Source organism: Hippocampus guttulatus, chromosome 13 (assembly GCF_054856545.1).
Source record: "Hippocampus guttulatus isolate MCC_2025c chromosome 13, RoL_Hgut_1.0, whole genome shotgun sequence".
Lineage (NCBI taxonomy): Eukaryota > Metazoa > Chordata > Actinopteri > Syngnathiformes > Syngnathidae > Hippocampus > Hippocampus guttulatus.
The window spans coordinates 5907-277452 of record NC_141273.1 but is presented as its reverse complement, the minus strand read 5'-3'; the positions used below and the strand labels follow the sequence as shown (position 1 = coordinate 277452).

General features: G+C 57.3%; 17 protein-coding genes and 1 long non-coding RNA gene across 48 annotated transcripts; 12 read left to right on the top strand and 6 right to left on the bottom strand.

The window, feature by feature from the left end:
- Positions 1 to 17763: 17763 nt before the first annotated feature.
- Positions 17764 to 31218, bottom strand: prkd1 (protein kinase D1). Its single transcript, XM_086127642.1, has 21 exons — positions 30797 to 31218; positions 28279 to 28417; positions 26892 to 27023; positions 26622 to 26797; positions 26515 to 26538; positions 25912 to 26125; positions 25748 to 25825; positions 25464 to 25683; positions 24773 to 24896; positions 23889 to 23966; positions 23656 to 23805; positions 23132 to 23243; positions 22341 to 22393; positions 21697 to 21769; positions 21446 to 21552; positions 21203 to 21364; positions 20661 to 20759; positions 20429 to 20589; positions 20121 to 20227; positions 18300 to 18385; positions 17764 to 18085 (listed from the first exon to the last, which is right to left on the bottom strand). Exons 1-21 carry the CDS (start codon positions 31007 to 31009, stop codon positions 17900 to 17902), a joined length of 2694 nt encoding a protein of 897 aa, XP_085983768.1. The 5' UTR covers positions 31010 to 31218; the 3' UTR covers positions 17764 to 17899.
- Positions 31219 to 47320: 16102 nt separating this feature from the next.
- On the top strand, positions 47321 to 50027 carry eapp (e2f-associated phosphoprotein). Its single transcript, XM_086128108.1, has 6 exons — positions 47321 to 47487; positions 47751 to 47932; positions 48250 to 48351; positions 48501 to 48600; positions 48678 to 48803; positions 49229 to 50027. Exons 1-6 carry the CDS (start codon positions 47417 to 47419, stop codon positions 49491 to 49493), a joined length of 846 nt encoding a protein of 281 aa, XP_085984234.1. The 5' UTR covers positions 47321 to 47416; the 3' UTR covers positions 49494 to 50027.
- A 180-nt stretch (positions 50028 to 50207) lies between these two features.
- On the top strand, positions 50208 to 58463 carry sptssa (serine palmitoyltransferase, small subunit A). The gene is made up of 4 exons (XM_086128109.1): positions 50208 to 50395; positions 50991 to 53117; positions 54237 to 56014; positions 57179 to 58463. The coding sequence occupies exons 1-2, from the start codon at positions 50293 to 50295 to the stop codon at positions 51092 to 51094; spliced, it is 207 nt and encodes a 68-aa protein (XP_085984235.1). The 5' UTR covers positions 50208 to 50292; the 3' UTR covers positions 51095 to 53117; positions 54237 to 56014; positions 57179 to 58463.
- Positions 51529 to 100854, bottom strand: npas3 (neuronal PAS domain protein 3). Its single transcript, XM_086128107.1, has 12 exons — positions 100629 to 100854; positions 89238 to 89339; positions 86925 to 87169; positions 79850 to 79932; positions 73816 to 73905; positions 69825 to 70011; positions 67848 to 67957; positions 67542 to 67735; positions 66127 to 66233; positions 58488 to 58635; positions 57868 to 57983; positions 51529 to 57762 (listed from the first exon to the last, which is right to left on the bottom strand). The coding sequence occupies exons 1-12, from the start codon at positions 100676 to 100678 to the stop codon at positions 56351 to 56353; spliced, it is 2844 nt and encodes a 947-aa protein (XP_085984233.1). The 5' UTR covers positions 100679 to 100854; the 3' UTR covers positions 51529 to 56350.
- A 7070-nt stretch (positions 100855 to 107924) lies between these two features.
- akap6 (A kinase (PRKA) anchor protein 6) lies at positions 107925 to 136238 on the bottom strand. Its single transcript, XM_086126959.1, has 22 exons — positions 136202 to 136238; positions 135868 to 136087; positions 135300 to 135477; positions 132584 to 132693; positions 132342 to 132501; positions 131502 to 132041; positions 131212 to 131415; positions 131027 to 131140; positions 130836 to 130955; positions 130122 to 130367; positions 128824 to 128946; positions 127320 to 127422; positions 127048 to 127220; positions 120187 to 120284; positions 119770 to 119860; positions 116713 to 116868; positions 115235 to 115318; positions 115033 to 115167; positions 112190 to 114289; positions 110700 to 111677; positions 109372 to 109440; positions 107925 to 108420 (listed from the first exon to the last, which is right to left on the bottom strand). Exons 2-22 carry the CDS (start codon positions 136020 to 136022, stop codon positions 108379 to 108381), a joined length of 5979 nt encoding a protein of 1992 aa, XP_085983085.1. The 5' UTR covers positions 136023 to 136087; positions 136202 to 136238; the 3' UTR covers positions 107925 to 108378.
- Positions 136039 to 155793, top strand: arhgap5 (Rho GTPase activating protein 5). Of its 5 annotated transcripts, XM_086126961.1 has the most exons (11): positions 136039 to 136168; positions 136275 to 137129; positions 137373 to 137484; positions 138176 to 139790; positions 139870 to 140075; positions 145620 to 149509; positions 150920 to 151073; positions 151693 to 151770; positions 152298 to 152429; positions 152701 to 152806; positions 152885 to 155793. In XM_086126961.1, the coding sequence occupies exons 6-11, from the start codon at positions 145784 to 145786 to the stop codon at positions 153207 to 153209; spliced, it is 4521 nt and encodes a 1506-aa protein (XP_085983087.1). In that variant the 5' UTR covers positions 136039 to 136168; positions 136275 to 137129; positions 137373 to 137484; positions 138176 to 139790; positions 139870 to 140075; positions 145620 to 145783; the 3' UTR covers positions 153210 to 155793. The 5 variants fall into 5 exon arrangements, with proteins under 5 accessions (XP_085983087.1, XP_085983089.1, XP_085983086.1 ...); XM_086126963.1 differs by lacking the exon at positions 138176 to 139790; XM_086126960.1 differs by having other exon boundaries at positions 136275 to 139790.
- A 689-nt stretch (positions 155794 to 156482) lies between these two features.
- Positions 156483 to 160258, top strand: snapc1b (small nuclear RNA activating complex, polypeptide 1b). Of its 2 annotated transcripts, XM_086126971.1 has the most exons (10): positions 156483 to 156775; positions 157203 to 157359; positions 157787 to 157927; positions 158422 to 158526; positions 158607 to 158768; positions 158855 to 158908; positions 159190 to 159252; positions 159498 to 159633; positions 159858 to 159932; positions 159998 to 160258. In XM_086126971.1, exons 1-10 carry the CDS (start codon positions 156636 to 156638, stop codon positions 160024 to 160026), a joined length of 1062 nt encoding a protein of 353 aa, XP_085983097.1. In that variant the 5' UTR covers positions 156483 to 156635; the 3' UTR covers positions 160027 to 160258. The 2 variants fall into 2 exon arrangements, 1 of the variants encoding a protein (XP_085983097.1); XR_015102648.1 differs by lacking the exon at positions 159998 to 160258 and having other exon boundaries at positions 158859 to 158908.
- A 143-nt stretch (positions 160259 to 160401) lies between these two features.
- Positions 160402 to 167066, top strand: syt16 (synaptotagmin XVI). Of its 5 annotated transcripts, none has more exons than XM_086126968.1 (7): positions 160402 to 160915; positions 163234 to 163410; positions 164031 to 164213; positions 164741 to 164949; positions 165271 to 165768; positions 165851 to 166028; positions 166197 to 167066. In XM_086126968.1, the coding sequence occupies exons 1-7, from the start codon at positions 160903 to 160905 to the stop codon at positions 166508 to 166510; spliced, it is 1572 nt and encodes a 523-aa protein (XP_085983094.1). In that variant the 5' UTR covers positions 160402 to 160902; the 3' UTR covers positions 166511 to 167066. The 5 variants fall into 5 exon arrangements, with proteins under 5 accessions (XP_085983094.1, XP_085983092.1, XP_085983093.1 ...); XM_086126966.1 differs by having other exon boundaries at positions 163171 to 163410; XM_086126967.1 differs by lacking the exon at positions 160402 to 160915 and adding an exon at positions 160925 to 162584.
- A 910-nt stretch (positions 167067 to 167976) lies between these two features.
- yipf6 (Yip1 domain family, member 6) lies at positions 167977 to 169110 on the top strand. The gene is made up of 2 exons (XM_086126649.1): positions 167977 to 168519; positions 168616 to 169110. The coding sequence occupies exons 1-2, from the start codon at positions 168184 to 168186 to the stop codon at positions 168961 to 168963; spliced, it is 684 nt and encodes a 227-aa protein (XP_085982775.1). The 5' UTR covers positions 167977 to 168183; the 3' UTR covers positions 168964 to 169110.
- Positions 169111 to 169984: 874 nt separating this feature from the next.
- Positions 169985 to 173239, top strand: LOC147195576 (uncharacterized). Its single transcript, XM_086126647.1, has 4 exons — positions 169985 to 170958; positions 171245 to 171445; positions 171943 to 172153; positions 172480 to 173239. Exons 1-4 carry the CDS (start codon positions 170253 to 170255, stop codon positions 172730 to 172732), a joined length of 1371 nt encoding a protein of 456 aa, XP_085982773.1. The 5' UTR covers positions 169985 to 170252; the 3' UTR covers positions 172733 to 173239.
- A 242-nt stretch (positions 173240 to 173481) lies between these two features.
- On the bottom strand, positions 173482 to 174921 carry dtd2 (D-aminoacyl-tRNA deacylase 2). The gene is made up of 3 exons (XM_086126650.1): positions 174778 to 174921; positions 174471 to 174540; positions 173482 to 173858 (listed from the first exon to the last, which is right to left on the bottom strand). The coding sequence occupies exons 1-3, from the start codon at positions 174892 to 174894 to the stop codon at positions 173551 to 173553; spliced, it is 495 nt and encodes a 164-aa protein (XP_085982776.1). The 5' UTR covers positions 174895 to 174921; the 3' UTR covers positions 173482 to 173550.
- Positions 174787 to 179696, top strand: nubpl (nucleotide binding protein-like). Of its 6 annotated transcripts, XM_086126642.1 has the most exons (11): positions 175080 to 175328; positions 176341 to 176485; positions 176563 to 176597; positions 177256 to 177346; positions 177679 to 177718; positions 178027 to 178117; positions 178418 to 178511; positions 178628 to 178713; positions 178820 to 178940; positions 179051 to 179133; positions 179224 to 179432. In XM_086126642.1, exons 1-11 carry the CDS (start codon positions 175080 to 175082, stop codon positions 179284 to 179286), a joined length of 1098 nt encoding a protein of 365 aa, XP_085982768.1. In that variant the 3' UTR covers positions 179287 to 179432. The 6 variants fall into 6 exon arrangements, with proteins under 6 accessions (XP_085982770.1, XP_085982768.1, XP_085982767.1 ...); XM_086126644.1 differs by lacking the exon at positions 175080 to 175328 and adding an exon at positions 174787 to 174929 and having other exon boundaries at positions 178628 to 178940; positions 179224 to 179696; XM_086126641.1 differs by having other exon boundaries at positions 178628 to 178940; positions 179224 to 179696.
- Positions 179697 to 179846: 150 nt separating this feature from the next.
- Positions 179847 to 183322, top strand: LOC147195573 (sphingosine-1-phosphate phosphatase 1-like). The gene is made up of 3 exons (XM_086126648.1): positions 179847 to 181207; positions 181882 to 181971; positions 182168 to 183322. Exons 1-3 carry the CDS (start codon positions 180710 to 180712, stop codon positions 182723 to 182725), a joined length of 1146 nt encoding a protein of 381 aa, XP_085982774.1. The 5' UTR covers positions 179847 to 180709; the 3' UTR covers positions 182726 to 183322.
- Positions 183323 to 185752: 2430 nt separating this feature from the next.
- Positions 185753 to 188833, bottom strand: LOC147195571 (uncharacterized). Its single transcript, XR_015102611.1, has 2 exons — positions 188103 to 188833; positions 185753 to 187091 (listed from the first exon to the last, which is right to left on the bottom strand). It is a non-coding gene; the product is annotated as an uncharacterized LOC147195571 (long non-coding RNA).
- wdr89 (WD repeat domain 89) lies at positions 185967 to 187805 on the top strand. Its single transcript, XM_086126619.1, has 2 exons — positions 185967 to 186344; positions 186474 to 187805. The coding sequence occupies exons 1-2, from the start codon at positions 185967 to 185969 to the stop codon at positions 187182 to 187184; spliced, it is 1089 nt and encodes a 362-aa protein (XP_085982745.1). The 3' UTR covers positions 187185 to 187805.
- A 90-nt stretch (positions 188834 to 188923) lies between the features above and the next one.
- Positions 188924 to 201597, top strand: LOC147195570 (serine/threonine-protein phosphatase 2A 56 kDa regulatory subunit epsilon isoform). 12 transcript variants are annotated; one of them, XM_086126611.1, is made up of 14 exons: positions 188924 to 189201; positions 189360 to 189524; positions 195590 to 195753; positions 197804 to 198000; positions 198069 to 198170; positions 198242 to 198334; positions 198583 to 198713; positions 198811 to 198870; positions 199122 to 199230; positions 199310 to 199363; positions 199753 to 199803; positions 199883 to 200220; positions 200691 to 200792; positions 201161 to 201597. In XM_086126611.1, the coding sequence occupies exons 2-14, from the start codon at positions 189496 to 189498 to the stop codon at positions 201258 to 201260; spliced, it is 1530 nt and encodes a 509-aa protein (XP_085982737.1). In that variant the 5' UTR covers positions 188924 to 189201; positions 189360 to 189495; the 3' UTR covers positions 201261 to 201597. The 12 variants fall into 12 exon arrangements, with proteins under 12 accessions (XP_085982737.1, XP_085982739.1, XP_085982736.1 ...); XM_086126618.1 differs by lacking the exons at positions 188924 to 189201; positions 189360 to 189524 and adding an exon at positions 192621 to 193380 and having other exon boundaries at positions 195593 to 195753; positions 199883 to 200002; positions 200093 to 200220; XM_086126617.1 differs by lacking the exons at positions 188924 to 189201; positions 189360 to 189524 and adding an exon at positions 192621 to 193380 and having other exon boundaries at positions 199883 to 200002; positions 200093 to 200220.
- A 6795-nt stretch (positions 201598 to 208392) lies between these two features.
- Positions 208393 to 257250, top strand: syne2b (spectrin repeat containing, nuclear envelope 2b). 5 transcript variants are annotated; one of them, XM_086126897.1, is made up of 82 exons: positions 208393 to 208521; positions 210519 to 210580; positions 212597 to 212692; positions 212763 to 212840; positions 212905 to 212997; positions 213871 to 214073; positions 214383 to 214582; positions 215794 to 215897; positions 216549 to 216638; positions 216937 to 217050; positions 217621 to 217758; positions 217913 to 218077; positions 218252 to 218364; positions 218466 to 218634; positions 218816 to 218912; positions 218990 to 219189; positions 219699 to 219863; positions 220045 to 220185; positions 220653 to 220754; positions 220875 to 221051; positions 221145 to 221303; positions 221498 to 223789; positions 223962 to 224093; positions 224207 to 224400; positions 225126 to 225204; positions 225292 to 225389; positions 225463 to 225583; positions 225669 to 225959; positions 226038 to 226633; positions 226710 to 226865; positions 226938 to 227088; positions 227185 to 227343; positions 227438 to 227605; positions 227674 to 227775; positions 227860 to 228060; positions 228585 to 228792; positions 228935 to 229047; positions 229132 to 229334; positions 229422 to 229529; positions 229661 to 229982; positions 230114 to 230413; positions 231540 to 231845; positions 231958 to 232257; positions 232393 to 232620; positions 232741 to 232857; positions 233339 to 233665; positions 233778 to 234122; positions 234211 to 234389; positions 234547 to 234763; positions 234876 to 234974; positions 235061 to 235225; positions 235297 to 235644; positions 235732 to 235859; positions 236715 to 236847; positions 236924 to 237106; positions 237202 to 240210; positions 240284 to 240439; positions 240515 to 240756; positions 241068 to 243108; positions 243400 to 243731; positions 243816 to 243960; positions 244038 to 244238; positions 244364 to 244623; positions 244766 to 244925; positions 245009 to 245161; positions 245514 to 245654; positions 245735 to 245914; positions 246019 to 246156; positions 246261 to 246446; positions 246529 to 246633; positions 246713 to 246865; positions 246938 to 247156; positions 250294 to 250407; positions 252885 to 253152; positions 253479 to 253585; positions 253661 to 253793; positions 254220 to 254413; positions 254617 to 254808; positions 254894 to 255022; positions 255097 to 255309; positions 255381 to 255430; positions 255896 to 257250. In XM_086126897.1, exons 1-82 carry the CDS (start codon positions 208518 to 208520, stop codon positions 256104 to 256106), a joined length of 21171 nt encoding a protein of 7056 aa, XP_085983023.1. In that variant the 5' UTR covers positions 208393 to 208517; the 3' UTR covers positions 256107 to 257250. The 5 variants fall into 5 exon arrangements, with proteins under 5 accessions (XP_085983023.1, XP_085983024.1, XP_085983025.1 ...); XM_086126898.1 differs by lacking the exon at positions 216549 to 216638; XM_086126899.1 differs by lacking the exons at positions 250294 to 250407; positions 252885 to 253152; positions 253479 to 253585; ... (5 more) ...; positions 255381 to 255430; positions 255896 to 257250 and adding exons at positions 247727 to 247834; positions 248119 to 249206.
- On the bottom strand, positions 257181 to 268363 carry LOC147195568 (estrogen receptor beta-like). Of its 2 annotated transcripts, XM_086126902.1 has the most exons (10): positions 268195 to 268363; positions 263164 to 263555; positions 262663 to 262796; positions 262410 to 262526; positions 261694 to 261966; positions 261475 to 261613; positions 260489 to 260622; positions 260216 to 260399; positions 259346 to 259501; positions 257181 to 257683 (listed from the first exon to the last, which is right to left on the bottom strand). In XM_086126902.1, the coding sequence occupies exons 1-10, from the start codon at positions 268357 to 268359 to the stop codon at positions 257542 to 257544; spliced, it is 1836 nt and encodes a 611-aa protein (XP_085983028.1). In that variant the 5' UTR covers positions 268360 to 268363; the 3' UTR covers positions 257181 to 257541. The 2 variants fall into 2 exon arrangements, with proteins under 2 accessions (XP_085983028.1, XP_085983030.1); XM_086126904.1 differs by lacking the exon at positions 259346 to 259501.
- Positions 268364 to 271546: the final 3183 nt, after the last annotated feature.

Genomic DNA, 271546 nt, shown 5'->3' with positions numbered 1-271546 from the left:
GCAGGGTGAACTAGACAAACGGTATGAACAAAATGCTGAGAAAACGAAATCCAGAACTAACAAAGTCATGAAAACAAAAAGAATCCAAAGTAACAAACCAAAACCACGGACGGCTCAAGCAAAACGACTCTCCATAACAGAAACTGAGCGGGCGTGCCGGGAGTCCTTTTATACTCCTAACGACGTAACGACCAACGGGTATGCAGCTGCAGGCGGGGCCCTACAGTGCCACCTGTTGGCCGCAAACAGAATCATGACACAATATTCATATTCCAATAAAAACAACCCCCGAAATATAAAAAATATATATATATATATCGGTAGAAGAAAAACTGAAAGAAAAATCTGCGCACATTGAATGCTGAGGCACATGTACGCAATTGTTTACTGTACTGCAAATTAATTTCTGCTCCAAATATTGCTTATCGGCCCCATTGACTCCCAATTATTTGGCAACGGCCCTGAAACACCATTATTATCGGTTCATCACTAAAATACAGACAGACAGCACAAATCCTGTTTAATCATTCACATTTGTAATTAATCTAATGGTAATTACACGGGGTGGGGGGGGGGTCTATAAATGTATGGGATAACAGTTTCTCTTTAAATGTTTTCTTTTTTCTTTTTTGTGAAAATGCTATGTTGGGGCATGTGTTCCGTTCCTCCCCGAGCCCGAACACAAACGACGTCATCTTGTGACTTTTGCGCACTTGCGGGATGAAATGACGCGATGCCAACGTCGAGCGGACCGGGAGAATTCTTCGTGCGGGAGCGTCCGTGAAGACGTGTCAACTTTCAGTCATGTCTTTCAAGTCTGAAAATACGCTAACAGGCTAGCAGACCGGCTTGTGACGGCGGTGCGTCACCAAAGTGCGTTTTGCTACTTTTGTGCGCTTTAAGACACACAAACGCACCAGCCGATGTGACAGCACATCTTTCGTGCGTACACGAAAACGCATGAACATACGAGAGGAACGCGCGCGCGCGCCCGCGGGTGAAATGAACTTGTTGTGCCAGTCACTTTGCACACTTTGGATCCAATTTTCCAACAATTGCAATCGTCCGAAACCCGACGCCAAATTTACTCCTCCTCCCCGCTTCCTTCCAGAAGCTCTAATGCGTCCGGGCGCGCGCCGACCCCGATGAGATTTGCATCGAGCGCAGAAACACTCAAAGCATCAAAGAACAACATCAAACTCGCGGCTATTGGCTGACAGCGTGGCGAGATGATGAGCGAGGCCGGCAGGATGTAACCCTAACCTGGAAGCAAACGCGCACGCACATGTGCGCACGCGCCAACTGAAAAGAAGAGGAGGTCAGTTGATGCGGAGATGGAAACGGGTCCCTTTTGTTGACCTTTAGTCAAGTGCCATTGGAGTGTTGATTGAATTCATTTGATGGTCAGCAAATGATCCAAAAACAAAAAACACGATTGACAATGGAAACGGACCAAAAAGCAAAAGTACAACAGCAAAAGTCATCGACAACTAACATTTGCCCCCCCCCCCAAAAAAAAAGCAAAACCGAGACAATGATCAACAAAGTAGGAGAAGAGAGATCAAAAAAACCAACAACCCCCCCCCCCCCGCAAAATAAAATAAATATGAGAATGACAGAAATAAGCTCAGAGCACCCCCTCAAAAAAAAAGAAAAAAACGGAAAATGAAGAAAGAACAAAGAAAATGAGATCGATCATTATATTATAAAAAAAAACATATCAGACGAGAAATGAAAAGGAGCACTAAAAAATAAAAGCCCGAAAGAAAAAAAGAAAAACAACCAAAATCAGCAGAACATCAACATCGCAATCTTCAAATACCGAAAGAGGAAAAACAGAACCATCAGATCAACAAAGAACAAAAAGAACCGCAAAGAGAAAAAGCCCCCAAAATGTCAACCCTCGACGGAAGGGAGGGGTCAGCGAGAACAAAACCAAAAGACAAAGTGGAAGTCGTCTTTTTTCTCTCCACTTTTCCTCGGTTGCGCCGCTTGTTTTCTGTCTTGTTGGCCCGCCGGCGGCCATGTTGTTGTTGTTGTCGTGGGCGGCCAATCAATACGCAGGAATAAAAACGTAACCAAGCCAATCAATTAGGCTCACTTCATTTTCATAACTGCACTCAACGTTCTTGTCGCCGCGACAACTGCTCCCCCCCCCCCAAACCCCTGGGATATCACCCCCCCCCCCCCCCACTGCTCGCCCCGCGCCCCCGCCTGGATGTTCCGGCGGTGTCGCGTTCGTGCTGATGGATGTTTGGAAGCCGCCGAGATCCTCTTACGTCTAAGAACTTTGGATCAATAACAATATTTGCCCCCTCGGCCATCCACTCGAAAAGGCCCGCATTCATTTTTAATGGCGGCCGGCTAATACGCGGACAGATGCGGGCGAGGGCGGCCGGCGCCGGGTCCTTCTCGCCGGCTGATTGGCTCCTTGGCGCTGACACTCGATCCGCGCCATCCAATCGGACGGCGGCGTTGCGACGCGGCGAAAGGCGACACCGGGGAAGCGGACGCCGGCCACGTCGTCGCCGGGAAACGACAACGGCGACCGACAACAAACACCGGCGGCGGCCGACGGACGTCGAGCCGCGCGGCGGACAAAGACCGACCGCGGGGAAATGAACGGGCGGCCGAGGAAAAGAAAAGAGCGAGCGGAAACGCGCAGAGAGCAAACGACGACGACGAAGCGACCCGCGGCTGGGAAAGCCTAAATAAGCATCCAAAAAAGGGGTGGGGGGGCGCGACCGGTCAGCTGACTCGCCGTCCGACTTCGCCTCCCCCCCTCCAGACCGACGTTAACGAGCGGTCACTCGCCGAGCGGCCCGCGACGTTCCTTTGAGGAGGTTCGATCTCGGACCACGGCGGAGAGAAGAAAGCCATCGACCTGTGACCCCTGACCCCGGGTGACCCTTGCAGGAAGTCAACTTAGTTTGTTGTCGCTGAGTCGTCAGGCTAATTAGCGCCGGAGAGATTAGTCGGAGCTCCGCTTTTGTTCGGTCTCTCGTTGTGCCGCCGCAGGCGGGCCGAACGACGAATGCTCTGCTAACGCGCTATTGCCCGCTAATGCTCCAACGCAGCGAGCACACAAACGCCGTTCGCGGAGAAACAAAGACTGAGCTTACTTGCTTGCAAACTTTGCCGACATGTTAATAATAGCGAATGCTAAATCACACACACGCACTCAGTCTTGCTGCCAGCCTCATTTCCGGTTTGGCTACTAGCCTCGCCGCTAGCCTCGTCGCTAGCCCGGAGGCTTGGCATCCAACCCGTCGCCTCTCGCCTCGCTGCTGGTATCGCCGCTAACTGGTCCGCTCGCCGCGCCGTCGCTCCCCTCCGTGGAACCGTCAGAATCTGCTCGGGTCGCTCGACGAGTTACGCGGACGACTCGCTCGCGTTTTAGCGTGTTAGCAGATGCTTGCGTTGAACTTGTCCACTCGCCGCGAGCGGAGAGCGTCGAAGAGGCCGGCGCGACTCCTAATCCTCTTAAGTCCTAACGTGTGTTTCTTAACGCGTCTTTTCTCCTGCGACATTTTAATCTGCGGCCAGCTCACCGATCGCACGGCCCCGGGGACTCGGTGGGCGGAGCCAAATACAGGCAGGGGGAGCTGAGGATAAGCGAGTTCCCAACCCCCCCACCAAAAAAAAGCAAAACAAAGGCGTGTGAAGTCAAGGAATGAAAGAATGTCCTCCAGCGTTTAGTCAGAGCCGACGACATCAACGCGCTCGGCAGGTACACTTGAAGGATGGATGGTGACCTTTGAACCCGGGCCCCGCGATCCAGTGTCGGCCCGCCTGAAAGTGAACACTCTCGTCTTTCAACGCACTGCAATTACACACACGCACGCGCTCACACACACACACACAAGGCTGTGTGTGTGACCAATCGGCGAAAAAAAAGTTGCTAATTCCCGGTCGCTGGCGAGCATGCGCGCGCGCGCGCGGGCCGACGGATTACGGGAAACGTGCGCGTGTTGTCACAGCAGAGCCTCAACGGCTCAAAGCCGGACGAGCTCGACACGTCGGCGCGGGCGACTTCTTAAGTGGCGCTTGTTTGACGTCGGCACCGAGGCGCGGCCGCGCCCATCGGCTTCGCGGCCGCGCCCATCGGCGCAAAGTCACCGCAAGGACGAGCCGTCACCTGACAAAGTCACTCTGCGACACCGCAGAGCTTGGACGACGCGTCCGAAAGTCAAAGTGCGCGCCTGCTCGAGTACATCTGGCGCCGTCGTTGGAGTGCGTCGTCGAACACCCGCCGGCAAAACACAGAAAGAGAGAAGCGCGGGTGCGAAAGCATGTAGGCTCATAAAATGGCCCTCATCAATATTGATGCTGATCTGCTCATCAGACTTTGCATGGCGCACGCACGCACGCACGCACGCACGCGCGCGACGAGGGCGCCGAGACTGGATCCCGGCCACTGTGTATGTGTGTCGTTTGTGCGCGCCGAGGGCGCTGCGATCGGGCGGCCGCTGCGTTGCGTGTATTTGCGTGTGCGTGTGCGGGCGCGCGCGCGACCAGTGTTGAATGAATGCTTGCAGGTCCATCTGTTTGGCAGGAGACATGATTGTGAGGCCATCTGGGCTTTTCTTCTTTGCGCGTACGTACGTGTGTGTCTGCGTGTGTGCGTGAGAGAGAGAGAGAGAGAGAGATCGCCTTGAGGTGTGTTTGATGCAAAGGTGATAAGAGCACACACACACATTTGAGAAGTTGTGTTGTGGCATCCTGTGGCATGCACTTCATGAATGAGTGTGTCGTTTGTTTATGCGTGTCAGGTCAGTCACAAGGCATGAACACATTCTTCATGGATAGACACACACACACACATCTTAACACACTCAACACTCTTGTCATGCCTGATGTTAGCAATTAGCCATAAGAGCTAGCAGCATGCTAATGGTAAAATCCAGTGAGGAGCCAATGCGGACGTGCTTGTCTGATGCCTTCACGTGTTTTCGGGAGCAATCGGTCGAAGGTTTGCCTTTCGCCTGGCTTTGTGCCGTTCGCGCGCCGACATAGCGGCGCGCTCATGCGCCATGTCAGTTCAATGCCGTTCAAAACATACATTCGATTCCGAGCTTAGCATTTTTATGAGCGCGGTAGCATGAGCAGGACTTGTCGGGAGATACAGTGTTAGCTTCGCATTTTTGACTCGGATCCCTCGGTACCGGGAATCGAGGACCGGTTCATCGATCGCGGCTAATGTTAGCGTTGGCGGTTAGCATGAGCGCAATGCATAACGCGGCGCCGCCGGTGACATTTTCAATTTCATTCGCGATTCGCCCCGAAGACTTGTTGGAGCTTCAGCGTGAGCGTAGCATGCATTTGTGGCCGTTAGCATTAGCATTAGCATTAGGCCCGACCAGAAGAGAGCGCGACCCTCTTCTATTTCAAGGAATTTGGTGGCCCCTGCAGCAGATGTTCTCCGAGCTGTCGTCACTCTGCAAAATGTGTGCGCGTTTCCAGCTGTTTCTGCGTACGCGTGTTTATTTTACACACACACACACACACACACAGACGAACATTTGGGGTCATGTGGTTGTTGATCCAAATGCTTCGTCAATTGAATCTTTGCTGAGAAAATAAACTCTGGGAGTGATGATTATTCCTCACTTGACAGCCGCGTGTGTGCGTGCGTGTGTGCGCGTGTGTTGAACTCGTCTGATAATGCGTATCGCTCTTCTTTTACGTCCCGGCCGTCATCGGAACACATCAAGCTAGCCGAAGTCAGCTTAGCAAGCAGTGAACAATGCGAAATGGGGAAAAAAAATAAATCATCATTCGCTGCTGCTCGAGTTGCGCGCACGCACGCACGCGCACGCGCACGCACACGCACACACACACGCACATTCAACTCAACTCAAGTGTATTTGTCGGGCACTTGAAAAGCGCCGTCGACAAAATGCTCCACATGCGTCCAAAAGAATTCACGTAACAACAAACAAGAAAACAAGAAATGGATGGCGAAGACGGAGCGAAGCGGCAAAACGGTCGGAGTCAAGGTCAAGTCTCACGCCGAGTCAAAAGTCAAAGAATTCAAATGAGATCGGGCAACTTTCCGAACGTTCGGCGGAAGGTCATCAACCCCGAGTGGCGTCTGAGGAGGCGGACGAGGCCTCCGAGCCGACCGTGAGACAAAGACTCGTTCAAACGGGGGAAGAGGCAAACGCGCGGCGCGCCGTCTCCATGGCGACGTGACCCGGGCGCGCTCTCCATCTGCAGGCCGCCTCCGAATAGACTCGACGCGCGCGGGCCGGCGTATTTATAGGCGGAGCGAAACGGCCCGGCGGCGGCGTCTCCCTCACCTTCCATCTGTCGTCCGTCGCCTCGGCGGCCGATCGACGGCCGCGCTCGGGTCGGGGCCGAGAGGGAGGAGGGGGCGGAGCCGGCGAAAGGACGCGATCCCGCCGGGCGCGTCGCTCGCGTTGACGAGCGCCAGACGTGACGGAGAATCGAGAAATGACGTGACCAAACGCAACGTGACGACCGAGACCCAGAAAATCCATTTTCCCATCCGGGGCTCAATGGGGGGGGAGCGAGCGCGGGCGGAGCTCAAAGGCAAGGAAAGGCCGCACGTCGCCGTCACTTGCCGTCAGCGCCGTCGTTTCCTTCGCCCCTCCGCCGCGCCGCTCACCCGCCGCGTCCCGAGCAGGCGGTGTCAAAGTAGGCCGTCAGCGGCCCCCCCTTTTGTTGGCGCCGAAGTCTCATTACGCTCGTGCTCAAACATGTCAGCGGCCGCGCACGCAAAAATCCGCGGCGCGGCTGAAGCATTAGCATAAAAGTGGTGTAAAAGAGCGCTGACAGCTTAAAGCAGCCGACATTCCGTTCCCGGAGAAGTAACGCTTCCGTGGCACGCTTGCCTCAAAATAGGCCGACGATCGCCAGTCGACGCGAGGCCTTTCTTGCCACGGCTCCTTTTCGAGGGCGGCTCTGCCGATCGCCCGCCCGGCTTTGGTTAGCTTGACGATCGCCGGCGCGGTCTTGAGACGTGACGGCCGATGAGAGCCAACGGAAATGACGACGCCGACGACGAGGCCGCATGACGGGGGACCCCCCCCCCCCGACCCCCGCGACGACATCAGGAAGTCGTCAAGCGGACAACGTGACAAAAAGTGAGACGGGGCCCACGATCGCCACTCCCGAAACGATCCCAATGGGCGCCGACGCCGCAGCTCTGCTTACCGCTCGACTTTGACATCGCGCTCGGAATTTTTTTCTCTCTCTGGAATGCCAACGGGCCAAGTGGCCAAGTCATTGGCTGGGAAGCTCGGTGTGGGGGCGGGACTATGTAAATTAGCCACACGGCGATATCACCGCGGAGGCAAAGTGCATTTTCAGAAGTAACGAATTTACGATTTCCAAAAAATAAAAATAAAACTTCCCTTTGGCGTCACGCGTGCATTTCAGACGGCGCGTCTCCTTTTCGTCCCGCTCGCCGATCGCCCGACGCGCCGCACCCGAGAGGTGCTCGGAAAGCAGGGGGCGCTATCGGACGCGCGAAGACGCGAGCCACGACAAAAAAGGCGAGAAGACGCGAGACGCCCGCCGAATGCAAACCGATGACAAACGGGAGCCAACGCGTGACGAAACCGCGTCGCACGTGACGTCGCCATCAAGCCTGACATCTTCATCCCGATCTCCGAGGCGGAACCCAGGCCCCTGCCGGTCGGGGGTCCGCTTGCTGCCCCCCCCCCCCCCCCTCGGTGGGAACAGCTCCTTGTTTGTGGGCCAATAGCTTGGATTCAAGCGAGGCCTTTGTGACAGAGTTCAGCCACAAAGCCTAATGGGAAACCGGTAGCCCCGCCCCCCCGCCACCCCCTGCCCTCCCGCTGCCCGTCGGCGTTTGTCTGACCCCCCCCCCCCCCCCCCCCCCGGGATAGCTCGGGCCCTCCAAGTTTGTTTAAAACATTGAGGGGCCGAAGAAAGAGAGCCAAAGAGAGAAAGAGTCCGCCCATTAAGGTAATTATATAGAGCCAACGCTCCCGCGAGGACCCTTAATCGACCTTAATGTTTGTCTAATTGGGGTGGGGGAGGGGGGCGCCGGGGGGCTCTTTGAGGGCCTGAATGTCCTCTTCCTCTCAGGACAAGAACAACTTTCAGCGCTCTTGTCTCCACTGTTCACACCTTCGCACAAAGCCCGTCACCCCCAGCGTTCTCACATTTCCTCCTCTCCCACCCCCCCCCCCCCCCCCCAAAAAAAACCCCACTCGCCCGTTTTCCTGCGCTTGTGTCGCCAACACGGCGGCCGTCACGGCTCCGTTTGACAGGTGGATGGACATTGGGCCCGGGCGCGATCGCAACGCTAGCGTGTCGGGGGGGGGGGGGGGGGGGGGTTCGGACTCGGTTGCCCTCCCTTTTGAAATCAGGAGCTTCCGACTTCCTGTTTGAGGTGCTTGCGTTTGCTGTCGGAGGAACCTCGCTTTCCCCCTTTTATTGTGCCGTTTTTCTGATTTCCTCTCCTTCGAGCTTTCCACTTCCTGTTTGGAGAGATTTTTGTTTTTGTTTTTGTTTTGTTGGCAGGTGAAGGTTGGAGCTCCCATCTGTGCTAACATTAGCGCGCTTGCATACGCTAACTAGCGACGCGGGGAGGTGGCAAAACAAATCTTTTGGGGTTTTTTTTCCTTTTGGTGTTTAGCAGCGACGCGACCCGATGCAAAGACGCGTCATGATTTCATTCCCCGCGAATGCAGAGGAAGACGAGCGGCATGACAGCGTGACAAATCACCTTTTCCTCACTTTTCCTCCCCGGCTGCCCGCAAACGGGATTGCAAAAAAGCTGCCAAAGTGTCCTGCGGCCAAAGCAGACAAAATGAGACACCTGTCCAAACCTCCAAAGACCTTTTGTGGCTTTCACAGATTCTAATTGGGCCGCGCCGTTCCTCCGTGTCGTCGTTTTAGCGTGCTGGTGCGCTTGAAGCGGGCTGGGGGGGGGGGGGGGCTGAATGGGAATGCGATTGTGTTGCTGTCAAGCACTCCCACATGAACTCGCCTTTTCTTCCTGAGCCCGGACGGCCAAGAAGTGTGAAGAAGAAGGGGGTGAGGGGCGGGTTGGGGGGGTGGGGGGCATTGGGAAAGGGGGGCGGGGGTTGAGAGAGACACACTTCATTTGTCATCCAGCGGCCTGATTGGAGTGGCCGAGCCAATTCACATCTCGAGTGGCGTTCCCATCACACACACACACCGCCTGCCCGCAACCTCAGCCCCCCCCCCTCCACTTGCCCCCCACCCCACCCTGCCCCCTGGCTGCTGCCAATCAAGCGCGGCGGCGACAAGCGCCCGTGTTTGGAGCTGAGAGGCTCACAGTGGCGGTAATGACTCGCTACGCCGGCAAGGCTGCCACTAATGGGATGGGGAGGGGGGGCTGGGGGGGGGGCGTTGTGTCACAGGGTCGGTCGAGGGGACAGAAGCGGCCACGGCCAACTTTCTCGAGTGACTTTTTCGCATTTGAATTGAGCGCTCCGATGTCACTCAGTAGACGAGGACTTCCTGTCTTGGTGGGACCTTTGACCCGGCCGGGCAACTTCAGTGCTCACCTTTGACCCCGCGAAGGAGCGCACTCGCGTCTCTTCAAACGCTTTCCGTCGGACGAGATTGCTCCTTGGCTTTCGGAGACCGTCTTTCATTCTGTCCGTCCTCCCTTCCTTCTTTCACTTCTTCACTCGCCACGGCCTTCCTTCCTTTTCTTCCTTCCTGGGTCGTTGAAGGTGCGATTTGCGGCGAGTCCGCGAGCGCCGGCGGCGGCGTCGTGAAAACAGATGGCGAGACGCCGTCAACAAAAGTGACTCGTGATGCGACGGCCATTGCAGGTCGCGCCGCCGCAATGGCGAGCGTTCCGAGGGCCCCCCCTCGAACGGACGGGCCCCCGAGCGAGCCTTCGTCCTCCCGACCGTCATCCGGGATTTCGGCTCGGTGAAGCGGCACGTGGCTCGCGATGGCGCCAGACCACTGCGCGCTCGTCGGCCTGCTTTGGAGCGCTTCTCTTCCCTTCGAGGACCGGCAAGTCCACACGATCCCGCGATGGTGTTGCACCTGAGGGGGACCGAGTGAGGTGGGATGTGGGGGTTGGGGGGGGGGGCTCCTAAGAGGGGTCAAGAGTCGCAGTTGTGGAGGGTCAGAGGTCAAGAGGAAGCTTTTTCCTCCAATGGAGAGCCACTTATCACTCCCATCTCATGGAGGGGCCATCTGTCAATCAGGAAGAAGGGGGAGGAGCCAGCAGGTGTCCCCCGCGCCGAAGGGTCGTGGGATCGTTTACGTCTCGCCCGCCCGCGCTCCCCGCCGCCGATTGATGGGCGAGCGGCCGCCCGCGCGTCCTCCGACTTCCGGGAGCCGACAAGCGTTCGGCCGCGCAAAATGTTTTCGTTTGGATTCGCGGCAGAAGTGACGAAGGTTGAAAAACAAAATGGCGTCCCGGCTCTCACGACGGGGAAGCGCTTCCAAACGTGGCGTTTTTTGCGTTTGCGGTCTCCGATGTCACGAATCCTCACCCGACATTTAATCAGCGTCTCGTTAGACAAAGAAATCAAGTGCGATTCCTGCTGCTTACGATGAATTATTGATATTGTTCAGCGGCGAATGTTGAAGCAATATGGTGAAGATGTTGAGTGCCAAAAAGCTGACAACACACACGCACACGTGAAAGCCGATGATAAACACGATTAGGAGATAATTGATGGCTTGCATTTTTTCTGATTGACTTAAGAGGAGCTTTTTGCTTCCTTCTTGGATGCGTTTGCCGGCAGCTTGTTGGCCCGCCGGCGCGAATGGCCATGCGCAATCGAAACGAGAGAGCTGAGCTTTTCCTTCCATTTTGGGGTGCAAAAGTGCGCGTGAAACCGTTTTTGAGGGGGGGGGGGGGGGTGAGGTCGAACGGAAAATGGGGCCATTTGTCAAGCGCCTCATTCGTTTCGGCGGGATCGGCAATTTGGCGCACCAATCGCCGACGCGGAGCGCTTCGCAAAAGTGACCGTTGCCGCTCGCGTGTTGACCCGGTGCCATTTTTGGGGGAGTCGGCGTCCCCTTTTTCCGCTCCTTGCGTCCCGCGTCGCCCCGCCGGATGGACTTCCTTGGCGCCTTACCCGCGGGCCGCTAACGAGCCGCCGCCGCGCCTGGGAAAATCCTGCCGGCTCTTTCCCAGACTTGCGAGGGGCTGAGCCGCCGCGGCGCGGCCCCAAACCGCAGCCCGTCCCCGAGGGGGACGAGGAGGCGGCGACGCCGGCGGGAGCAGGTGCAGCGTGGGAAAAGATGCAAAAACATCACGGCGGGACCTTTTCCGACCAACGGCGGCGCGAATCGTCTGAGGTGCGCAAACACGGCGCGGCGACACCGGCGGCGAGAGAAGACTCGTCGGGAATCAACGCAGCACAAAATTGGAAGAGGACAAGACGCATCCAGGTCACGCCGCCGTTGCTAACGACCCGCTTCTGCTTCTTCTTCTTCTTCTGTGTCGGCTTTCTGCTCTTCTCTGCGCTCTGGTTGCTCTCGACCGCCCCCTTGTGGCGACAAATCCACAGCAGCAACAACGTGTCCTGTGTGAACCCTTGTACACGGTGACGTGACATGAAATGAAACGGGGGGGGGGGGGATAAAAAGGCGGTTCCTCAAGCCCCAACCAAAAGATATCGTCCAACTCAACGCCGCGCTTGGCCCGACGAGCTGCCCCCCCCCCCCCCCCCCCGGGCGCTCTCGTAAGAAGGAAACGAGCGCCTCCGACGGCTCTCGAGGCGCAACGGCGGCCAAGCGCGCGCCTCGCCGGCTGTCACTCAACAGACCATCGGCTGGCAAAAGAAGCTCCGGGAAGGGAGCCGCCGCCGCCGCCATCGTGGCTGATTACGGCGCGGTCGCCCCCTCGCCATTCGCCGGATGAATGGCGACAATCATTTGGCTGATTTGATGCCAGCCGCCGTCTTGATTAATCCTGATTTGGATGGATGATGACCCCCCCTGACACCACCCCCCCTCCGTGCCTGTCATCACCAGGATCACCGGTGACACCATCCGCACGCACATGCGCGCGCACGTACATGTTCCGTCTCACACGCATCCGCCCGATTCTGCCAAACACGCTCACACGCTCCGGCTTGCGACGAGCTCAGCGCGCGATTCGAAAACGACCGACGGGTGTGCAGCTGCAGGGAGAGCCCGACAGCGCCGCCCGTTGGTCACAAACGGAATCACGATCCGGAAGCGCGGCAGATGAGCCGCGTTTCCGCCGCGGCGGAGAAAGAGTCGAGCCGGCCGTCGCGCTCATCGTTCCCGCTTTTGTTTCGGCTGTCTCGGCCGTCTCGCGCGCGTCCGTTACCGAGGCCATCGACGGCCGAGCGAGACCCGCCCGACGTCGCCTCGCCTCGCCTCGCTTCCGTTTCTTCAACGCGCCGACGCGTTTTTTTTGTCATCCCGGGCGACGTTACCGTGGCAACCGCCAACCCCGCGCATCGCGGCGGCCGCTTTCCGCGGGAAGCGTGAGCGCGGGTGTGTCAGCGGGTGAGAGACAAAGCGGAAGAGAGAGAGAGACGGGGCCCCGAGAGTGTGTCGACGTGCGTACGTGTGAGAGAGGGATTTTCGGAGTTGTGAGGGAATTGAGGAAGGTGAATGTGCGGGTGTGCGAGTGAGTGCATTGACGCGGCCAGCCATGTTTTTTCAAGGGGTTTGCTGCAGGTAGAGAGAAAGAGACGGCTGCGGGTGTGAGAGCGCCCCTGAAAATTTGCGCATGATCGATTGCCGTGTCACCGCGAGAGTGCGTTCGGGTGCCGGAGAGCACTTCAACGCGCGCGCGCAGGACTTGGTTGGCGTGCGTTTCTTTGACGGCGCGAGTGTGTGTGAGATCGAGAGAATGAACGCGCCTGTGCGTTTTGTGAACGACAGCGCGCGCGCGCTTGTGCTTGAGAGAGCGTCTGAGTGCGAGTTTACCCGCGAGAGCGTTTTTGTGCACGCGCGTGAGAGGGAAAGAGCGCGGCTGCGCGCGTGCGCGTCGCCCGACAGTCAGTGGCCGTATGTCCAAAGGCGCGCGCGTCAAGCGGAGGCTTCTTTTTTGCCTTCCTCCCCTTCGCGCGTGACTCAACCAGCAAGAATTTCCAGGTGCCGAGGATCAGCGCCGCTCGTCCCGGCCGAGCTATTTTGGGAAGGGGTCCCAACGTCGGCGACTCCTGACCCCTGACCAGGTGGGGGGGGGGGGTAACCCGGGATGAATATCGCGGCTCCCCCGGATCAAAGCGACTCAAACGCAGTGCGAGTCGCGCGGATTTGCGCACGCTTGCAGCCGAGCAAAACAAACAAGCGCGCGGGTTCTCCCTCTTCCCCGCGCAGTCTTTGTGCCCAAAGCCCAAGGGCGAGTGCTTCGGACTCGCTTGCAACTTGAAAACGACGACGTGCGCCGAGAGAAGAAGAACTGCGGACGAAAAATAGGCCAGAACGGAAAAAGATAGGCGCAATTGGAAGCCGCCCATCCCGTTTGCAAATATTTCACCAGTTACTTTGTGTGGAGAACGCTCACTATTTCCACAGCACCCTTGGAAACCTTTTGACGCGGACGAGATTTGACCAGGTGATTTCAAGTCAGACGTCGGGATGAGAAATGAGCGCAAAGGGCCGCCTTTTGCGATGTTGCGATTACTGTCCGGCGGTCTTGGTGTTGCTGCCGGCAGCTGTTCGGTGAAAGCCAAAGTTAAGTAAAAAAACACACACACACACGCACACACACACACACACACACACACACACACTCCAAAAAAAAAGGAGCGTCAAAAGAGGCCTCAGCGGGACTTTGGCTAACGAGCGAGAAAAAGAACACAAAGCAAGAAGAAAAATGGGCCGCGGCGCGGCTAACCCGCAGGAAGGCGACCAGCTCAAGCGCGAGCGAAAGCAGCTCCGGCTTCTCAGGTAAAACAAACGCCAACGCTCCTTGCTTTTTTTCCCCCTCTCTCTCTCTCCATTGATCATAATCTTCTTAACGTACATCCCAAAAGTCGGTGTGTGTGTGTGTGTGAGGGGAAAATGGCTGTCATCAGTCAAATGACTTGGCGTCTTGTAATGGTTGGAAAAAAAAAGGTGTGCGCGCACGCGAGGAAGCGCCTGAAAAGACAAAAAAAAAAAGAAAGAAAGGACGCAATGGTTTCGCCGAGAGCGTCCTCGATCATCAGGAGGCGTTCGGCGTCTTTGAAAATGTTTTGATAGCGTCGATGTTAAAAACAAGAAGGACGGCGTCAATCAAGCCGGACGATTTATTTTCTGATGAGACGCGCGCGCGGCTCGTGCAAGGCCCGCAGCCCAAAACATCACGTCGGGCCACAAACCGGTTGCCTGACAAGGCTTGACAGAAACGAAGCGCCCTCGGGGAAAAAAAAACAAACAAAGCAAGAAGAAGAAAACAACAACAACAACAACACATCAAGCAACGTCAGTGCAGGAGTCCTCATTTGCACGCTGACGTTTTGAAGCCGAATCAACCTAAAACCCAACAATGCTCCGATTTGGGATTGATTGCAGAAATGTCACGTTTGGTGGAGGGGGGGGGGGCGGGGGGGTTGACAGATTTTGTGAAAGGGACAGAAAAAAAAAAGAATGAAAAAAATTATTTTCAGGCCTACGTGACCACACGGAGTCATATTAGACCACCGTTGCAAAAGGGACATTTGGGGGGATGCAACCAATCAGGAATTTTGCAATCCATTTTCACCCCCCCCCCTCCACACACACACACACCAAAACCAGCATTCACTTCAGCTGCCTAAAGATAAGCGAAGTAGTGTAGAAAAATGAGCGTGACTTTCGTCATGATCATTTCAATGCGAGCCACGTTCGAGGATGCGACCGCGTTTCGCCCCAAATATGAAAATAATGGCACCGAAAAAGAATTTGAAGGGCCTCAGCACGGACGTGCGTGCACCAGACATGTGTCTGCTTATATATATATTTTTCTGGTTTATTATTGATATACAGTATCTATCTATATCCAATTATTTGGTGGACGGGGTCATTTCCTTTTGGTCTCACTTTCTTGAAAGATGAAATCATTTTCGTTGAAACGTGCTTGATTTCGTTCACCTTGGAATGATCTTTATTCACCTTCTTCCTTTTGAACCCGCTTGAACGCGTCCGGTCACGCGAAGGTGTTTGTTGTTGTCCGCGTGCGCGTTTGCGTGCGGCCTCCCGCTGCCAACGAAGCAGCCGGTAGGTGTCACACAAGCACGCGCGCGTGGCCTCTCTCGGGACGCCATCTAGCGGCAGTAGACGCGATAACCTCTGGTCCGTAACGTTGGAATACGCGCGCGCATACACGGCGGCGGGGGGCCGTGCGTTTCGACCGTAGGCCTTCAGTGACGTCACATACATGAACACGATACAGTAGAGGCTCGTCGAGCGGCGCTTCATTAAAGTATGCATTCACAATTAAGAGCAGGATATTGCCAAAAATAAAAAGAGGATTTCAAAATACTCAATAAAATGCCGCTGCGTGATCTGAAACGAGTCTGTCCAATAAATTGCGCAATGTCGCAGTTTCGTAGAAGACACCAACCAAACAATAGCAAAACAAAGTATTCTTTGAAAATAAAGTCAAGGGATCATTTGCATTTTGAGAATCGGCTACACAACAGCAACTAACTGACGATGTTGAGCAGCTGAGATTGTGCACGAAGGTGACGACAATGCGCCATTCTAAATTGCAGGTGAGCAGATTTGTTTGATACATTTTTGTAGCTTTGTCATTTTATTTCGTTACCATTCATTTAATACCAACGAAATAAAATGACAAGAAGAAATGTCAAATAAAATTCATTGACTCACCAATGTAGTGCCTGTTCACTGAGCTGCAGATCGACGCGAGTGTCCCCAAACGCACCGTAGTTTGGAAGTGGCCGGCCGTGCTCCGATGTTTCCTTGCTGCCTTGGTAAAACAATCCAGTGTGGCTCCAAACACCGAATCGGTCCGTTGCAAGCAATCGGCATTCCCAGCAGCGTTTGTCAGAGGCTGTGAGCCACGGCTACCGTTCATAATTGCTCGTCTGAAAATGACGGACGAAGCCTTTTCCTCGGTGGGACAGACTCGCTAGCGCGGGAGTTGGGCGACCTCTTGGCACAATATCCAGCTTTTCGTGGGAGGGCCGTCTGGAAAATTGTGTGGAAAGTAGTTCCGCAACCAGATCAACGTCGTCTCCTTCGGCCGTTTTGGGTCAAAGTGCAGCAACAGCTCCCTCTTGCAGGCGCTCATCCAATCACCGAACGCGCACGTCCAGTGTCGACGTCAACCCTTCCGGCTGGCCCCGGTACGCAGACTCGTGATCTGATTGGCTATTGCAAGCTGACTGTGCAGGTTCATTTGCAGCGCGCAGGGGCCTGCTCTGTTTCATCTGAAGGCCCCGAGCAAGTTTAATTGACCTGGCAACACAAGCTAGCTGAAATATGATTGGTTAAAAACTCTACCATAATAAATAAGTTATTTAGCGGGTGGCTTTCAATGTTATTTTAAATAACACTGAAAGCCACTCGACTAAGTGGAAATAATAGGACGTAAAGAATACAGAGAATCGGTTTGTTGACATATTTATGAAAATAAAATAACATGAATTAAATTTATGTTATTGTGTGAATGTTTAGGCCAGCAGAGAAGGCCTTGCTGGCCCCGAGGGTCCGCCACTGACGAGCGCGCGCGCACACACACACACACACACGCTCACTACCTTGGATTGATATTTGTGAAACTTGATAATCAATAAATCAACAAAGTGAAATCAATGATGACAAAGTGTGAGAACCCCGAAGCGTCACGTTTGGCTTACATTGAGTTATTTCCACTCTTATTTTTTTGAACTCTCTCATAAATTGCGGTGGATCCTGAACACAGGTTCACTCCCTGTGTTTAAATCAGCTCCTTTTTTATATTTTATTTGACTTTTATGGCAAAGGGGGTAAAACTCTGGGTGGTATGGCAAAGCATTCCATCTTCAACAGGCGCTCGGGGACGCTCCAACGTTCCAAGCGAGGAACGACTGCTCATTGGTTGACCTGCGCGCCACTGGCGAATGACGTCTCTTCTGCTGCCACGCCGTCGTCATTTTACGAGTGGACGTCAACGTCTTGCAGAAATGGGAGAGAAGAGCGCCGCGCAAAATAAATTTTAAAAAGACGACACGGCGGTTGTACTCGCGCACTCGACCTCAACGTCTCATTCGAGGGGACCAAAAATGTGCGAGTACGCGGACGACAAAGAGCGCGAAAGGAGGAAAAACAGCGGCAAGCAAATCCCCCGAGTTGGGCACTTGTCGACAAAAGAACGGAGAGGTCGTCAACCGCCCGAAACCGACGACGGCAGAAAGAAGTCAAGATTCGACCACGCGTACTCGCAGATTGTTTCGTTCCTTTATTATTCCTTTTCTCATCCGCGGGACGTCTCGGCACAGGCCGAGCGCAACTGTTAGCGCCTTGCTAATCTGTTACTTTGTCCTCTCTCTGACAAACGAGTTGAAGAAAATGTGAGCGGTCGAGCACCAATCCAACCTTTCGTCCCCCGTCCCACAAAATGTTTGTCATCCGCGCGCGTGGGCTTTCTCGGCGTTTCGGCCGTCGCTCGTCGTCTGAGCGCTAAGGCGCCGTCGCGTAGCGCGTGACTTGCGCTTTTCCGGGAACGACGCGGAAACGCTCGCGTTTGCGCCGGCGCCAACAAAAGACGAAGCGGCGTTCGCGTCGCAGGCGGACGGTGCGAGCGCACGGCCGTCAGATAAGAGAGAGAGGGTGCGTGTCGACGTTAGCATCGCCGACACGGACGACCGAGCCGCGAACGGCTTCTGTCGAAATAAAGGCACGCGAAGAAAGCAAAACGAGGAAAGTATCGGGGCTCGGCCCGACTCTCGCCGCCGGTTTGCAGCCGCTCGACGCGTTTTGGGCGGGGGCTCGCTCGGGCCCGCCGCTCTCACAGTTCGCTGACGCGCTCGCTCAGAGTCTCCAGCTCGTCCTCGCGGGGCGGGTAGAGCGGCGCCGGCCGCTGGCCGCCCGCGTGGGCGTGGCGATGCCAGCGCAGGTCGTCGCTCTCGTGCGTCACGTAGCGCCGGTCCACGCGGCTCTCCAGGCTGCGCAGGTCCAGCCACATCTGGTAGTCCTGCACACGGACACAAGTGCCGACCGCCTTCAGTCGCACTCGCTCGGATTTTTCTTTTCACGCATTCATGAATTGATTTCGCCACACCGCATTCATTCATTCGTGTTTTCCCTCACTCAGAGTTTGCCAGGCATTCGCTGAGCTACTGGCTGGCGACTGTACAGGATTGCTATTTTGTCATGCATTCACCCCCCCCCCCCCTCGGTGGTCTGACCTGCAGCCAAGCGTGACTGAGTGTTTTGTCAACACTGTAGCGTTTCCTCATTTTCACCTGCAGAAGATTGTTGATCAGGTCGATGGCTGAAGGAGAAAAGGAAAGGGGGGGGGCATTCAGATTGGGGTTACAGCGGAGTGCGGGGGGGGAGGGGGCGGCCCCCAGTGAAGCCCCTCCAGCACTTTATTTCATCTTCTAAAACATATTTCTCAATGATTTTCTCAGCCACCCAATGTATCAGTCAAGCCCCCGCGTAGCCTCAGTAGAGGGAAAAAAAAAATCCACAGAGAATGTGGAGGCCCGCCCCCCTCCACTGCCCCCATTCTCTCCACCCCCCCCCCCCCCCCCCACCTGAGTGAGGGTCAGCAGAGGCTAATGAGCTAAGCTAACATGATGTTAACATTTCTTCAGGGGTCAGCGGTCTGAGCGGCTCCGGCAGCGCAGGGCCCCGAGTTGGTGTGGGCGGGAGGTGGGGGCGCCATCGCTTGGCATTATGCACATGAATGCACCCCTTGCTTTAATGAAGTGCCCCCAAAAGCTCCGCCCCCTGTGACCGCTCACATTTTTTCTGTCCGAATTTAAGCACGACTTATTTTTGTACTCAGCATCGCGTCACAGGTTGACGTGGTAACCGAGTCGTATTTTCGCTTCGGAACTTTTTGCAAGCTAACGTACTGACAAAACGCGCGCACACGCGCGCGCACATTAACTCACTTTCTTGCTAACTCCCCACCCATTTGCTTCCCCTCAAGAGGGTGGCGGGCGCACCGGAGCCCTTTTCGGGCAGACCCTCAACCGGTCGCCAGCCAATCGCAGGGCAAAGACAAACAAGCAGCATTCACGCGCTCATGACAAAAGTCAAGCTCGGGAACCGCATCGCGATCGATTCAAACCAGCAAGAGCAGCCAGCTCACGCTTGCACAAAACATGTTCCTGTTTTATTTTTTGTTGTGCCAGGTGACCTTGTTGACGCGGCGACGTCGTCAGTCAGAAACGTTCAACGCAAGGGACGCAGCGCCGCGGTCGTATCAATTTGCCTTTGTCTATTTCGGTCTTTTGGCGTGAGTCACGTTTGTTGACGCGGCCTTGCTCACTGAACAAGCGGTTCCGACTTGAAGTGCTCGCACCAAAAATAACACACGGACGAACGGACGCGTTCACGACGGAAGACGTAACTCGCCGACTGACTGACTTAGCAAGTCGTCGAGTGACTCGGTACGTAACCGGGGACCGGTGGACAAAAGCTGAACCCGAGCGGAGGTCGCCACGGCTGCCCAAACAAAACCAAAGCGAATCATCTCAGCGGGGAGGAGGCGGCCGTCGAGATGGAGGCATGATCTTAATGGCCGTCGACAGGCGGCGCGAAATGGGCTAGCGCGCTAACGCCAGCGCCGGCGGATGTGAAAGTTGCTCATTAAAGCCAGCGGGAAGGAGGGCTCACGTGAACGCAAAATCTCACGGCTGACGCTTCCCTTCGCGTTTTCTTCCTTTTACGCTCCGCCGAGTCAAACGTTCAGTCAGCTCCGTGTGATTAGCTTAGCATCTCGGCAACAAACAAAACCACCCCGGCCAGTCGCGATGTCAAAAGCTGCATTCCGTCACAGGCTGTCAAATTAGCCCGTTCAACATCTGGGGAAATACACTCAACATGTCGCGGTCCCATCCGGTGTGCCCCAGGGGTCCGCGCTTTGCCCACACTTCTTTTTGTCCATTGCAATTTGAAACGTCTCAGCCCGTGTTTTTGCTTGCACGTATTTCTTTGAATCGATTGTATTGACAGTTAAAAAAAAGCACATGACAAAGGAACGATCGTTTGCATACCTTCGGGAGAGACTTTTTTCCAGGGCTGCGGCGGGTACATGAAGGCGGCGTTCTGGATCTGATCGTTGATGTCTTCGTCTTCGTTAAACGGGAACGTTCCGCTCAGGCTGCGGAGGGGGAAAGGCAACGCGGCGGCAAGGTTAGCCCGGGTGGGTTTTTTTCCGGGTACTCCACCTTCCAAAAACACGCGACACTCGAAATCGCCCCGAGGCGCGCGCGTGAGTGCGAATGCTCGTTTGGCGATCGGCTGCCGACTGAAAAAAAAAAATCCGGCCAAAGCGAGCCGTCGGCATCCGGCGCCCACGTACCTGACGTAAACGATGACTCCGACCGACCACATGTCCAGCGAGCGGTTGTATCCTTTGTTTCGCAGCACCTCCGGCGCCAGGTACGCCGGCGTGCCCACCACCGAGCGGCGGAACGATTTCTCGCCGATGATGCGGGCGAAGCCAAAGTCGCACAGCTTCACCTGCGACAAACAAAAGAAAAGGCCATCGAGTCGCCGGCGTCTTCTCCCGATCGGCCGAGCGGCTTTATCACCTGCGGGAGAGGGTCGGCCGACGCCAGCAGGACGTTTTCGGGTTTCAGGTCACAGTGGACGATGTTCTTAAAGTGGAGATGACGCAGGGCCACCAGGATCTGAACGCCGGCAGCCAAAGCGTCAAAGAAACGAGGCAAAACAAAAGAAAAATAGCAAAGGAGCAAATTGCCTTTGAGGCAAAACATCGTTTTTCGCATGTTTTTCCAATCACGTTAAGCCCGAACAAACCAAGCGAAATGCCAACTCGCCCACTCGTTCAAAACAAACTGACCCGAGACGGACAAACAAACGACGACTGACTGGCGAAACACCCGAGAAACAAATTGAGTGAGCGATTGACCGACGAATTAACCGAGCGACCCCACAGCCGAACGAACGAGAGAACCCATCGACCGACTTAGCGAGCAAGTCGGCGACGCTGAAGGCAAGCGTCAGACAAAGCCAGCCGACGAAGCTAGCGAGCGACCGGCCGAGCCGCCGGGTGGCGCCCCGCCCGGTCCGCAAAGGAAAAAGCAAGACGAGGCGGAGGGAGCGCGGCAACCTGCGTGACGAGGAACTTGGTGATGCGTTCGGGCAGGCGTCCTTTCTCGCTGGACAGGATCATCTCCAGCATGTCTCCGTGAAGCTTCTCCATCACCACAAAAACGCGCTCGGGAGTCTCAAACATGCAGTCCAGGTTGACCACGCCGGGGTGACGCAGGTTCTGCCACCAGAGGGAGAACGCAGGTCGCCAAAAAGTCTCTTCAATCTGTCATCATTGAAGCACATGTGTGCGCGTGCGTACTTGCAAGATGGCCACCTCGTTTCTGAGCTGGCTCTCTTGTTTGGTGGGGAAGCGAAGCTTGTCGATGATCTTGATGGCCACGTCGCGGCTCGACTTCCTGTGCTTCCCTGGCAAACGCGCGCACACAAACAAGACACACGCGTGGGGAAGAAGAGTGCTTGAAAAAATCTAATAAAATCTGCTTCGACCATCGGAAAATCGCCTTGTCCGAGAACGCCCTTTCCATCCCAAAACGATCAATGGCCTTTCACCTCCGTAGACGATTCCAAACTGTCCCGAGCCGAGAACTTCATCTGGAAAAATCTGATAAATCGAGTTGATGTCCTGAAACACACGGAGAGGCGGCGATGGATGGATTCTGTTTTCACCCTCGAAACTCAGTGCCAAAGGGAGGAGATACGATGAAAATGGCAGAGGCCCCAGAATTGAACCCTGTGGAACACCAAATCAAATCATCTGGATCCAGATTCGTTTAAGAAGCCTCGACTTAAAAAAAAAAAAAAAAAGCATCTGCATCCACATTTGATTTGGTGCACCTGCTCGATGACAAAAACTTTCAGCGTACGTCGTACGGATGCGTTCTTGGATGTGGTGCTGCTTTATGCCGTGCGCATGAAATACTTTCAGATGTGCCGTCGCATCAGTTGGCGCGCGTGTCTGCTGACAGGCTAATATCACACCTCGCTCAGGAGCATACAAAGAAGACAATATTACCGTCTCCCGGCTGTCTAATTGCCACGCGTCACCATGGCGACGCTCGCTCAGCCTCACTGAGTAATCACAATCATCTGCAGCGGCGCCATGTGGACCGAGTGACCGCTCACCTTGGGCCGTGTGTGAGCATCGTCATATCCCCCGCGCGCGGGTGTGCGTGCGTGCGTGCGTGCGTTCTCACCACATTCTCCTGGATGTGACGGTTGGAGACGGAAATACTGATGGAGATTTCCTCTGTGATCACAAAAAGAAAAATGTCTTCAGAAAATCCACCAGGCCCCCCCCCCCCCCCCCCCCCCCCCCATTCATCACATTTGGGCTCGGTGCTACAACCACAAACAACAACAAGTTGAACATGTGTGTCTGGTTCTTGTCCGCCTGTCCCCCTTTGTGGAGAGAAGGTTTGAAAAATCTTCAGGGTCCCTGGAAATGACCACATTGACCCTAAAATGGCGACTTTGGAGCAAAGTGACTTTTCAGCCTGGGCTTCTTCATAGTTTTTGGTTGATCTTCTAGTCGTGCCCAACTTCAAAGAACGGCTCAAATTCCCCCCCCCCCACGGAAAATATGAGATCGACTCGGGAGTAACCGGTTCATTATTTTGTCATCGCTTGTCGGTCAAACTAGGACGTGACATGTCGACCAAATTTCGTGTGGCAAAGTCAAACAGACTGTGCTGAATTTGGTCAAATTTCGAGCTGCTTCTGTTGGCCGCGTGAGCCGTGGAATGACATCATAAAAAACAAGAAGAAGCAAATCAGGTGGATCGAGTTGTTGAACAAAAAAAAAAAAAAAAAAAAGCTTTCCGTCCTATCAGCTGAGGACGCTCCATCAGACGTGAGTCACCGCCACATTGACGTCAATACAAGTGGAAAATATCCGCCGGGGTTTCGCGTGGGAGTCGGCGTCCGCGCGCGGCCAATCGGCGCCGAGAATTCTATTCGAAGCGATGAGCGTGCGCCGTGTACTCACGGTGCCCGTCGCCACGGCAACCGTGGGAGACGCCCGTGGAGACGGCGGGCATGAGGGCGTGCCGGATGGCCATCTCCCACGTGCGGGCCGCGTCCTGACCCGCGCCGCTCACCTGGGAGGAAGTGACATCATCAACGTCAGTCCCAGACGCTCTGACGGAGACGCACTCGCTGGACACGTCATTCGGGACACCGAGGACACCGAGTCGTCCGGTCGTCGAGATTCTGAACGTTCGGATTCTTCAAAAAAAATGTTCCCAACATTTGGCACCAAAGCCACTTTGAGCAAGTAACATGAAATTTGGGAGACTTGTCCGTCATGAGTGGACCCACCAAAAAGTCTCCAAGAGCATAGTTTGAAAGGGCTGAAGCTGGCCGTTTTTACGAGACGACTTGATCGCCCCAAAAAGTGGCCCGGCAGCGACGCCTTGGCCAAAAGCCCTTTTTCGTCACGCGCGTGTCCCCGATGTTGTGACCAGCCAATGCGCAGTGAGCACTTTGCTTGTTCTTGTTTTGTTGCGTCACCGGCACGTCGCCGCCGTGCGGGTCCTCGCCCACAAAGTAAACCAAGGCGGCCGCGGTGGCGATCTCGAAACAGTGGGCGTCGGCGCCGTCCGGGAGAAGCGAGAAAGTCCGAGCGGCCTCCAGCGACAAGATCTCCGACAGCGGAATCTCCTGCGTCACATTCAAATCAAGTCCATTCATTTTGGGGTTACCAATACTCATGATGTCATTGCAACATTTTTTTTTTTTTTTACCTTGTAATATTTACTTCCCGTTTCGTTTTGGTACAGCGTGATGCATTTACTGTCCAGGCGCCAGTAATGTCTCTTCCTCTGAAACGCAAGATGATGCGATGATGTCACTCCATTGCTATTTGCTCGGGACAAATAATGTACAGGTAACAAGTCCGAGATGACAATACGCCTTCACGGCGAGGAACTATGACGGCGTGAGTTGAGGTGCTTCGTTTCAACAACAACAAAAAAAAAAAATGGCGCTTCGGCTCCATCTGGTGGCACCTTGGTGCCAAGCAACCACAAGGAAGGGAGTTAAGAAGGATTTTTTTGGGGGGGGAAGTAGTGCTTTGGCACCAATTGGGAAATCTTCCAAATCGCTACAGTTTTGAACGACGTCATCCATACGCCCCAAAACTATGTTGAAGTCATTCGGGTGCTTCGTTTCGAATAAATTAGCGTTTCGGGGCCATCTTCGTGCCAAGGAACTATTTTGAGAGCTTTGTTCCGACAAGAGTCGTACTTTGGTTCGATCTCGAGCCACGTTCATGCCAAGGAGATGCGTCGAGGAGCTGGCTTTTGACCCAAATAGCGCTTTGGCGCCAGCACGCGGCATCCTTCCGCCAAGGAAGCGCGTCGAGGAGCTTCGTTACGATGAAAGCGCCCCTTTGGCGCCATCTCCGGGGCGAGGGAACGTCGCTCACGCGTGGCGGAGGCTCTCCGTTGAAGGCAAAGTAGCGCTTTGGCGCCCTCGGCCGCCATCTTTCCAATTGGTCAATTAAGCCCCGCGAGCGACACAGCGGGCAGGAATGCCGGGCGAGCTCCTAACAGCTGGGCGACATGCAACGCTACACGCTTGTTGGACGCGACGCTACATGCGCGGCGAGACGAGGTGACGGGATTACCAGAGTGTCCTTGCTGGTGTAGTGGACCATCCAGCCTTCCTTCATCACGTTGCTGTTCTTCCTCTTGGTGTGTTTGACCGACTGAACGACTCTCATGAGGGGGATGTTGTTACTGGTTGACGGGCTGCGGGGGGGGGGGAGGGACAAACATTTGATTGACGGACCTCGGGGCTCTGTAGCGAACGCTCTGACTTTGATGGAGCCCGGCTCACGTGGCTTCTTTGAGAGGCACGTTTTTCCATCCGAAATCGACGCCCTCGTCATTGGCGAAAAGATCACTTTCAAAGCGCCGCCCTCGCCTCGCACCGAAAACCCCGCCCCTTTTTTGGGGGGGTGAAAGCTCATTTGAAACGCCCACTTTGAAACCCTCAAAGTGTAAAACCACAAACGGGATTTGAAACCCAAATTGGAAAGCATCACCGCGTCCCCAAACTCCAACTTGAAGACGGAACCCTCATCAAGTTTCGATACCCGAACGCCATCGCCCGAACTCGGGACGCGAATGGAGAAGAGTTCAACTCCATTGATTTCTTGATTGTCTTATCGCAACTTTTTTTTTTTGGGGGGGGGGGGGGGGGCTGTCCATTTTGTTCCGCGTCTCGATTGCACCTGTAAAACTCCGTTTCGAAAAATTCGCCTTTGAACATCCGAGAAGGGGCCGACCTCGAAAACTCGGGTCGCGGTTGCGCACCTGATGGCTCTGCCGGACTCGTCCCCGTCCGGGTCTTGCGAGTCTCCCGGGTCTGCGGGGCCCGCCTCTGTCGTCACGGCGATGGTCACGTCATCCGCGGCCACGGCCGCGTCGTCGACATCTTCCGTCGGGCCGCCGCCGCCGTCGCCGCCCCTCTCCTGATCGTCAAGGCAACCGTCCGCCGTGCCGCCATCCGACTCCGCCCCGGGACTGAGCAGCTCTGCGGGATCGAGTGTCCGAGTGCGAGTTTGTTTGCGCGTGTGTGCGCGCGCGCGTGCGTTCACCTCCGTTTCTGGAAACTTCCCCCAAGCAGTCGTTTGGAACTTTTGTAGCGCAACGCTTGTGACAGTTGAATCGACAGTCTGAACGAGAAGAATCACAGCGAGAGGGGGGCCGGTGAGCGAGTGACCCCCCCCCCCCCCCCGACGATGCCCTGCGCGTGCGTTACCTTTGCACTGCAGGCCTTGCCTGAAGAGTCCCTTGAGGAGTTTCTTGCAGTGGTGGCAGACGGTGGGCCGCGTGTACGAGTGGATGAGGAAGCTGTGAGGAACTTTCACCTTGGACAGCAGCAGCTTGTCCAACCGGATGGGCCGCCCCACGTACGACTGGCAGCTGGCGCGCCGCTCGCGACCCCAGCGCGCCTCCGACGGCGGCGACCACTTCTGCCAAAAGCCAAGGCCAGCTTCCGAGCCGTCGCCTCCCTCGTTCTCGTTTGGAAAACCCCGAGGCGGGCTTCGAAGCTCATCCCCCAAATTGAAAACCCCGATTTGAGAGCCCAGCGCCGGGTGTCAACCGGGGGGCGGGCTAATTGCGGCGCCGTAGGGAAGCGCCTTCCTTCCGTCCCTCGGCGTGAATTTCAAAGCCCGCCTTCAAAGCCTCATCTGAAGGCCCGAGCCAGCTTAAGGCCCCGACTCGCAAGCCCGACGTTGCTTTGAAGCCCTCGTTCGCCAATCCAAACCAGATGCGCAAGGTTCATTTCCAGCCCAAAAAGCCAAAACAACGCCATTCGAAGCGGCGAGCCTCGTTCGAAGCCCGACTCGGTGGGCCTTACCTCCGTGCCGGGACTGACGGGGGACTGCAAGACAAGAGCGGAAACGGCAAGTGAAGCGGCGCGGGCCGGCGAGCGCGACCGGATCGCGGGCGTGCGTGCGTGCCGACCAGCAGGGCCTCGTCGGCGTAATGCGGCGGCGGCGAGGGCTCGGCGGACAAGGGGCGGCCCCCCGGGTTGAGCGGCCACCCCGTCAGGGACGCGCTGGACGGACGGCGTTTCCTCACGCCGCTGCAATTGTTGGGGATCTTGAAGGCGCAGCGCTTGTGGTAGTTTAGACCGCAGCCTAAACAAAAAAAAAAAAGGGGGGAGAGCACTTGAAAGAAGTCTTTCATGTTCAGATGATTTGACGAATGTTGAATAATGCTGCTTTTGGTTACCTTCACACTTGAGGCCCTGGCGCACCAAGCCCCACAGCATCTCGCCGCAGTGGTCGCAGAAGGCGGGCGCTCGATACGAGTGCACGAACAAGCAATGTGGCCGAATCTGGAAGTCTTCCGCCGTGGCCGAAGCTGAACGCACGCACGCACGCACGCACACACACACGCGCGCACAAAAAAAGCAAGCAAGGGTGGCCAACCTTTTCTGACCCAAGATCTACTTTTCAAGCCCCCCCCCCACCGTTCCCACACGCGCCCGCCCACGCACGCGCACCCGAGCCATGATGGGCAACTGCCATCATGGCCCCTAACATGAATGACACGGACCAATCAAAACGACGCCATCGTTTGCGACGCGGCGAAATGGAAATCGCCGCCCACCTTCGTCAAGACCTGACAGGGAGGCACGGGGGGGGGGGCAATCGCAGACCGCTGACCGCTAACAACTTCCGATGATGCGGTGTATGCACGATGACGACATTGGGAAGCAGGAAACATTCTGCAGTCATTCAAAATAAATGACTGTTTACATCTTTGGTTTGGCAAAGTGGCGCACGCCGGCGTCATTTTCAAGTGTTTGACGCGGCCTTCCTTTCAAGCGCTCGGAAAGTGACGCGCACCGAACAAACTCGGGAGGGGTGCCTTGCCGCCGTCGACGAAGATGGCGAGGAAGTAACGCGCCCAGCGACGCAAAAAGGAGGTGATTGTTTCTGTGAAATGATCAACGTCCCCACAAATCGGCCGTTTTCTCCATTTCCTGTCGGCCGCCCGCGCTGACCATAGTTAGCGACGCGGACGCATTTATCATCGCGGCGGTGACGGCTCGACGGCAGCCGTCCGGGTGTTAGCGCAGCTGCTCGCTAGCACCATGCACCATTCCGCTTGCACTCGCCATGCCTCTGGCATATTTGGGGGATGGAGGGGTGGGGGCCGGGGGGGGGGGGGGGGGTCGTATGTCCTGATTATTGCATGCTTTAAAAAAAAATCCCAAGCGAAATCTTCGCCTCCGAGCCTCGCGGCCGACACCCACGTCACTTACCTGGCCAAGCTCCGCCTCTTAATTCGGCGCCCACCCAGAGTCACAGATAGCGAGGCGCGTGCACGCAGCAACGTAAACGCGCACGCGCGCAAATGCACGCCCACGCGCTCGGACGCGGAGGCGCAATCACACGTCACGGACAACCCCTTCGCATGCGGCGCGAGAGATCATCGATCGTACAATCGGTCTCGTTAAAATGTCCTTTTGTGGCATCTGTCGGCCGTTGCAAATCTTTTGGATGCGATTTTCACCGTTTGTGGCAGGAATGATCAGAATTGCAAAGTCAGAACATCACGAAGTGTTTCCGAAGAAGAAGAAGAAGAAGAAGAAGAGGAAAGGTCACCCTACCCGAGAGCACGGCTTCCACCAGATCCCCGTCTTGAATCTGCGAGGCCGAGCGCAGCCGCTGCAGAACGTTGTCCGACGCCGAGTCGTGGCGGAAGAGCAGGATCTTGTCGTACATGCCGTAAAAGCCGCACTCGGGGATCTGAAGGCGGACGGACACGGAAGCCGCCGTTGGCTTAGCGTCGGCCGGCGACCGATCGCTTTCGCTCTGGGTCGGAGGCCCGACGGTAAAAAGGTCACCGCGCAACTACGCCAAAGCACGTTGGGCGGGCGTTGAGTTTTCCAAACGGACATCTCCATCATTTGCGGCGTGGGCAAAACGATGATGTTTTTCTCGTTCGAGGTCAAAGTGAACAGTTGTTGATGTGCTGCACTCTGTCAAATCCAACTTCAAGGCCTTTCGTGTCACCTGAGCGCCCAAGCAACCGAAATCATTTGGGCAACGCGACGGGGCGGCGAAGAGAGGAGCGGTCGCCGGGCGACGACGCCATTCACGAGGAAGCGGGAGGAAGAGGAGGCCGCGCCGCCCTTCATCAGACCTTCACCCCTTCGCTTCCTTTATCTCCGCTCCTCTCGTCCTCCTGATGCCGGTCGCCACGGTAACGCCACTCGGTTGGCATGGCAGCGGCAGCCGCCGGCGCCGCCGCTCGAGGCCGCTTCCCCTTCGCCCCTCTTTTGCCGCACGCACGCACGCACAAACGCAGGCCAAAGGACGCACGCGCGCGCGCGCACACGCAAGTGTCCTCCTGCCATGTTAGCTTTTAGACGCGCGCCAGGCGCGACGGGTCGCGGCCCTAAAAGTCGTCATCCCGTGCGAAGCGCGTACGGACGGCGCAAAAAGTTGCCGCCTCAAAATCAAGCGCGGAGGAGACGGACGCTTTGTACGCCCGCGCGCGCGTCTAAAAGCTAACATGGCAGGAGGACACTCGACAGGCGCAATCATCACCATCATCATCTTCGGTTGCTGGGCAACAGGAGGAAAAAAAGCTCAAGTGACACAAACGACTTTCCGATGGCCGCTGTGGCGTTTGAGAGGAGCGGACGCGCATTTCCGCTCCACTTGGACCTTCCTTTCCCTGCCGGGGTGCGCGTCCCCCCCCGAGCGTTTTCGAAGTTGGAGGAAGGGTTCCGCAGACGGCTCTGTTGAAGACAAAACTCAACCCGCGAGCACAAAAGGCGTGAGCGCCACCGCCAAATAAGTCCCCCTCGCGCCAAAGAAACTTTTCTTCGACTTGCAGATTTTTCCATTGAAGGCCCCGATTTTTGGCGGGATGCTGCGTCTTTGGATTTTGTTCGACGTTGTTTTTTTTTTTTGTGTTGTTTTTTTGTCTGACTTTCCGGAGCAGAAAATGAGGCTTGAAAAACGGAAGTTGAATTCGAAATAAATCAATCAATGAGTAACGTCTCGATTTTTTTTTTCCAAAGTCACGCTAATGTCGATAGCATATCTGTTAGCATTATCGATCGAGAGGCTATGACTCCGATGCGCTCCTTTTGTCCTCGCTGGCTTTTTTCTCACGCAGTCGGGAGGCGTGTTCATTTTGATCAAACTTCCTTCAGGAGCAGTCACACAAACGCCCGCGCGCATTAATCACTTCATTTGTGTGAATGTGTTAAGTGTGGCATGCTGTCATGCAGGTGTTGAGGTCACCTGCTGCTTTTGCAAGCAGCATCGCGCACGTGCGCCGAGCACTGTTAGCATCGTCGCTATCAGTTCAGGTGCCAAAATGTCGCCTAAAGTGTGACAATTAGAGCAACTTAAAGGACACATCAATTTGTACGCGTCTGTGTGTCTGTTTCATACCCGTACGTGCACTCACACACAGCAAAGTCTATGTGACCCCGCGGAGACTTCTTGCGTGGGGAGGAAGTGACCTGACGCCAGTCAGGTGACAACCAAGATGGCCGCCGACACGTTGCAATCCAGAAAATCGCAACCATTTCAATGAGAGCGCTTCCTGCGGTGCGAAGTTAGCGCCGTCCCGTGAGCCCGACTGATGTCGCGTGACCAAGCGGCGGCGGGGTTCGAACGTTATTCGGGGTTGGTGTGGTTAGCCCGCAGCATTCCGCGTGATCTCCGCCTGAGCTGCGTTGAATTTCCCCCTGCGCCACTCACGCGGTGGCAAAACCTCTTGGCTTTGTACTTTGTTGACATGTGACGGCGAAAGAATCCGTTTGCTGACGCCGATTGCCGCGACGATGACAACACTCGGCGTTTATTAGCGTGCCTATTGGTGAACCTTTGTTCAGCGGCATGCGGGGTATTGGAGGTTTATTTGCGAGCGTGCTCGCTGACCCGAAGGGCTTCTTTGTTGATTAGCACCTTGGCTAATGTTTGTTCGCTCGGCATCCCCGCCGCCCTGCTTTGAATCTCTAATCGCATCTGTTGTGCGATTGGTGGAAAAGTTGCTCCCCGCCAATGTGGCGATCCCGCGAAGCCTAAATTAGCGCGCGGCTTTGTGCAACATGCCCGCGACGACGAGGATGATGTTGATGATTGCCGTGACGCTCGCCGTCCTACCTTCTGGTCCACGATGGAGCAGGCCGCCTCGCGCACCTGAGCCAGACTCGCATCCGCCAAGTCCAGCTGGACCGGCTCTCGACTCAGACCGATCTGGATGTGGAAGGACACCGCGCCGCCGCCGCCGCCCGCCGCTCCTCTTTCTCCTCCCCCGGCTTGCCCCCCGGGGAAGGAGAGCGGGCTAGGAGCGCGAATGAGCGGAGGCGCACTCATGCCGGCAAAGGAGAGGAAAGATCCGGACCCGGACGGCCGAGAAGGAGGAAGAGCAAGAGCGGGAGGAGGAGCGGAGGACCGCGCGTCAGAAGTTCCGAAAAGGAGCAAAAAAGAGCGGGAAGAGGGATTGGAGCGAGACGCACTCCACCGGACTCTCTGCTGCTACTGTGGAGGGAAAAGAGGAGGAGGAGGAGGAGGTGGGGGGGGGGGGGGGAGGGCAGGGGATGAAGAGGGAGGAGGAGGAAGAGGGAGAGTCATCCTCCTTGTCTTCATCGCCATCACGTGACACGCTCGCACAAGTCGGCTGGAAACAACGCCGCAAAGTTCTCAAGGTTGTCGTGGCGACGCGGCGGCAGCCCGCGCGCGCCGGCTCGCGTTGGAGCGGGGTGGTCATGTGACGGAGAGGAGCGGCCGATCGCAAGAGGGAGCGCGCGGGCTTAGCAACAGAGGCTAACGCCAGCCGGGCGATGGTTTCATCGGGAATGAAACGATGGCGTCAGCGGGAGAACGTCCTTTTCTCATTTGAATCGATGAAGGTGGCCGGACCAAGCGAGGAACCAAGTTGGGCCCGTACAGGAATACAGACCTGGAACGGGTGTCCAACTCGAGGCCCGCGGGCCAGATCTGGCCTGCCGCCTGTTTTTTTTTTTTTTTTTGTGGCCTCCAAAAGCAAATCAAACATGATGATTGTGCTCAGATCTGGACCGGAATTTGAATTTCTCATTTGTAGTCCCTAAGAGAGAGCCCGTAAGCGTGTTTCTTGTTCTCCAAGCCCTCGTTACGGTCCTGGAAGAACTTCTTCGTACGTTTTCAGTCAGAGCGGCCCTCCGAGGGAAACGCTCGGCGCCATGCGGCCCGCGACGACGATGCCTCGGACCGGCCCAAATATTTTCTGGACAATCCTCCTGCTGTATTTTGAGCAAAATACAAGACGCGTGGAAAAGGATCTTTTGAGCTTTGGCGAAGGAACTTAGCGACCGATCAACCGGCCTCACCAAACGACCGGCGACTAACTTACTGCGCTCGGGACTAAAGTAAAAATGGAACACATTGACACGCAGAGTAGCTTCCGAAATAACGAGCTTAGCGTCCGACTCTGACGAGGCTAAAGAAGCGAGCGAAGCGAGCGGCTCGCAAACACTAAAAGTAAAACATTGACGAAATAACTCGCTTTGTAACTTAGGAGGTCAACGAAGAAACGAACAAGCTCATAAATGAACTGACTCGTGACAAGAAAAGATAAACAATTGCTAACTCAGGAACTGAGACACTTTGGAACTACCAAGTCAGGAACCTATTGACAAAAACTAAAAGAAGCAGCTCTACCAGCTCTTTGGCTATCTCACCAACAACGTACCAAACGATGACAAAGAAATGTGCCCGACGTCACCTGAAATCGCTCTCCTAGCGCAATACAGCAAATAAGATTCTATCATATACGTGGGGGGGGGGGGGGGGGGGTTCAAAAACATTTGGGACTTCCTGTCGCTCCCGTGCGTCAACTTGTGAGCAGCGTTGGCAAACTTTGCCTACCAACATTTGCACAACAAGTTTAGTTAGTGCGTCGCCTTTTTAGCACTTTTGCACACACACACACACACACACTCGCACAGCAGTGATGGGAATAGCACCCGCGGAGAAGGGAGGGGTGAAGGGTGTCAAATCTGTCACTCTGTGCGCGCGCCTTGCAGTAAGTCCGACCCCGGCGAGGCGCGCAGACGGCATCGCAGAGGAGAGGGAGGGAGGCGTTACTCGGATGTGAAAATCCAGACCCAACAAAGTCCTCATGTTTGGAAGTTTGGTGTCGTTGTTGTGCTTGTGAGTTTCAGACTCGCGCGACCTCGCGAGAGCGAGTGAAGAGGCCGCGCAAGTTGACAGACGCACCAAAACAACAAAAGCAATGCCGCTAAGCGTGTCCGTGTGCGTCGTCGTCGTTGATAAGGTGCAGAGGTGGCGTGCGTGATCCCGAGATGCCGAGCAAATGGCACGTGGACAAAACAATTGTTGCTATCGTTTGACCGGTCAACTAAATTGCGAGCCACGTTAGCATGTAGCATGGCGGTACACGGGCAACCGTGCGGGGAAGGGACGCGGCAGACGATTTCAATTTGCCACGCGAAGCGTTAGCGGCGAGCGCCGTGCTAATGGAGCGTCTCCGCTATGTTGTCTCTCGCGCTCAAACGCCATCTTGTCTCCTTGAGTGCGTGTGGGATGATCGAACACCCCCGCGTCTCTCGGCGAGAAGGTACAGCTGCCGCCATGCGCGTGCGCGCGCACGAGTCGAGAGGTCCATTAGCAAAGCTTTTGATTGACAGACTCGTGACAGATGATGTGCTGCAACTTCATTAGCGCAGGTGCTGCAGTGCTTGTGTGCGTTGGGTTTCAATGTGCACGTTGTTTGTGCGTACGCGTATTTGCAGGGGATTCGATTTCTGTGTACACATTTGTTGCGCATGTTTGTTGTGCATGTGCAACGGTTTTTTTTTGCACGTACCCTGATTTAACAGCATGTGTGTGAAGTGATTGTGCGAGCATTTATTCTTCATGCTTGTCAGAGCTGGATTTAAACAAAAGAAAGGAAAAAAATGGAAAAATGATAACCTCATGGACATTCTCCCAAGTAAAGATGTTTTATGAACATCACATCAATGAGTAATGCCCACAGGTTGCCATGGTAACCAGCAGTGCAAAAAAGTATACGAGCACACGCGCGCACACAAAATCATACACAGGTCCCATGGACTTACACGTTCAGAGCGCACACACTCCAAGCGGTCCAGATAGCGACGTCTCCGCCGCGCGCGTGCAGCCGCGGGGCTGTAATTGTTTCCCGGTCCTGTGAGGGGCAAACTCCCAGGGGCTAGCAAGGCATGAAGCCTCGTTAGACTTAATAATCGAGCGTAAACGTGTTCACCTGTGTCGAACGTGCCCGTGTGTCAGTGTGTCACCTGCGTGCGCGCGCGCGCACACTCTCTCTCTCTCAGGGGCAAATGTTGCCATATTGCCAGTGTGCGTGCATGCTAATGAAGCTAACACACAGCGAGAGCAATTAAGGCGCGGGCGCCTAAGTGGATTTATTTTTGGAGACGTTCGCGTTGTGTTGCATTCTTATAACGTTCGAAGAACCTTTCGGCCCCAAAAAAAAAAAAATGAGTGCGTTGGATGGAGGTGTGCCGTGTCGCCGTGGTAACGGCCCGCGCCGCCGTACGTTCGATTCCATCCGGATCGACCGCGGTCAAGAACAACGCCTCTCGTACCGAGGTCCGCGATGCTTTTACTTCCCTTCCGTGACGGAATACCAAAAAGACACGCCCAACATGAACCATCAACATTTACGATCATCCCTTTGACACCAACATGAAATGAGTGAACAAAGACGACGCACCGTGCGGGTGGACAGGAGCTAAATTGTCAATTCAAGTCGAGCAGACCTTATATGGAAACAAATACCCATTTCTAAAATAATAAACCAAAACAAATATTCCGGGGTTTTAGTTGTCATGGCAACCAAGTGAAAACAATCCCGGTGTTCCGTTGCGTGACGTCGGCTCATACGTACGACATGTACAATTTGTCATGGATGTACATCCAATGTAAAAAAAAAAAAGCTAATTGGATGTTGGATTGTACGTATTTCGCCCCCCCCCCCCCCCTCCAAAAGAACAATGACGCCCATCCGGGAAATGACATTGACTGTCGCGTACATGCTGAGGACCTTCTGAATGACATTTTGACATACTTTGCATCCCGTCACACACGACGCGTGACATACGGTACATGGCTTAACATGGGGGGCCGTCCGCACGACGGAAAAATGCAAAGTTGAATGGGACACTTTTCAATCGGTCAACTTTTTGAAACGCCCATCGATTGTTTGTATGGTCCGGTTCATTCCATCGGCTTCGTGTTCAAGACAAAAGCTGTACTGTTCAGTCTCTCGCCAAACGTACGAGTAGTAACGGCCCCCCCTTTTTTTTTTTTCTGACGAGCGCCTTTCTCGCCGGCCACTTTTGACAAAATTTTCAACGGTGAGTGGAAGGGATCTTTCTTAAGCTTTATTGCCCCCTCGAGCGCTAAGCGGTCGACCGCCGGCTGCCGTCGCCGCCCCAGAGAGAGAGTTACATCCAAAAATGTATCGAAAGTCGACGCAGATGTTCGATACATTACATCAATTAGCTTAGCCGAGAACTTTTGTGAGGAAAACAACAAGTCCCTCGGCGGAACTGCCGATTTGTCCTTCTGGAATCGTCTTTCGCCTCGCTGCGGGAAACATGTGGCGACTTGTTAATACGGTCGACACAAACGCACAACAGGTGCATCCAGATGGGCTGCGAGCCACCTGAGGAAAACTACCCGGAGACTCAAATGATTATTCTCGTTTGTTAGATGAGATTCAACTAACGCGTAAAATTCCACAGTTGCTCCACTGATACAAATTGGATTTTGTCATCATTTGGCGACAACTTTAATGAGTCCCAAAGGAAGAAGACGTCACTCTCCGCGCATGTAATAGTTATCGTCGAGCGCCATCAAAGTCCACGCACGTAATGGTGTAGGAAATAATTGGTCGTGTAGGTGCGCGTGTGTTTGCATGCGCACGCGCACGCGAAATAATTGGTCGGGCGAGCGAGCTGAAATGCAGCATCGGCGGGAACAAAAGAAGGCGGCCATGTTTTGCGGGGTGGAGCGTAAAACGCACCAGTTGAAGACAACACGTCACAACAAGCGAGTGACAACACGGCAGCAGGAACAACAACAACGGCAACGGCAACGAGGCATTGTTTGCCACGCAACTCAAAAACGCAAACGACAAAGGCGACATGGCGTCTTTTGCCTCCCGATTCAAATGAGAAATCTTTTTCAAGAGCCCCGAAGCACAACTGGCTGTTTTCACGCCTGCTTTGACCCGAGACAAAGTTTGGGGAAAAAAAAAAAGTTTGAAAAAGCAAGCTCACCCGCCGCCGGCAGCCTCTCTGGGGGGGGGGGGGCAATCTTTGCCCCTGCGTCATCTGCTCCTCTGTGGAGGCAGACTGGGCCTGTTTTGACCCCACATCAAAAGAAGACTTTGGAAAACATCGGTGTTATGCGGCGAAACGGCAGGCCAGGTGAAGAAAGAATAAAAAGGCAATTGGGACAGGATTCAGGAAGGAGATTTTCCAGTTTCCTTTACTTTCGGGAGTTGACCAGTTTTGAGCAGCCCACGTGTAGCACCGCTCTCCAAGTTGTCCCGCGCAGCGACTTCCTCATTCCTCTTCTAAAGGGCGTTCACTTCAGCTTCAGGCCAATCGGGTCCGAGCAACGATTGGCCATTCTCAGGTGCTTGCAATGACCTGGCGGTAGTGTTCCGCAAGCTGCATTAAGTACAACACTTTGGGATGGAAAGAAACGTGCACCTTTCTTCCATCCAAAATCCACAAAGAAACGGAATTTTTCATAGATGTCTTTCGCCGTCATGACGATCTGCTTTGGCTTTGCCGATGGAGATTTTCATTTTGTTGGTCGGCAAAGCGGCGAAAGGAATCGGCGTCGATGAACGCGTCATCGTCATGAACATTGTCAGCGTTGTCAATTTGGAAAAGTGTCCCGCTTGGCATTGCGAGGAATCATCGGACGCAGGCCCGGCCAACGTGCCCTTTGAGCTATGGAGGCCATTCAAACTAACTAACAAAAAAAAAAAAAAAACCCTGATATTTGTCCGTTCAAAAATGCAAAACTATGTTTGAACGTATAAAGAAAGGAAGGAAAAAACGCCTCATTTTCTTCACCATTTTTGTATTAGAAAAAAAAAATGCTGTCCATCCAAGCCGGTGATTGTTTACAATTTACAAATCTGAGTACAAGAAATTCAAACTCTGTAGTGAATATTTTGTCGGAAATATCCCACGACGGAGCCAAAGAATATTTCGTGCTGCGGAAAACCGTCGGTGCGCTTTGGACAAGTGGCCCTGGTTGCTGTTCGCTGATCTCTGCTGCCGCCTGCGGGCCGCTCGACGCGCCTTCAACTCTGGCCGCAAGCGATTGGAAAACGCCGGCAAAATATTTCGACCCCGTAGCGACGCCGGCCACAGTCATCGTGCGAAAATTTCGCACTATCAATTGATTAGAAAGAAAGAAACGGGGGGGGGGGGGGCAATGACACAACATGAATCATTATTTGGGACCTTTTCTGTCTTCACAAGGCCGCGGGTGGCGCTGTTGCATCACTTCCCGACAAGCCCCAGCATGCGACCACGTGTTGATGGCGTCATGGCAGTTCAGGCAAACCCAGTGGCGCGGTCAGTCCAAACTGGCAATATCATGAGCTTGAAAAGCATTCATTCATTCGTTTTCCGAACCGCTTGATCCTGACTAGGGTGGCGGGGGGGGGGGGGGGGGGCTGTCTTCAGGCAGTAGGCGGGGGACACCCTGAACCAGTTGTCAGCCAATCGCAGGGCACACACAGACGACCCACAAACATCCACACTCACAGTCAGGGACAATTTAGAGCAGCGGTGTCAAACAGACGGCCCGCGGGCCGGAACCGCCCCCCGAGGAGGTTCCGAGGGATCATTTAAAAGTGAAGAAAAAATGCATAAAAGGCACGGAATGAATATTTTGAATAAGGTGCGATTCGTGGAGTGTCCGCTAGGGGGACAAACTGTTTTGACCAGAGAAGTCAAAAGCAGCCTCGGTCTGTCACTGAGACAGACTCGGCACAGTAGACGCCATCGAGGACATGTGAATACACATTTAACAGCACTCTCCTTAGTTTGCGAGCTGCAGGCAGGCCTTCAATTTAGATTTTTAGATTTAAATGGTTGAAAAATCCCTTTCTTTCTAAATCTCGTTGAATCTGAAAACGCAGGACTACATTTTTCAAGTCAAAAATGTGTGCCTTTGTACAATCGGCGGGATCCGTCGCAATGCACAGATGTGAATGTTCCAAGCCCATCGCACGGTGAGAACATGCAAACTCCAAGCAGGAATGCCGCAGCCGGAATCGAACCCGGTACCTCTGCGCTGCGAGGTCGACGCACTAACCGGGCGACCGCCGGGCCGCCCGCAAAAACACACTCGATGGTTAGCGTCGGCTTAGCGTTGGAGTCTGACCATTTTGTGTCGCGCGATACGAGATAAGCTCCGATCAACATTGTCAAGCGGTTATGGTGTGGGCGTGGCCTACGCCGCAGATGCAGCCAAGCCCTTTGTGCGCTTTTGAAAGAAGGCCGAACAAAAGTGCAAAGTGGAAGCAAGCGGTGGCTGAATAGACGACGGTGCCGCCGCCGCCGCCGCCGCTGTGCCAGCGTTTTTCAAAAGGCGAAAAACGCGCCGTGCGCCAGTGCCGTCTTCCCCCTCGCGTTTTAATTCCCCCCAGCGCCGGTGCTTGAGGCCAAATCTAATTTGAGTGAAAAATGGCAATCCAGCTGTTCAGTTGACAGAACGCAAAGCAAAACACGCGCAGCGCAGGGCGCACACGCGCACGCACAACACGCAAAAAAAACCCCCCACACCAAACACACGCCCGCTTTCACGGCGCCATCTTCATCTGCACATCAATGGCGGCTGAGCGGAGGCCTCGTAATTACACCCTCCACGCATGTGCGCTTTTCTGCGCCCCCCCCCGCGTGCGTTTGAATGGCGGACCCAGGATGACGCCATTGATTGGTGCCATCTATTTTTTTCTTGCTCGTTTGCTGCTGTCGGGCAGGATGGGAGCAACGTGCTATTAAATAGACACGCTCACACGTGCAAACACGAAACAACGCGCACACAAGCAGGAAGGTGTACGCACATTAATTCACTTGCAAACACTCACAAAGACGCCGCGCGCTCGCAAGCACACGTGTACATGTCCAGACGCAGACGTTCCAAAATCCGCACGGATGCACACAAAGGCGCATTCTCTCACGCGTACGCGCATTTACACAAAAGGACTCACACATGCACACGCACACGCACACAAATGTAATGTACGCATCCGCATTGTCGCCGTCTCTCTCAGCACGTTGACGGTGACTATTTCCATGCAGCGGGTGAGTGACAAGAGCCCGGTCGCCAGGCAACAAGAAAGCCAATGCGAATGAGCCCGTCTGATTGGAGGAAGCCTGACGACGTCATCAAAGTGTGACTGGAGCGCAACGCCAGCATTTGTCTTTTTTTCTGGTTCGCGTTCTGTGAAAGTAGCGCGGCGCGACGTTTGGCCTGCTTTGTCTCCCTCTAGTGGCAGCGCGATGCCGAGCCGGAACGGTGCGGCTTCGGAGAGTCGAGCGGCGGCGGCGGCGGCGTGGGGGTTTTCGTCGGGCTGACACTTTGAACGTTCATCTCACCGCGGGTCTTCGTCGCTTATGAGCCTCATCATCGCTAATTTCATCGGGCTCCTCCCGCCTTAATGGGCTCAGCGGCCCAATTAGCTCTGGCTGTTAGCACCTGCAGCATACGTGCGCGCGCGCGCGCGACGCTGTCACACGCACACCTTTGAGCGGCGCAGTGGCGAGAAAGTGACTCGGAAGCGCCGCGCCGAAAAGCGGGAGGTGTAAACGTTTGTCTTTTGTCTCCGCTGAGCGGCCGCCGCTCATCGGCGGCGCGCGGGCTCGTTGCCGCAGCGACGCCGCCCGCGTCTGCGCCGTGGCCCTCGGTTCACGTGGCGTGGCGCGTTTCGGAAACTTGCCTTCGGGTGGATTTTTTTTCTTTTTCGGAGCCCGCGCTTGTACCTCAAAACGCTCGTATCTCAGGTCATCTTTGCCCTTGACATGAATGACGTTACGGGCTGCCCGAACCGTTTATGTTCAATTATAAATGAACCATTTACGTCGAATCGATGGCTCGGAGGGTTCAGCGCCGCACTGCGCCATCGCAGGCACTCATTAGCGGTTTGCGTCAAGACGGGAGGCGCCTTTCTTTAGGAAACGCACAAGGCCTCATTCTCTCTTTGCTATGGCGAATTTGACCTTTGCTTTTTCTCAAATGACTTTTCAAGAGAAGCTCGTAATGACAAAACATTACCGGTTTCAAACACGGATCCCAGTGGGACGCCAAGGCTGATCGCCAAACACTGACCGTTAGACGCGAGCCGACAAACAGGATTTGACGTGGGATGAAGGCAGTTCCTTTAATCCCAAAGACATTCTAATCTCCCTATTAGGGCGTCGCGGTCAACGGGGTCAAAGCCGCACTCGGATCGCTGCAGGTCGGGAAATAGGAAGCCTGGCTGTGGTCGTTGAATACGTTTACTTGTGGCGTTCCCGTGCTGCCATATGTTCGAGAGTCGCGCCTCCGAAGGAAGGGAAGGCGCACTCGCCCGTGAGCGCCATCGTGCGTGGGGCGTGTTAAGGAAAGACATTCGACAGCCAACTTTGGCGTATTAACCTTCTTGTGCGGCATGTTAAGGACATTTGTGTGGCACGTGAGGGCACGCTCTCTCTCACGCGTACTCTCGCACGTTCGGGTAGGAGTGACCTCGCGTGGCATATTCAGGAAACACACGTTCACGTCACGTGCGGCACCTGAAAGCGCACGTTCAAATCGGGCCTAGCGTGGCGCGGTCAGGAAAATTCGGGCGGCGTGTTAGGACGGGCACCGACCAACAATCTGGAGGAAACGTGTCGGCGGCTAAAACCTTGCGCGCTCGGCTCTTCACCGCGCGAGCGCGTGTGGCACTTTGTAGCCACGGACGCTCGCGCAGTTTACAGACCGCATGAAAGCCTGAGGGATTGTTTGTTTGTTCGTTTGTTTGACAACACGCGCACACACACGCACACACACACACGCACGCACACGCACGCACACACACACACACTTTAAACTCCTCCCCCGTTTTGCTTTCGTCCAATAGCAGGGTTCTCTCTCTCTCTCTCTCTCTCTCTCTCTGGCCCTCTCGCCCCGCCCCCTCCCTCCCACGGTGCTTGCGTGCTAGCGGCGGTGCCGTGCGTGCGGCTGAGTGCGTTGACGTTAACACACTGTGACATGTTACACTCAAACTACTTTAACGATCAATATTCAGTTCACAGCCCAAACACACGCGCGCGCGCACACACACACACACACGGGGCGCATTTGCGTGAGTGACGTGCGTCTACGCGGGAGAGATGAAACGTCCGTCTGAGTGCATCGAGAGAAAACCGATGCGGGGTTCGCCGCGCGCGTGCGCGCGTGCGATGAAATGTGCATTTTGCGTCAAGCTCGCGCAAGTTTGCGCGTCTGTCTTGGTGCTGAACAACAATTCAAGTTCCAATGCGTGCGAGCGTGTGAGATAGATGAAATCTACGCCTCCCTCTCTCTGTCAGTGTGTTTGTGTGTATTTGAGCGCGCGCGCGTGTGAATTGGAGCGGAGGCAGTGTTGTTTGCTAGCAAGGTCTCGACAGCGATGAAAACACAACGAAAAAGTCACGCAAACTACCAGAGGGGGAGGCGGGGGTGGCTTCGGGGAGGAAGAGGCGAAAGGAAGGGAAGGAGGAGAAGAAGGACGAAGGCGAGCGGCGGGAAGAAGAAGACCGGAAGGCAAAGGGCAGCCGAACAAGGAGCGTCCTCGATCGAGGAGGAAAAGAAGCTCTAGAAATGGAGACGAAGACGAGCAAGGGGGCCGGGGGGGGGGGGGGGGGGGCTGGGGGGCTGAAAAGGACGAACAAGCAAGACGAGGAAGCGGAGGAGGAGCGGGAGAAAGGAATGTCTCCGTTTTTTTATTGTGAAATCGTCAACTTCCTGTTTGCTCTTTGCTTTTATTTCCGCCTCACTCCTGGCGGGGTTTTTTTCTGACCGCGCTAACATGCTAACACGCAAAAGGCGCTCGGTACTGTCTGGGGGACTTGCGCTCGTCTTGTTTTGAGGACACAAGATGCGTATTTTCGTTCGACTGAAACGCTACGTCGACTCTGTCGCGTGGAGCCGCATCCGGCTTGACGTCATTTCGCCCTTGTCCTCCTCGACCTGTTGGACCCAAACGACGTCAGGCCGACGCGAAAGATCACGTCATGTTTGCAATTCCCACTTCACGTGACCTGGTGGCATCACACCTGTCTCTTCTTTTTTTTTTTTTTTTGCATGTTTGCGTCATGACGTGACGCGACGCCGTGATGACGCCGCTGGACGGCGGCGGCGCTTTTGCGTTTCGGCGTCCTCGCCGTTGCTGCGTGCGGACGTTGTGAAACGCGTCACTTGACGTCGATGTGGCTCGAGCTGCGCCATATTTGACGTCGCTTTATTGCACGATGACAACGTTTTAAGCAATTGCTCCGGCCCCCCCCCCCCCCCCATGGCATCATTTCTTTCTTCCACCCCTTGACGCAGCATTGTCAAATTAGGAGAGGAATGCGTTGTGACTTGATTCCATTGTTGCGTGAGTTGACATTTTGGAAACACACTGGCGTGAATACTCCCGACGTGAACAAGAATCATTGTGCTTTTTGTGCTTTTTTACATTTCCTGAACTGACGTGACGCTGGCGTGATTTTACATTTGGACGTGATTTCACCTGCATACATTTTACAGGCTAGGATTTTAGCTCTCTCTCCCTCATACATACATACATACATATCTATCTGTCTAGATATCCTTTATTTGTCCCACACTGAGGAAATTTACAAGTTACAAATTTATTATATATATATATATATATATATATATGCAGTATATAATAGATATAGATAGCCAGATAGATCTGCTTTTTTTTTTTCCATGACGTGGCACGCACGCACGCCCGCACGCCCGCACGCACATGCACACTTCAGATTTGGAGACAGCCACCATTGAAATCTTGACATTGTGGCGCCAAAAGAGACTCAATGTTTTTTCTGGCCTGCTGAGAGATTATTACATTTATACCCGTGTCACGCGCGCGCGCACACGCACAGGCCGCGTAGTTAATGACACAGAGGTCTGCCTTGAGAGCAGCAGAGTGACAGGCCGCTCGTTAACGTGCTCGTATTGGACACACGCGCGCGCGCACACTGTCACCCGCTGGCAGCAGCAACGGCTTTGTTGAGTCGCCCCGACACGGGGAAAATAATAAAATACTCTTCAAATATGAATAATAATAATAAAAGAACCGTTTGACTTTTTTTTTTTCACATTTCCCTTAATGAATGTATTTTGGCCCGTGCCGACGAATGCTTGCAGATAAATTTGAACAGATCATTCTTATATGCAGGTAATGTTATGATCTACGTTTGCTTTATTTGACACATCAACAAAAATAGGTATAATTTCTGCAGGCTCATTTTTTTTTTCGGTTTTGCAAAAAGACAAGAATTGTAAAGATGCCCCATACAAAAACAGACTCGGCATGACCGAATGTGACGCGCTTAAAATATCAATTGGTATTTTTTTTTAAACTCTGGAGAACACATTTGTATTTGTGACGCTTCGTGATTTCGATCGTTTTTTTTTAAACTTATTCCTACATATACTAACGCAGATTTAGATTTACATTTATAGGATGATACTACTATTTGGAGATAAAAATCAACATTTGTAAATTGTGCTATTGAATAAAGCACAATTTCCCCCAATGTGATTGGATTATATATATATATATATATATATATATATTTTTTTTTAATATATATATATATATATATTTTTTAAATAGATACACACACACACGTCATTTTTTTTCAAATGTGTATTGTCATAATTAATTTGCGCTCTTGGGTGTTGATGGTAAAGTATTTGTTGTGAAAGACCAATTTGAAAATGATAAATAACAAGCTAAGAATTCGAAATATAAAAAAAAACAGTTTGGTGGATTTTCGGAATGCTCATCCTTAAAAGCATTTCATGAAGCGTTCGAGCGTCTCTCCGTTGTTGTATTGCGACTTGACTCTTACGATTTATTTCCCCCCCCCCCCCGATGTCACAATTGACGACAACCTGTAAAATTCTGCAATTCTGCGACAGAATCCACGTTTGTTTTGTTTGCGGGATGTTTAAATCAAGCTGTGAGGTGTCGCAACACAAAAACGTCCCGACACCGAAACTGTAAACACGGTAAACCGCCTTCGTCCCTTTATCATCGTCGTCGTCGTTGTCGCCATCTTTTCTTTTTTTTTTTTGCATTGACAAGCAGAAGCAATTTAATCAGCTAATTAATCGACCATTTTAAGTGCCCGAGTGTGTGAGCAAGACACACAATTGGCATATTATAATTATTCATTCATTCCTGCAGCTCACTGCGACACACACACACACACACACACCTGCGCGCGCACACGCACACTCGGCGACTGGTGTACACTAACAAAGGAGCTCTCTAATTGGACCGAGACATCAGGAGGTGTCAATCAAATGTCTTTACAAAGCGACAGTCTCTTCCAAAAGCCATTATACACCAGCACACACTGGGGAGCTGTTCGCACCGCGCGCGCGCGCATACACACGCGCACGCACACACACACATACACTCCCCGTGCAGTGGGAAGGGTCGTAATGAGATGTCGGTGGTTTGATCGCACACCTTGAGGCCAAAAGAAAATGTTCTCACAGCTTTCAACCTGCGCGCGTGTGTGCGCGCGTGTTGAGGAGAAACAACACGCACGCGTGTACACACACACACGCGCGCGCGCGGGCACACACACGACAAAAGAGACGGAGTTGTCCTTAGGAAGAGGAAGAAGAAGACGGGGCGAGGACATCGACACGATGTTGTGTTGGGGGACACGTTTCCCGCCGAGGACATGAAAATGGTCCTGTTGGAGCTTGTTGGCGAGCGCAAAAGACCACCGAAAAATGCCACGCGTACGTTCACAAATGAGCCGCGGAGTTGGAGGGCGACCAGTCCCCGCTTCCTTCCAACATTCTTGCGACCGGGGCCGTTTTATGGCGCGTACGTGCACTGGCGCTGACCAGCGTCCAATCCGTTGGTTGAAATTCCCTCCCTCCTAAACAGACAACAGACAAGAAGAGGAGCCGCTGCGGGTGCCCGCGCCGCCATCAAAAGAGCACTTAACATAAAATGACAAAATAATACAATGTCTGAGACCAATCTTTTTTTTTTTTTTGTCCATATATGTAAGTGTGCTGACATTGACGAGCGACCGGTCCGTTGTCAGTCCATACATACACTGACGTTGTCTTGTGACCGGTCTGTGTTTTGCCCCGACCTCAACTGGTGACCAGTCCATTGTTTGACTATGCATATGTGCCTTTACATTTACTGGTGACCAATGCGTTGCTTTTCTCCACATGCGCTGCCACTGTCTGGTGACCTTTCAGATGCTCGCCTATATAAAGGCAACCCCCCCCCCCACACACTCCCAACCCCATCCCCCCCAAAATCACCAGGAGCCACAAAAGCCTTTTGATATCCATAATGACGACAAAGGCCACAAGGGTTAAATTAAGCTAACGGCTTGCCATATTCTTCAATTGGGTATGAGTTTAGTGCCGTGTTAAAAAAAGAAAACAACATATCTTGAAAAAGGTGAGTTACTGTCTTGGCATGATTAATATGGCCTGTGACCATGGTGAACACGTTTGAATGAAGAACACGCGCACGCGCGCACACACACACACACACGCACACGCACACGTGTGTGATCGAGCGCAGTCCGCTGCCGACCGATCCGATAATAAAGGAGGAGATGGCGCCCATGCATGCGTGTTTGTGTGCTGACATGTGACGTGTGAGGTGGCAGAAGATAATGAAAGTGCACGTCTCTCAGCCGGCCAACAGGTGGAGGGGGGGGGGGGGGGGCGTGGGGGGTGCCGTCCTCCTACTCCCTCACCTAGCTGAGAACATGTTACATGTCACACATGTTCTCCGACACGCACGTCTTCACGGAACAAGCCGACTGCCATACTTGCGCAGATGAAAAAAAAAGCATGCAAACGTTGTGGAAGGACAGAACTTATTCCGCCGCACTTTGTGGGACATGTTAGGGGATTTCTCCCCAAAATATTTTTCGTCCACTAGCTTAATGCTAACATATAATGCAAAGCGACATACGCGAGCGAGCAAAATTAGCATTGATCTTCGGGTAATTCTAAACACTGAAACAATTTCTTGTTCATCCACGAGCATCATGCCAACACAGCAGCGCCAGAGAGACCAACATACGGTCGAAACTAGGATTGCGTTGATGAATGTATGTTCCCATCCATGATCTGAAGCGCTTCTCCTTCTGAGCGTTGCATGCTGCGGCCAAGCGCAGCCTCAACTGGTTGCCAGCCAATCGCGGTCTATGTTTACAGTCACGTGATGTTCAAGTATTGAAACAAGTCTCACTGCGACTTCCTCAAATAGGCCTACTCTGTGGCCAAAACGTTACTGCTTTACAGTCCTCGACTGTGGCATAGAGGAAGTGTGTGTGCGTGCGTGCGTGTGTATGCTCATGTGTGCGAGTGTCAACAAACAAATGAGGGAATTAGGACTCACGCTGAATGTGTTTTTCTTCCAGATTTAAACAAGTCAGAGGAAGGAGAGCACGGTGTCTCTCTCTCTCTCAGTGCGTCGGTGTGTCGGTGTGTCACCCGGTGTGAGAGACAGGCAGGCCGGCTGCGCCTGTCCAGATGTGCGGGATTCTGATGTTTTTCCCTCCTCCGCACACCGCCTGGCTAATTAACATCACACCTGCGCCTAATTGGCTGAATGAGTTTGTCGCAACGCCGCAGAGGTGGACGTGGACGTGGAGGCTGCGATGGACGTGGGCGGTCTGCACCGCTTGTACGGCGACGAGAGCCAATCCGCACCTGCCGAGACGTGTTCGAGGACACAAAGAAGACGTGCAAACAAAACACACATCAAGACCAAACACCCCCCCCCCCCCCCCACAAACACAGCTATTTTGACTGTAATGATGGCATTTTAATTCTTATGAAATATTGTAACTTATACATCCTTATTATGATCAAAATGACTAAAACAATTTTACATCATTATAATTATTAAAATGTAAGGTGAACACGACAAACGGTCTTCGCGTAGTAATGACCTCTGCTTGACCCCTGCAGCAAGACTTAAGTTCAAATCTTGTATTTTAGCGCTATCTAGTGGCCATCTGCAAGAACTGCAGGAAAGTCATTATTCATTCATCTACTGTTTTTTTGTATGTTTTGTTCATGACTTCTGCTTTTCATTTTTCAATAATGGTTTTTGCATCCATGAATTACATGATGTAATGATCTGGTAAAAAGTGTGTGCTGTATTACACGCCTAAATTGAAACTGTCATTTGAATTCATGCCAATTTCATGCAAATGAAATTTCGATCACTTTTTAAACTATAAATTGTTTTATAAAGAAGGAGGAGAAGAAGAAGTCGTAGTAGTAGTAGTCGTCGTCGTAGTAGGTAGTACTGTAGTGGGAGTAGTACCGTAGTTGGGGTCGCCGCGGCCGCCGCATTTCGTAGTAGAAGAAGAAAAAAGCGGAAGTGGTCGTCGTTCGTTTGCGGCTTAACGCGAATGCGTCTCTCGACATCTCGTTGTAACGAGTAGCAACATGAACAACTGCAGCGATGTCGACTCGTATGAAATCGAGGAGCCGAGCGACGAGGAGAGAGCGGCAAGCAGGTTATTCGCCAACGCGTCTCGCCTTTTTGTTAGTTGTCGCTTAGCCGAGCGCTAAACTAGCCGCCGGCTAACATGTAAACAAGCAACACGCTTTCGGGATTTCGACTTTGTGCCGCCGTTGGCTCCAAGTTGTCGAAATCCGGTGCGTACGCGTGCGAATGTCACCTCGCCTTTTCAAGCAGCGAAACGTCTGGCGGTTTCGTGGATCTCTTTCGATGAAGAACGAGGTTGCACCGATGAAGCACTTGTGTTTGTTGCGGTAGTTCGGAGGACGAGCTGGACGTGCTGCTGAACGGCACCCCGGAGCAGAAGAAGAAGCTGATCCGAGAGTACCTGACGGGCGAGAGCGAGTCGTCCAGCGACGATGACTTTGAGAAGGAGATGGAGGCCGAGCTCAGCTCCACCCTCAGGACCATGGAGAACACCTGGGCGCCCGCTCGCACAGGTCCGCGTCGTAATATCGACTCTTGAAGGCGCATGCCAACGTTTGGCCATAAGAACAAAACAAAACCGAACCCTCAGTGACATGGAATGAATGAAAGAACGCCCCTTTTTGCTCCCGTAATGCGAGCCAACCGTAACGTACGTTTTGAAACTCGAGACGCTTATTTGATTGAATGCAGCAAACGAGGGGTGCCTTGAGGCCACTGCGTCATTGTGTCGGGCTACCCAACGTTCACTGATGCCAGGACAGAATTTGAATCCATGAATGTTCTCTCGTTTGCTTCTATTTCTTACACCACCGATCTACGTTAAATCCAGCGGAAGGTTCCGGAAGCGCGGTTGACGGCTCAACGCGTGCCGAGCCTCAGACGTACGACGAGATCTACTTTGACTCCGACGAAGACGACGACGACAAGCCCGGTGAGCGCAGCGAGCCATAAATATCAGCCTTGTTTTGGCCACTTTCTCCAACAAATCTAGATACTCTGCGTATATTTTTAAAAATACTTTGGGAGCATCATTTTGCCCGGCAGCCAAAATGGGCCTTTAAAACACAGGATTGTGCGCAGGCGGTTCCGCCGGGCGGCGCATGCTGACCAACGACGAGCTGCTGTACGACCCCGACGCCGACGAGCGGGATCAGGCCTGGGTCGACGCCAGGCGGCGCGGGTAAGAGCGTCTGGCCCCCCGTCGCCTTGGCTTTGAACACGTTTGTGGTCACGCCGGCTGTCCCCGCCCACCCGCAGGTACCGCAGGAAGCGCCCGACGACGCTCGCTCACTCGCGGAACTCGCAACCCAAGAGTCTTCCCACCAGCGACGCTGTCCTCAACTGTCCCGCGTGCATGACCACGCTTTGTCTTGACTGTCAGCGGTGAGAGCGCACGCACACATGTATGTACGGTACATCGTACGCAGACACGCGGGTATCTGTACTCATTTAAAGAAACCCACGTAGATATATCCACCCAGGCACAAACTTGTGTGTACACGCACAGACGTACAGATTCACACGCAAACAGACACGCGGCCTTGTACTGTACACGCACACGCACAGATGTGCAAACGTACCCGCCTCCGTGGATGCGCACGTGCTCAAGAGACGCGCATAGACAAAGGCTAACACACTTTGTGCAGTCGCACAGCCATGTATACATGCGAGCGGAACACGCGGTCACACGGGCGCATGTGCAGACACACGCCAGTGTATGTCTACCAACGCACTCGCACACGCGTACATTTAGCACACCCGTATGAACGTGCACACGGGCGGATTTTGATGCACGGGTCTCCACGCAGACACGAGAAGTACCGCACGCAGTACCGCGCAATGTTCGTCATGAACTGCAGCGTGAACAAGGAGCAAGTTCTGCGCTACAAGAAGCGAGCGGACAGGACGTCGCGCAACAGGAAACGCGGGAAAGATGAGGCGGCGGCGCCCGTCGGGATGGATGCGGACGAGGTTTACTATCCGGTGCGGTGCTCCGAGTGCTCCACAGAGGTGGCCGTGCTGGACAAGGACGACGTCTACCACTTCTTCAACATTCTGTCCAGCCACTGTTGAGTTGGAGAGCATCTCGGGAGGACTGTTGCTTTCGGACTGTTCCGCAGCAGCTTGAAAGCTTCTGCTATCCACACCACCCCCACATCTTTGTGCGCATGGTTTCTTCAGAATCCGTCATCATTGTGTGCATCAAAACTTGTGGGGTGAGGTGACACTTTTCCTTGTTGTTGGGGTTTTTTTTTTTTTTGTACTTAAAAGAAACGGCGCACTTTCTGCTCACGTGATTTTAGTCAAGAATTTGTATCTTCTTTTTACTTTCTACATATTTAATGGAAAGGTTTGAAGTCCATTGAGTCACAGATCAGTGCAACATTCTCACAATATGAAAAGTCCAAACGTATTTGCTGCTTACTGCTAATACAAAAAACAAAACAAAAACTGTCGCCCAGATATCATATAAAATTGTTGGGGTCATTTATTAGTCGCCAACAAAAACATGTACTTTTCTCATGTTTTGCAGCCGAGTATGCATAGGAATCACTGACGCCGTTAATGTTGAAATATATCTTTTGTCGCTCTTTCTAACAAGAAAAAGTGTTTGCGTCCTTTTACTTCCGTTTGTCAGCCGGTAAGATCCGCCACATCCAAAATGGCGGGGCAGGCTTACGTATCGCCGCATCGGGCAAGCCTGTTCATGAAGGTAGATCACGGCAGCGTCAAGGACTGCGTGTTTTGATTGGTTGACGCGCGAAAGCGTGTTGACGTCACCCAGCAATCCGGAACAACACACAGCCGCCCGGAGCGAGGAAGGGAAGCTAGCAAGCGCCAGCTCGGCTCGCCACTCGCACAAGTTCGTAACATGGCTCTCGGCGACTGCTGGAAGAACCTGTCGTGGTTCTACCGCCAGTACCTTCTGGTGACGGCTCTCTACATGCTGGAGCCGTGGGAGAGGACCGTCTTCAGTATCCTTTTCGGGGTCCCGGCCGGGCCCCGCGCGAGCTCTTCCGCGTTGCCCCGGAAAGGCTGCGTTTCCGGAACAACGTGTGCGACGAATTCGACCTCGGGTCGGCGTTAAGTCCGCGCGTCCGCCGAGTGTTCGGAACTGGACGCGTCGCGTCGTTGGCGAGTTGACACACGAGGCGTCGCCCTCCCGATTTGGAGCCGAGTTTCAGGTGAGGCGCAATGTGACGTTTGAAGTCGGGAGTCGCCAACTTTTTGGAAAGTGACGGCTCCTTCTTGGCTACCGAGTCATGCGATTGGACACGCGATTCCGAAACAACGACGTTGCTCAGATCAGCTCGAGGGGTTGTTGTTATTCATAACAAACGGTCTTTACGGATATGAAGACGCGGATCATCTTCACGAGTTCTCGATACCGTAGAAAACGGATAGATACCGTCATGCAGCCCAATATTATTTTCAAGAATCGAAATTCCGGGTAAATCATCTCCCGTCTCTGGTGAGCTCATTTTGGACCCGGTCCGTCGGCTTTTTGAAATGTGCCGTTGTCCTTGCCGACTTGCTGTGCGTTGTTGTCGTTAACCGCGGGCGCGTCAGACTCGCTGCTGGTCAGCGTGGCGGGCATGGCGGTGTACACGGGCTACGTCTTCATGCCGCAGCACATCATGGCCATCCTACGCTACTTCCAGATGGTCCAGTGACGGCGAGGACGATGCGGTTCCGCGCGTGGACCGCCTCTGCCCGGCGAGATTTCGGCTGCCATTCTGCGCGTGTTCCCGCACGCTTGCCGCCTTCTTAAAATGGACCAGATCGATCGATCATTCCTTTCAAAGAATGTACTTTACATTTGTCTGGGGGGTTTTTCTCCGTCTGAAGTCAACACTGTTTGCGGCTGTCATGTGACATCCACCTTTTTTTTGGGGGGGGGGGGGTTGTATCACAAATAAGTGTCACGTCATCTCCTTTTGGGAGGGACGATATTAATTAAAAATGTCAAGTGTTTTATCAAAGTAGCGGGGGCCAAGCTCCTTTGTCTCCCTCCGGTGGTAATTGGCAAGATGACATTTTCATTTTTGACAGTCGCTCGTTTCATTTGTGTTGGGGTTGCTTTCAGTCCTTCCGCAGGTGGCACAAGCACTCAAGTGCACAGACTCGAGTAAAAAAAACAAAAAACGTCCTGATTGGTTGATTTACTTGAGGAATAAAAGTACTCGCTCTGTGTAGCGACAAGATAAATGGGACAATTGGAGAAGTTCTGCTTTTGATCGGAAAGAAAATGATGTCTGTCCCCAAAATGACATCGCGCGTCCGCGGGGAAACCGCGCCTCCTCGTTGTCGTTTGGCCCCGGGAGCACGCGAGCGCAAAATTTGCGGAGTCCGCCAACATCTCGACTCGTTCCGGCGCACGCGGCGGCGGCTGCGGCGCCCGGAGGACGAGGCCGGACGGAGGTCGAGGTTGGCTCCCATCTATCATTCATGACGGCTCATTTTGCAGGCGTTGAAATATTTAAAGTGCTCGCAGACGCCCGCCGACCTCGGCGCCTTATTATTATTATGATGAATATTATTTCATGGCCGCGAGACGGGGAACGAACCCCCCCCCCCCCCCCAAAAAAGATGAGCGAGATGATAAAAAGAGAGAGAGAGGCTGCTCGGAGGGCGTAAAGATGAGAAATGCGGTGCGCTCGGCGGCGGGCGAGTTGAAGACAAAAGGTTTTTTATTGTGAAAATGTCTCCTTGCCAGATGTCGTCGTGACGCCAACTTAGTAAACGTAGAAAAGAAGAACCGTTATAAAAATGAGGTTTGCACACGCTCGGTTTGCAGCATTTTCCATGGTCAAACGACGACAACAACAACAAAAAAAGAAAAGAAAAGAAAAGCACGACACCGAGAAGCCACAGAAAAAAGGAAAACAAAGGCAGGCACTCAAAGTTAGCATCCGTTAGCATCGCGTTCATGTTTCTCCTCTTCTGCGAGGCAAAAAAATAGAAATGTACCGGAGCTGATTTCCTTTTTTTTTTTTTTTTTTTTTTACTCTTCATCATCATTTTTTTTTAAACTCTTGAAGAACACCGTTAACATTGATAGTAAGAGAAGAGCCCGTCGTCGTCTTCTCGTGGTCTAGAAAAAAAGAATTTGCAGAAGAAGAAGAAGAAGAATTTCCAAAACACAGACAACAGTTTTTGTTCACATTGAAATGATGGGGACAGCAGCCGCCGTTTTCAAGTCTCCACACACAAACACGGAACCGAGAAGAAGAAAGAGCGGCGACAAAGGAGACGCTTTGCTGTTTTCTGGCCACGAGTGCGCGCGTGCGTTGCGCGCATTGCTCGGCTGCCCACAAACAAAGGCGGCGAGAGTGAAGAGCGAGCGTGCGACCATTCGCCAAAGCGCGAGGCGCTTTCCGCCCATAGTTGGCCGAGTCGGATGGGCTAGCGCTGGCGGGACTCGTCCAAAAGTGCTAGAAAAATAGATTGGAAAGGAACCGCCAAAACGTACAATTTTGCAATTTCAAAAAGCAAAAAAGCAAACCAAAGAATTCAAATGTCTCTTTTTTTGTTTGTTTTTCTTCCCAACCAAGGAAATGCACGCAACGCACGCGGCGAGCCGCCGAGCATTCTGGGAAAGGAGACCCACGGACAGGTCGCACGTGATGTCGGGGCAACTTTGATGGCGAACCTCAACTCGTCATCAGAAGAAAGCAGCCGGCGTTCCCGAGCACGGCAAGTTTTGTCGGCTTTTCCCGAAGGTCGAGCATTTCCCCCCGGCCGTCGTCGTGGAGATTGAGCGGGGCTCACGTCCGCTCTTCACGCGTCGGCCTCTTTCGACTTTCTCAAACGCGCTTCGACTTCCCCTTGCGGTTCGGACGTCCGAGGGACTCGCGAGTCTCGACGTTCTCGAGACGCGCGAGGACGCCCCGAACCCCCCCAACCGCGCCTGTTTTGCCACGCCTCCCGGCGGAAGCGTTGGAACTTCCTGTCGGTATCCCAGACCGAACGCTTTGATTTAGTTTTTGCTCACGTTGTCCTCGATCGGACCCAAAAGTGTCGGCCCGGTTCCGCGCGTCGCCCTTTTTGGATCTTTAACGGCGAACGGTGGAAACGGGCTCATGAGAAGCCACCGCAGCGAGAACTTGAACGAGCAAGAGCCGCCGGCCACGCCCCTTTGTGTCAAAAGCAAAGCGAAGGCGCGTGTGAAAGGCACAGGCCGATGAATGCCGGTTGAGGCGTCGACCCGTCGTCCGCCTCGCCGATTAAGACCGGCGGGCGGCGTGAAAGGGGCTCGCGGCTCATTTGGCGCGTCTGTTCCAAAACGCCGCTTTTCAGCCCCTTTCACGCCGCCCGGCACGGACACAGAACGCGGGCGTCGCGAGTCCACCCGTGAGATTCGGGGCTCCGGAGGTAGTACGAGAGGGGTGCCCCGGGGAAAAGCCTTTGTGGCCAAAGCCGTTGTCGCCGCCGTCACCCGTTTTCCCAACACCGGCTCGACGTTGGCGTCTGACGTTCATTTTCCAGGAGGCCGATTTGACTCTTCAAAACGTTCCGCACCGGCGGTCGAACGCAGCCCTCTGCCAAGATGACGACCGACATTCATCTCCAGTCGACGTCGCGGTCGGCGCCCTTTATTTATTTCTTTCTTTTTCATGAGTTAGCATCCGCGGATTTGAATATTTGGGGATTTTTTTTTCTTCTGGCAGCAAAGGACCCCGTTATTGACCCCCCTGCCTCCCCTACGGGCTTTTGGAAAGAACGGGAAAAGCTCGAAACAGACCTATGATTGTTTTTTTGTTTTTTTTTCCCCCTTCCCGGTGAAATAAGAGAGTCTACTTGTTCTTTGGGCAGGTTCGGCGCTCAAAGCGGATTTGAAAACGGCCGGCTGTCATCTGAATATCCGAATGCGAGAAGCCGCAAAGGCTCCGTCAAAACGACGGGATGAAAGGAGCTGCGGAGTCCCAGAATGCTGTGCGTCGCTCACACCAAGCGTCCGGGCGGTTTTATCAACAAGACGACGGCACAAAAAGCAAAGCGGAGAAGAAGAAAGGATGACAAAAAATGAAGAAGAAGAAGAAGAAGAAAGTACAAATATTTTCTCTTTTTTTTTGTCATTTCCTGCAGCACAGCAACCTCCAAAACCTCCCTGGGTTGTTTTGGGGCTCACACGAGAGCACAGAGAAGACACGACAACGACGACGACGACGACAGCGGCGGCGGCCACAGCGCACACACGGCACAGAGCAACACGCACAGCAACAGGAAGTGGCCGTGAGCCACACCAAAAAACACGGTGGGGAAGGGCACAATAAAACACCACTTTTACGCGCCGGGAACACTTTTGCGGGATCATTTTTTTTCCTTCTTCTTAGCAAAAAATACAAATGAGGTCGATTCACAGTGCACACCTTTGTTTGTTTTTTTTTTTTGTTTGAGTTTGTCCCCCCCCCGCCCGCCTCAAATTTGGGGGACAACGAGGCGTCCGGCGTATGTGCGGTCGGTTTTCCAGAGTCCTGCGATGCGACGGAAGTCGGCGGATTGTCTCCCCCGCAGTTGGCGGAGGGGATTCCGGAAGAAGAAGAACTGCGGAAAACAAACGCGTCAAATCATACAGCAACCGGTCAGGGTCCAAGACATTCATTTTTCATGTTGGCCATAAATGCAAGCTGATTAGTTTTCATTGCTGACCAACTACCACCAATGCTACCTGATTAAAATCTAGACTCGCTGCCTAGCATCCGTTTCGGACGCTGATTCGCTTCAATGCTAGCCAGTTGGCGTTGACGTGACCCAATGACAGAAGCATTGCTAGCTTAGTTGCATCAACTCTAACCGATTAACATCGAGGCCACCTGATGAGCAGCAATTGTAGCAGCGGTGCTAAACAAGGAGCATATATGCTAACTGGTTAACATCAAGGTCCACTGATAAGCATCAAAGCTAGTCAGTAAGCCTCAATGTAGCTAATTAACCTCAGCGCTAATCACTTAAGAAAAGTTAACCGATGATAGCGGGGATGCTAAATGACAAGCGGCTTCGCTAACCAATTCATACCAATGCTGGCTGATTGGCATTAAGTGATGAACATGAAGGTGCACTGACGCGCATCGAGTTTGTTCCAAGATGAGCATCAAAACCTGTCAATTGGCCTCAATGCTCTTCGATTAGCAAACGTTAGCTCTTGGGAGCACCGGTGCTAACCTATTAGCCTCAATGTTAACCTGTAAACAACAATGCTAGCTGATAACCTTCGTGCTAGGTCATCAGAAGGAATGCCATCTGATTAGCATCAAGTTTCAATTCAATGCTAGCTGCTTAGCCTCAGTACGACCGAGATGATGGCGGCCATCTCGTCATAGCACCACGGGTGTGTCGTCCTCGAAACTCCCAAGATGGACGCAACAGGAAGTAGTTCCACATTCTCAAGTCGCTTTTGTGTGTGTGTGTGTGAGTTTTGAGTTGTTTTGATCCTCGCCAGCGACAACAGGAAGCGATGACAAACGAGAAGCGGTGATGTCAACATTCTTCGGATCGATTGGCGGCGGAGCAAAATGGCAGCAAGAAGGCGTGAGGAGTGAAAAAAAAAAAGTGCTCCGCAGGGCGTGGCGCTCCCGCCTTAATTCCTTCAGGTCATCCTTCAATCTTGACTTCCCTCCATCCTTTGTTGAAGCCTTCCTCCTTCATTCCTTCCTCCTTCCCTTCCGATCCACCCGTTCTCTTGTTCCTTGCCACCCTTCTGTGTGTCTTTCCTTCCTTCTCTCCTTCCCTTGCATCTTGCCCTCCTCCCTTCCTTCCTTCCATCCTGCATGCTTCCTTTTTTCCCTCCCTCGCCCTTCTTTTCATGCTTCCTTCGGTCCCTCCCTCCTTCCTTCCCCAATCCCTCGCTCGTCACCCCTGGCGACACAGTAGAGTCGGAAAGCACAGTAAGCCGGTCTGCGGTCGGGGCCGGTCCGGGCCGGCCCCCGCTACTCGTCCTTCTTCTCGGCCTGGATGCCGTTTGTGTAGACGGGAAACGGCAGCGCGGAGAAGATCCCGTCGGCCGTCGTAAACACGTTGCCGCCGGCGGCGGCGGCGGGCATCTGCGCCGCCAGGGCGCCCGTCCCCGCGGCGGCCCCCGGAGAGCCCGCGAAGGGCCCCGTGGCGGCGGCGGCCGACATGTTGAGGCGATGCACGTGGTGGTACAGCATCTCCATGGGGGTCTTGGGGTCCAGAGCGAAACCCGGGGCGTTGGGCAGCAGGCCCCCCGGGGCCACGGCCAGCGTGAGGTCGGCCGGCGCGTAGCGGATGGTCCCGGTGGTGTACACGCGGGGCGGCGTGCTCCCGCCCGGCGCCGGGGTGCTCGCGACGCGGCGGACCAGCGGCAGCGCCGCGTTGCCCGACTGCGAGCGCCTCAGCGCCTCCAGGTCGCCCGAGCACAGCAGCGAAGACGACGAGGACGAGGCGGCGGTGGGCGTGCCCTGCCGCCCGTCGCGCGGTGACGCCGAAAGGGGCGGCGACAGGGGGTCCGCCGAGGAGCCGCCGGAGGGCGGCGCCGAAGCGGACGGGGCGGAGCTTCCGTTGTAAGGGGGCTTCCTGGCCGCGGCCCCGCCCTCGGTGGCGGGCGGCGTGAGGACGGCGTCGGGGATGGAGACGTGGAGGCAGCCGCCCCGCTTGAGGGGCCCCGGGGGGGCCGGCTTGGCCGTCATGCTGTACGGCGACTCGTTGCGGGAAATCTCCCGGTTGGGCGGAAAGTTCCAGATGCTGCTGTCGTTGTCAAAGTTGACGGGCTCCGACATTTCTGTCTTGATCTTCAGGACCGCCGCCAGCGAGCCCTCACCCGGCGGGCCGGCGGCGAGAAGGTGCGAGGCGTCGGGGGCCGCGTCCAGCAGCGGGACCGGACTGGTCGCCGTCGAGGACGGACGCAACTTCCTGCTCCGCGTCCGGTCCCACTTCTGCACTTTCCGCCTCTTGCGGCGCAGGAGCTCCTCCGCGCCTCCGCTCGCCGCGCCGGCGTGCACCGCGGCGCCGTCTTCTTCTTCCTCCTCCTCCTCCTCGTCGTCTTCCCCCTCGTCCTCCTCCGACGAGGACGACCGCGAGGGCCGCAGACGCTCGTCCGCCTCGCCGTAATGCTCCACTTTGATCCGAAGGCCGCCCGGGACGCCGTCCATCCCGGCCGCCGCCCCGCCGTCATCAAGCTCGCCGTCAGATGCGTCCGGGCTGTCGACGCCGTCCGGACTGTCGGCGTTGCCGGACGTTTCGGGCTCCTCTCGCCGCTTCGCTTCTCGCTCGGACGAGCGCTGCGAACGGCCGCAGCGGAGCTGCGGCAGCCGCCGGGACTCCGCCTCCGCGTCCTCGCCGCGTTCCAATCGGCCGGGCTTTCGCGCCGCCTTCTCGTTTTCTGGTGAGGCAAACGAAAACATTTGAAATGGAATGCCGCTGGTGACGGCACCCCCCGCCGTTTCCTCCAAATGTGCACTTGCCATTTGGGATGAGTCCAACTTACCGGAGTTTTCTTTGGACTCGCAGTCCGAGTCAGACGATTCGGAGGAATCGGAATTCTTTTGCGGAAGGCTCGGCATCTGGCCAAAGTCGATGGGCGTGTCCTTGTATTCGTGATTACTGCGGACGCACGCGTGCAAAGGTGATGCCGAGAAACAGAAAAGACACCTTGTGAGAAACGCAACCGATGCTCAAAGTAGGAAAAGAAGCGTCCGGACCGTTCTGCACGCAAACTTCAGAAGCCGGCACCTGAGACGGCACGGGGCTGCCGCCGCTGTCAAACTACCGCGATATGGCGCCACCTACTGCCGAGGAGGACTCACTCCTTTTTTTTTCCGTCATTGGTAGACGATACAGTATTGAATCATACTGATCCCTGGGATCGGTACTGGCCCAGAATTCTGTCCTCCATATATCTCACGCATGATTTCGAGAATGAATCTTTCAAGGTAGCATGGCGGTCGACCGGTTAGCACGACCCTTGCGAGGAGAAGGCGGCTCGGATAATGGATGGATGGATGCACGCTTGTGTTATTTCAAATACGAAGACACATCAAATATGAATGAAACACAAACACCGAATAAAAATGGGAAAAAGTTGCTCATATTGTGATGAGATCAAACCTGAGCACGTAGTTGATCCAGATGATGTTCTTGTCGCTGGCGTTCTTGGCGTTGACGGCGATGGTGGCGCTGGACTGGATCCAGATGTAGCCGGCACTCCTCTGGATCCAGCGGTAGTACTTGGTCACGCACTGGCCTTTGTTCATCACTGCGCTCGCATGCACACACACACACAAACACACGCACACCCCAGTCAGCAAAGGCATCTGGCCCGGATTCGGCATGAAGCTGGCACAGCTGGCCTTGAGTCGGCACTGGCATAATGCATGTGGGCCGGACACGGCCCAGGAGTGGCAAAGGAGGCACTGGCAAACCAGATGAGGGCCAGTTGTGGAGTGAAGTATTTGGGCCAGAAATCAATTTACAACTCCGGCCCGTATATGGCAGTTTCAGATTTATTTTTTCAACACACAGCCTTGTTTTACAATTGCACACCGATGCGGGATTCCATTCATTACACACACACACACACACGCGCGCGCGCGCGAGGTTCAGTCAGGCCCGCAGGATAATTTAAAAATGCATAAAAGACAGAGAATTAATATTCTTAATAAGGTGCAATTCATTGAGTATCCGCTAGGGGACACTGTTTTGACCAGAGAAGAAGACAACAGCAGCCTCAGTCCGTCACTGAGACAGACCCATGACAGCAGACGCTATCAATAGCACTCTCACATTTACACATTTAACAGCACTCTCCTTAGTTTGTAAGGTGTAGGCAGGGATTACATTTAGATTTTATATGCACGTGTAAATGGTTTAAAACTTCCTTTCTTTATAAATCTTGTTTAATCACAAAGTGCATTACGATATTTTTCAATACCAATTACTTGTTAAAGTTTGTACAATCAATGGGATCAGTTGCAATGCATAGATGTGAATGATAAAAGTAAATGGCACATTTGTTGAAGGAAATGTAAGGTGCTTCATGAAATATTTTGTAAAAGATACGTTAATTAAATTTCAACATTTTCCAAATGTTCTTGTGCTTCTTTATACCAAAATGAAGGAAAGACATATTGTTTTGGTTGTTTATAGCAAAGTATGGAATCATTTTAATGGTCCGGCCCACTTGACATCTACCGAGGCCGTATGTGGCCCACCATGTGAAATGAGTTTGACACCAGTGATGTATAGTAAGGCGTTTTTAGCCGAAAAAAACCAACCATGTAGTAAGGCGTTTTCAGCCGAACCCCCCCCCCCCCCCCCCAACTTGGTATAGTAAGGCGTTTTTAGCCCAAAAAAACAACCATGTATAGTAAGGCGTTTTGAGACGAAAAAAACGACATAGTATAGTAAGGCGTTTTTGGAACGAAAAAACGACAGTATAGTAAGGCGTTTTTGGGCCGAAAAAAACGACATAGTATATATAGTAAGGCGTTTTTAGCCGAAAAGAAAACGACCATGTCAGTCATTCGCCGAAAGAAACGACCATGATTAATAAAAAAACACAACTCCACTGCTCTATGTGGTCCTTTGGCTCAGTGGTAGAGTGATGGAGTGCCACACCAGAGGTTGAGTGTCCGATCCCTGGTTGTTGCACCAATGTCTACTCTTTAACCGCCAAATACAACTTATTTGAGGAAAACCCCAAAACAACTCAAAGGTTTATTGCGGTGGGATAGCTCAGTGGTAGAAAGCTGAAGTCCCAAATCCAGTGGTTGGGTGTTCGATTCCCAGTGTTTGCAACAAGGTCACATTTTTCTTTAACCACTATTTGTAGCTTTATTGAAGACAACACAAAACAAACAAGAAGTTATGTGGTGGTGTGGCTCAGGGGTAGAGAAACCATGTCCCAAACTGGCGGTTCGGTGTTCAATCCCCAGAGGTAGCAACCATATCCCTTCTTTCTTTGACCAACATGATATGTAAGGCTTATTGAAGTCGTTTTTTGTATAGTACGGCGTTTTTGGCCCGAAAAAACGACATAGTATAGTAAGGCGTTTTTGGCCCAAAAAAAACGACATAGTATAGTAAGGCGTTTTTGGCCCGAAAAAAAACGACATAGTATAGTAAGGCGTTTTTGAGCCGAAAAAAACGACATAGTATAGTAAGGCGTTTTTGGCCCGAAAAAAACGACATAGTATAGTAAGGCGTTTTTGGCCCGAAAAAAACGACATAGTATAGTAAGGCGTTTTTGGCCCGAAAAAAACGACATAGTATAGTAAGGCGTTTTTGGCCCGAAAAAAACGACATAGTATAGTAAGGCATTTTTGGGCCGAAAAAAACGACATAGTATAGTAAGGCGTTTTTGGCCCGAAAAAAACGACATAGTATAGTAAGGCGTTTTTGGCCCGAAAAAAACGACATAGTATAGTAAGGCATTTTTGGGCCGAAAAAAAAGGCATAGTATAGTAAAGCGTTTTTGAGCCGAAAAAAACGACAGTATATATATAGTAAGGCGTTTTTGAGCCGAAAAAAACGACAGTATATATAGTAAGGCGTTTTTGGCCCGAAAAAAACGACATAGTATAGTAAGGCGTTTTTGAGCCGAAAAAAACGACATAGTATAGTTAGGCGTTTTTGGCCCGAAAAAAAACGACATAGTAGTAAGGCGTTTTTGGGCCGAAAAAAAAGGCATAGTATAGTAAAGCGTTTTTGAGCCGAAAAAAACGACATAGTATAGTAAGGTGTTTTTGAGCCGAAAAAAACGACAGTATAGTAAGGCGTTTTTGGCCCGAAAAAAACGACATAGTATAGTAAGGCGTTTTTGGCCCGAAAAAAACGACATAGTATAGTAAGGCGTTTTTGGCCCGAAAAAACGACATAGTATAGTAAGGCGTTTTTGAGCCGAAAAAAACGACATAGTATAGTAAGGCGTTTTTAGGCCGAAAAAACGACATAGTATAGTAAGGCGTTTTTGAGCCGAAAAAAACGACATAGAATAGTAAGGCGTTTTTGGCCCGAAAAAACGACATTGTAGTAATGCGTTTTTGGCCCGAAAAAAACGACATAGTATAGTAAGGCGTTTTTGGCCCGAAAAAAACGACATAGTATAGTAAGGCGTTTTTGGCCCGAAAAAAACGACATAGTATAGTAAGGCGTTTTTGAGCCGAAAAAAACGACATAGTATAAAAGGCGTTTTTGGCCCGAAAAAAACGACATAGTATAGTAAGGCGTTTTTGGCCCGAAAAAAACGACATAGTATAGTAAGGTGTTTTTGGCCCGAAAAAAACCACATAGTATATATAGTAAGGCATTTTTGGCCCGAAAAAACGACATAGTAGTAAGGCGTTTTTGGCCCGAAAAAAACGACATAGTATATATAGTAAGGCGTTTTTGGCCCGAAAAAAACGACATAGTATAGTAAGGCGTTTTTGACCCGAAAAAACGACATAGTATAGTAAGGCGTTTTTGAGCCGAAAAAAACGACATAGAATAGTAAGGCGTTTTTGGCCCGAAAAAACGACATAGGAGTAAGGCGTTTTTGGCCCGAAAAAAACGACATAGTATAGTAAGGCGTTTTTGAGCCGAAAAAAACGACATAGTATAAAAGGCGTTTTTGGCCCGAAAAAAACGACGTAGTATAGTAAGGCGTTTTTGGCCCGAAAAAAACGACATTGTATAGTAAGGCGTTTTTGGCCCGAAAAAACGACAGTATAGTAAGGCGTTTTGAGCCGAAAAAAAACGACATAGTATAAAAGGCGTTTTTGGCCCGAAAAAAACGACATAGTATAGTAAGGTGTTTTTGGCCCGAAAAAAAAACACATAGTATATATAGTAAGGCATTTTTGGCCCGAAAAAACGACATAGTAGTAAGGCGTTTTTGGCCCGAAAAAAAAGACATAGTATATATAGTAAGGCGTTTTTGGCCCGAAAAAAACGACATAGTATAGTAAGGCATTTTTTGACCCGAAAAAACGACAGTATAGTAAGGCGTTTTTGAGCCGAAAAAAACGACACATTATAGTAAGGCGTTTTTGGCCCGAAAAAAAAGACATAGTATAGTAAGGCGTTTTTGGCCCGAAAAAAACGACATAGTATATATAGTAAGGCGTTTTTGAGCCGAAAAAAACGACATAGTATAGTAAGGTGTTTTTGGCCCGAAAAAAAACACATAGTATATATAGTAAGGCATTTTTGGCCCGAAAAAACGACATAGTAGTAAGGCGTTTTTGGCCCGAAAAAAACGACATAGTATATATAGTAAGGCGTTTTTGAGCCGAAAAAAACGACATAGTATAGTAAGGCGTTTTTAGGCCGAAAAAACGACATAGTATAGTAAGGCGTTTATGAGCCGAAAAAAACGACATAGAATAGTAAGGCGTTTTTGGCCCGAAAAAACGACATAGTAGTAAGGCGTTTTTGTCCCGAAAAAAACGACATAGTATAGTAAGGCATTTTTGGGCCGAAAAAAAAGGCATAGTATAGTAAAGCGTTTTTGAGCCGAAAAAAACGACAGTATATATATAGTAAGGCGTTTTTGAGCCGAAAAAAACGACAGTATATATAGTAAGGCGTTTTTGGCCCGAAAAAAAAGACATAGTATAGTAAGGCGTTTTTGGCCCGAAAAAAAAACGACATAGTAGTAAGGCGTTTTTGGGCCGAAAAAAAAGGCATAGTATAGTAAAGCGTTTTTGAGTGACCATGAATACACGGTCGTTTTTTTCAGCTCACAACGCCTTACTATACTATGTCGTCTTTTTCGGGCTAAAAATGCCTTACTATACTATGTCGTCTTTTTCGGGCTAAAAACGCCTTACTATACTATGTCGTTTTTTTCGGCTGAAAAACGCCTTACTATATATACTATGTCGTTTTTTCATCGTTCACTTCAAAGATCGTCGTTCAAAGTCGTTTGTGACCGACACATCACTTGTGAAAAAGTAGGTGATTGCACAGTCAGAGGTGCTGCCAAAAAGAACCCTTTCTGCACTGAAATACAATAAAATTTATTTTGATTCCGTTTGCTGCAATACAAACCGGATACTTCATACTTGACCATAAAGTTAATTTAAAACTTAGTACCTCAATTCAAAAACAAAATCCGACGTTGAAAAAAACGTTTTTTTTTGTATTTGTAAGACTGAATATGAAAATAAACAGAATTTAAATTTCAGTGAGGATCAAATACTGTTTCAAAGAAAAACAAGTCTATCGTTTCAAATTCAGATTGTACAATTCAGATTCAGTTCGTCAATATGATTCAGAGTAAAATATACAAATCCATCCATTATCCGAGCCACTGACCTTCAATTCACGTAATTCAAATTCAGTATAAACTATTTAACAGTTATTCACGTTTAGTTTTTGGTGGCAAATATTCCGCCCCACAGCGTCACACCTCGTTTAGTTTTGGTTGTAAAGTGTCCTAGAGTGTCTTGAAAGACGCTTATAAATGAAATGTATTATTATTATTAAAAGAAATTTCAGGGGTTATTTTTACTGACCATTCATTGTTCATGATATGTACAAATGTTTGTTTTCCTAACGCACTGTCCATTCTTGTTTTCTTCCAGTTCTTACAGCCGCCGTGAGACCGAACAGCCTAACATCTTGGGCCTCAGACCAGGAAATTGATGTCACAATCAAAAGATGGCTACATCTGGCTCCCGATCGGGATGGTGACAGGAAGGAGAGCGTGAGAAGACAAGAGGGCATGGAGAGCGCAACAATTTGATGGACAGAAAAATACCGTTCAAGAGTAAGCTGCATCCCAATTTGGACTTTGCGTTCACTGTTAAATAAAGAAAAGTGCATTTTTTCCAGTGTATGTGGAGTTATATGTGAGGTTCACAAATTATGACAATAAAGATGTTTTTATAACAGTCGTTTTTGAGACTTTTTTTTTTTTTAATGTGGGTCAAATATGGCTCATGAAAGATGTGGCTTAGTTGAGCTTGAATTCAGGCTGATATCAGGAACCTGTTCTGGCCCAGCGTCGGGCCGGAGTAGGGCCAGATATGGTTTTACAATGCGGCTCAGATCCGGGCCGAATGCGGCCCGCATCGTGGATGCCAGACGTGGGCCACTGCGGGACCGTCATTCATCGAGGCACGTGGGCCGAGTGTACGTGCCGTGTCTGCCCCGGAGCTGGGCCGGACCAATTTTGCTGACTGGGACGCACGCGCGTTCCAATCCTCCTTCACAAAAACAACGGCATTCTGTCTACGAAGGCTTTGGGTGAGCTGGCGGTGAGTGTCTTTGTCCACTAGATGGCGCCGTGAGTCTTTTTCCCTGCAAAAGCAGGCGGCCCTCCGGGACCGGACTTTGACACCTCAGGCGCTCATGCTAAGAGAGCGCACTGTGATTGTCGCATTGAAAAGCAAAGTCTCGAGGCGGGCGGGGCAGTTACCACGGTGACACGTTTGGATGAACCACAAACCACGAAACTCGTTGGTGTGCACGCGCGCACGCACATGCTCACGGGTCAGCGGCGGCGGGTAATGAAGGCGACAAGAGAGAGAAAGGAAGAAACGGCCTCAGGCGACAACGCACACGTAAGCGAGGGAGTTCCTTTTCTTCCCGTCCCACCTTGGAGCGCGCCAACACCAGGAAGTCCAAATTGTCCGTCATCCGGGCGACGGGAAGCCGCAGAGAAAATCGCAAGGATTCCTTTTCTTTTCGGAGATGCCGTCCAACGTCATTCAAAGAATCGGAAAATGGATTCCTCGGCGGCGCGGGTCCGACTGCTCCCGGTCTCAAGCTGAGTCAATCTTTGCGGGGAGCAGTCGGAGCCTCGGGGTTCGCACTCCGTGCGGCGTGCGGCGCGGAGGTCCGGAGAGCCGGGCGACTTCCTCCGCCTCTCTGATGGCTCGACCGGGGAGCTGCGCTTGAGTGTGTCTTCGTGACAAGAATACGGTGGGTGCCAATGGTGACATCGAATCGGGCCATCGGAGCCCGGCACCACCGGGAAGTAAAAGACAAAGTCACTTGGATGCCTTTGACATTGAAGTGACTTTGTGTGGTGTTTTACCTGCGTGCACAAAGTGTGTGTGCGCGCGCGCACAAGTGGATGACAGGCCTTTGATATGTGTGTGTGTGTGTGTGTTGATTAAAGGTGGTGGGGGTCCGCAGAGAGCTAAAGCGCCTGCAGGCTTCAACGCTGAGCTCGGTGTCAAACGCTGGCTCTCTCTCTCTCTCTCTCTCGCTCTCTCTCTCCCTTCTGTCCGTCTGGCTCGCCCACCGCCTCCGTTTTTGGCCAATCGTCCTCTTTGACGCTCCGACCGTCTTTTGGAGCGGCGTCCCCGGCCGTCTTTGAAAAAGCGCACCTCGTCAGCTACGTGGCCGTCAAACATGAATTATACATCTGATTGAGATCATCGCTGAGGAGGAGCAAGATGAGGATGATGAAGGTGCTGATGAGGAGGAGGAGGCTCAAGAGGAAGATTTGCATCTTTTCGGGAGGCAATCCCAAAATACAAAAAGCTGAAGACCAACGGTGAACTTTTTCCTTTTCAAGTCTTGCTGACCCACGTCACCAAGGTCATCTTTATCCCCCCCCCCCCCCCGTCCTCCCTTGTTGAATGCCACGTGTTTGTCCCGTATGAGCTCACGCGTGTCGCATCGGCACATCATCGGGAGGCGGGACGACGACGGCCAATGTCGGTTTCAGCTCACTCATTTTTTTTGGGGGGGGGGGGGGGTTCCTTTTGAGGAATTTCCCCAGCAAGTCTGACTTTGGCGTGGAGATACTCACAGTCGACGTGACTTTGCCTGATGGCGTCCACGTCCTCGGCGTGGATCAGCTGGTAGCAGCGTTTGCCCACGATGTCGGCGGCGGACACGTCCATGTAGTCGCTGATCCTGCCGGCGTAACAAAAGCGCCGGCGCGGCTCATTCAACAATCCGGTCCCAAAACTGGCCGTCACTTTTAAGCCAAAGTGTCAAAAGTACAGCACGGGCCGGTGCGGGCGGCGCCTCGTCACGCGACACGCGACCGAGTCGGAGGCGCTTCCTTTTGGACGTCGCCGATGCGACGCCATCACGGCGGATAGGAAAAAAATGTGCCTGAATGACCACTTCGTGAATCACCTCGGCAACACGGTTCCCACATGACGAAAAAAAAAAAAAACACGAAACATCACAACGTCCCCAACAAAATTCCGCATTGTTGTCATCCAACGACTCGATCAATTCATTTGTCACTTGGCGTCATCTCTTCCGCTATAGAAAGCGCACATTGCTACGTCCGCCTCGATTTGATGAATTTGATGTTTGGAGGTGGGGAGGCGGGTGTCAAATTGGGCGGGGGCGGTCGAACATCTGGCAGAAAGATAAGAGCGCGCCTCGTTCCTCCTAAAACACATTTCCTCTTCCCGTAATGGAGGCGACCGGCGCTCGTCATTGCGTCGCTCGCAGCCTCCGCAGAAAGAATCCATACGAGCCTTGACTTTTTTCCTTTTCCCGCAATAAAACACGCCGCTTTCTCCTCACTTTGTGCGCCGTCGAGCCTGATAGAATCTCGACGGTCAGCCGGTTAAGTCGCGAGCGAGATGCTATCGCTTTTATCTGGACGGCGGCGAGCAAGATAGATCCGTCGGAGACTCGCCCGCGGCTTACGCCGCGCGATTGGCTCATGAATAAAAATGTGCCGGTCGCGACACCGGACGGACGGACGCGGCGTCACGTCGGGAATCTTAAAAGACGCCGCGGTGAAATCTGCTCACGCACGCGAGCGGAAGAAAGAAATGTGGGAAAAACATTTCCATCGCTTTGTCACGCGAGCAAGGCTGCTAACCTGTTAGCATTAGCACGCCAGCAGGTGGCTATCTGATACACCCAATAAATCTAGCGGGTAGCATTAGCGAGCTAAGAGGTGCGGTTAAGCTCGTTCACGTCGACGCGGGAAGAATCAAGAACGCCGATGAAAGCGACGATACGCCTTTCGTCGCGAATAGATTTGAGCGTTTCTCATCAGTGTGGGTTACGAGCGCCTTCGTGTGGACAGGACTATGCGATTAGCCTTTGCACGCTAACGGGCAGAGTGAGAATCACAACAATTCCTGAAAACGTCTAGAAGAGTTCCACGCCAAAGGGGTTTTTTTTCCTCATCATTTGCAACATTCAACATGCTAGCTTTTTTTTTTTTGTGCGTGTCTGTTTTAGGCTCACCTGTTCTCGCAGTAGACGATCTTGAGGTCCATGTTGACGCGCGTGACAAACATTTGACAGTCGATGCGCACCTCGTTGATGGTGGGCGGCGGCAGGGCGTGCGCCACCACCACCATGCCCATGATCTGGTCGGGCACCGAGCGGCTGTGCGTCAGGGCCATGCGGATGCGCAGGCGGCCGGTCACGTGGATCACCTGAGGGACAAACGCACGGCGGTCAAATTTCAGGTCCTGACGACAAACGGCCCAGGCCCCGAGCGCCGATCCGGAAGCCGGCGGGAAACGCCGAGCGGTGACGCCGCGTCACCTTGTATCCCGACGACTTGATGTGGACGCCTCTCTTGGTGAGCGTGGACTTCATTCGGATGAAGAAGGAACGCTCCAGGCAGTAGTCGGGCGACGGGCCGCCGGATTCCCCTGAAAACGCAACAGGAACTCTTTGCCGTCAGAAAGGTGAAGAAATGGGCCGGTTGCGTGAGCCCCGCCGCCGCCCCCGGGTGGAAAAAAACGTGCGCGTGCTCGCTCAACGCTCGGGCGAAACGTCATCCGCGAAGTCGATGCGAAAGAGCCCTCGCTGCCCCCTGGAGGCCAACGCGGAAGATGCCGGGTGGCAAAAATGACGAGGACAGCGACTGTGAAATATCGCTTGAAGACCGTTTGCAAATCGCTGAATCCTTCTGTTTTTCTTCGCGTTTAACACAACGTCCACACTTCAACGCGCTAACTTCAATAGCGCCGCCCGACTCGAGAGCTCACGATTAGCAAACGTAGATTCATACGACGATCATCCACGCCGTCAAAGTTTTGGCGGCCTTCGAAGGACGAAAAGCAGCCACCGCCGCGGACAAAACGCGGGCCGCCGTCGCCTTTGCGAAGCCAAAACACGGCCGCTCGCAAGCGAGGCCTCGTTGTGGCGCGCCGATAACGGGCCCACGTGACCGAGCGTCGAGGTTGACGCCACCTCTGTCACAATAAATTCCGAGTCCCTCAAAGACAAACTCCATTTTTCTCAAAGACAAGAACTCGCACCCCATTCGCGTGCTAATGGCGCCGCGCGCGATTTCGGGAGCCGTGTAGCATCGGCAGGCTAAGGCGGGGCAGCCGACAGGGGAAACATTTTCTAACGCCATTGCGCTCAAGGGCAAACGGAAGCCCCGGTGACTCTCAAGGTGGTTGAGGAGGGCGGCGGCGGCGCAAGCGTTTGGCCCCAACCGCCTGGTGGATTTTTAAGAGTCCAGTTGCATCACGCGCCTTTCAAGATGATTTCCTTGAGCGCAAGGCCGACGGCCAACGACGTCAGCAAAGTGGTGCCGCTTTTCATCATCGCACTTTTGCCTTTTGCGCCGACGCCTCAAAAGTGCGCCTTTCCGGCTGAGTCGCGCTAATGTGAAATTTGCACTTGGGATGAGCGGCGGACAATCCGGAAAAGGCAGAGCAAGTCTCCCGTTTGGCTGGAGCTGGCCGTTTTTGAGCCCTTTTGCCCATTTCCGGGGGGGCTGCCATTTGGGGCGGAAAAACGCGCCTCCAAGGCCACTTTGGATCTGCAAGGTGACATTTTGGATGGTGCGCAGGGGCGGGGGGGAAGCGCATCGTATCGTGGCTGGAGCCATCACGGGAAGACCCCCCCCCAGAAAAAAAAAGTCGTTGAAGCCAAGCCCGCAAAGGTTTGGGGTTGGTGTCAAACTTGTCCAAAAGACTTTTGCGCTGAGATTTGAGTCCCCTGGAAAATGGGAAGTTGTCGTGAACGTCGCTTAGACGTTTTGGCTCAGTCGCGCCTCGTTTGCGAAAGATCGGAAGAAAAAGACGCGCGACACCTTTCCGTCCCAGATTAGCATCGACGGTTTTGTTTTTCTCGCCTTTGCGGTGACAAGCGTCGGCCATCTTGAGCCGCTTGCCCAAAGTCAAAGAGAAAAAAAAGTGTGTGTGTGGGGGCTGGGGGGGGGGGGGGGGGGGGGCTGCGTCTCCCCGGCCGTCAAGCGGCGGCGGCAAAGAGCGGCAGATGTAATTAGCGCGGCGTCTCGGCGGAGCGCCGCCGCCAGCCAGGCAATCTGCGGCGTGTTTGAACGTCCTGATGAAGTGACGTCCTGCGCCCAGATCAAGTCGCTTTGTTTAATTTACAAATGGATTTCGCTCTAATTCTCAAATTATCGTCGGCGGCGCGAGAAGCTCCGCCGGGTGAAAAGTCTCGCGGCCGCCGCGCGCCGCCAGGAATGCTAATGGGCGACGGAAGGGGCCGCTCGGGGGATTGCGTTTCGGGCGACGCTCGGGAGGCGACGGCGGTTACCTGGCTCGGGCGTCTCGGGGCGCGGCGACGGCGAGGACGCCGACGAGGCGGCGTCCTCGTTGGGGGCGGCCCGGCGCGGCGACGACGCCCCCCGTCCCGGCGGGACCTTCGTGCCCAGCTGCTCCGCCATCTCCGCGTGGTCGCCCGGGTGCACGTAGTCGAACACGCTGCTGCCCGTCAGCTCCACCTGCGGGAAGCCGCCGCTCGTTACGCCCCCCCTTTCATTTCCCCGACGCGCGCTCAAATAAAAGCGGCCGGTCAAAAGTCGCGAGTTCCTCCGCCGACGTCCGACGGATCTTTCGCGTCGAGACTCGCGAGCTCCTGTTGGAAAAGCAAAACAAACAAAGGCAAATGCAAGCTTCCCGTCGGAAGCGTTTCCGGTTCGGATGCCCGAATCATCTTGACGAATAATCCGAGGACGGCGGGGAAAACAACGTTCCGGAGCGCGAACAAACGCCGGCCGAGGGCTTATACCGCCCCCCCGGTGGCCCGGCCCGGCCGAGTCCGGCGCCAATCTTCATCTCCTTCGGAGACATTTTTCAAGTCGTCGTCGTTTCATTTTGTTTTTCCCCAAAATGCCAAGGTACAACCCCAGCCAGGGCCTTGCTTTCTGTTGTCGTCGTTTCATCGGGCATCTCGAGGAGGAGGAATTTCTTTTGACGCGCGCGAGCTCAATAGACGCTCTGCTTGTCGGCCGCTCAAAAGATGACAAACGGACGCCCCCGCATCGAGCCTTTCTTACGCGCGTGTGAGCGAGTGAGAGAATTCAAGCAAACCAAACGCAGGAAGTTCAAAACAACTCCATCGCGTTTTCAACACCAAAAAGTGGAGGGGGGGTCCCGCGGCGAAGGGCGTGTTGCGCGCTCGACGACTTCATCCAGCTCTTTCTTTTTTTTTCTTTTCATCCCGACGATCGGACGACAGAAGCGCAAACGGACACGGAACGCGTGGGAAAGGTTTGCGCGTTGGATTTTTCTCTCCCTTCACGCTTCGCTTCAGGAGGAAGGGCGGAGGTCACGACGGCCGCGCTCAAGTCGCCATCTAAGTGCAAATGCTTTGAGTCGTCGCCCGCCGGCGCCAACGTCCGAGCGCGCTCGGTCGGGGTCGCGATCCTTTGGCAGTTTCCGAAGGCGCCGCCGCCGTTCATCGAAAACTCACCGACCGTCAATGACTAAGTTGCGATGATCGATGAGTTTCTTTTTTGCTTTTTTTCTTCAACGCTGCGATTTCCAGCTTGGCGATTCTAAATTGCCGTCGTCCTCCACGATCCCAATCGCCTCGATCGAATTTGCCAAAGAAAAAGGAAAGGGGCCATCGCTTCAGCACCGACGAGAACCGCCAACGGCTCGATTCCTTCCCGCTCACGGCGCTGACGTCAAAGCGCATCTTGGACCGCTTCAGCTTTGCCAGAAGTCGCTCGTGGTCGTTGCTCGACTTCCACCCGCGGCAAAATGCAAAACGCGCAGGCAGAGGCACGCAGAGGCCCGGCGCATTGTGAAGGACGCGCGTGACCTCCTCCGGGCTTTTGATTGAAAGCGGGCGCGCGTGTCTCCGGGGGGCGCCGTTGACCTTCTGCCGCTCATCGATCCGGCGCGTCAATAAAAATGATCGCCTTCATTCGCATCCGATGCGCTTCATTAGCATTCGCCGTCCGCTCTTCATTTTTGACGAGGGCTCGGCTCCGTCGCCGGAGCGCGCGCGCGCGATCCCGACGGCGACCGGAAAAACGCGGCGCGCCGTTTGACTTTGAGCGGGTCGAAGCGCGAGCGGCTCCGAGTTTGGAGAGGGAGAATTTGAAAAGCCCGATTGAAATGCACGCGACGTCGTCAAGGTCAGGCGGCGGCTTCACCCCGCCCGCGTGGAATGGAAGGCGGCGGCGGGCGGGTCAGAAGCGGCGCGACCCGCCGCCGGCCGCATCTCTCTCTCCCCTCGCCAAGATTGCCGAGGCGCCAGCGAAGCCGCGCGGGCGAGCGATTCCCCCCCGCCCCCCCCCTGGCCTCCGCGGGCCGGCGTGTCATGCGCGTGAAACGCGACCCCCTCCTCCATTTCAACGAAGGCATGCACTCCGGCTCAGGAAAAACAGACTCGAGAAGTGGAAAAGGAAGACGTGCGCACGGCGCGGCCGAGAGGAAAATGGCGGCCGTCTTGGCCGCCACGACCGCGTGGGCTCAAAAAACAACCCGAGGCGAGCGCGCGTGCGTGTGAAAATCAGGGAGCGGACCGCACGCGCGCACGCGGAGTCGCTCCTCAAGATGGAATTTGATTGGAGCGACACGCCCACTCGGGAGTCATCAAATATGAATGCAGCGAGCGAGACGGTTCGCCTGCGGGGGGGGGGGGGGGGGCTCAATTAAGCCTGACCTTCCTCGTCATCGTCGGCCACCTCATGTAAATGGCGACCTCCCGACACGAGCCCAAACGAGGACCAGAAAGGAATGAAAAAGAAGACGACTTCAAAGTTTGAAGAGCGAATCGACACTTTGCAAAACATTTTCAGTCGGCGTGCGGGTGGGCGACGTGCCCGCTGCTGTTTTTCACTGCCTCGTCCTGGGGGGGGGGGTGAACGGCGCCTCAAAAAAGAAAGCCATTTTTCTTCGCAAACAAGTGACGTCGCTCGGCTTGCCGTCGGAAAGCCACTTCCAGCGGTCACGTGCCGGCGCCGACCCCGGCGACCAATCCCGCGAGTCCATTCGAGAGCGAAGGCTGGCGCTTTCTCCCTCCCCGGATTAATTCCGCCTCCGGCATTGATTGATGATGTCTATCAAATAATTGATGAATTGTCAGGCGGGTCCCCCACGCGCGCCCGCCTTATCTTGTTCTTTGGTTTTTATCACGCGCGCGCCGGCCGCCGCTGTGGCGCTTAGCGCGCCTTTGCTGTTTTCACGCGTGGTCTTGAATCGCTCACGCGCACCCTTCCTCACCCGCCATCTTGTTCATCGCCAATTTGCGCGCGACTTCATGACGGCGGCATTAACTCGAGGGATTTCGGAAGGGGGCCGCGTGAAAACAAATTGCTCAAGCGGCCACGCGGCGGAGTTCCAGTCCCGTGTCCGAAATGACGCGGCGATATGAAGTTGGGGGGCAAATGATTTTGGGCAGCCCGATTAGCCCCCCCCGTCATTATTTTCTGCCCAACGCCTCACGGTGACGTCGTCCCCGGAGCGTGACGCCAATTGCGATGTCGCCGCCCGCCCAAGCGGCACCGTGCCCTGGAATTTCGCCGCCCGCCACTCGGACGGACGGTCGGGCCGGGCGAAGATCCCGAGCCGTTCGACGCGAAGAAGTACATTCTTTGTTTTGCCGCTTCACCTGGAGTGACGGACGTGTCAATCCCGACGCGGAATATGGAGATGAAAGGCGCACTCTGAGCGTGCGGCGGTTGGCTCGTCACGAAAGACTCGATGGCTTGGCCAAGGTCAAAGCGCTGACCTTGGGGCTTCCATTAAAGCCAGTCAGCGGAGAGCGAAGCGACGGGGACGCACGGCTCGTTAGCGAGCTGAGAATGCAGATGAAGCTCATTTGGTGACATTGTAACCCTAACCCCCCCCCCCCCCCCGAAAAGTAAGCAAGCGCGGATGGAGCTAACTTGGCCACCGGGGGGCAGTACAATACTCCCATGGTACAGAGCGGACGCCCGGGCCGAGTCAAGCCGGGGCCCCCCCTTATTGACCATCTTTTTTCGATATGCTTTGCCCGCACGTCTCTTCACCGCTCGACTTCAAACGGAAGTTGCTCGGCCGTTGAGGAGCTTCGCCGCGAGTCGATGCTCCTTTTGCTCGCCCGCCTGCGCCCGCTCCTTTTGCGCGTTAGCGAGAAGCTGGCGGAATCTCAAAAGACCACGGTTCAACGCCCGTATCGTGTCGGGCGTTTGAGCGCCGAGCTGCGACCGAGCCTTGGCTTGGGAACGACGGGGGAAAATGTCCCCCGGCGGAGCAAAAACGGCACAAAGACAAAAGTGCGCTTCTTTTGCCGGCGGGCGGCGTCGACTGACCTGCGAGAGTCCCAGGTAGATGGAGACGGTCTCCGAGATGTACAGGAAGCGGCCTTCCTTGTTGAGTGCAAAGACGAAACCATCCAGAGACTGAGAAACAAAAACAAACACAAAGATCACTCACTCCATCGGCATCGGCGGCCAATCCGATCAATACGTGCCAGGGGGACATTGACGCTCCTCCATCGCTCTCACGCGCACGCCTCAACGTTGTCACAGGCGCTAAGAAAGGGCTCTCACACACACACACAGTCCCGAAGCGCTCTTATGATTGCGTCGTGAGCGGATCCCGTCCGCGAGGCGTCGGGACACGCGGAGCCCTTTTTGAACACCCTTTTTTCTGAAACAAGAAACAAAAAGTTGGGGTTGTCCGCGCGGCAGCCGACGGCTCCGATGAATATTCACCGGCCGGGCGGCAGCATCGGCTCGGCGGACCGATCGGATGCGAGCGAATCCGCTGACCTCGACTGTCAGACGGGATATTGTTTCCAAGGCCCGCCGCTTGTTCCCCGCCACCCTCCCCCCCCCAACCACCTCCACTCTATTTGCATATTAATAACATGCACACACGCGCACACACGCACACTGGGCCTCGAGGCGTGTGTGTGTGTGTGTGTGTGTAAAAGCAACGGACCAGAGGAGATGGCCACTAACACACACACGCACGCACACACAAGTTAAAAAGAAAACAACAACAAAGAGCGGCGCCGCACACATTGGATTGTCTGGCGCCACCCGCCCGCCCCTGGGCGTCGTGCACGCGCGCGAGAGAGAAATCACAGAGGCTCTGACCGCCTACGAGTAATTATGCTAATTGCCCGGATGCCCTTGCCTTTATTTATGCGCGGCCGCTAAGATAAATAAAAGGAAATTGCTTTGGATCTAACTGTATTCATTTCAGCATGCTAACTAGAAGGCTACGGCCGCGCGCCGGCGAGGGTGGGCGGCGCCCATTTGTTTACCCTTCGCAAATTGCGCAGGTAATTGCAATTTGGATTGTGCATTTATTTCTTTTATTTGTGTGTGCGCGTGCGCTCGTGTTGCGTTAATGGCGCGTCTGCGCGCGCACGCGCGCGCTCGCCTGCGCCGGTGCGTCACAATAAATTGCTTTGTCCTATTAGGCAGAATGAAAATGTTGAAAAAGCTTCCGTCACCTCTGCAGACACAAAAGCCTCGTCGCCGAGGCAGGCGGCCTACACCCATCGCGATCGGCGATGGCGTGACTATTATTACGAAGACCATCGACGAACGGCGATCACAGCGGCGTCACCCCGCACGTTCGGACATCGGGAAGGTAAAAGAAAGAAACGCGATCCATCGGCGAGCGCGGCCGAACGCTTGCCGCCTGCCCGCGTCCGTCGAGCGCACGCAACCGTCACGTTCCGCGTGACGCTAGTTGTCGGGCCCCAAAAAGCAGGGGGGGGGGCGGGGCGGATTGACCAAAATGTATTGAACAAAAAATACACGCGGCAGTACAATGGGAGTCAAAGTACTCCCAAAAAAACGGCTGGAAATCACAAGTATCAAAGCAAAGTACAACAGGAAACAAAACATGACGGGAGCGCACGTATGCTCACGGCTCACGATGACCCCACAAGAAAGCAGAAACTCAGGGGAGGAAATACGAGCTAAGCGACGAGACGACGAGAAACACCCGGACAACACGCAAAGGCTCGAGGGGGCTAATTGCTCACACGCGAGGAACACCGATCGCGACAACGGGTGGCCAAAAAAGGCCACACGAGGAAGCAAAAGCAAACGTAACCGGATCCAAACATAACTGCGGCGAAGATGAGGCCGTCGTTTAAGCATTCGGAAGAGCCGCTCTCCAAATGTTCCCGTCGAGACGCCTCGCGGCGACAAACGGAGAACGCGCGTTGCGGAGCAAGGGACGACCGGTCAAGGCAAAGGCGGCGTTCCGTTTTTCTTGAGGTGGCGTTCGCTTTTGCGTCCCCGTCAAGCGCGCCCGTTCCGCCGTTCTCGGCGTCCGCGTCCCTCGCGTCGAAGCGGTGGCCTCCCTCGGGCCTTTGCGTCTCTGCCTCGCCGCTCGTCTCGAGAGGGTCGCGTCCGCGGGAGGGACTTCCCGTTCGGTGGAGATCCGGCCCATGTACTTGCCGTCCGTCCGCCGCGCCGACGGCCCGGCGGACGTTCGGGCCGCAAAGGTCGACTCTCGCCAAGTCCGAAAGGGCAACTCGCCGCTGATCGGCGATGGGGCGATCGGGATGAAGTCATCGATCGGCGGGTGGGGGCGACCGGGGAGGGAGCGGGTGAGGTGAGGGCACGGGGGAGTCGGAAAAGGTCAACGCGTCGATCGTGCCGAGATGCTTGAGGGAGGGGGCGGGCGGGGCGGACGCCGCGCACGTTGACGCGGCGAGCGAGGGAACGAGACATTCGTCAATAATCCTCCTCCTCATCGGCAGGATGAAGACTCCGCCATCAATCGCAAAGACGGGAAATGACGTCATCAATGAGGGAAAAGAGGCAAGGCCGTCAACGACGAGCCGACGGAGGCGCCGTCGTTCGGGAGCCGACGACGGCGTCGTCAAAGAAGAAAGACCCCGGCCGGCGACCGGTCCCTTTCCCGTCCGGGTGATTCCTGACATTGAGTTTTTCGGTCTCCGCGCCTCGACGTTGATCCTCGGCCGGGGCCGTTCTCATTTTATCGACCTCGTTCGGTTCCTCCTTTGTCCGTGACAATCGGCAAAGGAGAAGAGGAGGCTGCGTTTTGCCGTGCCGACGGGTCACGTGACGCCCGGTGGCTTGTCAAAGGCGTTGCCGTGGCGACCAGACGGCGCGGCAGCCGCCCCGAGGCGCAAACTCAAGGACGGACCCGTTTAACGCTCTCCAGATGGATGACGCTTAACCTCGCCGTACGCTTCCAAACGCGCGCGCAATCGTGAGTCTCGTTGTCGACAAGGACATCCGACGAGCCTCGGGACGTTAGCGTAGCATGTAGCGACTGTCCCGGTGCGATGAGCACGTTGCCGGTCAAGTGGTGTGTCGGGGCCCCGCTCTAATTGTTAGTGACCTGATGATGATGATGATGATGATGATTAGCGAGCGAGTCAAAGGCTTTGACACGACGTCAGCCTAGCCTAGCAGATGACGACTGGCCAGTCACGCCAGGCACGCGAGCCGCCATTATTGCTAATGAACGCTGCGTCGGAATCTGGAAACAACAACTCATAAATGTCCTCGAGGGGCGATTCTCCCGCCGCCGGTGGCCACGGGTGGAACCGCGCGTTTGCTTCCGCTTACTCATCATGCGGCGAGTTCGGCGGTCTCGGCGTCAGTCGGGGCTCGGCGGCGGCGAGGCGCCGTCGAGTCGGCGTCCGGATTGAGTCGTCGCGGGAAGGCGGAGAGCGGGTGTGCCGAGGCGAAGGCGGGGGAGGAGGAGGCGCGGGGGCGTCGCCGGACGGCTAATGACTCCAAAGCGGCGCCGTCCTCCATTTGTCTTCATTCGGCCCGATGGCCTTCGCGCCTTTTGACGAGCCGACGGACGCCGCGCCTCGGGAGGGAAGAGCAAAGAAAGGAGCGAGCCGGTCCGCCGTACGGAGGAGAAATGTGACACGGCGGCAGGAGGCGCGACGGGAAGCCATGACGTCCAAATATGGAATGACATTCCGTCACGCGAGGGGACCGGCGCGGGAGACAAGCGATCCGCGTCGGGGACGCGCCGAGCCGGAGAAGTTCGGAGGCGATGACGGCGTTGAACGCTCCGCCGTCAAGTCCGCAAACGGGATCCTCGCGTACGTCTCTGTGCTCCGGGACGTCCGCCGCGGACCCGACGGGCAGAGCTGCGGACGCTCCGGCCGGGGTCCGGTGATGCTCTTGAAGCGACCTCGTGACGTCAGAGCGACAGTCGTCCGGTTGCGCTTTTGCCGCTTTCTCGGGAACTGGGAAGAGGGTGGAGCGTTTGAAGCAGAAGATCCTTTGAGGCGGGATTTCTTGATCTTCTGCCCCCGCCGGCTCCGCCCTCTTCCGGCGGCGTTTCCGTGCTCCGTACGGTGCGGCCGCCCCGTCGGCGCTTAGCTCCCAAAAACCCCCGGCTTCCCATTTGAAAACCTGAACGTCGGCTTCAACGACGCAGCGCCGGTGGATTTGAAAGGCCGATTCCAAACGCCGACCTCTGCCGGAACTCGCGGAGGCGGTGTCCCGCGCTCATCGGGTCGCAACGGATTTGCCTCGCTTCCGAAGATGACGCTTTTGTTCCAAAAGTGGCATTTTGCGAGCCTTTTCTCGCGGCGGCATCGGCGCGTTTCCGAGGTGCCCTCCGGCGAGCGCAAAAGGTCGCCCCGAAAGCGCCCGGGCGTCGACGGCGCCCATCCGGCGGCCCGCCGAGGGAAGCCCCGCCCGCCCGGGCTGCCGGCCGAGGACGAAACAAACGGCGCGGGAATGTCAAGGAGGAGCCGGACGGCCGGCGTGACGCGCGCCGCGACAAATAGGATTGACGCGGGCAACAGATTGCCGATGGGACCGGAGCCATAACCTTCCCGCCCCTACCCGCAATGCCTCTGGGGAGCGCCCTTGCCAGCTGCTGCGCCATCCGTCACCCCCCCCCCCCCCTCCCCTCACGAAGAACGGTGGCGGGGGACAACGCGACACGATGAGAGGAAGCCGCCGCCGCTCGGGAGGAATCAAGGCCGGCGCACATTAGCGGAACTACACAAAGCGGGAGAGAGACAGACAGAGAGCCAAGCAGCGGGAAACACAACGGAGGTGGCTTTTCTTCAAAGGGGGGGGGGGGGGTACACACACATGCGCGCGCGCACACACACACAAATTCCCCCGTCGTCTTCCGCGTGACAGTTGAAGCTCTCATCCACTAAGCGACTTTCTCTGGCACGTGTGCGTATCAGCAAGATTTAAAAAAAAAAAACACAAATGAGTCGTCGATCCGAAGGAAATGAGCGCAAAGAGTGAAATTCTAGTCAATGAATATCATCGTCATGAGGAAAAAGGAATTAAAAAATGCGATTCTGGAAAGAAAAAAAAACTAGCACGAGATTGGGGAAAAAAACAAACAAACAAACAAAAAGTAAATTGGGGAAATCCTTGAATATGTGAATCAGGAAAAAATAATATTAGCCATAGAAGGAGAATTGCCTGAGTGAGAACAAAAAAGAATCCGCCAACAATTGATGCTCACTCTAATTGGCATCGGGTTAAAAAAGCAAACGGAAATGCCGCAAATAGCGAGACGACGACGACAGACAAAAAAAAAAAACATTCTTCCCCCGGGCAAAAAGCCAAAGTCGGCGCGACATGAGAATGGTCTCGGGTCGGCGCTCACGAGCCCGTCACGCCATTGGCCCGACGCGCGGACAAGCGGGCGGAGCGCCGCGCGTGGCCCCGCCCCCGCCGCGGAAACGCAACCGTCCATAGATTAACCTTTCGGCGGGCGGGGCGGCGGCGGCCGCGTCTGCAAATTGGCCTCATTAATCGTCGGCCTAATTGATTGCGAGAAGTACGCGGATGACATTTGAAGAAGGCGAGCGAGGGAGGCGGCGTGATTGATCGCGCCCGAGCGGCGCGCTAATGAATGCCAGCCGGTCACTTAGCGACGCGCCCGCGCGGCGCCGAGCGAGGGGGAGATTAAGCCCGCGGGCCGCGACGCCTTTGCGGCGGCAAAGGCGGCGGATGCTAACGCGACGCTCAACCGGCGTTTCTTGCGGCGAGAGGACCCGGACTCAAGTGCCACCCGTGAAATCCAAGATGAAACTTCTACGAATAAATGGAAACGCTCCCGCAATCGTTGAAAGTCATCAAAACAAACTGGAATGATTTTGAAAAACGGACGCGAATCAGGGGTCAAAAATGCGGGAAGAAGAAGCGCCGAGCGCAAGATGTGCCGGGAAAAAAAAAAAAGAAATGTTCACGGCACCCCGCCAAAATAAAAGGAGTTGTTCACCTTCCGGGAACAAACGCTTCCAATATCGGGCCTGGAAAATCAACGGGCGGGCGAGACGTCGGAGCGCGCCGGACGCGGAGCGCGAAGGCGTCGGGCGGGCCGGCCCTCTTCAATGGAGCGTACCTGCAGGATGTGGCTGCCCAGGTGCGGGTCAAAGACGTCCGAGGCCAACGCGCCGGGGCTCCTCCTCCTCTGGCCGCCGATAGCTGCATGTGCGCACGCGCACGCCCACACGACCGCACGCACGTACACACGAGGAGAGAGAAAGCACAGGACAGGACAGAAGGAGACTGGTGAGACTCGGACACATTGAAACGAGCAAAGCCGTGGACGCCAAAAGACACACGCACACGCACACGCACGCACGTTGAGCCAGCCCGCCGTGACAAACACACATTGCACGGGACAAGAGGAAGCGCCGAGGTCGGCCGGGCGCCGTTTCGTTTCCCGCTTAGCCGCACGCTCGGGGGGGGGCTACGCTAACGCGACGCTGTGCTGACGGGAGCTCCTCCTCCTCCTCCTCATCATCAACTCGTGTTCGTCTCGGGTGGAAAAGTGACAAGAGAGGAAGATTGGCCGCGCAACTTGATTTGGCACGCTGCGTTTCAACCGCGCACGTTCTCAGCATCGGTGGAAACAACTCATGATGTCGTCCGCCGATGGCGACGCGCCTGCAGGAAATGCACCTCGGAAGGGAGGAAAAAAAGAAGCCGACAGTCAGGCGAGGCACGCCCACGCCCGCGCCCGCGGCCGAGGCCTCCGCCTCCCGCTTCCCGTATGACCTCGGAGTTGCTCCGGAACGCTGCGGCCGGCCCGCTGACCGGAGCTGCTAAGACTCTGGCATCCCTTCGGGCATTTCTTGTCAAGATCTTCTGATTTGTTTTCCGATTCCTGAAACGGCCCGCCCTCACTTGATCTCTCTCGCCTTGGAGTTGGACTGTTGGAATTGAATGTAAATGAGCGCAACTTTGTCTTTGCCCGCGTATCAATACTTTTTGCTCCGCGCGTCCGGCGGCGGTTGTTTCAAAACGCTCCGGACATGCGGCCGAGTTGGGTTGAAAATCGAGCCGACGGGAAGTGGCGGCGGAAGCCCGCGGCCCATTCCGATCATTTGCGCGGGGGGGGGGGGGACGGCCTGGCGGCAAGGCGGGGTCATGGGTGCGCGCGCGTTCATGGCGCCGTGTACTCGGGAGCTCCCTCCAGAGCTCATTAGGGCAAATTGAAGCCCCCAGCTGCACCCCCCCCCCCTCGCCTCTTTCTTCATTCGAACACTGCGCGGTTAGCCGCCATCGATGTTGTCATCGGGCGGCTCGCGTCGGACGATTCCGCGCACGCTTCGTCTTCATCATCATCACCTTCATCCGAAAGAAAAAGGTGTGCTAAGAGGACCGCAGAGACTTCAAAACAACAGAATAAAAGAAGAAAAAGTCGGAAAATGATAAAAGCCCCGCGGCCACGCTCTCAGCGCTTCGCTGCAAGTGCGCGCCTGTGTGCATTGGGGCAGAGCTCTCTCTGCGCGTGCGTGCATGAATGTGTGTGTGTGTGTGTGTGTGTGCGCGCGCATGCGTGTGTTTGCCTGCACGCGTGCCAGGTGCTAAACAAACAAACAAAACTGTTAGCATGTAAAAGGAATCGTGTGTGTGTGTGTGTGTGTGTGCATGTGTGTGCATGCGTCACCAGGCCAACCGAAAGTTGCATTTCAAAGTAAAACATGGTGCCGGCATCTCTCGGCTAAATGGCTGCGAGCATTAGCGTAGCATCATTTACAATATGAGCGTGCGCACACGCACGCACACGCGCACACCAGGCACGGGCCGGAAGTGATGGGCAGAGGATGTTTGCGGTGCCAACTAACGCACACGTGAGCGCATGCGCAGGCGCAGGTGCAGGCGCGCTCCCCGAGCTGCTTAAAAAGTGATTAGCGGCGCCGCAGGCGTTTGAATTGATTTCATTTTAATTAGCCGACTTTTAAAAGCACGTTTCAAATTTGACGAGCGTTCACGTTAATAATCCACGCGCGCCGGTTACCGGGCTCCGGCTGACCGACCATGCGCCCCGCCCACCGCCATCAAAAACACGAAATGAGATGAGCCCCCTCGATCGTGTTCGCTTTGTGAAGAAACGCCACCCGAAGGCGGTCGTCGACGAGCCGCTTCGGCGAGCAAAGCTTTTATTGGACGCGTAAAATCTCCCAAGCGGCACCGCCACCGAAGGCGCGCTCGGGCCAAGCACGTGGACTTAGCTATAGAGCCGCTCGGTCCGGGCGGGGCCGCTCCCCATCGCCCCCCTCCCCTGCCCCCACCCCGAAAAGTATCCCAAAAGTTTCTGTTCTTCAATGAAGCTAACATGCTAATGCGCTAACACGTTCGCGGGAAGAGACCGCAGGACACTCAGAAAAGCCGCAAGCCTCGGCCGCCCTTTGTTTTTTGGGGGTGGAGGATTGACAGAAATATCAGACCCCCCCCCCCCCCCCCAAAAAAATACCCAAGAACACTTTTGTTCCACCTGTGCAACATGCCAATGATGCAGCAATGTGACCTTTGACATCCAAAATGTCTCCTCACACTGAAAATAATGGCGATGGTTGATGGACAAGCACACGGTGAGGGTTCAGTGAGGCAGGAAGCTCTTGCAGGAGGTGGGGGGGGGGGGGGGGGGCCGGAGGGCGCAGACAAGTCATTAGGAATCAGCCTACCGAACCACACACACACACATGAATAATGAGGTGGGGGCCAATACGCCCCAGTGGTGAAGTGAACACGTCTCGGCGACCCACACGGGGATCGGAGCCGCACGGGAACATCGGAATACGCCGACGCGGCGCGTGAGAGGCGAGTGAGCGCGCAACGTCTGTGGCTGTCCCTGTCGCAACACAGCTGATTCAAATGATCAGCGAGCTCTGCGCAAGCCTGACATTCGGCCCGTTCATTTGCATCAGGTGCGTTGCAACAGGGGGGCCGGCGCAAGGACGACCGGGCGACGCGGCGATGCGTCGCCACGGAAACAAGGATCCAAGCGCCGCCGTCGCTGTCCCGTCGGCGGCTCGGGCCCCACCTCCATCTTTCGCTCACCGTGGCAGCGAGCGACGTTGACTAATGCGCCGCTGCCGCTGCTCCGCACGCGTTGCCGTCAATCGATTAGCGCGCCGGCTCGACAACGCTGTCGAGAAATGAAGACAATGCCGAGACATTTTGCTTCCAGACAAAAGCAAACACACGTCGAAAAGCCCAAAACACGCAAACAGGAAAGGCGGCTCACCGATGGAATCTTTTTTTGTTGCCTTTTCGATGCCTTTTTTGGGAAATGCAACTTAAAAAAGACAAAGAAAAATCTTCCGTGTCGGACACTCAAAAAAAACAAAACTCATTCAAAAAGCATACAAAACTTTTTGTTTTCTCGAGAATATCTGGAACGCTGTGATCGTTTTTTCAAAAAACGATTTCTTTTCAAGAATTTGTTTTTTCCTCGATATCTGACTTTTTCAATGATATTCAACGCTTTGAAAATGATCCGATTTTTTAAAAAGATTTATTTTCGTGAGAGAAAATCTCAAAAACTCCCCCCCCCCCCAGGCCCCCAGAGGACGATGGAGGAATTTCGATCCGGTGTTTGCATGCTTATTCACAAACGAATGAGTTTAGAAAAATTTCTCTGTCGCTCTTTCTCAGCATCTCTGAAGAAAGCGAGATATTTCTTGAAATTGAGCCGACGTGCACACGTGCGTGCTTGTTAACGTGTGAGATGATAAACTAACAGGACGCTTCCTGGCAAGCTGCTGGGTCGTCCCACCCAATCCTTTTTTTTTTTTTTAATCTCACAGTGCCAAATGGAAAAAAAAACAGCAACAATAATAACTCCCAGTGTGCGTGTGTGTGCGATAAGTTATCTGGTACAGTAGAACGATGATGTATGATGCTCATCCCCGGGCTTAGGCACAGCTCATATGGGAAACACACACACACACACACACACACGCGCACAAGTGATGCGGAGTTGATAAGAGCGCAATCAAAGGCAAAACACAACCCAATTCAGCGTGCGCGCGGGCAAAGGCTTAAAACGGCCAGAGAGAGAACACGGAGGGAAGTTGCAGGCGCAGGCGCAGGCGCAGGCGCAGGCGCAGGCTTCGGAGCACCTCCTCACCAGCGCCTGCAATGCGCGCGTGCGACCCGAAGTGACGCAAGGCGGCGACGAGAGCCGGAAACCGCTCGGCGTTCATTCGGCGCCAAGTGCGTCGTCCGTCCTCCATCGCGCGGGCGAACCGCTTTGTCGTCTTTTCAAGAACATCAAAGTCATCTCTCGGGGGCGGGGGGGGCTCGTTTGATCCGGAAAGATCCAACGAGAGATGATGTGGCGGCGGCGGGCGGACGGGGAGGAGGAGCCTTCCGAGCGTTATTAGCGAACGGGATGGCCGCTAAGCGAGTCTTCAAATGGCGGCGGAACTTCACAGTTCAGTCAACATGCCCCCCCGCCCCCATCTCTCTTCCTCCGCCTCCAGTTGATCTGGTCTGATTCATTCATCTTTGTGTCCTCCAACTCTCCTGCTGGCTTTTTACAAAGACATGAAAAGAATTCCTTCTTCTTTTGGGGGGGGGGCGTGCGCGAGCAGGTGAGAAGCGTTTCAAGCCGGCACGGTCGGCGAAGGTCGTCGTGAAGGTCATCCGAGTGCAGCCACGGAGTGATGTTCACTCGGCCTCAAATGTGATGACATCATCGGCATGACGGAGGGGGGCAGAAATGAGGTGGGTGGATGGGGGGGGGGGGGCCGTCGTGTCTCCGTGAACCTCGTGTCTGAAGGTGACCTTGAAGCGCGGCCACTAGGGGGAAAGGAGACGCTCCCGGGTCAGAGAAGCCCACCCGCGCAACGCCGACATCGGCCACGCACTTCACGCGACCAGTTTGAGGATTTGGGTTTGTTTTTTGGTTTTTTCTTCCAAATTTCTATTCCTTGACCTCATCAGATCATCGATGAGCTCATCTGAGTGAAGATCGTTTCTCGAGTGCGGCGATGGCTCGGCGGAGCGATTTCAGAGTGCCGACGGCGACGGAGCGACGGCCTGTCGCAGACGTCCGGTCGGGACGCAAAAGCGTTCGGCGTCTGAAAGCCTCGAGACGGCGGCGAGCCGCGACGCCGCGGCCGCCGCCCTCATCGAGTGTGCGCCCTCTTTTCTCTCCCTTTGTCCTCTCGCTCTGGCATGGTTACGTTTGGATGAAACGCAGCTCGATTTGGCGGAAAGCCGCTCTCTCGGCACGCACGCACGCTAATCCAGAGGCACCGTCAAGCACGCTTGTTCAGAATATGAGCGCAAAGGAAAAACGAGGATACTCTGGCAACGCACGTACGCGACACGTATGCGACACATGGCATCGCAACATATCTCGGGGAAAAAAAAAAGGCGATGACATCCGCAGACGCGCACGAGTGTGCGTGGCATCAATAAATAGGAGACAAGCCCCGAGGAAAAGAACACAAAGAAACAATCGGCGCACACGCGCGCGCCGTACCCGACTCGCCGACGCCTTATAAGAAAATGACTTCCATGGCCAAAATATGCAAGTCAACAATGATCCCAATGAAACGCTGTGCGTGCGTGCGTGCGTGTGCGTGTTGATTTTCTGGTGTGTGGCAAAGTGTCACATTTTGGTGTCTGCTGCACTCCGCATGCATAATGAATTAGCAGGTGTCACACCCGCGCACACACGCAAACGCAACAGATAAGCCCAAACACACACACACACACACGCACGCACGCGTCCGTTTTGCTAAGGTTGCTCTCGATGGAAAGCCGAAGCAGCCCCCCCCCGCCCCCCCCATCTGGCACGCGCGCGCACGGGTCGGCGTGCTGCAAAAGGTCAGCCTTGTTTGTGTGGCGCAGCAGATGTGGAGAGCGGGTGACAGCAAGTCAAAAGCTGCAACACTAAACTGCAGAAGAGCAACTGATGGGTCAATTAACGCAAAGGGCAAGCGGGGGTGGGGGCCAAAATATGGACTTTGCGCTCATATCGCTCACGAGCCCGCGAGTCCGCTTGTTGCGTCGCAGAAAGTTTGGAAACGCCGCGGTCGTCGCGGGAGCACGGCGACCAGGCCCCGGACGGGACATTTGGGCCGGTGGGGTGGGGGGGGGACTTTGTGCTGGTTAGAAGTGGCGCCGATCCCTTCTTGGACAAGAGGGGAAGCAAATGGCGGCACCTTCTCGCTGACCTCACGTTTTTCTTTCAGACCAACGGCAAGTTTTCATTTTGGTGGCCAGGTTGGCCAACAATAAAATGGTTCTCTCGGCCTGGCGAGCGCCAGCTTGTCCGATTCATCCCCAGCCTCCAATCAAAGTGGAGCGCACTGTGTTTGACTTTTCAAACGAGGCGCGTTTGATTTTGTCATCCGAGTGACGCTCAAGGAGCGACCGGGTGCCCTTCGCTCGCACAATTTTGCGCGCGCGATGTGAAAAGCCGTCGTCGGTGTGCACAAAGCGCTTCCCCGCGTGAGCGCAAGATGCGGAACATCGCCATAAGTTTGCGCAACTTTTGGACGCGGACGGGGGGGGAAAAACGCTCAAAGTGTCTCCTTATCCGACACCTGGAAAAACGAGTTGTCGGCGACGGCGGGTTCGTTTCATTAAAATGCATGCGGCTCTTCAAAGCGCCGACAACAATGAGGCCATCTGCCGCGGCGGGGCGACCGTATGCGCCGTCTTCCTTCGGAGATGGCGGCGCGCGCGCAGGAACCAACACGCGCGGGTTGCTGCGGATGTCGATTTCAAAGGTAACGTCCGCTCAGCTCGTCGGCTTCTTCGGCGCACGTTCATCAAAGCCTCGTTAGCGCAGCGGCTAACGAGCCGTCCGTCCCCGCCTTGGGCCGCCGCGCGCAAGAACTCGGACCGGACTTTGACTTCCTCCGCGGCTCGACAAGTCCGGCCCGTATTTATTATTCGAGACGCGGCGCCAGCCCGTCTTCCGACTTCAAATCCAAAGACGGAGCGCGCGCATCCGATCAACCGCGCGACGGAAATCCATTTCAATTGAATCTGTTACAGCCCCCCCCCCCAAAAAAAAAACCCGAACGCATGTTTGACTCCGGGTCGAGCTCGCGTCAATGCTACTGCGGCGCTTCCTTGAACTCGGACAGGAAATGCATGAACCCCCCCCCCCCCCCCCCTCCGCAGCGGCCCCTTCATTTGAACGCGCGAGCCGGCGCTCGTACCTTTGACGGAGGTGTTGGGGGGCGGCGCGTCCGCGCGCAGGTTCCACGGGGGGTCCCCCTGGTTGGCAAAGTCCCTCATCTTCAGGTAGCTGATGGTGAGGCGGATGACGGAGGCTTTGTCCAGCTGGCTGGTGATGGCGCCGGGCAGCGGCAGCATCTTGGCCAGCTCGTAGAACTCAAAGTTCTCCTTCCCGCGCCGCGACCTGGCCGCGTCCCGGGACTTCTCCTTGCGCAGAGCCTGCAGCCTGCCGGGCGACAACGCGCGTGAGAGGAGGCGCCGCTCCAAAGACGATCGCGCGGCGTACCTTCTTTATCCTCGAACGGCAACGTCGTTAGCGAGCCGTCGTACGGTGCCATACGCCTTCCGCTCTTTGATTTTCACCGCGCGTACGTGCGCGCGTGAGGAGGCGTGTTTGACTTTGACTCGATCGGACAGATTTACGGCGGCGCGTCGGAGGAGCTAACGCAACGCCGGTCCCCATCATCGCCGATGCGTCGGTGCGTTTATCTGGCCACGGCGCGTGTCTCCGTGCGGCGGATGTCAACCGCTTCGTGTGCGCATGTGCGCATTAAAAACGCCAACTGAAAGTACGTCGTAAAGTCCGGCCCGGTGACTTGATGGTGTTTTAAAGAGCTCGACACAGACCGCGCGCGCGCGCGCGCGTGTGTGTGTGCGGGTACGCGCGCCTGCGCCTGCGCGCGCTGATCGTAAAGTGCAGCGAGCTGCGTCGCACTTGTCAGCCGGGAAGTAAGATGTGCGCTTTGTGGCAGCGAGCATGCTGGGAAGGTCGGCGGGCGGGTCGCAGCTTCGACTTCCGGATGTCGAGCGGAGGTCAAGCGGCTCAGGTGACGGCGGCGCCCAAAAATGAGGAAGTAAAAAAAAAAAAAAAAACGGTCGGCGCCGACGAGGCTCCGAGTCAAAATGGGCCCCAAAGTGGGCCAAAATCAAAGCAAAGCTGAAAATGAGCAGAAACGCCTCCACAAATGTTTGGGAAAATAAAGCTGGATTCCAAAAAAAGAGATACTTTGGCAGAAGAGTGACCGTTGGTTGCAAAGTTCCAAAAACACAAAGAAAAAGAGAGAAAAAGAGAGCTCGCGGCCAGTTAGGAAAATCCTGCAGCCTTTTCGCCTGGAGAGGAAAGTTCGGAATTGGGACACGTGTGTGTGAAATCATAATTCACATGTAGCAAGATCATTTATTTAGTGGAGGGGGGGGGGCAATTAGCCATCAGCGCGCTAATACGACCATCCGTCAACATTAGCACACGCGTGTCGATCTGGAGGACGTTTGCGAGTGCCATACGCAGACGCGCGTGTCGGCGCGCGTCTCGATCGCTCCGTCTCGACCCGCAACGGGTTGGCGGTGATGAAGAACTTTTTGGGAGCGGCTGCCGGAGGCGCGTCTTCCTCCTGACCGCGAACGCCGGCAGGGGCTCCCGCAAGCGTACGACGCACCGGAGGAACTTTTTCCTCCGGCCGCGCGACTCGCCCAAAGCGTTCGCCGTGCGCGCCGACGCCTGGCGGCCACCACGGGGCGCCGTGGATTTCTTCCTTCCTTCTCCCCGACCGTCCCGGCAACCTTGTTTTCTTCCCTCCCTCCTCCGTGCCGCCACGCTCGCCTTCCTTCTTTCATTCTCGCGGGGCTTCCGCCGACCGGCTCCCGGCCCGCCCCCTCCGCCGTCAGACAAACTGGCTCTCCGACGGACGGCCGCGCGGACCAACGCCGACGCGGCGACGCTTCAAACGCCGTCCGGTTTTTGAGGGGTGCTCTTCTTGACATTGGCGCGCTCACGCCTTCCATCCGTTATGCTCGCCGGCACGCGACGACGGCCGAAGGCAAGAAAAAATGCAAAGACGGAGACCATGTTGAATCAGCGACAAGCAAAACAACAGCGAGCCCCACAAAAAGAAGAAGGGAAACTTGCTTTCGGAAGGCGGGAAACTGTCAGCGGGAAGTGGCGTTGGCGCGCCGCCGTCGAAGGCGAGAAGTCGGGCCGAACGGCGGCCCCGGGTGTCGCGCCACGCAAAAACACCAGCGTGTGCGCGTGTGCGCGCGCGCTAAGCCGGTCCCGTAATGAGCTAATAACCGTCGTCGTCTTCTTTGAGCTGCGCCTGACTCGACACAAATCCTCCTTTCATTTCATTTGGTCTCACGTGGCGCTCATCCACGCGGGCGCTATGATACTCCAAATCCCTTTTCTCTGCGACAAAGACCTCAGCGGGCCGCAAGACAAGAGAAGGCGGCAGACAATCGAGGGAGCGCCGACGCTAAACACGCACGCGCGCGCGTCGGGGGGGGGGGGGGTCGGTTACCATGGCGACGAGGTATGCTGCTGTCCTCCGGCCAGGTGAAGGGTCTTGGGCCGGGCGGCGGAGCAGCCCCCCGCGTTGGCCGGACGCTCCCAGTAGGGGTCGCTGCAAAACACACACACACCAAAAGTCACGATTCAGAATCAGCCGTCCATCTTCCGATCGTTTTTGGAACGTACCCGGAGAAAAGCCGACGTGCAAACTCCACACAATCCGCACCGCGAGGGCAACGCGCCGGCTGTCACGGTTTGCGCGGCGGTCGTCGGAGGCGGGGAGGAGCGGGGCGCGGTGACCGAGATCAAAGTCGACAACATTGCAAACAGAAGTACGCGGGAGAAACCGCCTCCAAAAACGCACTCAAAGAAAGTCCGGAAAAGCCCGAGAAATCGAAGGAGCAGAAACAAAACACGACACGACACGTGCGCAGAGACGCACAACGATTCGGCCGGGGAGTCCTCTCAAGCGCAGGCGAACGGAACGATGAGCGACAGGTGCGCAGGTGCAGGGGGAGCCCTGCAGCGCCACCCGTTGGTCACAAACACTAAGCGCTCGGCCGCCGCGCTGCCCGTTGACGATGATCGTCATCGTCGTCATCGTAATGAATAAGAAAACGGGGGATGCTGAGGAATGTCTGAAGCGCTCATTCGACCGCAACTGCGACCGAGCGAGAAATGACGACATGACTCGCTGTCACACGGACTCTCTCGGTTCTTGGTGGGATCTTTTTTTTTTTGTGGGGAGGGGGCGTTAGGTCGCCATCGTCCGTCACAACAACGCTATTTTTACGTAACCCCCCCCCACACACACACAAATGACACGTCTAAAAAAATGGTTGTCTTAAAGTCAAGCGAGCGTTGAGAGTCACGTGCCGCGAAAAGGACGTCGTCGTGAAGTCCGTCGGCGAGTCGGCGATGTCATCGCGTCAGACCGAAGTCGCATCATCCCTTCATCAGCGGCGCACCGCGTCTCCATGAACATCCGGATCGAGCGGAATCACGTCACAATGAGGATTGGCGACGTCATCATGACATCGCGCGGACAACGGCGAAATCATCCGAGACTTTGACACTCTTTTTGAGAAGGAGCCACTTGTCTTTCTTGGAGCTCACTTTCGATGCGCGTGGAGTAGGAGGGGGGGGGGGGCAGGCTGAGTAAATGATGGGGGTGGTGGGGGAGAGGGTGTGAGGATGGACGAGCGGGGGGGTCGTCTGAAGAAGCCTTTAAAGCGCCAGCAGTGCGTTTGATGTTGGCGGCGTCCCGCCCGGCGCCTCGAGAACAGCGTGAGAGCGAGCGTGTCGGCTGCCAGATCGAGTCAATCAAACGCTCCTCATGTCTGCGCCAAAGGTTAGAAGGCGAAGAAGAAGAAGAAGAAGAGGGAGAGGAGGAGGAAGAAGGCGGGGGGGGGGGGGGGGAAATTGCTTCACCTGTCCCTGCCGGCTTGCTCGCCAAACTGTAATAAAGGGGAAGATCGAGTACGCCACTTAGGTCGCACTTTTTTCAGGGGGGGCGAGGGGGGGTCTTTCATCCGACTAAATGGCAGAAGAAGAAGAAGGAGGGGTTGTGGTACTTTTGTTTGGTGTTGAGGACTTTGCCATATCAATCCAACCGGTCAAGTACAAGCTGCTCCTCCCTCCCGCCCGCCACCCCCACCACGCAACGTGACATCACTCAAGCTAAATGGCCGCTGTGTTGGACGCCTCGTGTCCCATCGGGCGACGGCAACAGCCCGCCCGCCTCCCGAAAAATGAAACGCCACTCGCGGTCAATCGCCTGAAGTTTAGTTTGTTTGTTTTTTTGGCAGGGGGGGGGGGAGTTGGCGGGTGTCGTCCCGTCACCGAGTTCCAAACCAAAGCTGCAGCTCAGTCTCTTGAAAGCACATATTGACTCTCCGTTCTAGTGAAAATGGCAACGCCCTGGCCAAGCGTGTCACGACGACCTCAGCGAGCCAAACGCGCCATCGCGCGCCGCACTTTTTTTAATCAAGCGGCGTCCAATTAGCGGCCGGCCGTATAAAAGCTTTGCGCGCCCGCAACAGGCCCAGATGACCGTCACACTGCAGACCCATAATTCACTTGACTTCACTCCGCGCGGGCCCGCGCGCGCGCGCGCGTGTGTGCGTGTCGATGTATATCGGGCCTATTTAGCCGCGCACGTTGAGGCAGAGTGCCCCGAGTCTCCATTACAAGGACAATATTTCCTGTCATATCTGATTTGTGCAGGGGGGGGGAGAGGAGCAGGTGGGGTGGGGGGGGGGGGTGTCAAAGAGATTGTGGGTGGGGGAGGGGGCGAGCCAGCGTGCCACAGAAGGGAGGATTTCACAATCCCCTTGGCTTTCATTGTTCTTTCCTTCCCGGGTGCAAAAAACAAGAACTATTGCCGCAGGGAAGGCAGGAAGGAAACCAAGACAAAGAAAGGGATGAAGGACGGAAATGGTCAAGGCAAGGGAGGAGAGCGCAAAGAAGAAAAAGGGGGCGAGGAAAGCAAAAAGAAAGCAAAGAAGTCAATGAACGAAGGAGCGAGACGCGCAGGAAGGAAGGAAGACTCCGAGGCGTCCGGCACGTCGCGGCGAGCCGAGGACGCCGTCGCGAGTGGCCGACGGCGGAGAGCCGGACCGCGGCCCCGTTCCGCGGGGATCCGAGCTCGACTCGCGAGCGCGGCCGCCGCGCCGTCAACGGACGAGGGCCGCGAGCCGCCGCCCTTCCGACCGACATCCCGCATGGCGCAAGAACCCGTCTGGGCTCGCCGTGCGTCCTTTCGGCGTCACACCCGACGCGTCTTCCCGCCGAGACGCGCGCGTGATGAAAAAGGCATTCGGTCGCCGCGGAGACGCGCGCGGCCCGCGTCTCCGACGCCCCATCTTTCGCGCGCGTGGGAAAAGTCAACGTCCGGCAGCCTCCGCCGTCGGCGCACGGCCGCAACAAATATCGGCCATTTCCAACGTGAAACTTGATTTTGGACCAATCGCGACGGCCGCCGAGGCGGAAAGGAAGGAAGGAAGACAGGAAAGGAAATAAAGAACGTCGGATGGAAGGAAGGATGGATGCTTCCCAAAAGATGAACCGAATAGCCCCTCCGCCACGTCGTTTTCTTCTCAGTGAGTTTTGACAGTAAACGTGCCAAGATGACATCATCACGCGAGCGTACACGGAGAGCGAAAACGGAACGGAGGACACGTCCCGTTTTTGCCGCTAATTCCTTGTTGAGGTGAAGTGTAAATAATGGCCGACCGCTGCGGCGGCGGCGGCGGCGTAGATAAAAAAAAACAAAAAAACAGCCGCACTTGAAAGAAAAAGAAAAGCGCAAGCGTGTGTCAATACAATATATATGCTAATCACGCCTTCAGCGCACGACGTGCGCATTTCATTACAAGTAAAACACTCAAACGGGCACAAAGAAAAACTCTGGAGCCGCCACCGTCAAGGTCGTTTGCCACTGAACGTAGCGAGCGCCGCGCCGCCGCCGCCGCCGATAACCCGCCGTCCCATGCGAGTTGCCAGAGGTAGAAAGTCAGCCCGCGAGACGCGGGGGGCGTGCTATCGCCGCACGGCTCCCCCGGTCCGCGTCACGGCGCATCCGCTCCAATCGCCCGCTAAGCTAATCAGCCCCGCAATACCTTTCGGCTCCCGAAACGCGACGACGGCTTCCACTTTGGCTTCCCAAATCGGCGAGCGCTCAACTCATGCTAATGCTAACGCTACTTCCTGAACTGGTGTACGTAGGGGGTGTGCGGGTGCAAAAACACCACTTTTATCTAAAAACCAACTGTACAGTCGATGCCCTACGGTGGCAATGCCACCGGACACTCGTGAGCAAATACACACAAACAAACACGCACGCCGGACCACGTACGCGCGGCCTTCCTGGCATCTGCGCGCGCACACGGGAAGCGTGGCCGATTGGCATGAATTATTTATGACGCGCTTTGCAAAGAGAGAAACATTGATAAGCTGCAGTTTGGGAAATTAATGCTGACTTGATTTTTTTTTCCCCAAAGTGCATTCGAGCAAAAATAAATAAATACATTTGAAAAAAAAGATGAAATGAAGGAGTAAAAGTAGCTTTACTCAAATTGTGGGACGAAGGCGGCGGGCCCGGGCGGGGCCCAAATGGGCGCCGACGGGGCTCGAGGGCCGCCGGCTCAACGGCGTCTGAGGCCGAAAGGGAAGGCGGGGGGGCGGCGGGCGGCCGCGCGCGGAGAGGAGACGACGGCGTCCGTCCGCGTGGGAGCGCCTCGGAGCTTCGTCTTCATTGCGGCCTTGGAAGCAATCAAGCGTGGCTTGGCTTCCCTTCCGGCAGCTTTGAGGTCTTCAAATTGCCTCCTGCTTTCTTTTCAACGGGGGCTCGTTTCAAGCGCAAACGTCCACGCCAGACGTCGTACGTGTGCATGTTTGGGGGGTTTTTTTTCTCCAGATTTCAGATTCGACTGCCATTCCCGCCCGCAACACGTCAAGCCGGCGCGGAGCGCGCGACCCACTCGGCCGTCGCGTCACCAAATTGCCAGCGTTCCCGTCCGCGCTGAATTTCACGGCGACTCTTCGGCGTTTGCCATTTGGGTGGGCAAAAGCACCAACGCTTGCGCATCCGGCTCCTCGTGGCGTTGTTGTGTCGCCGTGCGGTCGGTCAACAAGTGTCTTTGGTGATTTTCATTCGCGATAGCGCCCGCCGCAAATCAAAAAGTGTCGCCGCTGGCTCGGGGCTCCTTTAATTTCCTGTTGGGCGAGTGTGAAGGATTGTGAGCGCGGCGGCGTTAAGGAGGGACAGGAAGCGGGGAGGACAAAGGCGGAGGAGGAGGCGTGAACGCGCGGCGCGCTGCAAATTAGCCAGACGGCCACACCAAAGGGCCCGCCCGCTCGCTCGCTCGCCGCTTCTCCGGCACGGCCCAACGGCAGCGACGTCGACGGCAAAACGGCGACCCGCGCGGCGCCCACATCACAAGCTGTGACGCGTCGCCCAATTGCTCCCCCGGAAGCCCGTCGCCACGGCAATAAAGTCGTCTTTTGATGGAGAGGCAAACGACGGCCAGGAGCGTCCTCCGACCACGACAAAAAGCTCCTTTCTTCCCTCCTCACGACAATATCGGATCGCCGCTTCGCCTTGTAAACATGACGCGTCGCTCCGTTGATTAGAAAGACAAAACACCCCATCCGGACGTATTTCTGGACATTTGGATCTCACAAGGATAAAATCCCATTCGGGGTCGAGACAAAACACTTCAAGGTCAAACTCGCACCAAGCGTCGGTAGCGGGCAAAAGCGGACCAGCGCAAAATGTGCAATATCGACCCACGGAATGCAAAGCGCCAAAGGCGATGCTGGCAAAAGCTCGAGAGTCCCATCGGCTTCTGACGGCGTCGGGCGGAGAAATGCCGAGCGGCGGATTTGATTTCGTCCGAGCTTGGCGCAGCCAAGCAAAAGTCGGCTGAATTCCGGAGCCCGGCCCGGCCGAGCGACATCGTCCCGCGTGACGAGTGCGTGATGACTGACGGAGATGACCGACGCCCGCTTTGCGCCGCCGAAGCTAATCAAGGACCCGAGGTCGGCGCCCCCTCCCGGCTCGGAGCCGCCTTCGTCCGTTTCATCGTTTTGCTTCTCAAACTGCCGATGCCAACTGCCGGCGCGCCAAAGGCATTTTCCATTGGCGGGTTTTTTTTTTTGGCGCATTTTCCCACCATTTGCTTCTGGCCAACTAAGAAAGACCCCCTCCCCCCCTCCCGCCCCCACCCTGCTTGCGTCCTAACAGAGTCGTCAGTGTAATTGCTAGCAGAGCAGCAGAGCACAAAGCGTGACACGCACTCCAAGGGTGTTGGGGGTGGGAGGAGAAAATGACGGCGGCAAAGGGGCTTCGATGCTGGGAGGGAGAATCGTAAATTGCTCCATTTTTGCGGGTAATCTAAATGCTAACTAGAGGCAACTTATCAGCACAATGGATTCCCGAGCATCTGTTCAAATAACGGGGGATTTGTCGGCCGGACGGCGCGATGATGGCGCCCAGATTAGGACGACGGCGGCGGCCGCAGAGCGAGAGAGGCGGCGGGCGGCGCCAAAGAGAGACGGCAAGAAACGCATTCTGGGCCAACAAGTACGGATGACGCCCGAGCAATTACACCTGTCGCACAAGGGGCCGCGCTTTACACATTTCCCGCACGCGCAATCACCAGCGGACTCGAGCGTGTCGACTTTGCGCGAGGAGACGCCAGGACGGCGGCCCGGCCGGGGGGGTTCTCGCCCGGGCCGCAAAGACCGGAGCGGGAGCGAGCGAGGAGGCCGGGCGCGGAAGACGGCGGGCGGGAACGCAACGCCGAGGGAAAGACAAATGGAAAGGAGGCAAAAAGGAAATGAGACGAGAAGACGAGGGACCGAAACAAAGAAGAAACGCGCGGAGGAAAGGAAGAAAGATCGGAAGCAAGGAAGGCAGGCCGGCACCCAGGAAGGCGGGAAAGACGCCAAAAGAAGCGGAAGCCAGGGTGAAGATTTCAAAAGAGGGCCGACGGGCGAGAAAAACCTCGCCGCGTAAACCGTCGTTCTCGGCGAGCGAACGGAAAGGAGGAGGAGGAGCCGTCCGGGAAGTCCTCTCGGGCTCCCGCAGCCCATCGGCCCGTCAAAGGACGCCGTGATCGGACCCCGCCGCGCATCCCCAACCGGGGCGTGCGCCCTGACCGCGGGCGCCCCTTCGTGACCTCTCGCTCAATTTCTGTCACAGCTGCTTTGTGGCTCCGAGCGAACAGCTTCGCGTGTGTGCCTGCGCCAACTCTCCGCTTATTAGTGGGGGGGGGGGGAGTCAATGAAGAAACGAGTCCGAGTTCAAACAAGTTGAGCGGAGTTCATCCTCGCGAGGGACTGCGCGCTTAGCATGCCAAGCTAAGCTAAACACCTTCCCTCTCCAAGAGGCCAAAAAGTGCCAAAATGGGACGCGAGACACTTGAAACTTCCGCAAGCGCGGCGTGCTTTTGCGCACGTGTCCGCGCGTGTTCACGTGAGCGTTTGCGTCTGTGCAGACTCGCGCGCCGGATGTCGTCTGCGGGTGCGCGTGCAAGTCAACGTATTGTACGCGTGCGCGAGCTTCTTCGCTAACTCAAAGCGAAGCAAAGCGTTCTCCGCTTTGGTCGACGCCGTTCGCTTCTTCGTACGCGGCGTTGGAAAGAACGCTGCGTTTATCGACGGGCAAAAGCATTTCGAGAGAAGAGCGAAGGAGCTGAGCGCGTGCGCGCAAAATGGCGTCATCGTCCCGAACCCGAGGGGGGAACGACTGCAAATTCATTTCTGAGGCTCGACGATGAAAAAGGCTCATCATCGATCGCGCGCACGCAGACCGACGCCTGCGGAAGAGCTCTCCCGTTTAGCAATGACCGCCGCTTTCATCCGAGAGTGCCGCGTGGCCCTGTGATGAGACGCTAATCGCCGCGCGTGTCGCAATGCGCGCGGCCGCCAGAGTCATCGCTACGTCGCTTCCGATCCGATTGAGCTAAAGACTCGCTTGGCGGACAAACTTGAGACCGAAGAAGACGCGCCCCGTCGCGGCGGCCGCATATGCTAGCCATGCTAACGGTGCCGAGCTAACAGCACTTGTTCCTTTTCAGGAAAAGCGCGCGGTCACATTTGTCCTTCCCACAACACACACACACAATTTGTTTCATCGCAAGAAAACACACACACGCGCGCACGCATAACATGAAGTGCCCCACCTCCCTTTTCTTTTCATTGATAGCTCGCAAATAAAGAAACAGTCTGGGAATCGCAGCCACTGAACACCTTTGCCTTTTCTAAACAAGCACCAATTAGACGCCGTAAGGACAAAGGCGGAGGTCGCCGAGGGTGCATCAGGGCGTTACGTTCTCACACACACACACGCGCGACGGCATGGGAAATCCTGTGCTCAGGGGTCTCCGCATAGTATGAGAGCAAGGCCGGAATAATGTGCGCCTCGGCGTGCGACCCCGAAGTCTCGCCAATCTCCAGAGACGCTAAAAGGAGGAGAAAGCGCGATGATTCCGTCTCTCGGAGGAGGTTCCGTCGCACTCCGTGACATCATCCGCCATCGGTCACTTGATTAGGTACACGCTGCAGTCGCCGTGGCAGTTGCCACGGCGACAGCTGGCCGACCGGATCAGAGGGGAAATTTAGGCTCGCAACCCCCCCCCCCCCCGCACCCCCCCCCCCCCCCTTCCGCCAACAATTTTTGCATGATGGCCGGTTCGGGAGATTGGGAAATTGCAGACCAAATGGCTAACATTAGCATGCTATCTGGCACTCCAGGATGTCAAATCCATCAAAAATGAAATGTCAGACCTCTGAAAAGGAAGGTCATCATCGCTCGGTCGTCCGGAGTGACGCTGCATTCACAATTAATTGACAAAAACTGACAAACGGGACATTTCAGACAACCAGACGGGAAGTAGAAAGGCTAATGCTAGCGCCGACCGAGGCGAGGCTAACACAGCTCACCCCTTTGCGCTGCCAGCAATTGCGCTTCGGCACCCAGAGGGATGCTGCACCCACAAGAAAAGCAAGCATGACAAAAAGGCGGAATCATCAACGTTAGCGAGCGCGCTCGTTTTTAAGCCACATTCGTGAAGAGCGGAAAGATGGGGAAATTTCAAGCTTCCAAACAAAAAGCGCAATGGCTAACATTGCTCGCCCGTCAGCTTTGAGGAAAGTGGCCCGTTATCATCGCACTCGCGGTCGCTTCATTTTTTTCTTTCGCGTCAGCGGCGTCCACTGGACCTCTCCGATACGGTCCGTTTGCGTTCGGGCCTTTGTGTTCTTTTTGCCGCGGTCGCTTGTTGCGGCGGTTCGCATGCGAGCTCATCGTCCGGAATGAGGCCGCGTTCAAGAAAAGCCCCGACCTGCACATTTGGGCTCCCTTTACAGGACGGCCAACGTGATGTTAACCCGCCCGCTGGCTTCGAAGAAAGCGAGCGGCGCGTCGGCCATCTTGACAGGACGTATGAAAGATGAGCGTTATTAAAATGTAAATAAACAGCCAGCAAACTTACACGGGGCTCTTATCTACTCCCGGAAAAGATACTTTTTTTTTTTTCTCCGCCGCCGCTCAGACTACACACGCCAGCGTGCGCGCGCACACACAGGCGCACGCAAAACAAGCAATGGAAGAAACGCGCAAGAGTTGAAAATGGACGTGAAAGTGGAAATGGACGTGTTACTCTTCCAAACAAGACGAATAAGCACTTGCGCGCACGCCGGGAACTGCACCCAAGCGCGCACGCCAACAAACACGCACCAAAACATTCTGCCACATGCCGTAGACGCGCGCAGTCGGCCGTTTTGCTGACGTATGTGGAGCGATGTTGACTGAACGGAGGACAAACGCAGTCAAACAAAAGATGATATTTGTGCGCGCGTGGGTGTGACCGGAGGCCGGGCCCGCTATCGGCGCTCAAACCATTATCGCACGTCGTTTGTCATGTGGATGGGGGCAAACTATCGCTCTACATTTAATTTAGCGCGCCGGGGGGCAATTGTGCGCGCGTGCGCCCTAAAGGATTGAAAAAAGAATGACGGGAGAAAGTGACGGATGGAATTGAAAGAGGAGAAACCAGCAAGAGAACCAGAACCAGCAAAAGCACCCAAATGCGGAAATGTTCAACCGGTTGGGGGTTGAAATGATCCAATCGCGAGGGGGCGGGGCCGCTCGGAACCGCCGAGTCAGAGTGAGCGAGAGTGCGGCGGCCGAGGGCGGAGCTAAGGTGCGGGGCGGAGCCGAGGTAGCGCAGCCACCGTTCGAAACATTCACGGCGATGGCGACGGCACTCGGCGGACGCGAACCCAAAAGTTGCGAAAGGGTGCGATCGGGACGCCGTATCTCCGTGACCTCGGCGCCGCGAGCGCAAGACGCCGCGGGATCCCCAAACGGGAAGCGACGAGGTAAGCCGAGCCGCGGCGACCTCGGACGAGGAGACGGAGCGGGAGAACGGGGAGGAGGCGCCCGCGAATGAGTTTGGGCAGAGTGCGGAACGGACTCGCGACTTCTTTTTAAAGCCGCCGTCGTTCTCATTAAATGTGGCCGACGAGCCGCCGATGCCGCGCCGTCACGGACCTCGCGCTCCAATTAACGGCGCGCGCCGACGGATGCCGCAAGAATGAAAACGGAAAATACGGACGCCCGCAATTTGATCCAAAGAGTCGAGACGGAATTCCAATTTGGCAAAAATGGGTTCTCGGGCCGCCTTGGGATCGCGAGTGCCGCGCCAGGCCATTTCGGCCCGGGGGCGTGCGCCGCGAAGCCGAGCCTTCTTGACGGCGGCGAATGCGTCAAGAAGGCTCGCCTCTATCTGGGCTAACGCTAGGCGGGTTTAGCCGAGCCGCGCTTTCATTCGTTCTCGGCGTAAGCGTCCGCGCCGAGCTCGCGTTCGACGGACGCGGACAAAAATGAGCCCAAATCAACTGCGCTAGGCTAGGCTAAAGCAGCCCGAATCTAACCACCGTTTCTCCGCGGCGAAAACGCCGCAGCGCGGGAAACAAAACAACGCAAAAACGGTGGCCGTCATCTCGGACCCAAACCGAAGAAAGACTTTTTGCTTGCCGACACGCGCAAAGTCAACTCAGATCAGCACTCATACGCACGACGGGTGTGTGCCGCTAACGGCTACGTATGCTATTTAGCATCTGGCTAGCTACGCTAAGCTAAGCGCAGCTTTGCACAGCAAGAAAGAAAAACAAGAGCGGTGCAGACTCTCCTTCAGGTCTTGAGCCAACAACCCAACCCGAGCTGAAGTCCTTGACACGCAAAACTGTCGCAACAGTTCACATGCATCACTTCAACACACGCGCTCGAGACCGATGACTTTCCTTTCCTACGAGCCTGGCTTTGGCCCGTTTTGTGGCATTACAAAAAGAAGCACGCGGTCGATCAACACATCTTTGCAAGGCTCTCCAAGTGCTACGTTTGGCCGATTCTCTGCGGGACAACCTGCGCAAACGGCGCCTTTTCTCCTCAAAGAGTCACGATGGACGTTTTTGGCCGACGTCATCCGTTCGACGCGCTCCCCTTGGAAAGAACGCCCCGCGGATAGGGACAGTTTCTCTCTTTTTGGTCACACGGTTTGAAAAAAGAAGCCCAAAGTAATCGTGAGTCAGCGCGGCGCAAACGGCCGTGGAAGCGCCTTTCCGAGTCTCTTTGTGACGACAACAGACGCTTCAACGCAACAAGAACGAGAACCGCCACCATCCCCGTCATGAGCATCGCCTTAAGGCGGCAACAAGTGACAAGTTGGAGTGGCGGGGGCGGCGGCCGCACTTGTTTCCATTTGACAGCGACGAGGGCCGTTCAGGTGCCCGCGCCGCCCTCAAACTTTACGCATGATTGACCGAGGGTGCGCGGGCGCGTCCGCGCGACACTGTTGCTCGGCTCGCGCACGCGCGCCGAAACACCGCTTACCCTTGTGTGCGCGCGTGCTCGTGCTGGATGCTGGCCTTGGTGGGCGCCATGTTCCCGCGGCGGCGGGAGCAAAAGGGGGCTCTGCCCGCTCAAGCTTCTCCTCTCAGGCGTCGGCAGCAGCGCCAATGCGTCACGGCGGCGGCCGCGCGAGACAAAGCCAGGTCCGGGCGCGCGCGCGCGCGCTCCAAAGGGGACGCTCGGCGGGCCGCATGCCGAGCGCGACGAGGGGGGGGGGGGGGGGGGGGGACCCCCGCCAGGCGCCTCCGACGTCCGCGCGGCGCCTCCTCGATGCCGGCCGCGGCGGAGCTCCGAGCTCGCCTCGACTCCTCCCACGCGTGCAATCCGGACGACGAGAACGATCAAGGAAAAAAAAAAAAAAATAGCTCCCTCCCCCGCCCCTCTCCAAAAAAGGAGAGGAAGAAAAGGCGTCCGAGAGGACGACACCCCCGGTGGGCAGTCGGGCAGCGGCGTGTCCGCCTCGGTGTCCTCTTCCTCCTCCTCCTCCTCCTCTAGCGGCGGCGGCGTATTTTCTCTCCCGCCTGCGTGCAGCACACACGCCGCAAGCCCGGCGCGCGCGCGCACGCGCCAAAATATAAAAAAAAAATTTTTTTTAAACGCCTCAATGCTTGTGCAATGCGCGCGCGTGGCTGAGCGCCTTCTGCCGAATTCCCTCCCGGTCGCGTCTTCCAGGTTGCATCCGATGTCGGCACGAGGTGGGGGTGAATTGGGAAGGGGGGCGGGGGCGCGCACGGGCCACTCACAACCTCGTCGATCTCACACGCACGCGCACGACTCCCGAAGTTTCCTCTCCAAGCTGTTGGTGAGCTGGAAGGAAGCGAGCGTGCGCGTGACGTTTGGATGACGAGCGAGCGGCACGCTTGGCTTTTTTGCTCCCGCTTCAAAGGTCGATTCGGTGCAAACAAAACGGGCGAAGACGCTCCATCTTGTGAATTCCGCCTCAGTTCATTTGCGAAGGAAAATGGCTGCCGAGCTCAGCCCTCTCTCGTTGAAAAACGCCTTTGTGGCGAGCGCTCATCGGTAAACGCGTCGACTCATTGTTAGCGTAGCCTAGCCTAGCGTCATGAAGAGGCTTCCGCCGGCTCTCTCCCCCGATGACCCCTCAAGGTCAAAGGCGCGCCGAGCGGGCGGCTAAACAAATACGAAAACAGAAAGCAGGCTAAACTTGACCGCGAGGTTCACCTCCAACAAACAAACAACCCCCCCCCCCCCACCCAGCCGTCTCGCGGCCGGTGAATCACGATTTTGGAACGAGGGATCGAGCGACGCGTTGGGATTCCTCCGCTCGCTGCCGACTGCCCAGTCGCGACCAAACGCGTCATCCGACATCGGCTCCCCGCTCGACGGGGAATTCGATGTCGCCGTTTGCGGGACCGCCGCGACGACCGATCGAGTGCTCCCTCGTCGCCTTCTACCCAATCGGCGACATCGTTGACACGGATGAAACGATCAATTCCTTTGTCATCCGCGAAACACGATTGACGTCGCTGCCCGAGACGATGAATGGAGCGCTCCCGATTTTATTGTTTTTTTTAATGCAATGACTTTTGGATTGAAATGGAAAATCGAGTCCTCTCCCTAAAACACTCAGTGGGATTTTTTCAATCAAAAGGACATCATTGAGCACTTGGTGACGCATGTCGGAACGGGACGTCCCCCGACCGCTCCATGTGGGAGGAAAGCGCGGTACCCGGAGAAAAGCCACACAGGTACGGGGAGAGCAGGTTACGGGGAACGCCGGAAGCGGGTCAAAGGAAACACAAAGGAAGGCCAAACCCCAAGGTCAAAATGGGAAACGCCTCCCGGGGTGGTGGAGAACGGCCGAGCCGAGATGGCGCGGGACCGACAAGATGGTCACGGCGATGATGGATAAGGGGCGGAGGAAAGCCGTCGTCGTGGATGGAGCCGTCCCGAGTGATGGAAACGTCAGAAAGAAGGAACACGAGAGAGAGAGGAGCTGGAAAGGCGACAGTCATGCCTGTCGCCAGTCACCCCCCCCCCCCCCCCCCCAAACCAGATGAGTGGTTGCAACACGTCCCGGGAACAACATCGGACATCTCGGTCCACAAAAGCGCAGTGCTGGGAACAGCGAGGAGGGGGGGGGGGGGGGCGTGCTCCATCAGCATCCCGGGACACGCCAAGCAGCAAAACTGCTGCGCTTTGAGGCAATGAAATAATGACAGCGCCCCCGTTCAAGAAACAAGTTGTTGCACTTGTCTTGGGAATACCTCAATGAGTGTTTGCGTGCGCGTGTGGTTGTGCGTCAGCCCCCCCCCCCCAAAAGAAAACAACGAACCCCAGGCGGGACCTCCAAGCAATCACTGACAGCACGCGAGGGGCGAGCGAGTGTCGAAGGACGGAAGCGTCGCATCCTGCGTGGGGGGGGGGGGGGGGGCACAAGGCCAAGACCAAAGGAGACACTGTCAGTCTGCCGCTTGCGGTTGCCAAGGTGCAAAGGGCGCCCCCGCCCCCTCCCACCGGCAAGTCCGAGTCGCTCTTCGCGCGGGACACTCCGGTGCCGCGCCACCCCTTTGCCTTGCGGACGTTTGCAGTCGCGGACTTGGATCGGTCGCGCTGGCACTTTTACCACGCCCCCCCCCCCCCCTCCCCGAGTGCATCTCGGCCGATTGGACCGGAGTGACGCGCGACGTCCCAGATTTTCGCGCCACCTTCACATTTGCCAAACGGCCGCGGCCACCTGCGCTTCCGCGGGTGCGTCTCTTCCCAGAGACCAACAAGGAAGGCCATTGAGCGAGGACGAGGACGAGCTGGTCCGCAAGTTGCTTTCCAAAAGCGGCCTGGAATCGCGCGCCGCCTTGGAGCCACAGGTCGCCATAGCGCCGCGCGCCGCGCGCCGTTACCTTTGCTGGTAGCCCGCGAGTCCAAGTCCCTGCGCGCTCTGCGGGCTTGCGTTGGTCGCCCCCGGGACCGGCGTGCGCCCCGGCGGGGCTCCGCTCACCATCGCCGCCCCTCCTCCGCCGCCGGCAGCCGACGCCGTCACCTGCACGCTGAAGTCCGGGAAGATCCGGATCATGGTGTGGCCCTGCTCCGAACCAGCGCCGCCGCCTCCTTCTTCTCCTTCTCTCTCGCTTTGCTGCCGCTTCTTCTTCTTCTTCTTCCTCCTCTTTAACCTTCCGATGGAGCTCCGGAAGCCCGGACCGCGGTCTCGGTCCGAGAACGAGCGCCGAAGCCAAAGCAAAAGTGCCTCGCGGAGTGGCCGGCCGAGAAAGGAGCAACAAGGCGCAGATGCTCTTTGGACCGGAGCGCCTCGTGCGCGGCCATCCTCCCCCCGCCGAGTGGCCGCCGGTCCGCCTGCCAGCCGCGAGTCTCTGCGGCGCGCGCCAGTGGAGGAATGTCGCCGGGAACGCGCGCGGAAGCGCGCGCCCGCCACAGCGCCGGTCGCGCTCCACGTCGAGTTTGAATTCCGAGCTTCGCTCTTATTTTGAAAGGGCCGCGAGATCGCCGCGGCAAGGACTGCGCCCAGGCGAGACGAAATCCTTCCCGTTTTTTCAGGTCGGGACCGACGGACGTGGTGCAGCGTGCGCGAGTCACACGGTCGGCGAGTTGTGACGTTTCAAACCACTCAGCCGTTATTATTGCTCTTCCCCCCCCCCCCCCCAATCGGTCACTTGTTTCAATGGCTTACCTCATTGACAAATTCTTCTGTCAAAAGTAAAGGTCTGGTCGCCCCAGAGAGCGGACCCATGACCGCCGCGTCTTTTCAAAATAAGACATCCGCTTTGACTTTGCAAAGCAACATTTTTGGGGACACGCTGCAGACCCAAATTGCATTTCGGGCCCGGTCATTTCGAGAGCAGCTCCCGTCTTTGAGGAAGCGGGGTGGAAATCACATTGGGGGGGTTGTCGCGTGACCTTTGTGCTACACATGGCAAAGGCAACTCACATACAAGGCGCACCGGCGCAAGCCCGTACTTGATGAATTGTATTAAAACAGAAAACTAAATCCGAAACAAAGTCCTGAGAACAAAAAGACTCCAAAGTAACAAACCAAAACCATGGCTGTGGCAAGAAAAACTAACAGGAACAAAAACATGCCCAAAACATGAGCGTAGCATACCAACAGTAGCAAAGAGCAAACAATGACCCGACGCCGAGTGTTCGGGCGGGAGTCCTTTTCTACAACTCATAATTACATAACGACCGACAGGTGTGCAGCTGTGGGGGGTGGGGGGGGGGGGGGAGCCCTACAGTGCCACCCGTTGGTCCCAAACCAAATCATGACACGACGTCGCCCCGCTCTCCGCGACCTTTAGGAAGTCAACAGAAAGCGTCAACCTTCCCGATCCTGAAAGGGCCACAAAAGGGGCTCCCGCCGTCGCCACTACCGATACCGTGGAAGAAGGCCACGGTATCGGTATCGGCACGCTTGCGGCATTCGGAAAGAGAAAATTCACATTCATTTCGTGCAATTTGAGGGAAACGACGCGAGCGAGAGAGAGAGAGAATTTTTACGCATGAAAAGGACGGCCGGTATCGGCGCTCGGTATCGCTGACCGCTCAAAGCGGAACAGCCGTCCCGGTATCGCTGCGGAAAAATATCGTCTCAGCTCACAAAGGTGAAGGAAGCGCGCGAACGCCAAGCCCCAAACCATTCCACGCCCATCCAACTTGATCGATGACATCACAACCAATTCAGCGAGCGCCCGAAGGGAGCGGCTCCCGCCAACTCAAAGTGGGCGCACGCGCTCCCAACGTCGCATTCACGGAGCGCTTCAATTCAGTCGCAACCGCCGTCAGTCACGCAAGCGACTGACTGTGCTCCAACACAGTGCCCCCCCCCCCCCCCCACCGTGTGAGTATTCCATTTCTGCCGCTGACGGCGATCAAGATGTCCGGAGGCGTTACCGTGACGACGAGGGCGAGCGCGGGACGAGCTGCAAATCAAACGCCGGCCCGAGCGCGGCGTCCAAATTGGCTGAAGATTTGGCGGCTTGACGGATGAGGTCGGGGGGGTCAAAGTTGGGATGGGAGCGGAGCCCCCGGCCGGCGACGCCTCCTCGGCCGCGAGTGATGAATGAAGTGCTCCCGGGAATTACGCGCGGCGACGGCTGACGCGCGCTCTTATCGGAGCGCCGCACCTCCGCACGCAAATCGGCGTCCGCCGACGTCTTCGTCTCTCTCGCGCGGCACCCCTCAATATGCCGGTGATTGATAATAGACATCAAGCGGCGTGTTTGTCTCCCTGCGCGCGTCTGTCCCGGTCGGGCGGAGGCGGCGAGATGATTGATGGCGGCTCGGACGGCGCCGTCATCTCCACTTGTGGCTTTTTGGGGCCTTCCGGACGCGGCGCTTTGCCGTCGGGGTGTCAAATTGGTTTTGAAATGTCTTCGGACGGCCGCCGCCGACGCTCCGATCAGCCGGCTTAATTACGGTCCCCGCGATGCGTTCGAGGACCGGCAAAAAGCGATGAGCCAAATGCCGCGTTGGGGCCGAGGCTTTGGTCCCCCTCCATCAAAGAACTTTCGACGTAGATGCGGCGAGTCACGGTCGTCGATCCAAGCGAATTTGAGGCAACTCAACTTTTCTTGCCGGTCAATTTCTTTCTCGATGACCCGGGCAACGACGTGACCAGGCCAACGATATTTTGGTTGTTGACGCGGAAGCCACCCGCGGGCGGACTTGCCCATTTGGAAAATCGGACGGCCTTGATCCAAACGCTCGTCAAACGGGACGCTCGGTGTCGGTGTGCCCGGGAAAGGCTGCGGGAGTCGTCGTGGGCTTTCTTTTTGGGGCCTTTATGAAGCGCCCCAAATCGCAATCAAGTAGCCGGCGAGCGCTTTCAGCATTCATCACGCGGGGCGAAGGATTTTCACGGCGCCTCCGGGAGGTCGTTACCCGCCGGCGCGCCGCGTTTCCATTCGGGGCACGCGCGCAAAAACGCCGAGACGCTGCCCGGCTCCCGGTTTGATCCCGACACAACAACAACAGCAACAACGGCCACCGCCGCGTTAACGATACGCCTCCCTCGGAGCGCTCGCGACACACGCGCGCCGAGAAGGTGAACTCTGACCTTCTGTCCGGCGGAGTCCGGAGGTTGCGGGTGCGCCGCGGGCCGGGACGAAGCAAAGCAGCCATTCCGTCGGCGAGGAAACGGTCCAAACGCCGACGGCTAACGGAGCTTCTTGACTCGGGCTTTTGGTTTTCCAGACCTGGACTTGACCCGTCTCGCGTCCGTCCAGCCGCTTCCCGTCTGTCCTCGTATATTTTTCTGTCCGTCCTTCTGTCTTCTGCGTAGCTGCTATTAGCTATGCCAGCAGATATGAACAACTTCAGGCTAATGCTGATGCTAGTGCCAAGCTAACTCTAGCCTACACGGGCAAACAAAGGCCGGACTCAGCCAAACACCGTCGACGGTCCTGGTAAAGTGCATGAGCAACTTGTCGCTGACATACGTGAATACCGGAGCTAAACGCTAAGCGCGTTCTTGAAAACTTACGTGCGGAGAAGGGATCGTGCCGATTGGACTTCCACGAGGTTGAAGGACGAGCTGCGCTCGCACAGGAAGTTGTTCAAAAAAAAGGGAGGAAAGAAGACTGGAAATGGAGGGCGGGCTTCACCTGCTTTCCAGTCACTCCCCGTTTGCGCCCCACTGGGACAACCCTTCCTTTATTCGGGCTTCTCTTTCATCCGTCCGTCTGCCGATCTGTCCGCAGTATTTTTTGGGCCATCGCCTGTGGAAAAGACAGCAGCGAGCCAATCTATGTTTGGCATGTCGCTTTTAATGCAAAGAAATGTCTTTGCGTGCGTGTGCGCGATGACGCGGCAAAACACGCTCTGAAAATATGGCCGCTGTTGCCGCGATTATCTTCTTCTCGGGTTTGATGAATCATTTGCGGAAGGGAGCGTCGCTTTTGGTCGCTCCTTCAATCGGGACGGCATGAAGAGCCTGTCAAAAGATGTCTTCTCAATCTTTTCCATGAGCATCTTCATCCTATTGGCGACCATCGTCGTCATGGCGGCGACCCGGTGACGACGGGGGAAAATACGTTTGCACTCCAATCAGGGCGCGAGGAGGCGGGAACGTGGACGAGACGCAAACATTGATGACTCCCGGAATTAGAATCAAGTCAAACGTGAACACTCTGTTGACTCCTCGCCGAAGTAGCGAAGATCTAGCCGCGTTTTCATGCGGACTGTACCCGACATCCTCAAATTTTAAAAAAAACAACAACAACAACGAGAAGACCGTTTTAGTTTTATAAAGAATATTAGCTTAGCCGAGCGCTAATCCAACACCACCGCACACACGCAAACAAATATTGGCATTTATTTATTTCCACGCTGACATTAGCCTAGCTTGACTTTCCACATGAAAACAAAGCCGAGCATGCGCGCTCCATGACGAGGTGCCCCCCCCACACCCAAAAAACAACAACAACAACAACAACAACAACAAAGAGCAGGCAACGAGACTTCTGAATGGTTCTCAAGGATTCGCGTAGCCAAGCAAGCCTCTCCCGGGATAAGATGGCAACAACAACAGCGTCTTTTTCTTTTCTTTGTGTTCGAAGCAAACTGACAACCGGCTCGGTCGACTTTCCTCCTCAGACGTTCTCATTCGACTTCATTCTTCTTCTACTTCCATTCGCTTCTTGCACTTTTGTCACGTCTCTTCTGTGCCTTTCTTCTTCTTCTCGTTCAGCGGCCACACGGCGGTCGTCGCCGTCGTCGCGGTCGCGAGAAACGGCCGACGGACGACGGCGACCTTGCCTCACGGATGGACCCGGATGGCGGCGGCTCCCGCGGGCCCCGTCTGGATGGGAGAAGAAAAGAAGAATTGAATGCGGCGCCACCCTGACTGGGGAGAGGCCCGCTTCGGGAGCTTTTCCCCATGCCGCTCGTCCACTTTCTGTGCGGAAAACCGCAGTGTCAAATCTCGGACACCGTGCGCGAGAAGGCGTTTCAAGCACCTATTTTCCACCTTCGACTCATTGGAGATTGCGCCGCTCCTTCATACGTGTGCGGCGGGGCGCAATCGACAACACGCAACTAAGCTCGGTACGCTGCAGTGTGACTGGCGTTTTTCGCGGAGGATAAAGAATCTATGCCTGTCTGCGTGCGCCGTGACCTTGGCGCTACTTCCATTGGCCCGTGAGAGCATCAAGTAAGCGGACCTCCGCCTGTGTGTGTGTGTGTGTATATATATATATATCTATATTTTTTCTGCTCACGCCCGTGGACCTTTTGCTGCGTGGGTCACAGAGCACATCACGAGCTGCTTTGCCCATTGCTTTAATTGAGCCTGCGAGTGTGTGCGTACAGGTGGGCCGCAACGGGATGCCCCGTGGGGGTCAGCGCCGGATCTAGGCATCGATGTGTGCAGGTGCGTGTCTTTTTGTCATGGCGGCGTGTGTGTGTGTGTGTGTTGAAACAACAGCAGGCTGCAGCCGTTGGGCTGTCAGAGCGTCAACAGGACTGGCATGCCCTGCCCCGAGGGCTGTGCGTGTGCGCGTCTAGCGCGGGGGCACTGAGGTTTGCATGGCCCTGGAGGCGCCCATAGGCCAGCTACGAGTGCGCACGCGCACACGCGGGGTCGTTGTATTTCATTTGCGGTGACGAAAAATGGAGTGGACTAAGAGCGCGATGACAAACACGGAATCGTCTGCTCGGCCTTCGACCGGCGACCGGTTGGGGGCGTCGCCCGCCTCCCGCCATCCCAAGACGAGCGTGACGGAAGACGGCCGGAGCGTCGTCCGCGACCTACCCTCATTGGCCGGACCGAGACGCGGCTCCGCCCCCGCGCCGCCTTGCCGTTTGGATCCACGCCCATCGCCTGCCAGACAAAGACAAATGGTTCCCAACTCAACTTCAAAGTGACTTTTCCAAAGGCCGCAATTATTCGCATAGCTGTCAACTCATACGGTTTAGCCATAGTTCATACGGATTTTGTGGTGAATCCTACGTATATGGCCGTATCGCACAAATCATACGGATTCTGAACATTTCCGGGGGGTTTTTTTCCCCCTGACAGGTAGTTCCGTTTGCTTTTGCTCAGAATGGTGCTAGTCTACTCGAATGCTTTCATTTCCGGTAACTTTCCAGTAAATCACGTGGTTCCTAGTTGAAAACAGCAGAGTGTTCATTGCATACTTTGGTAGTGTTCAAGCAAGTTCTCCAAGAAAACAAATTTCCGAAAATCGCTTGCGCAAGAAACACTGACAGCATTATTGCAGTGCAAAGTAAATATGAATGGATGCTGTAACTTCGAGCCGATGGGTCAGCATTTGGAGTTGGTGAAAAAAGGAACGCCACTAAGTAGAATGATGATTAGACATTAAGCGGACATTGTATTATGGAGATCTACAATAAATAGCATTGGAAATTCCGTGGGGGTTTTTCTGCCGTTATTTTGATTGTTATTTAAAATGCTTTGGGATGTTATAAGGATTTTTTTGGGCAGTTTATACAGGTTGGCGCTCCGAAAGGTTGACGGGTATGTATTCGGGCCATCGAAGAACACGCCGACGTCGATGCGGGCTCGCGATCGCTTTCTTTGTGGCGCAAGCGTCGATTTGTCGTCTTTGTGTTCCGGCACTGCGACCGAAAGCAGGAAGCTCGAAGGAGCGGCTCATTGCCATGCGGCGCCGCGCGCGACCAGAGTCAAAAGTGCTAAAAGTGGCTAAAGCGCGGCGCTAGCAAGGCTGCGCGCTGATTTGCATGAGGAAATAGAAAAGCGAGGGGGGGCCCAAACGCGCTAATTCAAGGCTGATGAATCCTAATCAAATGCGACTGATAGTAATTATGCTGATGTTGTTCCCTGGACCCGAAAGTGAGACGTCTGCAAATCCCACCTTGCATTCACACCTCAGGGGGTTGGCGGGTGTGTGTGCGTGTGTGTGTGGGGGGGGTATACGAGGCTTGAATAAAAGTCATGGTGAGAATTCAGTGGATCCAGCAGAATTTTGCTCTTTGTCAAGCCATCAGGGTCGGCCCACGGCGAACCTTCAAAGGCCCCTTTTACACGTCGCGTTCAAACGAGGGGAGATTTGGGCGGCTTGAAAACGGCTGCGGGGGGGGGGGGGGGGCACCAACCTGCTTCTTCCTGGCCGGCGCGCTCCTCTTGGCTTCCCGCGGCCGCGGCTCCGCCTCCGGCCCGCCTTCGTGCCGCTTGGCGCCACGCGCCTCGCCCGCCGCCCTATCGGCCTCTTTGATCGACCCGCGGTTCATTTGGCGATTCATCCGCGCGGCGGAGGCGGGCGGCTCTTTTGAGGGATTTGTCGCGCCGCCGCCGCCGCCACTTATCTTGGTCATTACGCCGCCAATATTGGACGGCAGCGTTTTCGTATCTGCCAAACATTGAGCCGGCGAGGAGTCTATCGAGGCGACGCGCGCCCGGGGATTAAGATAAGAGGGAGCCTCGAGACCGCGCGCCTCCTCCCGCCCCCCCGGCGCAGCGCGGCCCCCGAGGCGCCGGCCCGCGGCCTCGCCGTCGACGGAGCCGCGGGGAGGCTCCCGGACGGCCGAGGCCACCCCGCGGACGGGTCGCGGGCCCTCGACTTCGGGGACCTCGGCTTCGTCTCGGGCCGGCGAGGCGGCGCCGGAGTCGGCCGCCGGCATTTTCTCCTCGCCCCGCCAGCCCCCCGCTTGAGAGATCTTTGCCGTCTTGGCCGCGGGGAACGCGCGGTCGCGCGGAGGCTCCGAGACGGCGGACGTGACACTCGGGACCTGCTCGGGGTCCGGGAGCCGGGCCCCCTTCTCCGGGAGGGCTTTGGGGAAGGCGGGCGGCGAGCTGTAGCAGAGCGGGGGCCCCAGGTAGACCTCCTCCGCGCGGGCGGGGAAGAGCGTCTCCTCGTCCCGGCCGTCTGGGCTGAGCGAGGGGGCGGGGTCGGCCGATTCCAAACGTGGGGCGTGGGCGGCGGCGGCGGGGAGGAGGTACGGCGCCGGCGCGGCGCTCTTGTCCTCGGCGCACTGAGCGACTTCGCCGCAGTCGCTGTCGTGGGACGAGAGGGACAAGTAGGCGTAGAAGTCGCCTTTGCGCAGGTGCAAGGGCTGATGGGAATGTTGCGCCACCTGCAGCCGGCACAAAAGGACACAAAGCTCACGTATTCGCCATCGAAATCAATGCGCTCGACTCGCCCTCGATTTGATTCGGGGAAATGGCCTACCTGCTGCTGCGCTACCAAATAAGCCCCCCCCCCCCCCCCCCACGCCCCAAGCAAAATTTTGCGGCCGCTAATTGAAAATATCGTCGAGCACGTGCACGCTTGACAACGGAGGAGATTAGCAAGGATTTCTCCATGTTGAGCTGATTTCTTTCAAAGGGGGGCCGCCGCATCGTCTCCCAACATTTTCAGGCCCGGACGACTCATTTTCCAAGTCTCCACCTTTGGAAATTACGATTCGGTCCGCCGACTGCCGCGGATGGATTTTGCAACATGGGAGTCGCTGATTCGTAGGATGGCTCGTTTGGCCGCTGATCATTTGTTCCAAGGCTACGATTTATTGGCAAGTTTTAGCGAGCCAGATATTTCTTCTATTGGATATGCGGTGGAAATTTTTGCGTGTGCACGCGCGCGCGCTACCTTCGCTCTGATATGCCGGAAGGAGGCGGGGCCTCGCCGGGCGTCGGACCTCCCGATGCCCGACGGGGGCTCCGGTCCGGGAATCTCTTTGCTCCGGCGGGCCTCGGCGGTCAAGTCCAGGATTTCCATCACAAAGTCACGCACGGCCTCCTTGGCCTGAGGCGAGGAGGGCGAGGGGGGCGAGGGGGGCGGGCGGTGGCAGCACGGGGAAGCGTGAGAGCCCTTCCACTTTTTGCCGGGCGGGCAGGAACGTTTGTCCCGCAGTTTGCTCCTGCTCTCCTCCGTCACCAGCGAGGAGAACTTGAAGCTCTCCCGGACGGTGATGGCCTTCCTGTCGCCGGAGGGCGAGGCGCCCCGGCAGGGTAACTCGCCCTGAAGCTGCCCCACTAAGGAGGAGGCGGCGGTCGGCGCCCGAGACGGAAGCGGCTCGACATCCTCCTCGGCCGCCGAGAAGTCGAAGGGGTCCCCGAGTCCTTTGTCGCCGAGAGCTCGGGGCTCTCCCCTCTCGGCGAACACGGCCGACTCCTCTCGCGGGAGCTCGTCGTGCGCACCTTTGCCTCTCGAGCCGCTCGGCTCCACGTTTCCGTTCTCCAGGTCGTCTGCGAACCGGTCGATGAAGCTCTCCTCCTCCTCCTCCTCCTCCTCCTCCTCCTCCTCCCCGCGGCCTCGCGCGCCGGAGTCGAGGAGGCGTCCTCGCTCGGGGTCGCTCCCGCACCGCAGTTCGTCCCAGAGTCCCACTCGGGTCCTGGAGGTGCGAGGACGCGGCACCCGAGCCCGGAGCTCCTTCTTCATGGGGTCCAAAGGCGGCACGCGGGGCTCCTCGCCGGACGAGGCCGGCGCCTCGTCCCCCTCCCGGACTCCCATCTCCACCTCGCTGAGGGTGAGGCTGGAGGAGGAGGAGAGCAGGTCGCCGTCGTCCTCGTCGTCGGTGCAGGCGGAAGCGCGGGAGACGTTGACCACCATGCTCAAGCTGACGGCGTCCGCCTCGTCTCGGCGCCCGCCCCCGCAGTCGGGGTCCCGCTTCGGGAGCCCGGCCGGGTCTTCGGAACCCGCCGACGAGTCTTCGGCGCCGCTCAGCTCGGCCGGCGAGGCCGAGCGGTCGGCGAGCGCTCGCGAGCGTCGGCCGCCCGAGCGGAGAGGAGATCCGCCGCGGAGCGTGGTGTCGGAAAGGCTGCGAGTCATCTCGGAGGCCGGGGGGCTCCGGATGTTCTCCAGACGCTGGAGGAGATCCAGGGTTCTCCTGCTCAGCTCTCCTCGGGCCCCGCCGGCGACCCCGGCGTCGCCCGCCCCCCAGTGCGGCTCCGGCGGGCTGACCGGGCCACGGCCAACGGCCAGGAAGCTCTCCGGGGAGGAGAACAGCTCGCGGCCCGGCGACAGGAGGGACTCCAGAGAAGAGCCCGGAGACGAGACGGGGCCGGGGCCGGGGCCGGGGGTCGGCCCGGCGACGTGATCCCAAGGCCGGCGGACGGGAAAGCCGGACGCGCTCGGGTCCGGGTCGTGGTCCCGACCCGTGCCGGAGATCTCCGGCCCCTCCGCGCCGGCTTCCTTCGGGCTCAACGGCTCCCCTTCTTCCTCCGCGCTTTGTCGGATGGGTCGGACAGGCTCCGCCCCCTCCCCTTCGTCGCCGCGCCTCCCGCGGCGCGGTATCGCGTCGCCATCTCCGGCGTCGCTCACGATTCCGCTTTCGCTCCCGGAGCGACGGCCGCCGCCCCCTCGCCGCTGGGGCGGCCTCTCCGTCGGTCCGCCCGGGAGGTCCGGGAGGGACTCGGCGGAGGAGAAGGTGGAGTCCCGACTCGGACTCTTCCGGAGGGCGCGCCGCTTCCTCTCGGTCGGGCGGGGAAGCTCCGGAGCGTCGTGCGACCGGAGGGCGTGAAGGGCGTACGCTCGGTCGACGGGCGCGGCAGGAGGGGGGCCCCTCGGGCCGCCGTCCCCGGAGCAGGGGAGGTCGTGCGTCAGGTCGGGTCGGGGCTCTTCCGCCGGAGTCATGTCGGTGTCGTCCCATTCCCAGCAGTCATCCGGAGGCGAGGCCGCCGAGGGAGCTCGGACGGGGCTCGCCCGCTCGGGGCGCCGCGGGCCCGACGGCGCAAAGTTCCCCGCGGCCTGCGGACGAGACAAAAGCGTTTCCTTTCAGTTCGCTCCGCCGCGGCTTCGGGCTTGAAGCGACGCCGCCGCTGTTTGCTTTCATTCCGTCGGGCGCGCGCCCCCCCCCCCCCGACTCAGCCGGCCGCCATCGGCGCGGGGACGCCGGACATCGACGCGTGACACGGATCGAACGGGCGGTTGGCGCTCCCTCGGTTTGAGGAAAAGAACAAAATCCCCACGAGCGCTCAATCACGTCTAGCAAAATGTCTCGATTTCCCCCCGCGGCTCGGTGAGACGTCATTCCGCCAGGCGGACGTCACGCTCGCAAAAGGTGAGAGCCATTTAGGAGTTTGTTTTTGCGAAATGTCGCGACCCGGCGCGGACAAGACCGACGGGACGTGGCGCGATTCCAAGCCGATGAATAATTGTGGCCAAAACCTTCCGAGAATGTGCTTCGGCGCCGCAATTGTTCACTTGCGCAGACGTAATTATACAAATTGCTCCTCATCTCCTTCATATCAACGTGCGTCTGTGTGTGTGTGGGGGGGGGGGGCGGTATTACTCATTCATAACCAATTAATCGGATGAAGCAGTTGGCCGCGCGTGCACGCGCGTAATGGATTTGCGTGTTTGGGGGGAGGCCGAGGCGACCGAGCGCGGGACGCGCGGCGACGTCGCCGCAATGAGAAAAGCGGCGTGCCGACGCTCAACGGGAAAATTCCGATTCCAAGATTGACGACAAACGGCGGCGGCGCTCCCACCGTGCGCTCTCCCAGCTCCCTCTTGAGTCTGTTGCGCCAGTGCAGCGTCTGCATGAGCACGGCCTCCCACCTCCGCTCCAGGTTGATGGAGAGCAGCCGCAGGTCCTCGCCGTCCCGCTCCGCCCCGGCGCCCGGCTGGACCCAAAACAAACGCGCGTCAGCGCAAGGTCAACTCCCCCGCCCGGACTCGGGGCTAGCCCACCTCGTTCTGCCGGAGGAGCCGCCGGCAAAGTTTCAGAAGCCGGGAGACGCCGCGTCGCCGGGCCCGCACGTCCGAGCACAAAGTCTGCGGACGCAAGACGGCGACACGGTTACTCCCCCCCCCCCCTTGCCCCGTGCTCCCTTTTCGGAAAAGCGCACCGATCCGCCGCGCGACGGCCCCAACGCTCGACCGTCGCAACCGCACTGAAGGTTCCGCGCAAGCGGCGGCGGCAAACGCCGGGCAAGCAAGGCTGCCCGCGGCAAATGAAGGCGAGAGACACTGGAAGGATGCAGGCAAGGAAGGAAGGAGGGAAGCGGCAAACGGAAGGAAAGGAAGGAAGGAAGGTTCCTCGGGGAGGAATCAACACCAAAATGGAGGAAAGGAAGAAAGCACACTAAATCCTCGCCAATGGAGGAACCAGCACACACACACGGTTTGCTGTCACACTTCTTGCAAGAGAAGCAAAGTTCAACCTTCCAGAAAGATCCGCTTGCTGTGTATGCGCTTGAGTGTGTGTGTGAGACAGAGGGTGAGAGAATCGACTAATTTTGGCTGCGTGCCCCCCATCACATACGCACACAGTATTTGGAGTCGCGGGATGCCCGGGGCCCACCGGAGGAGCGTGGCGTGGTAACATGCTATCTGAGCGCTAATTCAATTAAAAGCTAGCAGAGGGGCCGGGGGGGGAGGGGGCTAGTGTGCGCGCGCGTGTGCGCGTGTGTGTGTGTGTGAGAGGGCATCTCGCGAAGGAAATGAGAAAAAGAAGTTTTCCCGTTGAGCAGGTGACGCATAAGAGTGAGCGTCGGCCGTTCGAGGCGTGCAACTTGTGAGCGAAGACGTTTTCTTCAAATGTTACGAGGCGACGTGCGCAGGACCATCCGAGGTGTCGGGACTTTGGGCCTTTCCCTCGTCACCCCAGCGAGTGCCCTGCCGTCATTTTTCCGGCCACTGTTTGGAAAGCGGGGGCGGCCCGCTCTTTCGGATCCTTTTTCCATTCGGTGATCGCGCGCGTCACTCCGACTTGCCCGTTTGTTGTTTGACGCGCGCGTCCGTACGTACGGCGCACTCATTTGCATACATCGACTCGAGCGGATCGTCGTCGTTCGTTGATTAAAACCCCGTTAGCGTCCCGCGGCGGCGCTCCTTCCTTCCCGCCTCCGTACGTCCTTCGCCTTTGTTCGTCGGATGCTCAGCACGCCGTCGCCGCCGCGCGGCTTTATTGATGATTTAGTGTCGACGAGCTCCGGACGTAAAAGTTTGTTTGCCTCGCGGCACTTTGTTGGCTGTTCGAGCCCGCAATCGATGTCAAGGATCCTCCATATCGCACGGATGGATATTTCATTGGGACTCGTGCGGATGGCCGTAGCAGGAGCGCAAAAGGCTCGTCGTGGATCGTACGGGGGGGTGGGGGGGGGGGCGACCGGAGGCGTGACGTAAGCGAGGGAGGGAAGCGAGGTCGCGAGGAGGGCCGGGCCTACCTTGAAGCCGGCCAGCTGCCGGCGGGAGTCGCCGCGCGGCCGCCGCAGGCACGAGTCGTGGATGAGGAGCTCGGTGCGTCGCAGCCACGCCTTCAGCTCCTCGACGCCGGCCCGCAGGCGCTCGGGGACGTCCTCGCTCGGCGGCCCGGCGGCGTCCTGCGAGCGGAGAGATGCCGACGGCGGCGCCCGTCAATCATCAGACGCGCGACGAGAGCAAAAGAACGCGGCGTCGAACACTTTTGGGTTCGTTTCCATTTGCGGCTACGGGCCCAAGCTCGGAGCTTGCGTTCCGACCACTCAAAGGCAGCGGAGAAAGAGTTGAAAAGTTCAATTTGGGGCTTTCGGGATGAAACGAAAGTCGGGCGACGGCCTCAAGCGCGGGTTTTGGTTGAGGGGCAAAGGAGGGAGGGGGCGTCCCGACCACTTGGTGTCAACAAAGTTTTCATGTTGGATCAAAGTCATCTTTCAGAACCTCCATCCACATTGCTCAACGCTTTCGTGTGCTGAACAGGATTTGTCGCAACCCCCCCCCCCCCCCCCCAAAAAAAAAGTGGCCCGGCGATGTCTGCTGCCGCGCGCCGCCTCGGGTCGGTCACGGCGGACCAAAAAGTACGTCTCGTGCCCGTTCCGGAGCGTGCGAGCGAGTGGGCCAGAGGAAATGAGGGGGGGCCGCCAATCACAGCAACGAAGGAAGGAAAGCCAAAAGCGCCCGGCGAGGGGGGTACAAGTCGACAACTTTCGAGCCGCGCTCGGCCGCCTCCGTTCATTCTGGCGGCGGCGCGGCGCTTCGTTCCTGAGACCAAACAAACGGCGAGTCTCCGCCGGAGCCGTCGCGGCAAACGCCATCTGCGCGCGTCTCGTCTCCGCCCTCGGGGACGAGCGCGTTAGCGGCAGACAAACGCGTGGAAGCAAACATCTCGCAAATGAAACGACGGCGACAGACGAACGCCCGCTCTTCCGCCTCCGTAAGCAGACGCCGATTAAACGTCTTTGAGCGCTCGGCGGGGAGCCCGCCGCTCGCTTTGCCGCTCACGCTTCCGCTCGTCTGCGCTCGTCGCGTCGGGCTTTTGAACGGCGGCGACGTTTTCACCGGTGACTCGCGACGGCGGCCGCGCGCCAACCGCGGTCTTGGCGCCGCCGGCCGCTGCCTTGCGGGGAGTGGCGAGTGTCGTCTTCTCCTCCGTCGCCGGCGCCTCACCTTGCCCAAGAACGCCGCGCGACGGCCGACGCTAACGGCGGCCCTCCTGACGCGATCCGGCCGCCGTCCGTCCGTCCGTGCGGGCCGACCCCCTGCGTCGCGCGAGTCGTCGCAACGCGCCAGAGAAGGTACGAGCGGAAGGCCAGAGCCCCCCCCCCCCCCCCACCCCGAGGCACGAGGCGCCTCGTCACGCGTCAACGCCGTCTCTCGGCATCTGGACGAGCGTCATCAGACATCGTTAGGGACTCGGTGAAACAAACGAGCGCCGGCGCCGCCGCCATATGCCGGCGAGCGGCAGGCGAGGACGCCGCCCGGGACGAGAGTGCGGTCGGACGCCCAAGCGGGCCAGTCAAACGTGGCGCGACATCTCTTCGGGTCTCCCCAGAAGCGAGAGGATGGGCTCTTTTTTGCAAACCGCTCCAACAAAGGTCCATTTGCCGCTCAAAAGGCGTCGGCTTTTCAGAGCGCAGAAACAAAGCGAGGGGCGGCCAGCAAAAGCGCCGCGCCGGAAACGTCGCACCCAAGCCTTTGCCCTCTGGACAAAATACGCACGCGCACTAAACTCTCTCCGGGCCGCCGCTCTTTTTTTTCTTGAAAGCGTTTTGCAGGTCGTCCTCATCTACTCCCGTCCATTTTCATCAAGCGGGGAAACAATGCGAGCAAATATAGAAAACCCGAAGAACGGCCATCTTCCTCACTTCCGCACTTTTCTTTTTTCCCTTTTGGCCTCTTTACTGGATTGAACCGGGCCGAGATTTACACAACCATTCGCGAACCACAAAGTCGCCGGTGTCCACACGCACACACGCACTCGTGCGCCCCCCCCCCCCGACCCTCCGCGGTTGAAAAGCGGAAGGCCACAATAAACAGTAGAGCCCAAGACTGCCAAGAGGCGCGCGCGCACGTGCACGCAAAGTTTTGTTGGCCGGCGCCGTTACTATGGCAACGGGGGCGAGTTCCCCCAGCATTTCAGCGGAAGACTGCGAGGTTCTTTTCCGCTCGCGTGCAGGCAAACGCGCACGGAGCGCTCACAAAAGACGCACACGCAGAGAGGGAAAGCCTGCGGGTCAATAAAGGAGACGCCAATCGCCAACGCTCCGTGCGTGCGCCCCTCCCCCGCCAGCTCGCTTCAGGACGTAGCCGAGGCGACGGGCGAAAGCTCGCCGACGGACGCGTACGGCCGCACTTCCGGGCGGCCGACCTTCACGCCGGCGCGCTCGGACGCCGATGAACCCGGAACGTCTTGGGAGGCTCTTTCCCGACATTCCAAATGACCAGAAGGCGAAACGGCGCCGCCTCGGGCCGACCTCCCGAGCCGGACGGCGGCTTCCTTTCCCGAGGAGCGGCGCCGCAAACCCTTTTCCCGCCCGACGTCGCCGCGCCGCCGGTCAAAGTCGGACCGCGGCGATCGAGCGACGGCCGCGAGACGGGCGACCTCGGGCCCGGCGAGGAGGCCCATCAATATTTCAACGGCGCGGCGGACACATCGAAAAAAGGGAAGAGAGAAGACGAGGAAGACGGAGACGCGCCAGCGGAAGAACGATTTCCCCCTCATGGAAAATTGATGCGCCTCGTGAATATTCATACGCGGATGAATATTTGAGCGAGGCTCCTTTGGAGAAATTAGCTTCATCTTTACACTTATCAATAATTCGCAGGCCAGGTGAGCGTGTCGGACCGCGAATCAGCCACGTCGCCGCGCCGGGAGAAGGAATCCAAAACAACGCGGCCAAATGGACGCAAAGGCTCCCCTTGGCCACGCGCGAGCGTCGACTTCCGTTGTCGTCGCGCGCCATCCCGTTCGCCGTTCAAATGCCGAAAGGCGCCGGGCGGGGGCGAGCGGAGGAGGGCGGTCTTACCCGGGGTCGCCGTTCCGAGCCGGTCGTCCGCCGGCTGTCGCTCGCCGCGTCGTCCGCCTCCGTCGGCGAATCTCGCTCAAAGTCCTGCGGCCTGAAGGTGGGCCCGAAACAAACAAACACAAGTCGGGAATGTCACGCCGGCTGTTTTCTTTTGTCATTTGGTCCGCAGCGCAAGTGAAGCAACTTTCCCGCTTGCTCCCGGAATCGATTCGAGTCGGAAATCAGCCTTTTTTGGGGGGGGGGGGGTGGCAGCAAGATGGGCCCCCGCCTCCCCGCATCCTACGACTCTCCCCCGACACAACATTACATCAGATATGATGCTTCTGCAACGGCCAACACACACGCGCACACGCACGTGTTCCTGTCGGCCGCTCGCTTCGGCCACGTGCGTGCGTGACCGGCGATGGGCGGTCCTACCTGCCGGCGGGCGAGATGTCGCGCAGGCCGCCCAGCTCGGCGGCCATCTCCCGGAGGGCGTCCCGACGGGCGTCCCGGAGACCGCACGGCGGCTCCACCTGCGGGGGAGCGCAGCAAAGACAGAGTTTGCGAGCGTGGCCACGGCGACGGGTGAGCTCACCCCCCACACACCCCGTCGCGGCGCCACCCGCGGGCGCCGGAGGACGACCGCGCCCTTCGGCCCGCCATGCGAGCGCAGCGAGGCCCGAGTCTCACGACCGACACGTATCCGCCCGCCGGCGCCGCGTGTTTGGGCCCAAAAGCTTCGACGTTTGCTTCGCCGCTTTTGGAATGAAAGCCAATCAAGCTATTTGGAGACTTTTCTACGGGGGGGGCGCCGACGCCGGCGTGCGCGATGAGCCGCTTATTGGAGATGAAGGAGCCGCTCGCCGGCCGGTGACGGACGTGCCCTTTGGAGCGCGGCGGGCGTGAATGCCGCGCTCCGGCCCGGTCCCGCCCCCCTCGCGCGCGGGCGCACGGAAATCACGCGCGCCTTTCGCACCAATCGCATGCCGCGGAACAAATTCGGTCAGAGCGAGCGGCGCTCTCCTTCACGCGCGTCACGCCGCGTCTCGCAATCGTATCCGGGCCACTCGGCGCCGCTCGCGTGTAATTGCGTCCAAACTGTATGCAGATGAGGCTTCGAGGTACAAACGACGCGCGGCTAAAAAGCGGTCGGCCGTCTCGTCTACTTAGCGGAGTGGGCGGAAAGGTCATCCAATCTGGTGGAGACAGAGCGCCTCAATCAGGGAGCTAATAAACAAAACGCCAAACGCAATCATCTGCGGACGGGCGTGCCGTGCAAGGAAAACGCTCCCTCCACTTGCTTGAAATGCGCGCCCGCATCCACTTGTTGCTTGCGCTTGGACGTCCGAGTCTTTCTGACTTTGCCACGCAACAAGCGGCCCGCTTTTGTGGCATTTTGGAGGTGATGGCGGGGGGGGGGGGGGGGGGGGGCTTTCTATGGGCTCGGTCCGCTCGCGCGCGCCGCGACCGGAGAGGGCCGGCTTGTCGGCTGCTGCCGACCGGGTCCCCGCCGTCGCGTTCGAAATAAAAGGCTGGGAAAATGCCGCGAGCGGATCGGAGCGTCTACCGCGTGATGACGTCGTTTGCGCGATGCTAGGCTAGCTGCCGCATCGCGTTTGAGATGAAGACGTGTCAGGAGTGGGCGAGGTGGCGTCGGCGGGGATTTTCAGGTGCTGCGGCGCCTCCCATTAATGGAGCTAATTAACATTAGCCACCATGCTAATTAACATGCAGGCTAATTAGGAAATAATGAGGACACACACACACACACAAAACTCAGTGTGCGTGTGTGTGTGTGTGTGTGCGCGCGTATGTGTGTGTGTGGGGGGGGGGGGTGAAGGATTTGTAGCGGAAATCCGATGGAGCCTTTCACCAAAATTCATCTGAGCATCATTCATCCATTCTTAATTGGTGGCCCATCTGTCCTTCAAGCTTCCATTGGTGCGACTGAGGACGAAGCTTTCCGACAGCGGGAGGCAAATCTTTTTTTTTTTTTCTCCTCCTCTCTCTCCCCGGCCGGCACGCCGACGGCAAGCCCGACGCCGCCCGTCTCGACGCGCGCGCCGACACGGCAACGGAACGGGATCGAGGCTTCCGCCTTTCGTGAACCAAACACCGACATTTCCAAAAATGCTTCGGCGGCTTCGACGGCCAATTTTCTCACGACTTCCCGCGTGACGCCGTAAGAAACGACGAGCTGAGAGCGGCGACGTCGCCGGCGACGATCGGAACCTCCCGCCATCTTGAGCCGAGCCATCGGCGGCGCGACGACGTTACGAGTCGGAAGAGTAGCCGGATGAAGGCTATGTGACGATGAAGGGGGGCCCGGGGGGGTTGGGGCTTCACTTGCTTTTCGCTCGCGTTACTTTGGACCTTTCGTCGCTCATCCAAACTTCCAGACAGAGGTCCTCGCTTCTTGTTTGTCATCCGGTCTTTCTCGTTCACGTTCTCGGCGGCGGCGTCTTCCTCATCCTCCCCATCAAACGCTCCGGTCAAAGCGGAATAATTGTCAATGAATATTTAACAAGGTTTCCGACGGAGGGATAGACATCATCCGCCGTCTCGAGCGCACGCACGCGCGCACACACTCGCGGCGTGGTCAGCGGCGCGTTGCGCTTGCGGTGGATTGCTGATGATGAAGTGCAGAATAAACAGTAAATAAAGTGCCTCGCGCATTCAGTATCGCCACGCTCGGCGGATATCTGGCGCGGCGGTGACATTGAAACGGAGCGGGAGAGGTCGCCGGGGCCCATCGCTCGATTACAAGCCGGCGCAAACGGTCTTTCCAGACGCTAAGCTAGCTCCACGCTAACGGTCGGCGGCAGGAAAAGCGGCGAGCGAGCCCGCTGCGGCCACGACTCGGGAAGCGCGTCGAGACAAACGGATCGGTCGCCGGTTCCGGCCTAGCCCCCTGGAGACAAACTGCGGAGCGGTCACGAGCCACGACGACGACGCACCGAGCGCGTTGGTTTGCGAGGAGTCGGCGATGCTTCCGCCGGGACGTTCCGGTCGCCTTGTGGGCTCGTAAGCGCGGAGGTCGGCCCCCGGCAAGCGCGGGCGTCATCCGGCGGGATGGCGCGCGCTCCCGCGGGAAACGCCGCCGCCGAGCCAATCTGCCGGCCGTAAAAACGTCTCGTGGCCGATGACAAACGGCGCCTCCGTTGCCTTCGGCGCGCCCACGGCCGCGCGGTTCCATCTGTCATCCGTCCGTGTCCATCCACTCATCCCTTCTTCTCGCACCCTCGCCCGCTCGGGCCCGTCTCGTGTTGACGGGCAGGCGCCGAAGCGCTACCTTCTCTTGAAATCTCAAATGCAGGGGGGTTTGGGGGGGACCCCAGTCAGAGCCCCGATGAGCACCACTTGAAATCCTACCACGCAACGGCTGCGACCCCCCCCCCCCCCCAAATAAATGACTGCGCTCCGAATCGAGAAGCACCGGCGGCATTTTCTCCGGGCCGAGCCGAAAGTACGTCCAATCAAAACGACCCTGGCGAGTACGGTTCGGTTCCTGAAGCCGATGTCAGAAAGGAGAAAGGTGTCATCTTTTGGCAGCGCCGTTTATTTATCCGTCGGGGAAGCGCCTCTGCGCGAGCTGGAGCTCAAGCTGCTTCTTCTTGAATTTTCATTTCAGTCAGAGCGCCCAGACTTTGGTTTAAATGAAGCATTTTGGCGCTGTTTGATTAGGGGGGGGGGGGGGGGTAAACTTCATTTGTGGACTGAGCTTGGCAACTTTCATCAAAGTGTGACATGTTTTAATGAGTTGGACCGTCACATCGGAGGGGGAGAAAAAAAAGGCGCTTCAATCCACGTAATTAAATTTGAGGAAAAATGTGACGACACGAAAAGAGCAAAGACTCCCGACCATCAGAAAATTGAGCACGTCACGCCGCCGTCGGCAAACGCGCGCTCACTCGCAACTTTAGATTGAAACGTACGTACGGTCGATTCAAGAAATTGACTTTGCCGCTGAGCTTCGGGAGAGCCGCGGCACGCTAATACCTGCCACCGGCACACGGCCCTCATTATTTCCCATCGCCACATTTGCATATCTCATTTAGTCCCTTTACGTCCCAAATAGTTGGGGGGGGGGGACATTCAATCAAGAACAAATGTCTTTCAGACCCGCTCTTCAGCTCACAATTTTGTTCGCAATTCATTTACTCATATGATCGATATCCATCCATTTTCCGATCCGCTTCATCCTCTCACGGGGAACAGCGGAGGCCCCGCAATTGAGCCCTGCGGAACACCACGCGACAGCGGGGCGGTCGGCGACTCGGAGCAAGCGAGGCTAACACAAAAGGTTCCGTCAGCCCAATAGAACTCCGACCGCTCAAGCGCACCACCCCCGAGGCCCTCCAGGTGCCGCAAATCAGAAGGCCGCGATCCACCGCGTCAATTGCCGCGGGTAAATCCAATCAAACCCCACAGGCATCGTCTCCGGCGTCAGTTGGCAAAACTGGGAACGGGGCTGACTCGGTGGCGCGCATCATCTCGAAACCTGACTAAAGAGTTCACGGGACAAAACGCGCAGGGTGGTTGGCGTGGGGCTTTTCGGTTGCGTTCGATCAACGTCGACTGCTAAAAAAGGAGGCTCTTATGCGTTGGATTGTTACGTTCGGGAGGAAGTCAACTCAAACATTTTCCCGACAACAATATCGTCCTCGGAGGAAGGAATATTGCGCCCGCCACGACGCAGCGCAATCCATCATCAAATCTCAACGATTTGTTGAGTTTTGCATCCGCGGAGATGACAACTCAACTCAACGACTTTTTGAGAGTTTGCAGGGAAAGAGTCAAGTGGAAAAAGGCGCTTCCCCAAAACTCGCAAGGTTTGTTTGCACGACATGCTTTGAACACGATGTTTAATGCATCGCGTGCGCCGGCGGCGGCGACGACACGCGCGCGCCAAATGACCGCGACTTCAACGCGGATTAACGGCAACGCGGAGCTGCGGTTTTAATCTTAAATTATGGAAAGTGAGGTGCCGGTGTCTGATTGGCGGTTGCAGGTATCAGGCGGGAGTCCGACGGGGCTTTTTTTTTTTCTTTTTTAATAGATTGTAATAACCTCAGGACATTATTTAAATGAGTCACAGGCCCAACGACATGGAAAGACTGTTTATGCTCTTTCCTCCTCATCCTCACTACAAAGTCAACTGGGCCCTCTTTCAGGTGTATACTTCACTCAACTGTACATATATATATATATACAGTTGAGGGGGGGCGGGGGGGGGGTCGCATGGGAAGCAACTTTGTCTACTGGAAAGCAAGCCCCAAGATCCTGCCAGGGGACCGAAACGCGCTGCAGCGCGCTCAAGGGCAGAGCAGAGAAGCCAGGAACCGGACGGCGGGCTGATCTCCACCGCCGGCCCCGGAGACGCTTCTTTGCCGACTGCCCCCATCTTGCCAAACGTTCCGGGAGAAGAATTTCACTTTCCTTCCGAAGTTTCCCCACTTGAATCAAAGCTTGCGTTTTCCTCTTCTTTTTTGTTTTATTTTCTCCTCGGCAGGGGCCGCCGACACGCCGCGGTGCTTCCTTCCCGTCTCTCTCTCCTCTTTAGCCGTCCTTCTCTGGGAGGCGGCGGTGGCCGCGGTCTGCGGGGTGAAATGGAAGCCCGAGGCCAACGAGCCGTCTCCGGCGGCCGCCCTGATAAGAAGCACTTCGCACGGTGCCCGGCGGGGGCCGACTTATCAGGTTTTACCTCAAGATTTCCCTTCCTCCTCCCCCCCTGCAAACGCCAGCCTCGAAAAAGAGGCCCCAAATCGGCGCTACGCCGAACGGCGGCACGACGCGTGACGTGAGGTGCGCTCGCGTGTGGCCACGCGCTCGTCGAGAGCCCTCTTTCTTTCCCTGGGGGAGGTCGCTCCGGTGCAGAAAATCAAATGAGGAGTGCGCGCGCGTCCCGGTAAGAAGGAAATAGGACGCAAGCCTTTTCCATCGGAAGCACGTCGTCGTCAAAGGAAGACGTGTTTCAGCGGCCCCCGGCGTCACCTTTGCTCTCGGTTTCGCCGTCGGGTTGCTCCGCCTCCAAAATGTCAGCGTCTGAACAGTTTCTTTCTTTGTTTTTTTTGGAAGATTCGCAACAATCAAACGCGCGCAAAACGTTGGGTCACAACATTAGCGCCTGCCCTTTCGTCGCGAGTTGTGTTTTGAAATGGTTTTGTCCAAACTTTGATCCGACTCTCCGGATTCCGTCTCGACCGTCATAAAGGCGAGGCGGGCATTACCCGGGCGCGTGGACCTTTTTTCCCCCCGAAAGTTGTCGAGGATGCCGGGAAGGCAAACGGCGCATGTTTTCGGAGCGCGGCGTCGGCGGGACATTGGCCGCGTTCAAAAGGGCGCCCGCCGCCCTTTTCCTGGCGTCAAACCTGAGCTCCTTCGGCATGAGACAAATCCCGCTAAGCCGTTAAATATGACGGCGGGCGGGCAACCGCGCCGGTCTTAGCGCGGCTCCCGGCAACCTTTGCCCGCCCGCATCCTCCGTACGCGGCAAAACGCGAGACGCGCATCGCTTGGCAATCCTCGCACGGGCACAGCAAATCTTCAGCGTGCGGCGCCGCGCCTCGCAACGGCACAAGGCGGGCGCGGGCGCGTGCGCGCGCGCGCGCGCGGCCGGCCTAATCCCCGCGCCGGGGGTCTTGTCAGAGCGTTATATTTGCCGCTATCGGCGCGCCTCGTCGTCGCCGGCTAATCCCGCAACCCCGGCTGTGATATTTCCTGACATTTACATGAATGGGCCCTCCGCGCGGCCGAGAGCGCCGGGAGGGCGAGGAAGACGGCGGCCGGCGGCGAGGCGCCGAGGAGGAAGACGAGGGAAGCTCAAAGGCGAGCTGCGGATCGAGGGGGGAAACCACCGACCGACGGGCGGACAAATCGCACGCGTCGCTACTTTCTGCGGACGCACGGACGGACGGATGGCGGCGAGGAACGCCAACGAATGGAGGGCGGTGCTCCCGGCGTGAGCCGTTACAGCGCCGCCTACGGGCATTCTTTAGATCGCGCGCATCCGTCGCACTGAAAGTCACGATGAAGATGCCGACGCCGAATTATTGATTGGAGTCCCGACTTCATCTTTGGTCATGAATATCTTCCCAATATCGGAGGCGCCGTGATCATTTCACACGTGGATGACGAGCGGCCCTTTGCTTTGCCCTTCCATCGAGGCCACGTTCGACCCCTCGCGCAGGCGCAGGCGCTAATTAGGCGTGCGGGTCACGAAAGCACCATCGCAAGGGACATTCCGCAACGGTGAGCCTTACTTTTCAGACGGCGGCAAGGCGATGGCCTTCTTACCTGCGGGCGGTCCGGCCGAGGCCCCTCGGCGGGTCGCCGCGATTGGCCGGCGGGCAGGAGGAGGCGCGCGCGGATGAGGCGCAGGGCGCGCAGCATCCAGGCGTGCTGGCGGCGGATCTGAAGCCGCAGCTGCTCCCACTGGCCCGAGACCATCCGGAGGATGTCGCGCAGTCCTGAAGGCGACGGGCGCCGATCGGGCCGCGGAGGAAGTCGTGAGCCATCGAGGTCACCGCGTTCACCGAAACATGGCCGGTGGCGGCGAGCGGCCGTACCCGATTGCTGGGCGGGGGCGGGCAGGATGGCGAGGAGCGCCGTTCCGTCCTCCACGATGCTCTCTTTCAGCGCGTGGTGGCCGTCCACGTTGAGTTTGAACGCCTGCAACGCAAGCGCCGGATGAACGCGGGAAGATTCCGTTCTCGTTGACCCCGCCATCCGCCCGACGCCCGAACAAAAGTCATCCGGCGCGTTCTTGCCGTCGGTGGAAGGGCACGCCAATTCAGTGGCGGTTCCGTGCGCCGCACTTTGAACAAAGGCGATTCAAAAAGAAAAAAGCAACATCGAGAGGAAGTTGCGATCGACATCAACACCAGCGCGACGCACGCGACGGGAGGGGAAAGCAATGGGCGCGCCGTAAAAGGCCGCGGTCGACGAGTGCGCATCCATCAGCCGACACGCAATTAAGCCCGCCGGCGCACGCTAATGACTACAAAGTACAAGTGTGACTATCAGACGCGCACACGCAAACGCGCGCAGCCGGGGTCGGGGGGGCAAACTGCGCGGCGCCTTTTACGCTCTTTCATCCTCCGCCTTTCTTGGCGGGCGACGGACCGCGCGCGCGCCGCTTCCGAGTCGGACTTACCTGCCTGCCGGCACGCACGGCAAACGCTCGTGCGCGTCGGGGGAAAAAGACGTGCGCGCGCACACGGCTAAATAAGATATGTGTGGGGGGGGATGTTCTGTTGGGAGATATAGATGCTCATTTCAAAGTCTGTCCAGGAACATGCAAATATATGATAATAGCCCTGCGTGTGTGTGTGTGCTTAAAACAGGGCTGCTTGTATATATTTTCTCTAAAGAATGCAAATCCAATCTGTTTTTCGGTGCGCGTGCGAGTGTTTACAATCGTGCGTGTTGATGTGGCGTCTCACCGCACCTTGGGTGCGCGCTCGCGTGCGTTTGCGGGGCCATGAGCGGCCATATGCTTGCGGCTGATTGTCGTTTGATTTATTTTCTTTTTTTCCCCGACAAATGAGGACAGAGTGAAATCGAGAGAGACAGCGGCGCGTGTGGGGCGGGGGCGGTTGAGGTGGTATATAAAGAGACGGATCAAACGTGCCATTAAAAAAACAACAGAAGGCGAAGGAACGTGACGCGCCGGGAAGAAAATTGGAGGGGAAAGAAACGATTAGCAAATGAAGCAAAGGAGGGAAAAGATGACGAGATGAAAAAAAGGGAAGGTGACAAAGATGAGAAGAGAGGCAAGATGGAGAAAAGCTCACGAGAAAGAGAAAGAGAAAGAGAAGGAAAGCGCGATTGGAAGATGAGCGCATGCCCAGAAATACAAATTGTAAACATCATCAAATTTGGAGGGAAATGAATCAAAAGAATGAGAAAAGAGACGACGAGCTGTCTGTGTGTGAGAGAGAGAGAGAGTGTTGCATTTTTCATTCTGACTTTGTCGCAATTTGTTTGGCGAGCGGTCCCGAGAGCATCTGAACATGTCCGGAAAAGCACCTCAAATTATTTTGGTGCATGCATGCGTGCGTGCGGACTGACCAGGTGGGTGTCCAGGTAGAGCTTGAGCGCGTCCAAGTTGGCCTCGGGCGGCGTCCAGTCGCCGGTGCTCTCCAGCGCCCCCTGCAGCCAGCCGATGAATCCGTCCAGCTGCCGCAGCAACTTCTGCGAGCGGCCAAAGCGCAAGCGTCAACGCAAAATTTCCAAGCGTCCCATTCGCCGACGCTCGCAAAGGTCGCCGACTGGGGGCGGCGGGCGCCGACGACCGAGCCGTTGCGCTCGGCGGGGCGGCGAGGGCCGATTCGGCAAGAAAAAAAACAAAAACAAAACAAAAGTTGCTGTTGGATGAGCGCTGCTAGAAAAGATTTTTTTTTCTTTGCACTCAGCAGGTTCTCAGAGCGTTGCGTTTTCTGTTTGGCCTTTTCCACGGCTAACTTTTTTCTGGCTCGCGATGAGCCGAAATGCTTTTGGTGAAGCGCGGATCCGCTCTCCGGCAGCCGACGGCTCGAGTTTCCCTCGCTTCGGGCGACACGGGTGCCGGCGGGGTTAGGGGCCGGCTTTAGTCGGATCGCCTCCGCCGCGCGGCGCGCCTCCGCTTTCTGCGTTTTGGGCCACGCCCCCTGCATCCAAACGACGACATTTCCTCCCCGCGAAGTCCTTCGCGAGACCGAGCCGATCCAAAAGCACTTTGCCGTTTGACGCGTGAAGGAAAGCCCCGAAGAGAAGAGGCCGCGGAGACACAGCGCCACCCGCTGGCGGACTTGAGCATGAAGCGCATGGAGCGGAGCGCCGGAGTGAGTTTGGAAGGTCCCCAAAGTCCCCCAAAAAGAGGAGCACGTTTGGTCGTGACACACAAAAGAAAATTGGAACGGATGCAAATGAGGCAGCGGCGAGAAAAGGAGCGAAGGGGCTCCGTTTGTTTGGCTTGTTTGATTTCCATCCCAAAGCTTTTCCTTCCATTCGCTCTTTAGAAGCGGCTTCTTTGATCAAGATTTCAAAATGGATTTCTGTGTTCTGTTCTTCAATCCTGTTTTTGGGCCTTAATGGAAAAACTACGCTTCAAAAAAGACAAAAATATGAAAAGGAACAACAGATGAAAAATAGAAACAGAAAGTGGATTCGCCTAACGAGAGAAAAAAAATGACGTTTCAAAAGAACACAAACTAGTGTGAAATATGAGATGAGATGAGAATATTTTCCTGTTCGGGCATTTGGTAACATGAACATTTCACATGAAGAGACGCTCGTAAGTAGAGGTACCGCTGTAACGCCATTTGCGGGGGGGAGGGGGCGCTACGGGACACACACAGTACGTGAGCCCACCCCGGTTGCGTTTTTACCTCCATCTTGCTCCACACGTCGGGATCTTTGTCCTGGCCGACGTCCTCCAGAAGCTGCCGCAGCAGAGTGGCACTCCCGCATCTGTCCGGCGGGGGCGCCGCCGCGGGCTCCGGGAGGCCCTCCGCCGCTCCTTCGGACCGCGGCTCGCTCAGCCGGCCGCGCTCGATACTTTCGTCCGACGGGCGGGCCGCGTCGCCGGAGGAGGCGGGGCTAAGGCGGCCCGGGGGGTCTCGCCCGATCGGAACCTGGAGGGGTGGGGGAGGAGTTTGCCATCGGTTCCCAGAACCGATTCGGTTTCGTTTGCGCGCGGCGGCGAGCGGCTCGGGAGGCGGCCGCAATTGCGTGGAAAAGGAGCGAGTGGCTTGACCGCGGTCCTCCGGGGCCGCCGTCCCGCGATGCCCCCCCCCGACTCCAACGACGGACTCGTCGGCCGGCCATGCGGAACCCCCGGAAGGATCCTGATCCTTTTCTAGCAAGGAGGGATGGGGAAACGGGCAGCGCGGCGCTCCTTGAGGACCCGGTTCGGACGTTACGGACAGCGGAAGTGAGCGGAACGATGCGAAAAGCGTCGCCCTTTGGGGGGGGCCGGAACCGGCGAACGGCATTATTCAACTCATGGCAACGGGGCCGACTCTCGGAGCCGACTGCGCTGCGAGCTTCGCAAAGGAACACGTTGAAATCGGGAGTCAAGGTTCAAAGCAAGAGAAACCTACCGGCGCGTCGTCCCCGCTCTCCGCAGAATCCCAGTTGTCCTGGTTGAGCTCGGTCAGATCCCAGTCATCCACGTCCTGCAAAGCATCGGGGCAAAGGTCCTCCCCGCCGGGTCGCTGCGACTACAAGAAAATAAGCTGAGGATGGGAAAGACCCCACGGAGGGCTGGAACAAGAGAGCAAAGTCCACCCACTAGCGCCCGAGCCAGACTCTCCAGGTTGATGGCCAAAGTCTCGCTCTGGTGGATCTGAGCGGGGAGCGCCAGGAAGTCCTCCGACCCGTACCAGCGCTCCCGGTCCGGGCCGGCCTCCGGGCGCGCCCGCCGCGAAGGAGAGGATGTCAGAAGAACGGCCGAGGCGAAAACAAACCGTCGCTCACCTGGTGCGCTTTCTGCTTCCCGGGCCGGGAGAGCATCTTGCCGGCGGCCGGTCTGGGGTCTGAATCCTCCCCGCTGGCATCCGGGTCTGAGGACGGGACCCCGTCTCCGGCGGGGGACGCCGCCGAGAAGTCAGAGTCCCCGTCGCCGAAAGGACTCCCGTTTGCCGCGGCGGGACCCTCTCGGACCTCGCCGCCGTCGGCGACCTGCCGGACGGAGATGGGCGGAAAGCGGGCGCTTGGCTTCCCATCGCAAACGCAACCGGAGGCTTCGCCGCGGACGCCGGACCAACCTTCCGCTCGCGGGTGTCTTCTGAAGTGTTTTCCGGGCAAAGGGAGTCCAGCTCCAACCAGAGCTCGGAGCGGCGCGGAGGGCCCGCGAGATGACCCTCCGCGGAAAGATCCTCCGCGAGAGGATGGACGAGGCCGGCGGGGCTGCCGCGGCTGGCTCGGGCCTGGATTCGGAGCTCAGAGACCCCCCGGTTGTCCTCCGCCTCGTCGTCCCGGATCAGAGCGACTCCCTTCGACGGAGAACGCTTCGCAACCTCGTTTTGATTGGCGGCCGGGCCGTCTCCCGGGTCGGGACGGCCTTCGGACGGGACGGCGCGCCGGCCTTCTTGCGATTCGCGGTTCCCTTCCGAGTCCGCCGTCGGGACGTCGCGCGGCTCCCGGGGGGCCCGGCGATTTCCCCCGGTCTCGGGCTCCTCGCCGGGACCGTAGTCGCTCAGTTCGTAGGCCGTGATGCCGCAGTCCAGAGAGAAATAGTCCCGACTGCAGCGAATGGTCAGCCGGCCGCGGTCGTCCACTTCGGTCAGGGCGTCGAGTCGGCGGGTCTGAAGGACGAGAGCGAGTCGGCGGGGCGCTGAGTTGCGAGGAAGCCGCGGCGGAAGCCGGCCAGCCGCCTCCTTTGAATTTAGCCTCTACCCTTCCGCCGTTTGCCCTCGACAAGACGCAACCCGTCTTTCTCGGCCCCGTTCTCCGTGCACCTTTTGCACCTCCCATCGCCCCGAGAAGCTCGGCTTGTTATTTATTTATCGAGTGCTCGACGCGCCACCTCGGGGTCGAAGCGCGGCGGAGGTTCTGATGACCGAGGTTCCGGCGACAAAGAGGAGGAAGGAGGCCGCGGGGCGCACCTGGTTTCGGTGCGGGTCCGGGTCCGGGTCCCGGGTGAAGGCCTGCAGGATGTCGGTCCGCCCGGCGAAATTTCCGTTGGGGTCCCGCAGGCCCCGAAGGAGACGCTCCTTCAGAACCAGGACCGAAACCCTCAGCCGGTGCCACAGGAGCTGCACCGTCCTGAGCGGGCAAACACACGAGCACGGACGGGACGTCGAAAAGGCGCGGGGGGGGGGGGAGGCCTTCGGGTGCCGTCGCTCACCTGATGTCCACGATGACGTTGACCGAGTAGGACAGAAGCTTGAGGGACAACTCCGTCTCCAGAAGGGCGTGGATCTGCTCCACGTGGTCCGAGATGTCCTCGCAGATGTCCTGAGGGAGCGCGCAAACGGCACCGTCGGCATCGGCGCAAAAAGCCCGCCCGCCGTCTTTCGCACGGCACAACGCCGCCTGGCAAGTTTCAACCCATTGCTTCCTGGACACGCCTCAACCTCAAATGTTTCCACCTGTACACCAAGAGCACATTTCCGCCAAGCTGCCTTCTACTTTCCGTTCCATTCTTTCCTGAAGGCGCTAGTTGCAAATTGTCAAGCTTGACCAATCTATTCGCCTGAACTCGCCACCTTCCATTTTCCTGAACACACTTGCCCCGAAAGTCTTGCTAAATGTTGCACCACCTTTTGGGGGGGGGGGGGGGGGTTTGTCCTGAACGGACCACTTTGGAGGTTCTGCCGGCATCAAACGGAAGCGCCGAGTGACTTGCGACCTGTCGCATCAACGCCTTGTGCGTCTTCCGCCACCGGGGAATCAACCCGGCGCACCCCCCCCCCCCACCCCACCCCTTTCATGTCAACGCAGCGGAGAACAAACGGCAAAAACCACCCACTGGGACGTCTGCGAGCGCCCGACGGGGAGTCGGGAATGACGCGGTTGGGTCATCAAAGTGCGGTCACGTTGCCATCAAACACCGACGTCGCGTCTTTCTGATCCTTGCTGGCGCGCACGCGACTTTCATATGCAAATCAACACACATCCGATTCAATGAGCAGCGAGTCCGCCTTTTCCATCTCAACTCATTTGGAGGATCTTACATCTGCCGGGCCCTAATCACACAAACCGTGCGCGCACGCGTTAGCAGACGCGCAGGCACACACACACACACCTCGCGTCTCCCACACTTGCACTCTGGCACGGTCTCAACCGTTCGCATCCACACGCACGCACTCTCACTCGCACGCCCGGGCACAGAGGCAATCACGCCGCCGCACGCGCACACGCTCCGGCACTGACATGAGCGCGCCGCGTCAAAGCCTCGGTGGCGCGGGGGAAAAAAATCCCCCCCCCCACACACACACACGCAAGAAGCAATCGAATCAACACAATCCATGTTGTGTCTCGCAATTTCCAAAAGTTTGTGGGGTCAATCAAGGCCGACGGCATCAGTCTTTGTGACCACGCTCCCTAACGGCAGCGTAACCATAGCAACCGCGCTCCCACGACATCATACCAACGAGGCCAGGTCAACACGTCCCTTCCAACTCGGTCAACAATGTTGCGGACGTCGAACTTCTTACCCCGAGCGCGTTTCTTTGAGCGTCTTCAAAACTGAGAAGCTGCCGCGACGTTGCAAACTTCCATGCGGCCGCCGCACACTCACTCGGACTCTGTCAACCAACGTGTTGCGGTGTGCGCGTGCACGTTGACCCGCTTATTCCGTTTCCATTGGGTGTGTGTGGTGGTGGGGGAGGGGGGGAGCAACAGTTGCGAGTTATTTTGGGACCCGTCTCACCCAGGCACCCCTCACACATGCAAACACATTGCAACAACACACACGCACACTTTGTAAGATGTTGGAGCGCACCACTGTGAATTTCTCTCACACTCAGACAAGCGCGCACGCGCAGGCCGATTCAGGTTTTGGCGAGTTGTGAGGAAAGGCAAGGTCAGGAAGTGAAGGCCAGAAGCCATTCCTTGCCGTTTGTGTGTCACGTGGTGCATTCCGGACGTGGCGGCCGCAGTGACATCATCGCATGAGCGCCCTCGAGCGGTCGCGACTTTCCTCGCGCAGCTGTTAGAACTGGCCAGCGCACGCGCGCACACACACACACACACACACACACACTACGGCGTGGGTGCCTTTGAGGGGCAGCGTGAAGGTCATGAAGCGGCAAGATGCCACAGGAAAAAGCGCCCCGCCATCTTCATTCGGCACGCACACACGTCGACGGATGCCCGATGACGTGCACCGGGCGCGATGAGGACAAAAACAACCCGGGGGGGGGGGCGCTTCGTTCGGCTCAGCGCGCTTTTGACTTTGTCGTGAGCACTTGGATCCACGCACGAGTAAAGTGGCGTTCAAACTCAGTCCTCCGTGAGCTTGGCTTCCACGTTGAAAAATGCCTCAGTTGTAATTTCAGCAAATGGCCACCAGGTGGCGCAATGGATGAATCTAACGCAACTCAACAAAAAGAAGCCCACCGCAGCAACGTAGAAAAAACCCCCCAACCGTGTCATCCAAGAATAGCGAGCGCAGAAGCCAAATAAAATTCCATGGTCATTTCTGACTTTTCGCCACCAGGAGGCAGCGAACGGTCACGTTCAATGCGACCGTTTGGATTGGGACACGTCCCGCCGATGATTTCTTCTCCATACCGAGTCATTTCTCCACGAATCGCTCTCAAATCGAACGCAACGGACCTTGAACAACGGAGGCGAGTGAAAGAAGTCCCGCAGACGGACCGCCGGACATGAAAGGATCGCCCCGAGCGGAGCGAGGCCTGATGGGAAATTGGCCACGAATCATTGGCACGCTGAATGGCGAGTGACTGTCGAGAAGCCGTTTTGATTGGTTGTCTCCAAAAACGACGAATGGGACGAACGTTCCGGAAAAATGACCGAGAAAGGAATGAATGGGTAGAATCGACAAAGCAATTCCGAATGGGCCGGATATGCCAATGAGCAGCGGTTCAGCGGTTTACCTTGAGCTGCAACAAGTGCGTGTCCACGTGTCTGTTGTCGCCGTCCTGCGCCACCGAGCTCGTCAGTCGCGTCACCCGGGCGCCGCTGGCGCGAAGCCACGCCTCCGTTTGCGGCAGGTGGAGCAGCACCTGCCAGTCGGCGCACGCCTGCACCGGCGGCGGCCGCCTCTCGTCGGCCCTGGGGAAGAAAGGGGCGGGGTCAGCGGCATCGTCGTCACGACCTCCACCTCCTCCCCCTCTTGGGCAATCGGCCCCCGTCGGGGACTCGCCCCTCCCTCCCGGCTCCCGCGCCGGGTCCGACTCTCGCCGGTGCCTCGCGAGTTTCACACCCGGCGCGGGCCCCGGCCCGATTATTATTTCGGGAGGCTACTCGCACTCCCTTCCGGTGAGACGCCGTCTCCTTCCCCGCCGGCTCGCGGGCCCGCATCCCGCCACGCCAGGCACGACCTCCACCTTCATCGGCATCATCATGGTCATGCTCATCATCTTCATTTTCATCATCATCGCCTCCCATTTTATCTTCCTCACGACATCATGGCCCTCTTCACCATCCTTTCGTTTTGTTCACCTGTGGGCGACGTCGTCGGCCGCCGGCGCCGTCATTCTTCTCTTTGCAGGTCTCGCTAACGGCGCCAGCGGGGGCTCCAGATCGGGCGCGGCGGCGGCAGCGAGCGCGGGGGACGGCGGCTCGGGGCTCGAGGGAGACAAGGCCATCGCACTCATGGTGACAGAGACGAAGAGGTGACCGGTGACTGGCGGCGGCGGCGGCTGGCGCTCATGGGCGGAGCCTGCAGCGACACAGATGAGCAATGGTCGGTCAGCGTGACAAGTAGGGCAGACCTCGACCGAGCAAGGCGAGGCATGACGAGGCACGACGACACGGCGGATACATCGGGTCGTACCTTTCAATGTCAACTCACTCAAATGACTGAAAAAGAAGCCTTCTTGTCACCCCCCCCCCCCCCCCCCCCCCAGGCTCAGGACACAGCATGACATCGCCGTGAGCTCATCGCAAAACAACAAAAGACAATAGTCCGCGCACACACACACACGCTCGGGAAAACAACACACACCAGCAACAGGAAACGTCGGCGAGGTTTCCCTCGAGCATGAGCGGGATGGCCGTCGAGTGAAGACCTAACTTGAGCCTTCACAACTGTCGGGTCGTACTTTGGGAAGAACGCAGCAACGTCAAGTCAAGTTTCCTCCCAAAAGAACATCACACGACATTGGCGAGAATGACTTTGTCGATCGGTCTCTGGGCTCATACCAGATATTGACCGGTGATGGATAAAGGGAGTGTGTCAGAATCGGTTGCTTTATTCTTTCCGACGCTCCCTGTCCAATTCAAAAATGTTTGATCACATCAACGTCGTTTTCCTGTAATGCAATTGGAGGTGAAGTGATGGCGAACGACAAGGCAAAGGGGCGTGCCTGCCCGAGGACAGGCCGCCATCTTTCTGCTACGGATAGTCGACGACGACAAACTTGGTGACCGTGGTACCTCAACGTGATGTCTGTGGCTTGTGTAAAACGAAGCCCCGCGCCGAGCCCGTCGCTCGAGCCACTCGGAGAAAAGCTTTGGGAGGACATTTTGCCTGCGGTCGGGCTCAAACGTTGCCGGTGATTGGCTGAGCCGCGTCGCGCGGCCGCTTCAAGGGGCGCGCTTGGAGCTGAAGGCGTTGCACGACTACGGGTTCGCCGCTAGATGGCCCTCAATTCTAAACACTGGACCTTGAAATGGCAATTTCCGCTCAAATGCGGTGGAGACAAACATGACTTCTTCGTGGAAGACACTTGCTACTCTCCTCAGCAGTTTCGAACGCAGCGGCAAGTAAACAGAATGACGGCAGCTATTTTGTGTCCTCCGTCTTGACCTTTGCTCAACTGAACTTCCCGTTCGGCCCGTTTTGTCTCGGACGTCCACTTTGGTTTCATTTGGCACCTTTTCTCATCGGTGTTGTCAATATAGTCTTGCCTTTGCCATCCTCATTATCGGTTCAAGTCTCATCCGCGTGTTTCCGTGACTCGCTCCAAACAACGGTTGCGTCATCGGTGCTTCCTCCTCTTTAGAAATGGAGCACCTTCCCACGTGCCAGGAGCAAGACTGCGGGCGCGCTGCGCGGCCGCCGCGTGAATAATGCAACAACGACGGCCACGAAGGATGCCGCGTCCTCGCTACGAGGTGATCATGTCGGGATGACGTGTCTCAACACGCCCGCAGAGTGCGAATCTATTCCAAACGCCGGGAGTACGTTTTCAAAGACGACAAGAATGATTGTCGCGTTTGTCCTACTGAGGAGAAAAATGCCACTCCGTCAAATTGGGCTTGATAACAACAGCGTAGCAATGACGTCAATCAATAGAATGTCAAGGAATGCCGCTCCTTGTGCCGCGCTCATCTTGGCCGCGTGGGGGCAGTCGTGAATCTCGGGAACCCCCCCCACCGCGCCCCATCTTAGCCGCTCCAATATGATTGGCTACTGTGCACCCCTTAAACTGAAGCGGGATTCATACCAACGCCTGTCTGGGCTCATCGGTCCGCCGCAAAATTAGTCGTTCTACGCAGAGGATAAGGGATGCGTGAGCAAGTACTATTTTGGTGTCTGCTCTACATGTGTCGCCCAACGTTTTGTTTGCGGTGCGCTGCCGAAAGGGTGGACGCGCCACGACGTTGTTGCTAATTAGCATTAAGCTCGTGGATTGAAAGGCACCGATCTGTTATTAGACCTTTGCGATATCCGGTGGCTTTTTGTTCGCAGTTCGTTAGTCTAAAAGCATAATTGCTTCAATCAAATGTATACATTGCTGTCGAAATATCACTTTTTAAAAAAAATCCATTTGAACGTTTTGATTCCATTTGTGTTGCCATCCAGGTGATGGCAAAGGCGGAACGGAGGGCACGGCGCTCTCGTTTTGGTGCCTTATTTTTTTCCATCGGAAGAAAACGCTCACATACGGCAGCCAACCGCAAATGTTCTCTTCAATCTCAACACGGAACACGAACAAACATCGGGCGACCCCCGACTGATGGGGACCGCGCTGAAAGTCAGCAGCAACGACATTCAAAGCAAAGCAAATGAGAGTCCGAGCAACATTTGTTGCGAGCAGCGTTGCCACAGTTACCTTGGAAGTGAAAAACAAAAGACCGACGCTGGACGAGGCTAGGCTAACTAGCATCCTAGTCTATGGGAGAATGAGCTGAAACAAAGTGGCGGCGGAGGCTCAGCTTAGTCATGCCATGACGTCATCCGATTCTCGGCCGCACTCCTTTCCTTTCCGGACGAGCGGGGTCATCGTTTGGGCTATTTACAGTGCGTTTGCTTTCGTTTTGCGCATTCTCCTGATATGTCTGCACGTTCAAAATCGACTTCGCTCACATCGAATGATTTCCGCTGCTCTGCGGGCGCCACCCGCGTGACTGGCGAACACTCGGCGGCGTCGTCGTCTCAAAGCTCGTTTGTATTCTGCGGCTTTTGACTCGGCATGACTCAGACTTGATCTTAGTGTGACTGTTTTTGTGCTTTCTGCCGTCTTTGTCATTCCTTTATTGTTGTCTCGATGATATTTGCTTCATGTACAGCGCTTTGTGTACAGCGGGAGGTTGTTGTAAAGCGCACGAGAAATACACTTGAGGAGAGGTGAGGTGAGGCGATGGCTCGCCTTTGTCTCTCGGCGTCCTCCGATCGCCTGGTGAGCAAACCCAGGTCAGCCCCAAAGGGAGCCAGCTCAATGTGTCGCGACACCGCTCGGCTTTCCCAGTTGAGTGCTCTCTCGTCAACTGCCGCGACGTTACCACTTTGAATCTCATCCTGCCCCATTTTCTTATCAAGTGACACGAAATTCGCTTTGAATTTGTTCTTGGCGCAATAGATTTTTGTTTTCGGATAGTTTCAGTCGGGTTTTGGTCACAAAGTATTGGGTAAGGCAGAAAAGTAAAAGACAATTCTCATACCTTCCGTCTTCCGTACGGACGTGACGCGACCCCGACATCGCCGCCTTTCAGATGGAGGAAATGAATTGGCAAAGATGAAAACAGAGGAGCTTTTTGCAGCCGTCGTTGGTTTTAGAAACGCAAGACGCAGTCTCAGGAAGGTGAGGATTCCCGAGCGCTTGGGGCACCTCGCGGTGGAGATCGGGCTACGCCGTTTCATTTTTAAAGCACTTTGTTTTTGGTCGGCGTTCAATTCGGTCAAGAAAAGTGTGATTTCAATTTGGGTCGCGGCGATCCGGCTGCTTTTTCTCGACCGTACGAACCTCGCTCCGGAGCCCTCGACCCCACCCTTCGCCCGGTGATCCCAACGCGGTCCGAAGGATTTGGAGGCGGCTCGGAGCGACGAACGCCATCCGGCCTCGGGAGGGGTGCCGAGGCCTCGCCGGGAGGCACGCGGGCAAAACTTTTGCAAAGGATCGGGCCGCACCCACGAGGCGTCGGCCCGGGCGGGCGGAGCCGACGCGGCGCCGGAACAAAGCCGGCGGAAGAAAAAGAGAGTGCGTCACCCCACCCTCGGCCCGCCGTTGCTTTTGCCCCGACTGCCGTCACGAGCTCGACTTGCGCTTTTTCCTCCAGCTCCTGAAGGCACCATCGCGCACGCGGCAATACACCGGACGATGCGTACGTACCGCGTCGGCTGTCGGCTCCTCGCTCTTCGCTGGTTCACCCAGAAGTCAAGTAACGCTCGTCTGCGGTCGGACGCAAGGATGAGATGGATGGATGGAGGATGAAGGAAGGAGGAACGGACGGAGGAGGAGGGAGGCGCCTCCCTTGGCGATCGGGTCAGTCCCACTGCGGCGCGAACGCTTATGCTAACGCTAAGCTTAGCAATGATGCGGCACCTTCAGGATGGAAAACACCAGCGGGGAGGCGGGGGCGCCTGTTGCCTCGGTAACCGAAGAGGATGGGATGGAGAGGGCGGGACTGCGCTCTGATTGGCTGGCAGGGTGCGGCGTTCCACTCCGTGGGGAGGAGGGAGGTGGGGGTGCGGTACAGAACAGGACCCCACCATCCTCCTCCTTCATCTTGGACAAGAGTAGCGCCCCCTGCCGCAGCTGCCGCTGCCGCTGCAGCACAACATGACATCTACAAAAACACACCAGAAACGGGGAGGAAACTTTTTGGCCACGTTTGTATTTTTAAAAAGAACAAACGTGGCATGGCACGGGGGGGGGGGGCTACGACGCAAAACAATAAAATTCATTCACCAAATTCAAAATTCATTAGTTGTTAATAATGAAATCATAATTCATTTGTGGATTTGATTATAACGTAAATAATCACGAACAAAAGAAAGACAAAGGATGTTTTTCCATCACGTTTTGTTTTTGTTTTTCAAATTCTTGTTCCTTTCATCCCGATTGGCAGGCGCGGGAGCGCGCAAACGAGTGTCTCGCTCTTCGATTCCCCGGTGAGCAAAATTCCCCCCTTTGAAATCCAGGCCCATTTGACATCATTAACACATTTCCAGCAGGGAGGGGGGCAAACATAATTCCGTGACAGGAAGTGAGCGAGGGCCGCTGGTTTGTGCTTGCATCATTTCGCTGCACGGGGAGCTTCATCAAACAATCCTGCCAATGGCGAAGGTTCTTGACACCAAGCGCAACACGCGCACCGCCAAGCTGGACGTAGAGGGGGGTGGGGGGGGGGGTAATCGAAGTGCCACTCAAAGTGCAGCCCGCCTGCTAGTTGCCCTTCCCTGGTCTCGCTTCAAATATGAAACTTAGCCTCTACATTGGTCGATTTCCCCCGACATGTTTAAACCGCCTCAAAGTGGAGATTTGACAGTGATGCCAGTCTGGAAGTTACACGAGGCTCCTGTCCAAGCTTTTTCATAGGGTTTAGAAAATTAAAACATGGGGGAGGACCAGCAACATAAATGACAGTTTCATCTATTTTAACATGACTATATTTATTTTTTTTTCCACTGCAGCCATTGAAAATTTGATTCAAGATAAAAATGGGTGATGATTGTTGAGTACGTGTTTCCAAGTTTTTGAAGAGCCCCTCAGCAAGCCTCGGCCACCGTAAGACTGAGTCGCAGAGAAACGGTGATAAGGAAAGGAGGAAATGAGAAAAGGAGCGTGAGAGAAGAGAGGGAGAATGTGAGAAAGAATTAAAGGCAGAGGGGGAAGGGGAGATAGAAAAAAAGAATGATAGATAGAAAGTAAGAGGAGAGAGGATGAGAAAGTGAGAGGAGGGAGAGGGGAGAGAGAGAGAGAGAGTAAAAGGGAGAGAAAGACTGATTCAGAAGATAGAAGGAAAGAGTCAGGGAATGAGGAACATTGAAAGAGAAACGAGAGAAAGAAAAAGGGGAGGGGACGTGAAGGACGGAGAGGGAGGGGGAGGGAGAGAGAGAGAGAGAGAGAGAGAGAGTCGCCATTACTGCTGCGCCGAGGGAGCCCCGTTGACGTCTCGCACGTCCCCCGTGTTATCTTTCGAGGCCAGTCGCAGCAACAGCAAGACGGCCGGCCGAGCTAGAGAGCGAGCGAGAGCTGCCCCCGACACACGTCATTGCCCCCGGGTGGGCAGCGCCGGACGTGGACCGAGTGGCCCGTGGACGCGTTTTCTCGCGGAGTTTTCCCACTCTCGTCTTTTGTGCTTTTCGAGGCGGGGACGTTCCCGACGAGGAGGACGCTGGAGCGACCATGTTGTTCTTCCTGCTAGGTGGGTACGGAACCGCGGGAACGTCTCCGGGCTGGAATTATGCTCAGAAAGCTCCGAGCTCCCCGACGAACCTCCCGAAAATGACCGAGAGGAGGCTTCGCGAGGAGCGGCTCGACGACGTCCGCGCGTCGCCGCCGAGGTGGCGGTGGTGGTCGTGGTGGTGGTAGTCGCGGCGGCGGCGGTAGCGTCGGGCTCGCCGAAATGCCACGAAACGAGCCCCGACGAGCTGGCCGTCGCCGCCTGGGCTTCGGCTAAGCTAACGGGGCTAGCAGCTCGCGCCTCGCTAACGTTAGCTGGTCGCCAACGCTTGGGAAGGAGCCCGACCGCCCGTGGTTTGTTTTCCGAACTTGGCGAGGGAAAAGGGTTTTGGTTGCGTTTTCTGCTTCTTCCTGCCTCTGGCAACCGAGCGAAGCGGGACGTGGAAGCTCGTCCGCGGGGCTTTGACGCATTACCGGCTGCTCGAGTTTAGCAACTCCCCAAATTGGCACACCTCGACCAGCCTTCCAAAATATTGTGGCAGTCGGTCGGCAAACTTTGTTTTGCACATCGGCGACCTCGCACAGAGGTCCCCGTCCACCGTTGGCTTTGTGGGCTATTCGCAGCCACCGACACCTTACGGTCCAGACGACGCTGCAACCGGAACCGCAAGGAATGCTGCATTCCAGGAAAGTGCGAAGTGGAACTTTGGCGACTTCCACTTTGAACTGGGAGCTCCAAGCCGCAAAGGCAGGGCCACAAAGAGGACTCGGCCGACCGGCTAAAGTCCGGCGTGGCAACTCACCGGTTTTGCCGGTGCTCGTCGCAGCACGGGGCCACACGCGTATTAAGATTGTCTTCCACCAGGGATCCCGGAACAAGTCCTCGGAGGCCCAAATGTCGCATGGGATCCCTCTAAAACGGAGAACGGAGACTGTTTCTCGAGGTTGTCCCTACCCGGGAGCGTTGCGTTCAGGAATACGACAGAAGGCTGACGGAATACGACAGACAGAAGGCTCGTCTTATGGGGCGATCCTCGAAGACAGCTGGGCATTTGGCAGCCTTGGTTGGGATGTCAACCAAAACATCCCCATTGCCTTTGCAATCGAGCCACTTTAGTGCCGATGAAAAAGCGCGCCCCCCTCCGCCATTGCCGGTTTGCCCGTGGCCGCCTGAAAGTGTCCCCTTTCCGAGAGCAACTTGCGGAATTATATCGGAATTAGTGAATTCCGATATGGAGAAACCGGATACAAAGCCAACTTGTGCCTTCGCGTCATCATGAGCCACGTCGGCGATCCGGCCGCAGCGAGCTCGATTCGGTCCACGTCGCACGTCACGCGCTCAAATGCCTTGAGCGTCGAAGCGGGTTTTTGGCTGTAAGCCAGGTCATCCCCGATCCGTTTCAGAGCCCGTCATCGACATCGGGTTCATCTTATGAGACACGATATCGTCGGCCGTTTGACGTCCTCGGTCGGGACGGGGCACAATGTCAACAAAAGCGGCCCGATAGTCCCCCGTGTACAGCGCGTACCCGGTCTCGGTCAACAGTTGGACGTTGCGAGCCGCGGGCGGGGGCGTGGGGGTGACGCCAAGTGTCGCGTACGACGTTAGAGGCGTAGCATCCTCTTGACAGCACAGTCTTGCAAATTTGGTTTTGACCGCTGCGCAGATCCGGATTTTGGACAGAAGTCCGGATGGCGGGCGGGTGAGGCCGCCGACACGTCTTTGGGCCCAATGCGGCCAAGAAGTTTGGATGACGTCCGCGAACGAAGCGCATCCCCAGAGTCGGGAATGCGCCGACGGTCGTCGGGAATGCGCCGACGGTTGTCGGCGCTCGCTTCTTTCTGGTTGTCCGTCTCGAAACGAACCCCGCGCGGTACGTCTTTACGAGCGGAGCCCCTCCAGCCCGGCGGGCGTTGACGGCGGCCTCCCTTGCCAAAGATGGGAAGCGGATGTTTGGATTCGGCCGAGTGACTGGCACGCTACAGGAACGTCGCGGCGTAAGACCGGACCGGTAACCATACCCGCCGTCGTTTTCTCATCGTTGGCATTTTTGCTCGCTCGGCGGGGAAATGAATGAGCGACGTGTTAGCGCATGCGGCCGGCTGGCTCGAGCCAAAGTCAACAACACGCCCGTGGAAAGAACGAAACAAATACCTGCCGACATTGACGCCGCACGAACGGCGTCGTCGGCGAGGCAAAAGCCCGGGAGTTTGTTTTTGCGGCGGCCTTTGTTTTTGCAAACCCGCCGGACGGTTTGCCGGCGACATCGTTCAAATGCAAATGCCAGGCACCTTTGCTGCACCTTGTTTTGCAAATTTGGTTCTTCACTTATTCATTATGATTCATTCTTCATATTTGAAATGGACGTGATAAGCATGTCCATTTCAAATATCGCGACGATGTCTGTATGGTGCGGCGAAGCCCACGCTAAGATTGAGAAGACGGGAACTCGTTGGCCACCTGCCCTTTCAAGAGCTTCATCGGAAACGAGGGCGCTTCGGAAGGTGCCCGTGCTCCCCCCTTTGGAAAGCTCTCATTTCCTCCGCCTCCCAGTGGCCATTTTGCACGCAGATGTACTTTGAGTGCGACGGGCACGGCGGTGTGAAACCCCGCAACGGAGGCGGTCGTCCATCGCGGGCGCTTCTTGCCTCAGAGCCTGACGGATGCAAACGGCCTCATTTTGGGGAGCGTGACCATTTGTTGCCCGAACGTGCGCTTAATGTGCTTTACGTTGCGGCAAGCGGAGCCGCCCGCCTGTTTCTGCCTTTGATTCTCGCAGCCGAGCAAATCGTTTCTAGGTCAGTGATTGTCCAAGGGCCGCACTTGCCTGCCATTTTTATCTGCCGCCAAACCGCTTCTTTTTCGACGGGGAATTTGACCCGGCGCGAGTCACTCTCTTTGCCTTGATACAGTTCTTTTCTTTCCCCTCCCCCCTCCTTACGAGGACATTTGCTGAAACATTTAAATGCAATTTCGGATATGTAAAAAGCAATATTTGAGAAGAGTTTTTACACAGACAAGGCGTTCAAACGGACAAACTTGATTGTTTTGAGCAAAAGCAAATCATCAGGAACGTCTGATTTTGTGGCTTCAACGCGCTCCAAAAAAGCTGGGACAGGTGACAAAAAAAAAAAGCTCATCAAACGCCCGTTTGGAACATCCCACCGGTGGGCAGGCCCACTGGGGACAGGAAGGGGCCGCGATTGGCTCGAAAAGGCGCTTCCCTGAATTCCTCAGTCTCGTTCGCAAGCGCGGCTGGGGCAAGGTCGACCTCTTTGGGAATAACCGGGCCGGAAAATTGTCCAACGCTCCTCGGCGTACAATTGCAAGGAATTGAAGCATTTCCTCATCTACGCTCCATCACGTCATCGCAAGGTCGCGAGAATGTGGCAAGGCCAACGTGAGCAGATTCCATCTCTCGGGTGGCACGGAACCAAAAACCGACATCGCCGCGCCGAGGAGACCAAACCGCTCAGTCGGGCGACCGCGCCGAGCAAAAGCCGCGAGCGCCGCCGGCTCTTCTGGGCATGTTGTGTGTGGGAATGTTGCCATTTTGGGGGGGAAATCGGAGACGCGGTGCGCTAATCGTGATCTTAACGTCGGTGGCAAGCGGCTAATGGTTTGCGTGCAAAGCGTGGGAGCGTCGATCTCCCCGTAACGGCGCGCGCTTTGTCTTGCAGGCAGGTGATAAGAGGGGAAATCGCCCGCCGCCTCCCGCAAGATTCGACAGGAACGAGGGACCGGGCGCCGGCGCCGAGCCGAAGATGAAGGCGCCGGGAAGGATCTCCTGAGCTTTTTCTCCCGGCAGCGCGCGAGTCGGCGATGAGCGGTCGGACATAATATCATGGCCAAGAACAAGGACGCGCGGCCGCCGACGTTCGCCGTCAGCGTGGTCGGCCTCTCCGGGACGGAGAAAGACAAGGGCAACTGCGGCGTGGGCAAGTCGTGCCTTTGCAACCGATACGTGCGACCGCACGCCGACGACTACTACTCGGAGCACACGTCGGTGCTGAGCACCATCGACTTTGGGGGGCGCGTGGTGAACAACGACCACTTCCTGTACTGGGGCGAAGTTCCCCACCGAGGGGACGAGGGAGCGGACTGTAAAGTGCAAGTCATCGAGCAGACGGAGTTCATCGACGACCAGACCTTTCAGGCGCACCGGAGCACCAACATGCAGCAGTACGGCAAGCGGGCGGCGACCGCCAAGCTCCAGTCGGCCGAAAAGCTCATGTACATCTGCACGGACCAGCTGGGCCTGGAGCAGGACTTTGAGCAGAAGCAGATGCCCGACGGCAAGCTGAACATCGACGCCTTCGTGCTGTGCGTGGACGTCGGCAAGGGCTGCAACCGCAAGTTTGACGACCAAATGAAGTTCGTCAACGGCCTCTACTCCCAAATCGCCAAGTCCAAGAAGCCCGTCGTGGTCGCCGCCACCAAGTGCGACGACTTTGTCGAGCAGCACCTGAGGGACCTTCAGACTTTCGTGGCCGGCAAGAAGAACTTGGTCCTGGCGGAGACGTCGGCGCGCGCCAACGTCAACGTGGAGCTCTGCTTCAACGCTCTCCTGCAGCAGCTGGACAAAACCCGGGCCAAGCCCAAAATGCTTCCCTACTCGGAGGCCTGCAAAGTCCAGCGGCAGCTGGTCGCCTCGGCGACGGACCGCTTCGAGAAGCTCACGGCGCGGCTGGTGAGAGATTACCGCGCCACCTGGAAAGGGGCGGTCGGCGGCATGAGGGGCAACCCCGACTACGAGGAGTTCATCGCCCTGGAGGGCTCCAGGAAGGGCCGCGGCATGTTGACCAAGCACATCGCGCGGCTGAGGCAAGAGCACGTCGGGAGGAGGCGAGAGGAGTACCTGAGCACCCTGCCCAAGACCCTCAACAACCTCCTGAGTCGCCTGGACGAGGTGGAGCACCTGACGTGGGGCGAGGCGCAAAGCCTCATCCGCCGCCGCCCCGATTTCCAGTGCTGGTTCGTGGTCCTGGAGCGGACGCCCTGGGACGCCTCGGACCACGTGGACAGCAGCGACCGGCGCGTACCCTTCGACCTGCTGGGCACGCCCGACGGCGAGAGGATTTACCGCGACCACGTGCGGCACCTGCTGGCGGAAAAGAGGCGGCTGGACGCGAAGGAGCGCTTCAAGAAAACGCTGGAGCGGCTTCACTTCATCGGCGCCGGGCAGCCTTGGGAGGAGGTGGCGTGCCTGCTGACGGAGGACGAGGCCTACGGGTTCGTCGGCGAGTCGGATCGGCGGGACGTGTACGCGCGGCACCAGCGGGAAATGGTGGAGCGGGCCAAGGAGGACTTTCAGGAAATGCTCTTCGAGCACGCCGAGCTCTTCTACGACTTGGACTTGAACGCCACGCCCAGCTGCGACAAGATGAGCGAAATCCACAGCGTGCTGAGCGAGGAGCCCAGGTACCGGGCGCTGCAAAGACTGGCGCCGGACCGCGAGTCCCTGCTCCTCAAGCACATCGGCTTCGTCTACCATCCCACCAAGGAGACGTGCCTGAGCGGGCACGACTGCGCGGACCTGAAAGTGGAGCAGGTCCTCGCCAACCGGCTGCTCCAGCGGGACCGGGGCCACCCCGACCTCTACCGCTACGGCGGCGCCGACGTGGACAAGGTCAACCTCTGCCTCCTGGGGAAGGAGGGCCTCTCGCAAGAACTGGCCAACGAGATCCGAGCTCAGTCCACCGACGACGAGTACGCCCTGGACGGCAAAATCTACGAGCTGGAGCTTCTCCCCGTGGACGTCAACTCCACGCTGCTCTTCAGCCACACCTGGGTGTCCACCTTCAAGCCGCACGGCTGCTTCTGCGTCTTCAATTCCATCGAGTCGCTCAACTGCGTCGGGGACTGCGTCGGCAGGATCCGGGCGGAGATCGCCCAGGGCAGGAGGGAGAAATTTGCCCCCCCGCTCCCCTTCGTCCTCATCCTGGCCAACCAGAGGGACGGCGTGTGCAAGAACGTGCCCATCCTGCGGCACCAGGGCCAGCAGCTGGCCAACAAGCTCCAGTGCACCTACGTGGACGTCCCCTCGGGCGCCTTCCCGCGCAAGTTCACCGAGTCGCAGGTCAAGCAGGGCCTGCGGGCGGTCCTGGACGGGCCGCGGCAGAGCTCGGACTCGCCGGCGCCGCCGCCCTTCATCAAAGACGCGTCGGAGGCCGACCTGCGCGTGGTCATGTGCGCCGTGTGCTGGGACCCCTTCAGCGCGGACCTCATCCTCTCGCCGTTCCTGGAGTCGCGGCGCTGCGGCGCCGGCCGGCCGGGCCGGGCCAACGAGCTGCTCCTGGACAAGGTCGTCGGAGCCGGCCGCAGGAGGATTCAAGTCACCGTCCTCTCCTACCACTCGGCCATCGGCGTCCGCAGAGACGAGCTGGTGCACGGCTACATCCTGGTCTACTCGGCCAAGCGCAAGGCGTCCCTGGCGACGCTTCGCGCCTTCCTGGCCGAGGTCCAGGATGTGATCCCGGTGCAGATGGTCGCCGTCACCGACAGCCAGGCCGACTTCTTTGAAAACGACGCCGTCAAGGAGCTGATGACCGAAGGCGAGCGCATCGCCACCGAGATCGCCGCCAAATTCACGGCGCTCTACTCGCTGTCGCAGTACCACCGGCAGACCGAGGTCTTCACGCCCTTCTTCAACGAGGCGCTGGAGAAGAAAGGCAACGTGGAGAGCGCCTTCTCGTCGGACGGCGCGTCCAGGGAGTGCGCCGCGGGGGCCGGCGAAGAGCTTTTCCGCACCTCCCCGCTCGGCCGCTCTCCGGCCTACGACGCGTACTACCCGGAGTCGGACGACGACAACGAAGCCCCGCCGCCCTACAGTCCCATCGGCGACGACGTTCAGCTTCTTCCCACGCCCAGCGAACGCGCCAAGTACCGCGTCGACCCGGAGGGCAACGAGTACCCGCTCCACGGCGCGCCCGCCGGCGACCACGAGCGCAACCACAAAGTGCCGCCGCCCGTTCGCCCCAAGCCGGCGCTCCCCAGGCCCGGCGTGAAAAAGCTGGACCCCAACTTGCTGAAAACCATCGAGGCCGGAATGCGGGGCAACCGGCGGCCGGCGCCCCCGCGCGGACCCGCCGCGCACCCCGACGACGCGGAGGCTTCGGACGGCTACGCCGACCCCGCCGACGCCTTGCTGAGGAGCTTCCGGCCCGACGACATTTACGCCGAGCCGGACGACGCGCGCGACCGCCCGGTCAAGGTCCGCGACTCGTCGGGCCTCCGCGGGGGAGCGGAGGACGAGAACGGATACGAGCGCAGGGCCCAGACCGGACCGAGGCCCTCCAAGTACAAGCACCGCTCCAAAATCCTCTTCAGCAAGACCAAGGCCTACCAAAGGCGTTTCCACTCGGACAGCGACGGCGAGGAGACCGGGCCCGCCGTGCAGAAGAAGAAGAAGGGACGGGCCCATCGGGGCGGCGAGGAGGACCCCCTGCTGTCTCCCGCCGACCCTTGGAAGGGCGGCATCGACAACCCCGCCGTCACCTCCGACCCCGAGCAGGAAGACAAGAAGATGAAGAAGAAGAAGACGCCCAAGACGCCCAAGGAACCCAAGAAGGTGAGTCCCCGGGCTCACGTGCCGCGCCGTCGCTCGCCTTTTCCGGGTGCTGATCTCGGGATCGGCGAATAGGATAACGGTCCGCGAGATGAGGCGCGCGCCGGTCGGCGTGACCGACCCCGTCGCAGCGTGCGAATGGCTGGACAAACTCTGCCCGGGGCTCCGTGCGGCCGTCGCGAATGAGCGTCATTGTGGGAAACGTTTCGACCCGCCCCGCCCCGCTCGCGCGAAGCGAGACCGCTTTAGCGCCGCGTCGGCCGTTGCCGCGGTCGCTTCCGCCGCTCTCCGAATCGTCTTGCGCCCGGGGGTGCTGGAAAAGGAGCTTCCCGTTTTGAAACGCGGTGAGGCAACAGACTCCGGAGATCGCGGAGAAAGTGCGCGCAAAGGCTTGCGTCGGGCTGCGACTCAGAACAGGCTGCCGTGAGCGCGGCCCCCTGTCGCGCCAAAGAAAATCTGCCATTGTGCGAATCCTCCGTGCGCTGCGACCAAATCCATGCTAGCGCGGTCGTGGCGCGCCGACGGACGGTTGGCGTCCGCAGTTGCAATTTCCAACGGATCATCAACAGACGATTGAAATAATTGCTATTTGCAGCCCGAGTTTGGAACCGGCGTGAAGCCGCTCCCAATAAAACGCGGTCGGATTTTCATCTCAACTCGAATGCGGAATTTATGCGTGCGATCGATCATTGGACTCGTCGGTCAAATCATTGATTGAAGAATTGCTCCGAAAAATGTCGGGGTGCCTGCCATCAAAGATGTCTTGCGTTGTGCGCGTTAGCGAAAGGTGGCGTGATTGTTCGCCAATTGGCCCTACGATAGCTCCGCCCCCGACGTGACATTGCGGGAAAGGAAACGCCGAGTTTTCCGCTCCCAGTTTGCTTTGCTCTTTCTCTCCGCTGCCGCCGTCGTCGTCCTCCTCCTCAAACGTTTTGAGCGTTCCTCTGTGTCTTCAATCTTTTCTTGCATTTCTTTGATGCGCCTCTTCCGAAACGTTTCCTCCCCCGTGCCGCTCTCCTTTTTTTTTTTTTTTTTTTTTTTGTGCCACATTCCAAGTGGGCTTGACGTCATTGCCTTCGCTCCTTCGCTTTCCTCCTTTGCTCCCGCCAGTCGCGATAAGTCTTGGCAGCCGAGTGAATTCTGTGCTCTGCGAAAATGCATTCAAGCTAATCAGGCAAAGCTGCATCGTGCCACAAGCCAATGAGCCAAAACAACACAGGACTTGATTGAGGGGGGGGGGGGGGTGGAAGGTCTTAGTCAGCGGACCTGAACCCAATACATTCGAAGGCTCCGGGCACTTGTTGCCAGGAAGGCCACCGAAACGTGACGGCGTCGTCACTTGTAGTTCATTTCATCAGATTCGCAGTGGCGGCGTCGACACTCACGCCAGCTTTCCTTGTCGTTGCTGTCCAGGCCAAATCGTCGAAGGCGCCGAAGCCGCTGTACCCGCCCACGCGGCGAACGTGGGAGAGCAACTACTTTGGCGTCCCGCTGCACAACTTGGTCTGCCCCGAGCGGCCCATCCCGCTCTTCATCGAGAAGTGCGTCGACTACATCGAGCGCACGGGTGAGCCCCCGCGACCTGACATTTTTCCCTTGTTGGTTTTTGTACGGCGCCGGCATCTCGGAGCACACCTGCGCATCCTTTTTACGAGCGCGCGGCACCAAACCTGGCTGTCAAACGATTGTATTCGTCCATCATGTTTAGGAGTCTCGCAATTCCGCATTCTTTGAGAACACACGCAAAGGAAAAAAAAAACATCTTGGCGTCTTTGGCACGATTCCTACATTGTCATATCTCGCCCCACATTTTGACGAGACTGACATAAAAAGCCCTCCCTCACCCGGGGTTCGTACGCTCACGGAGAACCCGGACCGATTCCGCAAGCTGAAAGTCGATTTTCCCGGACCGAGTCGCATTCTCGACACTTTTAGAAAAGGCGTGGAAATTTCGTGCACTTGCATATTTGTTTACGTCAGCCACCCGGGACATTTGAAAGCATCCGCAGAGAAAACGCTCAAATGTTGCCCTTTCTGAGTAAAGCGGATGAGATTCCTCGCCTTTGCCTTCATTTCGGTCGGACGCACGACCTCCGGATCCATACGTGTATGGCGTTACGGACGGCATGTCGTTTGCCACGCGCGTTGCGTTTGCTTCATGTTTGCCGCTGCGCGTGTGTTGGCAGGTTTGACCACGGAAGGCTTGTACCGCGTCAGTGGCAACAAGACGGACCAGGACAACATCCAGAAGCAGTTTGACCAAGGTGACACACTTGCCGGCGTCGTTGACGCGCCTGCGCCTTTGGAGGTGGGGGCTCGCGCGTGTCCCCTTTTGTTTTGTCGTTTGCCTCGGGGGCGGTGGCTGGCCGCGCCGCGCCGCGCCGCGCCGCGTCATCCTTTCACTCCCCGCAAAAGTCGTCTTCCCTTGCGCGTGCCGACTGCCCAACTCAACCAAAACCCTCTCACTCTTCCTCCCGCTTCCTTTCCCGGCAGCCCCCCCGCGGTCTGGACATATCCAAATCGTCCAAGTGGACATTGGGCCCCCAAACGCGCAACCTCGGCCGCCCCCCTGAAAAGCCCCTTGCCAACCGTCTCCATCCGAAAGAAAAGCTGGCGCCACCTCCGGTGGCGCTTCCCGCGCACAACCGTCCTCCATTCCGACGTCTCATCTTTGAGAGCAAACGGCCACTTGGATGGCCGTTTGCTCTCAAAGTCCATCCTCGTACGCGTGTGGACCGCCGCCGGCCCGCGAAGCGTCCTTTGCGTTGACGCGGTGCCTTTGCGTGCGCAGATCCCAGCGTGGACCTGCTGGCGCTGGACGTGGCCATCAACGCGGCGGCCGGCGCCCTCAAGGCTTTCTTCGCCGACCTGCCCGACCCGCTCATCCCGTACGCGCTCCATCCCGAACTCGTCCAGGCCGCAAGTAAGAACGCAGCCGTGAGCGCGTCACGTCCACTTGCAATATGACTGCAATCCACACTTTTACCTGACATCTCCATGTTTTGTTTTGTTTTTTTAATCGTCAAATGTTTTTGGAAATTGAAGTGTTTGAACAGTTTTGTCAGAATTTTAGGGAATTTCAGTGTGGTCGGCGAAACTCTTAAACTCGTTTATTTTTTTGTTTAGTGGAGGGGGGGGGTCAACTAGTGCTAATGCTAACGTGACTTTGGCATGTTTGGCACGCGCGGCCGCAGGACTGGCGGACTACGCCGAGCGTCTGCACGTCCTGAAGGAAATCGTCAACAAGTTTCCCTCCGTCAACTATCACGTCTTCAAGTACATCATCACGCACCTCAACAGGTAAGGCGGGCGCGCGCGGGACGAGCGCCCCGACGGCGCGCCGAGCCGCGGCTGACGGCGGCGCCGGCTTGTTCGCAGGGTGAGCCAGCACAGCAAGAGTACGCTGATGACGGCCGACAACTTGTCCATCTGCTTCTGGCCCACGCTCATGCGGCCCGACTTTGAGAACAAAGACACGCTGTCCAGCACCAAGCTCAACCAGGCCGTGGTGGAGACCTTCATCGTGCAGAGCGACTTCTTCTTCCACGGCGGCGACGCGGTCCGCGACGACGGCGCCGGCGCCGGCGGGCCCCCGCCGCACCCCTGCCGCGACATGGTGGAGGCCCTGCTGCCCCTGCAGCTGCCGCCCCCCCTGCAGCCGCAACAGATCCAGCGCGCGCTGCCGCCCGAGCCTCTGGTTTGAGCCGCGCCCTCCTCCTCCTTCTCCGCCGTCGGCGCTCGAAGGCCACGTCCGCCGGAATCCGGCCCGCCCCCCAAAATACCGCCCGAAAAGTTGGCCGCGTTTCCTTTTTTGCCGCGGATTGAACAACAGGCTGCGGGAGTGACGCCCGAAAATGGCCACAAAGCCCTACTTTTGCATGAATCGGGCTCCTCGACTCACTCCGACATCGTTTCTTACGCTCCGCCGCGCCACAAAACGGCACTCGGTTAGTTTTGCGACCCAAAAATTTGAAGTTACGTTCCAAAAAAAAATAATGCGATCATCACCGCGCAACATCCCGGAAAAAAAGTACGATTCAAATAGCGCAGCGGGCCCCGGTTGTTTTCGAGGAGGCCCGGCCTCCATTCGGAACAAGTGCGTTTCATATTCTCAGACGTTGGGGAAATAAAAAAGTACAATTCAAATAAAATATCAAGAATAACTCAAGTGTATACAAAGTGCTGTACGTGGAGCAATTAACATGTACAACAAAGAGGAAAGCAAATCGGTAACAAAGACGATAGAAAGCACCGATCGGCGAAAACAAGAACAAATCCAAGTCATGCCGAGTCGAATGCCGAAGAATACAAGCGAGTTTTGAGGCGGCTTGCCGAATGAATGTTCAGTGAAGAGTGAAACGTGCCTCCATAAAAGAAGACCACATCACCATGCGATGAGGTCGTCAAACGTAAAATGCACTCTGGCAGGGAGCACGCTTGAACAAAATCACAAATTCAAATGCAGTTCTTGGGTTTTGCATTTTTTAGGTGGGGGGGGGGCCTTTAACGCTTTCACGGATGATTGCAAAAACGGCAGCTTGACTATTGAGAGGCTGCGATGCTGACATTTGGACATCTCAAACAATCAATCCATGATCAAACTCGATGCCGGTTCATATGATCGTCCGTCCGCCGATGCAGCCCGACACCAATTAAATATTCCACGTCAAATCATTCCTGCGGCCTGCTTTTCAATTCCCTTTTTTTCCTGAGCTAAAATTTGAAAATGACTTGATTGGATTTTTTTTTTTTAACCAAGAAAATGAGTTCCCTTTTTTGGGGGGGTGGGTTGTACTGCTGATGGAAAATGTTGTGAAGGCAGTGATTTGTTCATCGAGGACAACAATGCCAAACGCCTCTTTTTTGGACTCGGGTCAAGGGTCAACTAAGTGACATGTCATCCAGTGACGTGCGCCCACTTCGATGGTTGGGGAAAAAGAAAAAAACCCCCCGCCTGTCTTCCTCAAGGTCGTCACATTTCTGCACAGAAGCCTCATCTGCCTCATCGTCACTTGGAGAGAAGACGACGAGCGGGCGGGCGGCTTTTCTTTTCGATGGCTTTTCTCTCTTGCCGTCTTCATTTCGAGCGCGCGCCCGTGTGCGGATTTGGGAGGGGAAATGCGACATCCGGCGCGGGAAAAGGGACAAACGGACAAACCGCGCCCGCACACGACGTCTGCATGTTTCCTCGTGAACGACGACAACAAAAAAGCTAAACGAGCATTCGATAGCGTTCTCGCCGGGAATTCGCTTCTTGGGGAACTTCTTGTTTCTTTTTCCCCGGCCGAAATAGCTTTTTGTTTCTTTTCCAAATAGAGGAGATACGTGTTTATCAGAGAATCGCTCGCGAGGTCAGTCAGCCCGCGTGCAGCTGCGGAAGGCAAGTCGGGACCCAGCGGAAACTCAATCGGAGGGAGTCGGTTCTACCTGAATTGGAAGCGGGCCCGCGCGGCCATCCGTTCCGAATATATACGCCGACCGTATCGAAATGTGAAAGCGCGCGCATCTCCTCAATTGCGGAGAGAATTTAGGTTTCGGCTGGGCAGGGAGAGCCGCGCGCCGGCCGTCGGCAACGAGCACTTTGTGGACGCCAATGTTGGGAGTTTGGGCGCAAGCCAAACCCAAACCCAAATGTGGACGGGCGAGGGCGGCTGCTTTCGGTCCACCGCGACGCGCACGTGTGCGCTGCGGAGAAAGAAACAAAACAGAAGGCCGGCCGGGAGCGTGCGCGCCTGTCAAAATGTGAGCGAGCCGAGACTCGGAGTCGAGTCGGAGCGCGAAATGTTTGCGAGCAGGTGTCGAACGAGCGGACGTCGGCGGTCCGGACGCGCGTCCGCGCCACGTCGGTGACGTCTTAGCGTGACGCGAACAAGCTGCTGGCCCCTGAAACCAAACAAACGCACTCTTGAACTGGCAGTCAAATGGATGGAGTGGACGACGCGAAGCAAAAGGGAAAATGTAGCAACCCGCGTGGGAATAAACCTTGCTTTTCTTTTGTTTGAAGTTCTTGTTCACAAAGCAAACTTTGTTGGTCGTCGATGAGCGCGGCCCTTTTCTTCCAAAGGCATTGGAGGGACAAAACCTCGGCGACTGGATTGTGGCCGTAAGCTTCCGGGACGTCGGCCCAATAAACTTTTAGCGGCCGCTCAACCAGGAAAGAGACAAACGAAACAAAAAAGGTTTGTCTTCTCGCGAGTTGGGTCGCCTTATATTTTCAGCCGGCAGACAAAATGCTGGCAACTCCAAAAGGTTTATCCCGTTTCAAATAAACTTGTTTGTTTTCAGAACACGGCCACTGTTGTTTGTTGCCCTCCCCACGTTGTTTGTCAGAAACATCGAGCGAGTTCCTCGATTTCCACGACGACGTTCCGAGTCCGCCGGTGGCTTGAAATACTGTACCATGACTCCACTCTGGAGTTTTCCAACCGAGTGCAAATTTGATATCGGAGGGCTGCGCGCTGGCAGTAAACCGTTGGGCAGAGATCACCGCAGCCGCAGGCGCGCATGTTCTTTATCACCCCCGCAGAGTGACCCTGCAACGCGCCGAGAAGCGGGGAGCGGCTGTGCCCGCGGCGCTGGATCCGTTTGCAAATCTCTGCCACGTATCTCCGTCTCGCGGGACATGACCTCAAGCAATGAGTTTCAGGTACTCTACCTCACTTACTAAGGCGCAGAGGCAAAAAAGAGGAGTTGAAGATTGCTCGGCGGTTCTGAAGAAATCTGCCATTAGGCACAACGAGTCGGATTTTTACCCGGTAACAACGTCTTGTCTGGTTGAGATGGATGAATTTTCAACATAAAGTTGCACTTGACTTGAGATTTCTCCGTCGTCCTTCAAGAAACGAATCCGACCCGGCTCAAATTGTGTCGCGTGATTGATTGTTATTTGCGCGGAAGCGTTGACGTCGGGGCAAAGGCGCTCGCATCGAGGGAAGCTGCGTTTTCCGAGCGCCGCGAACGACTCCGCGCATCCTGCCGGTGACGTCATAGAAAAGGGACGCCCTGGCGCGTGTCGTTTAGTCAACGTCGCAGAGAGCCGCAAAGAAACAAGCGATCTTAATGAAGGATCAAGAAAAGAATCCGCCCTCGAGGACATAGTTACGTAGGGTGACTTTTTTTTAGTTGCAATATGAAGACGAAATCGTCGCGGAACCAACAAGTTCGCTCGGATTGCGAAGAGCTGCTCGCTCGCTTCCAACAAACGGACTCGGTTCGCTTTGAAGTTTTCTCCAAAATCTGGAGGGAAATGAAGTTTGGACATATATGTTTGTAAGTTCACTCTTAAAAGCACACGGAAGGGTCATCTTGCGTCCAAACGTCGTCCGGGCGTTCAGCAACATTTGTTCACTCTGATAGCGATGCGGTATTGCTACTCGCTCATCTCCAATCAAGTTAATGGACAAATGTTTTGAGAACCGCTCAATCGTTTCAAAACCGCATTTTGTCCAACTCGTCCGATTTCGACCTCTCACCGGTAAATCTACCCCGATTCGTCCTCTGACTATCATCGTGTTTTTTCACTGGAAGACATTTGCAAGCGTTTGCTTTCACTTCGGAATACAATACTGGACGTATTTGGACAGATTTTACCGGGACCCGAATCAGAATCAATTTCTGGACCGTCAATATTGAAATGGGCTCCTGTTTTGGGGTTTGATGTTGTTGAGGCCAATTCATTGATCAAGTGGCGTTTCAGCGGCACCGCAGGTCGCGAGAAGCGAGCCTTCAGCCGGGCGGCGTTGGACGCAGCCGCCGTCTACTTCCTTCCCCCGTTCAGCTTCCAGATCCGAGCGGGAGGACTTTACCTGCTCCACGGCCTCTACCACTGCCAGACGGCCTCGCCGCGCGTCCCGGTGAGCTTCGGCGGCACGCGGCCCGACCCGGCTCACGTGCGCAACATGCCTGCGGCGAATGGCTAGAAGCTCATTTTGCCTTTTCCTCGCAAGAGTTTGGCGCTTTCCCATCGCCGCCAATGTGATTGATATTCAGAGACGGACGACGGGGAGGTCGCCCCCAAAATTGAGCAGCTCTCTCAGGAGCAGGCACAATGAGCAATACGAAGAGACAGACGTGCGCGAGGCCTAAATCTTGATCGCCGTGGCCTTCCTCAAGTGACTCCAAGACCAGTTAGGCCACTTTTTACGAGGAATTCATGGTGCCACGGTCGCCAACGACCTTGAACTAACACTGACGTGAAAATAACAAATTGTCCTTTTGGACCATATACACACTTGAGGTGGAAAACCCGGGGGGGGGGGGGGTTATTTCTGAATGTTTCAGATCCGCATGGCGCTGAAGGACTGGGAGGACGTCCTGGCCTTTGAGAAGGACGCCGTGGGAGCTCAGCATCTGGACGCCGTCTTCCTCCTGCGTCAGCTGCTCTTCCGCAAAGCCTTCCACTTCACCGCCATGCCGGCATTGGTGAGCGCGACTCAAGAGAGCGCTTCCAAAGTCCGCAAACCCGAGGCACCGGGGGGGGGGGGGGGGGGCATTTCAAGATGTGAAAACGAATCAGAGAACCTTCAAAAGAACTCAAAATTGAGCCAGAGTAGGAGTGACGCGCTCCCTCTTCCGAGGAGCGGTCGAGAGGCGAGCGGCGGCGTTTCGGGCCAACTGGAGACGCTCGATGGAGGATCGGCGGACTCCAAAGTGGAGCGTTGCCGTCCGTCATCCGGCGCCATCTTGTGTTGAATTCTCACTGGGCCTTTTCGAGTCGAGTCAAATTCAATCGCTTTCTCTCAAAGGGCTTCGCAAGCCCAGCGTTGACAACGTCCACTTATGAACGGGGAAAAGGACCGCCATTCGGGAGACGCGACCAAAAGCGATGCTGTTTTTTTTCCGTCCTCCCCTCGACCGAAAGCCGAGCGGGCCGCTCGGTGGCTCTTCAAGTTTGCGTTTGCTCTTTGCGCTCGCAGCTGACGTTCAAGAGGAGCAAGGAGGAGGCTCGTTCTCGGCTGTGCAAGCGCTTCGTGGCGAGGGCGCGCGGCCCCCAGGAGCTCGTCGGCCGAGACGCCACGGAGGTGAGCGGCGCGCCGACGCCGGCCCGCCCTGCCCGCTTTTGGCGTGACGTCGCCGCTGCTCCGCTCCGCTCCGCTCTCAGGAGCTGTCCAACATCCACCACCTGTACGGCAAGCTCAAGTCGTCCGTCTTCTCGGAAGCGCAGCGGGAGCGCCTGGGCGTCGCCCTGATCCGCCGCAACCTGCCGGCGCGGCTTCGAGGGCACGTCGTGACTTTCCACGGCTGGCAGAAGAGCAAGCGACAGGTTGTCCCGACCGCCGCGCGGAGGACGGGACGCGTCCGTCCTTTGTCACGCGCCGCGCCCTAATTCGTCGCTGGGGTTTTTGTCAGGAAGAGAGCGACGAGGACGAGGGCGACGGCGAGGGAACGTCTTCACGCGCGGAGGTGGGCGACCTGATGTTTGTTGACTAGACGGCGCCGGCGCCCTCGGATACGAGCGACCCGACGGTGGAGCAAACGAAAGTCAACGGCGCTCCTGGCTGAAGCGTTTCGGCCAAAACCAAAAGCTTTCTGTCGCGCGTACTTTAGCGAGCGCGGCTCACCGAGGCTTCCTTCGGGCGAGCGCCGTTGACGGCCGGCGTCTGGAAACGTGGGGTCGCTCGGATCCGGGGGCGGCGCCGCGCTCTCTTGCCGTTCCTTGACTTTTGTGTCGTCGATGTGTTCAGAGTTCCGCGAGAGCTCGGCTGCTGTCGTCCATCAAGTCCAAAGCGTACGGTCAAGCCGCCGAGGTATGTCACGGCCTTCGTGGTCAAAGCGTCCTCGTCTTTGATTTCGAAGTCGTCCCAAGAACAAATGGGATTTGTCGTGCGCAAATCGTGTTCCGCCGGTAACTTGAGTCCGAAGCTCACGTGGCCAAACTCCCCAAAAGCGTCGGGGTCGGGCCCCGGCCCCGATCCAGACCGCGACGTCCCCTTTTTGGCGTTTTCAAGTTGCTGCGTTTGAATAATGGCTGCCGTTGTCTTTGCGCGGGGAGACGTGCAAGTCTCGCCGCCATCGGCGGGTGGAAGTGAACGCCGGCGAGGAGTCGGGCCCCGCCCTCTCAAAAGTACGCAGCAAGTCCGGCAAAGCATCGCTGAAAGCGAGGACCGCCGAGAATGTTTGCATCGTAGGTAAGCCCCGCCCCCAACCAATCAATCACTAAATGCCACACTCCATCTGATGTACAAAATGCAATCGCGCGGTGGCCGCCCAAAGAGCTTTTTTACAAAGTCGGTGAAGGGCCGTATCTGGCCGAGCGCGCGCGACCTCGGGGGTGCCGCTCTCTGGCGAACGATCGCGCGCGCTCGAGGCTTTGTCGCTGAGGACGCTCCGTCTCGCTCGTCCGTCCCATCAGGTGACATGAGCAAAGAAGCCGCCACGTCCACTCGCATCCATCATCTGACCGCGCTGGATCGCGGCGGCCGTCAAGGTATCGCCGCCGTCTCCGTCGCCCTCGCCTTGGCGTCCTCTGACGCACGGCGCTTGTCTTTTCAGCCCCAAAAGACGAGCGGGCGGGAGAGTGACTTTGCCGCCCGGCCCGTGTTTGAATGCCGTTTGGGGGGCTCTGCCGTCACCTTTGAAGCACGTCGAGCGACGTCGTCGAAGGCGCGCGGCCGCGCTTCGGGATGAAAATCGGCCTCCGTGTTCTGCTTTTCTCTCCGACAGCAAGTTCCAAGCATTTGAATGATTCCTTGACCCGCAGCCATTGTTTTATCGTTTTTCTTGTGCATTAAAAGGCCACTGGACAAAACCCAACAGAGCAAAAGATGAGCATGTAAAGGCCCCCATTAGGGCCTGATCCATTGCGGGAGCGAGCTCCTCGTTTCGTTTTCAGATGGCCTGATGATGCGCCCCGACGTTGAGAGCACCTCTTGGTTTTTCCACCCGCGGCCGGGGGCCCGGGTGATGTGGAGAAGGCGGCTCCAGGCGGTCCGTCCTCGCCTGTCCTAGTCGACTTTGGGCCGAAGGCGGACTACACCCCGAACGCCAGTCGGTCGCGGGCCACAACCACTCCCGCCACACCGTCACAAAGTCACTTTATTTGCAACTTGCATTGCGAACCATGTTCAACGTCACTTGTCATTGTGGAAAACACGGAGACTTGAAACACGGCGACAAACAGCAAATTGAACTTAGGTTACAGCGTTATCGCGCTCTGTTTCACATGTATTGTGATACCGTATCACACTGCGAGCTTTTTTGGGGGGGGGAAGGGGCTGCGGCGCTCGAAGCAGCGGCTGTTCGGACTTCTCAGGCGAAGGCTGGGAAGCTGTCCTTTTCCAGCGCCCGTGAAGGCGTCGCGGTTGCTCGACACTTCCGGGTGTGCGGCCCGCGCTGCAAAGTCCCGGATGTCGCTTCTCTCCCGAGGAGTCTGACCCGGGGAGACCGGAGTCGCAGCCATGGCCCCCGACAGTAAGTAGCCAGCCGCCAAGCAGCGGGCGCTTGTGAGCCGCGCGCGTCGGGAAGGAGCCGCTCGTCTCCACCGGGCCTCTTGACGGCCGCGACGGTGACGCGCACCTGCTTGAGCGTTTGATTGTTTGGAGGCTTCGTATTCTCCGAAGAGCGCCTCTGACCGCGAGGCGACTGACATGCCCCCCCATCCCCCTCAAACGCCAAGCACCAACCAGACATGATGCAGATGTTGGGTTTTGCTGTCATGACTTTTGGTTTTATCTCGTTTTTCGCGCCGACGTGAGAGATTGCATCGGTCCAAACGGCGAGAATCCCAAGTTCTTTTGGCTGCCAACAATGGCACAAAGAGAGAACCCAAAAAGATATCAACTCGACAGACACGTGTTTTGTGATTGCTGGGAGACTCATCTTTTCAATTCCACGTTCTCCGTGCAATCTGTGCGACCGTTCATTTTTGGTAACGCCGCACGCAGCGATGCGATTGGTTTCCCAACTCAAAATGGAAGAAAATGGCCAGCGCGTGCTGCCGTTTGAGGAATGCGATCGTCCGCCGGAGCGTTTTCGACCATGTTTCGCATGTCCCCCGGCCGCTCCGCAAGAAGCACGATAAAGACCACGCCGAGAAAAACAATTGCGCGACGACGACGACTCCAAGTGACGTGCGATGCCGCAGTCATATGAGCTGTTCTTTGCGGTGGATAAAGCAAATGTCCCCGTGACGATAGCGACTGTCTTGCCTGCGTGTAGCGCTTGCGTCCCCGTTTGTGTTCAGAAAAAAAGCGTCGTCTCGTCTTGTCGAAGCGACGTATACAGAGCCCGCCTTCTTGAGTCCGGCGACGCACCGCACAGCCGACTTTCTTTAGCGGCTGGATTGCTCGTTGGTGAAATGGGCGTCCGCAGGCACTTTGCGATGTTCTGTGACTGTACACAAGGTGGCAGCGGTGCTCTGAAAATACTCCGTGAGGCAAATGCAGCGTTTGGCTCCACCGCGGCCTTGTTACGTTGCCCCCCGACACCACAGACTTCAGCCGCTTAGGGCCGATGAAAGGGACGGACGAAAAGAAAAGCCGCTTCCGTTCTCGACTTAATCTGTCCTTTTTCAACAAAAAAAAACTTGCCATCCTCCGTCCTACCGTTCGGTGGCACCTCCTCGGCTTCCTCCTCCGCCGCCTGATTGGCTCTTTCCGGAGCCGCTTCCTGTTGGGCCCATAGGAAAAGGCTTTGGGCGCGCTCCTGTTTGTTCTGCGTTTACTCGTTTCAAGTCCTCCTTGGCTCCCGTTTGCTCACTCGCCGCAGGCCGCGCGTGCGCGCGGCGAGTGACGTACGGGCGCCCGCCGGCCACACCCTCCCCCTCGGCCGCGCGGGAAGCCCGGCCGTGCGGCAGACGTCAGATGAGCGGCCGGAGAAGAGGAGAAGGAGCCCACGCCGGCCGCGGCGGCAGAAGTCGACCGCTGGAGCGAAAGTCCGCAAGGAAGAAGTTGAGGGAAAGGAGGAGAACTTAGCGAAGACCAGGAAGGGGAAAGTTGCCAGCAGCAGACGGAAGAGAAGGAATTGGAGAACGCGGCCCCGACTCGTGAAGAAGGAGGTGGAGGACAAAAAGGTCGAGAAGAGGAAGAGCGAGGAGACATGAGGGCGGCGCCCAATTCCACCACGTCTTCAGATTTCACAAGTAGGTCGCTGGGGACTTTTTGCCAAGGCGAGAATCGTTTTTCGAAACCTCGCCAACGCCAAAGTCGCTGTGAAATCCCTTTGACACGCAACGGGTGAAATGGCGCCCACGTCGGGAGTGAGAACCCTTCAAATAACGAACATTCGCCGGCGCGGGCAAGCGAACGTGCCTCAAAGGCCCCAACGCCGCGCAATCCGTCAAAAGTCGTTTTCGCACGACTTTCTTGGGTTCTCATTCAAGGTGCGGAAGCCGCGCGAGCGTGGCACTGCACTGCCCCCGAGTGGCCAGCGTGTGCGCCACTGGCGTTTGTTCACGTGGCTCGCGATTTGCCGAGGTTCCGATTTCACCTTCGTGCTCATGGACTTTTTTGCTGTCCTTTCAAGTTGAGTTTTCATCGCAATCGTCCGGCAACATTTGCCGCCGGCCGCGCTGACATTTCAAGTCTTCAGTTGTTGTTTTTTTCCTTCTTCTTCTTCTTCTTGTTTTCCGGTTTTCGCGACCCGGACTTGTTTTCCGAGCTGAAAAAGTTTTTCGACACTTACCGAGCGTTTGTTGTTGCTGTTGTCGTGGTGGCGTTTGTGTGTAGGTTGTCTGTTGGTGCGGTCTGATCAGTGCGTCCTTGTGTGCCCCCTCTTCCTCCCGCGAGCAGTCACGGCGGAGGCGGTGGGCTTCCTGTCGGCGGTGGGCGTGTTCATCGCCGCCCTGGCGCTGGTCTTCCTCTTCATCAACAAGATGCTGTGCTTCTCCAGAGTGGGCGGAGCTCCGTGTCTGGAGCAGAGCCGGCGCTCCCGGAACGAGCGGTCGCCGGGGCTCCGGCGGGGCCTCGGTGAGACGAACGACCCCTTCGCGCGTCCACATAGTAGCCGTCGTTTCGCTTCCGCGATGCTTGTCGCTCTTCGTGCCTCGCCCGGCAACTCGAGAGAGACCGGATGATTACCGGGTGCGCCCCCACGCGCTGACCCCCATTGACTCGCGCGGGGCACTTTGGGGGCGCCGCACCGGACGGCCCGAGGTGGCCATTCATACGTCGTGCCCAACACGGTATCTGGTCCCGGATCCCGATTGTGCACTCGGACCCGCGGCGCCGACGTGCCCTTTGGTGAAAATCGAAAGGAAGTTTTCGCCCCTTTTGAAGCTCCTGCGTTGCCGTGGAAAAGTGGGCGTGGTCACGCCCGGGCCGCAGCCGCCCCGAATACGTTGAAAAAGTCAACCGAGAGTTGGAAGCAAACACGCCGGTCCGGTCGCACCTCAAACAAGACGCGAGCCGTTAGCTCATGAGCCGCTTAAACAAACAAGACTTCGTGTTTGGCGGCGACGCTCTCAGCCACCGAAGGCTCGCCAAACGTTTGAAAGGGACGGGACGTCCCTCCGGGTACCGGATCGGAAGCGGATTGACGGCCGGTCCGTCGCGTCCTCATTTTTCTCGCGTGTTTTGTGCGCGTCCAGTCAGGAGCCGCGGCGCGGAGGACGACGGCGGCCGATCGTCCTCGGACAGCGACAACCAGGTGATGAAGCAGTTCGAGATCTCGGTGTCACGGGCGCAAAGTTTGCGCGGGGAGCAGCCGCCCGGAGGCGCCGGCGGACGCCGCCGCCACGAGCTTGCCGGCGCCCGCCCGTCCCACCGCGAAGGTACGCCTGCGACCGAACGAGCTGCGGACCGGTCGCCGGTCCACGTCTGGGCGCGTATGCGGTGCTTTGCCCTCGAAACCGCTTGGGCCACCCTCAGCAGCAACAACCGCAATCAAGCGTTCGCCATCACATTTCGCACGCCGCCGGTTGAGTTTGGGCCCGCTCCTCTTTGCGCAATTGTTCTCATTCAGCCACATTGAGCAGTTTTCCAGCAGGAAGCGCCATGCCGCAGCATCTACATCGGATTCAGATCAGGACTTTGACGAGGCCACTCCAAAGTCTTCATTTTGTCATTTAAGTGTGACACCCCACCTCCCAAAAAAATGTAAATAAATTGGGGCAAACCCTTCCGCTGACCGCTGTCATCAAATAACCGTGATTGCCATGTGACGATGCCGTCTGTAACGATGGGCCGCCGACTCCATGGCCGTAGATCTTCCTCTAGCCGAGCCGGGGTGTGGGGGGGGGGGGGGTACGTAACTGAGCTAAATGGCCTCATCAACAAAGAGGTGAAAATCTGCTTCCAGACGATTTCCCGCCGGCAGTCACGGAGGCGACCAGTCGACGCGATCTCCGTAATGAGCCGGAGGAGGCGCCGGAGGGGCATTCGGGGGTCGTCCCGCAAGAGAGTCCCGCCCCCTCCGCCGGCCTTCCGCCAATCACGGGCGTCGCCTCGGAGGACCTGGAGGCGGGGCGCCGGCCAAATGCCGAGGGCTCCCCCGCGTGGACGCCTCAGGTACTGCGTGCTTCCGCCTCGATTTCCTCAATTGGGAAACGATCCCGTCTTCTGCTCGGCTGGGCCCATATTGTTGCCGTACGTGTCAGACGTTTCTATTTTCGAAATCAGACCCCCCCCACAGTCTAAGATGGCAAAACTCAATTCATCAGAAAAAATACTAAATCTCAATCCAACTTTAATAGTCCAATCAATGGACACAAGAGCGCGAGCAGCCCAAAGCACTCAGCCAAGGCAACAGATCACGCAAGGCCGCACGGTGTCGAGGCCCAGCCAAGAAGAACGTCGCCGCCCTCCCTCCCGTTTTTGTCTCCGATCCAGGAGCCCCGCCCCAGCGACGCCGCCCCCCCGCCGCCGAGCGGCCCGCTGGCTCGGCGCCCCGTCTCCAAGTGCTGCGACCTGCTGGTCTCCCTGCAGTACCGGGCGTCCGGCGAGAAGCTCCTGGTCACCGTGGTGTCGGCGCGAGATCTTCCCGACCGGCGGCGCAGCGGGGCGGACGCCTGGCAGGTGCACGTGGTCCTCCTGCCGGCCAAGAAGCAGAAACACAAGACTTCGCTCAGGCGGCCGGGCCCGGGTCCCGACGGCGGGCCGGCGGCGGCGGCGGCGCCGCTCGCCTTCGGCCAGACCTTCGCCCTGACGCGCGTGGAGGCCTCCCGGCTGGCGGCGTCGGCGCTGCGCTTCCGCATGTACGCCCTGGAGGGCAGGATGTCCCGGCGCCGGATGATGGGCGAGAAGGTTCTGCCCCTGGCCGGCGTGGACCGGGCCGGAGGATCCGTCGACGTGCTTCTGGCGCTGGCGCCCGGCGGCGGCGACATCAAGGTAGCCGGCGCCGGCCGCTTCTCGCCGCCTTTGCTCCGCATTGTCGGCGTTCCGGCGGGCTCCTGACGTTTGTTCTCGCCAGAGCGCGGACCACTCGGAGCCCGGCCTGGCCGGCGACGGCGTGTCCTCGCTGGCGCGCGGCGGCGCCGCCCCCCCCGAGCTCCTGATGGGCCTGTCCTACAGCGCCGCCACCGGGAGGATGTCGGTGGAGATCGTCAAGGGGAGCCGCTTCCGCAACACGGCCGCCAGCAAACCCCCGGGTACTCGCTTCTCAAACTCGGTCATCACACCGTCAGAGCCGACCATCGGGCCGTGCCCGGCGCCGGCGTTCTTCGTGGCGCCCGTCGTCACGTCGCCTGTCCTTTTCCCCCCATGTCCTTCGGCGGCCCGGTCTCCGACGCGGTTCCCCTCGCCCGCCGCCGCCTCAGACACGTTCGCCCGGCTGACGCTGCTCAACTCGGTGGGGCGGGAGATCTCCCGCTGCAAGACGTCGCTGCGGCGCGCTCAGCCCAACCCGGTGTACAAGGAGACCTTCGTCTTCCAGGTGGCCCTCTTCCAGCTGTCGGACGTCACGCTCATGGCCTCCGTGTACGGCCGGCGCAGCCTCAAGCGCAAGGAGATGATCGGCTGGGCGGCCCTGGGCCAGAACAGCAGCGGCGAGGAGGAGCGCCTCCACTGGAGGGACATGAAGGAGGCGCGTGGGACTCAAGTGTGCAGGTGGCACGTCCTGCTGGACGCCTGACGCCGGCTTTGCTCCGGACGCAACCCCCGAGAATCCTGTTTTTTTTTTTTTTTTTGGTTTTGAAAGTCGGTAGCAGCCACGTGTTCTGACGAAAATGAATCCGAATGAGAGTTTCTCCGGACCCCGATGTCGTCGGATGCGCGCTTGAAAATGGCGCCGTCTTACCGGCGCTCGACCGCCACCGTGGCTACGACCTTCACGCCTACTCGGTTCATGTTTATTTTCTAAAAACAATCAAGTTTATACGCTTGAAAGTTCAATATCTTGTCTTTGTGATGTACTCAATGAATGGACTTTCTTTGCAAATTATGTTCAACACAGCGTCCCGACTTTCATGGAATTGCTTTTCTACCTCGGGATATAAATGCACTTTGAAGGTTCATTTTTATGTACTTAACGACAAAAATCCCCATTTAAAAAAAAAAATGGCATACTGTAAAGTTATTTGCGTATATTCTCCCCTTTGAGTGAATATGCATCCATGACGTGAACCGCATCATCCCCGCAAGTGTGTCAATCGTGTTTTTCGGGGGGAAAAATATATATCTATATCGTCTTTGTGGTTTGATGAGCTTCTCACGCGAGTCTTGAATTATTCACTTTCCATTGGAGACGTTTTGCATAGATATCGAATTGATTTGCTCCCGGATTTGACTTTGGCACTGGCTGCCACTCCTCCAATTCGCTAGGTGGCAGTAATGCGCAGGAACACTGGTTGGTAAGCACGAATAGTAATCATTCTCAACTCGTGTATTTCTCGAGCCCTTTGAAACCACCGCCGCTGTCTATAAAGTGCTGTGCATGGAGCAAAAAGAATCCATCCAGTAACAAACATCCATCCGTCCTCCGATCCCGGCTGACTTCGGCCAATCGCACGGACCAACGACCATCCGCGCTCGCGCTCGCACTCGCACCGAGGGACAATTTCGAGTGTTCAATCAGCCTGTTTTGGGAATGTGGGAGGAAAGCGGATTATCCGGAGAAAACCTCCGCGGGCACGGGGAGAACATGCAAACTCCACACGGGAAGGCCGGAACCGGGATCGAACCCGCGACCCGGCAAAAAAATAAAACGATACCGAAGAAAGCTGAAAAATAGTCAAACTAAAAAAAAAAAAAAAAAAGTAGTATCAGAATGTGCCAGAAGCCAAAGAAGGAAAATGAGTTTCAAGAAAAGTTTTAAAGATGGGCAGCGAGGGGCTCGTCGAATGTTAAGCGGGAGGTCATTCCAAAGAGCAGCAGAAAAGGCGCCATCCCCAATCACAACAAGAATAACAAGGAGGCCAAATAAATCGGTGGAGGCAGCGAACCGATATCATTGTTTCTATGCTTATTTAGTTCAACATTCGTTTGTCAAGACAGAATGTATTTGGTTTTGACAGCTCGAGCTCGGTCACGTAACAACGTTGACGCGCTGGTTCCCATTACAGTCCGGTAGGTGGCGCCAATCAAATGAAACGGGGAAAAAGAAGAAGAAAAGGCTTTCAACGGGACGCGGAAGTAAACAATCTCCGGCTGACGTGGAGCCGTCGGAGAGTAGAACAAGTGGATCCTATTGGAATTCTATATCGGTCGCTTGACATTTTGCGTCGTTGAACCCGACGCGAAGAAGCGAAGCGGAGCGAATCGAGTCGAGTCGCAGTCGCTCCTGTGGCGTTTTCCGCCCGCAGCAAAATGGCGGACGCCAGCCGCCCGTTCGCCGGCCTGGCGTCGGTCTCCGTCCCGGAGGACACCCCCGTGGAGGGCGACATCTCCGTGCCGGTGCACGCGACGCCGCCGGACGACGACGAACTGTCGACGCTGGACGAGCCGGTGAAGGAGACCATCCTGAGGGACTTGCGCGCCGTGGCCAAGAAGTTCGTGCACGTCCTGTATCCCAAGCAGAATTCGGAGCTGCTGCGGGACTGGGACCTGTGGGGCCCGCTGCTGCTCTGCGTCACCCTGGCGCTGCTCCTCCAGGGCGGCGCGGCGCCCCGCTCCGGCGACCAAGGGGGGCCGCAGTTCGCCGAGGTAGGCCCGCAACGTCGACGGCCTCTCGTTAGGCCCTTAGGTCAAATCCGGCCGACGCGGGGATGCTGACGACGGCCGCCCGCGTGTGCTCGGCAGGTGTTCATCATCGTGTGGTTGGGCTCCATCGTCATCACGCTCAACTCCAAGCTCCTGGGCGGCACCATCTCCTTCTTCCAGAGTCTGTGCGTGCTGGGCTACTGCATCCTGCCGCTGACGGCGGCCATGGCGGTGTGCCGCCTGGTCCTGCTGGGCAAGTTGGGCGGCGCGGGCTTCGCCGCGCGCCTGGCGGCGGTGGCGGCCTCCTTCGGCTGGTCCGCCTTCGCCTCGTCCGCCTTCCTGGCCGGCAGCCAGCCGCCCAACCGCAAGGGCCTGGCCGTCTACCCCGTCTTCCTCTTCTACTTTGTCATCGGCTGGATGATCCTCACCTTCTCGCCGGCGGCGTAGAGAAGGGGGCGAAAGCTGATCGTTTGCGACTCGCAAAAAGTTTGCCATCTCGGACTTTCTTCGCTCTCGCCCGGCGTCGCTCGCCGGGCCGGGGCCGTTTCACCCCAAAAGCCGAAATGACCAAACCTTTTGTGACGACAAACGTCCTCTGCCAGACAAAGCGGACTTGGGTTTGTTTCTTGAGCGGCGAACGAAAAGCTGCCGTTTCTCCTTCGCTCTCCTGCGCGTGGGTGCCTCCAAGAGTTTTTTTCACCTCGCGCTAGCTAACAATCAAAACTTGAGTGCGTATGTTCCGGAAAGCACATCGGGCAGCAGGTGAACACGAGGGCTACGTTTGCAATGAAGCGCCACGTGTTTGTGGGATCGGGGACCACAACGGTGTCCGTTTTGCTTGTTTTTCTTCTCTTGTCTACGAACGAAGCGTAGTTCTTGTTCGATTAAAACCAATCTGGACATGCGAAGTCAGACTTTGAGTAATATTCTCCGATTCGTGTTATCAGAATGACTAATTACACATTTTTATGTCACCGGATCAGTCAGAGGAAAGAAAAGCTGACACCGAATTTCGTGTTGAGAAGCGATTCAGTGCACCGATCAGAGCGTTTGAATATTTGGCAGTGGCGATCATACGCGGAGGCTGCGAAAATAGTGACGGAAAGCAAATTGCAGCAAAGTGAAAGGACGTGCGAGGAACGCGAGCGTGGACGTCGTTGATGCCGTTTTGCCCGAGTGATCAAATGCACCCAGCAAGCTGAATGTGAAGCCGGGAAAGAAAAAGGAAACGTGACATGATGGTTGTGAAACATGCCGGACAATTCAAGGGATGGCTCGAGAGCAAATGCAAATACGTGACGACGAAATAGAACGAGAGGCCGAAACCGGAAAAGCCAAAATGGTGTACAATTTAACCAGGTGGCGCCAGGGGCGCTGACGCGCTCGTTCGTTGAGCTTACCGCCGCTCTCGCTGAGGAAGAAGAAGAAGAAGAAGGAAAAAAAAAAGCCACCTGATGATTGGCAGGCAGCTGTCGCGTCGCCGGAAGTGACGCGCGTCGTCGTCTCGCTGGGGGAGAAGGAAGACAAAAGCGACCGTAGCGTAACGTAGGTAGCGTTCGCTTCCAACGCCGAGTCCGACAGCCAGCGTTCAGAAAGAAAAGCAAAAATGACAAGGACGGCGGTGACGTCCGAGCGGCAGGAGACGAGCGCGGCGCCCGCCGAGGCCAGCCGTCGGCGGTCTTAAGCGGCCGGCGAATGCGGCGGTCGTAGCCGACGGCCCGCGCCGCCCCGGAGCCATGTCGGAGCTCCCGCCGCTGCCCCCGGAGCTGTGGGTGTCGGTGCTGAACTTCCTGGGCCCCGCCGACATGCAGGCGGTGCGCTGCTCGTGCCGAGCCCTGCGCCTGCTGGCCGACCACCCTTACCTGTGGCGGGGCCGGGCGGTGGCGCTGTCCGACCTGCGGCGCTACACCTTCGGCTTCTGGGACACGCTGCGCCGGCGCAAGCTGACCCGCGTGGCCGTGCGCCACCTGCGCCGCAAGGAGTGGCGGCGCCTGGTCAAGTTCCTGCCTTCGCTCAGCGCCGTGGCCTTCGTCAACGGCGGCCGCGTCTACAAGCAGAAGTACCTGGACCACCTGCTGCGCTTCTCCGACGTGCGCGAGCTGGCCGTGCGCGACGCCGCCTGGTCCGAGCCCATGCTGGGCCCGAGCCTGGCCGCGCACCTGAGCGCCCGGCTCACCCGCCTGAGCGTGTGCAACGTGCGCCTGCGCTCCGCCGCCGACTTCGTCCGCGCCTTGGCCGCCCTGGGCAACCTGCGCTACCTGCTCTTCCACCAGCAGGGAGAGGGCTGCGGCCTGGACCGGGCGCGCCCGGTGCCCCGCGACGACTTCCACCGCATGATGACCGGCCTGCCCAAGCTCGCGCACCTCTCGTGGGGCATGAGGGGCGAGCCCCAGGAGCCCCTGCCCGACGACTACCTCAGCCCGCCCGACCCGCGGCGCCCGAGTAGGTTGAGCGACGACGGCACCGCCGCCGACCGGGAACGCCGCGAAGATCGCCGGCTCGTGCCGTTTCGGATCTCACTTTGACGGCCCTCGCGCGCAAGTAGCACCGCGCTCGTGATTTATTACGCGTAAATCGATCGCTTGGCGAGCTATGGCGTGACGTCGGACGATTGCGCGGGCCCGTCGGTCGACGCCGAGCAAAGCCAAACGTTTTCAAGCCATTTCATATGCCGAGCGACCGACGTGAATCGGTGGCAAATTGCCATGTGGCCGTCCGTCCCGTTCAGGCTCTCGGTACGGGGGTCCGGCCCTGAGCAGTTTGGAGCTGGTGGACTACCCCGAGACCATCCTGCCCTACAACGCGCTGAGGAGTTTGACGTCGCTGCGCTCGCTCGCGGTGCACTACCGCTACATCCGCGACGGGCTGGACTGTCGCCTGGCGTCCTGGCTGGCGCCGCTCATGCGCCTGGAGACCCTCAGCATCGTGGGTGAGTCCCCCGCCCCCCGCCGACGGAAATCGCGCTTGAACAAAACTTGAAGTGAAAAAAAGTACCGTACTGTAGTGTTAAAAAACAACAACGCTCAGAGCATCTATAAGCTTCGTTTTTGTCTTTTCATACATTTCCGTCCATGTGTACAGCCACCCGACTATTTTTTTTAAAAATCTCCTACACGAGAAAGAAAAACCAAAACGTATGAACTCAAAGCGTTTTTGACAACGTGCGTGGGGAGCGTCGTTATATCGCATCACCAGAACTCGTTTGAGCTTCTTTGCTGACAAGAAAGGGGGACGCTTATTTCACAGCCGCGCCGCTTACAAAGTTTCTGAAATGATTTCGAGCCATTTGCCGTCATATCGTTGCCATTGAGCGGATATCGGCGGCCGCAAATTGCGAGGTGATTCGCATCGCGGACAGCCCGAGTTCAAAAAAGAGCGACAAAGCGCGACGCAACGTAGCCCGCTCTAACGCCGTCCTCTCGGCAGGCGGCAACTCCCTGTCGCTGTACACCGACACCATCCCGGCCAGCGTCACGCGGCTGACGCTGCGCGTGGCCATCACGCTGAAGGATTTGGACTCCATCGCGCCCAAAGTGCTGGCCCTGGAGCACCTGGACATTGAGCAGAACCGCTCCAGCGGAAGCCTGTGCCGACGCATCCCCATGTTGTTCCCTCAACTGCGGACGCTGCGCATACGGTGAGTGCGCATCTGATCCGGCAGATCGGCGGAGGACGACGCAGCCTCTCGTACGCGCACAAGTCAAGACACGAGACGAGTTAGGGACGAGGGAAGGTAGGCTAGGACGAGGCCAGGCAGGAAGATCCGGCGCGATGCGAGACGGGGGACGGGAAGTGGAGACGGGGCAGGATAAATACGAGGCGGGCCCGCGAGGTCGGCGCAGGATAAGATGAAGAGCCCAGACGAGTAAATCGCAAGGCAGGCTACGATCGAATAACGCAAGGTAGGACAGGAAAACGGAGGTCGGGACAGGATCGATGATGCTGATGCTGTCCCCCCCCCAGGTTCTTCCGCCGCGAGCCCGAGAAGGACCTCTTGAGCCTGCAGCGTCTTCGTCACCTGGAGCGTCTGGAGCTCCTGGTGGAGCGCTCTTTCATCCTGAGGGACTACCTGAACGGCCACCCGTGGCCCAGCCCCTGCGTCCGGGAGCTCATCGACCAGCTGGTGCGGCTGTCGGCCAACCGCATCACCGTCGTGACGGCCATGCGCCGCCGTAACCCGCTCAGAGAGTGCAACTGCGTCTGGGAGGGGGACTGACGGCAGCTCGGGAGAACTTTGCCGGGCGCCCGCCGAAACCTAACCCGAGCTCGCCCCGAGACCTCAAGGCGCCGTGCGCCCGGCTCGGACCGGAGCAGACCGCACCAAACGGGACGGGACGGGACAATGCGAGACGAGCCGAGTCCAACGCGCCGTTCGGGTTGGACAAAACAAGACGGGACGGCACACCAAAGGACGTGTCGAGACAACCCATTGGGCAGCGTGACACCAGATTCCGCTTTCTATTGTGAAGACTCTGAACTCATTCAGTACCAGCCGATTCTAGACCAAGTCTGAAAAGACGTTTAAAAACGTCTTTGGGAGCGAATCAGTTAACCTAAAATTCCTTCAGAGTGTCTAATCGTGATGCGGGCTAGTTGAACTAACTTACTGAAAGCAAGCACGTTGCATCGTTGGCTGAATTTGGATGGAAACTGCCGAGGTGGAACAATTTGGCTGTTGTTGTTGCGGCCACGAGGCGAACAAATGAAATCGCTCGATGATCCATTTTTGTGGTCGGTGCTTTCTTTTCAGACCTTAAGCCAACAGCGCCGAGACCGCCTGCAAAAGCGGGTCTGGGTCCGCGCCGGTGCATAAACCCAGGCGCTGGGGGCCGCCTCGCTCAAACTGCCGTCGCCGCCGCCGGGCCGCGGATGATGAGAAGGTCGGCGCGCCGTCGTCTCGGACGACCTCGTGAGTGAAGCGCGGCCGGCGCCCGTGCCCGGAGCAAAGAGTCGGTCACGCGCATCTGGTTGATTCGTTCATTTTAATCAGGTGACACAATGTGGTGGTGGGGGGGGGGGGGGGGGGGGTTGCGTTCAAAACTCCATGAGGTGCGTGTACGGTCCGTTGGTTTGGATCTGGAGGACCTGCCGGTTGCCGTACGTGCCGTGTTGCACGCCGACGCCGGCCGCCGTCACTCCCTGCCGGCACAGATCCACCAAGCGGGCGTAGAGTCGCATTGCGTCCTCCTTGGCCACGTTGCGGTGGTACTGCATGGCCGTGCCCTTGGCTTTGCCCCCCAGCGTGGCTTGAGGGACCACCAGGAGGCTGCCCGGGAGGTCGGCCAGCGAGACCATCTTCCCGGACGGAGCCTCGCACACGCGCACGTTCAGCAGCGTGGAAACTTGATCGAAAAAGACATTCTTTTTAGCGCTTTGGCTCGCAACTTGCAAGTCTCTATGCGACCGCCGCCCCCCGCCGATAACGCCTGGTGTGTTTTTCCACCGTTACGCGACCCCAACTCTCGGGCGTGCGCCGTTTCACGCTCGCGCACTCCAAATGAATTTCAATGCAATGAATCTGTTGCGGCGTCGCGCGCGGCTCGCTCCGGTTTTGATCGGGGCGCCACGCCGTCCGTGTTGCATAGCTGTCAACTCATACGGTTTAGCCATAGTTCATAGGGATTTTGTGGTGAATCTTACGTATCTGGCCGTATCGCACAAATCATACGGATTCTGAACATTTCCGGGGTTTTTTTCACCAAAAAAAGTAACGCAGGAATACAACTCTGAACACAGTAATGCCACTAAGTAGAATGATGATTAGACATTAAGCAGACATTGTATTATGGAGATCTACAATAAATATCATTGAAAATTCCGTGGGTTTTTTTCTGCCGTTATTTTGACATATAAAATGCTTTGGGATGTTATAAGGATTTTTTGGGGCAGTTTATACAGGTTGGCGCTCCGAAAAGTTGACGGGTATGGTGTTGGCGGTTGAGAGAGCAACTCACCCATCTTGGGAAGGATGTCTTCTGTGGCGCCTTTCAAAAAACAAACGTAGAGCACCATGCCTCTCTCAATCTGCAAGCACACGTGTCAAAATAGGTCAGCGTGTTTTCCGACACGCCGGAAAGCCTCCCGAATCAAGTAAGGATGTCCAATTGAAGTTGGACGGCGGCCCGCGTATGTGGAGCGAGGCACCTTCCAACCCACCCCGAGGAAGAAATTGGGAGTCACTTTCGTTTTCAATGAAAAGGAAGCCACTTTACTTTTTCGGATATCAAGGAAGGGGGGGGGGGATTGATTGGTCGCGCTGACCTGAACCCATTGAGCTTGTTGGTGCTCGTCCTGCGGCTTCACCTGCAGCCTCGCCTGCAAACATTGCTGCAGAACCGCGCGGGCCACCGGAGTCGCACAACCGTCGCCGTCGGCCATCGAAAGTGGGCCCGCTTCGCCTCGTTCCAAAAGCGGCAAGTGAAAATGTGGACAAAATTGTACGGCGCGCGCACTTCCCGTTGACGTCACCGCGGATGTTCAAAGTTGAAGAAGCTCAAAGTTGCGCTTGTCTTTCGTCGTCGGGATCTTTGCCGCGTGAAATATCCGTCGGCCGCATACTTCAAATGCTTGCTCCGCTTACTCTTTCACGGTCATCGTTCCAAAACCAACCGCGCGTCTCTTGTTGTTTTGTTGAAAACGTTTCGCGCAACATTGACGCGCCTCAAGGGCTCAACCCGAGCAGCTCCTCAAACATGGCGCACTTCGCCATTTCTTGTTTCATGAAATCGCGCGCCACCACATCGGTGGTTCTTCGAGGCGGGCCGCAAATAAAAGCCGCCTTTGCTCGCTGTTTGCACTTGACACGGTGGCACGTAAGTAGTTTCGGACGTTTCTTCAGACGCCGTTTGCTTTGCGTTCGGCTTGCCGAGCGACGTCAAGTCGCCGTTTTTCATAACGACCACACCGGAAGTGGCACGATGTAAACCCAAAGTAACGTTCGATAGGTTGTTCTTTGACGCTAGACTAGTTTGACGAGCAATGATCAAATTAGGCTTTTGCGCGGTCTTTACACTCGGTCGAAAGGGGATGGACTCGAGGCACGCGACATTTCCACATTTGGGCTGCGACGGCGTGCTAGCTACAAAGTGAACACGTAACGTTCAGCGGATGCAGAAAAAAATCAAGGGTTGGAAAACACGAGACGACCCAGGATAGAGCCGGGTTCGGGTTGGGAGAGGGATTTCAAAACTGTATTCCGCCACCCCAATCTTTAGGAGTTGTTTTGCTACTTTCTGTTTTCCGAATTGAGGAGACTTTGGTTGGCTCCGCCTTCCTGTATTTTAATTCGGCAATATCGGGCCAATTTTGCAGCGTGGCTCCCATCAAAGTGACGTTTTTGTTTCCAATATCGAGCCGACGATTATCGGTCCGATAATTCTGCTGCGTCATACAGGCTGAATTCGGATTCGTCAAGATAAGCATACTTGTGCGCACGTGTTGTTATTCTGCGTCAACGTTTCCGACGCGTTTCTTAGTCCTTGAGGCCCGTGTGAATAAACGAGGCCAACGTTTTGGAGCAACTCGAGAAAAAGATGGGCCGTTTTGCTGTCGGGACCCTCAAAGCGGATTTGTGATAATAATAATAATAATAATAGATTTTATTTATAAGCGCCTTTCAAGACACCCAAGGACACTTTACGATAACAAAAAACACAAAACAATACGGGTTGAGCAGCGGCAGCCGAAACGCGCCAGCGTTCACTCGACCCAAAAGTCAGAAACAAGGGAGGTCAGGGAACAAATTCACCCCGCGTATCTCAAGGCAGGGGCGCCGCGGCCGACGGGGGTCACCCGAGGGGGCTGTCTGACGTCTTGTTGTCGTAGAGGGCGTTGGACGCGGAGGCCCTGGCGGAGCGTCAGAAGCGGCAGATGGCTCGAGGGCTCCCCAAGCGAAAGGCCATCGCGGGCGTCCGCCAGGTGCTTCTGGTGGCTTCCGGCAAAGGCGGCGTGGGGAAGTCCACCACCGCAGGTACGCCCACGCCGCGTCTTCACCGGCCGCGCGCCGGCTCCGTCGCACCGACGTCTCTTCCTCTTGTTCCTCGAAAGTCAACCTGGCGCTGGCGTTGATGGCCAACCAGCCGGTGAGGAAGCCCCCCCGTCAAGTTGAATGGACTTCTGGGCGCCGCGCGCAAACCGCCGCCGCACCTCGCCATGGATCGCCACCAGCCCGGCCGGCAAATAATTGATGCCCGCTGCGGCGCTATCGGTGTTTCGGACCGAAAAACATCCATACGTAAATAAGCAATACACCGATGTCCCAAATGAATTACTCGGATCACTGCCGTAATCCAAATCCCAATTATTCATGGCAAAACCCCCAGTGGGCTGTTTTTGGACCACCATGTACAGCAAGCAGTTTTCGGCGCAAAGATTCGAAAAGGAAAACGCAGATGATGGAAAATGTCCAAAAAGGGCGAACGAAACAAATGTACCGTCACTAGTTCAGCGAATCCGCCCGCGACAAAGCCATTCAAAGCCGTTCCCGCTCCAGCGCCGGCGCGTACGGCAGATACGAGATGAAAACAAACCGTGAAGTGAAAGCTCCAAGTGGCGACTCAAGATGTTCACGGCAAGATATCGATGCTCGTGCCACAAGATGACTACAATTGTGGCGCGAGCGGTGTCGTTTGCTTTTTGCACATTGTTCCTTCGAAGCGGAGCCCAGAAAATGTTGCGCAAGTGGGGAAGAGTTGCAGACGCACTCGGCGCGGTTCTCCTTGATGCCTTTTGTACTTTCAGTCCAAGGCGGTCGGGCTGCTGGACGCTGACGTCTATGGGCCGTCCCTTCCCAAGATGATGAACCTCAAGGGAAACCCGCAGCTCACTGACGGTAATACGGCGGCACGCAGAAGAATGACACAGCCGTCCGTCTTGGCTCGCTAGCTAGCTAGCTAGCTGTCTGTCTACGTAGCTAGCGAGCCAACTATTTTCCTTACCTACGTCTCTATGTAGCTAGCTAGCTACTGTATACATCCATGGAGCTAGCTAGCTAGCTACTGGATCCAGCTAGCTCTCGATCTCTATGTAGCCAGCTACTGTTCCAAATTATCGAGCTCGCTCGCTCGCTCGCTCTCCCTGTCTATCTACACGCGCACACGGACGCATACGCATAAATTTGGATTTCATTTTCAAACCATTTTTTTTTTTCTTTTGTACGTCCAGACAATCGCATGCTCCCACTGACCAACTACGGCGTTCCTTGGTGAGTAGATGTATTTGATTGAAAATATGCCGACAGCGCAGCTCCGCATACCTTTTGCCATTGAGCCGGTCGCGTTTCACAGCGCGCAGTCGGCGCGGCTGCGACGTGCGGGCCCGGCCGCCGAGTCGGGCGGAATTGCGTCCGTTTGGCTCGCCCGCGCCTCCGTTGACTTCTCGGAGCCCCTCCCAATTGAGCGTTTGTTTGCCGCGTTGAGTTTCTGCGCTCCTTTGAAACACGAGCGTGGCAAGACTTCGCCTTGGCCGGGGAACAAAGGTGGTCGCGCCTCACGCGCTCTCCTGTCCCGCCAGCATGTCGATGGGCTTCCTGGTGGACGACGACGCCCCCATCGTGTGGAGGGGCCTCATGGTCATGTCGGCTTTGGACAAGCTGCTCAGAAAGGTTCCCGCGGCCCGCTTCCTTCCTGGCTGCGCGCGCACATGTGCTGCCCGCGTGTGCACCGAGGTCATCCGAGATCAAGCGGGAAAGAAATGCTTTGAAAAAACAAAGACTACGTTTAGAAGGCAAACGCCAACTCAAATTCGAGTGTTTTTTGTTTTTCTCAATTCATATCCCGCATGAGCTTTGGGGCTTCATTTTCAACCCCGGTGTGCACACAAGTACGTGCGCGCGCGCGCATGTTTTAGAGGCAGTATAAGCACGCTTGGGGGTGCGTGCGTGTGTGTGTGTGTGTGTGTGTAGGTGGAGTGGGGCTCTCTGGACTATCTGGTGGTGGACATGCCTCCCGGCACAGGCGACGTGCAGCTGACCATCACGCAGAGCATCCCCATAGCAGGTTAGCACGGGCCGCCAATTCTCCTTTTTAAAAGTCTACACACCCCGGGCCACATCCTCCCGAGCCGCCAATCCGCCGGGGGCCGCGTCGCCGCTTTTCGTGCGCCTTGCCCGCAGGTGCCGTGATCGTGACCACGCCTCAGGACATCGCCCTGCTGGACGCCGGCAGAGGAGCCCAAATGTTTCGCAAAGTCAACGTGCCGGTAAAAGCCCGGGGGCGGGGGCGGGATCATTTTGTGCAACATCGGCGGGTCGCCCGCGCGTATCGCTCGTCACGGAGACGCCACGCGGGCGGCCGCGTGTTTGCAGGTTCTGGGCCTGGTGCAAAACATGAGCACGTTCGAGTGCCCCAAGTGCGGCCAGCGGACGGCCATCTTCGGCTCGGACGGCGCCGGGCGCCTGGCGGACTCGCTGGGGGTCGCTTTATTAGGTACGGCCGATCCATCGCCACCTCTCGCGCGGCGCCCAACGCGGCCCACGGATCTCGTTTGGAGCAAAACGCGGACGTAAACGGGTGCGCCTTTGCGCGTCTGGTCTCAGGCGACGTCCCTCTTCACGTCCGGATCAGACAAACGTCCGACAGGGGCGAGCCCGTCGTCGTGTCTTCGCCCGGCAGCCCGGAGGTGCTTCTTCTCCTTTCCTTTCCCTCCGCGCGGCCGTGGGGCGGCCATCGTTGGAAGCCTTTGGGTTATTTCCCCTCGCTCTTTGTCCAGGCGCTGTCCTACTTGAACCTGGCGAGCGCCGTCGTCCGCCGGCTGGACGAGCTCGCCGCGTGACGGCCTCGGAGCAACTTTGCGAGAGAGATGAGCGAAGAAAAGCATCCTGCTACTTGTGTCCAAGTCATTTCTCCAAATGGCGTCCTCGTTTGGGAGCGCGACATTTGAGCCATCGCGTGGATTTCTGCGGCCTGCCGAAGCGACTTCTTGCCGCAATTCCAAAATCGCACGCCGCCGTCACTTCTGATAGCATTGAACAATTCTGAGCGTTTCCCTTTTAGCATCAAGGACCAATCATCCCCCCCGCCAGCCATGTGTTAGTTCTTTCCTCTTCTTCTTCGAGAGGACGCAGCAAGTCATTCTTCCCACGCTTTTGATCTCGGTACGCAACGGCACTCACGCGTCAATGATTTGAAAGCGTCACATGTCGTACGCTATAAAACCATGAGTCTGTTCCTGCTCGAAAAGACTTTTTGTTGCCAGTTTCCTCGCTATTTTGCTCAAATGCGCAACGCCTCGTGGGTACCGCGCTCGGAGGCGGGATGGCCATAGGGGCGGGGCGAGAGCACCTTGGAGAATCGGGGCGCACCGATTGGAATGGGGCCGTCTCATATCATCCCATACCTGTCGACTTGTACGTTTTTTTTTTTTTTTAAATCATGTACGGCGTATGACAACTTTTATACGGAAAGAAAAAAACAATTGTGAACCGATCTGGCAAAGAGCATTTTGGCTGAACTCCAGCCGGTCTCACCTGCCGGTAGCCAACGACAATGCCGCCGTCGATCGCTACGACTGTCACGCCAAACCAGCAAAAGTCTTCCTCAATCGTATCTTTTTTTTTTTTCATCGCCGCGTACGGTCGGATTGATGAAGCGTGACGTGCGCGTGCGCCGTCGTACGGGTTTTTGCCGCTTCGTAAGGGGAATCGTAATCATTTGCGAGGGCGGCTACGAGCCGACGTTATGTCATCCTAAGCGGCAAAGGTGCCAAAACGACAAGCACGTTTGATGACGCGGACCCTCCGCAGCGTCGTAAGTCGATGCCCTTTTGACCTTTGGATTGTGCCGCCGCCGCCGCCTTTGGACTTTGTCAGCGCTGGGCGGAGCCCGCGTTGCATTCACGGACATCGAGTAACTCGCCCCGCAAAGTGTGGCCGCCGTGCGACCGGACGGTCGTGTTTCACGCGAGGCGTTTCTGTGGGCCTCCCATTTTGTGCGAGGTTTTTCCTCGCCCGGGTTACCGAGCGAAGCGAGAACTTGTTTTTTGCCGGCTGTCCTGGAAGGCGTCCGAGAAAGGCGGAAGGAAGCGAGGGGGCGGGGCCTCGAGGCTCGCACTCGGGCGAGTTGATCCCAAAGTTGCGACTTAGGCGCTGGCCGGCCGGTTCCTTCCGAGACGGCGAAAGCGGACTTTTGGGCTTAGCGAGCAGCGAGCGAGCGAGCGAGCGAGGCCGAGGCTCGCCCGGAGCGCGTCTCCTCGCGACATGGGCGGCCGCGGCCGCCTGGCCGAGCTCTTCCGCTTCCTGCAGGACCCCCACCTGGTCGCCCGCTTCCAGCGCCTTTGCGGCGTGCGCGGGGCCTTCTCGGGTCGGCCCGACGGCGGCGGGACGAGCAGGCCGCTGCGCCGCAACTCGCTGACGGGCGACGCGGGCCAAGAGTTCGCGGTGGAGAACCGCTTCCTCTACTACTTGTTCACGTTCGGCGCGGAGCTGGGCAACGAGCCCTTCTACTTGAGCTTCTTCCCCTTCCTGCTGTGGAACGTGGACGCGCTGGTGAGCCGGCGGCTGATCATGGTGTGGGTGTGCGTCATGTACCTGGGCCAGTGCACCAAGGACGTGCTGCGCTGGTCGCGACCCGCCTCGCCGCCCGTCGTCAAGGTGGAGATGTTCTACGACTGCGAGTACGGCATGCCCTCCACGCACGCCATGTCCGGCACCGCCATCCCCTTCGCGCTCTTCTTCCTCACCCGCGGCCGCTGGCAGGTAACGGACCGCCGCCGCCGCCGACGGAACGCGCGACCGAGCGACTCGCGAACTGACGTCGAACTCGATTGCGCGAGTCACACCGAACGGACGCAAAGAGCGAACATGCGCAACGCGCGACTCGGGCGCCGCCGACTCACGTTTATCTTGCGCTCGCCGAGCTCGCATGCGAAATGTACGCGCCGGCTGAGCTTCGCGGGCGGCTCGTTGGCACCCGCGGCCACGAAGCGGCACGAGAAGTCTTCGGCTGTTGCTCGTTGAACATTCGAAGCGGCCGGCGCGGCGCGCGTGACGCAAAAGCAGCTGACCCGGAGGGCGTCACCCGCGCGAGGAGCCCCAAGACGCGGCACCGACTCGCGCAACGCGGAGCCCGCATTCTCGCTCGCGGCGCGGGGGCCCGCTCGGACCCGACCGCCAGGACCGGGATGACCTTTGGCCTTCGCGGGACACGAGGCGCAACGTGACGGTGACCTCCCTGACGCTCCCTCGCTCGACTTCGACCTCGACGTGTCCCGCGTCGGCCCGCGCGCGTCGCTCGGCTTGCGCGTACACGTGTTCCCGGCTCGGCGGGGCGTTCTCCCGCGATCGGCGCCGGGCTCGCCCCGATACCCGGGCGGCATGCTTTGCGCACGGCGAGTCAAGCGGCGTTGTGTTGCGTGTGTTGTGTTTGGCAGTACTCGCTGACTCTGGGCCTGGCGTTGGCCGTGTGCTGGTGTCTGCTGGTGTGCGTCAGCCGCATCTACATGGGCATGCACTCGCTTCTGGTAAGAAGACGCACGCACGCACGCACATTACATGCGAGGCACAGCTGCATCCCTGCAAATGCCGCATTTTCGCCGTCCGATTCTTATTGCGCCGACATTCCGGCCCATCCGCTCGAAGCCGACAATCGGGCCGGCGGGAGAAAAGCGGCGCGGCGCGTCCCTCCTGACGCCTTTGCGCTTGTGGCGCTGTGGGCAGGACGTGATGGCGGGCGTGCTGTACAGCGCGCTGATCCTGCTCTTCCTGCTGCCGGCCTTAGACGCCATGGACGACTTCGTGCTGACGTGCGCCTACGCGCCGGCGGCGGTGGCGGCCGTGCCGGCCGGCCTGGGCCTGCTGTCCTTCGCGCTGGACGGCTGGAGCACGTCGCGCGCCGACACGGCGCAGATCCTGGGCTCGGGCGCCGGCGTGGCGCTGGGCTCGCGCGTCAACCGGCTGCTGGGCCTGCTGCCCGACCCGCCGCCCGAGCGCCTGCCGCTGGCGCCGCCCGCCCTGGCGGCCGCCGGCCCGCCGGCGGCGGCGGCGGCCCTCCGCTGGGGGGCCGGCGTGCTGGTGCTGGTGGCCACGCGGGCGCTGATGAAGGCGCTGGCCGTCCCGGCGCTGCGCCGCGTCTGGGCCGTGCCCGAGCGCGAGCTGCGGCGCGCCCGCCGCGACGCCCGCCTGGAGCTGCCCTACCGCTACCTGGTCTACGCCGCCGTCGGCTTCAACGTGCTCTTCCTGGCTCCGCTGCTCTTCCGCTTCCTGCGCCTCTCCTGACGTCCGCCGGCCGACCTTCCTTCAGACGCGCTTCCGTTCCGCAGCTCCGGGGGGGGGCCGGGGGGGTTCCGGGGCTCCGGCCTTCCGTTTGCATGTTAGCCAAAAACGGACACAAGTGACATTGTCTGTTATTTGTTTGTTTGGATGGCCGCGGGGGGGCTCACCACTGAGCCGCCTCTTTGCTTTTTCCTGTGAAGGACCACCCGTGAGATGTCACGCATCGGTGATTTCTCGCGGTTCATCGCGTAAGCAAATGAAAAGTTCCACGTTTCCATCTCGGTTGGCAACGACCTTGATGGTTGTTTTTCAAAGTCGGCTGAGAAGTTGGCAAAATGTCTTCTTTTGAAAGAGCGCGTTGCTCATCAGTCCGCCTTCATGGAGCGCGACAGAAATGGCTGGCGCGAGACTGAAATTGGACAATTGGAACTTGGAAACAAAGATCACAAATATTTGTCGATTCATTTGATCACTTTTGTGGTTGCAAATTGGATTCATTGTTCACGGTGACGTGAGAGTTGCCCGTCGCGTGATCGTGACATCCCTGTTCAAATCCCTGTCGAGCGGAAATAAAAATGTCCTCGGACGTGCCGCAAGGAAGAGTCTGTTTCCCGACGTTCTCATTCTTCCGTCTTCCTGCGCGTGCTCTGCCGTGCGCTTACTCGAAGAGGCACTTGAAGGCAGGCGGTTGTCGTGACACTCCAAATCCCCATCGAGCCGGTCGCGCACGCCCGAGACGACGGGGCGCTCCAAAATGGCCCCGCTCGCAGTCAACCCAACATTTCCCTTCTTCAGTTCACCTGAACGTCGTTGGCTTGCGACGCAACACGCCGCCTCCGACTTTGCCCACGTCAAAATTGAGAGCGGTGTCCCAAGTGCATCGGGTGGGATTGTTTTTAATGTGACACGACGGGTCGGTATTCGTCATCCTCTTTCAAAAACAACAAACAAACCCCAATCGTTTTTGAAAAAATGCATCTGTTTGGTTCGTTCAATGACAAGAGCGAAAAATCGGTGGTAATTATTCTTACAAAATTGCATCCGCAGAAATCTAAATGCCATGAAAAAACGTAACTTTTGAGACGGAAACGAGACGGTACGTGAGAACCATCTCAAATTCAAAACACAAGACGGCAATTGCAAATGTTGCTTTCAGCGCCTTTTTATTTTGACGTTTTTTACCCTTTTGTTGAAAATGTACCCCGGCTTCTCTTTCTTGTTTACTGGATGCATGAATTTGTATGTTTCAGCAGTTGAGCTTTGCTCTGACCGATCCAATCAGAGGACAGGATGACGTCATCGAGCGCCAGCGAATTTGAAATGTGATCGGTTCCAGCAACGGCGAGGCTGAAATCCGATTGGACAAAATCAATCCATCGATCCGTTCTTTTGCCCGGCGTGACAAGCGCGGACGAATGAGAGTTGCTCCCACCTGCTGGTCACGAGTGGTTGCTGCAAGATTGAAAAGCGAGTATTCTCTCCAACTCAACGGGACGACGACGCTCAACTCCCTCGAATGAAGACGCGCGTTTGAAATCGAAGCGTCCAGGCGCGACGCCACCTGGATGAAATCGCGCGGAACGGTCGACGGGAGTGACGTCCGCGCTCTTCTTCGCCTCCGGATTTTTCGTTTCATTTTCCAAGCCGTTTACGAACAAACGCGGCGCTGAAATCACCTCGCGTCCGACCGGAGCTGCACTTTGCCTTTTGAATTAATTCGTACTGATCATAATCCTGATTTTTGACGCTGTTTCTAACGCGGAACGTTTGTGCGTTCGTGTTTCCCGACTTCCGATTAATGGGAGACACCTCGCCCTCGCCCTCCGTGCGCATTTTACGCCTCGAAAAACACCTCTTGGTCGGTTTGTGCGGGAGCTCTTGTCGTCGGTGTTTCTTCTTCTTACGAGTGCAAAAGAGACCACAAGGTGAGTTGTAGTTTGTGCGGGCGAGAAGCAAGCTGCGTTTGTCGAAGGGTCGACAAGACGAACCCATGAGCGACCGGGCACGTGTGTCGTTTTGTTCGGCCTCAAGTTGAACTGCAAAAATAAAACGTCAAGTGCTCTGAAGTCTTAAACCCGAGTCACTCGAATACGTAATTCAGTTGGCTCGCGATCACGTTTTTTTTTTCTGTTGTCATTTCCCCCGCCCGGTGTTTGATCTTTGAATTTGCCACTATTTCGGTACGTGTTGTTCAATTTGTAAATATTGTATTTCCGGTGTTTTGGTCATCATTTAACCCCTATTTGTAGACTTCGTTGTTCCCATTGAACATTCGGCAAACCACCTCGCTGCCCATCTTGAAAACTCGTCTGAAAACTCACTCGTATTCTTTGGCTTTTGACTCGGACTTGATTTGTTTGTGCTTTCTGCTGTCTTTGTTTTGAATTTATTGTTTCGGGGTTTTCGACATGATATTTGCTCCATGTACAGCACTTTGTATACAGCGGTGGTTGTTTTAAAGTGCTCTGGAAATACACTTGAGTTAATTGTGGGGATGTTTTTTAAAAAAAATTTCCCCCCGGATTGATACCAGCGGGAGTACTGTATGCCTCAGTAGACACCGATACCACTACTGTTAGTACTAATGACGCATAACATTTCCTTTTCCGCATTTTTCCTTAAAATTGAACAAAATCCAGAAGACTTTTCTTTCTTCGAATTTGTAGCTCCTGATTGTAAAACGGCCACAAGAGGGCAGTCGATACTAGTGCAGCTATCTGCCTGTACTGTACTAGTATCGACGATCGGGTGGTAGAAATGAGAAGAATAGAAAATTGCTAATGCTTTTATGCAATTTTAAGGGAAAATGCCATGCTCTTGTGAACACATCTGTCATACATTTTGGGGGTATTTTTTATTTAGTGGTATCGGTAGTACTCGAGAGTTCAATACTTGCTCTGGTATCGAACATCCCGATTTTATTCTTATTATTTTTTTGTACTTTCTTCCGAGTTCCGTTTTAGAGATTGTCCCAAGTTTAAAAGACAACCAAACATTAGTTTCCGTTATTGACTATGAAACAAATCTGTGTATGTTTCATCCATTGTTGAAAAAAAATCATATATTTGTTGTCTTTTTTGTTTTCATTTGTGTATCTTTGTTGACAATTTGTTTGAGGTTGTGTGCATTATTGCCCGTTGTTCTTCCTTTGTGGCCGCAATCTCTCTTGATTCGGCCGACAAAAGTCAATTGTGAACTCGGCCTCAGCTTTCAAGTCTTGCCTTTCAGGGGCCACGAGACGAGCATGAAGAAGTTTGCGGGCTGCTCGGCGCCGCGTGGCGGCGGCGTTCCCGGCGAGCCCGTCTACGTCCTGGACGTGGCGCTGCACCCGGCCGGCGACGCCTTGGCCGCGTCGTGTTCCGACCTGGCGCTGCGGCTCCGCGACCGGGTCACGCTGCGTCCGGTGGGCGAGTATCGCGGGCACAGCGGCCGCGTGTGCGGGGTGACCTTTGCTCGCGCGCGGCCCGACCTCCTCTACTCGGCATCCGAGGACGGGACGGTCCGGGCGTGGGACGTCCGGCGCCCCGGCGCGGCCGCCCAGCTGTTCCGTGGCGACCCGACGCACAGCTTCTGCAGCTTCGACCTGAGCCGCGACGACTCGCTGCTCTGCGCCGGCACTTGGGTCGGTATACGGTCCGACGGTCCCGCGTACGAATGAGTGCCAACGCAGTTTTTGCAAAATGCGTTAGCTGCGTTGTGGGTTGATTTTTCTCCCGGTCTCGTGCGTTTCCGGCCCGCCGACGCGGCTCAGATGGATGACGAAGACAGTCTGTTGGTGTTCTGGGACAGCAGGAAGCCAGACGCGGCCCCGCTGGGCGCCTACTCCGAGTCGCACAGTGACGACATCACGCAGGTGCGCTTCCACCCGCGTGACAAGGACCGCCTGGCGTCGGGCTCCACCGACGGACTGGTCAACGTGTTTGACCTGCGGCGTGGCTCAGAGGAGGAGGCGCTGCTCTGCACCTGCAACGGCGACTCGTCGGTGGCGTCCGTGTGCTGGGCGGCGGCCGACGGCAGCCGCCTCCTGTGTGTCAGCCATGACGAGGGGCTGCGGCTGTGGGACCTGCGCCAGCTGGACACCGAGCGACCGCTCACCGTCTTCAGTTGCCCGGACGTGCGCGGCCTGGAGCCGATGCCGGGCGGCCGGGGTTTGGATTACCTGGTGGGCGGAGCCTGGCTGGAGGCGGCGGGCAAGCTGCTGGTGGTGGGCGGGGACAAGGCCAGTGACGTCCAGCTGATGGAGTGCGACGGCGATGGGCTGCGTCTCCTGGCCGGCCTCCGCGGGGGACACGCCGCCACCGTCAGGTGCTTCGTGTGGGACGAGGCCCGGGAGGCGCTGGTCACCGGCGGGGAGGATGCGCAGCTGTTGCTGTGGAAACCGGGGCGGGAGGAGGACAACGATAATTCGTCTGGCTTGGAGCTCAAATGGAAGCCACGTGAAAAAGTACAAATCCACAAATAGGCCACCATCGCAAGATAAATGTACTTCAGTTACTCTGACATTTAAATGGTATTTTAACTTGCCAGTACTCCATCAAACTTTTAAAATGGTTCAACTGTGGAGAAAATTGGGCACGTTCACAAGGTGACACATAACTGGCTGATATTTTTTTCCACACAGTGAGTAGTAGTGGCCTGAGGATTGACCTGTGAGGAACTCCGCATGGCACTTGCATTCGATCAGATTGACTTTGTGTTATTTTCTCTTTTCAATGTCGTCAGGAATCCCTGAGTGGGCTTTTCGGATTCTTTCCACGTTTCTGACCGGAAAAATACTTTGGTTGTCATTGAAGATTCTTTCTTGGCCATCCATGTGAATGCTTTTTGGCCCGCTGTCCACGGTCATTGGCTGGCAACCAGTCCCGGGCGTACCCTGTCTCGTGCTTAAAGGTCTGCTGGAATAAACTTGCGCTCCCCCATGACCGGAATGAGAGCAACGCTACACTGAAAAGGAAGCTTCAACTCAAAATTCAGACTCGACTGAACTTGATCTTTGTCATTGGTACTTTCAAAACGGAAGTTTTGAAAGCCGTTGACAAACCGAACTAGTCGGACTCAACCAAATAAAATGTTTGAATTTGAACCGAGTGGATCTTTTTCAAATGCATCTCCAGATGTCTCAATGCCCATCTCGGCTCATTGGTGTGGAACTCGTATCAGTGGCCCTTGGCGGGGGATTAAAAATATACGACTCGCATGAACACCGAGCGTTCCGTTTGTCTGATTAAAATGAACAAATAAGTTCTGGTGATGAATGGAGAGGGGTCGTGCACTTTGTGTTAACATGCTTGAGTGCGTCTGGTCGTGGCTCGGCAACAAGTGTCCTGACAGTGCAGCAACACGATCGCAATACGTCTTTTGTCATGGTGGCGAGCAGCACCTTGGCAGGCGATCAATCCAGGCTGGAGCCAGCCTTTTGCCCAGACGGACAGGAGCATGAAGAGTGTTCCTAATGAAGTGACCAGCGAGTGAGAACGCCCGCGGCCGTGGCACACCTGCGGAATCGAGACAAATCCACGCCCAGCGGCAATGATGCACGCCAAAGCATTGCAAGTAGGATTACGTACAATGTGGGTTACTGACGCGATCGTGTTCCTCGTTTTAATCGGGCGGCTAACGCGAGCAGCTCTGAGGCCCGACGAGGACGGCGGCTGGGCGAGGGCACGGGGCAGGGCCGCCGCCGCGGACAGGTTTGTCCTCATTCCGGGGCGACAAATGTCGAGCGAAAAGGAACCGTCCTTCCCGTTTGCGTCAAAATGCCTTTCCGTCTTTTCTTCCTTGCTGCTGGCCTCTCCGCCGGATTGAGGACGTCACAACCTGACCACGCCTTCGTGTGACCGACGTACGTCGAAATCCAAACGGAATCGGCGCCATCGCCCGTCGCAACCATTTTTTCAAATTCCAAAATGTAGAAGATAGAATAGTAGTAAATAATAAGCAGTTGTGGTCATCAATACAAATACAAAAAAAAGAAAAAGAACAATCAGTCAACCAGTGAGCGCAGCCCGGCTGAGCCAACGACGTCACGGACCGACCCCGCCTGCAATCTGACTGACGCGCTTTTCGCCCAATCACAATGGCGGTTGTCGCCCGGTGTGACCAATGGGCGCGGTGGGAGCTGCCGAGCATGTTCGTGTGCTTGTGTGGTGTGAGCGCTGGTGTTGACAATAGGTGCGGAGCAATAGCAGGCAGGCAGGCAGGCAGGCAGGCAGGCAGGCAGGCAAGCAAGCAACCAGGATTGCGACTCCAGAGAAGAAGAACACCCGCAGCCGGACGTGAGCGTCAGCAGCAGGAGCGGGAGTTGGAATAACCCCACCACGACCATAATCATCATCGGAAGGACGAGGAATGTAAAAGCAATATTCTTCATGGCACTTTGAGGGGGCTATTCGCTCGGAAGGAGAACCGCCGTCGCAGGCCGACAAGCTGCCTCATTCCTCTTCCAACGCTTGGGAAAGGCTGCTCGCATCGAGCTGGAGGTAGCCCCGCAATTTAGCCGCCCCCCCACCCGCTAGATTCCCAAACATAGGATAACTCCTCGCCGCCGTCTCCGTTGCGAAGCGCAGAGGATCAAGGTAAAGTACCTCCCCTCCTTCTCCTCCCCCTCCACACCACTACCACCACCTTCGCCCCCCAGTGGAGCTAACAGCGGCTTGTCAGGACTCGGGACGGCGCGTCCAGCCTGGGCTTGAGTCGCCCCCCCCCACACACCCTCCGTCAGTGTGTCAGCTATCGCTAGCAGCATTAGCTCCGCTTCGGTTTTTACGTCTGGGATGATGGGTGACCGTCCGAACCCGCCCAGGTAAAGTGTTTCGGCTCCGCAGAACCTCAATGACTTGATTTGTATTTCATGTGTTCGTCCGTATTTTCATGTTGTTGTCTTTTTCTTGGCCGGGGAACACGGCGTGCTAGCTTGATGACGGCTGGCTAGCTAGCCAGCTAAGCACCTAACTGCTCAGATTCGCTTAGCCTAGCTGCCAGAAAGCAGCAGAATTTCAACTCGGATGACGTTTGCTGTCACCGTTAGTGGTCGAAGCTTCCCGGCGCCACGGGGAGGTCTTGTCCGCGCGTGGAAAGCGACTCGCTCGTGGCCGACGGAGGCCGGGTCTGTCAAGCGGCTAAACGGGAGGCTAACCGTGCTCAGTGGCTAAGTGCTAGCTGTCAAATTTGGAGGGTTGGAGCATCGGCAGGCCCGATAGGGGCCGGAAAGAGCCGAAAAGAACGCGGCTGCAATCCGCTCATCCATGTGGAAAACTCGACGACAACAATTGCCGATTTTGGAGCGGAAACGTGCAAGCGTATACAGAACACCGTCCTTCGTCAACACTTTTCACTCCGGAAGCCTTTGTTTCAGTTGCAAGGGACGTCATTGACACATTTTGTTCTTGTCGAAGCAAATGGTTGCGAGTTGAGCGCTTGGCCTGGCAAGCAGCTTGAGTATTACTAGTCAAAGTAAACCGATCGAAGATTGCAGCCAGGGGACGTTGGGAATATGTCTTCTGGCAGTCAGGCCTGGCACACACAGAGAAGAGATAGCAATCTTCGAAGAAAACTGTTTACCCCTGACAGAGCCCACACGTGACAGGATAAAAGTCAGCCATGCACGCAACCGTTTTGGGCGCACGGTGCGTGCAGAGCGCCGCAAATAATGCCAATACAAACCGTAAAATGGTGTTCACCGGCCGTCCCAAAGCAGACGTCGTGAGGCAAGAATCTCATGTCATCCCTCAAAAGCCAAGAGCAGAACACACTTCCAGAACACGCGCCTGCCACCGCCACCGAAAGACTCTGGAAAAGATGTGAAAATGCACCAATTTCATGCCGCCGTTTTGATGCAGTCGATTTATTTTTGGGGGGTGCGGGGAGGGTTGAATCGGGGTTTCCTAATCTTCCTCCCGCTCGTTCCTGCCGACTGCTATCAGGCTATTGAATATGAATAGACAGACCCGAAAACCTGGACTCTCCCCCACTCGCCCATTTTAATATGCTTATATTTGATATTTATTTCGATACGTTTTGTACTTCTACTTCTCCTTTTCATAAGTTTGCTGCTGTAAATTAGGAATTTCTCCTTTGTGAGACAAATAAAGGTTTTCTCATCTTATCTTATGATTGGAAAGCCGACTAAACGCCAAAACAAAGTAGAAGGAATACTGTACTCGATTGTCAAAGTGTGTCAGACAACTGCGCTTATGGATTTGAAGAATGAGAAGTTTTGTCAGAGGGCTCCGAGTGTCGCAACTCATGTACTTACTCTTTTGAGAATTTCAGTCGCGGTGAGAGGACGCGCCGAGGTGCTTCACGCGACAGATGGAACGCGGCGCTTACGTCGCCACTCGAAGTGCACAAGGAAGAGCGCGGCTCGGCGAGTGAGTGCGTCCCACAAATAACTAAAAAGTTTGAACGGGAAGATCTTTTCATATATTTAAAGCCAAACGGATAATCACATTATAAGGCCTGGCTACCGCTAGCAAACTCGGCGAACCACACGTGTCGGCCTACGATGCCGATATTGCGACATGTGTGTGTCCGGCCGATACCTGTCCATCAACGGCGATTGGCACCCTGAGATTTTACATCATTTTCGGTACATTTTGAAGGAAACGATCCTCTGATATTTTGATCAAGCCGGATAGCCAAAATACATTTGAAGACTGCCACCTGAATCCGCGTTGTAAACAGTTAGCTTACCGGCTCACGCCCTAACCGCAGAGTCGGCAAGTAGTACCGTACTCACTCCGAGTCACAAACTGCCCCACTGTCGTGTGGTGTTCCACAGGGCTCGATTGCGGGGCCTCTGCTGTCTTAAGGAACGCTTTCTCATGAAGGCCACTTTTGTCCGGTCTCGAGGAAATCACGACCAGGATGGCATTGATCGCGAGCATCGATTCTTTGAGCAAATGGAAAAATATGTTGTGGCGACAGGCCTGCCGCTGAGGCAGTCTGTATACGACAGCAGTGGCCTACCGTCGCTCCAAGGGACTATTTCCCGTGTGCGGCGCCGCGTCAAGGTGTGTGCTTGACTTTTGGAGCGTCGGCAGAGGAGCAGCCCGGCGACGTGAGTTGAACATTCAAAGTCTCTGCGGTCTTTGCCGTTTATGACTAACTGCTGCCCGCTTATCAGCGCGGTGGGCGTGCGTCGCGGGCGGCCATGTAGACATTCAATCCCCGGTGCTTGTTTGTTTCTATGATTTTTCAAATGTTCCAGTCAAGGTGGGCCTAAAAATGGCTGCCACGGACAGAGTGAGTTAAGATGCAAAGAAGGCGGGGGGTCATCACGGCGCTTTTTTTCAGTGGCCGGAAAAATCTGCAAATTTGAAACGAGGGCATTTTGCTGTTCTTCAAACTTGCCGTACGTGTACCCGTTCTCCAATTGTCGGTCAAAACAGGCCGTTGTGCTCCAAATCTCCGCTTCGGAGCTCGGAACTGCGCCGCGCTCACTCGTCAAACGGTCACGCAGTCAGTCGGGGCCTTCGACTCAAATGTCACACGAGTCCCCAAAATGTCCACAATGAAGTGCAAATGTCCCTTTAGTCCAAACGTTCAAGGTCCTAAAATAAGTTTTCTTCTTTAGCGTCGCATGCGGCTGAATGGCCAGCGTGCCTTTGGCGGCGTTGTCACTCGCAAAACGAGGTGAAAACCAGGCTGCCGGAGAACCTGCGTTTAAAAAAACGAGTTCGCCCGGGAACGGGCAATCCGGAAGCGCCGTTTGGATGTGGGCTTCTCCCGATCTCTGGCGACAACATCTGGATGGAAGCCAGAGGACCACCGTGGCCCACTGCGCCGCAGCCATCCTCGCGCGTTCCCGACCTTGCGAGCGCAGTCTGAAGGCGCCGTGTCGCTTTTGAGCGGCAAGCCGTGACGCTGAAGTCAAGGGGGGGGGGGGGGGGGGGGTCCAAGAAGGAAAGGTTTTGATGCGATCCGTAAATGAATCCAGAAAAATGCAGATGAATTGATGATCAAATTCATTGGCAGTTGCCAAGCCGAGAGGGAAAATGGATTTTCTTTGAACCCATATGTCACACAATCGGGAAAAAATGAGTTGAAGCAGCCCGACATGGAAATTAGAAAACTATTTTCATCGGGTTTGTTGATTAAAAAAAAAAAGTGAGAAATTCAACAATAATGGGGGGAAAAATGCATTCTGGGATGGAAGTTAGTGATTTCCCCCCCGGTTGTGCGATTCATCGATGACTCCTCCCAATCGGTTCTTCCAATCGGCGTTAGTTGCAGCCGTCGTTTGAATTTGTGCGTGCGGCGTGCCCGTCGACTTCCCGTTGGAGCGGCCCTTGCTCTTCCTTCGCTCGGTCCCGTCGCTTGCGCTCGCTCTCCTTCCTTTCTGTCCTTCCTCGCGCCGTTCCGTACACGGACGAGCCTCCTCCCCTCCCTTCCTCTCCCGGCGTAATCCCTCCCCGGCCCCTCCTCCTCCTCCTCCCCCCTCCCGCCGGCAGCGAGCTTGCGCGGATGTCGTCAGGCTGCTTATGTAAGAGGCCGAGGAGGCGAAGGCTCCCGCATCGTCCCGCGCCGGTCCTCTCCGTCTAGCTCTTCTTCCTTCTGCCGTGTCGCGCTTGTCGCGGTGGCCGCGCTCGATTTGGGCGGGGAGACAGCGAGGGACGGATGGTCGTACACGGGGAGGGCGCCGCCCCTCCGCCGCCCAGGTGAGGCGGACGACGCGGTGGCCTCGAGCGGGACGATCGGGGAGGGACCCGTTTGTGCGCGCCAGCCGACGGGGGCTCGTCCGTCGGCTCCCGCGGGGTGTTTTGGAACGGGCGGCAAAATGGCCGCCGCCGCCGTCGTCGCCACATCATTGGCGGTCTTTGATGAGTCAGCATCTTGTTTGTATCGACGAGGGCCACTTTGTTTTTCCCGAGCGGCAGACGAGGGCGGGCGGGAAAGGGGAACGGCGCGTGGCGGCCCGCCGTTGCCGCGGCGACGCGCATCGTGCGCCGATTAGCGGCGCTCGGGGCGGCCGCTATGTTTGGATCTTTGATTGGGAAGACGTCAGCTAGGCGCCTTGCCGGCTAATCCCAGATTGAAGGTGATGTCACGCGCGCCGTCCTCCTCGGCGACGCCGCCTGACTTGATCCGAACGTGCCGATCCGGGGACCCCGTTTGCGGGGGCTACCTTCCGGACCGCCCCCGACGTCGGTGACTTTTTCAGAGAGAAATAGACTCCCCGGGCGTGCGTTGCGCATTCACGGTCCACGTTTTGACCTCATTTGGTGCACGGGAAGCTTCTTTGAACGATCCAGTCCCAGATCATTTCTTTCACATGCAAGAAGAACCCCTTGAATTGATCTTGAGCAGTCTTCATGCTCGACATATCCGAGACAAAACCGGCAACCGTTTTGTCAACATTTTGACTTTAATGGTCTCAAACCTCGGACAGACAGTCCCCCGAGAGAGGCGTAGAAGGCGGCTCTCGCTTGACTCGCGCGGGCTCGAGCTTCACCCGGAGACTCTTGTGCCGGAGGCGCCGACGATGCCGCTCGGCTCTTTCCGTTGGAGAAAAACACGGCGATGGCTCGCGCTATGCCCTTCAGCTTGTCTCCTTTTCAACCTATTTCAAGCGCATCAAGACGACCGGATTTTTTTTTTTTTAAATGAAGAAAATAAAAAAGCTGTTACCCAGCTGACCGTTTCGGCTGTCGCTTGAGCCTTCGTCTGCGCGTCCTCTGCATCCTCGTGAACGCGTCCCAAAAAACAAGTGGACTCGCATGCCGCTTTGTCGGCAGCGAGGGCTTTGAGCGCGGCGTAACTAATCAAAAGAAGTTTGAGGTCAAACAAACAAACAAAAAAAAAAACTACCCCACGATTGCCAACACAACACGAAGCTATCGTATCCGAGACGATCGACTACGTGATAAGATGCGACAAGAGAAGCTGCCGGGTGAGGCCGCCATGATGCGCAGCCAATCGGCTCACGGGATAAATCCACCGGTGCTCTCGTTGGTCGACGTCGCGCCCGGAACTGACGGGGCGCCTCGTACAAGTGACTTACAATACAAAACATGCCGATCGATCGAGCGCTTTCACAACAGCTGCAGCTGGAACAAAACAGTTGACATCAAGTCAAATCATAAACACAACACAGAACAGACTTGATCTCAGCTTGACTCTTTTGGCGCTTTCTTGTTGTATATGTGCTAGTTGCACTTTGTACGCAGCGACGGCCGTTTGAAAGTGCTCGAGAAATACCCTCGAGTCGAGTCGAGTCGAGTCGAGCGTTCCTCGGACTGACCCCCAGTGCTGTTGTCATCTCGAATGGGCTCGCGCCGCTCCCGCCAAGCTCACCAATCGCAACCGGTCCGCTCGTTGTGACGCTCGGGCGCGACAATCGGCCCCGAGCCGCCGCCGCCGGCCCACGCTAGGCTCGTTCTTCGTTCTTGAAGGCGTCGCTGTTGTTTGCGAGTGCGGGAATGAGGGAGAGCGGACGATTTGCTAGCGATACACTGAGCGCGAATGCAAAGCTTCTCAGCGGTTCCGTCTGCCGCCTTTGCCGTTTGCTTCCCGACAGCGGACGTCGCAACGGGCCGGGCGCGGCCGACCCGTTTGAAGCGGCGACGCCATGACCGCGCGGCGGCCGCGACGGGTCGGCACGTCTTGGCGCCCGTTGACCTCGGGTGAGGTTCCGGTCCCTTTTGAAGCTCCTCGCGCCCCGCGGGCCTTGATTCTGGACTTCCCGGAGAGCTTTCACGGTTGCGACCGTTGGGCCATCGTGTCGGATGACTCGGCGGTTTGGGTTTGAGGCGGGCCACGCCTGCGCGACAAGAGGATGCGTCGTCCTATATGTCGTCGTCGCGGTGTTTGTCTGCGCGCGTGCCGTAAGCGCATGCGAGTGACGTGCGCGGCCCTCGTTTCCCCCAGCAGGGCTATGTCCTCGGCAGCCACCGCGCCTCCATCCGTGGACAAAGTGGACGGATTTTCCCGCAAGTCTGTCAGGAAGGCCAAGCAGAAGCGCTCGCAGAGCTCGTCCCAGTTCCGCTCTCAGGGCAAACCCATCGAGCTCACGCCGTTGCCGCTGCTCAAAGGTAAGCCGCCGCCGCACGTATGCGGGCCCGCGTTTGCTCGCTGGGCCGTCTCCTCGCACCGCTGCGAGCTTAGGGATGCGACGCGGGATGCTCGTGATCGTCGAGGAATCGGATGAGATAAGAAACGGCAACGTTGCGACCTTTTTCGCGCCTTTCCCCTTTTTGCAAATAGTATCGATTTATTTTTCATACAAACGTGACAAGTTGCATCGCTGACTTCTGCATTGCCTGTAAGAATGAGGATTTGCTCGCCCCAACGGCAGCCCAATAGAAATCACCTTCTCATTTGATATCGATACATCATGCGTATATGTGCGTCATAGACGGACGGGATGTGATACGATTAGCGTGACAAAGAGCCGTAAGCGGGCGGGCTCCGCGAATGGCCCTTTGGCTGATTATTTGAAGCGCTCCAATCGGGGGGCCCGATCTCGTCGCGTTCGCAATCTTCCCAAAAGTCCATTTCCGCAAATGGATTCGGAAGTTGCAGCCAAAGTCCCCCAAACGGGTCCCAGGTGCACTTTGGCGTTGCTGGAACTCAAATGAAAAAGCATGATGACGACGACCGCCTTTGTCAACCCCAAAAAGTCTCTTGCGGAGGCGGCGCCGCCGTTCCAAGCCGGAAAGGGCTTCCCTCGCAACACGTGGCTTTTGCAAATCCACTCCCGGCGCACGTCACCGACTTTGCCCCAAAAGTGGCGCGCTTCTCTTTTCCGGAACTCGTCTTCAAACGTCGACACGGGTGCAATTGATCCCGCCCGGCCGGGAGCTCGGCAGCTCGCTCCCCCTGCCCGCCCCCCCCCCGAAAACTCTCATCTAGGAATCGCGCTGCGTCGAGACGTTGCGGAGCGTCGTCCACTCTATGGAGAGGTCCCTTTGCCGGCGGCTCCATCGAAGCGCGCAAGTGGAAGGACGGCGGCGCCCGTTTGGGGCGGCCTCGCGTCCGAGCTTCCTGGTCATCGGGTTCAAACCGAGGCCCTCAAAAATAGCCCCGGCGAGACGCCCGCCCCGTTTGACCCCCGGAGCCCGCCGCCCGCCGATCTCCCCCGCCCCGGGAGAAACCCGAGCCGCGGGGTGTGGCTTTACATTTTCCCAGCGGCGACGCTTGCTACAAACGAGGCCCGGCGAGACGCGTCGGCCGCGCTCGCCCGCGCGTTTCCTTTCCGGCGAAGGAGCGACGGCGTCGGGGCTGGAGGTGGGTGTCGGGCGAAGTTAAAGTTAGCCCGTCGCTCGTAAACCTTCAAACGGCCCCGAGACGCTTCCTCGCTCGCGGCTGCCGTCTCGACGGGAGGGAGAACTGTTTTTTTTTTTGTGTTTGTTTTTTTGTGCGCTCTTGACATTTGCTGCGGCGCCGCCGCAAGTCCGACGTCAATCCGGCAAGGCTCTTTGGCTCGCACCCTTGCAAATCCTTGGAAGCGCACCGTTCACTCCTTCCCAAACTATCGAAATCCATCCAAGGATTTTGCTCGACTTGATTCGCTTGCGGCACGGTCTCCGTGGCAACCGGGGGCTCGGGGCATCGGTCCCGTCGACGCGTCCTCGAGCCCCGGTGGCGCCTGACGCCTGCGCTTTGAGCACCCGACGTAGAAAAGACCCGACGGCCCTTTGTTGACATTTACCGTTTCTCACGACCCCCCGACCGCTTCGCTTTTTGAAAACGAGAAAGAAAAGGTCGTGCTTTGTCTTGGGCTGCAACTCACAATTATTTTGATCGTCATCTGTGATTTTTCCCTCTCTTCTCACTTTTACCCGCACGTTAGCTCGCGTGATGAGATGAGTAAGCTTTCGCTTTTCTGTCGGCGTATATCAGGAAAGTTGAGCGATGAAGACGCGCCCCCCCCCCCCCCCGTTTCCGTATGGCATTGTACGAATCGCGACGAGCCCGCGATTAGTTTGCACCGTCGCGGTCGGAATCCGCACCCGAGTGGGTTTCGGAGCGACGAGCGACGATGGCATAAATGTTGGGCTCGGGAACGGCGACGGGACGATGCTTTGGCGCGCTCTGACTGACCGGCGGCTTTGTCGACGGGCCACGGGCGGCGGCGCGCAGACGTGCCGGCCCCGGAGCAGCCGGAGCTGTTCCTGAAGAAGCTGCAGCAGTGCTGCACCGTCTTCGACTTCATGGACACGCTGTCGGACCTGAAAATGAAGGAGTACAAGCGCTCCACGCTCAACGAGCTGGTGGACTACGTCACCGTCAGCCGCGGCTACCTGACGGAGCAGGCCTACCCCGAAGTGGTCAAGATGGTGAGTGCGCCGCCGCCGCCGCCCCGTCCGCGCTCGAGGGCCTCACGCCGTTCCCCGTTCGGCTTCAGGTGTCTCACAACATTTTCCGCACCCTCCCGCCGAGCGACGGCAACGAGTTTGACCCCGAAGAGGACGAGCCCACGCTGGAGGCCTCCTGGCCTCACTTACAGGTGAGCGCTTACAGGTGAGCCGCCGTTTCTCTCCCGCTGACGGCCGTTGGCGTTGTCGTCCTTGTCCTCAGTTGGTGTACGAGTTCTTCATTCGCTTCTTGGAAAGTCAGGAGTTCCAGCCCAGCGTTGCCAAAAAGTACATAGACCAGAAGTTTGTCCTGCAGGTGCGCCCGCACACCTTCACGCTCGCACGCATCCTCGCGTACTTTTTTTACTTTTTCAACGTTGACGCGGGGCGTTGAAAAAACCAAACGACAACCGGAGAAGCCGGAGTTGTTTGCGCGGTGTTCGTGTTTGTCGACCGTTGTGACGTGGATGACGGTTGCAGAAATTGCAAAGGCTCGGCATCCTTTTTCTTGCAAAGAACGGCCACCGTTGGTTTAGCTTTCCACCTTTGCCTTTGCCCCCCCAGCTCCTGGAGCTGTTCGACAGCGAGGACCCTCGGGAGCGAGACTACCTGAAGACGGTTCTGCATAGAATCTACGGCAAATTCCTGGGACTGAGGGCTTTTATACGAAAACAGATCAATAATATTTTTCTACGGTCAGCGCTGGCTTTTGCGTCGCACTTGATGACTTTTGCGTGGGAAATGTTGTTGGCGTTTGAAGCCTGCCTTTTTCTTTTCTGTCCCCCGCCGCAGTTTTGTTTATGAGACGGAGCACTTCAACGGGGTGGCGGAATTGCTGGAGATCCTGGGCAGGTACGTGGACGATACCGCCAACTAGGAAAGGACGGAAAGAAGGTCCGGTCCGGTTTTGGGTTTCTAGTCAGACGAGAGCGGCCCCGTCGTCACAAGTGGCAGTTTGTGCTGTCGGAAAAGGGCGGCCCTTGAATGAGTTCAAATGTGGCGGTCTTTCTCCGGCGTGCCTCGTGCTGACGCGTCTTCAACGGGCCACCCGATCATCTTTGCATTTCATCGGCCAAATTAACGGCGCTTTGTTTTGTGCGCAGTATAATCAATGGTTTCGCCCTGCCGCTGAAGGCGGAGCATAAACAGTTTCTGGTCAAAGTGTTGATCCCGCTCCACACGGTCCGCAGCCTGTCGCTCTTCCACGCGCAGGTAGGCGCCCACGACCGCCGCCGGCCGCCCTCGTCTTCCGGGTTGCGACTCGAGCGCTCTTCTCCTTTCCTTTGTGCAGTTGGCGTATTGCATTGTACAGTTCCTCGAGAAAGACCCCACATTAACGGAACCGGTGAGTACGGCGCCCAATTGACACCCATCCAAATCGGCTTTCCAAAGTCAAATCGGATGTTTGCAAATGTCGTGTTTTTTCTTAATGGGAGGGGGGCGGGCGATGGGTTCCGAATCCCCAATGCCAGCCGTTAGCTTTGGACTTGCGTCATGAGCTGCCGCTACTGCCTTGAATCGCGGGATTGTCGATGTTGAGCACGAGCTGGTTGAACACGCCGTCACGCCTCCCTTGCACACCCATACCCCCCCCCCCCCCCCCGCGAGACCTGATGAACGCGAAGCAAGACTAGCGCTCGGCGCCGCGCGCACCTCACTGGTTGCGGATTCCGCGGACGCTTGTTCCTGACGCGTCGGGCTGCCGACTCTGACGGAATTGTGCCATTTGTTCAGGTCATCCGAGGATTACTCAAGTTCTGGCCCAAAACTTGCAGTCAAAAAGAGGTGAGCCGCTTCTCCTCTCGCTCTTTGTCGTTGCCGCCGCCGCCGTCGTTGCTTGAGGCCTTTGCCCGCCCCGCGCCAGGTGATGTTTCTGGGCGAGCTGGAGGAGATCCTGGACGTGATCGAGCCCACCCAGTTCGTCAAGATCCAGGAGCCGCTCTTCAAACAGATTTCCAGATGCGTGTCCAGCCCGCACTTCCAGGTCTGCCGCCGCCGCCGCCGCCGTCGGGGACGCGGACGACGGCGCGCTCGGAGTTGTGACGGCGCCGCTCTTTGTGCCGCGCTCGCGCAGGTGGCCGAGCGGGCGCTCTACTACTGGAACAACGAGTACATCATGAGCCTGATTGAGGAGAACTCCAGCGTCATCCTGCCCATCATGTTTGCCAGCCTCTACCGCATCTCCAAAGAGCACTGGAACCCGTGAGCCAAGCGCGCCTCGGCCGACGCTCCTCTTTTCTCGGTTGCTCGCTAACTTGTCGTAAACGCTAACGAGCGGAAGACCGCGTCCTCCTCCGTCACCGAGTGCGCGGTCGCCGGGCAAACGGCGGCCGCGGAGCCTTTTTCCGCCCAACGCCGGCCAAGGCCGGGGGTGCCAAATTCCGGTCCCGGAGCGCCGCTCGCCCGCGTCTTTGGGAGCTCTCCCTCCGCAACCTCGCCCGATTCGAAAGAGCGGCTCCGCGGAAGCCCGACGACGGCCCCCGAGCCGCGCGGCGCGGCGCGGCGGCCCCCGAGGGCCGGACTTTGGCACGCCCGCGCGGCGCCACGGTTTTCGAGCGGATATGCGCGCCGGGACGCCGCCTCGTCACGCCCGGCCGGGCGTAGCGATGGTTGCGTTTGCGCCGCGGGCATCTGGAGACTCCCGCCGTTGACCGCCGTGCGGTGTTCCTCAGGGCTATCGTGGCGCTGGTGTACAACGTGCTGAAGGCCTTCATGGAGATGAACAGTACTTTGTTCGACGAACTCACCGCCACGTACAAGTCGGACCGCCAGCGGTAAGAAACGCGGTGCGGGCGATGAGCCTTCTCCTTGAAAGTCCCCGCCTGGGATTCGGGTGGGCGGGAAGCCGTCACTTTTCTCATTTTTTTATGGATTGCTCTCAAAGAAACCGAGTCATCCAAAGCTACGAGAGCCATCGTGTCGAAGGGAGCCGCGACGGCTTCCTTTGACGGGACGCAAAGTGACAGTTTGTCGTCACGGGGGCGCGTCCGCGTTTTCACGCCGGCCTCCCTCCGCATCGATTGAAGCGGGGAGGACGCGCAAAGCGCGCGACGAGACGCAAAAGATGTCGCGTTCGCCCGCTCCGAAGCCGAGCGCCGACGCGCGGATTAGCGTCGTGACGTTGCAATTTGTTGCGCCGCAGGGAGAAGAAGAAGGAGAAGGAGCGCGAGGAGCTGTGGAAGAAGCTGGAGGACTTGGAGCTCAAGCGAGGCCTACGGAGCGACGGCGTCATCCCCACTTAACGCTCCTCGCGATGCCCCGCGCGCCCTCGCGTCGGCCCTAAACGCCCCCCTAAGATTCAACCCCTCCCCCACCCCGCTAAAGTCCGGCCGGCGGCGTCTGCGCTTTGGATCGGGAACGCCGCCGCCGGTCACTTCAATTGTTTTTCTTTTTCTTCAGTTTTTTTTTTTTCCTTGTGTTTGTGCGATTACTTTCCAATAGATTCATCATCACGTCTGTTTTCATGCTTTCAACACTGTAAATATTTTTTTTCTTTTTCCCTTCAACTGATATTATTACAAACGGACGGGAAAAAAAAAACGAAACGATAACAATAAAAAAAAAAAAGAAAGAAAATGACTGGCGTGGGGCGGCACTTCAAACAAAGCCAAACATTTGGGCCTTTGTTGCGTTTGGCGCACTTTGCGCGCCTCCGTGTCCTTGGACCTCGCTCGAGCGCTTCTTGTGAGAAAAGCGCCCGTGCCCTTGTAGAGGAACGGGCCCTTCTTGCTCTCGTCCCACTCGCGTCTGCTCGCGCCTTTGTGGCCTCTCGTCGCCGACCGGCTCGCGCTTCCCTTCGCACGCTAGCGAGCTGCGAGGACTCGCCGCGGCCGCGTGCTAACCAAGATCGCCGCCGAGGCGAATCGCCATCTTTGACCGGCGGATCCGAGTTGCGCGCGACCGACGCCAGCGGCCGCTCGCTGACTTTGCGCGACGGAAGACGGCGAGCGTCGGTGTTCGGGTCGGGCGGGATTTGAGGGATTCCGTTGGGTGCCGCGGGAGGGAGCCCGCCTCCCCAAAGGAACAAAACGGGACACGTTTTCAAGTTGGCGAAGTTGCTTTCGTGGCAAAATCTTGATGAGTTGTGCCACTAAGTTAGCGCGGCACTCGGTCAGAGTTGACTGCTGAATCATTTGCCGTATTGAACCGTTTTTCCAATCTTGCTTTTCATCGTTCGCTATCAACACGGTTTTGTTGGGGGGGAGGGGCAACGTGTTGCAAGGGGAGTGTCTGAAATGAGGGGAGGGGCTTGACTTTGTCCCCTTTCTCTTTTTGATTGATTTGCATGATTTTGTAATTACAGTATTGTATTGTTTTGGACATTTTTGGGTGGGGGGGGGGGTTGTCGAGATTTTTTTGATTGTGAATTTAGTTTCTAAAGTTTCTCCCCTTGCACACGGGCGATGTTTTCTTTGCCCTCCCCCCGCGGCGCTTCAATCGGGAGCCACTCGTGCCTTGATGAGTTGGGGATGCCAAGTGCGCTACCCGTTTGGTCCACCCGAGGGCGCCCGCAACTCACGCCGGCACGTGGAGTCGTCGCGGCCTTCACTCCTCGAGTAGCCTCATCTTGTTTCCCTCCTTTGAGTCCTCTCTCTCTTTGGTCTTCATCTCGTCGTCTCCGTTTTACCGCTTCCCTTCGGTTGGCTCGCGTCGGCCTCTTGATGTCGCCAGAGAGCCAAGCGGGAGGTCACCTGCTCGCTCGCTCCTCCCCCCGCCCCCCTCTCTTATTGATGATGCGCGCGTCCACACGAACTCGGACGCCGGGAAGGCTGCCGGGCAGCACCGCAGCGAGAAGGACCGCGAGCGGAGGACGCCAGCATGGCCGGCGGCAAGCGAGGTCCGGTGGCGCCGCAGAACACTTTTCCGGAGAACGCCGTCAGAAGCTCCAGCGGTGAGTCCGCGTCTCCCTTTCACGCGCCGAACGTCGAATTCAAAGTTGCTGGCGCCAGGGAAGACGGTCCACTTGTCGTTTTGTTTTTTTTTTTTTCACGACAACCGTGAGTGTCAGTGAGTCGCACATCTGTCATTTTCGTGCTCGGGCAGTCCGCACGAGGCTGACTTGTCATTCACAATCAAATATAAGAGCGTCAAATGTTGCTCTTCCAGGCTTATATTGTGCACTGTACCGTTTGGACGCGGTGGACTGCCGCCACTTTTTTCTTTTATTTGGGGGGGGGGGGGCATTTTCGTTCTTCGTCCAACATCGGTGTCATAAATGTTGGCGCCGGCCAGCGCGCCGGACGCCGTCTTCCTGGCGGACACGGTGCTCAACTTCCACACCACCTTGGCGGGGCCCGGCGGCGAGGTGCCCTCCGACCCCCGGCTCATCCGCGACAACCACCCGAAGACCCGGTTCGTGATCCACCCGCTCTCCTGCCTGCCCTACGACATCATCGACGCCTTGGAAAAGGTCGACCAGGCGCGCGGCCCGGTCCGGCTCTCTCGCCGCCCGTACGGCGAAGCGAGCCAAAAGTCCACGCCGCGCATCTCCAATGGGCTCTTCCCCTCTGAAATGAACGTCAGCCGCGGCGCTTCTCCCATCCCCTGCGGGCGGCCGCTCGGCCACCAGGGGGCATTGCGCCCTTTAGCCTACGGCCGGGCACGTTCGGCTTCCGCTACCTTTGCCGTCGTTCCTGCTCGGTGGATGCGGCGCCTTCAAGGATCTCGCTTGCTTGGCAGGTTGTCAAATCGCAACTGTCGATTCTCTTTGTGCCTCTTTGGCAATTTCCAATCGCGTTAGCGTTGAGCTCGTCGGCCCTTCTTAAGACCCGCTCGTTGCGACGACACCCCGCGCGATTCTCTGGCTTTTCGGTTCAGTTCGCAAGTGAGCTTTCACCGGGAGGGAGTGGCACTCAGTAGCCCGTCGCCACCTCTGAGGAATTTTAAACATAGGTCAGCCGCGCCCGTCCGTCTTTGTCGGATCAACCGCGCGAGACCGCAACACGAGCCCGGGAAGCGGCAGCGGAAAGGGATCCGTCCTCTCCGAGCCTGCGTTTACTGCTCGCTAACCCGAATAGTGTCCGGTTCGCAGCCCGCGGCCGTCGGGCACGGGCTCGGGCTCGGAGAGGCCAAAGTCGGGGCGAGTTCGTTTCAAAATTTGAAAACAAATCGGAGGATCTGTTCAATGAGCCAGAGCAGGAGTGACGCGCTCCCTCCTGCGAGCTCCGGTTAGGAGGCGGGCAGCAGCATTTTGGAGCAACCGGAGACGCTTGATGGAGGATCGCTCGCCAGACTCCAAAGTCAAAACTGTTCCGGTGTGCGTGTGATTGCGGGGAGGGGGTGGGGCTGCAAAGGGAAGACAAAGAAGAAGAAGCTGAGAGCGTCCCGTGGTCACGCCGCAATCTTTTTAGCTGCTTCGCATCGCAGCCTTTGCCAAAACGCCTGCCAAGTGCGCGCGCGCGCGTGCCGATGAGGGGTGTGACGTGAACTAGCAAGATTCTTCTTGGGCTTTTTTTGTTTCGTTTTTTTCCTTCTGACATTTCAGCCCTGCTCTAAAACGGCAACAACGCCCACACAGACACGCGTGCGCTCGCGCGCGCACTGCACTGGCATGGCTCAAAAACAACTCAAAGGTGATGTAACATTCTCACCGGGAGATAGCGGTCGGCCCCTGAGGGTGCGTGCGTGTGCGTGGGAAGCCGCCGCTCGCGGACGGCATCGGCGACTACGAGGTGATGGACGAGGCCGGCGACGGTCAGTCGGCCGGCTCGCCGTACCGCTACAACGCCGGCGGCTCGGGGCGCCGGGAGGGTGGCCCCGGGAAGGACTCGCTCTACTTCGCCGCGACCGGCCTCACCACCGTCGGTTTCGGCAACATCGCGCCCGCCACCGACAGGGGGAAGCTCTTCTCCGCGGCCACGATGATGGTCGGATGTCAGTAGCCGACGTCGCCGCCGAGGATCCGAATCGCGCGCCGCGAATGACCGACGGGTGGCGCCGTAACTCATCCGATACCAAACGCGCTCCAGCCCGTCGGGAATGGCGAGAATGTCCGTGGCTTCCCCCCGGGGTGGCGTGCCCCGCCCCTCGGTGGACCCGAGGAGACCTGTGGGTTGTTTCGAATTTGATGTTTTTGTTTTTTTTGCGGGTGCCTCTCACGTCAGCGGTGGCCCTCGGTGTCATGGGTCTGACGGGCCTCCCTGTGGTCAGCGGCGACACCCGAGATACGCTGGCGAGAGCCGAGTCGCCGGCCTCTCGGATGACTCTGACGTCACGACTGTCTTTGGCCTCCCTTGTGTCACGAGTCGCACGGGTGTCGTCCTCCAACTAAGGCCGCTCGGTGTCACTTTTGACTCGGGGGGGGGGGTTACTCGCTTTGCAGACTTTTAGCGGAGTTTCTCCAAGCAAGGCTTTGCGCGTTTTCATTCAGTAGCGCTCATACTTTCTCTGGATTCTGGCCCTGGAACGTCAACTCGCGTGTCAAATGTGGATTCCGTTGTGGACTTCCGCCACGACGACCGCGTTGCGGAAAGACGGGCCGCGCCGACGTTGCGCTCGACTTGGCCGGCCGGAGGAGTTCGCCGCCGTCTGTGATGATTGGCTTTGGGACCAACAGGTGGCAGTGTAGGGCTCCCCTTGCAGCTGCACACCTGTTGCTCATATGTAATTAGGGCTTTAAGCCCGAACGCTCATTGTTGCCGTTTGCTCTCGGCTACTGTCATGTTTGTTTCAGTCATGTTTTGGTTATTGAGCGTTTTTAGTTTCTGTGTTTTATCAATACACTTCTTCAACTACACCCCGCTCCTCCCTCCCGCCTGCTTTTTTTTGCTCCAACGCCACCTCGCAAACGGGACACCGTCGGACCCGCGGCGCTCTCGAGGCAAGCCGCGGTGAGGATGGGAGCGCTTTTCCTTGGGCCGGGCGTCGCGCGGTCGCCGCTGGACATCGGCCGCCGGCCGCCGCCGATCCGAGGAGGTGGGGGGGGGGCCCAGAAAAAAGCCGGTGGGGCCAAGTTGACAAATTGTATTCGGACACGGAGAAAGCAAAATCCTCAACCAAAAGAATCCAAATGAGCAAACCAATACCACGAGTGAAGCAAAAAGTTAAGAGTAAGAGAAGCATGACAGAACAAACGATGACCGGGAGTCCTTTTCAAACAGACAAGTCATAATACAATGAGCAACAGGTGTGCGGCCGCAGGCGCAACCACGACGCCGGCGGGCGCCGTTTTGCTTGGCGAGGCTGACCGGAGGCACGCTTGGCGCCGCCATTTGAAGCAAAGAAGCCCCCTCCCGCCGCCCACCACCACGCGGCGTATGCCATCACCTCACTGCGGCTAACGGCAGGATGAATCGGGGCTTTGGTTTGGCACGTTTGCGCTCATCAATTTCTGACGTTCAACTGTGCCGCTTCCCGTTGGTCTTTTCAAGCAGGTGTCGAGTGCGTGCGCGCGCGCGCGCGCGTCTATATTAAGCAGCGGCCGAAGTTCGGTGGGGGCTTCTCCCATGTCTCTCCCGGTCGGTCTGCGGCCGCACCTCAGAGCTCTTAAGTTTACGTCCGAGTGCAAGCGGCGCGCTTCCCCGGCCGCCGTCCTCGACTCGTCGTCTGGACTTCTTCTGGTCCGGAGACATTTTCCGCGTGTCGCTTCTTTCCGCTCTGCCGACCTTCGTCACAAGTAAGCTGCCTTCGATCAAAAGTACCCGCTGCAAAAAAACAAACAAACTAAGGAAAAGTACCGTCGGGTGGGAGTGTCCCATTTTTTTGTTTGTTTACTCAAGAGCGTGGAAGTGTCGCGATGCGTTTCGCGATGCGTGTCGCGTTCTTGTCAGAGGACAAAAGTGTCTGACCTCAAGCGAAGCGGAGAGCGGCCATAGCAGCGCGTGTCGGAGTTCAGCCAGCTATTTTTAGCGCCCCCTCCTGCAACGCGAGCTGACCTTCTCCCAGGCGGCGAACGCTAACTAGCACGTTGCACGAAGCGCGCCCGCACTCTCTGAGCTGGTCACGTGACGAGCACCTCCATCTTTGCTTGGCACCTCGCTGGGGCGTTGAGGTCGCCTTCCTTCTCCTTTCTGACTTCTTCCGTCTTGTTTATTGATCGACGGCAGCGGTTCGGCGAATCGGTCCCGGGGGTTCCACGGAGCCTCTGCCGTGGAGGTTGAGACAAATCTGACTCAACCTGCCAATTAGTTGTGACTCGGTTCATTTTGCGCACAATTCAAAAACGTCTACTTTACACTAATCATGTTCAATTTTTCCTGTTTTGAATAAATGCGGTTTTTTTTATGTCTTTGTGGAGAAAAAAAAATCCTATTTTATGATATTCAGGGCCGCGCTGGACTAAATCGCATCCAAATGGTGTTGCTGTCGTGCGAAACTTTGCGGCGGAGCCTTTTTCAGACGGGGAAAAAAAAACCATCGACGTCCACGCGCGCACGGCACGCACGTCGCACTTCATGCTGCGCTTGACATACAGCACAGGACAACCTTGGGATGACTTGCGTGCCGGGTCCGAACCGCGCGCGCGCACGTCCGCGTTTCTATTTCGGGGTGAATGTTAGAGGGCGGCGGTTGACTTTTTAGAACACGCCTTCGTCGGCGGCTTGCCTCGCGCTCACATGTTGCGAATCGTTCAAGGCGACCCCTTTGGCAGCGGCCCGATGTCGAAACAAACGAATGTTCCGGTCAGGTGTCACATCAATGTTCCGGCGGCGGTCTTATCTTTCTCTCATTTCTCGCGGCGATTCGTGTTGTTGTTGGTTTGCGCAGAGGCGCCGCGTTGCCGGCAGGCGGCCGCTGAGCCCGAATGGCCTCGGACTACCCTGATGACGTCATGGGGGAGACGGGCTCCGCCCCTCTGGACATCGACAATCTCCTCGTGCTGCTGCGGGGTCAGTAAAACGACGCGGCGCCAAAAGGTGCTCCCGCGGCCTACTTGCAGTCGGTGCAAGTCAAAATGCGAGAAAATACGAAAAAAATCAAGCTTGTTCTGTTTCTTGAGTGTCGAGCGTTAAAACGACAAGCGAGACTTGACAAACAACACCCTTCCCCGACTTCAAATCACCATACGTTTGTTAAATGCACTTGTGTGTACTTAAAGCGTAACCCCCCCCACCCCCCCCAATAAATAAATAAATTGAACAAAACACTGAATTCGAACAAAATGCATTTGGGTTCCTTCTGCGGTGCACGACTTGCCATGAGGAGGCAGGATAAAACTGCCACGCCGACACAAAGGAAAAAAATCAACATCTTCTACCATCCGCCGACTTTCCGTTGCTGGTGGAACGGCTCCTTTTGGCAAAAAATCAGCGCTTCGAGATACGAGTCGGCCGACTCGTATCCCGAAGGCATCGTTGCTCCAAAAAGCGTGACCGGCGGCACGGCGAAGGGTTAAATCAGTTGGCATTTGATTGGCACGTCACTAGGGGGCGGGGCTTAAGTCAGTCGGACCTGCTTGAAAGACTGTCGGACCAGAAAAGCAAAATTCATTTTTTCCTAAGCTTTCACGGCGTTGCCCGTGCGCGCGCGCCCGTGTTGACGATGTGAAAACTTCAGCCGGCATGGGTGAGTTGATTTCTTCTCATGATCAACAACAACAACAACTTCATTTCTGCTGTAACGTCAACGTCGTCTCGGGCAGATTCAAACCAAAACCAAACTTGACCCCGACGTCCCACCGACAACTTCTCCTTGTAATCGCGGTCATCGGCCGGCACCGTTTCAAGTGTCACAAAGTCGACAACGCGTGAGGAAAACAAAAAGCCGCGGAAGGGGCGCGGTCAATCTTTCGGAGCGTCTTACAAAGGTCAACAAAGCGAGAAACTCGTTGCTCTTTTGCGCGGGCGGCACTCGATTGGCCGCAAGGTGAACTCCTGAAACGGGAAGTGACGATGTCGCGTTGTCACATCAAACAAAAACAAAAAAGTCCTTTGATGAAGTGCACCTTGCAGCCGCGCGCCGTACAAAAGATAGTTTGCAAACAATATCAAGTTTTAAGAAAACTCTCGCCCGCATTTTGGCTCCTCTAATCCACATTTGAACGTTTCATTCAAGTTCCAGCGGCCGTATTCCGATTTTGGTGCCGATCCGGGTGCGGGTAGCGTCCAAATTGTCAGGATATCTTTGCCTCGACTCGCGCGTGTAAAATTTGAGACGGGAGCGCCGCGGTGGCGGTGAAGTGGACGCGATTCCAAAATACATTGCTCTGCCGTAGCGCAGTCCGATTAGCTTGATGCTAACACGAATGGCAAAGCTCGTTTAGGTGCCAGCGGTTAGCAGCGATAGCGGCCGTTTTTCGAGACTGCGGGTGTTTGTACGCGACGCGCAAACGGTGGAGCGACACGTTCACGCTGACCATACGAGAGTCGAAGGCGCCGTCTTCTCGTTCTGCCCAAAAGATTGCAAATTATGAGAGCAGCTTCCCGAGTTGCCGAAGAAGAAAAAAACGCTTCTTCTGTTGTGTGCGCGTGACCGTATTGAACTGCCTTCCCGTGGCGAAGGAAGGAGCGGCGCTTTGAATCGGAATGCGGCGTGAAACGATAGCGCACAACGCTTTCCACCGCATTCGGCGACGTTAGGACTGTCCGGTCCTCTATCCGGTACGTGTAAAGGGCAGTATTGCGGCGCTTTTTTTTCCTTTTCCTAATCTTGTTTTTGCGGCAGCGGTCCGCAACGGATCGAGTGCCATTTTCATTCGTTTCAGCGGGCGGTGATCCTTTGCGACTCTTGATGTTCAGAATTGTAAACGGTTTCCCTTGATTGGATAATATTGAACTGTATTGCAGGGCTAGTGTTTTTTTTTTTTTTTAAATGGGCATTTCCAGGTCAGCATTGAGCTTCATCCATCCATCCATTGATTTTCTAATCTGCCGAGGGTCGCGGGCGTACCGGAGCCCATCCCGGCTGTCATCGGGCAGTAGGCGGGGTTCAAGTTCAAGTCAACTTTGGCGTCAAATGTGCTCTATGTACAGCACGGATGGAATTTCTTTCCTCTCAACCGCAGGAGAGGGTTGCCAGCCAATGGCATAGCACACATAGGCCAACCGCCATCCGCGCTCGCACTCACGCCCAAGGACAATTTAGAGTGTTCCGTGAACCTGCCGTGCGCGTTTTTGGAATGTGGGAGGAAACGCAGTACCCGGAGAAAACCCACACGGGCGCGGGCAGAACACGCAAACTCGTCACAGGAAGGCCGGACCCGGAACGCAATGTGAGGCGGACTCGCTAAGCAGTCGTCCTCCTCCGCGCCGCCGCATTCGGCTTCGTCGAGACAAAAAATGTGCTCCGGCGTCACCCGCTGCGTTCTCGGACCGCGGCGCCATCTGGTGGCGATTTCTTTGTTCCCTCTTTGAATTGTGAAACCAAAACACGACGGTGAGACACGTTTCAAAAATACGTTTCTGATTGCGCTTGTGGATTTACTGTACGCCTCAAGAAAATGGCGTGAAAAAATGAAAAGGGCTCGATGAAGTTGGACTATTTCATGAACGTGTATTCAATGCTCGGATGAAAAGATGAAATTAACGAGACCGACGTGTGCGTGCATGTGTGTGTGCGTGCAGCGGAGCAGGAGCAGATCCAGAAAAGGACTTTCACCAACTGGGTCAACGCCCAGCTGGCAAAGGTGAGCGCTCGTTGCACTTGTTGATGTCGTGTTCGCAGCAAAACCAAAGTCCACATTTTTCAATGCGTCGCAAGACGTCAACTTGAGATCATTAGCGAGAGAATGTTAGCATGGTGTCGCTAAAGCAAAGCTTCCAAATGTCTCGTTTGCTTATGAATGACCGACTTGCACAAGCGCATTCGTGACCATTCAAGCGTTGAGCTGAGAATGCGCTCGCCGCCTACTTTCAATCGGAACGTCAACCGACGACGGTTCGGTCGCGAGACCGAAAGAACCTCCGAACCGATGAAAACGGCAATTCGAACCCTTTGTGACGTCTCAACGTAGGCCGTAAAGCGGGAAGCGGCGCCTCGAGCGGCAGCGGAACTCAAAGGAGCCTTTGTGGCGTCTTCAGTTGATTGGCGTGCGCCGTCCTGGTTTGTGGCTAGCTCGCAATTTGACGTGAACACGCATCAGGAGCACGAGTTAGTTAGGACACCCGCGAAATGGCGCCTTGCGGTTCACTGTCACAAAGGCAAATCCTTTTGGAACCGATTAACATTACAAAGACGAACATTTCGCTACTCTTCGAAAGGAGAACCTTCGCTTAAGCTAAACCGCTATCATCACATTCTTTTGGGTTGGTCCCGGACGTATTAATTTATGAATTGGCGGATCGCGGGGTTTCTCTTTTGGCTCGGAACACGTCAAGAAATATTGTTCAAATCGCCGCCAGCGATGTTAGACGGCCCTTTTCGGAAATATTTTTGGGAGGATTTTCTGAGGCGTCCAAACGGTGGCAGTGTAGTGCCAACTGCTGCGCAGGAGGACTTAATCATGTCCGTTTTTTAAGCCGGGAAAGAAATGCCTCTTTTGTGGGTTTACAAGGGAAATAATAAAAGTCAAGACAATAATGAAGGGGATCCGTCTGTGAGATAGACGGATGCCTTTGTGCTCGTCGACAACTGATTGTATCGAAATAATGTTGTCGTTTAAATGCCAATGGAGAACTCGTGTTGATCTCGAAGGTCAAATGGGACAGTGAGGACATTGTTGTTGTTGTTGTTGGTGTTGCTTTGGGGTGGGGGCGGTCGGAAGGGCTGCAGAGTAAATAGAACAGCAGGCAAAGACGGACAGCAACAGACAGCGCACCGATGACTCCCCACCAGTGTACAACCCAAAGACCCCCCCTCCCCCCCGCCCCCGTCCCCTGCCATGTGCACCACGCCTCTAAATGGCGTCCAGTAGCACATGCTAACCTTAAAGTGTTAGTCCGGACGCTAACAGCTTGTCCTTGACTAAAAATAGCCCCCTTCCTTTTCCCCTTTTTGATAGTGTCCACAAAGAATTGCTTCTTTGAGCTCTCCTCGAGTTGACCTTTCCTTTCATTCCATGGGCTGACGTGCACCTGCTCCTTGGCAGAACGCTCGCTCAGACAAGTTGCATGGCTCTACCTGACTACGACTTGTTGCGGGGCTCATGAAATGACGACATTTGGCTCCTACATCGGCCCCAGCAAGCAAACGCACCGTCCGCACGCGTCCGTCACGAAACGTTGCTCGCGTTTCCGCGGTCTCCGCCAGTTCCACTGCCGCCATGCTGATCACCGGGGGCAATTGCACTCTCGCTCCAAAAATGATTCGCGGTAGTATTTTGCACAGCAAGGGGCCGGCCGGTAGAGACGCAAAGTGGCCGTGACGTTTCGAGTTGGCCGTTCAGCTTCAATTGGGCTTTTGGGCGTGACCTTCTGCCATCACGGCTGCCCGGTCCTCGAGGCTTGTTTTCGACATTGCCCTCCTCCGACGCACCTCAATTCAAAGGGTCGACCGATCAGCAAGCCAAGGAGGTGTCTGAGATTGCCGACGACCGCTCTCTTCTCGTTTGTTTGGGATTTTTTATTTTTATTTTGCTATCGTTGTTCTGGATGCGCGCCGGTTAGAAAAAGCGTCTTCCCAAGGAAGTTTGGGAATCTGCACATCGATGACAGTTTTAGACGAACGGACGTGAACCGATAGCGCTTAACGTGTGTGCGTCCAGAGGAGACCTCCAACTCGGGTGCTCGATCTCTTCGATGACTTCCGTGATGGCTCCAAACTCTTGGACCTGCTGGAGGTGATGAGCAACCAGCGCATCGTAAGTCCAAAAACTCCCTCAAAGAAAAACAGCGAATGCAAATGCTGACGGCATCTACCTTTTTGGTCAGAGTCGCGAGCGAGGGAGGGGAACCTTCCGGCACAGGATCAACATCGAGAAAGGCCTGTCGTTCCTCCGACACAAATCGGTAAACATCAAAGTCTCTTGTTGGGCATTGAGCCCGGGAGTCAGTCGCCTCGCTGTGCTTTCAGATCAAACTGGTCAACATCAACATTCCCGACATCATCGATGGAAAGCCGTCCATCATCCTGGGCCTCGTGTGGACCGTCATCCTGCAGTATCACGTGAGAGCGAAATGAATAAAGCGGCCGTCGGCGCCACGTTTTCAAGGCCGGCGGTCCTAGCGATCGTCCGACCTCGACGCGGACGCAAAATCTCGCCCGTCGAGCATGGCCCAGCTGTCCAGTGCGCTTGTCCCACGCCGTAGCAAGGCCACGGTCTCAGACTCGGGTCTCAAACTGGACGCCGATTTGAAAATCGGGCCGGCAAATTGGTCAATCCGGCTTGGTTCATCTGAGGGCAGCCGGTTCAACTCGAGCCTCCCCTTTCTCAAGAGCACTTTGAAACAGTCATTCATGCCTTCGTCACATCTCGGCCAGATTACCGCAGCGCACTTCACTTTGGAGTCGGCCGCTCCTCCATCGAGCGTCTCCAGGTGCTCCACAATGCCGCCGCTGGTCCGCGTAGAAAGAGGGAGCGCGGAGCTGCGACTCTGGCATCCCTTTGAGAGTTCTTTTGAAGACGCGACGATTGGTTTTCAAGTCCTGAAATGGGCTCGCCCCACCTTAGCTCTCTGGGCGCCTGCCGCGGCGCCTCAGGTCTGATTAGCAGACTCTATTAGAGATACCGAGGAGTAAGCGCAGGCTCAGAGGAGACGGATCCTTTTCCGTTGCCGGCCCCTCTCTTCGGAATGACCTCCCGCTGAACGTTCGGCAAGCCCCCTCGCTGCCCGTTTTTAAAACACGTCTTGAAACTCATTTTTTATTCTCTGGCTTTTGACTCGGTGCGAGGCTGTTTTTGCTCACGCGGCAACAGAAAAATGAATCGCATCAACTCTGCGCAAAAGCAGTTGGGCCGGCCAGATGTGACGTCAGCTTCGTGGTACTGCGGCGGGTACGGGCCGGCCGGCCGTGAAAGTGTTTGCATCCGTTTCACAGATCGAGGAGTTGGCCGGCGGACTTTCCTTCGGCTCGCGTCAGTCGTCCGTGGAGTCTTTGGCCAGTCTGGACTCTGGGTCGTCGCGGAGCGGTCTCTCGGCCGGCGGCGGTCCCGTCCCCTGTCGAGGGTCGCCGCTGCACGCCCGCTTCAGGCTGTCGGCCAAGAAGGCGCTGATGCTGTGGGTCCGAGAGCAGTGCCGCAAGTGCGTATGTCGCCACCCCGAAGCTCCCCGAGGTTTTGCCCCGTCTTTCGGCGAGGCGACGTCGCCCATTCAGATAATGAGACGCCTGAGGACGGCGCGCCACGATTCTCTTTGGCGCACGGGCCGTCTCGCGGACGGACACCTTTTGCGACCCCTGACGCTAAAGCCGGAGGTTTTGCCGCCCTTCTCCCAGGGAGCAGAACATGACAGTTCCCCAACCTGACGCGACGAAAACGCGGGCTTCTCCCTAAATTCTGCAAAAGTCTGATGACGGAAGCCAGACTTGAAGTCGGAGGTCTTTGCTTTCAGGGCAGGATGTTCGGCGCCGGTGAAAGACTTCGAGGGCAGCTGGCGTAGCGGCGTGCTCTTCCTGGCCATCTTGTGCGCTCTCCGCTGCGACCTGGTGGACTTGTCCAAGGCGGCCGGCAGAAGCAACAAGCAGAACCTGGACGAAGCCTTCCGAGTGGCCGAGCGGGAGCTCGGCATCCCGCGGCTGCTGGAGCCCGACGGTGAGAACGCCGCCTCCAAACTCGCCACACTTTGACGCCGGCGACGGCGCGAGCGGGTCCCGGGGCATCGGACCGAGCCCGAGCGCGAGGCTGCCGAGGCGAGTCGAAACTCAGACTCGCCGCGAAGGGGCCAGCCGCCCTCGACAGTTGAGCTCGGCGGCAAGCGAGACCGCGCTGGGATCGCTGGCTCCAGTCGCGGCGGACCGGCGTCCCGGTGTGCGAACTAGACTCGAGGACCTGACCGCTTGGGACCGACAACCCGGACCCAACAACCGCCACTAACCGCTTGCCAAAGGTCTTCAAAAACCACGAACGTTCGAGGTTTTCCACGTAGGACCGGGGGTCCGAAAACCGCCCCAAAACACAGGCTAATCCATGCGTGCTGCACTGCGAGTCGGCCGCAGTTTGAAGCTTCAACCCGGTTTCATACCACCCTTGAGCAGGCCTGATATTTTTGCCCGCCTTTAGAATGATACTCGGGACAAACGTACAAAGATCCCAAAATTTTTGACAGGAGCCCCTTTGCACCGGCAAGAAAAATGCCCGCTTGCGCTTATGTTGCGGTGAGCTTCTTGCTCTTTGATGTCGGGTTGGGATCGTGGATGTTTTTGACGCGCACCGAGAAATGCGCCGTCACGTTGAAGTTAGCGGGTCCCCACACGAAATGTCACAACGCCACGTGTATCGCGTTGAAACGTGAAATGTTCATCGGATCGCGCTTCTTATGAATTGGATCGAAAAGGACAATCGCAAAGCGCACAGCCGAGTTGGCTTCCTCTTGACCTGCGGGCGAGGCCGCGCTCGCTCGCCTTTCCCGATCGTACCTCGCCGACAACAAGCGTCGAACTACCGTCACGTCCGAATCCCGAGTGCCCGTGTTCCAGGTTATTTTGAGAGCGAGCAGATCTGGAAGGCGCGCGTGGATAGCGCAAAGTCTAAAGCGTCTTTGTGCGTCGTGAAAGAAGCCGCTCTGTTCTCGCCGGCCTTGCCCCGAGGACGCCGAGCGTCTCCTGATCGGCCCGCCGGCTTCGGCGGAACATAAAGCGGGAGCTTGTTTGGCTTCTTCTCGCCCGTTGGCCTCGTCGGCTTCTCACGGGGGGGCGGGGCGGCGGCTCGGACGGAAAGTTGCGAGGCGCTAAAGCGCCGGCACAAGCAGCTTCCCCGGCGACAGAGCGACTCGCTGATGGCCGCCTGTGATGATGCCCTCGCAGATGTGGACGTGCGGGAGCCCGACGAGAAGTCCATCATGACCTACGTGGCGCAGTTCCTGCGTTACTCCAAAGACGGGCCCGTCTCCGAGGAAGACGGCGTGCAGGTCAGCCGCCGCTCCGCTTTTACGACACGCTCGACTGCGCCCGCTTTGCTCCAGAAAGACGCAAGGAGGAATTGATCTATGAATCCATTTGTTCATTTCCAAGTGAAACAAAAGCTGCCGACTTGACCTTTTGCTACACTGCCGATTTATTTTGGTGCTAACGCGACGTTGCCTCTTCCATTTGCGATTGCGCCGAACGTGTCGGCGCGTCCCAGATTCAGATTCGGATTCAGAAAAGTTGATTTATCCCCATGGGGTAATTTGGACTTCGCAGGCACGCTGTGCACAAGAAAGAGACGGGCTCAAGCGTAATTGAAAGCTTCCAGTCTCGTCAGGCAACTTGTTGGGCTCGCCAGACAGACTATTCCTGTTTGGTTTCTTTGCTTGTTTGCTCTTTTTCTTTCTTGCTCTTTTTCCGCGTGGCTTTTCCGAGCTGTCGCTCTGTCAAATGTCACCGCGCGATGTACCGTGCACGCTCACGAATTGCTTGAGTGGGCCACAGGAAATGAACGGCAGCCTTGATCAGGCCCCCGATCCGCATCTTGAACGCCCGCGCACGAGGCTTTCCACTTTGAGCTTTTGCGCTTGGGCTTTACATTTGCTGAATTGCTTTCTTCCTCCCTCCTTTCCTTCCTCGGCGCCTCCTCCCAGAGCCGGTCGCCGCATCCTCCGAAAGCCGCGTCTCCCGTCAGCCTGCCCGTTCACTACACTCCTGCCATCTCCGCTTCGCCGCTGCGGCAGGTACTTGCCATCATGTTTTTGCTGCGGTCGATCCGCGGAGACTCACGAGTCACGGGATCCGTTCTTCACGCGGCAGCTTTTGTCACACGTGAGGACATGTTACGCGCGGACGCATCGGCCGGTTTTTGGACAACATCGTTTTATTGTATTTTTCCTGTCCGGAACAATAGCGTCAATAGCGATCAGCCGGCCGACGTACACGTACGGGCCGCGCCGTACCGGTAGAAGTGCTTTGCGGAAGTTGGCTCCCGCGCCGCGCAGAGAAGGAACGTCAAAAGCGGACCTCTTTTGTTCCCAGGCCAGCCCCGACCGCAAGGCGCAGGAAGTGTCCTGTTGGCTTCTGCGGGCGTACGAGGAGCTGCTGGAGGGCTGGGACTCCACCCAGGGCGAGAGTTACTCCGAGCGCTATCACGTAGGTTTTACGTTTCAGTCGATCCTCTCGAGCGAGCTGGTCCATCGGCGCCGCTCTCGCTCCGCCGTGGCTGACTTTTGAGGCCACGTCGGCCATATCTGCGTTCGGCGACTGCGCCCTCTTTCCACTCAATGTTCACGAGAGCGTGCGGTCCCCCTCCCTCAAATTCAGAATTGGCTCCAGGGCCAAGTTTCAGATTCAGAGAGAGAGGTAGCGACTCCTCCGGCGCTTGACAGATGTGAAGCTTCATTTGTCTCGGGGAATCCAGCTTCCCAGATTTTCCGATGGTGTCGAACCCAAGATCTGGTTGGTGTTTTAGTGCGGGGCTCGGGAACTCCGGTTCGTCCCCGTTTCCGATCTCTGCCTACTCCCGAGGCACCATTCAAATGATCGGGACGGTTCCGGGCTTCTGCGGGGCTTGCCGATCGTTTGCATCAGGTGCGTCGGAGGAGGGAGACGCCTGAAACGGGCAGGAAGCGCAGTTCCCTCCCGCCGTCGGTTTCCGCTCAAGGCGCCGGAGGACAACGGGAGGCCGAGTGAAGCGCGTGTCTGACTTGGTGCCTTTCTCAGGTTTTCCAGACCTTTGTGGCGTCCTTCAACGAGCAGCGGCGTCCGATCATGGCTCTGCTGAGCGCCGTGAGACGAAGCGCCGCGCCGAGTGAGGAGCAGCGAGGCCTCAAGGAGGCCTGGGACGCCCTCACGCAAAAGGTGGGCTCCTGCAACTCGTGTTATTTGCGCAGCGTCGGCCTCATTCCGTCGGCGACGGTGTGAGCGGCGACTCCTCTTCCTCCTCCCGGAGTGGTCAAAATTCAATCGCCATCCGGAGTGGCCTGACCGTCTTCCGACGTGGCTTCTGTGACAGCTGCGCGAGTACCAACTAGAGTTGGACGTGAGCCTGCCAGCCCCCCTGGACACGGTGGGGCGCTGGCTGCTCAGCACGGAAGGCCTTCTGGCCGAGGAGGAAGGAGACCCGTGGGACCACCGCCGGGCCGCAGACCGAGCCAGGGACAGACGGGAGCAACTCCAGGTGAACATGTCTTGTTTCGGGGTACCGTATGGTGGCGCTCGCAAACGTTGCCCTTCCGGAGCTTCTTGACGCTTTGAGAACATGTTTGTTTGGCTGACCGTCACGCTACGGGACGGCTCGGCCCGGCTTTGTTTGGAACTTTGGGACAATTCGACTCCGTTTGTGTTGATTCAGGTGCGCCTTGAGGAGATGCCCCAGCAGGTCAAGTCCTTCCAGGCCTTCCCAAACCAGGACGAGTACGGAAACCTTCCGGTTCCCACGGAGAAGATGGAGGAGCTGAAGAGAAGGTGGGCGCGATCGCGCGGTGGCAAAATGTTGGCACCAAACGATCCGCTTTGACTTTGGGTCGGTCGGCCGTCATCACTCAGCCAAGTTCTTCCCCGGCCAGGTTCACCGCCGTGAGAGTAAGCGGCAAGTACCGCGGCCTCGAGCTGGAGTACGACGAGCACCGCCACGCGCTTCTGGATTTGCTGAGCCGCATCGGGAGCAAAGTCCTCTTGTGGAAGAGGCCTTACCTTTCGCCGGAGGCGGTCAGGCTTTTGCTGCGCGAGTGGCACGTGCGTTGTCGCAAATTCACAAGGAATCGGCATACGAGAGCAGAATGTCGTCACCGGTTTCGGACGAGCTGCTTCCTACCCGCTCTCTGCGGTGTTATGGAACGCAAACGTTGCCGTGTTCCCGTTTTTCCCCGCTCCGGGCGAAACGTCGGTAGTAGTTATTGACGCCTTTGTCCCGCAGGAGCTGGTCACCAATCAGGAACTTCCTTCTCTGCTGGAAGCCACGCTCCGCAGGTTAAAGCAAGTTTCGGAGAAATACTCGGGCAAGTCTGCTCTCGGTGAGACGCCCGCTTTGACCGACTGGAGAGGTCCTTCCCGGCTGCTCACGGTACGGGCTGTTCCCCTGGCTTTTCAGCCGCAGACTACCGGCGCGTTTGTCAACAAGTGACGCAGCTGGAGGAAGAGGCGGCGGCCGTCTTGGCCGAGATCCGCTCGGCCGAGGAGAAACTGGGACGGGTTCTGACGGCCTGGGACTCCTACAGCGACGGTTTGAGCTCCATGCAGGCGTGGCTGGAGCAGGTCTCGGCCGGACGGGAGTGCGGCTCCCAAGCCAGGGTATTTGCCTCTGACGTTTGTGACAAAATCTGATGGAGGGGGGGCGGGGGAGACCCACGACGGCAACAAAAAGAGTCAACACACACCAAACAATTTAAAGCAGACCTGAGCGCCCGGTGTCACTCCCTCACTCACGCAGTTGTCCAAATAAGTCCAGCGTGCTCGCTTTTAAGAGAGCAAAATCAAAACCTTGATTCGAGGAGCAAAGAAACAAACCCCCACTGAGACTGAGGTCTCACTTTCAGAGCACAGTTCACCCAAAATGGAGAGCCATTGAGCCGACGTACTAGAAAACAAGCGAAGGCTAACATATCCCAACATCGTGAGGAAGAGCAACACTTAGTGGCAGAAAAATCTGATCTACACTCACACACGTGTCAAGGTTTTGCTCGAGGCGAGAGGGCGGTCACGGAGTGAAGGGAGGCGGCCGTGGCCACCCCGTAGCTCCGGGAACGGAATGGACATGAGCTCTTTTCAACCTCGCGCCACCATCTGCTTTCAACACTAAGGCGACGTCCCAGAGCGTGACCGAGTGGGCGTCCCGGCAGGCTCACCTGAACGAGGTGGCAAACTTCCTGATGGAGTCCGCCGACCCGCAGACCAGCGGCAGCCTGGAGCGAGAGCTGCTCAAACTCAACGCCGATTGGGCCCAGTTCGTCCACAGAAACACCCTCGTAGGTTTTCGCAACTTGTCGAAGAAGAATCCGAGAACCGCCTCGAGAAGCTCGGTCCCGCCGTAAGCGGTGCCGGCCGGGGATTCCCAAATTGAAGCGGTTACTCTTAAAGCCCGCGATGCATTTGCGTGAAACGTGCCGTGAGCCAACGCGACCGGCAGACTGTTGCTGCGTTTTGCAGGATCGCGCCACAGACTCCGACGCCGCCACGCAGACGAGACCGGCGCACCTTCACGCTCTCGTCGAGGAGGCCGCACTTCTCTTCCAAGAGCCCGTCCAGACAACTTCAGGTCCTTTACGCACCTACAGGAAGAGAATGCAGGTAGGAGGAGGCAATACGCTCCCGATACAGCATGTAGGGCTTCGCCGAATATGCGTGTTTGTAGTCCGACAAATTGCACTATTCATCATTGGAGCTCGCCTTCACTGTATGTCGAAATAAACTATGGCGCACAAGCCGAGTAATAATCATAATGCAGACGCACACACGACCAAAACTTTTTTTACCCGACACCCCTCGCGTTTGATTTGGTCACGGTCTGCGGTCGACCGGTTGGGCGCTCGCTCAGAGTCCAGATAAAAGTGTCGTAAAAGTCCACTCACAAACACCTTGGGTGCCGGGGCGGCTTCGATGGCGAGCATATTTTGGCTCTTGGCGCCGGGGCTCGCTCCCTATCGCTCGCCAAAAGCACGGGACCGATGTGGTTCAGAAACGTGGTCCGTCCAGTCTTAAGTGAGGACCGCGACTCTGCAGAAGTTGCCCTTCAGTGTTTGTCCTGTGTCCTCCAGTTACTACTGAGGAGGCTAAAGGAAGTGGAGCTGGAGGTTCTCGATTCTTCTCCAGAAAGTTCCGCGGATCGTTTAGAGAAACCCAAGATGGCTTTGAATGAAGTACGTCATGGCGGCGTGAGCCTGAATTCAAGGCAACCCACTGCCTTGGCTGATCCTCGTGATATCCCAGATGCACGGCAACCTTGAGGGCATGCATGTGACCGTCCCCGCTTTAACCAGGTGAAGAAGACTCTGGGCGAGGCAGACCAGGCATGCGCGGAGTTGCAGCACCGTCTTTCGGGTCTTGACGGTCGCCTGGCCGAGCTTCTGCACTGGGAGACGGAGGCTCGGGAGATGTACCGACGACTGAGGGCCACCGAGCGACAGCGGCCGGAAGGCCAGGGTCCCGGGGCTCGGGTGAGACGGACTACTGAGCGGGAGTCTTGTACTTTGCGACGGGATGTCCACGGCACCCGCTTGAGAGTGATTGGACTCTGCCCTTTCCTGCAGGAGTTGATCTCTCGTGGCCTTCAGCTGGAGGGTCAGGTGGTGACAGAGGAGCAGGATCTTCAGGCGCTGATTTTGAGACATCAGAAGAGCTCGCCTCTTCGGAACCTACAGGCCACCGTCATGCAGGACCGCGTGCGAGCAGCTCTGGCGCAGTCACAGGCCAGTAGTATTGTTCTTGCTCTTGGTTCTTTGTATTTTAAATGTTGCGCTTCTTAGAGAAAAAAAAAAAAAGGGCACTGCAGATGTTTGAACGCAACAAGTCCCGTGGACGCATGTGAATAAAGTGAGCATTCGTAATACCGTCAGATTTCCTTTTCCATCACCTAAACGAGTGCCCGTTTGTATGATTACAGGAGGCAGTTGGGATGCTGAGCAGCTTGGGAGCAAGAAGAGACAGAAGCAGGAGTCCCACAGGCGGGCCTCCATCCAAAGACTCCATCCGAGCCAAAAGCACACCTCAACGACAAAGACGGTCGGACGCAACGTCGCCAACCCAGGAGTCTCCGTCATCCCCGACGGAATTACATCCATGTCAAGAAACATTTGTGCCAAACGTCGCGGTTCAGGAATACGGAGGAGAAAGCATGAGTTTGCCCCCTCATAGCTCTGTGCGGGGAATTCCAGCAGCGGAAGGTCAGACTCATTCCTGGACGGGGACGGCTGAGCAACGGCGGACTATGGAGGGCGCCTTGATGCTCCAGCAAGAGCCAAAGTGTCATTGGCCACCAGTTGAGGCGCAAGAAAAAGGCAAGCGAAATACAAGCGACAGGGACGAACATCGGGAAGGGGAGGACCGGCCGTCGGTCGCGAAGGAACATAAAGGGGAGCACTATGAGTTAAGACATGAAGACGTTGAAGCAAAACTCCCTTGTGAAACCGAGACACGTGAGCTGACTGCGTCAGTAAAGAAATCTCTCTGCGCACAAGAGCTCCAATGCAAAAAGGACCGGGCCGCAAAGAATCGCCCCTGGCTCCGCAAACCAGCGCACCTGGACGCTCAAAGTCCAAACAAAGATGCTGTTGAAGAACCAGTCGAGGCTGTACAAACGCAGACGGACGAGGAGGTCATGGGATGTATTGTGCAAGTTGTAGCTCAAGGGCCGACCTGGGCTCAAGTCAGGCCTTTATCTCCCATGCGGGACGCAATTCAGCCGCCCGTGCCATCCCGCATTCAAGTTTGTGGTCATCCGCGGTCACGCGCCCCCGTCGGGCCGGTCTCCCCGATGCCGCCGGCGCAGGCCCAGAGTGGCACCTCGCAACGGGCAACGTCCTCCCTCTCCACGCTGCGGGCTCAAACACAATCGCAGGTACAGACACTACCTCAAAAGGCCGCTCAGCAAACGGCTCAGTCTCAATCCAAAGTAGAGCCCGTCCCAAAGGGTCCGACCCAGTCTCCGAGCTACATGCACTCGGTGACCCAATCACACGGCAAAACTGAAACGATGGGCCAGATTCAAAGCTCGGCTCAACCAAGCACTCCTCATTTCATGCGCACTCAGCCGGCATTGTCCACCCAAGCTCTTTGGGGACCACCACCTCATGTCCAACCGAAAATTGAGCCAAGTGCCACGCAACCCTTGACTCCAGGTCAGCCCGTAGTCCAACCTCAAGTGCATCCAGCGATAGAGTATTCCCCGCAATCTCAGCCAGCTGTCCAGTACCCAGGCCATTTCGGACCAGGTCAATTGCACGCGTGGCACCAAGTTGGAAGCTCATCCGCCATGTCGATGCCACGTCAGGCCTTCACATCGTCCCCTCTGATGCCGACACAAGAAGGCCGAGGCGAGCAACAGATGCGGATGCAGGCAGCCCATCGTGTCGAAAGCCACCCTTTCCACCGGGCTCAGCAGCATCCGCCCGGCGAGCATCAGCTCCAACCTCAGACTAACCTCCACCCTCAGATAGCTCAGCAACTAAAGCAAGCCAGACTTCAGTGTCCCCCTCAGCCTCAACATCAACCTGATCCCAGGGCGCCGCCCCAACCCCTCATCCAGACGCGAGTCAATTTGCGGCCACGGGTTCAGCTGAGCCAGTTCGAGCCTCAGCCACCTCCGCAATTGAGACCAAACCAGCCCCAGCCTCCTTCACTGTCAGCATATGCGCCTCAACCACCACCCGTGATGCTGCAAAATAAACCTGAATCACAGGTTGCACGGCAACTTCAAATTGAGCCTTGCACACAAACCGAGACTCAATCCCTGCCACAATATGAGCCTGAAGCCCAAGGAGGACATCAACCCAAGTTTCAGTCACCAAACCAAGCCAAGGTTTTGACACAGCTACAGTACATGCCTGAACAGTTAACCACTCGGCCATCCCCTCAAACCGAGACTCGAGCACTACCACGGTCTAAACCTGAATTCCAGTTAACTCCTCGGCCCGAGGCTCAGGCACTGACCCAAGGCGGCGTCTTATCCGTGCCAAAGCCTTTGCTCCTACCTCAGTCGCCTCAAATGGCTGTCCAGCAAGCAATCAGCCCTCCGGCCCCGGCCCCGGCTCCTTCGCAAGCCTATTCCGAGGCCTATGCCAAGGCCCGGGCTTTGGCGCGAAATGGCTTTGAGGAGGCCAAGCACTGCCTGCAGGAACACATCCTGGAGGCCATCGGTGATGAATGTCTACCAGCTGAGCAAACATCAGTGACAAATGTAAGTGGATTTATTGCCAACATGGTGACATCGGGCGTGTGAGTGCGTGTGTGTTCGTGTGTGTGAGTGTGTTTCGCTAGTGGTGATGTTTGTTTGGAATAGACACACTATACCAAGAAAATTGTAACCTGTAATGGGATGTCAGCTGACCAAAGACTCGACTCCTGTGTAGACCCCGAGGACCCTGGATCCAGAGTTGCTGCAGGAATTCCTCAGAGCAGCTAAAGGCATGGAGGCCTTCTGTACACCTGCGCAGCTCAGAGACATGGAGTTGTTTACACAGTCTGTCAAGTCTCAGTGGGAGGTAGGTTTTTTTTTTTTTTAGGTTTCATTTGAAATTGTGCATCAGTTGAACTGATTTGAAGCAAAGCCTCAAAAGACCTGAAATGTGTTTATTCCTCTGTCAATGTCTGCCAGGCTTGCTTCTCACCGGAGGGCAACTTGGCCCGAGCAGGCCTGTCAGTCGAGGCTTTAAAGGAGCTGTGTGACATGCTGAGTCCAGAGGACGCTCACCGCCTGGCCCACACTCAGCTGAGGGAGTGTGAGAGTAGTCTGGCTGCCATCCAGCGCCAATTCAGTGGAGACCAAGAAGCACCGCTGCATGATTCAAGGTGAGCGGTGACGCATCTCACTTTGTCCTTCCACCTCCTCCCTGGTCCGGAGACGCTGGGGCTTGGTGAGGATGACCCAATTGGATGTCACACTCTGGATTCTGCTCCGATCGATGTGGACCTGATTTGCACCGCCTGAGCTGGACAAGATCTTTGTGCCCCCCCCCCCCCCCCCCACACACACACATATGAAGTCGCTGCTATGAAGAGCTCCTCGTTGACCGACTGGGTCAGGTTCAGAGGATGATCCACCTCACCGGAGGCGTCTCCCTGCACCGTTTCATCTTGTTAAATGGACTTTTTGAATTGAATTGAATACAACTTTATTGTCAATTGTGCTGTACGTATGTGTAACATGCAGCACAGATGAAATTTCTTTTTTTATATCATGTTGTACAGTACAATACTGTGTCAAATGTTGCCCACTCTGCATCCATTACAGCCTGGCCATCCGGGAAGGGGGATTCCCCCTTCTCAAGGTGTCTTATTTTTCCCCAGATTTTTTTTTTTTTTGGGGGGGGGGGGGTCCTTGTCCCCCTGGGATTTAAGATCAGGGGAGGTCATTCATATTTGTCAACTGTGGGCATGTGGGACTTTTTTGTGATCAAGGGCTATAGGAATAAATGTGACTTGACTTGACATCAGGGGTCACTCGGTCCTCAGGAAATCTCTACATTTTCTCTCCAAGACTGTCTTTGAAAATTATGTTTTTGTATATTTCGCAGGGTTCCCGATCTTTTCAAAGTGGAACAGACGCCGCCCATAGAAAATGCGTCTCTTGGCAAAGCACAAATCCCATCTGAGGTATCGCGGTCATGGAAACCACACCCGGGCATTCATTTTTAGTTTTTCCTTCAACACACTGTAAGCATCCATGCACATGGTTTCTAGGTTTCACCAACAAAACTCAAGACAGCAAATGCCGAACAAATGGTTCGAGGTCGCCCATTTGTTGATGAAGATGGCAACACAAAGGAGGCTTTGGAGAAGTAAGCAGAACAATGATGCTAACACCATGCTGAAAATTGTATTTGCCCTTATCTATGGTTTTTTTGTTTTCAGATACGAACATTACAAGAAGTCTCTGCAGGTCCAGCTGTCCAAAAATGAACAGAGCATCACAGATGTTCCCTCCGACTCTGTGACTCTCAAGGATCTTCACACACGGCTCCAGGAAATACAGGTACCATTGGCAGCATGTAGGATATCCCCAATTTGAATAAGCCAATGATTAGAAACACCGTCCCCCCCCCCCCCCCCCCTCTTAGTTCCTGAGGCAGGACACAGAGTCTTTGTGGCTTGAGTTTACAAACCAGTGCTCCCAACTGAGTGGAAAGGCTGGTAAAGAGCAGGAGAACTCGGATCTTCAGAACCAGTGGCTGGCCCAGCAGTCATCCCTTCAGAAGAGAGGCAGTTCACTGGGTGCCGCCCTCAGGCAGATTGATTCCACTGAGAACCACATGGTGGACTTCACTGACCGCCTGGATCGTTACCTGAGACAACCCAAAGACATCACGGCCTTCACACTGGCCGACACCAACATCCTGAAGGACATTAAGGTCCGATGTCCGCCGAGATGACGTGAAGAATCTCGTCACTCGCTAGCAGATTCTAACGTCAACTTGTTCCTCCCTCAGGAACTGGATGAAAACATCCGTAGTGAACTGGATCAGCTGGCCTGCCTGGAGCCAGATTCCAGTGACCTCGATCCCAGAGACTTCCTCCCTCTCTCCCGCGAGGTGGAAGGCCACAGGAGCCGCCTGGACCAGCTCCGCCAACAAGTTAGCAAAAGCGAGGCGGCCGCTCGCGCTTTGGATCGCTTTCTCATGTCGCTTCGCACTGTGGAGGAGGACATCGCCGGAGTGCAAGGTTCCCCTTGCGGTGATGCGGCGCTTCGGCAAGCCCGTTGCACCAAACTGGCGCTGATCAAGCAAAGTGTGGCCAGTCTGAAAGACAAGGCACCGCAGTTGGATCTCCTGCTGCAGGGGGCCCGGCTGACGGTCACCAGGGAGGGTTCTCCTGCCTCCTGCCTGGACATGGTCGGTGTCCTGCTGAACAAACTGGAAGAGGCTGACGCCGGGCCGGTGGGACAACAGCAGAGCCCCAAGAGAGAAAGTCAAAGTCGATCTTTGGGCTTGAGGAAGAGGACCCTGTTGGGGGAACTGAGGAAGCTTCAGGACACCGTGGAGTCGCGAGGCCTGAACGAGGCCACCATGCCAGCCCTGCAACACAGGTGTGCCTCGCGTGTCCGTAGCGGCGCAGAAATGCTAACAAGGATTTCATTTCACGCTTGTCACATCTCACCTTAGGCTTCGGACTCTGTCTGACTTGGAGGGCCAGCTGCAAATTCAGAACGCTGAGATCCAAAGTCTCAAGGAACTTGCTGAGTGTCAAGGAGAAGGTCAAAACCTCCTGGAGGACCTGGAGGCGGAGTACAACCGGACTCTTTTGTCTTTGACTGACAGGTCTGTTCACTTCCTGTTCTTGCTTGATTCGGTTACTTGTCTGTGGCACCCAAAGTCAATGGGCTCTGACAGGAAGCAGCAGTGCAGCATCCTGATTGAACTTCTGAAGAAGTTCCAGAGCTGTCGCAGTCATCTGAGCGGCGCAGTGCTGACAGCTGAGCAGACCATCGGTGAGCAGGCCTCATACATGGGCAAAGACAACCTTCACAGGACTATAACCAAGGTGAGCCGGAAGCTCGGATCGGACGAGGGCACCCGTGTCCCGCACTTGAGCTCACTCGCGTTGGTGACTCCCGTTCTCTCGAACGCGCCTGTTCAGGTCGAGGACATTAAGGCGAAACTGAGCGGCCTCAGTGAGCAGATGGATGAGGTGAGGGCAGTTAGCAGGCAGCTGCACTCCCACCTGAAGCGGTTCCCTGACTGCAGGGAGGCACCGTTTGAGGCAGAAGCCGACACACTGATGGACACCTGGCTGGATGTGAGCGCTTGGACTTCCACAATCCACCTTCGCCGCCGCCACTCTACCACTTGTGTGTGAAGGTGTCACCCTGGCAATTTCTGTTTCCACGCAGGTGACGGAGAAGATAGACGCATACTTGGACAACCTTGAAGTGGGCTCGGAACTGTGGGACAAGGAGTTCATGTTGGCCGGAGAAATTGATGGCTGGGCGGCCTCCAAACTGGGCTTGTTTGCAGAGAGCCACCCCTTCCACAACCAACAGCAAGTCGGCGCCATGAAGGTGACAGGCACCGATTAACTTCCGGTTGTAGAAAAGATGAAACTGATGTCAGTGACTTCAATGCTTAGGATGAGATCCAGGCCTATGAGAAAAACATAGAACACTTCCACAAGAAGTCTACGGAGATCCAGGAAATGCTTAGGAGTCAAGAGGCTCCACTGGAGCTGCAAGTGAGTACGAGCGCCTTGAAAACGATCGCCTCCGCTCGGGAGGGCGCCGTGCCGGACGAACCGTCTCTCCTGCGGGGTCTCCAGGTGATGGAGACACAGTTGAGGAAGAGGATGGAGCAGGTGAAGGAGCTCTTTGCTGACTGTACCGACGTCTTTGAAGAGCTGATGGTGGTGAAGAAACATCTGGCCGAAAAGATTGAGGCATGCCTGTCGGCTGTTGAGAACATTCAGTGCTCGGTCAGTAAGGTCGAAGCCTCGGCACCAAAGGTGGAGACCCGGTTGCAGGTACGCAGAACGGGTGTCAGCGTTCATGTATTCGTCCCGAATCATCTCGGTTCGCGGGTCACGGCTCGCTGCGTACGTTCATGTGACGGGTGGGCCTGCGTTCGTTGCTGTCGTTGCGGCCCAGAATCTGTTGCCGGCCCTGCGCCAAAAACAGTTTGCCAAATCCAGGTCCGCAAAGGAAAAAACCCTGCCTCCGTTTGGATTTCGCGACAGGTGCTTCTACTCCACCGGCAGCTAAATGAGCTTGTTTACTTGCTGTACCGTCGTCTAAAAATAAATGAGAAGGAACCTGCGATTATGCTTGTGGGACTTGGTCTCGCTTTCTTCTGTGAACTCGTAGCGAGGCGTGACCCCAATACGTCTGGACGTAGCAAACTTCTGTGAATCGTGACAGCCCTAAAAAAGTTGGTTCTCCTCTGTCACTTTTCACCAATTTGAACCACTAAATCCCAGCAGGAACACTTCCAGCCGCCGAATCAAGCCCAACTGTATTGCCATGCGTTTTTTGTATCGTTTTGCTCCAGGATTTGTGTGACGACCTGGAGGCCCAAGAGGAGCAGGTCGATCTGGTGCTGAGGGAGATTGCTCTGGTCTCCAGCGTGGCCAGTCCACGGGTGCTGGAGGAACTCTCCGTGGATTGCGGGCGACTGACGGATGCCGTCGGCCGCACCAAAGACATGATCCGCCTCAAGAGAGAGGAGAAGGACAAGGGCCCGCTCGAGCTCATCCAAGGTCAGTGCACGACTCCGCTCCGTCCAGAGAGGTCTTCCTGACCTTTCTCTGGCGGAGCCCCGCTTGAAACCGGAAGCGCTCTTCTGGTCGGGCGTAACGTGTTGGTCTTCAAAGAACAAATTGTCCTTTGGATCTTCTCCAGATGAGAGGCGGTCTTTTGAGCACTGGTTCCAGAACCTGCAGCTGGCCGTCAACGAGTGTTTCGAGAACCCGGAGAGCAGAGCCGATGTGGAAACGTCCTTACAAAGGCTCACTGTGAGCGAGCGACCCACTTTGCGCCGCCGCATCGGGTCGGGGGAAGCAAAGGCCCTGAGCGCTTGCTTCCCCGATCTCTCGCAGGGCTTTTTGAAGGCCAACGATGCGGAGCGCCGTCTGGAGCAGCTAAGGGAGCGTCTGGAACGAGGCCGCCCGCGGGTCGATCCGCAGCAGCTGCGTGAGCTCGACGACTGGCTGAAGGAGCAGCACGGGGAGGTGCACACCTTCAAGGCGCACTGTCTGGACAGGCAGAAGCAATTGGAGTCTCTGAATCGCGACTTGAGCAGGTAAACGTTGCGCTCCCGCTCACCCTCGCCGCCGAGTCTCGTAGACGTGAACGCCTGAAAGGCCATTTACCTCTGCGGCATCCGCAGGCTGCAGACGCAACGTGACGATTTCCACGAGTGGCTGCGGGGCAAAGAGGAACTCAGTGCGGCGCCTGGCACGACCCAGCGCCTCCTCGAGGACCTGCACCATGAGAGGTGATCACATCACAAGGGAAAAAACTCTTTGTTTTCTGAAACTGTTTGTTTCATTCAAGCCGAATCGGCTGAGTGTACGGTACGCGCTGAAGAATCGCAGCTTTCATCTCTCTTCTCCTTCTGCGCATCAGCCAACGAGCGGATGCGCTCGCGGAGCTGTTAGATTCCGTGCGCTGCCGGGGCATCAGAGCTGAGCCAATCCTCCAGGACGGTGACGACGTCATACAGCGCTACCGAAAGCTGGAGGTCCGAGCGCAGGCGGAGGCGCAGGCGCAGGCGGAGGCGGAGGCGCAGGTGCAGGTGCAGGCGGAGGCGCGCCTAGTCACGGACGGGCAGCTGGGCCACTTTGCGGCCCAGGCCGCCCACATCCGGACCTGGCTTCAAGACCTCCGGCGTTCCCTCACTTCCTTGTGCGGCGACCTGCCGCGCAAAGACGGGAGCCTCAAAGCGCAGGTCAGAGCTCGTCGACTTGGAACGAATGTGCTTTCCTTCGTCTTTCTGCAGCGGAGCGATCGTTTGAACCCAGTAAACGCTGCGTGCCGCGTGGCCGTGTTCCATGATGTTTTCCTTGTGGCTGTCACCAGGCTGTCTTGAGTGCCAAGGCGGAGGGAGACGCCAAGATGAACAGGCTGCAACTCGACAGCCGGAGCCTTTGCCAACAGGACCGGCTGGACCCGCGGCGCAAACAGGAAGTCGAGCAGTCGGTCCGAGAGCTGGAGGACGAGTGGAGGAGTGTCCTGCAGGCCGCTGAGGATTTTGTCAACGAGGCGGAGACGCTAGCTTGCTTTGAGCAACAAGTGGAGGCTCTCAAAGCCCAGAGTCAACACGTGCAGTCCCTGATCGACGACTTGGATCGCAAGCTTCGCTCTCATGACACGTTGCAGGTGAGTTTCCAATGGCTTCCCAAAACTTCACGCACGGGCGGCAACGGCGGTCGATTCCGGGCTACGGCCTCCCTGCGTGCGTTTTCTCTGGGTGCTGCGCTTCCCTCCTACGTTCCAAAAACATGCGCGGCGGGCTAATGGAACACTCGAAATTGTCCCTCGCTGTGAGCGTGAGCGCGAATGGTTGCTCTTTTGTTTGGCTGGCGACCAGTTCAGGGTGTACCCAAAGACACGCCCGCGACCCTCCTCAGGAGAAGCGGATTCGAAAACGGAGGGATGGAACTTTATGCATCCCTGCCGAGCAGTTAAGGTAGCAGAGAGCAGCAGTACCATTTCCGGTAGGTCCGAGCGTCAAATAGCGACAGGCAGTTTGGGCTTGTTGCATACAGCGCGGGTCAAAAATTTGGATTTTTATTTTTTATTTTTCATGGGTGGACATTCTGAAGAACTTTTGATGGAATGATTTGGTCAAGCAGAAAATGGTAACCTAAAGCCAAGGTTTTATCCTGACAGCCGTCGCCTTTTGCCCAGATCAGAGCTTTGCGTCGTTTCATGATGCGGATGCGCTTTGTGGCTTTGTGACCTGCGGATGTGCAGCGACTCGCGGTGCTTCATCAGCAGTTGGGAGCTTTCATCACCTCTTCCGAACCGTTGCCTGGGACTGTAGAGGCAGCACACGCCTTATGTGTATTGCCAGATTATTTTCTATTTTTGATTTTGTGAGGTAAAACAAAGAATAGGATTTTCAAAACAACTCCAAAATGTAGAGGAAGCCAGTGAAGGTATCCCAGAGGAGTGATGTGCTCCCTCCTGTCAAGAGACGAGCGGCGGCATTTTGCAGCGACTGGAGATTGGCTGACTCCTACGTGAGGTCACGATTATTCATGTAGTGTGCAGGGCGAGACATGCATTGTTCTTGTGCTCTCGTGATACCGTGTTCAATGTTGGATTTGGAAGTGTGTTGAAAAATCTCTGCCGCGAATGCTCCTCAAAACATGCCTCGGGAGTATGTTTTTTTCCGTATCGTGGAGCTGCTCTGAAGGTGACCGCCGCGATGGAGGAGGTTTGACCGTTTTTGGCATTGACACTTTGTCTCTTGGCTGAATCGTGGCCTTTTTGATTTCAGGAAGCCCTGCTGAGCAAACCTGCTCTGCAGTTGGCGCTGCAGCACCTAAAGGAGCAGGGCCAGAGTCTGTGCGGAAACCCGGACTTGGACGAAGGCCTTCGCCAGGAGGTCCAGGCTGCGATGAGAGGCGCGGAGGAGCGCTGGGCAAATGCGATGGAGGCGCAAAGCAAAGCCTCGGCCGAGAGGGAGGTCGGCGTGCTCCGAGCCCAAGTGGCCACCACTCGGTCCTGGATCAGAGAGCGCAGACGCAACCTGCTCTCGCTTGGGGCTCACATGCCTCTCCAGGAAAGACTGCGAGTGACCCAGGTGCCTCCCCCGACACCTCTCACGCGATGAGCGAGGAAATTCAGCACGCGGCCTACGGGCAAGAATGTACAGCTCGAGACGCGACGCCTGACGTCACCTTCTTCACTCGCAGGCCGTTGTTTCCTGCCGAGACGAGGGCGAGCGTCAAATCGCGGAGCTGAAAAGGGAAGCGGAACGTCTGCGGGAGAAGCTGGATGAGAGCGGGAAGCCCGAGGTGGCCCGCCTGCTGCAAGACACGGAGCAGCAGTGGGAGTCGCTCCTGCACACCTGCGAAGAGGCCCAAACGCGAAGCCTCGCCGATGACTTTCAGGCTCAGAGTGGAAACGTGCAGTCTTGGCTGCGAGACCGAGAGCGCCGGCTGCAGTCCGCCGGCATCCACTCGCCACCTGAAGACAGACGACGCCTAGCGCAGGTTGGTTGTCCTCTTTGCTCATCCGCCGGCGGCTTTTTTGAAACGGGCAAATAACGAACGCCGACACGTCGGACGCTCGGTACAGACCAAAAGATGAGCCGTTCACGAGCCGTTCAGCTGCTCTTGGTTTTCCAGGACGTACTGCAGTCCAGACCCGACGGCGACCGTCAGGTCAACAACCTGAGGAGGCGGGGCCAGACCCTGTTTGACCGGCAGGATGTGGCGGAGGACCAAAAATGTCAAGTCCAGCAAGCGGTCAAAGACGCAGAGGAACAGTGGAGCAAAGTTCTCCTGGCGGCCGCACGGCTGCAGGAGGAGGCTGCCACTCAGATCGAGCGAGAGATGGAGTCCAGGGACTCGGAGGTGATGACCTCACGCCGGCGTGGACTCGTGGGCGAGAGATGGGGCCGCTCGTCACGCGCCGCCACTCGCCGATGTGTCCATTCGGGACCTCATCGTTTGGCTGCCTTTTGTGCCTTTCAGCTGAGGGAATTCCAAAAGCTCCGGCAGGAAACGGGCCGCTGGCTCTCGGACCTGCAACGACACCTGGACTCACTCGGTGGTCTCGCCACGGCGCAAGAAGGACTGCACGCTGCGCAGGTGAGCGCGGCGAGAACGACGCGGCATCAGACCGACGCACACAAACTATTGTATCGGTCAGCCGCCTCCGGGCTCGATATTGTCTTTGCGAAACCCAGCCGTTAGTTTCAAATGTTCCACCCGACCTCGCTTCGTGAACTGAATGGTCGCCGGGGTTCATTTGCGGACCCGAGCAATGAGTCCCATTGAAATGAAGAGAAATGTTCGATGCGCCGCCACTGGCTCTCAACGGGGTATTCTTGATTTCATCTCGTGTTGGAGTGGGCTTTCTTTGTTTCTTTTTTGGGTCCCCCCTGTTTGTGGTGCACGGATGCGTACCAAATCGCCTCCTGGCGACGATAAATATTTTCAATAACTGTTGTGCGACAAGCCACTTTTGCATTCGTCGGGCATTTGTCAACGAATGTCCCACCTTCCATATTTTGCAACGTGGTCGCAGTCTCTGCCCACATCTTCCTCATCGGTCATCATCTCTCGTCAGACGATCGTCAACGCCAAGCTGGACGGAGACGAGAAAGTCCAGGAGCTGACGAGACTCTGCCGGAGCGTGTGCGCTCGGGAGCCGGAGCAGCCCCGCCAACTGGAGCTTCGTAAGAGCGCTCAGGACGCCGAGGACCGGTGGAGGGGAATCCTCCGGGGCGCTCAAGCGGCGCGAGACTCTGCAGAAAAGCAGATGGCTCGAGAGCAGCTGTTGAAGGAGCACGAAGAGTCCAGACGACTGGTCCGAGACTGGCTGGAAGACAAGCGACGGGATCTCGGTTCCCTCCGTGTTTACAAGGATCCCCGAGTCGCCATCCAAACCGCACAGGTTAGCGATGAATGCGTCGGCCTTCGAGTGAGCGAATGGCGGCCGCACGTTCGGAGACGTTGACGATTGCAAGAGATGTTCTCGAGCCCTCTCTGCGCTCCTTCTGTATCAGGCCATCCTGAGCTCCAAACCGGAAGGCGATCGCAAGCTGGCCGAACTGCGGAAACAGAGTCGGGAGCTCTGCGATCGCGCCGGCGCGGAGGACGGCGGCGAGCCAGAGTCGGGAGAAGCGCTCGAAGCCTCGGAGGAGCTGTGGGCGGAGCTGTTGCGCGACGCCGACGACTTGCTGAGCAAAGCCGAGGTCGCTTACTCGCTTTCCAGGGAGCTGCAAGCCTTCTCCGGCCGGGCGGCCGACGCCCGAGCCTGGCTGGACGGCTTGCGGGCCGAGCTGGACGGCATCGGGACGGACGGTCGAGGCGGGCGGGCCCGGACGGAGGACGGGCTGAACGCCGCGCATGTGAGCGAAGCCCCTCGACTCGCAAATAGCGCCCTCGGGAGCAACTTCCCCCCGCGCCACGTTCCGACAAATGCCGTCGCGTCTTCAGATGATCCTGAGCTGCAAATCCGACGGAGACGGTCGAGTGGCGGATCTGCAGAGACGAGCGCGCAGCCTGTGCGAACAAAAGGACTTGGAAGAGGACAGCAGACTGCGGGTGCAGAGCAAACTCAAAGAGCTGCAAGAGCAGTGGAGCGCCGTGCTGGAGGCGGCGGAAAACAGACGCAGGTACCGAAAGAATCCTTTGCCGATTCATTTCCAAGGTAGCGACGGAGCCCTGAAGTTCAAGAGGGCAAACGAATGAGCCGGAGCGCACGCTTGCCCCCCGGGCCCCTCACGACAAGCAGAAAGGAAGGCTCACAAAGTCTTTGTCCTTGTCCGCCAGACAACTGCAGAGTGCGGAGGACCTCCTGGTGTCCTGTCGCGAGCGGCGAGGACAGGCCGCCGCTCGTCTGGCGGAACTTGAGGCGCGGACGTCCGATCTGCCGCGCGCCTTCCCTTGGCCCGGCCTGGGCGAGCGCAGTCAAGCGGTGGACCGAGCCCGGAGGCTGCTGGACCAGGCCTCGGCCGAGGGGCCCCTCCTCTCCGACCTGCGCGCGCAGGTAGGGCGGCAATTGAGAAGCGTCCTTCCTGTCAGCCGGACAGGAGGGGAGCCCTTGGACAGCAATGGGGAGACCGCCCACCCCTCGTTTCCTCCTATTTCCCTCCGTTCAGGCCGCGCGGCTATTCGAGAGCACCCGGGACCCCGACTGGGCCGACTCCCTGTGCGACGGCATGGAGGAATCCGTCAGAGTTGTGCTCGGAGACCTAACGGTGAGTGCGTGCGCAGCATCGCGTTTGCTCGCATTCCAAAGTCAAATGCCGCAGCCTCGCTCTGCGTCCGGCACGCGTGCGTTCAGGAGGCCGTGACGAGGCTGGAGCGAGGGATGGCGGCGGAGAGACGAGTCGCGCAGCTGCTGGAACAGCACGAAGCGGCGCAGGATTGGTTGCGAGAGCAAGTGAAAGGCCTGCGGACCCCTCCGGATGACGGCGCGAATCTGCGCGGCGCCGTCAACACGCTGAAGGTCGGCGCGCCGAGCGAGCCGGACGAGGCGTCTTCCGTCGGCTTTGCGCGGCAACCGTCTGCTCTTTTCAGGCCTTGCTCCAGACGGCGCAGCGGGAGCACGGGGAGACGAAGGACCTGGACGTGGCCAGAGACCGTCTGCTCGGCCTCTGCACCCCGGGAGGCGCCGACGCTCTGACGCTGGCGGTCGGCCACCTTCGCGAGCTGTGCGCCGCCTCGGAGCGGGACGTGAGGGAGCGCCTGACGGCCTGCGAGGCCCGCCTGAGGGAGTCGGACCGCCGGGTGGCCCGGAGGACCGAGGAGCTGAAAGAGAGAGCCGCCGCCTTGCTGTGGGAGCTGAGCTCGCTGGATCGGGCGCTCGGGCCCGTCCGGCCGCAGAGCGACATCCATCAGATGCGGCGGCACTGGAACAGCCTGCAGGTCGGCCCCGCTTCCCCGCCCGTCTCCGCCCGCCGAGAGCGCCGAACCGACGCCGAGCGCCCGCACGTGGCTGCTCTCTTCCCACAGAATTGTGACACGTCGCTGGAGGAGCTCGGCGTCCAAATTGACGCGCTCGGCCGGGAAGTGGCCGCCGCCGGCCAGCTTCCGAGCGAAATAACTGTCACGGCCCAGTCTCTGCTCCAGCAACACGGCAGGTACGCCCTTCTGCATGACGGGCGACGACGCGCTCCTCACGGCGTCAGACAAAGTGAAGCTTTCCGCTTTCTGGGCTCATTGTTGAGGGCAAGGACAGCCCCCGGGGATGCAGGGGCCCCCTCGGACATACACGGCACACCAGTACCCCCGATGGTATTTCGGGCTTCCGGGCGGTCAATATCCAGATCCGTGGCCCGGCTTTGTCCCGGCGCCCGTGCGGCTTTCTTCCCACACTCCAAAAACGTGCGCGGCAGGTTGATTGGGCTCTCGAAACGATATCGTCCCGCGGATGCTTCTTTGACTGGCAGCCTCAGGGCGTCCCCCGCCTGCTGCCCGAAGACAGCTGGGACAGGCTCCAGCACGACCCTTGTGAGGAAGACGGACAGATATATTCAGGGAGTACGGAGGGAACGGGAGTGGGACAGACCGTCACTAGGTGGAAGAGTATCAGCCTTTTTTACGTATTTCTTTATTGTTTGGGAGGTTGGGGGTGTTGGAGCTTGCCCACACATGTGGATTGATAACTATGGTATAGATCACTTCCATTATTTATTTTGTCCTTTCACGGTGTCGTGATCTTCTTGTTCTCATTTGAAGCGTATTGGTTCAAACGAACGCCGACCATCTCGGCCGTTGCCAAAGCGCGTGTGTTGTCGCGGCCCCCTGCTCCGGCGGGTGCCCCTCCCAATTGTGTGTGTTCGCCGCGATGAGTCAAATGCGCACACGGAAAAAGCAACTTTGACTTTGCACAATTGAAGATCCAAAGAATGTCGCCATACTCCCAACGGTGTCGTCGTAAGCCACGCCGGTGACATTTTGTCGCCGAGGAAAATGCCTTTTGCTCGTTCCTTCAGTCTGCGGTCCGGACTGAGGCAGCATCGCCGAAGCTGTTCGGCCGACGTCGCTCGTTGCCTCGGCCGTTCCTTGCGAGCGCTGCGGGACTGGAATCAAAGCGAGCCTTCGGAAGCATCCGGCGCAGCGCTGCAGGTTTGCATCGTTCCACCGAGCCGTTCTTTTCAGACACCCTTTAGCTCAATACCAATGACTTTTTTGTTTTTGTCAGGAGGCGGCGGACGAAGGCGAAAAGTTGCAGGCTGTCCTTCGGGAGGCGTTTCAGCAGCAGCAACAGCGGGAGTTTTTGAGTGACTGCCTGGACCGGGACGTGCTCGAGCAGCTTACGCGAGACGTCTCGGAGACTCTCGGAGAAGCGGGGACACTTCAAATGTCCCTAGCTCAGATCATCAAGGTAGCGGTATCCGAAAGGCCTTTTTGGAGTTCTAAAACTGTTTCGTAGACACGATAAGCGCTATTTCCGAAATCCCCAATGTTTTCCTCGTACAGGAACTTGGCGTACAGAGTGAAGCAAAACCCGACATTGTCGATCTTCAACCCGAGGACGCGGAGACGCCTTTGGTTGCACCGCCGCGGAAAAACAAACCTTCAGCTGCGGAAATGCCCGCGGTCTGGCAAAACGTTTCTCCGCCGGACACGCGGACGGCAGATCCGCACACCGGAAGTGCCGAAGTCGCCCAGTTTGTCACGAAAATTATTGAGTCTGCCAGAAGAGAGGTTGACTTACAATCGGATCAAGAAAGCGGAGCAACACGCGCAGCTTCACCGCTCGCCACAGAAATCTCTGAAGTCGGTGTTGCGAAGGACGCGACAAAGATTTCACCGCCCGCGAGAAAGTCAAAGGCTGTCAAGTTCTCTCCACAACTGTCTCAAAGAGAGCGGGCGACGATGACCAAAGAGGACTCGGCTCCGGCCCCCGCGGGGAGAAAATCTCACCGTGACACGGAGCGCGGCGTTTGTCAAGACGCAACGGAAGATTCCAGAAGTGCGGGAGCTTCCGCCCACGATGAATTCCTCACAGAAAATCTTGACTCTGCGATGAGCGATGTCGACTCTGCGATGGCAGAGCAACACCGACGAGAAGTCGCCACGGGAATCGGCAACGTTGTTCTTGCGGACAAAGGGAATCTCTCGCCACCCCCAAGAAGATCCCAAAATGTCACGCTGACTCCGCGGCAGCCCGAAGGGGAGACCGCGGTGGCAAAAGAAGACTCCGCTCCGGAAGCCGACGAGGACGAGTGTCGAGATGACAAAGGGCATCCGGTATGTGACCACGCCGGACGAGACTCTGAAAGTGCGGAAGCTGCGGTCGTGGCCGAATTTGTCACGGGACTCATTGAGTCCGCGATGAGGGATTTTCAATCACAGCTACAGTCGGAAAGCGGGGCGGCATCCTCGGCTCCGCAAGTCGCCGCGGGAGCGCTCCGAGTTGTTCCGGCGGAGGAAGGAGCGATCTCACCGCCCGCAAGAAAGTCAAAAAGTGTGACGTTTTCTCCCAAAGTGGCAGAAAAAGACAAGCCGCTGGGGGCGCGACGAGAAGACTCTCGTGCGGAACCTGTCGAAGAAGAACCTCAAGATGACAGCCAACGTGGAATTTGTGAGGAAGCAAGGAAAGGCCCCGGAGGTGTGGAGGCTTCCGCCAACGATGAATCCGTCGCCGACGTGATTGAACCCGCTACGAAAGATCCCGATTTACTCTCGGAGTTCCACGGTAGCAAAACGTCCTCGGCTCCGCAAGTTGCCGCGGCAAGTAGGCCCGAAGTTGAAGGAGAGCTCTCGGCACCCAAAAGAAAATCAAAGGCCGCCACACTTCATTTCGAAGACGCCGCGGTGTCCGAGCAAGCGTCGTCGGAGCGTCGCGACCAAAGTCCGCCACCGACTCCGCAGCCGCCCAAGAGGAAGTCAGAGACTTCGACCGCCTACCCGGGAATCGTGGAAAAGGGGCCGACGGAATCTAAAGAACAACCCGATCGACTCCGGCGCTCCGTCGTGGGATTTGTTGAAGAAGCTCAAGAATTGGCAGCGGCTGCAAAGAGTCGTACGATTTCACCGGACCCTCCGAAACTGTCCACCCGGAGAAAGTCCAAAAAGCACCGCGTTCCCTCCGTTTCCACCGAGCCGGATACTGCCATCGGCAAAGGGCCCGGCCCTGCGAGTGGGCCGGAGCCTCCCGCCGCCGTTTGGGATACAAAGCTAGCGCCGCCCAAAAGAAAGTCCAAGAGTTCAAAGGCCTCTCCTGAACCTCAGAAAGGGGAGGATCAAGCAATTCCAAAAGAAGCCGGACCGCCCGGCGAGGAACGCGCCTCACCCATGTGTGAACTTCTGGCAGAAGCTCAGAACGTTCCAGAAACGATCTCACCGGGGCAAACGATAACACCGACGGAAACCGTTATCGCGTTGGAACTGCCGGAATCCACGAGAGGAAGACCCGCCGATGCCGAAGACCACCGTGTCATGCTCCGGGTTGCCGCTGATGACGACCGCGCCGACCTAGGAAAAAGATCTGCGCTTTTGGACGCAGCCCGTGAGAGCGCAGCCTCGGATACGTTGGATATGCGGCACCAAGTCGCGGATGAAAGCTTTTCTGCCGTAAGCCCCGCCCAACGCGAGGACTTGGGCCAAGGGGAGCCTCCGGTGGTTTTTGCAAGACTTCAGACAAATGAGACCGAATTGATCGAAATTGTATTGTTTGACCAGGCCGGGGAAAGGACCGGCCAGAGTGCGACTCGGGTGGAAATCGACCGGGAAAGGCCGACCGGCGCGGAGGAGCACGCGGCCTCCGCGGCTGCGGGCGCTTTTCAAGATACTCCCGTGACAATTCACGTGGGGCCTGATGTGCATCTTGAAGTCGAGGTAAGAGCATGTGCGGAGGAGAAAAACAAACTCAAAACGGGAACGAAGGAGGGAGAGAAAGCCGCAGGTGACGAGTCACCGGGAGAGAAGCGAGACGCCAGCGCGGAGAGACACCACGCTCAGAGCCATGCGGGTGAACCTGAGAAAGACCGAAATGAGTCCAACTCCAACGTGAAGGCGCCGCAGCTCGTCGACGCCGCCCCGGAAAGACCAAAAGTGCCACTTTTGACCCACGCCGGGCACGCGAGTCTTCTTGAACACGGAGAAATCCAAAAGAAAGAATCGAGCCGGGAATCACCCGTCCAGATTGAGATAACGGTCAAGCAAGGTGACGTTGCGCCCGCGGAGTCCTCAATTAAGATGCCTCCGGATAGCCTCGCCGAAGCTCCCCCACAGTGGACAGAAGACCGGAACGACGGTGCAATAAAAGACAAAGCTGGCACGTTGGCGCAAAAGGAAACTGAAAAAGTCGTCAGGATTGAAGCGCAAGATGTTTGCCACGCAGCCGCCGCAGCAAGCGCCTTTGGGAACCGCGAAGCCGCGGTTGAGCAATCGGATTCGGATAACGACGTGCCAGAAAGGTCTCGGTTGAGAGACATCTTCGATGAACTCGAGGCAGACGCGGACACGGAGCTGCGCGATGAGGTACGCGGGATTTCATTCGCTAAAACCATAAAAGGCATTGTTTCTTCACGGTATCGACCCCGTCTTGCTTTAGGACTCCCGCGAGGATTGTCTGGCAGAGCTGATGAGCTCCCCCAGCAGCGACCCGGACGGTCTCCTGTGCGGCCTCGCGTCAGACCTTCTTAGCTGTAAGAATCGCTCGGCCGAGCTGCGGCTCGTCCCTATGAGGCGGCGGGTGAAGGAGGCTGAGGTGAGACTTGAAATGCACGCGAGTGCAACGCTTCTCCCGATGAACACGAGCCCCGTTTTGCCTCCCCGAGCGCAGAAGTGTCGAGAGACGGCCCAGGAGCGGGCGGCGCTGCTGCGCCGGCAAAGGGAAGCCGATGCCGACGGGTCAGACGCTCTGGAGCGCTCGGAGAAGCGCTGGAGCGCCGCCGCTCGGGATGCGGCCGCGGTCGTCCGAGACAAAGAGGACCGGCTGCGGGTTGTGCGGGACTTCTGGCGCCAAGATCTCAAAGCCAAGACCGCATTGGAAAGTCTGGCAGCTGAACTGGATGCGTCGAGGCTGTAAGTTCATCGACTTCCATGCGTGCGAGTGCCCGGCGCGCGTTCCGGCCCGCGGCGGCAGCGCCCTGCGAGTTTTCTCGTTTTAGATTTGCGCAAATAAAAATCGCGCGGAGGCCACCGCGGCTCTCCGCGTCCCTGTGCGGTCATTTCATTGTCGGTGGTGTTTTTCCCATGGCGACGGACTCGGATTTTGTCCCAAAACGCCAAAACGCAGACGATAATTCCGGCGACCGCCATCGTCTGTCCGGCTCGCGTGAAGCGGACTGACAACGGCATCGCTGCATTTGTTGACTGAACCGTTTTTCTCGCAGTTCCCCAGCAGAGAGCTGCCATGAAGAGGCAGAGCGCCTGAAGTCCACGAAGAGCGCTCTTGAGGAGAAACGCAGCGTCCTTGGGGAGTTGCTCGGCGTCCATGCGAAGCTGCGCCCTCTTCTCGGCCGCGCTCATCAAGCGGCTGCCGCAAATACGCTCGGTGTCCGACATCAGGAATGGAGAGACCTGGAGAGAGCCGCGCAAAAGGCCTCCCATCGTACGGAGGCTCTGTCCCGCGGCTGCGGCCGCCTTTTGCTGGAGCTGTCCTATCTGCGGGGACGCTTGGAGTCCATCGGTCAAGAGCTTGAAGCCGAAGCCCCCGAAGGCTCCCCGTGGGATTGCCGGAAAGCAAAGCGGCTGTTGCTCGCGCACGCCGAGGCGAAAGCCGCCCGCGTCAAATACGACCGTTTGAAGGAAGCGTCGGAGGCCCTGCCCTCAAGCTTATGGCCGAAAGAACGAGACGAGATCACAAAAGCTCTCCTGAATGTCAAGGACCAACTTTGTCTGACGGAGGAATGGATGGCCTCGCAAATCCACAAAAGCGCTCATCCCGTCATCGAGAAAGTTGTGACCTTGGGGAGGGACGGCCTCTCGTGGGCTCTGCAGATGGAGAGCACCGTCGAGGGCGAGCGCCGCGGGGTGCCCCTGCTCCCCGAGGAGGTTCACCGGCAGCTCGGGGCCTTCGAAAAACTGCGGTCCCGGGTCGCAGCCAAACGGGGGCAACTGGAGAGCCGGGCGAAGGCGGCGAGAGAACTCCTGCCGCAGCTGGAGCAAACGGAGGAAATGCCCGCGATGCGCTCCGTGCTGGAATGTCTGGAGGAACGCTCAAAGTCGGTCGCCGCGAAGCTGTCCGAGGCCGTGACCGAGATCCGATCGGGGCTGCGGGTCAGAGAAAAACTGTGGGAGCGCATCGCGGCTCTCGATTCCTGGGTAGGGACGCATTTGCGAAGAGAGACCGCGGAGGCCGTCGGGGAGGAATCGGCGACCGATCGCGGCGGTCGGGGGAGCCCGGGGTGGCCGGTCGAGGCGCAAGAGCAGTCCGCTGCCTGCGAGGCACTGCTAATGCAGAGTAAAGACATGGCCTCTGAGCTCAGCGTCGCCGAGAACTGCCAGCTTTTCGACAAGCTCGCCGACCTCCGGGAAGACGTGGACGGCGTGATCCTCCGCCAAAGGGCCCAGAGAAATGAGTCGGAGCAACACGTCGACTCCGACGGGGGAGAGCTTCTTGCTGTTGAGCGAAGCCTCGGGCGGGCGCAAGACCAGCTGGACCGACTGCGCTTCCCCGTCACCGCGGAATCCCCCCGCGCTTTGGAGTCTTTGAAACGCACGCTTTTGGAGCACAAGTCCGAGATTGACCTTCTCCAGCCCCGGATTCAGCAAGAGAAGACCGGCGAATTGTACTCGGTCATCGCCAAACTTCACAACCAAGTAACGAGCGCGCAGTGCAAGGCCAGAGAGCACGAAAAGTACCTCCGCATGAGGGGGAACGTAGAGGAGCTCGGAGAGGCCGTCGAGCGACAACTCGCTCGGACCAAAGAGGTCGGACGGGTGGAGGAGCGGTACAAGAGCTGCCAGAAGCTTCTGTTTCGCTTGGCCCTGATGAAAAGACTTTGCGAGGAGGTTGGCGCTCAACTCCAGATGATCTCGACCGACTTGGACCCCGCTCAGCTGCGCTCGGAGCAACAGAGACTTCGACGCAGCGAGGAGAGCTTGGAAAAGTGGCAGGCGAAAACCCTGAAGGATCTCGGCGTCGCGGAGCGCTCCCTGCTTCGAGAGCTGCATCTCGACTCGGAGAGCAAAGCTCTGCGCGCTTTCCTCCGGGATGCTCGCCGGCAGCTCCGGAACCCCGCGCCGATGACGCCCGACGAAGCTTGCCTGAACAAGGAATTCCAGAAAACGCTCTTTTTGAAAAAGAGCGTCGAGTCACGCGCCAGAGCGCTGGAGGTTCTCCGGGAGAGTGCGGGCAGCGAGGAAGGAAGCCAATCGTGGGATCTTGAAGACTTGACCAACTGCCTTCGACGTGAATGCGACTCCCAAATGGCAAGTGGGCTTTTTCTGCTTCTTTTTTTTTCTTCTCACATTGACGAGCGCGCTCGCAGATGCGCGGGCAAATTTGACCGCCCATCCAGAGGACTTTTCATTGTATCGAGTCAATTTTGTCCATTCATGTAGGTCATTGGAAGCGGGCGGGGGCCGGGGGCCGGGGAGGCTCGCAAACCTATTCTCAATCCGTCACTTTTCTCCCATCGTCCCCCACCCCCGATCGTGCTTGGCTTTGTATTTGGCGATGAGCTCTGACAGAACACCCCGCCGCGCCCATTTGTGTTCCAGGACAGCATTTGCGATGCGAGGACATCGCTGAGCAACTACGCCCGCGCCGTCAAGCGAGCGCTGCAGTTCTTGAGTGACGTCGAGGTCTCTCTGCTGCACCTTCCCGCTCCGGCCGGAGTCTGCCGCGAAAAGCTGGAGGAGACCCGCGAGATCTTGGCCTCGCTGGAGGATGGTTTCCAGACTCGCTTGGATGGGCTGAGCCAAGTTGTCCTGCATCCTTTCCTGTCCCCCCCGGAGGTGGAGCGTCTCCGAGAGAGCGTTCTGAGCCGGCTCCTGGTCAGGATGTCCACGCTGAAAGCAACAGGCTACCTTCAACTGGAGAATCTCAGCAGGTCGGACATTTTTACGCACTCGACCCCACCGAGAGTATTCGGGGAAGCCGCTTTGCGCTAACCGATGAAACATTTGCTTCACAGCTGTGCAGAAAGCGACAGGGAATATACCGAATCGCTTGAAGAAATCGGTCAAAGTGTGAGGAAAGCCGAGGCCGGCCTCGAGCGCTTTGTCTCTCGGGAGCTCCTTTCTCTGGACGACTGCACCGAGCGGCTGCAAAAGCTCGAAGTAGGCGTCGGAGCGCCGGCGACGCGGCGAGGCGACTCGGACCTGACCCGCGCCGCTCTGTTGGCTCCCCGGCGCAGGTGCTGCAGGAGGATCTGGACTCTGCGCAGAAGCGTCTCGAGGAGACGGAGGAGCGGTGCCCGCGGCAGAGGTGCCGAGGGCCCCGGGAGACCTCCGCGCTCGCCGCCTGGAGACGGGTGACCGAGCTGCGCCTTTGCTCGCGGCGGCTGACTGCCCGACTCAAACGGAGGATCGTCGAATGGAGTGAGGTCACCCGCGCCGTAAGTCCCGAAAGGCGCGCGACACGCTTGATGAAAGCGACCGTTCGCTCGGCGCGCCCCGAGCCCGCACCCGATCCGGCGGTCACGTCGGGCGGCCGTCTCGGCGGTCCGCTTTTGCTTCTCAGGTGGGGAACGCCGCCGCCGCGCTGCGGCGGGTGGAGGAGGAGCTCCCCGAGCCCGCCCCGTTGACGGCCTCCGCCGAAGAACTGGTCGACCTGCGGCGGCGCTGGGAACAATACCGGGACGGGCTGGACTGCGAAGACGGCGCGCTCCGCGCCCTGGAATTGCGCGTGGCCAGGCTGCTGGGTGTCCCCGTCAACGACGAGCGGGCGGCGCCGACGCCCCTCTGTCAGCAGCTGCGAGCCGCGCGGGCCGCTCACAGCGGGTAAGCCGCCGGCGCGTCGGCTCCCGGGGCCTCCGGTGAGAGATCTCGATCGTGGCGTCGCTCGGTCGGTTGTTCGGGTGGCGTTCCGGCCTTCTCGGCCTTTGATGGAAACTTGCGGAAAAGGATTTGTCGCCAACCTCAGGGTTAAGCGGAGGAGCCGAGAAGGTTTGGAGCGGATCGAGTCGGAGCTGGAGGAGAAGGAAAAAATGCAAGAGGAACTGCAGGCGCTTCAGGTTTGGTTGACGGCGGCCGACGGTCTTTTGTCAGAGACGGAGCCGAGCGGCGGCACGGCGCAAGCGGAGGTACGACCGCCGTCCGGCGAACAAATTCCACGCGGGCGATGGTGAAGGCATTGTGGCGCGCCTTGCGTCCGCCCCGCTTTCAGGCCATCCGCAGCCAGTGGGGCGTCCGCAACGCGCTCGTCCGCGCCATTCAGGAGAGGCTGAAGGCAAAGTACTCGGAATCCGACGCGGTCCCGGCGGAGATCGACGGCCGACTGCGGGAGCTGCAAAAGGCTCTGGAGCGAGTCGGGGCCAAGGTAAACAAACGGCTGATCTGGCTCCATTTGCAGTCATCGGGGTGGGGGGGTGGGGGGGGGGGGGTCATCCACAAAAGTTGAGGAAAGTGAAAGTTGTGCTTGAAACGCATCCTTTCAAAGAGCTCTTTTTTCTCCGAATTGTTCTTGGGGGAAAACGCGTGTTCAACTGCTGCCTACTAAAGAATGCTCAAAGGTAGAAATGTCCTTGTGGCTATGGAACTCCCATTTTCTGTAGGCCTTCGCATACTGTACGAGTCAAACGGTCAAAAATGGCCCCCGGCGGCTCGCCCGCTTGGCAGTAAAGTGAGTTCAAGGCCGAAGCTTGAGCTTTTTGCCCCATTCGCCGTTGCAGGTTGAAGAGGCCACGCAGAAGAGCGCAGCCGCGCGCAGAATCGCAGCCGAACTGCGGGAGGCGCGAGCCGGCCTGAGCTCGGTGGAGGAGAGGCTGCGAGGCCCGAGTTCCGACGTGGCGGACGCCCGACGCGCTCAGAAGGTGAGCGGGGCTCCCGGAAGCCGCGGACGTCAAGCGCGGCTCCGTTTTCCAAGCGCGTGCGCTGTCGCGTCTGCGAGCAGCTGCTGCGCCACGAGCTCGACGAGTGGCGCTCGCGCGTGGCGGCGCTGGAGGCGGACGTGCGGGGCCTGGAGTCTCCCCGGGAGGAGGCGGCGGCGCTCACAGAAGGGCTGCGGGAGGTGCGGCGGCTTCACGCGCAACTCTCCGAGCGGGCGGATCGGAAGGCGCGACTCGTCAGCAAGGTGGCGCCGAGCGTTTTTCTCGCTCCTTCGGTTAATCGGGCCGCTTCCGACAATTTGCCGAGGGAAAAGGTCGGCTTTCAACCTCAACGTGGCTTTGCGCGCAGGCGCAAGCTTGGCTCGAGGAGCATCGGGAAATGATCGGCAGCTCCAAGAGCTGGATCTCGGAATGGCAATCGTGGCTGGCCGCCCCCCGCGCGTACGCCACCTCCAAATGTCTGAGCGAGCACGTCGGAGCTCTGCAGGTCAGCGGCGGCCGCCGAACGAGACCCCGCCGGCCTCCCGCCCGCAATGTTGCAGGTGGACGTCTCCCTCCGTCTCTCCCCTTTTTTGCGCGGTGACGTCACAGACGGTGCTGAAGGACGCCGCGCGGATCCGAAAGACCTTGGAGGCTTTCTCTTCCGTCCTGGAGCAAATGTCGGAGGCGGCGGAGGTCTCGGCTCTGGCGGAGCAGCTGGCGGAAGCCGACCGGCAGCTGGCGGCCGTTCGGGACGGCTGGGCCGAACCTTTGGCTCGACTCGAGCGCGCCGCCGCCGTGAGTCCTCCTCGGATAAGCTTTCGCCGTCACGAGTCTTCGCCCCGCCCACGTCCGCTCGTGTCGTCCGGCGGCTCCCCAGGAGGTGAAGGCGATGGAGACCGAAGCCGGCGAGATGGAGGAGGACGTCGCCGAGGTCGAGAGCGCCCTCCGTTCCCCGGAGACCTTGTCCGGCCCCAACCTGGAGGTGACGCCGTTGCGCTTTATGTCCTCGGCGAACGCGAGAGGCGCCCTCGGCGACTCAAGAGCGCTTCGGCCGCACGCAGATGCTCCGGCGGAGGATCCGCTCCGTGAGGAGCGCCGTCGCCGACATCCAGGAAGCCAGATCGCGCCTCCGTCTTCCGGAGAAGGCGGACGAGACCTTGACCGTCTTCGGGGTCGCGGATCGGCTCCGAGCCTCGCTGCCGGACCTGGAGGAGGTTCGGCGCTCACGTACTAGCCGGGCCGGGCCGGCCGCGACAAAGTCACCGCGCGTCTCGCTCTCGTTGTAGAAGCTCAGCATCCGGGAAGCCGAGTGTCAGCGGGCGACATCCCCGACCCAAGAGAGCGAGGTGAGCCGGCGACGTTCTCGTTCTTCTTCCCGCGAGTCCAACGGAACGAGCCGCCGTCCCGTCGCCGCCCAGGCGGACGACGCCCAGCCGGTCCGCGTCGGGGCCGCCCCCGCCGAGGACGACGCGCCGCCACGCGCCGGGGCCTCGCCGACGATGCCGGTAAGGGCCGCTCGCCCCGATCGTCATTTTGCCTCCGTGCCGCGGGCGTTCGCCTCGGTTTGGTTTTTGTCCGCAAAAACCAAACCAAAATCTTGTCATTTATTGGCGGCTTGTCTGAGGGTGAGCGCGCGCAGCATTTGTCAATGCGCTGCGGGGGCAGTCTTTTTTTGTTTGTTGGGCAAAATCACAAACTATGTCAAATGAATGGAGAGAAACGAAAACAAAGGACATTTCCCCTCCAGTTTTTTTCGTCATAAATATTTGTGCTTTTCCTTATCTGCGGTCACCTTGCGAGCATTTCCAAACGCTTCAAATGGGGTCGGGCAGTTTTTGTCCGTTGCTGCGGTGTTTTGGAAATGCTCGCACTTACTCCTTGGGTCCGGAATACAATAAAAGAGGCTCGGAAGGGGCGGGGCGAGACGCATCCCCCGCCGACCCGCAAGATTCGTCGCCTTCGACGCCTCCTTGTCGGTCTCCGCGGCAACGGCCGCCGCCGACTTTGAATCGGCGTCGGGCCGTTTTCACATTTGATGCCGAGCATTTTGGAGCCCGCGCGTCTTGTTTCCGCAGCCGGGGCGCGCCGGGGGAAGCGGACGCCGGGCGGGGGAAGCGGAGGCGGGCGCCGCAGGTGTTTTGCGGTGGCTCTGGGCTACTTTGCCGGGTGCTTCTTCGCCAGAGGTAACCGAATACCGCGCGGACCATCTCGATTCCTCCTCCTCCATTTTCTTCTCGGGTCTCTCCGGCGCTTCTCCCCGAATGGCCTTTGCGCCGCGCGCTAGCCGACGGGCGGGCCGCCCTTCGCCACTCCCCCCGGCAGTCTTTTTTGGGGGCTTTAATGCCCCGTTTCAATGTTTTTTCATCGGAATTCCTCTTTTTTTATGCCCTCCCCCCCACCCGCCGTACGAAAGGGACGAGCGGCGCGCGCTTTTGCCCCCGCTCACCCGGCTGCTTGCTTTGTTTAGGGTTCCGGCGGCACAGACCGGAGTTCCTCGGCGGATTCGTCAGCCGCCCCCGAGTCTTCCCCCCGGTGTCCGAACGACGGCGGTCGCTCGGTAAACACCTCCGCTTCCACCGCGGCCTCCGAAAGCGCGGCCGCTTCCCGGCAGAGGTGTTTGCTCTGCTAGCCGTAGAAAGTCTCGTCGAGGCCGCGCGAGCCGCTCGCCTTTCCCCCGGGCTGACGCCCCGTCGACCAAAGTCAGCGAGGGGAGCTTTTTGAAGCCGAGCCGGAGCTGCGGCGTGGCTCGAGGCTTCTAGACCAAAGGACAATGAACGCATCCCACAACTTAGCGCCCGGAATCCACCCGAGACGCCTCGGGACTGCCGGACGAGGCGACGACCTCGCCGGTCCCGAAAGCGACGACACGCCGCCAACAGTCGTCGTCCTTCCTGGGGTCATGCGTGAAAGTGTAAATAACGCCGTGTGTATTTGCACGTCGTCGTCATTCACCTGTTTTTCGTCGGAATCGTTTTGCCAAAACGTGAGGCGGAAGCGATTCGGGCCGAAGCCGATGCCGTCGCGCGACCAATGTTTTTGTAGGCCTACGCGTGAATCTTGAGCGGCGACGTGTCGCTTTAACGAAACGGACTCGACGACTTTGTCGCGTTTGGGCGGGGAGGGCGTCGGCTAAAATCGAGCTGCAGAGCGATGAGTTGAGCGCGTTAGCCGGCGTCCCGCGCGGACCCGCTTTCTTCTTCTTCTCCTTCTTTATTTCGGGGCTAGCCGGGGAGGGTGACACGAAGAGACACGTACCGCGTTGCATTTTCTGATCTCGTTTGCTAATACGCTAATCGGCCGTTTGCATTTCAACGCCGCGCGAGCATGAATGAAAGCCGTCGCTCTTTGACGTGTTTACTCATCGAACTGACCGCCGTCGACGGGTGAGCCGATCGTTCCCGTTTCTTGCCGCCGCGACGTGGAACGGCCACGCGGGGGGAGAAGCTGCTCTTTTCACCCGCCGGCACGAAGTCTTACGAGGTCCGCACGAATGACGTCTCGCCGCCCTCTCGGCCGCGTGCTCGGGTGCCAATAAACCAGTAACATTGATCCACCTCTGAAGTCTCTTCCTGTCTCTCTTTGCTCCTCGCGGGACCAATAACCAAATAACACTCACACGTTTGCTTGGACTTTTTTTTCTTAAAAAATGGCATGTTTCCAGGAGAATACGTTTGATTTGTACAACTGAAGTGCTTGTACTTTGTCACACCGGCCAGCGGATTTCAATGTTGTCATGTACTGACGAACCGGCGACGGACGAATGCATTGTCATGAGCGCGTCGACTTTTGGGTGTGCGTTCAATCGAACGTGTGAGGCAAGAGGTCAGCAATTTCTCTCAAGCCCACAAGAGGGAGCCGTTACGCACCGCTTCAATGAGTCGACCAGAAATCGCCCAAACAGCGTTTTATCCGGGCAATGGATTCCGTTCGGACTTTTTTTTTTTTTTTTTTTGCTTTGATTCGCGAGCGAGGACTTGGGAGAAGAGCGCCGCGTTGTGCCAGACAACTCGTCAAATTGATTTCTTAATCACAAAAAAGTCGAGTCCCTTGCCTCCAAGCGGCACTTCGGCAAATTGGCAACAAAAAAGAAGCTGCGTAGTCCAAAACGACGGGACGAACTTTGCCGCCGCTGCTGCCGCTTTTCGCTTCTTCGACTTTTTTATGAACTGGTACTTCAAAATCTGATGTCGTGTATGGAAAACATCAATGGAACAAATGGAAAATGCATTCGAGAATGACTTTTGATTTAACTGAACCCATTTAATCTCCAAAATTTCCCAGACGTTTAAAAGTCAAAATCAGGTGTCGTTGGTCGCCCTTTTAAGTCATCAGTAATCCAAAAATGTAGAAGCCCTTTGAATGAAATCGTCGTTGTCCTTCACAAATGCGACCGGTGGGATTAAATGGGTTCAGGTGACTAACTTTCGTACGATGTTTTCCTCATGTTTGTTTTGAGCGTCAGAGGGGGTTCGGCTTTGGTCACCGCGCGCGATCGCGCTCATGAAACTTGGGTGGGGCGGAAGGGTCGACTCCGCCTCGGACCGCAAACCGGAAGCGGCGCGCCTTCCTGTCGCCCGTCGCCTGCCGTTCCGCGCCATCTCGTCACCCGCATCAGGTGTCGCATCGCTTTGCGTGTGCGCAGGACGCGCCGCCGCGGCCGGAGGCGGATCGACTCGGTCCGGCGGCCGGCGAGCCCAACGCGTCGGAGGCCGGGACGGACGACGGCCGAGTGGCGCCGCGGCTGGTCGCCTGCCAGGTAGGCCGCGCCCACGCCGCCTTTCCCAAGGTCCCGGGGGGGGGGGGAAGCGCTTACGCGGGCGACACCTTCAACTACAAGAGGAATCGTGTGTAGGTCGAGCCCGTCGCCGACATGCACCGACTGCTCCAAAAGGTTTGCGCTCCCCAAAGCAGCGATATTAGCTTGAAGCCAATGGCAAATTCCGTCGCGCTTGTGCGTGTCGACAAAAGTCCACCGGTGTGTCGCTGTCCTAGGTTCAAAATTCATTAAGTCACTTGCTTTGGTGGGGGGGGGGGGGGGCTTATTTGGCTTGACTTGACGGGAGCGGAAGCATTTCACTGACGGACTACAATTAAGGAATTGAGCGAGCGAGGGCAGCGCAATTAGCGGTAGAGAAGCAACAGCTCCTCCTTGTGGCAAAACTGGAGAACAGGTCAACTTCAACAGCCGTTCAGTTGTTTCGATTGGAGTCTCGTCCGCGTCACCGGACGTTGTTAGCGCTCAGCAGTTTGCGGTTGCAGCTTGTGATCAGAGTCCTTGCGCTCATCTTTCATCCTTATCGTTCTTCTCATTCAGAGTTTGTTTTGTGCAATTCGCCGAGGGGACGGCCAAAGAGAGAGGGGAGCGTTTTAAAACGCTACGCGTGAGCTACGATCACGAACAGCCTGCCCAAGCGCGTCGGCGCGCCTTAGCGTCAGGCCGTCGCTCAGAATGTCCCGCGCGCGTGCGTTTGCGGAACGGCTCCACGGCGTCAAAAAGGTTTGGGCGGTACCGCCGGCTGGCACGCGAGAACCGGACCGACGGCGCCGGCCAGCTCCGCCTGCGGGTCAACCGGGGCAACCGGCGGCGGGGCGACCTGCGGGGACGGGCGGCGGCCGTGCTGCGACGACTCAAGGTGACCTCACTCGCACCGACGACCGCTCTCGCGGGGGTCGGGGGGGGCGAAATCTGCCGAGAGGCCGACATTTGGCCATTGGCAAAGGCAACAAGGCCTCCGGAGGCTTCTTTTTAGTCAACGGTCGAAAATGGATGCCGCCTCGGCCTGGGAATTGCGGCGTTTTCCAAAATGTGCGGTGAAAGTAGTCGCGCGGTGAGCCGCCGGCGCCGCGGCGCATCTGGTCGCATCGAAGCGTGCGCGCTGACCGCTCTCTTCACGGAAAATGAGCTATGACGCGGAAACGTGTTATTCTCAAAGGTTGAAAGGCTTCCTCGGTCAGGCGCGAGAGGTGCCAAAGGAAAAGCCATTTGAGGACGGGCTCCGCTTTCCCATCCACTCGGCGCGGTCGACCTTTCGAGCGAGCCGGCGTCCGGCCGGCGCCGCCTTTGACGCCCGACCTTGAGCCCAGCTTAGCGTGGCCGGGGGAAGCCGCGCGGCACGCCGCAAAGCCTTTCCGCGGGAAGGAGCCGATCCGCTCTCGGGCTAATCCCAGCGGGATGCGATAGCATCAAATGGCTCTTTTCTCTTCTGCCCGCCAGACGCGCACGCACGCACGCCGTTTCTTTTGTTTTTTGGACGCGCAAATGTCGATTTGAGGCCGTTGGCCACTTGGTTGTTGAACTCGTCTCGCCTTGAATTCAAAAGGCTTTTTCACTCGGAAATTGTAGGTGTGGAGTTTCTCTCCTTCTCTGGGGGCGGGATCGCGCGATGGGAGGAGTCAACTCGACCTCGAACTCGGACTTTGCGGGGCAGGCCGCAAATTTGGGGTCGGCGACCGGGGGTGGATGGGATGCACCTCTCAAGATTGATACGCAAAGGACTCGGAGGGATGCGGCGGCGCTCCGCCGCTCTCCGCTCGGGATCGGTCGAATGTCGCTTTTGAGCGATCCCGGCAACGGATGAAAACGGATTTGACCGGCCGCTTCGCGACGGTCAAATCGCGACTGTCGTTTTCGGAGCGGCGAGACGCAGACGATCGGGCTCGGAGCCGACGGGCGGCCTTGGCCGCCGGACGCATTCTCGGGGTTCTGCCGACTCGCCCACAGCATGAGAATGGGAAGATTTTGGGAGCCCTCCCGCTCGAAGGGGGCTCACCTTCCTCAAATCCCGAATCACGCCTTTGCTTTTCGATGTCCTTCGGCCCCGAGACGAGACCGGATTCTTTCTCGCGCGGCTTCTTTTTTGCCGACTCGGGAGGCGCCGCGGCCGAACGTTAGCAAGAAGAAACCCGGCGAACGCGGACGCGGTGAGCTCCATCCGAGCGTTCCGAGACGACGACGTCGACGCCGTTGTTGTCGTTCAGCACTTTACGTCGCAGAGGGAAGACTTTGAGGGGAGCCGCGAAGGGATCCTCGCGCGGCTGACGGAGATGGACTTGCAACTCACCGACGCGGCGCTCTTCCAAGACGAGCTGGAGGAGCTGCGCTCGTATTGCCAGCAAGTCTTTGGCCGAGCGGCGCGTTTCCACCGCCGGCTGCTCCGTCGCCGGCCGGTCAGATCGCCGGCGACGTCAAGCGCTTGCGCGCGCCCCCTCCTTCAAACGTCCGTCTCGCCCTAGAATGAAGTGTCGATGGAGGAGGAGGAGGAGCAAGAGGGGGAGGAGGAGGAGGAGGAGCTGCCGTCGGACCGAGCGAGTGGCCCGCCGTCTCCCTTCGAGGACGCGGGCCAACGGCAGGCCTCGCGCCGGCCGCCGGAGCGCTCCGGCGGAAGAGAGACGCCCGCGGGCGTGGACTCCATCCCGCTGGAGCGGGACCACACGGTGGACGTGGGAAGCTCCTCGTCGCACCGGGACCGCGAGGATGCCGCCTTCTTCGGCGCCCCGTCAGGTAACGGTCCCCGCGCGCGCAAAAACTTTGCTGCTTTTTCTGGCCACCGGCGTCGGTCGAGGCGGGGGCTCGCCGAAGCGGGCCGGTCCAGACAATCTCGCTCTCTCCGGCACCGTGAACCCAAAAAGTGGAGAGGCCGACGGGGAAAAAAACCTGAAGCGTTCATGACATCTGCACGAGCAACACTCGCGGAATCATTGTCACATCGCTCCGGCGATGGATTTGATCGGCCGAGGCTCCGCAAAAGCAGCAGTCGTTTCCGCTCCGAGGCTTCCCAAATGACGGGGCTCCTTTTCATGGCATTGCCGTGCGTGCGTCTTCTGCAGCGATGCCGGCGAGCGACGCGGCGGCCCGCCGCCGCCGTCCCGTCTCCCCGCCGAGGACGGCGCCGGGGCGAGAAGTCTGCAGCGCCGCCTTTCACCGGCACGGCTACGTAAGCGAGCGATTCGCCCGCGAGACGCCCACGTGGCGTGCGCGGCGTCGGTTGACGGTGCGGTGGCGCCGTCAGGTCAAGCTGATGTCCCAGTGCGGCGGGAGCATCGACGACGTCAAGCGAGTCAAGTCCGTCCTCGGCGGCGACCGGAAAGCCGACCGCCCGCCCCTTCTGCCCGGTCTGACCGGCGACGCCCACGCGGCGACGGGTAAGCGCGAAGCGGGCCGTCTAGCCGTCTAGCCGCCGCCCCTCGGCCGCGCGTCCGCGGCCAAAGTCGGCCGCCGACGAGGAGAGCGAGCGGCGCTCGTCATTTGGCGCCGGGCGTTTTGAATCGCGCCTCGCGATCGACGCAAATGGCATTTTCCCGCCGCGGTCGTTTTGAAAAGCGAAAAAGGCAATCGAGTCGGACGGAACGGGCCGCGCGCGTGACCGGGAAACGCCCGGCGCCTCCCTCGGCCGCGGACGGACCGAGAGCGCTTTCGAAGAAGAGGACTTTGACCGTCGTCGGATTTGCTTTGCGATTTATTCGACCGGCGTCGCGACCGTGGCGCGCGATCGCCGACTTCCCAAACCGTTGGGCCTTTCACCGACGACCGCGTTTGAGCGACGCGACGGACTCTCTTGTTGCGCGCAGGCGTGATGGAGCGCTGGGAGGTGGCGCGGGCCCAGGAGGTCCGCCGGGACGACGGCGGCGAGGACGAGCTCGAGGCCGAGCTGCGTGATGTCACTTCCTGGCTGGACGCCAAGCTGCCCGAGCTGGAGGCGCTGCGGAAGCTCTCGCCGTCCACCGGCCTCAAAGATTTTGAAGACAACGTCAGGACGCTGAAGGTACGCGCGGGCGTCGTCCTGCGTCACCTCGACCTCGGCGGCAAGAGTGAGCGCCGACGCCAGTCTTTGGCCTTTCCGCTTGATCTCCACGTCCGCCGCTTTCCATCTCCTCGCGCGGCGTGAAACCGGAGCCTTCCCGTCGGAGGAGCGGTCTTGCTGTTTTTCGCTTGACTTTTGACCGGCGGGTTTGTTTTGCGCGGCAGGAGACGCAGAGGGCCTTCTGCGTACGCAAGCGCGCCCTGATCTCGCTCAACCTGGCCGGCGGCGGCTCGGACGGCCGGCGGGCGCGGGAGCTGCGGGCGGGGCTCCGCTCGGCCAATCGCGGTTGGATGCGGGCGTGCGGTGCGCTGGAGCGCTGGGAGGCGGGGCTTCACGCCGCGCTCGCGCAGTGTCAGGTGATTCTCGCTCTCGCTCGGGACCGAGAGAGCGCGGCGGCGCCTCGCGAGCGAGCGAATGTCATTTGCTGGGCTTGCGCCTCAGGACTTTCACGAGTCGCTGCGTTCGTTGCTCCTGTGGCTGGCTCGAGCGGAGGAACGACTGCGCGCGGCGGACGGGCGGCGGCATCGGCCCTCGTACGCCGCCCTGTCGGAGCGACGCGACGCGCTGCAGGTAAGAGAGCGCCGCTCGCGCGTCGCGCTCGCGCTGGCGCGGCGCCCTAAGCGCGCTCCGGGTCGCCCCCTCAGGCTTTGCGGGAGGAACTGCGGGAACGTCAGGCGGCCGCCTCGTCGCTGCGCGCCGCCGCCGCGCGGCTGCTGCTGGAGGCGGGCGGCGACGACCGCGTGGAGGCCGGGGAGAAAGTTCACGCGGTGGGCAACGAGATGAAACTGCTGCTCAGGCGCGTCCGCGGGAGTCTCGCCGCCCTCGAGCGGGACCTCCGTGCCCTCGAACGGCAGCAGGTAGGCCGCGGCGCCCGAGCCCACGGCGCCCTCTGCCGCACGTTCACATTTCGTGCGTACGTGTGTGTCAGGAGGAAGGGGAGGAGCCGGCGGATGACGGCCAGGTGGACATTCAGAAAAGGTGCGTGTAGATTTCAAAAGACGGCTCCTTCGTCGTCACGAGCCTCTCCCGGCCGTCATCGGGCCGCGCCCGCAACCGGTCGCCGTCCGATCGCAGCAGGAATGAAACAAACGGTTCAAAGATGACAAGGCTTTTTTACTCCCGCCTTGGAGAAAATGTCTTTTTTTGTTTTTGTACCATTACTTTCGGGCACCCCGTCGTATTTTATTTCAATGACAAAAATGGACCTCCACGATTTTTACAGGACAGCGCCGAAATGATGGCCTACTCCGTATTTGTGTCGTCGATTCTTTATTTTTCAATGCGTCTTCTCTAGCGGACGATAAAACGAAAGCGACGGAGGAGTGAACGATGTGGCAAACGGAATGATTTCTTGCCGACATCTTTCAAGCTTCCTTTGCCGCCGCCGCGCGCGGCCGATGACGAGTCGCCGCGCCGCGCCGACCGCTGTTTGTTTGCTCGTAGGGGGCGGGATGGCGGCGGCGCCCCCCCCGGCCGCCGCCCCCTGTTGCGGCGCCTCCTGCGGGCGGCGCTCTTCTTTCTGCTGCTGGCGTCGGGCTGCTCGGTGGCGCCGCCGGAGGCGTGGCCGTCGCCCTCCGGCCGCTCGCCGGCCAACAACTTTGCGCGCTCCTTCTCCCCCATGCTGCGCTACACCGACGGACCCCCGCCCACGTGATCCCCGCCCCCCTCCGCCCGTGTTTTTCCAAAGGTGATTTGTGTGCGGTTTGCTCCTTTCCGAAATGTGACGCACGTCGCGTTGAGTGCGTTTGAAGGGTCCCGAAACGGGCTCGCCGTCCACACGCTTGAGACTGCGCCGAAGACTTCTCCCGCTCAACAGCCCGCGGCCACGTTCGACGACGGCGGCGAGAACGGCGCGCACTTGCGTGTTGAGCGGTGTCATCGGTCTGCTTTGATGGTGGGGAACAGACATCAGAGGTTGGGAGGTCTGGGCCAGTTGGGGGTCTCCAAACGCTGCATCCATTGGCCAAATAAGGAATTCAATTGATCAGGCGCGAGTTGTCAATGAGCTGAGGAATAGTTGCACCTGTAAAAGAGACACTTTGCTCGCAAATGATGCTGGCTGACAGAGCGGGGGAAGTCTTCGTCGACCGTGTGGACGGGCAAAAAAAAAAAGAAAAGAGTTGGAAAATTGTGTTTGCTGCGTTTGTGTGTCAGAACAACACTCGCGGACAACCGCGCTCGCTAAACAAGCGAGCAAATTCACAAGCCATGGCGTCCCATTTCTGTTGTCGCGAGTCGACGACAATGAAGTCTCCCACGAGCTACAAGACAAAAAGTCCCGCTCGCGAGCTGCCGAGTGTCAAGCGGCTGAAAAGCAAAGTCCTCTTCAAACAAAGTCGCCGGCATCTCTTGATTACGTTTCCCCAAATTCGATTCGCTCGACTGGCGCAAAGTCGAAGTCCGCTCGTCATTTCCGATGATTTGGGCCATTTGAAGGCGGCCGACTTCGAAGCGATCAAATGCGTCCCAAAGTCACGAATCCTCGCCTCCTTCCGTCTTTCTGACCGAAGGCAAAGTCCGCAAAAATCAAAAGGCTCTGAAATCAATGATTGCTTTGTGACAAGTTCCTTTTGGCGCGATGCCCGGCGCGCCCTCCTCCGACGGCGAGACGGCAAAAAAGCACAAAAATAACTAGCGCGTGTCATTGCGTGTGCGGTTTGATTTGTGCGCAACGCCCGAATGGAAACGATCCCTCCTCATCGTCGCCACGGAACACAAGAATCTGCAATGTTTTCATTTGTCGACTTTTATTGATGGAATCTTGTACCGCGATGCGGCCAATAAACACTTCACCGCCGGACCGCGTGCCTTCATTGAACACACACACACACACACACACACACGGGAAAGCGAGCCGTCCTCGCGCTAACGCACGTTGACGAGACTGCGCGCGGGGCGGAAACGTTTCCGGGAAGGCCGTCGCTTGTCGTCACGGCAACCGGATGTGCGACGCGGCGGCTTTCGTACGGCAAATCAAATCGTCAGACAAAGCGGTGACGAGACGGACAAACGCAAAAGGCGAAGAGCTTGCAAACGCTGAACTCGTCACAGAGAACTTCAACGGCGCCCAAGCAAATTCCAATCACAATTCAGCATTTTTTTTCAGCTGCGGATATTCGGTCCGGTCCGCCGTTCAAAGAAGCTTCCGCGGCGATGCCGGCGGGAGCGCCGAAGTCCGAAGAAGGGCCCCGGTGTCCCGAATCCAACATCCACGCCTCCGCGGGGACGAAGCTGAGGGGGCAAACGCAGAGCGAGCACGCACACGACCGTGAAGCCAACTCCATTCTTTTTTTTTTTCCCCCAAGAGCCGCAGCTGTACACGCGACACCAACCGGGCGCTCGGCGAACGGGGCTAAAGCCGACTCGTAGGCCAGCAACTGTCCGAAACAAAAAAGGCCCCGTGGAAAAATCGCACCGCAAAACAGGAACGAGAACCTGCCAACTCCACACGGCAAGGCCGCGGCCGGAATCGAACCCGCTACCTCTGCGGCCGCGAAGCGGCACTTTGCGCCGCCGCTCGACGTCGGTCGGCGGGAAAGACGACGGCAAAGCGCCGCCGCCTCCTCGGATAAACCTCGAACATCGGAGCGGAGCCGTTTCCTTTCCCCGAGTGACCTCCGGGGTTGGGGAGAAGAGCGCCGGCGCGCGGGGCGACTTCGATGCCGTCGAAGAGTGGCGCGGGGAAGCGGTCAAAGGTAAGCCGCTTTTGGTCGACCGCCGCGCTGGAAAACGGCCCGCCTTCGCTCGTTTCAAGTGGACGCGCGGCGCCCGAGCCAGCCGGCTTAGTCCGCAAACCGAGCAATCGCGCGGATGAAAGGTTGCGATGTTGGCGGAAAAAAAAAGATCACAAAGGTCTACTAATGACGACATTTCAGAAACGGGAAGGCCAGTCTGATTTTTCGTATCACGAAAGTCACCTGTGACGCACGCGCACGACACGAGAGCGAGATCCGACGGGAGGCGCGATTACTTGCTCATTAAATCTCTCGGCTAACCGCTACGAGCAATATGATGAAACACTCTTGGCTATTGTATCATTGGCCGGTTGTAGCGCGCTAACTTTAGCCACGGAACATTCGTCACAAGGCGTAGCGATGCTCGCGTTAACTGTTGGTAGAACGAACGATGACGTGTGGTGGATTTTCTTCTAGCTTTCGTCAAATGGGGAGTAGGTGACAAATGCATCGTTTTGGGAAGAGGACGTCAAGCCGCGTCAATACTTAGCCGTATTAATGATCAGCAGTCAATTAATCTTTGCGGTGTGCGATTGGAGAAAAAAGACTGTGATTTTGTGCTACGCTGTATCGAGGACGCCATATTCTGATCCGTTTCCCTTTGGGGATAAACCCGGAGGACGCAGCTGCTGAAGTCATGTTCATTGTTAATGCTTAGTCTCCAAACTTTTACCCTTAACACTTCAAACGATATACTTTGGAGTTTCACAATTCCCGATTATGAACATCAGTCGAAATAGAAAAATGGCTTCCCGCGATGAACGTTTACGGAACCCAAAATTAGTAATCCGACGCAACCGAAAAAGGGTTACGGCGAATTTCCGAAATCCTGGGCCCGCGTCTGATTTATTGATATTTTTGCAGCATTTGTTTATAATAGTATGGATACGTCGTCGTTTGTGTTCTCATCATATCGATTGAATAAGTCGACCATTTCACAATTCGAAATTTGGGACTCTCTCGATGCACGGTGGGACTCGTACTTTTCTGATGGGCGAGTCCTCTCCGGGGGTAAACCGTCAGATGATCGCTCGCGACGAGATGTGCGTACGGAAGACGCAAAAACGGATTCAAATTGGCAAGAGAAGTTTGCCGTCGAGCCGGCCCGCGTTTCGAAGGCGGGCTTTGGAAAAGGAGCAAAGGAGCGGCGGCGCCTCACCCGTCCGTCGGCGGCTCGGGTCGGGGGGGGGGCGGCGCGCGGCCGGGCGGGGGGCGGCCGTCGGACGCGTCCGAGTCCAGCATCTCCAGCAGGAGGTCGTACGCCGGCACCGCCTTCTTGCGCTTCATGCTGCGCAGGTGGACCATGCCCTTGTTGCTATGGAGACCACACGCCACCGCTAACATGAGCGCCCGCTCCTTTCAGTCAGCCGTTCCTTTGTCACATTTCTTTTTGGGGGGGAGGGGGATTTAAAAAAAAAAAGCACTTTGCGATAGGGTTCTTGTTTTCCATCGATTAGAGCCAAACTTTGTTGTTGTTTTTTTCATTTCTTTCATCTAACCCAAAACGGGACGCGAGTCGACAGTTTGGGAAGCGCACAAAGTGACGCCGATTCACTTGCCGCTTTGGTTCGGAACTCGGCGGGAAAATTGTCGCCCGCTGTTTGCCAAAGGCGGCTCTCTGAAAAGACAAACGCTGCGCTTTCGTGGAAGCTGAAGAACGAGTCGGGAGGCTGAAGTTGGGCCCATTTGAAGCGCGCGCGGGTGTCGCGCGAGACGCAGAACGCCCGCCGATGAATCGGATCACCCGTTTGTCGCGCGCTCTCTCGGGCTCACGCTCGGCACGTCTCGCCGACTTCCGATACGAGCGGCTTGCGGAAGGTCGGTCGGCTCTTTGGGGGAGACGCCGCGTCAACGTTGGCGCTCGACGCGGCTTCGCTCGTCGCCGCGCCGCTTTGTCGCGTCGGGAAAGGTGGCAGAACGAAGCGCCGCCTTTCTGGAGGACGACGACCTCGGCCTGGCCTTTAGTCCGCGAGCGCCGCGCGGAGACGCGAGCGCCGCGGGCGGGCTAAGAAATAGCGGAGGCGGAGACCTGACGTGTCGAATGTGCGAGAGGAGCACGGTGAGGCGTCCCAGTCTCAGCGTCCGCTGCCGGCCGCCGAGGCCGCTCTTGGAGATGGACCACGCCAGCGCGTCGATCGCGCGGTCCAGAAGCCGCGGGACTTTCTTCCCGCCGGCCGATCGTTCCGACGTCTGCGGGGAACTCGCGCAAACGTCTGCAAGCAAAGCAAAGCAAAGCGAAGCGCTCGCCGCGGCCGGCCGAGCGCCGACGCGCGGCCCCGCTCGACGCCGCCCGCGTTCTGACTTGAGTTGAGGAGGATCATGGCCTTGAGGCAGACGTATTCCTCCCGTTGCAGTTTGAGCTCTCGGAATCTGGCCGTGGCCGCCAGCAGCATGTCGAAGATCTCCGCCATGCCCTCCACGCACTCGCCCTCCTCCCTGCGCGCACGCACGCACGCGCGCTAGTCAGCATCTACGGCCGGCCGCGCCTCCGCTCGCAATTGCAAACGCCGCCGTCGTGACGGCCGGCGCCGGTTTGGGCAGCCGTCGCCCTCGCACCCGCGGCGGCCCCCGCAACGCTCGAGCGGGGATCCGTCCAAAGTCGCGTCGCTTGGATTTCGAGACCTTTGCCTTGACGCGCATCAAAGACTTTTGTGCGTACGCGCTTTGAAATAGTTTGCGGAGTCGAAGCTGCCCCTTTTTTGCCAAACTTTGCGCGCGCGCGGCTTTTAATGCGATACGATGAGCCGTCGAGAGATTTCTTGTCACGTCCAAACAACGGAAGTACCCGACGCATCCGCGCGCACCGGCGAGAGCGCGGCCGTCGGAAGAGACGTCTCGGATCGCTTTGAATTTGTGCGCTAAATGCGGCCGCGCGTGTCGTGCGACGGCGCTCTTAGCTTTGACTTTGGCCTCGCGTGTCAACGAGAGTCACAGAGGTTCCGGCGCACTGCGGAGGAGGGGGGGGGGGGGCATCTCCCGCTCTTTCCGACGGAGACGAGAGCCCCCGGCGGCCGTGAGGCCGAAGCGGCTCACGGAGGCGCAAATGAGTTTTGACGGCTTTTCATCGGGTGCGTTCCGGAGTCCGACGGTACGTCGGAGGAGCTCGAGCGCACTTTGGATTTGACCCGGAGTGCGCGAAACGCAAGTGAACGGCGGCCTTTGTCTCCTGAAACGCGGTCGAGAGCGCTCTCTCGCTCGGCTTTGTTGGCCGGCAAATACGGCGAGTCGTTTGCAAAAAAGGTCGAATCTGCCGAGGGACGGAGCGGTCGGCGGCGGGCGCGAGCCGACCTGTCGAGCTCGAAGTCGGGCGAGAAGATGAGCTTCCCGGGATGGTCGACCGATCGCCACATCAGGCCCAGCATGAGGACCTCCAACCAGCAGCATTTCAGCAGCCGGATCTGCTCGCACACACTCAGCTCCACGAAGCCTGCGCGCACAAAATGCTTTTGAAAGCACGCGCTCCGGCGCCGCGCCGCCATCTCGCTCGCCGCCGGAGCGCGCCCTCACCCGGGATCTTCTTGGCCCAACCGATCATGAGGACCAGCTCCCTGTCGGCCAGGTTGGTGAGCGACATCATCACGCCGGCCTCGGTGAAGGGCTTCTTCCGCTCCTCCATCAGGTAGATGGCGGGCGGCTCCGCCTCCACGATGCGCAGGACGAAGTCCTCGGCGCTCTGGCCGGCGGCGGGCCCGGGGGGCGCCTCCGCGCGGGGCGGGAGCTCCGCGCGACCCCGGCGCTGGTGGCGCGGGCCGCGAAAGCCGCAGCGCTCGCGCCTCACGCCTGCGTCATGGCAACCGCAAGTGAGCTTGGCCGGCGCGAGACGGACGGCGGCGCCCGCCCACGCGCCCCCATCTCCCGCCCGTTTTCCGCTTTGATTTGCGAGCGCAAAGTGGACGTCCGAGCGGCGGCCGGCGTCGGAGGGGGGGCTCCCCGCTCCCGGCCGAAGTCTCCCCTCAAACTCAACGGGCAAGAACGGCCGACGCGCAAAAGCCGCGTCGCGCTAAAACGAATGCGACGTGCCATTGACGAGCTCACGTCGGCACTCGCCGCTTTGCTACCGCGACGCAGATCGCGGACCAACGCGTGCCGTCCTATTTTCTCGCTCCTCCGCACGCGGACATCGAATTTCACGGCAGCTTTCCGAGTTGGACTCCAAGCGTGTTGTCGGTTCGTCGGTTACTCTTCCGGCGCCACGCGAGCGCCGGCGGCGTCGGCGGACGTACCGCACTTCATCATGCCCGCTTGGTAGCATTTGCGCAGGCGGCAGGCCTGGCAGCTTTTGCGGCGGTTCTTGTCGATGGTGCACCGGTTGGTGGCGGGGCAGACGTAGTCGTCGCGTCCTGCGGGCGCGAAAAGGGCGCAGGTCACGGGAGGTCACGGGAGGCGCTCGCGGCGCGCCCAACCCGAGGCGAGGGCTCGCTTCTTTGAAGTCGAGATCGACCGCCGGCCGGCTTTGCTCGTCCGTCGCGTCCTCACCTTGAATGCTCCTCTTGAAGAAAGCCTTGCAGCCCTCGCAGGACCAGACGCCGTAGTGGTAGCCCGACGCGTAGTCGTGACACACGGCGCACAAGTGCGCCTCGGACGTGGTTTCGGGACGAGCCGGCGCGGCGCTGCAAAAGAGCACGGCCCCGCGTCAGCGCCGACGCGGAGAAGAACCAACCGCGCTTTTCAAATCCGCGCGAAGCCGACGGCCGCCGTCTCGGGAATCGGCCGCTAGTCTCCGACTCTGAAACGCCGGCGCGGGCGAGCCATTGGCGTCTACGTCGAGTCATACGTACGTTGCGCATGCGGAAGTGGGCGGGGAGGGAAAAAAACGCATTGACCCCAGCGTTGAAATCGCAAGCGGCGTCGGGCGGCTCATCCCGTCGGCAAGGGGGCAATCGGAAAAGGGGCTCTTCTTCCGAGAAACCCTGCGAAAAGGTCCCGGCCCCGCCCCCTCCGGCCCCGATCGGGCTCGAACGGGCCCTTCGCACCCACCTGCCGTTCACGAAGTCTCCGGGCCGCGTCCGGCGGGGGCCGCCGCGGTCGTAGGCGAGGCGGCGCAGGGCGAGTGGCGGGTCGGACCAGAAGGGCGGCGGCGCGGCCCCGCCGTAAGGGCCGTAGTAGGCTGGCGGCTCGGCGTCGGCGTCGGCGTAGGGCGAGCCGATGCGCGGCGCGCGGCCGCCATCCGGCGGCGAGCTCCTCGGCCGCGCGCCCTCGCCGGAGTCCACCTCCCGCAACCGCGACGGGGCCGCGGGCTCGCCGCGCGTCCCGGGAGGCGTCGCCGGCCGCGGCGGGCGCTCCCCCATCGGCCACCCGCGATGGACGGGATGAGGCTGGGGATCCGCCGGGAGGCGGAGGTCTACCGCATCCTCCGCCGAAGACCGCTCCTGCCGCAAAACGCCAAAAACGTCATTGGCTCCCAAACAGTCCGGCGCGGCGCACGCTCCGCTCTGACCAAAGTTTCTCGACGGCGAGCCGCCGTTTGTCGCCGAGTCCCCGATGGACGCGAGTGGCGGCCAAACGCTCGTTCTCTCCTTCGTGCCGTCCTTGAAACATCACGCGGAGCCATCCCACCGTGCGGCTCTGGTTTTTGTCGGCTCCGCGGCGCGACGGCGGCTTCCCACCCCCGCCGCTCGCGAGGCAGCAAACGCGGCGAGGTGCCGTCGCTCGCCCGCGCAACTCGTTCCCCTTTCGCCATCGTGCGGATCGCCGACTTGATTCGCGCGGCCCTCGTAACTTCAAAACGGGCACGCCGCGCGTCTCGCGCCTCTCTCCGAAGCGTCCGCCGGCAGCCCGCCCCGCCGAAGACGGCGATCCGCGGCCGACTCGAGCCCGATCCAAACGTTCGCCGGGGGGTCGAGAAGCAAAAGAACGGCGAGCGTCGGGGTGACCGGACCCGCCCCGGGGCAAATGACGCAAACGGCGCCGAGCGATTGCGTCCGCCGGACGAACGAGCCGACGTCCGCTCGTAGTCAAACGGCGGCGCGGTCGCCGACCGGGCCGTCGCGTCAAAGCGGACTCTGAACGCCGCCGTACGTTTGACCGCGGCGCGTCCGACGGGCTCGGCTTCTCAAAAGTGAAGCATTTCGACCGCGCCCGCAAGTAAAAGAGCGCAAGGACACGTGGAGCTGCCGACCGTCTGGGCAACTTTGTTTTTTTTCTCTCTCTCTCTGCTCGCCCTCCTTTTCCGTCCAACCGATTCGTCCTCCCGACCGTTCCGGCCCAGTGAAACAAACGCCTACTTTGGCTCACGAGACGATCGGGAGCGGCTTTTTAAAAGTCACATTTCAAAAGAAAGCGTTTTAGAGATCAACCGAGATGTTTTGTACAGCGTCGCACGGGCGAGAGAGAGAGAGCGAGCGATATTTGCGCTCTCGGACGGCCATCGTCAACGGCCGCAGAATGCGCCGGCGGTCCAAAGTTTCCAACCGTGAAAAATCCCAAATTTGCGCCGTCGGCGCTGGATTCACCGCGAGGCCAATCTTGTCGCGCGGGGGGGGGCGGCCGCACGTCACGCTCGCTCGCGGCCGCTCCGCAGCCGGTCGCTCGGAACCGCGGCAAATTTTCCAGCTGCGGAGCGGCGACGACCCGCCGGCGCGCGCGCGTCGTCGCTCAACGCGTTAGCTCGCCGTGTCGACTCGACCCCGTTAGGTTGACGCGGCGTGCTCACGCGTGGCCTACTTCCTGACGGCGAGCGCCGAGGGGCGACCCCGACGCAAACAAACAAAGACGGAAAGTCGAGTCGAGGCCGCGGCGGGAGAGCGAGCGGAGGAGCAAACTCGTGCCGACGGGCGAGCGCAAACGATTTCTTTTCGGAAGCTTCCGACCATCGACCCGGACCGGTCGCCCGCAAGTCGCCAGGCAAATCCATTGCGTCCGTCTTTGTTTGTTTCTCCCCATTGATTTACGGTCGCTCTGACTCGGGGGGGGGGGGGGGGGGGCTCGTTCTCTTCTACTCGATTGGATGGGAGACGCAAAGAGCGCGTCTTGACACGAATCCCCGACGGGGAGCGCAGGCGGCGGCGTCGCCGAATGAAGGCCCGCGGCGGTGGAAAATGAAAGACGGAGGCGAAGACTTACTTGCGGCCCGCGGACGAGCTGGCAGATTTGGACTCGTTTTTGTTCGGGCGGCCACACTTTGAGCTTTGGACGCCCGGCCGCCGTTCGCTCGCGCCGCGCGCGCAAGGGGTTAAAGGTGGCGGGACTCGTCATCGATTTGCGCCGCCGCCGCTCGGCCGGATCGAACCGAAGCTCTCCGTGACTCGCTGGCGTCTCGCCCACTCCCGAATTGCCGCCGGAGGATTCTCACGGCACCTTCTCCTCCGCCCGTCGTCGCCCATCGAGTCCGGCGAACGATGAGCTCCGCCGAGAGGCGTCGTATACCGGGATCAAAATCGGCTTGTTTTTAATCTTTGCAGAGTCGTTTTGCCCGTCAATGACTTGATTTGAGGACCAAAGCGGTGGAGATTTTTTTTGGTTTCATTTTTTTCCAACAGGTTAATTCCAGCAAACTGAAGCGAGGTACCGAAGAAATACCTCGCTTCAGTTCTGACTCGCGAGCTTGCCCGTGGGGGGGTTGCGAGCGGAGAGCCCATAGGTTGGCGGCGCTTTGTGGGCGGCGAGACGGAGGGATCGCGCAACGGCGGCGGCGTGACCTTGGCCGAGTCTCGCCGGAATGTCTTTCAAGCGGACGCCAGACGAAGGCGGAAGGGGACGTCGGACGCGGGCGCATTCCGACTCGCCGACGCTTCCCTCCACGCGTGCCGCCGGCGGTCCGACTCCCCCTCGGCCGAGATATTCGCGGCCGGGAAGCGAGCGAGCCGCGCTCGGCTGAAAACCAAGACGTCTTGTTATCGTCGAAGCCTCTCAAGGACGGCGGGTCCGCTTCCCGGCCGAGCTCCGCCCCCCCACCCCCCGACGGCGGCGGGCGGGGCGTCATACCTACGCATCCCTAATCGGAAGGAATTCAAAACACGGCCAAAACTCTAAGCAAAATGACGCGGCTTGACTCCGCGCCGCGTGATTGACGGCTTCCCCAAACGTCCTCCTCATCGTCGTTCTGCTCTTCATCTTTCACCTTCCGTTGGATTCAGAGTCGGGGGGGGCCGAGTCGCGATGGCCCTCTTAGCGTCGGGAACTAGAAATGTGGAGAATTGAAAATTGCCGTTCATTTTGTCCAATTCGAAGGACAAAATGTTGCGGCGGGATTCCTTTCAAATCGACCCGTCTTTGTCGGAGTCGTTTTCCGGCAAACTGCGGCCAAAGTACGAGCGGCGTCGCTCGTCGGTATCGGCGACTACCGAAGAGTAGTTGAGCCGAGCGGAGTTTTCGTCGGGGCTTCCTTTTCTGCTTTTTGTACGTATCGATATCAAGCTGAGAGATCGGACGCCGAGCGCCACGTCGCTTTTTTGGGAGACGCTCACGATGGCTTTTCCCGCATAGAGGAATGAAACGTCGCTCCGGTCGGACGATGCGACGGCATTTGGCGGCATCGCGTTTTCAAACCGCGCGGCTCTACTCATTCTAAAGCCTTTGGGAAAACAAAACAAACCGGCCGCTCACATTTGAGCTTTTCCAAAGCGGAACGGAACGGGCCGACGCCGCTTTCGGACGCCGATTTCCCTTCTGGAAATGAGCCGCTCGTTCTTATTCGTTTGAAAACGTCGATGGAAAGAAAGCCTCTCGATCTTCAACGATCTTCCAAAGTCTTTGCGTGGCAAGCGCTATATTCAAACGTGCCTATTTTCAGGCGAGGCCGTGACGTTTTTGCACGGAAGCGGAAGCCGTTCTTCGCCGCTTCCTTTTCAAAGAAGGGCGGCCCAAACCCGTGCCCGTCGCCGTCGATTCTCGAGGCATTTGTCGCCGCCGTTTGTGACGCCGCGGCGACGGCGTTCCCGCATTTTGCAAACGCTCTGAAAAGAAAAATCGTCTCCCTTATTGGGTTGCATGCGACTCAAATGTGGGAAGCTGACGTCCTTTTCTACTTTTTTAGTTTTCACTCGAGCATATCCAAACTGTGAAGTGCACGCCTTTGGTAGAAAGAAAGCAAACCCGGGCCACTATTCGAAAGGACGATCGAGTTCCTGGTTTGGTCCGTCGGAAAATTGGCGAGCGCTCGGGACGAGATTTACGTGTGGCGGGCTGAACTGGGAGGATTCCAACAATGAAAGTCATTCCTGATCACAAATGTTTGACAAACGGTCGGCTCGTTGCACCTTTGACCTCGGGCGACGAGCTCCCCTCCCTGTTGGGGAAGTCGCCGAGGCCTCCGCTCAGGGAGGGAGAGAAAAGGGAAAAAGAGGGAAAAAGAAGCCTCCCTTGAGGCCACGAGGACGCACAAAAGCAAAAGCAAGTCGCACGCCGAGTCAAACGGCGCTTCAAGACCACTTTTTTCGTCCGTCTGGCGGCGGGGCAACGTTCACGCTCTCATTCGCACGTACACGACTTGAGAGGTCATCGAAATCTGTCGACGCCATTTTTAGGAGCGATGATGTCAACGTGCGGTATGGGGGGGCGCGGGGGGGGGCAGCGCTTGCTCGAAATCAACTCTTGAAATAAAATTGGGGAACACGTCGGAGCCACAAAAGAGAGGGTTTTTTTTTTTCCGGCACCCCTCGTACGCGTTCGCTCCAAAAAAACATTTGAACCGATTTCATTCAGCGCATCGTTTGCGCAAGATGATCAACAAACTCGTGTCACGTGAACATGCTTGAGGGGGGGGGGGGGGGAGACGTCGGTTTGCCACATTTGAACCCCGTGCGACTCAATAAGTAACCAAAGGTTTTTCTTCTTCAGTCCGGAATTCGCTCGAACCGAACGCCGGCGTGGAAATGAAGTCGGCGCGGGCGCACGTCGTGGAAACCGGTTGACTTCAAAGTCTGCTCGCGACGACCACGTCGCCGTTGCTCCGCGTGCGTTGCGCGCGTATTGAATTTGGTCTCTTTGACAAGCGCGTCGCGCCATCATTTCCACGCAAGTGTCACGTGAGCGCGGCGAGCATCCGAGGCGCGTCGATCGGCGACCTACCTGTCGATCGAGATGCCGAAGATCCCCACCCGCGCGTGGAGTTTTCCTCCCGCCGCAAAACTTGCAGGCTCGTTCAAAAAAAAAGGCAAGCGGCCGAAGCGCGCGTCGGAGGACAAACTCGTTCCCGCGAGCGGAAACTTTTCTCGTCTTGCGTCCCGCTCGCATCCGTTCGCCGCCGCCTCGCTCTTCTCCTTTTCCTCCTCGTGCTCGGCGGGCCCCCTCTGGCGACGCCCCCTCCCGGAAGCGCCGCCTGCCTGCGTGAGGAGGGGAGGGGTCGGCGCTCCAATTTCCACGCGCGCGGTGGGAAGAGTCCACAAAAAAGAAAAGAAGACGCCTTTGGAAACCATTGTCTTTTTTTTCCCAATTGTCGGCGGGCAAACAAACGTTCGGCCAACGCGATCGCAGACCGACGCGGGGACGACCCTTTCCGGCGAAAGCGATTTGACGGACTAACGTTTTGGCGAGCGTGAACGTCCGGCGCGAAAAGTCCGATGGACGACATTGACATTGTTGAAGGCTGCGAAAAAAGCTTTTCGGTGACGGCGCTCACATTTGGGGATGTTGCGTCACTTTTAACGCCAGAAACAAGTAGCGAGCCTTGGCATGAGCTTTCCAATCCAACATCTTCAGACACATCGCAACAGAAAGAGATGTTGACGTATTTTGAAATGTCCGGCACGCGGAGGCGAGGCGGCTTCGGCTCCATTTCCAGAGCGCGTTTTCTTCGCGAGACAACTCGATGGACTTGACAAAAGCAAAAGCGCAACACTTTTGAGTGCATTTACCAACCTGCGTGTGCGTGCGTGCGTGTGTGTGTGTGTGTGTGCGTGCGTGCCCACACATGCGCACGTGCGCGCGCGCACACACACGCAGTATATTAGGGTCGAAGAGTTGATGTCCGGGGTTTGGGATGAGTTGACTGCATTTTCTGGTGGCGAAACACAAAAGTGTCCATTGACAGCATTCTTACTTCAATTGCGATTGTTGTCGTGTCCGTCGCAGCGGCGCGCGCTGGGAGACTTGGCAAGCAGCTGCGCTATTTACGGGACTGGGAGCAAGCCACATGTCGATATCATGCCATTTCTTTGGTCTTGGGGCTTTTTGTAAAGACGCTGCAATGTAAAGCGTGCGACCGTTGAGTTCTCGATGAGCTTGTGATGGTCTGACTTTATTTGATTCTTTCTTTTGGTTTCATCCCAGTGCTTCAAGGTCGTAGCGTTTCATTTCACACACTTACTTGGTGCCCGTTTTTCTCTTTTTTTTTTTTTTTGAAAGCTCAAAAAAACGATGAAAGGCCACAAAGGTGACTCGCGTTCACTCAAGGAGTGGATCTTTCCAAAGAAATGTTCTTTTCCATGTAGCACGGCCAAGAAGAAGAAGAAGGTCAGGAAGTCGGATGAGATTTGATTTGGGCCTCCTCAAACTTTTGTCTTTGTTCGGCGGGCCCCAACGAAACGCAAAGGAGCTCTGGAGTAAGGCCGCTCATCAAATCTTTCATCCTCCTCGAACTCCACGTTTGGGTCCGCGATCCTTGCCCCCGAGTCAAATCGGCTCGTGATGATTTCATTTGCCGGAGTCGCTGACTCGCGGGCAAAGGAGGCCGGTGAGGAGGAACGGGGTGTTCTCTGCCGCGTGTTCCGTCTTCTTCGCTTGCCCTTGACCCCGCCGCAGATGCATATCGCCACCCCCCCCCCCCCCCCCGGCACGCGCGCACTCTTATGCCATCGCGCTCGCAGCGTAATGTCAAGCGAGTCCGCATATCCACGTCTGCCACATTAGCGCCGCGACAGTCGGGGACGAGGGGTCGCGAGGCCACCGGCGAATTCTCGACGGATGATGAGCGTCGGCACGCTCGACGCCTTTCGCGGGGAGATGAGACACGAACGGCGCACCCCCAGCAAAGCGGAGCTCACGGCAATCGGGACGCGGCTTCCTTTTTCGGAAAGCCCGGCGGGCCGCGAATCGAGTCGACGGCAAAGCTGCAAACGGGTCTCCCGTTGAGCTCGGGGCCTCGGACCGCCGGCCCGCTTCGGTCCGCCGGGTTCTCATGAAGAGAGACCATTGTACCCATCTTATATCGCGTGGCATGTCGCTTCCAAAATCACGAGCGGTCTTTGATCCAGAAATATTCAAAAGGACAAATAGCGCGCCCGCCTTGTACCGAAATTCCCCACGCCCAACGCCCTCCTGCACGTCACGCTCCGTTGCCCTCGCCGCACTCGGGGCCGCGTCGCGTCTCTTTCATGTGTTCTCGAGTACAGACGCGCTGTCGTTTTGTCGCCGCGACGGGTCATTCGTTCTTGCGGCTTTGGGCCTCCGTCCGACGTCACGGGCCGCGTGCGTTACGGCGCATCCATTCGTACGGCGAGGCTGTGGTCGGATTGAAGTGTCCCGGACGTACGATGGTTTGCGATGTCAAAGGGGACCGGCGGCCCCGAGGCGCATCGGTCGCGGGCGCTGACGGACGTTTGGTTGTGATCGCGCGGGAGCGACGGCGAGTGTCGGGACACGTTGCCTTGAAGTCTTTGAAGCAAGACCTCCTCGTCCGCACCGGATGTCTCGAATCTGCCCTCGTCCTCGCCGCCCACGCGGAGGCATCGGAGGAAATCCTCCGGCGGTCCGGCGGCCGCTCGCGCGTCTAAATCCCCAGACCCGAGTCCTGAGGGGAAGAGACGCCGGACAACTCCACAGTGAGCTTCGCATCGAGCTAGCCGACGTGCCGCACGCAAGTTCTTGATGCCGGCCGGCGCGAGCGTCTCCATAATTCGCTTCGCCTGCGATCGGCTGGCCCGCGCCCACCCGAAAAGGCAACGTGAGTCCCCCTTCCCGTGGGCTCACCCCCTGTGATGCGGTCCAAAGGGCTGGGGCGCCCTGCCAGTTGCGAGTCAGTCTCCCATGTGCACTTCTTCAATGGACATTGCGTTTTCGAGAGCTTTTTTTCTTCCCGACGAACACGATGATGGGTCGCCAGGTCAAACGGGCGCAGCGTAGCGCCGACGGCTTCCGAATAGGATGTGGCCCGCGTCCGACTTGTTAGCCCGACGAACTGCTCGCGGCCGTCCTAACGAGCGCCCGCGGTATTGAAGTAAGGCCTACGCTGGCCCAATACCAATTTCCTCGCCCGTCCCGCTTTCCACTGTTGTCGCGCCGCACGCTGTCCGCTCCCCGGCAAATGTTTGCAACTAAAGGAGAGGAGCCAAGTGTTCGTCACGTGGCGTCTTTTGGCCATCGCGCGGGAGGGCCGGCGCTTACACGCGGGTAGGCCTTGACCGTCGGCAAGCATTTATTTACGACGGCGTGCTCGGCATCCAAGAACGGCGAGTACCACCTGAAGGTCCTCGCCATAAAATAC

What these genes read in the sequence shown, in the direction of transcription:
- prkd1 (XM_086127642.1), bottom strand. Translation starts at nt 31,009, where the DNA reads ATGAGTGCGCCTCCGCTCATTCGCGCTCCTAGCCCGCTCTCCTTCCCC. An exon ending in GGAAGTTTCCAGAAACGGAG is followed by an intron (nt 25,684 to 25,747) that starts GTGAACGCACGC and finishes TCGATCCCGCAG; the next exon opens with AGCTGCTCAGTCCCGGGGCG. An exon ending in GAGTCCGGCAGAGCCATCAG is followed by an intron (nt 24,897 to 25,463) that starts GTGCGCAACCGC and finishes CCCCCCCCGCAG; the next exon opens with CCCGTCAACCAGTAACAACA.
- eapp (XM_086128108.1), top strand. Translation starts at nt 47,417, where the DNA reads ATGAACAACTGCAGCGATGTCGACTCGTATGAAATCGAGGAGCCGAGC. An exon ending in CTGGGCGCCCGCTCGCACAG is followed by an intron (nt 47,933 to 48,249) that starts GTCCGCGTCGTA and finishes CGTTAAATCCAG; the next exon opens with CGGAAGGTTCCGGAAGCGCG. An exon ending in CTTTGTCTTGACTGTCAGCG is followed by an intron (nt 48,804 to 49,228) that starts GTGAGAGCGCAC and finishes GTCTCCACGCAG; the next exon opens with ACACGAGAAGTACCGCACGC.
- sptssa (XM_086128109.1), top strand. Translation starts at nt 50,293, where the DNA reads ATGGCTCTCGGCGACTGCTGGAAGAACCTGTCGTGGTTCTACCGCCAG. An exon ending in GTGGGAGAGGACCGTCTTCA is followed by an intron (nt 50,396 to 50,990) that starts GTATCCTTTTCG and finishes CGGGCGCGTCAG; the next exon opens with ACTCGCTGCTGGTCAGCGTG.
- npas3 (XM_086128107.1), bottom strand. Translation starts at nt 100,678, where the DNA reads ATGGCGCCCACCAAGGCCAGCATCCAGCACGAGCACGCGCGCACACAA. An exon ending in CAGCATACCTCGTCGCCATG is followed by an intron (nt 87,170 to 89,237) that starts GTAACCGACCCC and finishes GTCGCCCGGCAG; the next exon opens with GCTGCAGGCTCTGCGCAAGG. An exon ending in CCCCAACACCTCCGTCAAAG is followed by an intron (nt 79,933 to 86,924) that starts GTACGAGCGCCG and finishes GCGCACATGCAG; the next exon opens with CTATCGGCGGCCAGAGGAGG.
- akap6 (XM_086126959.1), bottom strand. Translation starts at nt 136,022, where the DNA reads ATGAGTGCGATGGCCTTGTCTCCCTCGAGCCCCGAGCCGCCGTCCCCC. An exon ending in GCTCGGAACGGCGACCCCGG is followed by an intron (nt 116,869 to 119,769) that starts GTAAGACCGCCC and finishes CTCCGCTCGCAG; the next exon opens with GACGCCGCCGGGCCGCCGAG. An exon ending in GGCAGCTGGCCGGCTTCAAG is followed by an intron (nt 115,319 to 116,712) that starts GTAGGCCCGGCC and finishes TTGCGTCCGCAG; the next exon opens with ACTTTGTGCTCGGACGTGCG.
- arhgap5 (XM_086126963.1), top strand. Translation starts at nt 145,784, where the DNA reads ATGGCCAAGAACAAGGACGCGCGGCCGCCGACGTTCGCCGTCAGCGTG. An exon ending in CGCCCAAGGAACCCAAGAAG is followed by an intron (nt 149,510 to 150,919) that starts GTGAGTCCCCGG and finishes GTTGCTGTCCAG; the next exon opens with GCCAAATCGTCGAAGGCGCC. An exon ending in CCAGAAGCAGTTTGACCAAG is followed by an intron (nt 151,771 to 152,297) that starts GTGACACACTTG and finishes TTGCGTGCGCAG; the next exon opens with ATCCCAGCGTGGACCTGCTG.
- snapc1b (XM_086126971.1), top strand. Translation starts at nt 156,636, where the DNA reads ATGAAGACGAAATCGTCGCGGAACCAACAAGTTCGCTCGGATTGCGAA. An exon ending in TCGGCCGAGACGCCACGGAG is followed by an intron (nt 158,527 to 158,606) that starts GTGAGCGGCGCG and finishes CTCCGCTCTCAG; the next exon opens with GAGCTGTCCAACATCCACCA. An exon ending in GAACGTCTTCACGCGCGGAG is followed by an intron (nt 158,909 to 159,189) that starts GTGGGCGACCTG and finishes CGATGTGTTCAG; the next exon opens with AGTTCCGCGAGAGCTCGGCT.
- syt16 (XM_086126969.1), top strand. Translation starts at nt 162,542, where the DNA reads ATGAGGGCGGCGCCCAATTCCACCACGTCTTCAGATTTCACAA. An exon ending in GGGGCTCCGGCGGGGCCTCG is followed by an intron (nt 163,411 to 164,030) that starts GTGAGACGAACG and finishes GTGCGCGTCCAG; the next exon opens with TCAGGAGCCGCGGCGCGGAG. An exon ending in CCGCCCGTCCCACCGCGAAG is followed by an intron (nt 164,214 to 164,740) that starts GTACGCCTGCGA and finishes ATCTGCTTCCAG; the next exon opens with ACGATTTCCCGCCGGCAGTC.
- yipf6 (XM_086126649.1), top strand. Translation starts at nt 168,184, where the DNA reads ATGGCGGACGCCAGCCGCCCGTTCGCCGGCCTGGCGTCGGTCTCCGTC. An exon ending in GGGGGCCGCAGTTCGCCGAG is followed by an intron (nt 168,520 to 168,615) that starts GTAGGCCCGCAA and finishes TGTGCTCGGCAG; the next exon opens with GTGTTCATCATCGTGTGGTT.
- LOC147195576 (XM_086126647.1), top strand. Translation starts at nt 170,253, where the DNA reads ATGTCGGAGCTCCCGCCGCTGCCCCCGGAGCTGTGGGTGTCGGTGCTG. An exon ending in GCCCGACCCGCGGCGCCCGA is followed by an intron (nt 170,959 to 171,244) that starts GTAGGTTGAGCG and finishes CGTCCCGTTCAG; the next exon opens with GCTCTCGGTACGGGGGTCCG. An exon ending in GGAGACCCTCAGCATCGTGG is followed by an intron (nt 171,446 to 171,942) that starts GTGAGTCCCCCG and finishes TCCTCTCGGCAG; the next exon opens with GCGGCAACTCCCTGTCGCTG.
- dtd2 (XM_086126650.1), bottom strand. Translation starts at nt 174,894, where the DNA reads ATGGCCGACGGCGACGGTTGTGCGACTCCGGTGGCCCGCGCGGTTCTG. An exon ending in AACAAGCTCAATGGGTTCAG is followed by an intron (nt 174,541 to 174,777) that starts GTCAGCGCGACC and finishes GTGTGCTTGCAG; the next exon opens with ATTGAGAGAGGCATGGTGCT. An exon ending in AGACATCCTTCCCAAGATGG is followed by an intron (nt 173,859 to 174,470) that starts GTGAGTTGCTCT and finishes TTTTCGATCAAG; the next exon opens with TTTCCACGCTGCTGAACGTG.
- nubpl (XM_086126641.1), top strand. Translation starts at nt 175,080, where the DNA reads ATGCTTGCTCCGCTTACTCTTTCACGGTCATCGTTCCAAAACCAACCG. An exon ending in TGCACTTGACACGGTGGCAC is followed by an intron (nt 175,329 to 176,340) that starts GTAAGTAGTTTC and finishes TTGTTGTCGTAG; the next exon opens with AGGGCGTTGGACGCGGAGGC. An exon ending in ACCAACTACGGCGTTCCTTG is followed by an intron (nt 177,719 to 178,026) that starts GTGAGTAGATGT and finishes CTGTCCCGCCAG; the next exon opens with CATGTCGATGGGCTTCCTGG.
- LOC147195573 (XM_086126648.1), top strand. Translation starts at nt 180,710, where the DNA reads ATGGGCGGCCGCGGCCGCCTGGCCGAGCTCTTCCGCTTCCTGCAGGAC. An exon ending in TCACCCGCGGCCGCTGGCAG is followed by an intron (nt 181,208 to 181,881) that starts GTAACGGACCGC and finishes TGTGTTTGGCAG; the next exon opens with TACTCGCTGACTCTGGGCCT. An exon ending in TGGGCATGCACTCGCTTCTG is followed by an intron (nt 181,972 to 182,167) that starts GTAAGAAGACGC and finishes CGCTGTGGGCAG; the next exon opens with GACGTGATGGCGGGCGTGCT.
- wdr89 (XM_086126619.1), top strand. Translation starts at nt 185,967, where the DNA reads ATGAAGAAGTTTGCGGGCTGCTCGGCGCCGCGTGGCGGCGGCGTTCCC. An exon ending in TGCTCTGCGCCGGCACTTGG is followed by an intron (nt 186,345 to 186,473) that starts GTCGGTATACGG and finishes GACGCGGCTCAG; the next exon opens with ATGGATGACGAAGACAGTCT.
- LOC147195570 (XM_086126606.1), top strand. Translation starts at nt 195,498, where the DNA reads ATGCGTCGTCCTATATGTCGTCGTCGCGGTGTTTGTCTGCGCGCGTGC. An exon ending in TGTCGCTCTTCCACGCGCAG is followed by an intron (nt 199,231 to 199,309) that starts GTAGGCGCCCAC and finishes TCCTTTGTGCAG; the next exon opens with TTGGCGTATTGCATTGTACA. An exon ending in TCCAAAGAGCACTGGAACCC is followed by an intron (nt 200,221 to 200,690) that starts GTGAGCCAAGCG and finishes GGTGTTCCTCAG; the next exon opens with GGCTATCGTGGCGCTGGTGT.
- syne2b (XM_086126897.1), top strand. An exon ending in TGATGAGCAACCAGCGCATC is followed by an intron (nt 212,693 to 212,762) that starts GTAAGTCCAAAA and finishes CTTTTTGGTCAG; the next exon opens with AGTCGCGAGCGAGGGAGGGG. An exon ending in CACGGCTCCAGGAAATACAG is followed by an intron (nt 225,584 to 225,668) that starts GTACCATTGGCA and finishes CCCCCCTCTTAG; the next exon opens with TTCCTGAGGCAGGACACAGA.
- LOC147195568 (XM_086126902.1), bottom strand. Translation starts at nt 268,359, where the DNA reads ATGCGAGCGGGACGCAAGACGAGAAAAGTTTCCGCTCGCGGGAACGAG. An exon ending in GGAGACTTCGTGAACGGCAG is followed by an intron (nt 262,797 to 263,163) that starts GTGGGTGCGAAG and finishes GCTCTTTTGCAG; the next exon opens with CGCCGCGCCGGCTCGTCCCG. An exon ending in TTGGGCCAAGAAGATCCCGG is followed by an intron (nt 261,614 to 261,693) that starts GTGAGGGCGCGC and finishes TTGTGCGCGCAG; the next exon opens with GCTTCGTGGAGCTGAGTGTG.